General features: G+C 39.0%; 3 protein-coding genes, 2 long non-coding RNA genes and 1 other non-coding gene across 10 annotated transcripts; 3 read left to right on the plus strand and 3 right to left on the minus strand.

Annotated features, from left to right (window-relative positions):
* Positions 1–67,229: 67,229 nt before the first annotated feature.
* On the minus strand, positions 67,230–82,058 carry SUPT7L (SPT7 like, STAGA complex subunit gamma). 3 transcript variants are annotated; one of them, XM_087883106.1, is made up of 5 exons: positions 81,962–82,058; positions 76,822–77,488; positions 73,638–73,962; positions 71,296–71,533; positions 67,230–68,620 (listed from the first exon to the last, which is right to left on the minus strand). In XM_087883106.1, exons 2-5 carry the CDS (start codon positions 77,232–77,234, stop codon positions 68,355–68,357), a joined length of 1,242 nt encoding a protein of 413 aa, XP_087739232.1. In that variant the 5' UTR covers positions 77,235–77,488; positions 81,962–82,058; the 3' UTR covers positions 67,230–68,354. The 3 variants fall into 3 exon arrangements, with proteins under 3 accessions (XP_087739232.1, XP_034283896.1, XP_034283897.1); XM_034428005.3 differs by having other exon boundaries at positions 81,769–82,045; XM_034428006.3 differs by lacking the exon at positions 81,962–82,058 and adding an exon at positions 81,555–81,795.
* Positions 82,005–106,742, plus strand: SLC4A1AP (solute carrier family 4 member 1 adaptor protein). The gene is made up of 14 exons (XM_034428004.2): positions 82,005–82,647; positions 84,064–84,250; positions 86,501–86,623; positions 87,606–87,666; positions 88,090–88,229; positions 92,586–92,746; positions 93,444–93,513; positions 95,455–95,644; positions 96,138–96,249; positions 97,442–97,631; positions 99,177–99,266; positions 100,139–100,194; positions 102,223–102,292; positions 103,289–106,742. The coding sequence occupies exons 1-14, from the start codon at positions 82,087–82,089 to the stop codon at positions 103,336–103,338; spliced, it is 2,061 nt and encodes a 686-aa protein (XP_034283895.2). The 5' UTR covers positions 82,005–82,086; the 3' UTR covers positions 103,339–106,742.
* LOC117671808 (uncharacterized) lies at positions 105,298–213,899 on the minus strand. 3 transcript variants are annotated; one of them, XM_060692451.2, is made up of 5 exons: positions 208,410–213,899; positions 197,531–197,609; positions 193,835–194,325; positions 158,795–158,848; positions 105,298–108,313 (listed from the first exon to the last, which is right to left on the minus strand). In XM_060692451.2, the coding sequence occupies exons 1-5, from the start codon at positions 208,476–208,478 to the stop codon at positions 108,275–108,277; spliced, it is 732 nt and encodes a 243-aa protein (XP_060548434.1). In that variant the 5' UTR covers positions 208,479–213,899; the 3' UTR covers positions 105,298–108,274. The 3 variants fall into 3 exon arrangements, with proteins under 3 accessions (XP_060548434.1, XP_034283893.1, XP_087739233.1); XM_034428002.3 differs by lacking the exon at positions 105,298–108,313 and adding an exon at positions 136,558–139,174; XM_087883107.1 differs by lacking the exons at positions 105,298–108,313; positions 158,795–158,848 and adding an exon at positions 136,558–139,174.
* LOC117671432 (uncharacterized) lies at positions 209,131–235,268 on the plus strand. The gene is made up of 5 exons (XR_004592861.3): positions 209,131–209,220; positions 225,623–225,678; positions 229,042–229,163; positions 231,692–231,798; positions 234,770–235,268. It is a non-coding gene; the product is annotated as an uncharacterized LOC117671432 (long non-coding RNA).
* LOC148116880 (uncharacterized) lies at positions 217,001–226,714 on the minus strand. The gene is made up of 4 exons (XR_015731485.1): positions 226,496–226,714; positions 225,178–225,401; positions 220,046–220,092; positions 217,001–217,160 (listed from the first exon to the last, which is right to left on the minus strand). It is a non-coding gene; the product is annotated as an uncharacterized LOC148116880 (long non-coding RNA).
* A 15,787-nt stretch (positions 235,269–251,055) lies between the features above and the next one.
* On the plus strand, positions 251,056–251,142 carry TRNASTOP-UCA (transfer RNA opal suppressor (anticodon UCA)). Its single transcript has one exon. It is a non-coding gene; the product is annotated as a tRNA-Sec (tRNA).
* Positions 251,143–255,174: the final 4,032 nt, after the last annotated feature.

Consider the following 255,174-nt stretch of genomic DNA (forward strand, 5'->3'; position numbering starts at 1 on the left):
ACCATTCTTCTGAAGCAGGATTGATGATGATGTTATCCATTCAGTTGAGTCTGACTCTTGGTGATTTTTTGGGCCATGTCTCTCCACATCTTCCAATCTTGCACTACTTCATTAAGTTTTTCTATGCTCTGGCTGTTTTCAGCTTTGATGGTGTCCAGCCACCATGTTCTTTGACAGCCTGATTGCCTTTTACCACTAACTCTTCTAAACACAATTGCTTTCTCCAGTGAATTTCCCCCACATGACATGGGCAAAGCAAGCGAGATGCAGTTTCATGATTTTGCTGCAGCGGGATTAGGGTTCCTAAAATCCTGAGTTGATGGGGTTAGCTCTGTAGATTGTTGTTTATCCACAGAAACCATCATGGAAGTAGAACGCCCTTGCAACAGAACAGATACCAAACTATATAATGCATCAAACACTTTCCAGGAAAGACTAGCTCTGAATGGCATATCTGAAACCTTTCATTTTAGAAGAGAAATACATTGTGTTATTTCTGCCTATGTTCTTATTGCTAATAACCCTGTAAAATGAGATTAAAGGAAAAATTAATCCAAATATTATTATGAAAAAGGGGATATCTTATTTACCTGCTACATTGGCAGTGGCATGGTTATTAAAATCCTGCCCAAGCGATCTTAATAAAAGTGTAAATATTTCTCCTTAATTATGCAATCCATTAAAATACCATCAATAATAGGATGAACGGCTCCTTACATACTGAGAAGCCATTGAGTGTTGACAAACTAATGAGTTCCATTTATATCTCTATGCAAAAATGTTTAATGATGAATTTGTAGAAAAGAAGGCAAGCCTTCTGTTTTATAGAAAGGCATGCTGTGTTGCAATGAACTGGCATTTATTAAATATATTTGTTTTACATCATAATCTTCAATGTACCAGATAGAAGAAATTGTGGAATGCAACCATAATGCACATGAATTCTAATTAACTTCTTGTTTCCCTCCCTCCTCAGGCAGGAAGACTAACACAGCACTATTTCATAATTAAAAAGAAAATTACAAATAATGGAAGGGAATTAATAATTCTTTCATGGATAATTCTCATGTAGAAAACAGGACCCAATAAAGCAATAAAAGGAGAAGTTCATTAATAATACAGCTGTTATACTGAACCGGAAGATATTAAGAATACAAAAGCAGCAAACAGGAAGCCAGTAGCCTTGAAAAGTAGAGTTGTAGCAATATTATTGTGTTGGCAATCTTAATATTCTCTTTCCCTTCCCTTTATTGGAGAAGGGGACCTCTGCAACAGTAATAATGACAATAAACATTAGAAACTGTGTAGTTCTCATACGAAGGAATTGGTAGCTGCAGTTATTTTAGACAAGGTTAAACCTGGAGGATTGGAAATGAGTTTGCCTTGGGTATTGGTTAATCAGAAGGCTACAGGAGGGGCTAGGAGGCTATAAGAGCCGAGGTGGCGCAGTGGTTAGAGTGCAGTACTGCAGCTACTTCAGCTGACTGCTAGGTCAGCAGATCAGCAGATCAAATCTCACCGGCTCAAGGTTGACTCAGCCTTCCATCCTTCCGAGGTGGGTAAAATGAGGACCCAGATTGTTGGGGGCAATATGATATTTAGTATACTGTCTTTGGTGTAAGCTGTCCAGAGTCCTCGGAGAGTGGGCAGCATAGAAATATGACTAATAAAATAAATAAATAATAAAATAAATATATGTGCTCTCACTGAGGGAAGGGGATTCTGAATTTCTACATTTTATTTGCAACCAATGGTTAGGCAGGTTTCCTCATAGATTTCACTAAAAAAAGTCTCAGCAGCTTCCTGCTTGTTCTCATAGACAAGCTAACACTAGAATTAGAATCTTAATTGAAAAAAGTGGCCACCAAACAGATCAGGAAAAAGAAGTCCAAAAACACTAGCGAACGCATGGCAGACAATGGTGTCCTTTTAGACTCTCCACCAAGAAGGTGTGGATCCAAAGTGACTGAACTCCAAAGCCAACAAGAATGGAACTGATGGAAATGTCCCCAACCTCCAGATCATGTTGCCATTGTTCCAAATGAAAAACCAAGTCTAATCTGTGGTTCATGGAATGACTTTGACTAAAGAAAACTTGAGTCAGATCCATGGTGGCCATGGACAGCCAAACTGCCTCTGAGATCATGCCAAGGATAGCAGGTTGAAGTCCACTGGTACCCTAAGTCTCGGGAATTCCACTAAGAATGTAGCTCCAATAAAGATGTTGCTGGACATCTGGCAGGCTGGTACATAAGTAATTATCTCTTATTATCCCTACAGAATTCTCAGATTCTGAGAACCCTTCCAAAATTGCTTCTATATAAGAAGGCTCTTATATAGAAGACTCTTATATAAGAAGGCTCCAGTTCTATAACACTGAGTTAGCTGGTTCTCTTAGGAAAAGTGATCTTGAGAAAAGGTAAATGAAGCAAAGCATGATGGCGGGAGGAGGCTCAAAGGGCCCCAAAGAGATGGGAAGATAGGCCCAAGGGATCCAGCAAGATAGGATGATAGGGGTAGATAGGTGGGTGGGGGAAAACTAGGGTGGGGTGAGAAACTGTGCAAGAGGTGCCTCAGGGAGTGGGGGAGCTCAGGGCATGGCATATGTGAGCTGTGGAGGTGCTGTAATGTGGCCCTTGGTCTGTACAGTCACTTAACAATCACAAGGGGGAAAGCCAGGATTGTGGTCATTAAGCAAGATAGTCATGTTGATGTCTTGCTCAATGACCACCATGACTTAAAATCATAATTTTAGTCTCAATTGTGGTCATGGGTCAAGGACTATCTGGGTATTATGACACTTTAGGTTTTAGGGAAGAACTCCATACAAATGAAGGCCAACACAAGCTAAATAACTTGCAGTGTGATTTCACATTGTTGTGTATAATAACAATAGCAATAACAATAACAACAATAACAACAATAACAACAACAACAACAACAATAACGTAGCCTAACTTTCTCAATAATAATAATGTCATTGACAAATTCACCATCAATCAATTGCAAAAGGCAGCTTTACTAGCAACAGCTTACATCCTTATAAGAAATGGTAATATTAATAGAAATAGGGTGCAATTCCAGAACATTTGGAGCACCACTTGAATACCAATAGCATCAACAAAAATCACCATCAATCAATTACAAAAGTTTTACTTGAAACAGTAAAACCATCCTGCAATGATACTTTTAATATTATTACAGAATATCTGCCTATCCCAGGTCCCTGGGAAGAACTCAATCAGTGGACAAAAATGCCAAATCCAGTCTAAACATCTGTCTGACTGGGCAACCAATCTTCATAATAAATAACAGAAAACGTAGCCTAGCCTTCTCATTTCTGGTGTCTTCCAAATAGTTTAGTCCTATGTTTCTATGTTTGGACTACATCTCTCAAAATTACTAATCGTCTTGGCCAATTTCAAATACGGTAGCTTGAAATTCTGGTAATAGGAACTCTGACACATCTGGAATGATGAGGTTTAGGAATTCAGCTTGCACTTTATCTAATAATTGTTAATTCATCCTGTCTACCTTGGGATATCTGGGCTAAACATCATCATGTTAAAAGTGCAGAGTAACTAATAGTTAAAAACCAGCATTTATTAATTTCTAGCCAAAGCAATGCAAATATTTTTTTCAGTATCCAGGTAATCACATCATCACCAATGCAAGATAGGAGAGACATATCATGTTTCATTTTTAATTATATTACCCTAACTGGCATGCTTCGGTGTTTATTTACTTTACTGATAAAACTTAATTTTACATAATTGGCATAGCATCTTAATTTTAAATACAGGAATTGATTTGAGGATTAAATGGAATATGATAACAGCCTAATTAAAATGAAGTAGCTGGAATCCTCATCCAGCTAAATGGATTTCATGATTGTGGCTGATTGCACCATCAGGATATAAATCATACAGATTTGCATGTCTGCAATTGGCTCGTTCCCTTTATTTTAGAATAAATGTGCCTTGGAGTCCCTTAACCTTCTATCTGTGCACGCAGGGTGCAACATCTTTTTTTCTTACTGTTCTCCACTAAATCAACCACCTGCCTTTTACAACGTGGCTCCATTATACAGGCAATTCAAAATCTGAAATGGAAATGTAGATAAGATCACACAAAAATTAATTCACAATGCCTTTTCAGATAAGTGATACAATTAGCTGCCCATTTCTTCAGTTCCAAAGCATACCAATGGGCCCAGAGGCCCAAACACCACCTTCAGATAAATTCTTGGCCATCCAGGAATCTTTGACTTATCTGCCAAACAAATCCTGAAGACTTATTTTGGATCTTATTGTAGGACAATTTCCCTTAAACCCAAGGACCATTCTTGAAATATTCTGGCATATTGAGTAGCATTTTCCAAAATGAATAGGGCTGGGATCAATTTTTTGAAGGTATCTTCCTCCCTTCCCCCACCCAAAAAAAACCCCTCCTTCAAACACAAAAAAGGGCTGGCCATTTGGATCCTGAGTGAACTGGGGAGTGCAGAACAGATGTGAGTGGGCTGCATGTGACTTCTGAGCTGCATTTTTATACCCTGTCCTTGGACCACAGTCAATTCACCAAGAACATCAGCCAGTGTTACTGGGCTTCATTATTGTTCCGTACCAATTGATCAACTATTTTAAAATATACCAATATATTTCTAAAATAGTCAGCCATTATAACACCGTCTACCAAAAATATTTGTCTTTCACTACTGTAGAATCCTGTGAATCTATGCAACATGTAGAACTGATCATACTGTGCATATAAAGACATAACAAGTAGACGAAACCAGAAATGAGTTCCTTAATGATACAAAAAGACTTTTAACAGCATGGAGCATAGCATTGAGCCCATACCATTTATGTTCTGTCACACACAACGATATGCCCTAGGACAACACAGAGAACCTGATCTAAAAGCATTTGGTCTTTAAAATTGCTCTCCCATCATCAGCAGTCCTCCAGAAATGTTAGACTACATCCAAATGTTCCTCAAAGTTCCTAGCCAAAAATAATGGCTGGTGCTGATGGCTGGTGTAGTTCATAGCCTCATAGTGTTGGGGTTCTCCCATTTCAGTTCATCCTGTAATCTTCACAAGCTGGTCCAAGGAGGAAACTGGCCTGAGTTGTGACCCAGCATTTAGAATCCTGTCCATTATATAAGTTGAATTAATATTAATATAATATAATATAGAATTAATATATTAGGTGTGCTCAACCTAGCAACTATGACAAGCTGAGAGAGTTGGGTTCATTTAGTAAAATGACTAGAAAAAAATAGCTTTAAATGCATTATAACAATATTAGATGATTATACAAGGATTTATGCAGAATAATTCCCCTTTTTTTGCAGGAGTTTTTCTGTGTCAACTGAAAACCAAGTTAAGGACCATCTGCTCCTCCTCTTCCAAACTGCATAAAAATGTGGAACTGACAAAATCTATGCCTGTGTATGCATTTCTCTGTCATGCAATGTACAGTGCTGCTATACACTAAGCATCATACCTGAAGTCACATTTGGAGATGAGAACTGAGTGTTAAGAAGGATTGAGTAACTCAGATGGCCAAAACAAATTACATTGTGAGTAGAATACAGCACTTTCTTTATACATTAAAGGACTTTTAACATAGCGAAGCAATGGGGATTAACAGATCTTATTTATGGTGTATTCTTCAATGGTATATTTCGTTCATGTCTTATACCTGGTAGAGTACATGTTTTTGGAAGAGAATGTGTGTGTTTCTGTTTGTTTATGTACGTGTTTTTGACTATTATTGATTTTGCATTAATATGAATTTTATCTGGCTTACTTGATTTGGACAATATTGGTTAGAATGGCCTGGCTTAATTCAGTCGTCTCTCATTTTCAAATTTTTTACTACGGGTTCTGTGGCTGTGGCTTGGTGGGCGTGGCATGGCTTGGTGAGTGTGGCTTGGTGGGCATGGCAGGGAAAGGATACTGTAAAATCTCTATTCCCTCCCCACTCCAGGGGAAGGTTACTGCAAAATCACCATTTCCTCCCAATCAGCTGGGACTTGGGAGGCAGAGAATAGATGGGGGTGGGGCAGTCAGAATTTTTACTACCGGTTCTCCGAACTACTCAAAATTTCCACTACTGGTTCTCCAGAACTGGTCAGAACCTGCTGAAACTAACCTCTGCAAGCCATACATCTTACCCCAAAGAAAGAAGTAGACATCAGCTAAACAAACCATCCAGTGATTCTGCACAATTGGTTTTAGGCTGAAAATGAGAGCTGCTTACAGCAGCAGTTCTCAAAGTACGGCCTGGGAACTCCCAGGGGCTCCCTGAGACCTTTTCAGGGGATCTGTAAAATCAAATAAACATGTTAGCATTTCTCAGTTTTAATTTCTGAAACAGTAAATATTGATATATGCCATCCACATAAACTAAGTATCTTTGGAATCCTCACTCATTTTTACGAATATAAAGAGAATTTTGAGAATCAGCATCTTAGACAAACTTTTCCCATGACAGGTTTATACTCCCAATAATTGGAAATTTATTCCTCCACTTTTTAAAATCTACTCCATTGCATTGTTTAAAAAGTAGTTCATTACTAAAAACCATATAAACAGACACACACTACTCAGTTAAGAGGAAGGAAGGCCAGAAGTGAACCTAGTTAACAATCTCATTAAATATAATGACTCCACCATGGCATTTGCATGCTGGAAGATATTTTATGGACCATGGAATATGAAAATTATTATTTTTTTGTTTTATTTTGCTTTTTTTCCCTCTCTTTCCTTTGCCTTATTTTGGAGGATGGTGGGTGTTATCTTCATTAACTCATTGTATTATTTCTGACAGTAGTTTTGTGATTATCTTCATATCCCACCTAAACCAAATATCTTTGGGTCACAAACAAGTGGGGATTGACTTGTTCTGCAAAGCACCTGAGGGCAGGACAAGAAGTAATGGGTGGAAGCTAGTTAAAGAAAGATCCAGCCTCGACAGTCAGAACAATTGATCAGTGGAATAGCTTGCCTCCCAGAGTTCTGGATACTCCAACGCTGGAGATTTTCAAAAATAGATTGAACAACCATTTGACCAAGATGGTATAAGACCGTGATGGCGTACCTATGGCATGCATGCCACAAGTGGCATGCGAAGCCATTTCGGTGGGCACGTGAGCTAAGCTCCAGCTGATTTTCAGGCCTTCTAGGCCCACCGGAAGTAGGGAAACAGGCTGTTTCCTGCCTCCGGAGGGCCTGGGGAGTGGGGAAGGCCCATTTTTCACTCTCCCCAGGCTCCAGAGCCTTTCTAGGAGCCTGTGGAGGGTGAAAATGGCCTTCCCCACCCCTCGATGGCCCTCCAGAGGCCGGAAATGGCCCATTTGCCAACTTCCGGTGGGACCAGAAGGCCCGTTTTTTTGCTCTCCCCAGGCTCCAGAGCCTCTCTGAAACTGACCATTCCTCATTCTAAATAGATTCTAGGCAGAATATTTCATCTGCAAAGATATTCATGCACTTTATTAAATAATGGGTATGATTCCTGCCTACTTGTTTATATATTAAAAGGCATAAATACAATATTATTATTTATTTGTTAAATTTATTTACTGCCTATCTTGTTGTGGAGCTACTCTAGGCAGCTTACAATAATAAACAGGAAGAAATGGAAAGGACTGCAAACAGAACAGAAGCAAAATAATAAAACAATAAGATAAACAATGACAAAGGAACACAATGAGAATAATACATCAATATAATAGCCAAAAAGATGGATGGGTAGAGAGCAGGGAGCAAGTGGGGGAACCAGGTTATATAAATATAAATATAAATTATATTCCTAGTTGGGATACGTTTCCATATTTATACAAAAATCAGCTAACAAAATGTGAATGATTAGAAGCCAATTTTCTACTGCATACCCTCATTCACAATTGGAGAATAGGGTAAAATTGGTGATATCCTGAAATGGATTTCAGGAAATGATATAATATTCTTTCCCATTGCCCAATTCTATTCTAGAGCCAAGGTGGCACAGTGATTAGAGTGCTGGCTACTTCAGCTGACTACTTGCTGCAGTTCAGCAGATCGAAACTCACCGGCTCAAGGTTGACTCAACCTTTCATCCTTCCGAGGTGGGTAAAATGAGGACCCAGATTGTTGGGGGCAATATGCTAACTCTGTAAACCACTTAGAGAGGGCTGTAAAGCACTATGAAGTGGCATATAAATCTTAGTGTTATTGCTACTGCTATCACCTACCCCAATGCTTATTAAATACCACAAATACTTTATGTGATAGTTGTAGGTTGCAGAGGTTTCCAAGTTTCAAGTTCAAAGTTCTCCGGAATAATTTGGGGTAATAATGAATAAAGATTATAGAAAGTCAGCACAATGTAGTGGTTAAAGTGTTGGACTAGAACTGGAGAAATCTAGTTTCATGTTCAATAACGAAAATTCACTGCCTGACTCAGTGAGAAGAAAATGCATCATTGCTTGGCCACGCAGAAGAGACCACATTTAGCTTCCTTAAATTCCTGAAGAGAAAAATAAATGAAGCATCCCATCAACATCCCAGTTAACTTGCATTCTTCCCACTAACCCATTTAGATTCTATTTAGAAGGCAAATGTGTCCTACTACACCACAGGATTGACCATAACCCAATAGTTAAATTTTTCAGTCAGATTCCAGCAACCTGACAGTTGTGAAACACATAACACAAACCAAGAGATCCTCGGGGCGAAAGGCTCAGCATAAATACACTTCTCCAGTTACATTTCCAGTCTTTTTGCAAAAAAAAAAAAAAAAAGTCCATGCTCTGAATTCAGAAGAATGTTTAATGGGAAGAATTCAAATCTAGAGATGCTGTGGCACCTCATTTTGGTGACAGAGAGAATAATGTGAACTGAGAACAATGCAGCCCATATTTGTCCCTGTGCAACATTAACTGAAGCAATGAAAACAAACAATTGAGCGTGACTATTCTTTAGAGTTAGTCACACTGATCTTTATGAGCCATGCCAGGGGGATGGTATCCTGCCATAACATTGTTTTTATTCCTTCGTTTTGCTCAGAGGCATAGCATTTTTATCTGACATACACATTAGGGGCATATGAGAAGCTACTGATCCCACCAGGAGTTCTCTGTACCATTCATATATTATGTATTTCAATGTTACTACAAGGCCACAACAAAGACTGTGTAAACAACTTGTCTAAAGTATGCGGGCCCACAAATTCCAGCAAAGGCAGCTACTTAAATTAGTATCAGAGTAATTTACATTAGAACTTGCAGTTGTGTGTGTCAAAGGGTGAAGCACTGGGAATGCTTCATCTTTTAAAAGGAACACAAATTCCAAAGTATCTCCAGTTTTAGGTTTAATTTGTATGACCTTTTAGAACTGATGTCACTGCTTATTTTCTATTAAGGCCAAATGTTGCCATTCCAACTGTGTCACATGGGAAGACAAATTGTATCCTTCTGTCCCTGACTGATAGATGTACAGTATTTAGAATCAAAATGTTGCAAGTCAATGGAATATTTAGTAAATTTTCACTAGTGGCAGCACGCTGGGTGGAGAGTTGCTAGTTAAGGTATTAGGCTAGACAAAGGAAAACCCAGGTTTTATCTATCTGCAGCCATGGAAAGTCACTGAATGACATTGGACCAGTTACTGTGGTCTAAAAATGAAAAGGCAGGCAGACAAATAGCAATAGCACTTAGACTTATATAGTAATTCACAGTGCTTTACAGCCCTCTATAAGCGGTTTACAGACTCAGCATATTGCCCCCAAACAATCTGGGTCCTCATTTTACCAACCTCGGAAGGATGGAAGGTTGGGTCAACCTTGAGCCCGGTGAGATTCAAACTGCCAAATTGCAGTCAGCCAGCAGTCAGCAGAAGTAGCCTGCAGTACTGCATTCTAACCACTGCACCACCACAGCACGTGCACACACACACACACACACACACCTTGTAAGCAGTGGTGAAATGTAAAATTTGTTACTATCGATTCTGTGGCCATGGCTGGGGGGGGTGGGTGGTAATGTGACTGGGTGGGTGTGGCCAACTTTTTTTTTTTACTTTTAAAAGTATTTTTTCTACAAATTTAAGAGGTTGCAGAAAAAAATGCTTTTAAAGGCCTCTGACGATCAGGCAACTCAGCTGGGATCATCAGAAGCTTTTAAAGGCAGTTTTTTTTTCTACAACCTCTTCCACAGAAAAGGTTGTAGAAAAAAATGCTTTTAAAAGCCTCTGATGATCCCAGCTGAGCCTTGCGATCATCAGAGGCTTTTTCTTTTTATTTTTAAAAGCATTTTTTCGGCCGAAGAGGTTGTAGAAAAAATGCTTTTAAAAGTAAAAAAAAAAAAGCCTCTGATGATCAGCTGGGCAGGGGGGGGCAAGAATATTTGCTAGCCATTCTCCGAACCACCCGCCGCCATCGCTACCGGATTGGGCGATCCGGTCTGAATCAGGAGCATTTCACCCCTGCTTGTAAGCTCTCTTGAGCTTCTACAATAAAGGCAGGATGTAAAGCTAACCCTAGGAGCTCTTTGAAATTGGTTGTTTGCATGCAGACCTTTCTTACCCAACTAGTTAAAAAAATCAGTGTTTGACAGTGTGGGGTTTGCTCTGCCCTTCCAGGTTTGGTGGAGATGTGGTTTCCTCTTTGATGATATCCTTGATTATTGATTATTTCTTCTGCCTGATTGTCTCTGCTTATCTGTGTCTTGATTGCTGGAAAGGATATGTTCTGATCTTTTTGTTTCCTTCTTACCTTCTTTATTGTCTCTTGATTGTTGTGTAAATGTAGTTCATCTCTACATGTTTGATTTGTCTGAATGCAAAGCTTCCAGGAATTCCCTAGCATTTTTTGGATTCCCAAGCTAGGAATCCAGAATTCCCAAGCAAAATTCCCAAGCTTCCAGACATTTACCCATAAATTCAAGAAAAAAAACCTACACTAACACTGGCAGAGCAAGCTATTGTGTATAAACAGAGAAGTAACACACATTCATCAGCACTGATGATGTTACCCATTTGGGTAATCAGATGTCTGCAAGCAAACAGCCAAGCTCAGAGAACACCAAGGACGCCACACCTAACTAATGAGCAGCTAAAAATGTCAAGTTTCCATAGTTCTCAAAAAACAGTTCCCTCTCTGTTCCATACTGTCAGCTGATCAGTGGAAAAAAATGAAGCATTGCCAACTGTTTTAAAATTTGTACATGCAATTCCAGGAATTCTGCTGAATCACAAAATTAGGATATCCTCAGGATAGCAATTGTTCTTTCCCCTTAAATTCTCCCAACAACATCTCACTTCTCCAAAATACAATACACATCCAGTTATTTATGTATATATACGACTGACCCTTCCAGCAAACTCTTCCCATCTAAGGTTATTGATGGTCATTTTGTGTTGGAATTGGGGAAGGGAAGGCTAAGATCTCTCAGCCTGACTAGAGTCACATACACCACCCCAAAGGCATACTGTGAGTGAGAAGGATTGGAGGGATCTGATATAGCAGGTCAGGTCAACCCAGCAAACAACCAAACATCCAACTGCAGAATACAGTTTCAAATTGGGTAGACCCAATCTTGCTCTTCCCTTTGCATCTTATAACACCTTATATTTAACTTGTGGTCATCCCCACCGCCACACAAACTTAGATATATTCTTGTGTCACTCCATCTTTTTCTATGTGTTGTGACATCCTGACCTTTTTGATATCCTTTGCCCTGCAAACACCCCACCTACTGTATGTCAACATTTTGCTACCAAGAGGCATATTTTAAGAACCATTTGGAATCGTGGGCTGCTTAATTTTACATTCTTATGTTTACTGGGTTTTTTTTAATTGAACGGTTAACAAGTATACGATATATTAGATGATTAGGACTTGCTTTTGTTTAGTACATGAGTATTCCTTCCCATTTTTCCTTATCTACCTGCATACATTAAGTGACACTAAACCTAATTCAATATATAAAAATACTTCACATTTCCTTTCTGCTTTTGTATTTTTTAATATCCCAAATAAAGTGAGAATGTGATTAGTATCTAGTCTGGCCTGAAATGCTGACTGTAAAGAAATCAATTTTAAACTGTTTTGAGATTTCTTTTATTAAAGGGAAGCAATGTGTAAAACACTTAAGCTACCATATGAGCTCATTCCTACTGAGTATCATGGTGGATCGGCTATATTATAAGGCACTTCCTCTGGAAGTGTGTGTTTGTGTGTGTATGCACATTCCTGATAGAAACATATCATGTACACAGTTCAACAGTTATAATAAAGAATTGATTGACTCAGTGCATTATGATTCTGCATTTCAGTTCTTCTACGCCAGGGGTGTCAAACTCGCAGCCCATGGGCCAGATGCATCACGCGCTGGCCACACCCATCCCCATTTTAACAAAGGGGGGAAAGTCGTGATATGTCACATGATGACAACGTGATGACGCAGGTTTGACACCCCTGTTCTAGGCATATTGATAAGTATGGAATATTATCAAAGCAAAACTGTGGAATTCCTTGAAATCCATCAGTGCCTGTGAGTTTTTTGCTTTATATCAAAATTCAGTCTCTATTTTTCTACCTCTTCTTTGCTTAAAGTTTTGCATAAGTACACATTAATTTCTTCTCTGACTTTCATAGCTGTAGTTTATATTTCCAAAACCAAACCATTGCTTATTTATTCAGTCCATCATCCATTAGGAAAGTCGTTATCACAACCCAATATTTCACACTTAATATTATTCAGTGTACATGTATAAAGGTTCCTTATCACTCCATTTACTTATATAATTTAATGTTATAGGCACAGTTTCAGGAACAGCCACATTTTCATTTAGATCCCAATCGCTTTTTTCTTAACCACCTTGCTGCATGAAAAGTTCTTGAAGCTCCAGTGCATCCAGTAATTTTATAGAGCTTCAGTTGGTCTAATAAAAGTATTGCTCATATAGTTATTATACTAAATAATACTTAAACCATTACTTCTCATATCAATTTAGCATCTGAAAAATGAAAAAGGACAATTCAGAGGCAGTTTGAGTTTAAGTATCTTCAGGCCACAGGAGAAACATATATTAATGGATTTCAGGGATGAAATCCAAAATTTTTCTCTACCGGTTCTGTGGGCATGGCTTGGTGGGCGTGGCAGGGGAAGGATATTGCAAAATCTCTATTCCCACCCAACTCTGGGTCCAGCCAGAGGTGGTATTTGCTGGTTCTCTGAACTACTCAAAATTTCTGCTACCGGTTTTCCAGAACCTGTTAGAACCTGCTAGATTTCACCCCTGGTGGATTTCTGATTTCTGCCATTCCAAACAGCAGACATGAGGAGGTACAGTGTTGTATTCAGCAAGGACATCGATTATTTCCTTTACTTTTTAATTTAGTCTTAGCACAATTAGGATACAAATTAGATTATCTTCTATTATAAATGGGGCAAAGATTGAAAACAAGGTTTTTCTTTATGCCAATGATATATAGATACTTCCTGTACTACTTGATTAGTAATTGTTCTTCACTACCAGCCCTAGTGAGTGAAATTCAGTCATATGGTTTATATTCTGGATATAAGGTTAATTGAGGTAAATCTAATTTAGTTCCTTTAGGGTGAGATGTCTCATCAGAGTAGCGTATACAGAGGTGGTTTGTGATCCCTTCTAATTTCATTAAATAGTTAGGAATTTATATTCCTAATAATAGTTCAAATTTTATCCAAGTTAACATGTCTACTTTGCTGGAACAAATCACATTAGAGTTTGATGGATGATGTAAGATATCCTTGACTTGGTGATATAAAATATAATTAAAATGAATACAACTTCCAGTCTTCTGTTTTAAAAGTGATACCTGTGTTTAATCCAAAATTCTTGATCAAATTGATAGGTTTTTTAAGAAGATTTATGGCCAGCACCCACATCATAGCCTGCACTGCCAATCACTTTAACATTGATAGCAAATGCTACATTGAAAACAATTATACAATTAATTAATTAATTAATTAATTAATTAAGTATACAATTAACATGGCCATGCAGCTCACTTGGTTGAATCTGGTTATTGTATTTGATAATGTGAAATGTCATTAATCGATCCAAAAAGTGACTCTGCACCTGTGGAAAAATGCTTGGGAGGAGGAGGGGGAGGAGGAGAAGGAGGAGGGAAGAGAAAGAGACAATAAATTTATATAGAGGCCCATCTACCAAAAGGAATTCAGGAAAAAGCAAGGAATCTTTACAATGTTTCTATCAGTCATATGTGATATATGATAGTCTTCCTGAAAGTGATGGCCTCCAGAAGTATTGGGCTATAATTCCCATTGGCTCTATCCAAGATGATTGAAATTCTAATCCAACAATTCTAAAGAATACAAAATTGAAAGTTGCATATTGTGAAGCAGGTTATAAGCCTGAGAGCTAAAGTTTTTTTTATGTGAATGTGATATGTAAATGTTTTAGAAGTACTTCATAAGACTATTCTCTCTCTGAAAGCTTCAGTTCACAAGGTGTTTCTTCACCTCTGCATTTTTTTCTCCCCAACTCACTCATGTTTTGCTGTTGTTTCTGAACAGCACACATAATTCCTTCTCAAGAGGCTCCCTCCCATCACCAGATCAGTGAATGTTCAAGACTTTAAAGATGCCAAAATAAATTTACATAGCTGGAACACCAACTGATGACATTTTTAAAAATGTGTTTTCTAATTAACTGGTGAAAGCATCAGAAACATTACCCTGAGAGAGAAGTGTACCAGAATGAAGCACGTTTTTGAGCTGGGGGTGGGGGGGGGGGTGAAGGAAACACAGAGAGAGAGATGGCCATGGGAACAAAGGACCAGGATGTATAAAGAGAGAAATGCAAATAAGGATTCCAAAGCACTGCAATTGCACTAAATGAGGTGCAAAATATGCACACGCTTCTCATCAGCTTCCAAGGAGAGGGCACTGAATATGCTCCTTTCAATAAGGGAGCCACTCAGGAAGCTTAGCCTGTAATGGGACAATTTCATTTTGTTAAACAGGCAAGGTAAGGCTAAAAAAAAATTACACAACATATGACAGGATTGCAAAATATTCCTTATAAATCTATCCCACGATTATACATGACAAAGGTTTTCTTTCCCACTCTGTATAACTCTGCCTGTACCACAGTATTAACTTCTGAAGCTCTTTCTGGAACTTTAAGATCAATGATCGTGCACACAAGGCAGATGTAAATCAGATACAATAAGACGGCATAATGAGCAGCAAGAAATCAACAATCAGTCACACCAGTGCTGTGCTCTTAAGCCTGACAGTTAAAATGTAAATACGGCTAAAAGCTTGAGAAAATAGAATAGTTCTCAGTTCATGCTTAAATAATGATAAAATAGTTGTCGTGAAAGTATTCTTGGGATGGATAGAAATCACTCTTCTAATCTCTGAAGAAAAGGACATCCAGAAGAGGTCCTTGATTAATTATCTCAAGGTATCATGAAGATCTTACTCTTTTATTGTTCGGCTCTGCATATCAGCATTTTGCAATCTAGAGGGCAATTATTTATTATTGTTAAATATTCTTTCTGTGAATCCCAGACAACAATCTGCCCACCCCATTCTATGTTAGGTGACTATGCTTTTCATAAACTATGCTATGCTTCACAAAGGGCAATGATCTGAACTGATTGCCAGAATGTGAGTAAACTGTGGCAAGGCTTTTTTTTTATATAGGTTTTATGAAATGTAAGTGACTAAGAGATGCCAATACAACAGCAGGTGCTCACAGTCCAGAGGTGGGTTCCTCCCGGTTCCGCCTGGTTCCGCTGAACCGGTAGCAGTGACGATATGATGTCACCGAACCGGTTCTGCCCCCCCCGCCCCCCCACCTCCCGCATTATTCTTACCTTTTATTTGGCCCAACCCCCAATCTATTGCTGCCTCCTGAGTCCCAACTGATGGACTATAAGGAAAAAAACTGTTTAAATTCTTGCCGCGGGGCTTCAAAGGGCCGCCCTACAGCTGATCAGTGGTAAAAGGCAGTTTGGTGGTAGACCGGTGCCTTCAAAAACGAATGAGTAGACCAGCGCCTGCAAAAATAAATGGGTAGACCAGTGCTTCCAAAAGTACATGAGTAGACCGATGCCTGCAAAAATAAATGGGTAGACCGGTACAGCTCTGCAAGCAGTTAAAAGCCTGGTAGACCAGTACCTCTGCTAAATCCTAAAGAATTGTCACATGACCATCAAGCCACACCCACAAAATAAGCCATGCCCACAGAACCGGTAATAAAAAAATGTAGAACCCACCCCTGTCACAGTCCTGTTTCTGATGCAATAGGCCAAGGCTAAGAGCATGATTTCAAGGGGAGAGAGCTTTGAAACAATGCAGCCATTTAAGCAACAAATGGCATGCTGAAAGATAAAGGAATCCATAGTGGAGATCAGAAGTCCAAACAGTAACAGCAACAAAGCACTTAAAGTCTCAACCCTTTTTATTGTGTTATAGGAACACTGCTATGCATCTGCATAAGTTTTATACAGAACTTTGTAACAAACATGAAGTTTGCACAGGTGAATCTTGCTTCATGGCAAGATGTTGAACCTAACTCACTGGCAAACAAGGTAAGCAATCAAAATTCAACCATGGGTAGGACTTCCGGTTTCCTCGTCTTCGGTGGCGGTGGTGCCTTTTGAAGCTCCGCCAGCCCCGCCGCTTGTAGAGCCGCTTCGCGACTAAGAAGCAGCTCGAAAACTTCAAAATCCTTAGGATTTTTGAAGAGATATTGCAGGGCACAGGTTGAGCCCCTGCAACCCCCCCAGGGAATAGGGGAGGGAACAGGAGTGGCTCCCGTTCAACCTGCTGGAACTCCGGGCGGCGTGGGACAAGTCTGCTTTTGCAGAACAAGCCGGCTACAGGAAACTTCAAATTGAAAGGAAAGGAACCAGCCGTAATAAGCAGCATATTTTTACTTGAACCCTGAAACTCGGAATCGCAAGTATTAGAGTTTTTTGGCTTTCTAATCTGAGTGAAAAAATGCGGATGAGTGAAAGTGAACTGTAAAAACATGGCGCTTAGCCTCAGAGTTAACGAGCTGGCGAGTGTGGATTGCTGAACTCATCTTGCTTTGTTACAAAGTTTCTAAACTGTTACGAAGTTGCTTCGCTTGTAACAAGAGAAATAAGAGAGAAATTTCTCCTTTTTCAATACTGGACTTTGCTTTACCTTAGTTCTTATTTGATTAAATCTGGGGGACTTTTTCAGAAGTCTTTGTGGAGGTGGGAGAGGAAGAAGAACTTCCTTTTTTAGTAAAACTAGCCTACGTGGCAGGATGGCCTCAAAGAAGCAGGAAGCGAAGGCAACAGGAGGTGGATCTCCCACACATAAAACACAGCCTCCCCCTGAACAACAGACACAGACTCAGAAAAAAGATTTTGACGTGGGAGATTTAAAAGAATTTATTTCTAAAATTTTGGATGATAAATTTCAAAAATCTCAACAGGAGATAGATGATAAACTTCAAAAGTCACACCAGGAATTTATGCAGGAAATTAATGAAGTTAAAGATATGGTGAAACAGAATCAAAACAAGGTGACCAAAAAAATATCAGAAGTGGCGTCTGGCCTGGCAGAATTTATTATTAAAGTTGATTCTAAAGTTGAAGAATTTAAATCAGAAGTTAATGTTAAGATGAAAGATAATGATTATAAAATTGCTGATGTTGACAATAAAATGCAGAGAGTTGAAAACGAAATCGTGATTGTACAATTCAGGGCAATGGAGTTTGCAATACGGCTTCGAGGAATTCGAGAAGAGGATAGACAGGATTTGAGACAGGTTTGTTCTGAGGCTCTGGCTAAGATTTTAAAAGTTAATCCTGATGTGGTTTTTCACAAAATAGACAAAATTTACAGAGTGAATTCATGGGTGGCCAGACAAAGACAATTGCCCAGAGATGTGGTCATATATTTTACAGACAGAGAAATAAGAAATGACATCCTGCAAAAATCCTTTTACACCTCTGTGCAAGTGGGGGGCTCACGAATTGGAATTTATAAAGAATTACCTCCTAAAATGTTGAAAACCAGAAAAGAATTTGGCTTTCTTGTTAAAGAATTGCAAAATCAACAGATACCATTTCGGTGGGACGCCCCAGTTGGTATAATTTTGAGATACAAGGGAGAAAGATATCGTTTGAACACCGTGGAGAAGGCAGAGCACTTCTACACTACTACTCTTAAGGAAAGAACACCATCCCCACGTACATCTACAGTTTTGGAGATTAAGGAGAGTGATGAGAAGCAACCTCAACGAGAATTGCAAGAACAGTCTAAGCAGCAACCAGAGGAAGTGCAAGGCGCAGAAGGAGGTTTTCTGGATGAGCCTTTGCTGGAATCTTCTCCAATCTTGGACCTGGTTCGGATGATCGAAGTTAAGGATCAACGTATAACTCGAGCTCAATCTAAGTTACTTAAACAAAAGCAACAACAACAACAGGAAAGACAAGACAAGAAGGGAGCTAAGACTACTATACAAGAGACTGGAGCCATGGGGGGAGCGACTCCGAAGATTTTGGATGATATTCGGTTATTCTGCTCTTTGCTCCAGAAAGATGAAGATGACGCTTAAGTGTTTATCTTGGAATGTGAATGGGTTGAATTCAGCACAGAAAAGGAAGAAATTATTTACATATTTGAAACAATTTAATAATGATATAATTTGTCTACAAGAAACGCATATTACAGTTCAAGATCAAAAATATTTGATAAACTCCAAATTAGGAATACATTTTATATCTTCAACGTTGCAAAAAAAGAATGGTGTGGTTATCTATGTAAATAAGAAATTTACGGCTAAAGTTATAGAAACAGATGAAGATGGTAGGTTTGTAGCAATTGAATTACTTACAACATATGGCCAAATTCTTTTGATAGGAATTTATGCTCCCAACCAACAACAGGATTATTTCTATAAAATGTTACATACTAAAATACTACAATGGGACTATAGATCTATTTTAATCATGGGAGACTGGAATGGAGTAATAGACTCTAAATTAGACAAAAGGAGTTCAGCGAAATCTAGGATTAGGTTACCTCAGACCTTTTTTGATATGAAAGAAGATTTGGAACTAAAAGATATTTGGAGAATGCATAACCCAAAAGAACTGGACTATACTTTTTTTTCAGATAGACATAGATCCTTCTCTAGGATTGACTTCATTTTGTTGTCAGATGATTTACTTGTCAAGACAAAAAGAACAAAGATTTTTCCAAGAACTTTGACTGACCATAGCCCAGTATGGATAGAAATTGAGATGGATAAGATTGAGAGACGTTCCTGGAGATTAAATGAGAACTTGTTCAGATATGAAAAAAACACAACAGAACTTAAAAAGCACTTGAAAGAATTTTTTGAAATAAATTTGAATAAAGGTACCCCAATAGAAATTGTGTGGGATGCAAGTAAAGCTTATATGAGAGGGGTGCTTATCTACATGAACTCTAAACATAGACTGATTCGACAAAAAAAAAGATCTGAATTGGAAATAGAAATAAAGAATAAAGAACAGTTACTTATTAAAAATCCAATAGATGAAAGAATATGCGGTGCTATAAAACTCTTGAAAGACCAATTCCAAATGCTTATGGCGGAACAAGTTGCAACAAACATACAATATGCGAAGCACAATACATTTTGTAACGCTAATAAACCGGGCAGATGGTTGGCTTACACATTGAGGAAAAAACAGAGTATACGGACTATTGATAGTATTGATATTGGAGGGAAAGAAATTTTTCAACAAAAATTAATTAAAGAAGCTTTTGTGGACTATTATACCAAACTATATGCCAAAGAGGAGGTGCAGAATGGACTTATAGAAAAATATTTAAACGATAAAAGAGTTACAAAAATTACTGATCAACAAAAGGAAAGAATGAATTATCCTATAACAGAGGAGGAGATAATAGTAGCAATTAAACAGTTAAAAACAGCCAAAGCTCCTGGCACGGATGGTTTGACCGCAGTGTATTACAAAACTTTGCAAGCTGAAATGGTGGAACAACTTAGAGATTTATTTTGCAATATTCAACAAGGGGGTAAAATACCCCCATCATGGACAACAGCTTATATATCTTTGATACCAAAAGAACAAGTCGGTCCTAAAAAACCAGAGAACTACAGACCAATATCTCTTTTGAATACAGACTATAAAATCTATGCGAAAGTATTAGCCAACAGGTTGGTGCCAGTAATCCAAAAGGTGATTCATGATGATCAAGCGGGATTTATCGAGGGCAGATACATGAAGGATAATGTAAGGCAAGTAATAGATTTATTGGAATATCTTGAGAAGAATAAACAGATTCCTGCAGTGCTGGTCTTTTTGGATGCAGAGAAGGCCTTTGATAGAGTGGATTGGAATTTTCTACTAAAGACTTTAAAAAAGATGGACTTTGGGGATCAATTTATACAGGCGATTTCAGCAATTTACCAAGAGCAAAAGGCACAGATCATTATTAATGGAAGTTTGACAACAGAGTTCAAAATTGAAAAAGGAACAAGACAGGGATGTCCGTTGTCCCCACTTTTATTTATTTTAACACTAGAAGTCTTGCTAAATACAATACGGGACTCTAATATCCTGAAAGGTATAATGATTAGGCAAGAGGATTACAGAATAAAGGCATTTGCAGACGATCTGGTTATTACCCTATCACAACCAATGGAATCAATAATCCTGATGAAGGACATTATACAAGACTATGGTAAAGTTTCAGGTTTTAGACTGAATCCAAAAAAGACTAAAATGATAGCTAAAAACATGACACAAGATCGTAAACATGAGCTTGAAAGGAGGGCAGGTTTTGAGATTGTACCAAAGGTAAAATATCTAGGAGTTCAGGTTGCAGAATCAAACATGAAATTGTTTGTGTCAGCCTAGTGGATGCAGTATAGTTGTTCCCTGTTGGCTTAGCCAACAGTATAGAGTGTTCCATTTTGTGTTATGTGTGTGAGTTAAAGGAAAGCAAAGTTGCGGAACCAACTCCAGTTTGGAGTAACCAACTGGCCAGGCTTGACAACACGTGCATGTTTGTCTTAACATCTGGTAATTTCCTGAATAACACTGGCCTCTGAAGCAGGTCACATGGTGACATCCTACTGTTTATATCTGAATGCTGATTCAATGGGGAAATTTCATCTTCCTTAAGGTAAAACTTTCCCTGATGGATTTTTTCAAATTGTCGCCAGAGAGGAGCAGAAGGCAATAGCCTGAACGCACCAGTCCATAGAGATAGATGATCATGAGGGAGATGTTATCTCTGAACTACTGATTAATCTGAAAGAGCCATACTGGGACAGTCCCTGTTCATGTCACCTGAGAGATGCACATTGAATGGAGATCCTTTATGTCAGGAGTCCCCAACCCTGGGGCCATGGAAGTGTACTGGTCTGTGGAAAAATTAACTTCCATGAAACCAGTCCCTGGTGCCAAAAAGGTTGGGGACCACAACTGCATATGTTACCTGAGTGCCTCTTTTAGTCTCTGAGCAGTTATTATTGTGTGTGATCTATTTCCCCATCCCACCTCCAACTTCTGACTTGAGTTCTGAGAAAAATAGTGGAGTGATTCTCCTTCCAGTCCTCTTCCCACAACCCCTTGCCCATTCTCTCAGCCTGTTCCCACATCCTACTCATTTTCATGCCAGTGATGATATTGCTGGACTCCTGTCACTGACCTAGCAGAGTCAGCCAGAATGCATTCATTCTGATTGCCTGTGCACAACAGATCAGGGATCTGGTGCATTGTGGTTATTCTCTGTCAAACAAAGGCAGAAGAAGAGAAGGGGGAATACTCAGCTCACAGTATCATTGTGCCATTTGCAAAAACCTGGAGGGTTTTTGAAAAACCTCCACCATGGGGAAGTTATACTATTCATGGATATATTTAGGTGCATCGTCTATGGAAACAAGCTGGTAATTGGCAGTAGAATGCCTGTGGCAAATATCAAAGGTGTGTCTCCATCTCCACATGCTACATTTCATACACAACCTAAATGCAAAGAATTCTGCCACAATTGGCTTCCCGAGTGTGTGTGATTCTATGCATCCTGGACATGCTGTTGCATCCTATTGCTTTTGAGAATACCTACAAATTACACTGGCTGCTTTGCCTTCCTTTGGTGTGCAGGTCAGCAATAGATCAGTGGAAACTTCTTCATTCTGCCATAAACCCCCCTGAAGTGGAATATAAAATGTTCTTACAAAATCCCAGCCCAGTTGCTAACGAAAGCAGCTTCTCTTGGTGGCTGAGATAGCAGTGGAAAATGTCAGCCTGACCATTACCACTGACTATTCACTTAGCTGATGGCAACTCTGACCTTTGCTGTGCCTGACAATAATCTGTTTTTGCATCCACCGTGGAACTGAAAAGTGCTGTAGCCTCTTCTTCTAGTGCTTGCCAGGAGATGGGTTTCTCCTAATGTCTTTGAATGCCGCTACCGGAAAACTCATAATAGTAGCAGTGAAGCAGTTGTAGCCAGAATACCTCTGTCAAAATAGGCAGGCTTTCAGTAAGGAGAAGAACTAGCCGAGAACTAACAGCAAATGCTTCGAGATTTTCTGCTTATCTATCAGTTTTAGTATTTACTAACATCTATTCCAAAGGAGTGGGTGAGGTGTTAAATGTCTAATCTCACAATAATGATTGCAATCATAACTTCTATTCAGTGGTGGATTTCAAACAATTTTACTACTGGTTCTGTAAGTGTGGCTTGGTGGGCGTGCCATGGCTTGGTAGGCATGGCAGGGGAAGGATACTGTAAAATCTCCATTCCCACCTCACTCCAGGGGAAGGATACTGTAAAATCTCCATCCCCACCCCACTCCAGCAGAAGGATACTATAAAAACTCCATTCCCTCCCCACTCCAGGGGAAGGATACTGTAAAATCTCCATTCTGTCCCCAATCCAGGGGAAGGTTACTGCAAAATCCCCATTTCATCCCAATCAGCTGGGACTCAGGAGGCAGAGAATAGATGGGGGCGGGACCAGTCAGAGGTGGTATTTACCGGTTCTCTGAGCTACTCAAAATTTCCGCTACCGGTTCTCCAGAACTGGTCAGAACCTGCTGAATACCACCTCTGCTCCCTCTCTCTCTCTCTCCCTCCCTCCCTCTCTCTCTCTCTCTGGCACAAACACACACACAAAACACTGCACAGGAATATTAAGGCAGAGAATAGATGGGGGTGGGACCAGTCAGAATTTTTACTACCGGTTCTCCGAACTACTCAAAATTTCTGCTACCGGTTCTCCAGAACTGGTCAGAACCTGCTGAAACCCACCTCTGCTTCTGTTCCCAGACAGTTGCTCTTAACTTCTCTTAGCAAAATTCTTCAGGTTAAAAAAACAACAAGAAGGAAACTCCATGGGCTTCCTGTCAACCAATCAAAGTTTATGAGCTCCACCATCTCCTGTCCTGCTAAGAATGGCTGGAACAGTTTAAACAGAAGTGGACAGAGGGGTTAGGTTTTTCTCCACTACCCAGGAGGCACTTTTCAAGCAATTAAAGGAAGTGGATAACTTGTGTGATGTAAATGTTCCTGTTTATCAAGCTACCTAGCCAGGAATAGACTTTAATCTAAGACAATAATATACCACCTTTCCCACATCTGGAATGCTCCAGATGCATTGGATACCAATGTTTTAAATCTTACAGTAGGAGTCGTAGTCCACCATATTTGCAGGGCAGCAGGTTGGGTAGGGCATTGATCTAATCTAACTTTCTGTGGCAAAGTGTTCCTGAGTTGGAGACCTTTACAATGGGAGACAGCAGAAGTTGAACACGGGACCTTTGTACAAACCATGAACTATAGCTTGGGAATGGGCAATCCAAGAAAAGAGCTTAATAGATACCACTGCATAATCTTTATATGTCAACATGTGTGTATTTTACAAATGTGGTAGTTTTATGGGATTTCAGAATATATTGAGACAAGACCTTGTGAAGGAATGATTCCTTTTAGAAATGGGAGAAATATAGAATTGTTGAGTATAACACCCCAAACTAATGGGAATAAAAATTACATAACAATCTAACATTTCATTTACTTTTTAATTTTTACACAGAGGCACAGGATTCTTATTCACAGTTATGCATCATCTTATACTTCAGAGTTGGGGCAATCATGAGCATGTTCAGACCCTTCTCAAGGCCAGCCTTCCCCAATGTGGTACCCTTCAAATACCATATTTTTCGGAGTATAAGACGCACCTTTTCCCCCCAAAAAAGAGAGTGAAAATCTGGGTGCGTCTTATACTCCGAATGTAGCTCTGCCCAGCCAATCAAATGGAGGTTTCAGAGGCTGGGGGAAAAAAACCTCCAAATGGAGTTTCAGAAGAAGAAAAAAGCCTCTGAAAGGAAGTTTCAGAGGCTTTTTTTCTGAAGCTGTTTTGGAGGCTTTCAGAGGCAGGAAAAAAAGTTTTCAACCCTGGCGATCAATGGGGTGACAGATGTCGCAGCCAGATCGCCCTCGCATCCAGAGTTTCAGAACTTTCAGAGGCTGAAAAAAAAGCAAGCCACAGAGCTCACAACCAACAAACCTGTTGCTAAAATTCACCTCTGGGTACAGCTGATTTGGGGTATTCCAGGAAGCCAATCCACCCGCCAATCAGCTTTTTTCTTATTTTCCTCCCCAAAAACTAAGGTGCGTCTTATACTCCAAAAAATACGGTATGTTTGACCACAAGATCTATCATTCATAGCTACCATGATCACTGAGGTTATTAAAGGTTATTATTGCATCATGCATCTTGAAAGCATGAAATCAGAGAAGCAAGTTGAATGTTTAAGGCTGAAACATTCCTGATTTAGAAGAGAGGCTATCAGATTCTGCCATAAAACAGGCTAAGACAAACATAGGTTCCTCTCTCTCATCTGTATTCCATGTAGGTGACAGTCATAAATCATACTCTATCTATACCATTCTTTGGCTGATTGTACAAATCAGGACTAAGCAAGGTATGCCTGATTTCCTTATTTTAAGCTCTTAGGCTAAAAGACAAGCTGTCATGGCCCTAGGCTGAAGGTTCCATGACTCCTCTACACCTATAATGGCTGGAGGTAGGAGATTAATAATATGTATTCCTTTATATTTTTGCCATTTATTGACCAACAGGAGCAGTGTATGACCAATTTCATACAGGAAGTTGTTATTGGTGTATTAATACTTTGTCCCATCATATTAATATTCCCTTCCCACCTCTATGAGTGTTATATCTCTTATCAATTTCAGATCCTCTACCAGAGGCTGGCAGTTTGAGGGTTCAGTGCAGTATTTTAGTTGTTCTTAGCACTGCACCAGGGATGAAATCCAGCAGGTTCTGACAGGTTCTGGAGAACCGGTAGCGGAAATTTTGAGCACTTCGGAGAAACGGCAAATACCACCTCTGGCTGGCCCCAGAGTGGGGAGGGAATGGGGATTTTGTAATATCCTTCCCCCAGGAGTGGGGAGGGAATGGAGATTTTGCAGTATCCCTTCCCCTGGCACGCGCACAGAACCAGCAGTAAAAAAAAATTGGATTTCACCTCTGCACTGCACTCTTCTGGACAGAGAGTTGCTGTTCCTGCAGTCTATTGGGGCTACTCTCCCAGATTAGCAGTCATAGTCCCTAAGTGTTCCTATCATCACTGAGACCACTTTGGCCTTTATTTTCCACATCCTTTTTAAGCCCTGGTACTTCTCCAGGTTCTCATACTTCTTCCTGATGTTGCCGGCAGTTGGCCTTGCTATATATATCATCACTGCTGTCTGTATGTCTGCTATGTGGCCAGTTCATCAATCCACTTCATCAATCTTAACTACCTTTCCTCTTTTGGTTACTATCTGGTGGCATTTTTCCAGTCTGAATGACACCCTAGTGACCTCACTGATTTGTATCAAGTAGATCAGCAAGTCAATGTGTCCTTTACTCTCAATATTCAGCTTGACGGCATTCCTACATTTGCTTATAACTATTTTGGAAGATTATACCTTTCATTCTGAAAGGTCTCCTTCTATGAATTGTAAGGAAGGTTTGCCTGTGTTTGTTATAGCACAGCATTCATACTAAGGAGCAAAAGATAAAAGTCTTGACTGGAGAGTACCATTGTCCTAAACTAAATGGTGAACTATATGCTTTAGGAATGAAATACCTAAGGATGGTTTACATAGGTCAAATGCTCTGAACCATTGACCAAAGCTGTCCCTCCTCATAGATATTTTTTAGCTCATTAGGTAACCTGCATGAATAAATCCATGGTAGAGAGGAAACGTTAGACTTTTAGGGAAATGGTAGACATGTTCCACTTTCCTCCACACTATGGTCTAAATTAGAATAATCCAATCCTGATTCAATATCATAAAAGTATTCCCTAGTAACAATATCTTCTGCAGAAGACTTTATTAAAAATGAGATGGCAAAGAAAAGCCACTCAGCTGCAGTAGGTCTTGGTTTGGAAACTGATCTAAATCAATCACATGCTTCAAAACATTCCTCTCACAACCTTCACATTTTACTTTTCCAATCTCAAATTTATTACATTCCTTTTGCTTTAGAGAGAGAATGAGTGGAGAATACTGTGCCAGGTCTTAGCTATGAATGACAAAGCTTTAATTCAGTCTAATCCTCGTGAATTTATCAATTTACTCACCACAAAATAAAGGTACATACAGAAACAAAAACACAGACGAATCCTCTTTAATCCATCTTTCTATAGTGTCCTTTTCACCCCTGCTCAGCAGGTAAGCCGATCTGAAATCTGTATTGATTTGCTATATATTTAAAAAGGCCCATGCTCTGGAACACAGAATTGAAATAGAATTGCATTTTAATTGATTTTAGTGTTTGTCAAACAAGACAAATAGGGATAGGGTATTTCATCTGGACTAAAAATAAAAGAGACAGCTGTATTATAGAACTATTTACAGGAACATCAAAGAAAAACAAAAATTAAGCGCAAAGTAAGAAAAAGGATTGCTTTATGTCCAGGCAGACATAGTCACTGCAGTGAATGCAAACAACAAATGAGGTTAGAAGTAGGCCAAGTATTCTGGAAAGCCAATAAAAAATAATTTGCCTCGTTTCCAGCATTCCAGCATTTCTCCTGCATTCTGGAGTGCTTTTCTTCAACAAGAATTTCATGCCAACAACTTCCTTTGTTCACACAACTGATTTAGTGCTTTGGCCACTGATTTCTGCCAACTTGGGGCAGGGGGCAAGTTTGGTCTATAAGGATGCATTGTGAATTGCATACCAGAAAGTTGGCAGGGCCAGTTTCAAGAAGGGGACAGGACCAAAAAAAAAAAAAAAGTGAAGAAGAAAAACTAGTTTGATTAATCAAGAACAGTTAATATATATTATATGAGTAATATATATTAAATACCCAGTGTGGTTAATATGTCCTCTCTAGAGTTAAGGTTGCTTGTTGTTTGCTTTGTTAGGTGCCCAGAGTATTCTCAGGAGTATCCTATTAGTAAGAAATTTCTCAGAGCTTTCACCGTTTCCTTCCTATCCTTTCATTGCAATAGTGGCGAATATATGTAGCTTGGGTGTAGGATGAGGGTGAAGGTTTGTGCTCCGAGCTTGTAGGTTGGTTTCTGAATGTTTTGTTACCAGGCTAGGTATTTATCTTCAATGGAATTTAGGAGATGTCAGTGTCTGTGTTCTTCTGTTTATAAGGACTTCAGGTGTGGGTGTGTCAAGTGTTGTGATGGGTCAGCTGTCAGTCATCAGTGAATGTTGTGATGGGTCTTGTGATAAGAAGATTACATCAGGTCAGGGTCATTGGGAGGTGAACTGCTGGTGGGAGGGAGGTTGTGTGGTTTGGTTGAAGGTTGATGTTGTCTCTGGTTGATTGGGCAGTTGATTTGGATTCTGAGGGGTGTGTAGGCTGTTGTAGGTCAATATGTCTGTTGATGGGATTGCTTGTGGAGTGCCAGGCTTCAATGAACTCATAAGCATGGCGGAGGGTAGCGTGGCTGATGATTTTTGTGTTGTTCCAATCGAACAGGTGCTGTTTGGTGGTTGATGAGGATGGAGATTAAGGATTTGGGATCATGGCGTTTGACTGACAGCCAGTGTTTGTGAATCCTGGTTTTTAATTGATGTGATGTTTGTCCCACTTAGAATTGATTGCAATGGTTACACTTGATTTTGTAAATTACATTGTTTCTTTCATCCTTCTGTATTTTGTCTTTGGTTCTGGATAATTCCTGGTGGAGTATGGTTGTGGGTTTGTGGGCTATTATTATTCCTAGGGGTTGGAGGATTCTGGCTGTCATTTCTGACATCCGTTTTGTGTATGGTAGGGTTAGCTTTTGTGTGGTTGTTGGCTGTGTGGTATGTTGTGGTTTGGGTGCTGTGTGTTGGAATATGAGGTTTTTTGGATAGCCGTTACGGAAAAAGACATCAAGCAACTGTTTCTTTTCTGTTTTTTTTAGTGTTGTGGTGCTGCAGTGTGTCCTGGCCCTTCTGAACAGGGTCTGGACACAGCTTCTTTTGCGTGTGGTGGGGTGGTTGCTTGCCATGTGCGTGGGTTTGTGGTAGCAACCCACAAGCTCAGAGAATGAACCTTCACCCTCATCCTTATTTTTCATTTTTATTTCACAAAAGTATCAGCATCAAGAATATTTCTTTTAAAAGCTGGCTCCCAATTCTAATGTTTCTCCCCCCTGCAATCTTTCCACTGCATAAAGCTATTATCATAACAGTTAAGAAAATTTTCAAACAAAGCCCCTTCCTCCTCCTCTTGGTACAATCATGGACATTTGTGCCAGAATTGTGGTCCAGATGTTATTATCTTATATTTTCTGTTTGTTCTGCTCTTGAAAATTAAGAGTAAACAAACTTTAACATGGAATTTTCAGTAGGCCGAGATTATTTTAGCACCAGAAAAGCCTGAGGTTTTGCTGAGTGTGTTTCATTAAGATGGTTTTGAGAACAACTAAAAATTCTCGTAAGGCAAAAGCAAACCAGCTTTCTGTCTGAGAAAAGAAATAGAATTAGGTAAGCAGCTGTACCTGAAAGCAACAGCCTCAGAGATAAGTAAATAGGGATACAGAATGATTGCAACAAATTAGGGACATTAAAAGGAACACAACATTCTTTTTTGCTCTTCTAGAGCCCTTCAGAATGTTTAAGCCAAGAAGAGCAGAATCAGCAAAGAGACAAGAGCTCTAAGCAGCAAAATATTGTACAAAATGGAACACTTTTTTCTCAAAGTACATTGATTACAAAGCCGCTGGGTACTCTTCCCTTTGATGGCAAAGTAGATTGTCAGTAACTCAATTTCTCTCCTTTCTCTCAACTGCTCTCCCTCCCTTGTTTCTTGATTTGTTCTGGTGCACTGACATACTTGGCACCTTCCCACAATATCTGGACATTACATTTCCGATGCTTCAGAAAAGTCAGGATCTCTCCGAATTGGCCAATTTGGTATGAGATTTGGTCGAATCTAAGGCATATCCAATCAAATAAGACATAAGTCTCTGAATTTTCCCAGACTTTAGTACTGACTGAAATACTGTAAGTCATGCTTACAGAAGAAATTCATAATTGGCTTATCCTGCTATCTAATCCCTGGGGAAATCAACTACAAGTTCTCTAAAGAAATATTGTAAAAGGGACATGCTTATATGCAACAATTTATAAGAAGAAAGCTTTCCAGAAATAGCTATATCATTTCATTCAATAGGAATACATGGCACTTTTTTCAACAGTATTATTATTCATTGACATTTGCCAGCTTGGAATGATAAGTGGCTTCAGAGCAACTTATAAATAAGAGGAAAACTGAACTTCAGGCTGAAATATCCAGAGTATAGATGTATTCAATTAATTTCATTAGACAAGGGATCTCCAATAAACTGAAAGGCTTCAAAGCAGCTGAGGAGATAAATTGTCCTTCCAATTCATTCTCATGGCCAACTGCCACTTGGGAGACTAGTTAGATTTTTTTTTTCCTCTTCAATAACAGTGGAAGAATTCTTTAAATAGATTCATGAACAGGAAATGCTTTTAGCATACAAACACAGAAGTGGCCTTGATTGCTTTCACACTTGACTTTTTGCAAGAGACTGGGAAATATTCTTCATATTTATCACTCTAGGGAATTGGTTTTAAAGGAATACCACACACTCCAGAGGTTCATAATTGCCTTTGCTAGATGGATGGCTTTTACACTAAGAAACATTTTGGGGAGGAAGAGATGGGCAATGGGGTTTTTTAGTGATTTTTAAAAGGGGGGCAGAAATAGATGTGTCGAAAGAAGAAAGATAAATGGTATTCCAGTGGGTGACATCCAGTGGATCCGTAAAATACAAATAGATTAAAAATGAAGAAAGCAGTTTGGCAATACAATGGTATTCAATATATAAAACAATATGACATTTTTCAAGGCAAAACCAATCCACTTTTGCCTGGCTCTCTCACATACTTTTTCTTTTCATATTATAAGATAATAAGGTTGGAAAGTTGGAAATGAAAAGAAAACATCCTTTAGGATATGTGTATATAGTGTTTATTTGAAGAGTGTGATGTATTGATTTGGCCCATTCAATCTTTCTGTCTCAGCTGCAAGACTTGAATCAAGAGCCTGGGGCCTGTTTCTGACACCTAATCTACTAAATTGTGATAGGATTTTATATACTTAAGTGTATATAAAGAAACTGAGATACAAAACAATAGAAACTGGAACAGAAAAATAGAAATAACTTCTGAATTAGTCATGGTTAGTATAATCACCTAAGGCAGTTGTTCTCAACCTATTCTCCACCACAGACTATGGCCACAGACCTACCAAGACTTAATTCAATATTTAAATCATAACATTTCCTCAAGTCTTTGCGTACCTCCTAAGATGACACAGTGAACCTCCGGGAATTCATGGACCACAGGTTGAGAACCACTGATCTAAGGACTTAAAGTCTCATCTTTCCTGGGTCAAGGGGATCACATCCTATATAAAATGCACCAGGATTCCATCTCTGGTTCAAGCCATAAGCTGTATATTTTCCTATGATGCCTGAAAACTAAGCCCCCGATAAGCTCATAGCATATTGCATATTCATAATCTGTGTTGACCACTGGTAATCAACACAACAGATTAAGGAAACTAGGGAGTGGCAGACTCCTCTCACACAAATACAGCTATGACTTAAAGTTATCTCATTTATGGGCTGGAAAATAAATGAAGGCAATGTAATGGGGACATAGGAGAAAAAAGTGCAAGCTTCAGTTAGGTACAAGTAGGGAAGGGGACATAGTCCAGTAGCTCTGTGCTGAAGAAATGTGCCTGACTAACATTATCCACAAGTTTAGTGAGATTCTATCCATGGCTCCCTGTCCTAGTAAAGAAAAACATTTCTTCATTTTATCTCTTACTGCTATGTCCATCATATTTTGTAGCATCCATGTAGAGAAGCATCTAAATATCTTACAGTTACTTCTCTGAAGATTTGTTAGGCAATGAAGTTGCTGCCCTTGATATTCTCAAAAGCTTGAATATATGTTTCTTTCAGACATTGGACATCCATCACTTGATACGTCTGGAACACTAACAACATGTGATGTCTTGTCATGGTGAGGAAGCCAAAGCTAGCCTACTGATAGATTCAGGCTTCATCAAACTCATAAGAAAAATTAGTAAGTAAGCTATATTACATATTTTCTTCTGCCCAAGTCCAACATAGGAGGTAGATCCTAGGAGGGGTCAAAGGATGGAAATGATAGATTACATAGAAGGCATATGAGCATAATCAGTTTTTCTAATCTCCTCAGGAGCTTCTCCTAAGAGTCCTTTAAAATATACTTCATACTAGACAGCATAATCAACATTTATGTAGTCTGTTCTTTTTTCAGCAAGTAATATGATAAAATCTATAGTAGCAGAACTAAGTCCACTCACCTGCATCCTATGTCAATTCTGTTCTGCTGTCAGGTGGTAATAAATACTGAAACTGGAGGCTCTATTCTCTGCACAACATACTCACATTTCCTACTGTTGTCTTACTTTCTTCAGACCCGAAAGCATTTGGACAATGGCACATATCCTATTGTAATGATAAGCTACCAAGCATTAATAGCACTATTAGTAATATGTAATGGAATTGTCAAACCATCCCACTCCTAGTGTAATAGGTAATTCTTCATCATTAACAGGGGATGTCAGAGGAGCAGCCACTAGCTTCCGAATATTTAATTTTGAAACTAGAAGATTGCTGAAGTTTTTTCGGGAAATAGGCAAGAAACTTCAAGCCTGGTATTATTTGGGGTCTTCACAAGGATTAAGGATGAAAAATTAAAATAGTAGAGCTGGGCTTACTTCAGATTCCGATGCTATGATCATAATAATGATTTGATTTGATTACCTTAGGTTCCTTGACAAGCTTTTATTAAAATGGGGGAAATGGCATCTTCTGCAAGCCCAAACAGGATTTCATCTATGAAATTAAAAAGCCAGAACATCTAGGGTAGATCCCAGCACTCACCTTCATAGCACAGTGCTTCTAATTTTTGTGTTAGCCAACTAATCCAAAAAGATCAATAGCACTGAAACTAGTCAAAGGTCAAAGAATGTATAAAATTCTGCCATCCTTCTCCCAGCATTATTAAAACTGTACCAAAACCTCATTACAAGCATTCAGAAAGCAAGTAATTATGCCATCAAAGAGTACCTGGTATTGTCAAACTCAAGGAACAGACTTGGCCTCTGGAGAAAGAGACATGCTAGTGAATCAGTGTGCAAGAGGTGCTGATATATCTCTCTCTGGATTCAGCACTTCCAGGATCCTCCTCTGCCAGGATGTTTCCCTAGTGTATGTGAACGCCAGACATCACAGCAGTCTAGATTTTTTTCCATATATTCTGGTAACCTATCATTTTTATTAATATGATTAATCAAATTAATATGGTTGGCCATCTCATCTGGGCTGTGAACACAATCAAATAAAACAGTAAATATATAAAACAATTATTAACTAAGACTATTATATAATAATTATTTTAAAAGCATAAAAAATTACAAAGGCACAACTTAAACAGGAAAAGGAAATAATAGAGGGATGAGGTATGTTAATAAAACAGAGTCACCTCATGAGTTCACCCATTCCCTGTGGGCCCCAGGTTTGCTGGCATATTTAAATCTTGAGGGACCTTTGAAAGTTCAGGCTGAAGATTCCACAACGCAGGTGCCACAGCAGAAAAGAAAATTATAAACCTACTTTTAGGACAGTCTCAATCTTTTAAACACAGTCTGTCTATAGAGCAGACACTCTTAAAATTAACTTCTGGGTCCATTGTTCAAAAATACCCTTCAATATGACTAATGTTAAAATATTTTGCTTTATTCTGTATTATTAATTTAAATGTCCTTCTTTAATTGTAATCTTTAGTTCTTTCTGGTTCCTTCTGCTGTCCAACCTTCAAAGCTTCATCCTTTCATGTTTTTTAAAGAGAATTCAGAACAAAAGCATTTTTCCATGGGAAGCATTCTTATAATTAATTCCAAAATCTTATTCAAAATCCATCTGGACCCTTAGTTCATTGGTAACTTTCCAAAAATCAAAGTTCTAATCACTCTTTTCCTATTTATTCAAAAAATAATAATAATCCTTAAACCTATATTTAAAACTTATTTTGCTAAGGTTGAAAGAAACTCACCTAGTGCCTAAAGCTTGTGGTTCCAAAAGCTCCACATAGCTGGAAACAGTTAACATCCAAAAGTGGTTAGAAAAGGAAGTATGCAAACCCAGTGTTTTGTGTTTGCATACTTCCTTCTAGTCAGCAACTATGGTTTGAGCAAAAAGATGGCTTACCCTTGTCTCCCAGAGCTCTAAACCCACCACAGAGTGCCCTCTTGCGGTCTCCTCATGAGGAGAAACAGTATAGAGAATTTGTGGGTAATCTCAAATCTTCTCCTTATCTGGAGAGAAACTATGAAGAACCAGTCTATTTTCTGGTTCTTCATTTTGCCGTAGTCATTGGCTCCACTTTTAATGGGAACATCTTTAATTTGCCATTTCTTCCCTGGAAATGCAAAATCAATAAATTCTTCTGGTTAATATAATTCAGATTCTCTGTCACTCTTCCTTAAGCCATGAATGTATTTATCAATGAAGAGATCTCCACAAAATGGTACATGTCTCCTGAGATACACATAGCCGAAGGAAATATTTTGTATAGGATTCAGTTTTAGATAAAAGTAAATCCTCTGCTCTTTTCTCTGATGAAATGCCCTGACCAGTAGACAAAGTGAGGCAATTGCTTCTGGCAGCAGAAACCAAATAAGTGCAGCAATGGCACTTCTTAGGTGTTCCTCCTCATTTCCCCAATCATCCCTCTCTCTTCAAGGACAGTCCGTTGTGAAGCACAGCCTGACTGAGAGTTGCTATCATGTTTTGTCATATTGCCACACACAGCAAAACTATCTTGGATCAATCCTGAAATGCTTATGAATAAATAAAACTGGAATGTAGAAATAATAAAAAGAGTAGAATCCCTCTAGAGACCTATATGAATAGCTCAATAGGTCTCTTATCACCTTCATTCAATCTTTAATCATTCCCAATTAGGAATAAGGAAACAAAGCAATCTTCTTTGCATGTTCCTCTTATAAATATTATATTACTAAAGTAATGAATAGAATTTATGGATTAAAAACCTATCATGTAGACCAAAGTAATCTATAACATGTTATGTCCTTCCTTCCTTCCTTCCTTCCTTCCTCCTCACTGTTGTTATTGTTGTGTTGTTATTATGAATATATGATAACAACTGACTGCATTTTGCAGTAAGACTTCAAAATTTGGGCTGCAAAAATCTAGATAATCATCAGATGACAACAAACTCATAGTTTGTTTGTTTATTTATTTATTTATTTATTTATTGGTTTGATTTATATGCCACCCCTTTCCAGAGACTCAGGGTGGCTTACAATGTGTTAAGCAATATCCTTCATACTTTTATATATACCTGCTTAGTAGGGCTTTCAGCCCACCCTAAGTGGTGTTCTTTTTTATACAAAGTCAGCTTATTGCCCCCGCAATCCGGGTCCTCATTTTATCTACCTTGAAAGGATGGAAGGCTGAGTCAACCTTGAGCCTGGTGAGATTTGAACTTGCAGTAATTGCAGGCAGCTGGTGCTACTTAATAGCACTTTAGTCTGCTGCACCACCAAGGCTCTATAGTTCTTTACACATAACTCTTCAATGAATTAATTACTTTGATTCTTGATCAAAGTCTTGAATTTGCAAACACATCACTTCAGATAGTTTTCTGCCATTCACACAAAGCATATCAGTAAAAATAATACAGTCCTTCTTGCTGACACCTATTTGGTGTCTGTGTCTGTGTAAAAACAGACATTTGAATTTGGTTTACCAGAGATAGCCACAGTATAATCCCTTTTGTTATTAAGTCAGAAGGTGCTGAGTGTGGTGACTCACCAGAATCAGGCAACCATAACAGCCTTATAGCTGGCACAAAGATACAGGATGGTGATCACTTAACTATTTTATTCATACCATTTTCTATATTTTGAAGTAATACGGTTCATCCCTATGCTGCTTACAAATAGACATCCCCTAGTGGCTCTTAGCTGATTGTGAAATCTTATGCAGGATCAAACTTTGTTAATAGCATGTTGCTAATATTAATTTCAAGGTAGTTCAAGTCAGGAAAAAGAATCTGCAAGTTTGATTGGAACTGTACTTTATCAACATGGACTGTAGAAACAGAATCTATTACTATACATTTCTAAATGGTCATCACATCTAGAAAATGTTTGCCTAGTCAACAAAATGGCTGCCACTACCAGCCACAAAACCAATTTCCCTGAAGATTAAATAGCCCCTCAGGATAGTTTACATTATTGCAGAAAAGTTTTTGTCAGATGTTCTTAAAAATAAATATGAAGCTTGGCCCTGAAGTATACCAACTTTCTACAGTATTTAACTTTTTAATTAAAAGAAGCCTTTTAATTAAAGACATTCTAAATCTACCCCCAGCACCAAAAATTGCTTACTCCAAATTAAAAGGTAGACATGATATATAAAAATAGCCCTGTGGAATCAGTATAATAGCACTAATTTCCAGAGGGTGTTACAGATACAATAGATCTGACTATAGTTACATTTCTGAAACTAGCATTTTAAGAAGCATCTACATCTAATTACTTGCTTAAACAAACCCACCATCAACTTAAAGCTGTATGAGCAACATATCACAATGCATTTCCTCCACTTCCTAATGTCCCTAGTGATTTAAGTATCAATTTTATTCCATGCGTATATCTGCAGGCAAGATGACGCTGAGCAAGAAGGAAAGTAAATACAATGAGCAGTGATAACAGTAACATTCTGGCCTTGTCACACTGGCTGATGGAGAATTGATGTCCACTCACAAGCTGTTTTCTCTGATGCTGCTGCCTGAAGCCTATTTTATATTTGTGCTGCATCCTCCTGCCTTGCCTAGTCCAATCCTTCGATCCTGCATGTAAAGCGGATGCATCTGCACATGCCAGTTGATGGTCTCTTTCATAAACAATGAGAACATCCATTCTGTAATCATTCCATGCAGAGCAGAAAGCTAAAGATGAGAGGGAGAGGGGGAGGAAATCTCAGGCCAGAAGATAGCCTTTGCTCATAGGAGCTGAAAATGAGAGTTCTCTCTGTACTGAAGGAAAATTTGACTTGATGAATAACTCTGAATCTAGTCTTTTTATTCTTGAAGAAATAAATGTTGTCATCAGATCCCCAAATCAAAGACCCTTTACAATAGGAGAGGAGTTTAACCATTATGTTATTAGTGGTATCAGGCTCAACATTTTCATACAGGTAGTCCTTGACTTATGACCACAATTGAGGCCAAAATTATGTCCGTATCAGTGGTGGGTTGCCCCTGGTTTGGACTGGTTCGCAAGAACCGGTAATAAAACCGGCAGGAGGCCCCACCCACCGCCCTGGATGTCATCATCAGCGATCTGCGCACGCACAGAAGCAAGGCGTGCGCGATCCCGTTGCAAACCGGTGGTAAAGGTAAGTAGAACCCACCCTTGGTCCATATGTCATGGTAGGATTGAAGCGCCCATATGATCACTTCACTTAATGATCACAATTCCATCTCTCCCTATTGCGGTCATTAAGTGACTGTGCAGATCATTAAGCAGACCACAGGGTACTTCAGGGGTAGGGAAGGCCCTGAGAGACCTGGTGCAGGCCCAGGCTGGCACTGTAGTACCTTTCCAGCTCATAGATGGCCTGCCCTAGGCCTCCCAAGCCCACCCCCACCTCCTGAGGCACCCTTGCATTGCTTCCTGCACCTCCTCCCCCTTGTGCTTCACTCCACTTACCTTCTCCAAAAATTATCTTTCCCAATGAGAAGCAGCCAATCCAACTCACAACCTTCCTATTCAGAGGGCATCTTAAAGTTGCCAAGTTTGATATAGAGCAACCATATCAGAGCATCTTAAACTAGGACGATTCATAGGTGGATTAGAGTTTTTATGACTTGTTTTGCTGCTAACTAGAGATTATCTGAATCTTTATAACTCAGAAATAGTAGCCTCTGTGTGTGTGTGTGTGTGTGTGTGTGTGTGTGTGTGTGTGTGTTTGTGTACATGCAAGAAAGCAGTCAATTTCAACCAGTATTGATACGTATAAATCTTCTAGCTGTGGCTGCAGTTTTTTACAAAAGACTTTTTCCTTACTCCATTTTTGTGCCAACCTTTAAAAAGGAAAAACTCTGAAGTGATTGTGAAAGATTTCCGTTTTGGTGAAATGATCTTAAAGTGAATATTGTTATTCCAATCAGCTTTGAGCCAGAATTAAATGGCATTTATTTTCTATGTAATCTCAAACCCTCTTCAGAATTCATGTGGTTTAAAGCCAAATAATTACATTTATTGATCTTTATGGTCTGCAGAAAATTTCCAGTTTAATAGGGACTAGTCTGGCACTGGTGTTCTAAACAAGACATGTCCAGAGTTGCTTTCTAGCCATATATGTAGCGGTAGTGTTTTTTTTCATCCTAGAGTAACATGTGACATATCTGACCATTATTTTAAAAAATCAGTTTTGTGTCTTCTGCTGTAGGTTTTAAGGTAACGCCAGGATGACTTAGACAAATGAAATATTTTAAATTGCCAGAATTTTGTTTTTAGCTCTTAAGTATATCCAGTTTCCTGCAGTATGTTACTCTGGGAACCTCAGAACAAGATATAATATAATTCTGAACGTGTTAATCAGAAGTAACGTCTACTAATTTCATTAAATATTATTTGGGATTATTTGGTTGTAGCACTAAAGCAGTTGGTATAAACTTGTAGTAATTTAAAATATTTGGGGAGCTTCCAGTTAACATAACTGTGTTATGGCCTGATTCATACCAAATGCTAAATCAGAATTTGGTTTATGTTTGCCCTAAAGTATTATATGATTTGTTTAACAATTAATTTAAATTTTAAATTTAAAAAGCCCTCCTGATTTACTTTTGTCTATTGATTTATTATGTGCCATCAAGTTGTTCCTAACTCTTAGCAACCACATAGATTTTCTGTGTGATCTGCCCCAAGTGAGTCTTTCCATTCTACCAATGGTCTTTTTTTATGGATACAGTTAATGACTTGCAGCTTTATTTTTCATTTTATTTATTTTTTTTAATTCTACATTTCTTCTGCAAGTTTGAGATGGTGTTTACCTGGTAACCTTGAAGGAGGGGTCAAACTTCTAAGTCCAGTATACTTATGATGTGACAGTTTGCAACTAAGAATTAATAAAGTATCTTCTGAGCAGAATTCTCAATTAAATAGTAAACCAGAGAGGTATGTGGTTGGCTCATTAAAAGAAAATCAGTTTATGTGTTTATATTAGAGGTTAGAACTTTTTCAGGAACTGGGTACAATAGCCCAATTTTGCACAGCTGACATGTAGAAAAATTTCAGAAAAATTTGTATATGCAATCTCTTAATTGAGAATACTTAAAATCATGAGATTTGGTAATCTTGCGAACTATTTCCACATTTTTTTTATTATATATATAAAAGTTTATATATAAACTTTTTTTCCAGGCTAACCAATATTATGAGTGCTTTTATTTTTGGTCACAAGAGAAGTGAGAATGAAGATTTTTTAAAAAATAGAGTGGAAAGTAATATACATAAACAGAATGAACAAAATAAAGTGTTGAAGTTTACTCAACAAAAATGTGAGGAGGAAAACAGCAGTCGTTCCTTTAGTTCATGTGACCAGATGAGTTCCTTGTGCATTTGCTTTATTATACAAAGGTGCAACCAGATAGATACGCATTATTGTGCTGATGCTACTGAGGTAGTGTAACTGCAAAAATTGCTAGTACAATATTGTTAAGTTTGTTGAATGTTGGTGTGTGCATAGGCACACTCTGTGTACAGTATGTTCTTGTTTCTGCTGATAAAGAGTTTCGGAGTATAATATATTTTTAAAAGGTTGGTTGACCTTTTGAGAGAGGAGAAGTCTGTGCAGGAGATAATAAATGTCAAAATGGCAACCACAACTGCAGAAATAATGCCACAGGTCTTTCTTATATGATTCGTAGATGTCCTTGCTTTGGGATGGTGGGATTTGTTTATGCTGTTGTGTTTTTTTATGTTGATTCCTCTGTGTTTTTTTAACACTGCTTCTTGTGTTTGCTTAATGAAAGAGCCAGTTGGAAAACATTCTATTGTACATTAATCTTAGAGCAATTTTATGTGAACTTTATCATTGTTGAAAATAAAATGCCATGGTATATTGATTAAAAAAGATGTAATACTTAACCATTTTACCTGATTATGGGATTTTTAAACTCATGGGTATTTCCATGGACAATATCATGCATATTATCCCTTGAAAAAAAGTATTGAAGTTTTCATATAAGCCCCTGTGTCTCTTGTCATTAGAAATCCAAAGGAGCTAATGGTAATAATAAAACAAAATATGAAATAAGTAAGAACATCTAAATTAGTTATTAATCTAATTCAAAATACCTGCTTAAAGAGGAATTGACACTTTCTAAAAGATAATACTGTGTGGATAACAGAGTGTGCATGCATATATGTATGCAAAGTATAAATTGAGTTTATAATTTAAATTTCAGATCTATACAGAAAATGTTCCTGATGGTCCATTGGGATTTAATTATCTTTACTTCAGTCAAAGAGGGAAGCCGTAATTGATTACATGGATGAGCAATACAGGGACTCCTTTATGTAAATATAATGCATTCAAAAATAAACATGAACACCTTTGCACTCTTGTGAATTTGATCTTCATTTTTTATTTATTAGTCCACATAGCTGAAATCAAAATACTTTGTACACATTGTGACTTTCCCCAACTGATTTTTTTTCATCTTAAACTTCAGAAGGTGCTTTGTCTAAAGTGATTAATGCCTTTGAGAAATAGCACAGAGGTACAATATTTTCCTTCCACTCTCCCTCCAGTGATATTTCTCTATTCTTTTCTTTCTTTTTTTCCTCCAAACATATAAATTGAGTTTTCCACCAAATAATGACAGAGCATCTTTTGGGGATAGATGTCAGATGATTCTGTGTCTGTGTATGTCATCCTCTCTTTCCTATTATTCCTCTTCTACATCTTCTCTTTTAACCTCTGCATTACAGAGACAAATTACTTTCTGTAATTTATTTATTTATTTATTTGTTTGTTTATTTATTTATTTATTTATTTATTTATTTATTTATTTATTTATTTATTTATTTTGTCGCATTTCTATGCCGCCCAACTCCCAAGGGACTCTTTGGAGGTCATTATATTGTAATTGGAAACCTCACCATATTTTTTTCCTCCCATCCCCTCCAAATGCAACTAACAATAGAAACTTCAGTCTCAAGTTCAAATCTCAGTAAATAAGTTAAACTTGGGGGGGGGGATAATTTTTTTTCTCTGTCTCTCTTCAGTTGCTCTCTCCTTGTATTTAAATCTTTAAAATAATTTGAAATGGAGGGTATAAGTATTGAATTAGATGGTCTGGAAGTTAAGGCTCCTTAGTTATGTAACTAAGCAAAATATGGCATTTTCTCTTGTGGTAGTGGCTGGCTGTTTTAATGCAGTAACCTTTTAAAGTAGAAAAAAGTAGCTGCTGCAAAGACAAATAGCCCACTAAACATACTGAAAACTACATGCAACCTTGAAAATAATTATGTGGTTTCTCAAATTTGGGTTTTCTGTTATTTTTTGAGATAACAATCAAACAATAATAAGCAAAGTACATTAAAGGCTATGATATACAGTTAAATGCAAAATGTCCCCCTCCAGTTACACTGGCTTTTCTATTATATATAAAACAGACAGCTGGTGCCTCTATGTTACTCCAAGTCCATTTTTGCTGCCCTGGTGCTCTGAAAGATCATGCTGCTGGGATTCTGTAGAAAATTACCAGTGATGGATGTGCTAAGCTTCTGGTAAATTTATTGTTCCTAATTTTGGGGGATTTTTCCCATTAAGAATTTGGGGAAAGAAATTTGGGTTGCATTCCTCACTGAAAACCAAAATTACATGTGCTTTGATTACTGTCCTGCAAGAGCAGATAAAAGGTCTAAAAGCAAAGTTGTTGAACAGCCAGCTAAAATAGAAGATAAAGAATCCCTGGAATGGACACAGGAAGTGTTTGCAGATGCCTCTCAGAAGGTAGAAGAAAGCTAGACCAAGGGAATAGAGAGGTGGAAGAATATGATACAAAGAGGAGCTTTTATTTTCTCCAGCTTCAGAATAGATTTCAGGGCATCCTCATAAATAACGAAACGCAGGCACAAGCTTCAGAGACTGCAGAAGAGGACACTAGAGGCTGTGCAAAGGGAAGAATTCTTCCCTCTGCCATGAAGAAGAGGAAATGATAGGCAGTGGTAGCAGTGGTAAGAGTTTGTTACTGAACAGGAGCAAAGCAACAATCTGTTGGTTGGATAATCTATCAAGAAAAGTGTGACGATATAAGGGACTACAAAGTTTTGGGCAGGAGAGCAAAAGAGCTGCAGCATCAGATGGTGCTGATGATGTCTTCATTTGTCCTATGGAAGGATGTGACCAGGAAGAAAAGATTACTGGAAATATTACAATTTTTGTCTGCAAGCTCTACTAATGAAAGTTAAGGAGCACCAAGAAAAATGAGACTAAGGTTAAATATAAAGAAGACCAAACTAATAACAACAGATACCGCAACCAGCTTTAGACTTAACGATGATGATATTGTAGTGGTGAGAGGGCTGCTATCTTTTAAGATCAACCATTAGTAGTAAAGGAACTAGCTATCAAAAATGCAACACAGACAAGCACTTGATAGAGCAGCCATTAAATCTTTTGAAAAAGTATTCAGATGCTGGGATAAGTCTTAGATTAGAATCACGTAGGCAAGCAAAACCTTGATAACTATCTGTCAAATATAATATAGTGCTAGACGCATTCCCTGAAATGAAGTGCATTTGGTGAAGTGATTTCACCAAAATCCTGGGGGAATTCAATTTTTTTTACTACCGATTCTGTGGGCATGGCTTGGTGGGTGTGGTGTGATTTGGTTTGGTTTGGTGGGCATGGCTTGATGGGCATACCTTGATGGGCATGGCAGGGGAAGGATACTGCAAAATCTCCATTCTCAGCCCACTCTGGGGCCAGCCAGTGGTGGTATTTGCCAGTTCTCCGAACTACTCAAAATTTCCGCTACTAGTTCTCCAGAACCTGTCAAAACCTGCTGAATAGTCTCAAAGTCTTACATTCTATGATTCCATGGTCACTGTATCTGCTTCCTGTCTTCCTTGGAACCCAATGCAACAGTAACAAAAAGAAGTTCGAGGCTGCCCTTTCTTTAATGTACTCCAGTATTCTGTAACCACAGATATAAATATAGTGCCAGCTCATCCAGGAGAGTCTCTGCTATACACATGGAATATATTTGGTCAAATGGCTAATTTGTAGGGAACTGGAGATCTGAATCACACAGTTAAGATTTCAGCTCCACAACCTGTTCAGTTCTGACAGGTTCTGAAAAACTGGTAGCGGAAATTTTGAGTACTTCAGAGAACCGGCAAATACCACTGCTGGCTGGCTCCAGAGTGGGGTGGGAATGGAGATTTTACTTCCAAGAGCTTGTATTATAATACAATTAACACACACATTGTGTTAAACCATGGATTGTGGAATAAGGTATAATTGGTACATTATACTAAGCCATAAACTAAACCATGTTTTTTTTTAGCCACAGTAAAATGGTTTTATAGATTTTATAGGTTTTATAGATTATAAAGACCTGTATAGATCTTTACAGAAATGACTTCTTCGTATTATTATGGAAAATGGTAACGCAAATCTGAAGTTACTATAATACAGGTTAGCACGTTGCATGAACCTAACCATTACATACTAGCTATTAATTCAGCCAATATATGAGATGGAACACAAAATAGCACTAGTAACAGCACTTAAATTTATATTCCTCTCCATAGTCCTTTGCAGCCCCCTCTAAGCAGTTTACAGAGTCAACATATTGCCCCCAACAATCTGGGTCCTCATTTTACCGACCACGGAAAGGTGGAAGACTGAGTCAAGGATGGAAGGATGGGATGGAATACGCGAGCCCATTAGGATTGAATTCCAAACTGTGGACAGAGTTAGCCTGCAATACTGCATTCTAACCACTATGCCACCACAGTTGTGCAGATTACACAAGCATTTTGGACAGAAAATACTGTTGCACATTTCAAGTGACCAATAATTTTTGGAAGATTATTGTGCCACCTTTTCCTTATGTATTTCTATTTATTTAGTCTCATATTTGATGATATCAGTAATTTACTGTATCTTGTGTCCCTCCTCCCCCCCAAAAAAATTGGCTCATTTGCTACTCTTTCCAGAAAATAATGAGAATGATTGAAAATATCAGATCTTAAATATGAAATACAACTAGAATCAATGTTTAGGAATATAATTAAAGTTTTGGGGGGCTTTTAAAATTGCTCCATTCATAAGTTACTAAAGTCCCTATGAAATGTGTAAACATTTGTAAAGAAAATTTAAAAACCAATAAGCTTTCCCTCAAAATCAGGAAACATAAAGGATCCATTAAAATAAATACATGTTTACAAATAAATATATTACATTTAACTCTCTTCCAAATGTAACTACAAATGTAGTTACATCATTATTATTATTATTATTATTATTATTATTATTATTATTATTATTATTTTGAAACAGAAAAGGACAGAGATAAATGGTTCTCATTTAATGACCCTAATTGGGTTCAGAATTTCCATTGTTAAGTGATGCAGCCATTAGGTGAAACATCATGTGACCGCTCCTCTTTGCAATGGCAGCTTTGATAGTTGTGGTTGCAGCTGTTAGGCCAGGATCATGGCCTCATTAGGCAAGGAATTTGTGGTTCTTAAGCTCTGCTGCACCTGCCTCTTCTTCAACTCTCCCCACCTGCCTATCTCCCCTCTCCATCTCTGTCCTTTTGGCAGTCCTGCACTGCATTGCCCCTGTGACCTTCCAGTGCTTATTTCCAAGGGAGAAAAGTGGGCCCTAAATATTGTGTTTGCTCGTTTTGATGACTTATACAGCCAACCATCTAATGTAGGTGACTCTGGGCAGCTCACAATATAATCCAATATTTTATGCGGTTGCCATGGATATCTTGTGCTGGACTGAAAGGCAGGATAGAAATCAAATAAGTGAATTAAATTTTCCCAAGCTGTTATTAATAAACTTGTTGACCTTAAAAGATGAATGATCTATATACATTAGAAAACCAGCTTCTATATCAGAGCTGCAACAACCCATTATGTACAGACAGCATGCAGCCTCAAATCCCCTTTTTTTTTCCTTTTTTTTTTTTTTTTGCAACCCTGGTTTCTGCAGCTGAAATTGGTGTCATAACATTTCACTCATTTTAGTCATTCATTTTAGTTCAAAATTTTTCTCTCCAAAAAAAGAGGGGGAGGAGCAAGCCCGCACCGCTGCTCCATTCATTGTCATCCTATTAGCTGAATTATTTTTTATATATAGTGTACCTTCCCAGCCACTTAAAAGTCTCTGTACCTACTATACATTTCAAGCCCATATATATATATATATATATATATATATATATATATATATATATATATATATATATATATATATATATATCTATCTATCTATCTATCTATCTATCTATCTATCTATCTATCTATCTATCTATCTATCTATCTCAGTGGTGGATTGCTACCGGTTCTACCCGGATCAGCGAACTGGTAGCGGCGGTGGCGGGAGGTTCTGCCCACCCACGCTGGACGCTTCTGCACATACACAAGCAAACCCATAGCAACGGGTTTTGCAACCCAGTACTGGGGGGGGGAGGGCACTTTCCAAACATACAGCAATTTCTTTTCCAGTTTTCCCTCCAATTGACTGTCTCTACTCCATGTACTGCGAATGGGATGTTTTATGTCAAGTAAGAAGAGAATATAGAGAGAAACACCATGGAGTTGGAACAATGCCAGGAAAGAAATTAGAAATCTAATGGGCTCTATGGATATGCTACTTGTTTTAGAAGAAACCAATGCTCGGGCACTTGTTTAACAAGCAACAGAGCGTGAGCACAATGCACATGCACACATAAAGAGGGAATAAATCCCTAAAGTCAAGCAAGCTTGCCTTATTACAGTTCCAAATCTAAAGCAGCAAATCCAAAGAATACATTGTCAAAGCAAAGGCCAAAGGCCAAAATGTCATAGAAAGTCCATCAGCCAATCTGGATTCCAAAGTCCAAGTCACAGGATTCAAAGTCAGTATTCAAGGCAAATAGAGTCTGGCTTAGCAAATGGTTGTTGGGTTTGCTGCACAACTTAAAGAGAACCTGGTGTTGCTCATTAGAATGCTGTTGGTCTGAACACGTTTGCTCTGCTTTTTTCTCTGCACGGCAAGCTGGCGCTGCATGGTGTTGGGGGGAGGCAGCAGGTCAGCTTTCCCATCTTCATGGGAAGACTCATGGCAGTTGTTCCTGTTGATGTTAGCCCTGTCCTGTAAGCCAGGACAGCAAACCAAAAGAAAGAATACTAATGCTATCTTGATTGTAAAGTCACAATAAAGTGGTGGCGCAGTGGCTAAGACACTGAGCTTGTCGATCAGAAAGGTTGGCAGTTCGGCGGTTTGAATCCCTAGTACAGGTCTCCTGCATGAGCAGGGGGTTGGACTAGATGACCTTCAAGGTCCCTTCCAACTCTGTTACTGTTACAGTACTGCAGGCTGCTTCTGCTGACTGCTGGCTGGCTGCAGTTTGTCAGTTCATATCTCACTGGCTTAAGGTTGATTTCATCTTTCCGAGCTCAGTAAAATGAGGACCCAGACTGTTGGGGGAAATATGCTGACTCTGTAAATCACTTAGAGAGGGCTGTAAAGCGGTATATAAGTCTAAGCGTCAACCCTGAAGTTGACCGGGGTTAAGCCATCTTGGAGTTTCAGTGTTGCCACACTGGAGTGAGAGATAAGGAGGGGGGCTTAGAGATAGCAGGGCTTGTGTAGTCAAAATAAAATGCTTTCTCAAGACCTTCTCCTGGGAACCAAGGACATTCTCACACCTGGCCGAGAGAGGGAAGAGTGATGTCCCCAGACCAGCAGATACTGCAGTGATTGGGCCATGTGACTGATTGTTTGGGGTTGAAGAAAAAACTACTTTTGATTAGGTGAAAACCAAGGGGCCCATTAGAGCTGGTTTCCACCAGGTATGTGCCAATTTGATATTTCTAATAAAGCTATTCTTTGAGTAATTCACCAGCCTCGGAGTTCTTGGTTGAAATGGATCTATTACTTGGAACCCTGACACTAAGTGCTATTGCTACAGTCCAGACTCTTGCAAGTCTGAAAGCATTTCTTCCCTCTTCTGCCTTTATGTTCCAGAGAATTACGGAGGGTCAACCCTTGAGATGCCTTTTCCATCTCCACTCGTACTTGGGACTCACATTTCTCTTATCAGACCATTGTCTAGACTGCAGCTTCTCCTCCTCTCTCTCTCAGGGTTATTCTCTCAGCCCATTACAATTGATTACTGAACAGCCTTTCCTCAATTGCCTGCAGATTCTCATCCATCCATCATTTATCCAGCAGCTCTGCAAGTAGGTTGCTCATAATCGGGCTCCACATCTGAGCTTGTTATGACACAGACAAAAGTAGGGACAATGAAACTATAAGATTGTTCCACTTCTTTATTTACTTCTTTATACAGGTAATCCTCAACATACAACAGTTCATTTAGTAACCCTTTGAAGTTACAACGGCAATGAAAAAAGTGACTTATGACCATTTTTTCACACTTACGACCTTTGCGACATCTCCACGGTCATATAATGAAAGTTCAGACACTTGGCAATTGATTTGTTTTTATGATGGTCACAATGTCCCAGAGTCATGTGATCATCTTTTGCGACTTTCTGACAAGCAAAGTCAATGGGGAAGCCAGATTCACCAAAGAGCCATCTTCCTAACCTAACAATTGTAGTGATTCACTTAACAATTGTGGCAAGAAAGGCTGTAAAATGGGGCAAAATTCACTTAACAAATGTCTCGCTTAGTGACATACATTTTGGGCTCAACAGTGGTCATAAATCAAGGACCATCTCTATTTAGCTTATATTCTGCCTTTAATTCAGGAATTCAAGACAGCAAATCAGGACTTGGGCTGAAAGGAAGTGATTGGCTTCCATGCAGAGGGTGGGCTAGGATCTGGGTCTCCCATCCCAATGCCTCTTAACTACTATTTATTGGCTTCTGAAAACCATTGTGAGAGAGCCATATCCCTCCAATAGAAGAAAGAAGATACATAAAACTGCATCCCAATTACAAATGGAAAGAGCATGTAATTCTTTCACTACAAGTGTCTCCTTGCTGCATAATCAGATAGCTTAGGGAAAATACATAAAAATAAGTCTCATTTGGCATTGTTTGTTCTTCATTATGATTGTGCAGTCCCTGGTGAACACCGGTTTCCTTAGTATTCTGGTGTGGAAAAGTTCCATATTTTCAAAGCTTTTGCATGAAAGAAATTTAAGCTTCAAATAAAGATTACACCTGCCTCTTCAGCAACAATATTAAGCCAATCCATTTTTATTTACTTTAACTTCATTTTTCTTTTCAGTTGCTACACCTCTAGAAAACCTCTTTGGGAGATGTTGATTGCATTTTGCATACCTGGCCCCCTAAGAAATGATTAATCTTTTCACTCACAAATGCGATGTCCCTTTTCATTTAAACTCAACAAAAGGAAACTAATTTGGGGTAAGGGATTTGAAGGTTCTTACTTTAGCAAGGACTTCTGTTTACAGTGGGAACTGACAGATGCATTTAAGTGAAGTGAAGGAGCAACCCACTGTGCCAGCCTCTGAGAACTTCATTTAATTTTACCATCCAGTTGATGAGTATATTTAAATTAAAATCACAACTCAATGTTAAAAGAAATATTTTATAGAAATTAAAATTGAAAATTGACCCAATTTACATCCATGGGACACAAACAAGCAAACCAGAATTTAAGTACTTTAGATGCATTCATGAATCTCTGATTTTTCAGTGACAATGTTCACATGACATGCTTCATCAAACATCTCTACTCGGGATAAATTACTTCATCTCTCTGCTCCTGCAGCACACAAACTGAGATATTTCAGTCACTTGTCCCAGCAACCAATTTCTAGATTATCCCACAGCTGCAGTAGTGGTGGAAAACTATCACTTTCCTTTCTTTAATTCCTTTAATCCCCAGTCACTTCTGTCCATTTTCCATCCTCCCCTTATTCTATGTAGCTACAAAATGAATGATAACAAAGATATACCACCTAGATAGGACTGTGTCTGATATTGGAAGGGTAGATAATTTTTCAGAAAAGTATTTCAGATAACCCAGGGAAAGACACTTGATTATATTTTAATTCCAACACAACTAGATCTCTTCTGGGGTTAATATTACACCCCTCTAAGATAATTGGCTGAGTCATTTAACTGGGTTTTCCTGCTTGTACAACAAGCTAATTTTTCCCCTGATAGAGCTAGTAAGTATTATAGAGAGATATTTGTTTTATTTCATTTGTCTATAATTCAGTTCATATTGGAGATCACTGAGTTGTAAAACCCAGTGGATTACAGCGTGATAAGGAAATACATATCCAGAACTGTACAAGAATATTTTATTGCCTACTGCCCCACTCTAACCAGAATTTTACACAGACAATGCTCATAGGGAATCATTCTTGATCTTTAGTCCTTTCAAATAATGTCATAGAACTTGATCTTTTCTTTTTTTTTCTTTTTCCCTTCTCACAAACTCTTTTAATTATTATTTAAAGCTTTAAGAAACCTCTTTTGTAATAGTACCTATATCCTTGAGAAACAGGTGGCATTTGTGGCTAGATGGTCCCGGTGTTTTCAGATTTGTTAATCCAAAGTTTTCAAATATCTTAAAAGTAGTTAATTGTCAATTTCCCAAGGTGATTAGAAAAAGCCCCAATCTTGGTTTGAGCAATATGACTATACTCTCCTATCCCAGGGCTCAAAACCTGCCAGAGACTGCTGTTTTGCAGCCTCCTCATGAGGAGCCACTATTTGGAGCACTTGTGGGTAATCTACCATCCTTTCTTTGTCCAAAGAGATTCAAAAAGTCAGCCCACTCACCAGTTCTTCTTTCTTTACCATATTCATCAGCTCCATTTCTCTTCCTCTGGAAGTTTTTTTTTTTTTTTTTTTTTAATTTGATTTATATGCCGCCCTTCTCCGAAGACTCAGGGCGGCTTACAATGTGCTCAGCAATAGCAAGTTCCAAGCACTTGCCACTTTCAATACCTTTCTCTGTTGTCATCCCTATATGGAACAAATTTCCTATATTTTCTCAGTAGCTTCAGCCTTATCCTTTCTAGACAGGACCTGTTGAGTTGATAACCACTTTTAAATAACTCACACAGTTCTTTCTGAAAGTGTTACAATTCATATCTAGGAGTATCTGCTAGTATTTCTTGATCACAAGTTCTCACATTTGAGAGGCTGGTGAATAATCCAATATTAGACCTCTTTTTCTCACAAGAAAAGGTTCCATTAAACCCCAGAAGAATGAAGAAAAAGTTCATCAATGAATTTTTTTTCTTTTGATTTACTCCAACTTTCTTCTCCAGAAAATACTTAAGGCAACTAAGAAAATGTTCAAAACCAAACCTAACCACACCAAAGAACTTACAGAATTGAAATATAAACACTAAAATTAATGCTACCATTATGTAACAGCCAAAAACCCTTGGAAAAGAGATGTTTAGATTTTCAGATTTAGATTTTTTTTTTCTAAATTCTGAGGAAGTGTAAGCTACATGCAACTCTCAATGGAGAATAATTGGTTGCCTGGGAGCAATACAAGAAAATGCCTCTGACATGGAAGCTATTTTCATAAGGTCTCCTCCTAAAGATCTTAACACCCAGACAGGATTTTAAACTGGAGAAATAATTCCTTAGATAAGTCCTAAGCTATTTAGGACTTTAACGTACCAACACATTACATTGTGCCTAATAAATAATTGGCATCTAGTGCAAATTTTTCAGTACCAGCATCATGTGATTTCTATAGCTTGCACTAATTAGCAGTGAAGCTGCTGCATTTTGTTCCCACTGCAACTTCTTTCAACACTTTCAAGCACTTTTCTGTCATAAAAAGAGACAAGGTTAGCCCGACATGACTTTTTCTCTACAAACTCATGCTGGCTCCAGATAGCCACTGAAAAACAGTGCCTATAAAATGGTCCAAGGAACATCACAATCAGTGATACTGAAAACTGTCAAAAGATCCAGGAGAGCCAACTTCCTCCCATCTGCTTTGCAATATAGGTCTCCCACCAAGAAACCAACACAGTCTCTGTACCATATCCCAGTTGGAAGCCTGATTGAAGTAGGTCCAAGTAATCAATATCATTCAGATGCCTCTGGAGCTGGGATAGTTCCAGATGGAGGATACTTCCAACTCCCAATGTTTATCTTAGTAATCTAATGGCTGGATTTACACATACTGTTTTATTGAATATAAACTCGGTAAGGAGGACAATTGTAACACCAAATATAATTGTATATTTTCAATGAACTGGACATATTGGGCAAATGCAATCAATAACCCAAGTTCTAGAAGTTATTCAGGGTCTATAAAGTTGGCAACACATTTTGAACTAAATAAAAACATGTGATGGTCTGAAATAGTCTTTCTTGTACAACCCAACATATTCTAACTATTTTTAATCTTATACATATTGTTCCTGTTTAGGTGAATTGGTGAAAGCAAGGATGAACAAAAAATGAATCTTTGCTAGGTTACTGGATGATTTAATAGCAAAAAATAAAACAACTCCCTGTTTTCAACTTACATTACTTAAATGGCCAAGACTGGATTTTTATTTTTATTTTTTGGGCAGAAGAGAATGAGCTCTATTTAACTTTAATACTCAAAGCACAATCCTGGGCTTAAAATGGTTTAACTCTAAGCATCTGCCTTTCACATTACATTCCAGTCAGGTTCTAATTAAACAAGACATAGATCCTGCAAACCTGACAACTATCTATTCCTAGCACAACATTAACCTAAATGAAGATATTGTATTATTGTACAATGGCTTGCTTGATCATTTTCTGACCTCTTAGTTAAGGAGTTTTATTTTTTCAAAAGTATTCCTTCATAATAGCAATAGCAATAGCACTTATACTTATATACCGCTTCACAGTGGTTTACAGCCCTCTCTAAATGGTTTACAGAATCAGTATATTACCCCCAACAATCTAGGTCCTCATTTACCCACCTCAGAAGGATGGAAGGCTGACAAGGATCTTTTTTACATGTGTTGGTCTCTTACAAGTATAAAATATAAATTGATTCATGTTCTTCAGTATGATTCAGCTCCTGTAGCTTCATCTTAAAGAGAGAGACAATAAATTGGAGTCCAAGCTAAAATCTTTGGTGAGCCGTTCTTTGCTTCTCACCCTTAAACAAGACTTTCCCCTCGGCTAGAGGCATTACTTAAAATGTTGGCTGTGCAAAATACAAACAGGGACTTAAATCAATCCAGAACTTTTCTGCCATATGTAAAACATCTGCTGTTTCCACCATGTTATTTTTGCCTGCTTGTGCTATATGAAAGCATTCTGCTGATAGTTATGATTGAGAGTCTCTTTCTTTCTCTCTATTTTATATGCTATTTTTATAAGCTACTCATTCTAGAGTGGTTCCCAACTATTTAAAAGCACAATGACCACAGACATATAAAATCAGAACTAAAGTGAATGGTAAAAACTCTCACATATGAAAATAATTTTATGGAATAGCAAACAAATAGATTACAAGTAGTATTTCTGAGATTGGTCATCTGTCACATGTCAACTGACTTCTGCTTTGAATTTATACCCCACAAATTTCAGATGGAAAATACCAACATGTGATGTTTTGCTATCAGAAATTAATCTTATTTAAAGTACTGAGAGAGCCTCATGAAAATATCCTTTCTCCTTGTTCTTGAACTTAGAGCATTACAGAATGTTTCTAAGCAGAGCAAGGATTTTTCTGGGTTAATCAATATTTTAATAAGTAATAGCCTTATTGGTGAAAAACATGTGGGTTACTTTTCTAATTCTTCAACTTATTTATTTTAAAGCAGTTCCTTTTTTATTGTGCATTCTCTGTGATGATTGGTGAGACCTAAAATTCAAAATTAAGTTTCAGAATTTAATGTAAAACAGGAAAAGCCAAGAAAGTATCACTAGACAAAAATCCATGTTTTTTTTTTACAGAGACAAAATAGTTCTAATCTTCCTGTTCACAAAGATCCTTACCCAGATAATGTAGGTTGCTGTTGGCTGGCAAATCCAAGTAGAAACTGGAAGATTGAGGAAAAGGTGATGAGAAACACAAAACCTTTGCTCAGAAATTTGTCAATGTTGGCATTCCACATTTTAAGAGGTCTTCCACACCCCTTTTATACCTTTTCAGGAATTTGATTGGTACAGCTCACTTACCTTCAGGTCAGTTTAATGGGTAGCTTTAAAATCTGAGAGAATCAGGCCTATATTGACAAAACTATTAGTAAAGAGAAAGATAATTGCAGAAATGTATTTTTAAAATTTAGGTTGCATTCAGAGAAAGACTCAAAGGGCCTGGAGAATTTAAACAAATTGTAGGTTGCTTAACAGAGAGTCAAGGGGATTATATTGGAATAGATTACCACCTCCTAAATGTTTTAGAACATTCGTTTATACTGAAATGAAAAAAGTGTGAAATCTATAAACTAAACCAAGCAAATAAAAATAGCTGGAGTCAAGTCAGTTGGAATTAGTATCACTTTAGATTGCAATTGGTTATATATATATTTCCTTTACTGAATTTGCACTTTTACTGGTCATAATATCATTTCACCTCTCCCTACAGTTTATTCATTTATTAATTTAAAAGATTCTTGGAGGCAAACAATGATTCAAACCATCACCACAACATATTGCCCTTGAGGGCCTGATTAAAACACACACATTCAAAAATTGTGTATTTATTGAAGAGAATCATCGTTTTTTAAAAAGTGGATCTCTCTTTTGAAATATGAAATATGAAAACCATTAAAGTATGGCAGAACACTGAATGAGTCTAAGCGAAAAAAATTGTTCTCAAGCTACAGTACATTGCAGCTCAGTTTGGAACCTCTGAGTAATACACAGTTTTCTTGCGTTGATGGGGGATGCGTCTTCTAATATTCCTATTCCAGGTTGTAACCTTAATGGGAAGCATTAAATCTCATTTTTCTCAGCCGTGAACATGTATTGAATGGCCAGGTGTGATTTTTCCATCCAATCTACCTAGAGATTAAAGCTAGAGTTTCCTTGGCATGCTATCTTGAGATCCTAAAGGAAAGACTAGATCAAAATTTCATGAATAAATATTTTTTCAAAAAAAATGTAGCTTCAGTTTCATGGAAATTGCCTATATTTCCTATATTGCTTGGCCCATTTATGGGATCTCTTTTGCAGCCAGAAACAAAGCAAAATTTCATACAATAAAGTTGCAAGTATTATTTGCAAGTATTTACAAGCTATCATAGATGTATTTTGAACTAAGCTAGGCTACAATTCCTGCTTTCAACAAGCTTCCCTTGTGGTCAGTACCTGGGGTGGGGAGCCAATGCTTGGGCCTTGTAGTGGGAGTATGGTGGACCAGGTTACAACAGACAACTCCATAATAAGCATCCTTCATATTGTTTTGTGAGTAGCCTTATGATTTAATGTTATCTTCCCCAACCTTCAGGTCAGTGGTGGGTTTCAAATTTTTTTACTATTGGTTCTGTGGGTGTGGCTTGATGGGCGCGGCATGGCTTGGTGGGTGTGGCTTGGTGGCCATGGCAGGGGAAGGATACTGTAAAATCTCCATTCCCTCCCCACTCCAGGGGAAGGTTATTGCAAAATCCCCATTTCCTCCTGATCGGCTGGGACTTGGGAAGTAGAGAATAGATGGGGGCAGGACCAGTCAGAGGTGGTATTTATCGGTTCTCTGAACTACTCAAAATTTCTGCTACTGGTTCTCCAGAACTGGTCAGAACCTGCTGAATACCTCCTCTGCTCTCTCTCTCTCTCTCTCTGGCATAAACACACACACACACACACACACACACAAACACTACACAGGAATATAAACCATGAAGAAAGGAGAAGATAGATAAGGATAATATGGACAACTCTTCAGTCCTTTCACCTTACATATTACATATTTAGTCTTAATCACAGGATCTACTTTTGTCACTTTTTGTAACAAGCAAGTCTTAGTTTCATTGGTGTTGAGCCCCAGAATTCATTTTCAGTGGAAGAGCTATGGAAAAGCTATGAGGTAAAAAGAAAAAACACAGCACAATGTCTTTAGAAAAGCAGAGGGTCTTTCCATCAACACATTTCCACTCCCTCAGGATTGAGGAGGTGCATTTATAGGATAATGACAAAACTACCTAGGATGATTTTACTGTCAGAATAAAAACTACTCTTTTTTGTTTGTTTGTTATTTTATTTAAGCACTGGGACACTTCTGAAAGCTTAATACTGCATCTCTGAAATGGTGATTTGCTTATTTTGTGCTTCCATTTATCATGGTGTTGAAAACATTCTCTCAGGGAACAACATTAGATTCCTTTATATTCACATCACTTTTAAGATTAATATTGGAAGCCAAAACATGTCATGGGAAAATTAATTTCACAATTGATTCATCTTTTACCATATATATTTGGACTGTATTCACTGTGAATTTCATCCCACGATCATGAAAATCTTTAATTCAGAGGGAAATAAGATGTCAAGATAGATGAGTATGGCCAGAGCTGTGGTAAATCAGAGATACTGACTAAAAAAAACCTGGGATGATTTCTCGTATTCCGAATATGAGTAAATAGATAAGGTGGTTCTGAAAACACCAAATGAAATTTATGGTATTTAAAACTCAGTTGAATAAGAATGAAAATCTCATATACCTCATCCTATGTCTGATTCAAAGAAATCCACAAAACAGCTTCTGGGTCATAATCCAGGAGGAGGGACAAACTGTGCTCTGCATCAAACACAGTAGTGAAATTCAAATTGTTTTATTACTGGTTCTGTGGGTGTGACTTGGTGCATGTGGTGTGCTTGGTGGGTGTGGCTAGGTGGGCGTGGCAGGGGAAGGATACTGGAAAATCTCCATTTCCACCCCACTCCATGGGAAGGATACTGCAAAATCTCCATTCCCACCCCACTCCAGGGGAAGGATACTGCAAAATCCCCATTCCCTCCCCACTCCTGGGAGAAGGATATTGCAAAATCTCCATTCCACCCCACTTTGGGGCCAGCCAGAGGTGGTATTTGCCAGTTCTCTGAACTACTCAAAATTTCCACTACCGGTTCTCCATAACCTGTGAGAACCTGCTGAATTTCACCCCGATCAAACAGGTGGGGAATTTTTAAGATAGTAGTTTAGATCCTGCTTTATGAGCAAGTATTTTGATGGGAAGAGCCAACTCAGATTAACTTTCTGATTGATGTTGATCATTTTGCCCAAGTTGCTGCTTTTTAGAAAGTGATGATATCATGAGAGGTGGAGAGAGAGATTCACTGATAACTACAAACATCTGAGGAGGGAGGAGGTTCCGCAAAATAATGCAATGCAGGCAGGAAGGCTTGGCACCTTGATCTGCATCCATGGTCTATTTTACTCAAAGCATCATTGTAGATAATGACCCTTCCAGCTCTGAAGAACCCTTAAGCTCTTTATTAGCCATATATTCTGCCCATCCTTGTGCTCTTAAAAGTAGGGAAATATTCCAGTCTCACAGATTCTATAATGGCCATGCTGGTCTAGGCCATTGTGTTTCAGAGAATTGGAAGAAAGGAAAATCCAAGAACTTGGTTTATTGACCGAAGGCTGATTTCCATAGCTGTTGTTAAAGGAAGACAAAGTAAATAAGGAGCATTTTCTTCTCAGCAAGACTCTCTTGAAAGAAACATTTAATAATCAGAGCATCAGCAAATAAACACTTTCTCAGCCTCTTCTTCTCACTCTCTCTAGAATTCTGACTAGCCATCAGGTCAGATATACTATCTGTCATTCTGCTTACCCAGTTGAGAAGACAGTTTGTTTGCTTGCTTTTATTATAGTATGAGCAATGTCCTTAGGCCTAGGCAATGAAATTTCAAATGCTACAGCCATGAACTCTGTTTTCCTAACAGCTACTGATGGGTTCCGTGCTGTGTGCCCAGCTGGAATTGGGGAATCCTAATACAAAGAAAAAAGGAGAACAAGAATAACCCTTTCACTGCAGCAACTATAGCTGAGCATCTTAGGCATTTTCTTTTCATTTCTGTGTTGTCATATTTAAATATTTCTCTTCTAAAATTGCTTCTTGCTACATTGCTTGTTATATGTAAATTCATGAACTCAACTGATTATTCAGAATTCCTATTGATCTTCACTCCTAATGGTATGTATCAGTGGTAGGTTGCCCCCAGTTCACACCGGTTCTATAGAACCGGTAGTAAAACCGGCGGGAGGCTCCGCCCACTGACCCTGATGTCATCAGAACGCTTCTGCACATGCACGAGCGAAGCAAGCACACATGCACGGCCCCATTGCGAACTGGTAGTAAAGGTAAGTAGAACCCACCCCTGGTATGTATGCATATATGTATGTCACTAAACTAGTTGCTTGTTTCACCAATTGTCACACAGAAGAATATTGGCTCCAACAGGGTAGACAAAATTTCTTAACAAAATGAAATTGAAAAATGCTGTGCAGGGCAGGTGAGTTCAAAATGGCATGTAGATGTCAATAGAAAATTGATTGGAATTAATACCATATTTTTGGATAGACCTATTTTACTTCCCAGTTCATAGGCTTCAGACTTCAGTATTAAAAAGAATTAGACATTAAGAATCTTCTACCATGAACAGTGTTGAGTTCCTCTATTGCAATTGTTCATCATATTTGTTAACCAGATATTGGTGAAGGTTTTTTTTTTTAATTTCTATCATATAAGCACTGCATTTAAATAGAAGTAGTCTATCTAACAATAATCTTAAATTCACTGGAAAAGGGCTTCTTAAATCTGCTAAGATAAAACTTTAAAATGTATATACAATTGCCAAAATAAAATTTCAGCAGCTGAAGAAAAGTTCAAAATGCAAAATGCATTGGCAGGTTAAACTGTGAATTTTTCATTCTGCCTCAGGCTTCTTTAATGTGGATCAAGCACTCTGATCTCAAACTGTAGAAGGTCATAGTGCAATAGAACAGTACATAAAGGTTTCCAGATATGTGTAGTATCTCCAGTTGGAGCGAAAAAAGATTTCTCTTCCAAACAACAGACAGTTAAAATAAGTTAGCTTCCTTTGTAGGGTGCACTGAGCACTCCAGATATGTTTGACTACAAACTCTGTAATTCCCAGGCAACATGGATTTAGACGATAGTAGATGAGAAGGTATGGTGTACAAGTTTATTTCTAAATTGCTCTTTCTCCAAATAGAAGATCACATTATTGAGCTCGATAGAACCATGTTTTGACTCAATGGCCATATCATACTTAATGAAAGTCAGGCGTTTTTTAGCTGTGATTTTCTGAGCAAGCCATAATTACTTGGTTTTCCTATTATTTTTCTATTATTCCTATTACATTCCAAGTATTATGCCAAAAGCAAACAAACCATATTATGGCTTAGTATCATGTATGAATCAAGCCAATGAAGAGACAATTTCATGCATTCTTTTTAGGCTGGAAATTATTCTGCTTATGTTATTCTCCATAATACCCATAGATCACCCTTGAGTGCAGTCATATGTTTATATGTTTATCAGCAGGGCTAACCAATTGTTTGTTTTGTCTTGTACATGGTATTTGTATGCCAATTATGACCAGCTCTATCAGTGGTGGGTTGCCCCTGGTTCGCACCGGTTCTATAGAACCAGTAGTAAAACTGGCAGGAGGCTCCGCCCACTGACCCTGACGTCATGAAAATGCTTCTGCGTATGCGCACGGTCCCTTTGCGAACTGGTAGTAAAGGTAAGTAAAACCCACCCCTGAACTCTATCAATTTTACTGAACGATTGAAAATAATATTTTCCACAGGTGCACCACATAGCTCAGAACATCAATTTTAGGTCTTCTTGTTACCAAGTCTACATTGGTATCCATTATCTGTAGTCAAACATTAAGGCGCAGTAGGACCAATCATGAGATGTTTGTGTATGTTAAAATATAGTATTTTACAGTATTATTTACAAAAATACTTGTGCGGCTTCTGTGAGAGAATGAATAGGAACAGAGGTAGAATAACCTGAATGTGACGGCATGTAATACCTAATATGTAGAGATAAGTTAAGTAATATAACTCAAGGTTTCCAGTATCTGTATGGTGTAAAAAAAAAGAGTCTGGATTATGGGGAACAAAGAGGAAAAATTTTATTTTTAATACAGGAAGGCATACAAGTAGGTAGTCCTTGATTTACAACCACAATTGAGCCCAAAATTTCTGTTGCCAAGTGAGATAGTTGTTAAGTGAATTTTGCCACCTTTCTTTTTACAATCATTCTTGTCACAGTTGTTAAGTGAATTAGGTTTCCCCATTGACTTTGCTTGGCAGAAGGTCACAAAAGAGGACCCTGGGACACTGCAATGGTCATAAATATGAATGAGTTGTCAAATGTCCGAATTTTAATCCTGTGACCGTGGGGTGGCTGCAAAGGTCGTAAGTGTGAAAAACGGTCATAAGTCCCTTTTTTCAGTGCTGTTGCAACTTCGAATAGTCACTAAATGAAGTACTGTAAGTCGAGGACCACCTGTATAGGATTTAGTAGGCATTACTGAAGCCTATGAATGTAAGTTATGAGTGGAATGCAAGGATTGAAGGATATCTTGGAATCGAAATGGGCCTGATAAAAGGGGAAAGGACTGTTATATCAGTGTTTCTCAACCTTGGTAGCTTGAAGATGGGTGGACTTCATCTCCCAGAATCCCCCAGCCAGCGCTGCTGGCTGGGGGATTCTGGGAGTTGAAGTTCACCCATCTTCAAGCTACCAAAATTGAGAAACACTGCGTTATATGAAGACAGAACACACACATGTGTATACATTCATAAATTTGAGCATGAGGATGCAGTAAAAATCATTTGAGTAAGGTAGACTGAAAGGGAAATAACAGTGATATTATTATTGCATGTATGGCTGGAGCCAGGAGTGGAAAGTACTGACTGCCAAAACAGGAGATATAAATAATGCCCGCCCACCCCCCCAACCCCGGACTAGATTACAGAACACGTAGGAAGGGATACATAATAATAATGGGAGGCTTTAACAACACAAACATTTGTTTGAAAATAAACTCAGCCATAGTTTGAAATGTCCCCAACTCAAGATAAGTAATAAGGTGATTGGGGAGCACCTAGCTACTATGTTATGAATGAGTTTGTCTTTAGGACCAGATGGATTTCATCAGAGTCTTGAAGGACGTGTGAATGTCACCTTGGGGTCCCTTTCATAGAACAGGCATCATGCCAGAATATTGGGGAAAAAGGCAGATGTAGTTTCTGTCTTCAAAAATGAGAAGAAAGCTGACCCAGGTAATTATAGATCAGATCTGATATTTCCCTGGATCTCATTATTGAGTAGTTATTTTGTGAGCATTATAAAAGAATGCATGGTTTCGGAGGAGCCAACATGAATTTATCAAGTAGAAATCATGCCAATCTGTCAGGGATGTTTTAGCTGTCGATTCCTGGATTAAATTATCTGCAAGATATCTCCCAAGCTTTACATTCTAATACAGGGGTGTCAAACTGGCGGCCCGCGGGCCAGACGCATCACATGCAGGCCACACCCAACCTGACTCCACAAAGGCAAAAAAAATCACGATACGTCATGTGACGTCACGTGACGCGATCGAGTTTGACACCCTTGTTCTAATGTTTTATGAAATTGTGGAATTCGTTGCTCACACAAGTGGAAGACATGAGATCACTTATGTTGATTTATCAGAAGGCTCCACTTTTTCCTTTGTAGTTTTGTTACTGTCATTTTCAATCAATCAATCAAACAAACAAACAAACAATCAGAATAGAGCTGGAAGGGACCTTCGAGGTCTTCTCATCCAACCTTTTGCTCAAGCAAGAGACCTTATACCTGTGATGGCGAACCTATGCCAGAGGTGGGATGCAGAGCCCTCTCTGTGGGCACATGCGCCATCACCAGCTGCTCTTTTGGTTTCTGGCCAGCTGGTCTTGGTGGGCACTGTAGAGTCTGAAAATGGCCTGACAACATCCAAAAACCAGGCCGTTTTCCGGGGCCGTTTCCAGGCCATTTTGGGGGCATTTTCAAGCTGTTTTTTGGCCCAAAATGGCCTGAAAAATGGCCTGAAAACGGCCTGAAAATGGCCCCCAAAACAGCCAAAAAACAGTCCATTTTTCAGGCAGTTTCAGGCTGGTTTTCAGGCCGTTTTCCAGGCCTTTTGGAGCCATTTTTTGGCCCAAAAATCAGCCTGAAAATGGCCTGAAAAACAGCCAAAAACCAAGCATGCACACTGGCCAGCTGACCTTTGGGTTTCTGGTGCTCCGGCACATGTACATGCACGCACGTTCTGGTTTGGGCACTCAGTGCCGAAAATGTTCACCATCACTGCCCTATACCATTTCAGAGAAGTGACTGTCCAGTCTCTTCTTAAAAACCTCCAGTGATGATGCACCCAAAACTTCTGAAGGCAAGCTGTTCCACTGGTTAATAGTTCTCACTGTTAGGAAGTTTCTCCTTAATTCCAAGTTGCTTCTCTCCTTGATTAGTTTCCATCCATTTCAAAAATGGGTTTCAAAAATTTTTACTACTGGCTCTGTGGGTGTGGCTTGGTGGGCATGGCATGGCTTGGTGGGCGTGGCTTGATGGGCGTGGCAGGGGAAGGATACTGTAAAATCCCCATTCCCACCCTACTGCAGGGAAAGGTTACTGCAAAATCCCCATTTCCTCCTGATCAGCTGGGACTTGGGAGGCAGAGAATAGATGGGGGCGGGGCCAGCAAGAATTTTTACTACTGGTTCTCCAAACTATTCAAAATTTCCACTACTGGTTCTCCATAACTGGTCAGAACCTCTGATTGTTTTTATTGTCCTGCCCTCTGGTGTTTTAAAAATAAGCTGACCCCCTCCTCTTTGTGGCAGCCTCTCAAATACTTGGAATACTGCTATCATGTCCCCTCTAGTCCTTCTTTTCTCTAGACTAGCCAAACCCAAATCCTGCAACAATTTTCATTTGTTTTTGTCTCCAGGCCTTTAATCATCTTAGTTGCTCTTTTTTGCACTTTTTCCAGTCTCAACAATTTTTTTGTAATGTGGATACCAAAACTGGATTCAGTGTGGAAATGTATGAAAAACCTAAAATAGGATTGCTCAATTAAAAAGCAGATACTCCTTCCCAATCATCACTGCCCCAGATGAGTTCATCAAATGCTTAGAAATATTAATATCCTTTCCATCCCCATTCCTTGACACAGACACACACACACACACACAGAGAGAGAGAGAGAGAGAGAGAGAGAGAGAGAGAGAGAGAGAGAGAGAGAGAGACTTTAAAGTGTCCTGGACAAATATCTGAGAGTAGGTTCAGCCAGACAGATTCACTTTGGTAAGGTTGTTTGTGAGCGTGCCAGAAAGCTTTTTGATTAACTATATGTCTAAACTATGAAGTGACCTAAAATAATTCCTCTAGCATAATGCACCTTCTCATCATCAATAGTAATGATAGCAATCCAGTGCTGAGTAACTATAGAAGAGACTTCATAAATATGTATACTAAGGCGGCTTTCTCACTCTATAGGGTGTTTATCTCCATAGCAACAAATGGCACCGTTTCTAATCTTCCATTTAAGCCCCGTATTGAAAATGACTTTTTTTTGGTAATTAAAAATAGGCACACATGCACACACAGACAGGAAGACACAAACCCTGTTAGGAATGCCTGTTTGTTCAAATATGTACAATCAGCACCCCCCTGTGGCTAAAGTGAATAATTCCACCAGCTTCTAAAATTTGAGAGGTTGTTAGAGTTTTTCCTCACACATTTCTGCTCAGATAATCATACAATCATATATGCATTTTATTCAGTTATTACAAGAAAGGTAAATAACTGTTTCCCATAATAAGATTCACAGTTACCTAGAAGTGAGATCACAATTTCTTTTAATACAAGAAAACCGAGACTGCATCAGAACACTGTTTTTTTTTTTTAAACTGCCCCGTTTGAATCCTAGCACTGCATGTCGGGGTGAGCTCCCATCACTCACTTCAGCTGCTGCCCACATAGCAGTTCAAAAGCATGTTCTATGCAAGTAGATAAATAGGTAGGGAGATGAGTTGGTACTCTGTGAAATTTGATTCGAACTCTGAAAACTTTATTGCAGTCAAAACCCAGCAGAAGATATCTCAGCCGATAGACGAAGGGGAGGCATGGGAAGAGTTTCAGAAGGAACCCTCCCTAGTTTTCAGAGAGTAAAAGGAGATGAAGGGAGAAACACTTTCAGATTTGCAAGATTATGTTACTATTACCTTATGTAGCGGGAGAATGCAGTACCGATTGTGCAATCACGCCAATTGGCACGATCAGCTGAGTGGTGTGGATGTCCCAGGGCCCCCGATTGCGATGCAGTACCTGATGGACATCCCAGGCTCTTAAGGATATCCTGGGGGCTAGAGAGTAATGGGAAGCAAAGAATTGATTGGCACAGAGCATCAATCAGCTGAGCAGTGCACCCCCGAACCCTGCGGCAGCACTCAGGTGATTGGCTGGGTGAGGCCCCCAATTGCTGTGCAGCACCCCATAGTTGTCCCAGGCTTTCAGGGGCATCCTATGGGGCTAGAGAGCAATAGGGAGCACACAGAACAAGTGTCACCACCTCCAATTGGCCTCTAGCCCTCTTCAGCCACTCTGGGGTGAGCTGTGTGTTCTCCAGGTAGAACCGATCTATTGAAACCTTGGCCTCAATCTCTTCCCCTGTATTGGGCACTATGACAAGGGTGGCAGGAACTATTTGTCCTAACAGCATCTGGTCCTTCAACCTCATCAGGAAGTCAGTAACATTCCGGACCAAGATCCTTCCTTGAGCCTGCCACAAAGCCTTCGTGGAGATCACCTGTGGGATTACCTCCATCCTGACATTTTCTCTTCTGGGGCCAGATTCAATGACGAAGTAAGGCCATGGCTCTGCTCCAATCTGTCCATCTATCCAATCTGATGGATAATAATAATAATAATAATAATAATAATAATAATAATAATAATAATAATAATAATAATAATAATAATAATTTTATTTCTATACCGCCCTTCTCCCGAAGGACTCAGGGCGGTGTACAGCCAATTTAAAAACACAAAACACAACAATGATTAAAAATTAAAATAATTAAATAGATTTGGCTGATTTAAAACCCCAAAAATTTAAAATATCCCAACTTAAAATTATTATGTTGATAGCCCAGCCTGGTGGAACAACAGGGTCTTCAGTGCGCAGCGAAACACCCAGAGGTCAGAGATGTTACGAATATCCGGGGGCAATTCATTCCAAAGGGCAGGAGCTCCGACAGAGAAGGCTCTCCTCCTGGGTGTCGCCAGCCAACATAACTTGGCTGATGGCACCCTGAGGAGACCCTCTCTGTGGGAGCAGACTGGTCGGTGGGAGGCTATTGGTGGCAGAAGACGGTCTCGAAGGTACCCGGGTCCTATGCCCACAAGCACACCACCTCCTCTACTTATAGTACCTTCCTCACTCGCTCCAGCTTGCACAGCCATCCCACATCTTCTACAGGGGCCCAAACAGTTTCGAATAGATATTAAGCAGAAGTGGGTGAGAGCTACTCTACTCTGAGGCATCCCACAAGTGAAGAATCGTGAGATAAATCTGTCCCCGTTCCCCCCCCCCCCGCCATATCAAATTTATCAAATTCAGCAAGTGATGCAATGTAGTTAACTCCTCTACCCTTTACTATTTTAAAATCCTGTGGATGAAAAGGAATGAAATGATGGATTAGGACAGTGAATTCCAACTGAACGTGAGGAAATATTTCCAGTCTGGCACTAAAAACAATTACCCAGAAATTTAAAAAGGCAAACAGATCTTAAAGATCATGTGTCTTCATTTCTATCTTGGGTCTGGTCCTAACACAGGAAATATAGATTAGTGGCTGCACTATCTATCTAAAGCTAGCTACCTTTCTCAGTCCTAATGATTAAATCCTTCTGTTTATATGACAGCTATAAGAATAACAAGTTTGGTTCTTAACAGAATCCCCATGACTTGTTAAGTCAGGATTGAAAATGTCACTTTTGCTTATGATAAATGTCAGTGAAAATTTATGGAACATTGCAAGAAATTTAAAAGCTTCCTTATGCAAACAAAAAAACCAACAACACAAAGCATACAAATGTCAGAAGAGGCACTTAGCAGGGAGAGAGAGATGATTTTATTTTATTATTATTCAAAAAGAATACATGTGTAGGTTGATGTATTTTTATGCACAAATAGTCTTGTGGGAAAGAAAATCAATTCTACATCTCCCATTTAGCTACACTACGGAAGAAATAGAGATTTGAAATTTCTACTGTATGTAAAAATGTGAAATATTTAAGTTTTTGTTTTATTTAATATTTATTTAATATTTATTTAAATAGCCAGCTCTAGTACCAAGGTGACCAAAAATCATTTTAAAATACATATATTGTATCATACACTTGAGATCCATTTTTATCACTATCATTACAAAGTGCTCATCTAATGAGTTCATGGACTCTTGGCCCAATTGCCTGTGGGAACATTCAGATCTTTAAACCTTATGGAAGACCCACCAAGTCAGGGCTATCTGGATGTCTGGGAGAATGATGTTTAGCAACAAAGAAGGCATTACTCCTAGGTTTCTTGAGATTATTTTATTTGATAGGACACAGACCATGCCAAATCTGTCAGTTCTGGCAGCAGAGATAGGTAGGCCTGCAAGTAACCTGGCCCTGCACCAAATATGTCTCTATGAGCAATAACCAATGCCTTGAATTGCATCTAGAAGGGATCCAGTGCACCTTATGGAGCAGAGGTTTACATGGATGCATTATGAAATGCTCAGAACTGCTTTTGAATTCTGGACCAGCTGCAGCTCCAAAAGATCTTCAAGAGCATACTTCATATAAAGCACATTACAAGAGTCCCATTAGGAGAATGATCTAGAAATTGGCACACATGTTGAACCTGTGGAAGAGGTTAGGGTTAGGGTTGCAAAGCATTTGTGGTATAAAAAAACAAGGCACATTGAATTGTACTAATCCACAGTGTAGGTTTTTTTCTGGCCTATCACACCACCTATCAATGCTTGTTAGCCATTGTTTGTGCTGGTGGTAAGGACAATCTTTTTCAGTCAGAGACTGCTTATTTCTTATTTTCAGACTCCGGGAATCACGAGAGAAGCAAGGCAACAAATTGAATGTCATCAAAGGAGGTACAGAGGACGTTTTCTCTTCTTCCATTTTTAGGAATTTGGGAGTTTAAATGACATAGGGTTCTTGAAATCCCAGAAACTTGGTGGAGTTATTTTACTGGTTAAATTGTTTTATCATCAAATGTTCCCACTGAAGATCACCATTTTGCCTCTGAATTTTTGCAGGGTCTGAAAAGGTCTAGAAGCGGCAAAAATGGATTTAACCTATTGCAAGATTCTAGACAATTGTGCATTATTCAATGAAATAGTTCTTTACAATGAAAGTAAACAAAATTGTGGCTTAATGTGTGGTCTCACAAAATGACACCAGTCAGTGGTATTTCTATTTTACAGATTTAAATTTATTTATTTATTTATTTATTTATTAGATTTCTATACCGCCCTACTCCCGAAGGACCATCATTCCTCCTCTTACAGAAAGAACAATTGTAGTTCTATGAGTAAAGTCTAACAAGAATTAAAAGAATCCTCAGCATTTCTGTAACCTACAGCTTCAACAATTTTTAAAGATATTTATTGTGTTTAAGGCAGTATAAATCCAATCCGTTCTTCTAAAGTAGATAACAAAAATCCCAGATAAGAGTACCTGCCAGGTTATAATTCGAACTTCAGACAATTGTGAGTTTTGATACAATTCAATAAGCATAGTATTGACTGTCTATTCTTGCAGAGTTGTGAAGGAAGTAATAGATAAGAGTTTAATCCAGTCATTATCATCAACTTGGAAGCAGAAAGGCGGATTTATTGCAGATTAAAAGTTTTAGAAACTTCCAAGAAGGTAATTTCAGCATGAAATTTTCATTACCTCCTCATCCTATTCTTGTAATATACATTCACCTTGTCCTTGTTTGCTCTGAAAAGTTGCTTTATAAAAAGTTACAACGCACTCAAAAAAAAAATCTTATAGAAATTATAAAAATATAATTTCAAAATGTATTTTAACCTAACAATTTTAAAAGTCTTTGCTTGCAGGATTTCCATTAAATATTTATTCTTTTGATTAAATGAAGCCTCTTACATAATTAGGAAGCACGCTTGCCGCATTTCAAGTCCGTTTTTAATTAAGCACTTCTTAAAATGTCAGTAGTTGAACAATAGCCTACAGAAAATATTTAAGCCTTAAAGATTAAGCTTTATCTGGTACAATAAAAAAGATTTTTGAAACCTCAAATCATAGGAAATCAAACAAAAGATGATCAAAAAAGGGAAAATTTATTTTAAAAAACTATGTTCAAGAGTAGGTTAAAAAAATCAACAAGCATGTATCATACAAACCCTCCATAGATCAATAAAGTGTCCATCTATATTTAGCATTGCGCATCAACAGTACAAACAAAAACGTCTAAAGGAATAGTACATTATGATATAATAACTTAACTAAAAACACAGTTTTGAAAATGTCATGACTTTCAAAATTTACTCTCTACTTAGGTTCAATTCAGAGTGCAAGTACAAAAAAATTAAGAAATCAGTCATAGGAGATTTATACGCAGAGCTGGATGAATGTTCTGAGTAAATTGGCCTTCTAGACTAGCATACAGAAAATAAAATTATGCACATTTTTTTTAAAAAAGCGCTTCATATAGTTCATAAAGTTTGTTTACTACACCAATCATAGACCAAAGCAATCTGTATACTATACAACAAAATATAAAAATATTAAAAACATAAAACAACATAAAAACCATAAATACATAAAATTCACCAGTTTCTATTAGCTTTAAATATGGCGAATTGGTTCATTAAAAGGAAAAGCAGGTATCAGCCATGAATTTGAGCAAAAACCAACGGTAATAGTAATTATATTGGAACAAAAATTCTGTATTAAAAACCTGTTCTTCAAAATATAAATTCATAGTCAAAAATGAAAAGTATAATATGTAACAAAAGTGAAATGGAATTTATGGATTTCCATTGCAACGTCATACAGTTCTCGTGCCTCCTCCATAGTTTCCACTCTTCAAGTTAAAGATACTGTCAACATTTATTAAATTATTATCAGTAATTCAATTTGCACCATTGCTTAAGCTACTTAAAATCCAACTAACCAGAAACTACACTGGTTTACAAGATTCCATGGGTAATTAGAGTCAATCTTTTTTCACCAAAAGTCACTTACACCTCTCTCTTTTGGCCAAACCAATGTTACTGTATGGTGTTTGCTCCACTGAAAGCCATCTAGACCTTCAGCTGGTGGAAAGTCTCTCAGGTAGAACAGTAATCACAACATGCAAAATCCATCAACTCAAAACATTTTCTTGATAACAGTCTTAAATTTTCTGAATTAGTTCACATTCTCAGAACTTCCCAGCTATAATTCACATCTTCTTCATCTTCTTTTTGCTGCGTTGGTTGAAAACTGGTGAAGAGCCCATCAAACTATCAGGGGAATGAGAACCGTAACTGCTTTCAGAACCATTTGGGCTCTGTGGCATCCCAGCTTCACTCATGCCTGACATTGGCTCCTCAAATACATCACCACCTAGGACTCCGTGGTGCCCATGAACATTGCCTTCTTCATTCTCTTGTGGTTCCATTTTTACTGGGGCCAAGTTCCAAAGGGGAGAAGTGTTCACCTCACCACCTGGCAGAGGGAGGGAGGGAGAGGGAGGGGGAGAGGGAGAGAGAGAGAGACCGATGGAGGGAAGGAGGAAGGAAAGGCTTTCTCATCAATCAGTAAAAGATGCCAAACTGAAAATCTTCAGAACCCACTTAATGGTCCTAAAACACATGCATATGTTGTGTCACTTTAATATACTAAATAAATGTATCCAAATAGTAGAATGCAGAGGATTACTTGCAACCATAACAAGGGCCATCTAATGAAAACAAGGATCAAGAAAAAAAGAATTCCTACCCGTTTAATAATCATTAATCTACTACTGGATAATGATATTTAATTATCATATTCATATTAACATCAAACACTCGCATCAAGCAATGAGTGATTTGCTCCCAAATGATCTAGGAATACTTGGCTGCACCATTTCCTCAGAGTAAATTAGAAAACTCAGTGTCAACTTTAGCAACCATACAGCTGGATTCTCTCCAAGAAAATCTGTTCCTAATCTATTCAAACTCAGACATTTACAGCTGTAAAGATTTAGACCAGCAGTCCCCAACCTTTCCACCTTGGCAGCCCAGCCCAGTGTGGTGGGACGGGTGAGTGGCAGGTGCAGGCACAGGCAGCTCCATTTGTGAGAGCATCTCACACAAATGGAGCTTTGCACGCAAGCAGAGGGAGGTTGCACTCGCACACAAAGTGGAGGGCACTCACACACCATGCTCTATTCATGCAATTGGAGCTTCACACACGAGTGCAAGCACCCTTCGCTTGCACAAGTGGAGCTTCACATGCATGTGCTTGCCCATTTTTCCCATGGCCTGGTTTGGAACAGGGGTTGGGGACCTCTGGTTTAGACATCCCGAGTTAAATTAAAACTTTCAATGCATTTCTAAGGAAACAGAAGATGACATCACTTCTGCATCATACAGTATAGAACGTAACATCTTTCCGCATATTTGCATGCATGCTTAAATGTATATTTGAACGCTTAGGCTGAAAGTACAAATACCTATGATCATTTTTCACACTTACAACCATTGCAGCATCCCCATGGTCACATGATCAAAATTTGGGCACTTGGTAACTGGCATGTATTTATGAGTTGAGTGACCTGGAATCACCTTTTGTAACCTTCTAATAAGCAGGTCAGTTGGAAAGCCAGATTCACTTAACAACTGTGTTACTAACTTAACAACTGCAGTGATTTCCTTAATGGTTAAGGCAAGAAAGGTCTTAAAATAGGGTGAAACTAATTTAACAACTGTCTTCTTAGGAACAGAGATTTTGGGCTCAATTGTGATTTTAAGTCGAGGACTGTCTGTAAATCATATTACAGCTTATTTTCTGTGTTAATGCAGCCTAAGTAGTTATTTTAAAGTGTGTTGTTTATAAGTACAAGAAATGGACAGATGGCAAGTATTCTGAGCCAGCAAGCATTAAAAACCAAATCACAACTCCTTAGGGCTTAAAAAAATTATAAAGACATAGCATTTGTTAACATCCAATTTCCAAGCTAACTTTATCTAACACTAGAAATTTAATTCAGCTAGAAGCGAATTTAACATTTTAAGGGCCAGTTCACAAAAGATATCATTAGCAATTTCCTTCAGTCGAGCTGTAGGGTTGTTTTTCCTAGCTGTTTTAATTAGAAAAGTGATTATTGACTTTGTCCTCTAACCTTGCCTTTACCTTCCAAAAATAAATAACATTTCAAGGCTTAATAGACAAGCTAGTGTGACAAATGATAAAACTGCTAAATTGATATCCCAGTATCTCCTTTCTACCAGCACCACAATATAGTCACAACCTTCAGCTAGAACAGGGGAACCCAGAGTTATCAAAGTCCCAAACACCTCATTTTGGACACCTCATTTTTTAATATAATACAAAAGTATTTCAATTTCAGTTTTACTCAAAAAATTAAAAGCTGAAATGCCAGAGAGCAAAGCACCAGCTTCTATTATACATATTTTTCAAGAGGCATCTAGGCTGCATATTGGACCCATGAACTTTCTTAAAAGATACAATTAAGGAGTGCCTGCAGCCTAGACCTTTGAAGACTTGCCATTTGTTCATGCAAAGTACAAAAATAAGCAGGAATATGACAATCTGGCTAGATGGCCAAGTAGAGATGGCAATAGCAAGCACAAGACAACTGATACTTTATAACTAGTGGTGTTACTATAGCAGCCATTTTGTGAAAGTACCCCAAAAACTTCAGGTTTTGAATTTGGATATCATTCTGATAGATGACCCCAACTTAAACAAATAAAGTATATTTTCGTGATAAAATTCAACCCTATTTCCATACACTGGAAATACTTATCTGTAAAAAACAGAGTTGTCAGGCCTTCACCACCGTAGCCCACCCCTTCCTCTAGAATAGCATCTTCTTTGATATTAAACTGGCACAATCCTGTTGTAGTTTAACAAACCTACTAAGATGTGGCTGTTTCATAAGGCCTTTGAGAATGATGACTGAGCCCATCCTATGGTAAAAAGTTATTCAGTTTTGTATAGAATTGTAGATTTTTGTTCCTTGATATGGTATGATAGGTGAGGAATTTTTCCCATTGTGTTTATTGTTTTCCTCTTTTTACTATAAATTACGAGCATCGAGTACGTAGAATTAGTTGCGATTAATGCAAGTTATAAGTCTTGAGAAAAATAAATAAAAATAAAATAATATGTACCAGAAGTTTGCGGAGAGGCCTCAGTTTCCATGTTGGATGAAAACCGTTCACTCTGTGCTCCAAGGACTCCAACAGGCAAGGACTGGTCTCCAGATGCAAGATCCCCCTCCAGCTCCTCACTCATAGGAAATGTGATGTCACTAACAGGTTCTTCCTTGATTTTCAAAGGTTTCAAATCTTCTGTTGCCTTCTCAGGGTTTACAAGCTTTTCATACTCCTCAGAGAGTTGCTTGCTAACCTGTTGATAAGTCATGGAAAAAGAAAGAACAGCCTGATTGTAATCAATTGTTAGCTGCATGAAGGTACAATACAGCTACTGCCTGTGACAAATTAACCCTCATGAAGATTTCGTTTTCATGATCAAGCCTCCAACTCTTTTTGTGTCTGACTTGCTTGGATCTTATAAACTAGAGAAGCAGAGGCTTTTGTTCACCCAGCACACTAAGCCATAACGTTGCTCGTTTCTCTGGGGTTATATGTATTCATGGGAACTTGGCCCTTGTGATTTATATACCATGGTTCATGACTAGCCAATTCGAGTTTATCAATTCTTGATTAAGGAAACCAGGTTTAGCAGAGCATACAAACCACATCATTTGTATCTTGATGCAATTAATCCCTGGCTCCTTGATTGCACAAATGCAGTTCTGACAGGCGTGATACATACCTTTTCACTGAATTCACTGTCAGAAAAAACTACATAAGATAGTTATTTTTCAAATGTATTTTTTTTCCAAAAACTGAACACAGTCCAATAGCTAACCTCACAAAAAATATTTTTATTCTACTGAATTATGCATGTATAATTTACTTTTTAAAAGCCTTCCGATTCCAAAGACAATAAAAGTCCCGAAAATTCAGCCTTGCTTTTCCATTGATGTCACAATGCCATTGCCATACAATCGCCAGCCTTTAAAGGCCAAACAATTCATTTTTAAAAGTGCACGTCCTGGCTTTGAAAAGGTTGCCTAACTTGGCTGATGATTTTGTTTCTTTTGTAACATTCAGACAGTATGTGACAATTCCATTATTGGAATCATATTTGAGAGTCAAGTCAAATGTTTTTGATTTGATCTGATGTTACCTAAGCAGCATTGGGGTGGGCGTGGGGGGTGGGGGGGTCTTCAAAATGGTTCTTTTTTTCTTCTCAACTCCAAACACGTGTAAATATGCTAAGATCCCAAAACAGAAATCACAAGTCTTGGGGTGGTAAGTCACCAGGCATCTAAATTTTACCTGTATAATGGAGATTCTTGCAGAGAGGGGCAAATAATTCAGGAAAGAACAAAGATGCAGTAGTTCACAGTCCTTGGGTTATAAACTGCTTATAAGGTGCAGACTGAACTTATACATTAAAACATTTATATAGACTCCCATCTTATACCAAACTCTAGCCAACTCACTGCTTTCATCTATTGACTTGATTTAGCGATCTAGAAAATAACTGCTAAATAATAGGAAATTCTGAAAGCAGAAATTTTACCACTTCTAACAAAATCCCAATTTGAAATGAATAGTGGGGGGAAACCCCATAAATGCACCAAATTCTTATGCTGTCCTGAGAAATGCATCATTTTAAATTTACAATAAATTGTCTTGGATAATATCAAAGGATTTCAATGTCTGTACCAGGGCTGTTTTGGGAGAATCAGTTCTCAACTTCATGCTAGCCCAATATATTTTAGTTAGAAAATATGGGGTTCTCCAAAATTAACAGATCCTGTTTACATTCGCTGTCACTCCCCCCCCCAAGGCCCCAGAATGTCCTTGGGGCAGTCACTCTCTCTGAGTCCTGGGAAGGAGGCCAGGGTAAGCCATTTCTGAAAAATCTTGTCAACAAAACTGTCAAAAACTGACTTGAAGGCACAAAAACAACTATTCTGGAAAGCATTGTTATAGCTGAATCATTCCCTAATCAAGTCAAAATTGAAAGTGCGTAACTTAATCTTCAGGAATAGAAAACTATTAAAGTCTGCTCTGAGAACTGCTGTCAGAAGTGGCACAATGGAGTACATGGTTCTACGCCTTCTTCAAGATTGTTTCCAGACAGTAGCATAGGGATATATGCTTAGCCCCAGAACAACACAGAAATCCATATCTCATGTTTATCAATATCTACATGAAGCCACTTGAGGAAGATGCACTGTGGGAGCAAGGGGACAGTAGTATACAAATTCTCTTTTTCCATTCCATATATAGTGGATTGGACATTTTAGATATCTAAACAGTATGTAGGGGTATACTATAAAAGAACCAAATAAAATTCATGTGAACAAGATGGTGTTATTGCTGGGATATTTAAAGAAGTTTATTCTGATATCAGTTCATTTGTCTTTCCTCACCTGTAGCATATAGCTATGATAGTCTTTAATTCGATGTTGCCAAAACCTCTGCAGAGAGAGCACACTGCCAATGCCCACTTCGTGGAAGACTTGTTCCATAACATCTGGGAAAGGGGTCTGTCCAAGCCGAGCTTCTCTATCCACAGCACAACGCAGCAGTTTGGCGAACTTCAAGCAGTATTCATGAGCGATATCTGTCAGAGTCTCCAGAACACTTTCATGGGCACATTCAAAGCCAGCATGAGCTAAAATGGTAGCTATAGATTGATAAAGAAGCTGGCGGCAAGAGGTCCAACTCAATTCTATTACTGGCTCTCCTTTGCCTCTAAAATGAAATATTTATTTATTTATTGAATTTATATTGCCGCCTATTCGCCCATGGCGACTCAAGGCGGCTTACAGAATATAAAACCACATTTAAAACAATGAAACGAATAAAAAGAATCAAATAAATTAATATAGTATAATATAATAAAATCACCCCCACCATCACCACCCCGCCCCAACGACAGCAGATCACACAAGCCATTTAATGGGCTCCATCCCACTCTGGGTTCCCCAGGCCCGCTGGCAGAACCAGGTTTTCAGCACTTTCCGGAAGAGTATTAGAGTATTAGAGTATTAACATTCTAATCTCTGGAGGAATGATGTTCCAGAGAGAGGGAGCCACCACGGAGAAGGCCCTTCTGGGTCCCACCAGGTGTATCTCCCTCGGGGATGGATAATGTACAATAACAATGAAAATGAAAGACAGAAGTCATGCTGATGTGTTCAGAACAAATATTTGAAGCATGTATAACATCCTAGTTAATTTGGAATACTTAGCTTTAAACACAAAAAAATATTCCTGATTTCATAATTAATTTTTTTGAAATAAAAATATACAATAAAAACAATACTATTGCAAAAACAAATCAATTAACAGTGTTTACTTTAAAATATCATATGTAACTTTTTAGATTTTAGCTCAAAGCAACATATTCATATTAATTACAAAATATGAATTATCCGTGCTGTAAAAGAGTCAACATGGCTAAAGTTAAATAATGAATATTTGTAGTATTTAATCCAAATTTTTCTACAGCAAATTGATTTTAGAAGTTTAAAATCAAACAGGCTGAACATTTCAACTGTATCCTAAACATTTAGAGATAGCAGCTTTAACATCAGCTTCAAATTAGGCTAAGCCTGGAAGCTGTAATGTATACACCTTAAAAAAAATTCCCTTAAGGATTATTGCCTAAAATCACTGTTTCATACAATAATCCTTATAAATGAACAATAACTGTCCTTTTTTATTTTTAAAAACAAATTTACTTCAGTATGTCAAAACTATTAGATTAAGATTCCCTAAAACGGACATTCATGAAAATAACTTCAGAACCTTATAAAGAATCTCCATTCTACTAAAGACTAAGATCTTGTAGTTTTTACAAATCATATTCTGGAAATCAGCTTCTATTTAACCTTAACTATAGTAAGGAAAAATTTCAGTTCTGTGAAGTACATTTTATATTTTTAAAATTTTTGACAATCTAATAACATACAGAGAACTGACAAATCTAATTTCCCTATTCAGATCCCCAAAACCTGGTTAACAAAACTACCATATGGAATTATAATAGTAAAATATAAAGTTGCAACATAAATCCATCAAGCTCAATATAGCATAAATCTGCCTTGCCTAACTTAGTGCCTCCCATAGGTATTGGATACAGCGTCCTTCACCCTTGGTTAGTATCCTCCAACACATCTGGAAGGCATCAGACTCAAGCAAATTGAGGAATATCTCTTGAGATTTAAATGGGATATTTTTGCAATCATACCAGAACTGCACTTGATGCCTTTTCTGTGCAACTCATGTTCTATCAAGTTGGTATTCATCATGCTGCAGACAGCTCTGAATAGTAGGATATTAGCATCCCCCTATTCTTTTCTGGCTGAGAGAGAGCTTATATATTTCCAAAACAACCACACATCTGATAAGCTAAATAAACCAAACATGGCTTAGCATTAGTGACATTTCAGACATTACAAAATGGATCATTTTTTTTCCCATCACTATCCATTAAACATTCTCAGAGGAAGTGATATGAAACTCTATCACAAAGCAACTTTAAGTAGCTGATTCCAATGGTCTATTCCCCATTTAATAAGCGCATGATGATGAAGGAATGATGGGCTGATTTGACAGGTGCAGAAAAAGCTGAGGTCCACTCAAATAAAATCATAGACTGAACCTATTGGCCTCTTCAAAGATAAATGATAGTTTGAAAACAGGTCCAGGAAAACAAAGATGGCTTTCTTACAATTGCTTCTATTTTATAAAACGTTACATCTGCTGGGTTGTATTTTTGAGTCACTGAAGTGTAACAAAAATCCATTTCCTGATACAAAATCCCTTCCAGATAAAACAAAGAATGATGCTAGTAAATTATAAACAAGATTGCCTAGCATCCAGTATTCAAAAATAGAAAAGCTTGTTCTCTACCTTTTCTGATTTTGATCTAGCAGTACCAATTCCTTTCCTAATTACCTTTTCCTTTTTCTTTGAAACAGAAATTTGCAGCAGGTGCCACCCTTAAATATTGCCATCAGTGACAGCCAGGCATTTTTCACTAGTTCCAATACTGTATTCTGAGACTCCAGCAGTCTCAGAATACATATACAATTTGCTGTGCTGGTTCAAAAAAAATATGAGGTAGCAGTTCATTGGCAGATTGCTACTGAATATGGGACAGAACACAACACAAGATGTGATTAATCCATTACAACCTAAGACCCCAGGACATTAAACAGAAATGGGATTCTGGGCAGGGATTTAAAACAGTGGTGTCCCAAACCTGCCATGCTTAGTTCTTGATATTCCATTTTATAAAGGCTAGTTATTTCTGAATGACTACCAAAGATTACAATTAAACATATAAAAGTGATTACAAAAATGGACTATATCCTTACAGCAAAAGCCCCCGCACCTATAACGAACAAATAGGTCAATTCTGAATTTTTGCAGATTTACTTAATGGACCAGAATCCAGCAGGGGATCATTTCACAAGAAAAGACTTGTTTAAAATTAAGATAATGGAAATGGAAGAGGAAATGATATAGAGCACAGTGGAATGTAAACTTCAATTTAGTACAGCCTAATCCAATGGTCACTATACCAAAGATCTCACAACATACCTGTAAAAGTCACTTTCTGGATCACTGTGCCTCAACTGGAATGGCATCTTGGGTGTTTTACTATCCAAAGTAAGCAAGTCATCAGGGAGAGGTGGGGACCCAGGGCAAGTTGGCAAAGGCTCATTTCCTTCCATTTTGATACCCTCCAGTTGCTGTTGGTTCTGAGACTGAGCCGTGGCAATGAGACTACGCAACCTCCTGTTATGTTGGATTAGCTGGACTGTATGAATGGTGAGGCTACAGGGCTCTGAAGGACTATCAAGCGTGGTTGTGGGCTTAGACTTGTTAGCTGAAGGCTGATGCAATGGAGGATCCTGGACCTCTACAGTACGGAACTCCCGCTGAAGCAAGTCAAAAGAACTGCGGTTGGTCTGACTGGAGGAAACAGGGATCTCACCCCAGTAGCGGAGCATCTTTTCCACTGGTGGACCAAATAGAATATATTCAGGTAATATTTCAGATAACAAAGTAATTGTCCTATGACGAAGATTGACTCTGTGGTATCCTTGTGAAAAGTTAATTTTTTTGATTTGGCAAATTGTGGGTAGCAGGGAATCTAAAAATGTACTATTGAGTTCCCATTGCAGCTGAAGGGTTCATTGAGTAATACAGTCAATTTAAATTAACTTAGCAACATCTTCTTTAAGAAGTAACTTTCTTAGTATCCCTAGAGGGGAAGAAAAAAAAAAGAAATTGGCAAAAAGGGTTATGGTTTCTGTCTCACAAAAGATCCATGAGTTTATATCAAACCTAAAGACAAAACAAAGTAATTGTTGCCTTTTATATTTTTGAAGGAACTATAGCCGTAGGGGTTTTTATCTGAGTCTTTGGTGCAAAAGATAAAGAAACATCTCACTACTATATTTAGTGAGGGGGGAGGGAAATTTTGTTGTTAATGTTGTTGTTGAAGATTTCAAGATGATCCAATTCTAATACAAAAGAGGTGATAAAAATATAAACACAGAAAAAAAGTTATATGTCATAACACATTTGTCCACCTTGTCAATCCTAAAATTGTCACACCAACTAAAACTAATCCTGGAGATTGCTCCATATGTCCATCCTACAAATGCAGATATGTAGCACATGTGCATGTACATATATTCATGTCTGTATGTATATTTGTAAGAAGCCATGCCTCAAAATTATACAATGTAATTGATTATATGAATTATATTAACTGCTGATTAAAATTAGGTATCTTCTTTATAAAATTAATTCATCCAGCATTGGATATTCCAACTACTTTTTCTCACATAGAAAATCCACTTTTGTGCAAACCCACATGCAGGTAGCACACACACAGAGAAACACAATCTCCTTCCTTCCAGCAAAAACAGCAACGAAGAAGAAAAGAAACAGATGGAGATTGGGCAAAGTTAAAGGGCAACTGTATTGCAAGGAGAAAAACTAATTTACCGGAAAAGTAAAGAGAGAGAAGTTTTATTCAGATATTACAAAAGAGTAACATTCACTAGGCAAAAAACGACTTCCAAGCAACTAATATTCAAAGTTACCACACTTTTTAACAAACATTCCAACAGAAATTTGTCCCTTTGGCATTCATAAAATATCTTCTATTCTTAGAAAATGGAAAAAGAGACTCCAAGATTGCATAATGTACCCATAAACATAACAGCAGGGGGTGGAAAGTTCAGAAGAAAAGGCATTGTGAAATCTTAAATGGGATGAAGAAGATGCTATGAGGAATAATTACCACATTTAGATGATAAGAAAATGATTTTCCCCATGTCATTACTTTGAAGGAGGTGGGTATCTTTTTACCTTCTCTAAGAAAATTAACAAAATTAAATATAAAGTTGTTTTTAATCTTCCTAGTGCTCACTGGAAGTTAAAGCTGAAATATTTTGCATACATATTATGAAGGCAAAAATCAATGGTGAAAACCCTGATGGTTGGAAAAATCAAATGTAGCCTAAAAGAGATTGACAGAAAACCAGGTAGCTATATATACTATGACTAATTATAAAAGTAAGAGCTTATGTAAGAATGTAAAGAAGGAGCTACCAATAGACAATCTAAGCAAACTGATGTCTTAATCCCAAAGATTCACAAGTAAACTACTGAACAACGTTACTATGTTAGACATAAGACATGTTATGTATTCATCATTTCATAACATTGTTAATGTTTAATTTTAAATGTGCTTTATTACTTTTATTATGCTAATCTTTATATCACCTTTATGAATTAGACTGCATTTTCCCCAATTAGTAGCCTTAAGTCTAAAATTGTACATCTTGTTTTAAAAGCATGAAATCTGACACAAATATAGTGACGTCTGCCCTTCTGGAAGCAAAACAACCACCTTATTATGAATTTTAACTATTGTTAAATACAAAATATTCTATGAACACAGGAAAGCGCATTCCCAAACAGCATACTTTGCATGTTCTTTATTAGCAAGACATGGACAGAAAATAATCTAAGTCCTGTAATTTAGATTTGAGAAGAAAGTTAGATCTCAACAGCAACCAAAGCAAATAAGCTCAAAAAATAGCATCTATCAGATGTTTAAAGAGCACATGAATCAGTCCATTTTCTCCATAATTATGTAACTACCAATAGCTTGTAGTCTCTATTCAAGGAGCTTCTTGCTGCAGAATTATCTCCAACTTTTGTAGGATGAATAACAGTGAAAGAAAGTGAATCTTGTATAGCAAGCCTTCCTTTTCCTCTTTTTATGCAAATCATTTATTTTTAATTTATTTGTATCCTCTCTTTATTATTTTTACAAATAAGGTGGCGAACATATCCAACACACCTTCCATCTCCTATTTTCCCCACAATAACAACCCTATGAGGTGGGTTGGGTTGAGAGTGAATGATTGGCCCAATGTCAGCCAGCTAGCTTTCATACCAAAGGCAGGACTGGAACTTATGATCTTCTGATTTCAGACTGGTGCCTTAACTAGTAGTTCAACTTTAGGATTTATAATTTATAATCCTAAAGAAGCTAGAGGAATTTCAAAAAGCCAAGCAGAAGCCTTGGTTTGTCCTGAAGTGCTATTCATAATTACACCGAATAGGAATTCTGAGGAATGAATTATAAACTTCAGAATGAAGAAAACAGAACATCTCTAGCTTTCTATCTTAGATTTATTCATGAAGTAAATACATTTTTAAAGTTCTGTATAGGGATAGGACTTTGGTTGGTGCCAACCAAGGAAATGTTGCTATATAACGAATATCCATTGCTCAGGTAGTAGTAGAAGATACTGTTATAACATACTATTTTTGTACTACTGCCAAGAAAATTGCATGGATATCTCCATGAAGCCACCAGCTAAATTGGAAATAGATTTGACCTTTTAATACCGACCTACACAAAAAGCTTTCAAGTTTATTTTGAACTTATTCACATTGTCATTTATATTAGATCAGCAAGAACAGGTAGTCCTCGACTTACAACCACAATTGGGACCAGTCTTTCTGTTGCTAAACATTGAGGTTAATAAAGTAAGTTGTGCCCAATTTTATAATCTTTTTTGTCATGGTTGTTAAACAAATCACTGCAGTTATTAAGTGGTGGCTGGGAAGATCACATGACTCCAGGATGCTGCAATCATCATAAATACATGCCAATTGCCAAGCGCCCAAATATTAATCACATGATCCAAAGGATGATATAAAGACATACATGTGAAGCTTGGTAAATTGGGTTTTTTCAGTGTCATTGTAACGTTGAACAATTGCTAAATGAATGGTTGTAAGTCGAGGACTATCTGTAAGATAAATCTATTTCTAGCAAGTAAAGTATTGGTGCTTATGATATATAGTCAAATAGTTATTCTGCTTATTTTTATTACATGAGATCTATGCTCATTAAACGTTTTTATATTTCATGTTTTTATCCTTTTAACTATACACCAGCCAGAGTCACTCTGAAAGTGAGATCGGCAGTATCATATAAGTTCCATGTCCTGTAAATAGACAAAACAATTTATCAACAGTGGAAATATTTTGTTCTTGTTGTTCACATTTATGACTGGGTTCTAAGCATATGATTGTTTTTAGCCTTGATTAACTCTCCACATATTGTAGATTCAAGCATTTCTATCCCAGACACCTCTATCTCTTAAAGTTGCCTAAGATCCATTACCAAAGCAATGAGAAGAAAAACACTGTATAAGCCCAAACAATGAAGGAGGAATGCAGAAATAACTCAGACACCTTCTTAATTGGCATAATCTAAAAGAGAAAGGTGGTAAAACAAAAGCAAAAACACAAGTTTCTGTTACTATAGCCAAACTTAATAGACGTAGTTGTAGACTCAATATGAATTCTTGGTCTGATCTTAGATGAAGATCATCTAGTTCAGTGTCTCTTAACCTTCCTGATGCTGTGACCCCTTAATACAGTTCCTCATGTTGTGGTGACCCCCAACAATAAAATTATTCCTAAAACCATTGAAAATATGTGTTTTCCGATGGTCTTAGGCGACCCCTGTGAAAGGGTCATTCGACCCCCAAAGGGGTCCCAACCCACAGGTTGAGAACCACTGATCTAGTTGATCTTGGGCTGATTTTAGGGCTGACATGCTTGACTAAAATGCTATCCACACTCCTCTGGAGGTAAAGGCCACTGAACACCATTGGACTGAATACGTATGGTCAAATTTATAGTGCAGAACTAGTTTTGCCTACAAACGTTCTTCAACCTGCGGCCCTCTAGCAGCCAGGGTTTCTGTAAATGGGAATATCCGCACGTACCCGATGGGCGCATCGGATTGGAGAAAAGTTGGTGCACGGGACTTCATCCCGAAAAAAAAGAAGCTCGCATGGCTGCCTCGCTTCCAAATTCTCCCCGTTTCCTTTGTGAGTAACCGCAGGGAGGGTGGCATCCATTGGATGCGATTGTGTAGGTTTGACATTTCAACGCATCTCAACTTAATCCTAGCAATAATGTCTCTTCGCGCGGCCTTACCGTCCCAAAGACTTTCAGTACCGCAATGCTCGACCAAACCGGATTCAGGAAGTCCCCAGCCACAGGAATCCCCCAAGGCCTAGCTTGGTGATGCTTTTTGGGGGGGGGGGGGGGGGCGGGGGGATGAATACTAAATAGCGCCCAGCGTTTGGCCCTGAAAATCACAGCCGCATCCCTTTTTCTTCCCGCTCACCCGCTTTCCCTCCGCGGCAGCCTGGAAGGCGCCCCACCCCTTCAAGAAGGGCCGCTTCTCCCGGAACCGAAGCACCAGGAAAGCAGTTTCCTGGGGGGACCCGTTAGAGAAACGGACCTGCTAAAATGGCGGCTCCCACAGAAGAGAGAATTGCGGCGGAGGATTTTAAGAAGCCGATTTTGCCCCCGCCGTTGCCTCTTTCTCTCGCGCGAGGTAAGACAGCTGAGGGGGAGGCTCCTAAGCGCCCCCACGGCCCTGAGGTGGGCCCCTGTCCCCCTGTCCTTCCAGAGTATCAGGAGCCGCCGTGGGGAGGTTGCCCCTCCGAAGAGGATTCCTCCGGCTACAGCCTGGAGACGGTAAAAGGCGGCGCGGTGCTTGACCGCGTTAGCCTCGCCGGTCGGAGCCGGCTCCTGGTAGGCCGCGCGCCGGGCTGCGACCTCTCCTTGGCTCATCCGTGCGTGTCGCGGCACCACGCCGTGATTCAGTGCCGGCCGCCACGGGGTTCCGCGGAAGGGGAAGAGCCCCTGGCGTCGGAGAGCCCCGAACCCGGCCTGTATGTCTACGACCTGGACAGCGCCCACGGCACCTTCCTCAACAAAGCGAGGGTCCCTCCCCGCACCTACTGTCGCGTCCGAGTGGGTCACGTCTTGCGTTTTGGGGGCAGCAGCCGCCTTTTCATCTTGCAGGTGAGTGAAGGAGTCCGTATGCAGGTGACTCAAATATTGCTCCTTATTAAAAGGGGGGGAGAGATGTTATCCCGTGGAAATGTTGCCCAGGATTTGATAGCTGTCTCTAAGTTTATCCCTTTAAACTACTCTTTTTAATTCTAGAGGCAGTTCAGAGGCAGATTTCCACGTGTTATGTTGTACATTATTTTTAAATGTATGCCATTTTTTGTTTATATCAGCTACGTTTTTTCTTCCACGTTTATTTTGGCTTTACTATGTGTGGCTTCCAAAGGTAATAAGGTATCTGGCACTTGATTCTATCCATGCCCGATACTGGGATGTAATATAGATGTTTTTTGCTTTGGGGAGGAGGGGTTAGTTTTTGCTTTTGTTTTGTTTTGGTGCCTTCAAGTCAGTATTGACTCCTGGCAACTCTCTAGACAAGCTCCTACAGTTTTCGTGGCAAAATATTTTGGTTTGCCAATGACTGCTTGCTAGGACTGAGAGAGAATGACTGGTCCACGTCACACAATTGGCTTTGTGCTTAAGGCAGGACAAGAATTCAGAGTCTCTTGCTTTCTAGACTGGTGCCTACCAGACTGACTTTTTATAGTATTTGAGACAATAGGAAAAACGAGCAAAATAAGACATACCAAAGTGCGTGTGTATATTGTCAGCTGTTGTACATACAGTACATATTATACATACATACATATTATATACAATACAGTATGTATATAGTACAGTATGTTCAGTATATTACAGTATATTACAATAGATTTTATATTTTGAAGAGTGCCTGCCTATTTTCCTTGAAGATTTGTATTAAACATGAGAAAGGGCTAGATAGTTTTTTCATTATTGCATATTTTTTTAAAGAAAATAGAAACATGATGGCAGAAAAAGACCTAGTGGTCCATCCAATCTGCCCTTTGAGTTTTTGTTTTCTTTTTAATTTATCAGTTTATTATTTTTAATTATTTTATATTTCACTTATTTTTTATTTTGGGGGAGATCAGAGTCTTACATAAATATACAGTTTAAACAATACAAAATTGTCTCGTGAACAATGTCAAAAAGCAGATAGAAAATATGGAAAGATTACATTTTTAATGTTAGAATAAATATGCTGATTGAATATGCTATTTGCATATTACAAAGCTCTTTTGATAGTTTTTATTTTTATTTTTTCATTATTCTCATTTGCAACTTGCATCAGACTTTTTCCAGTATTGCAACCACATTTGTCTTTACTGCCTTAAGAAAATGTCTGGTAGCTTTAGCATGAATGTGATTAGAATAAGTAAGATGCTGATTTTTCTGGTGTTATCTTGCCCAGATTTTGTATATAATCACTGAAAGGTAAGACACAATTAATTTAATTGGACTTAATTCTTGGCATATAGTTTTTAAGTTCATAACTTTAATCCCCAGGGCCCAGAGGAGGATCAAGAGCCAGAATCGGAACTGACTGTAACACAACTGAAAGAACTGCGTAAGCAGCAACAGGCCAAGTTAGAAAAAACTATGCTGGGTGATGATTCTGATGAGGAACATAAGGAAATTGAAATAAAGAAAAGTGAAAATAGTCGGAGTAATTTCAGCTGTTCCTGGGGAATGGGTAAGATTATAATATTTTGTTGCTAGAATCTTCAATGATATGTTTTTGTGGAACTTGTTTTGCATTGATTTGCTGTGTCGCTTTGCAGATGCAATTTGCTTCTAACTTGAGCCCTATTTACTACTTTCCTCAGCTATATTCTACTTGAAGATTTTTACAAATTATTTGTATGAAATGTTGTGACTGGAATAATCTAATATACCCCGTGTTTGTCAGTAATGTGCTAAGAGAAAATGTCTAGATACATGCATTATATTTAATTCTAGGGAAATGTATCTAGGCATGTATGAGCAAGTGCAAGTGGATTCAGAGAATCCACATTTATATCTGTGGTTTGTTGTCATCTTTATATTTCACAATATTCTAAATCATCCTCTAAAGCAAAAAGTTTTTTAGTTCAAATTAAATCTATTTAACATTAAAAATTATCAAAATCATATCAGATGTAAATTGAGCATAGCCTAGATTATATGCAGTCAAATAAGTAACAAGTTTCTTTATCAAGGCTTATAATGGATTTTATTGGATGGTCTGTAGAAACCATGCTAACAAGAAAATGATCCATTTGAGATAGATAAATTTGCTTAGTTATATATCAGGTTTGATATATATAAGCTAAAATTATATCATCTTATCTCCCAAATATAAATTATTATTGTAACAAAAATCTACTATAAAGAGATGTATTTTCCTAAAATAGATTTACTTTGATAAATTCATTATGTTCAAATATTTATAAATTTATGTGACTGAATTTATTTGAAATGTTTTTCTAAAACTTTACTGTGTCAAATACTTGAGTCATCTGTCCTTCAAGTAAATTCTCTTCTCTAGAGCCCCATGGTGATGGATCATTCAATTTGTAATGACAAAATTTGGGGGAATCTGAATCTGATATTGTAAATTCTCTTCTCTAGAGCCCCATGATGATGGATCATTCAATTTGTAATGGCAAAATTTTGGGGAATCTGAAACTGATATTGTGCCTGTCCATTAAATCCAGTATAAGAGTGAAAAGTGTTTTTTTTTAAACTCATAATAAAAATACTGGTTTTCTATGTTCTTCTGGAGAGGTTTTACAGTATAAAAAGTACTATAGGAGCCCATGTACTCATAAACAAAGTAACCAGTAATGTGCTAAGAGAAAAGGTTCTTTATAAATGCCTCATTAATTAACTAAAGGAAAGAAGAGACTAGGAATAAAAGATGATCTCACTGTGAGGTAATTTCAACAGTGGGATCATTCAAACCCTTGTAATAGAATTAGTACTTTTTAATTATCTAAATGAATTATATTTGAAGTGAGTGATGAAATGCACATATATCAATAAATAATTTAGATGGCTACAACAAGGAGAAGAGAAGGCAATCTCTCCAAATTAAAAGAACTAAAGTTGGGCAATAAAGTGGCAAATAAGGTTCTGTGAATGCAGTTGCTTTCACACATTAAAGCAAAAACTCCTAATATCTGATGACCCATAAGAAAATGTTCTCAGCGTTATGAAAAGCAGCTGGATGATAATATTATTTTTTCCATAGTTGGAAAAAAGAACTGCATAATAAATCAGGTTCTATGTAAGGAATTATTAAGAAAATGAATCTATAACAAAATTGTCAATGTTATAATGCGGTCAGTCTGTGCATAATATTGTGCAAAAATATTACTGATCAATACTTTAAGAAAAAAACCTTTTAGGATGAAAACCTTTTAGAACAAAAACTTTTAGATGCTGAAAACAGTAGCTAGTTCACTTTTCTATGACTAATACATTACAACATTCAGCCCATGAAAAATATCAAGTAACATGATTCACACATGGTCAAAGAAAAGTTAACCTGGAAAAAGTTTTTCTTCCCCTTTCTTGTCCTGGAACAATGTAGCCTTAAACGTAGTTATATGATGGGAATAAAAGTACTACTTTACAACACACATATTTAACATTTGGAATTTGGATATAATATCAACATGGGACTAGATAAATGTATGAAATAAAAGGTTGCAATTGTTACCTATCATGGCTATAATTTCTCCTGAATTGCAAGCAATATGTTTCTGAAAATTTATGAAGAGCATGAAGACAAATGCTCTAGTATCTAGTAAAACATGTCTCATCTTTGATTTCTCATAAGCATCTGACTGGCAACTGTGAGAATAGAATTCTAGCCATGCTAGGTTAAGTCAAAGTTTAATGTTCTTATTACCTTGTGAGTCATCTATGATGCCTAATTCTACCTGCATTTATTTTTCAGGGGAAGATGCAGAGGAAGAAGAGGGTGAAGAAAATCCAATTGCTATTGAGTTTCAAGAGGATCAAGAAGCCTTTTATTTGAAAGATCCCAAAAAGGCATTGCAAGGGTTTTTTGATAGAGAAGGTGTGTCAAACTTGACTCGACTCCATAGTGGGAAAATCCCAGAACTGACTTTGCTTCTGCTTTGCCTAGATGGATCTTTCAATAAAGCTACTTTTGGTCATCCTAAGAGCCAGAGGTTTCTTTTGTTGAATGTTGCAAATGGGACAGTTGACAAGGTGCTAGCCAAAAATACCCAATGCATTTGTTTGTTTCTAGTGTTCAAAAGAATAACTTATTTCTGCCATTTTGAGACTGCCTATTTAATTTACAACATATTTAAATATCATTTTATGCCATTAAAACACAATAACTACCAAACCAGCAACATATGTTGAATCTCTGCAGGCTAGTAGACTCGTAGAATCAGAAAGGACCTTACAGGTCATCTGATCCAGCCCTATTGCTTAGTGCAAGATCTGCTAAAGCATTTCAGACAACTTACTATCCAACCTCTGTTGGAAGCCTTCCCTCCTCCTACATGAAGAGAAATAAGGCTGCTAAATTTTTAATCCCCAAATTGTTTTTTTTTTTTAAACTAACCTGAGAAATAAATTGTTTCCACTGTTTAACAGTGGAGTTAAATAACAGCCTGGCCACACCTATATGCACTTACTGTTACTAACTTCTTTTTAGAAGCAATTATTATGAAATGTATTGCAGGTGTCTAATGAGATTGTTTTAGGACATTTAATAGTAACCAGGTTTATGGTTTTCAAGAAATGATGCAGCTGATTGACTAACAAATTGTATGAATGTACGTCCAAATTAAACATAGCAATTCATTTCAGATGAAATTGTATGCAGAGCTAGTGACATTTAACAACCAGCTAACTACTAAAAGACTTCAAATGATTAATGTTTCAGTCAATTTGGAAGTTCCAATATGGTTTAATCCATTTAATTAAATTAAGTTTACAACAGTAATAAAATATTGATTAATATAAATATTAAAAAGCTGTCTTTTAAAACCAATAATTTGATTCCCCTTTCCCTTTTTATTTAGGTGAAGAATTGGAGTATGAATTTGATTCTCATGGAACAGGCACCTGGCTTTGTAGGGTGAAGTATGTATGTGTTATGCAACAATTTTGTGTATATTCATTCAATTAGACAGGCTTCAAAAGATTTTATGTCACTTATTTCCAGATATGGATTGATATCTAAAATGGATTTATTTATTTTTTTGCAGGTGTGGGGGTTGATAGTTTATTTTGTTTGTTTATTTTCTGGCTGGTGTTGGTTAGTGGGGGGGGCATTGCCTTTTTTTTTTGTTTGTTTGTTTGTCTATTACATCTGTGCCACTGAGATTTTTACTATTATATCTAGAATGGAAAACTAATTTGAAATAACTAAACACCTTGCCTTTAAAATAACAGGAAAACACTTTGCTTAAGCCAATTTTAAAATGTTTGATTTAAAAAATAAATCAGAGGAATTGACTGAACTGTTGATTTTGCTTTATACTTTCACCCCATTAAATTGGATAGGCTGCCTATAGATGATGCCTCAGGAAAACAGCTTGTTGCAGAAGCTATTCATTCAGGGAAGAAAAAAGAAGCAATGATCCAGTGTTCATTGGAAGCCTGCAGAATATTGGATGCTAGGGGTGTGTTGAGACAAGAGGCAGGTAAGTTATGTGGCCAGATTTTTTTCTCAGCAGAAATCTTCATGCAGCAGTATTGTTATCAAGAATGTTTATAAATGTATGCCTATCATACTTGCAGTATGGCTAAATGTAGTTTACTGTGGAATCCTTGGTGCTCTTTGAGCTTCGTTGTTTTCTTGTGGACATAATATCATCAGTCTGAATGTAGTCATTGTTTAAAAAGATTTTTTATCTTACTATTTGATAAGGAGGTCTAAACAAGGGTTGATTGAAAAATAAGCCTTGTGTATCAATAACTACAGTTTAAATACGGATATTGTAATAAATGAAATAGGAAAATAATCCTTGAATCAGCTCTTTTGTTCCCTGTAAATATTTTACTTCTTCATATAATAACCACATTTGCTGGCAAAGGACAAGCTTCTTTTTTTTTTTTTATTGAAAAAGTTTTTCAAATACAAATTTTCCCCCCTTTTCCCCCCCTCCTCCCTAACCCCCCTCACCCCCCCTTCCCCTTTGACTTCTTCATAATAAAACCCAAATTCATAACAGATTATATCATGCTTTACTATCCACTTACTCCATCTCCATATACTGACCCTTTCTTTCTAATAAAATTATCATACCCCCCTTATACTGTACTATAATATGCATTTCAAAGTGAGATTCTATTATAACAATGTCTAATAACTCCTGATTTAACATAATAATATTATTATATCTCCCAATTTAACAATTTCTGCTCGTGATCTGCCCTTTTACTACCCCCCATACGATATAACATTTCAAAGCATACTTCCACTCTAAGGCTATTCAATAAATCCTAATTTAACACTTGTTCAGTTCAACTACCCATTTCCTTCCCCCCCTTCATTACATATATTCACATCTAAACATAATATCCCTTTTCTTTAAACTAAACAATACATAACCTAACCTATCTCCACCCACTTTCCTACAAAATTACCATAATTATTCTTAATATCTTTATTCTTCTGCCCACTCCCCTAGAAAAATATTCCCTTATGTAAATAAAATCCTAAAACAAAAAAAAACTTTAAGCTTGTAATCCATATAGCATCTTCTGTAATATCTTTCAACTGGATGATAAACTCCATCGCCCATGTTAGGGTAACATCGCATCCTTATTCCAGCAATATTTTCAGTATCTACAATTACCATCTGCCCCCATCAGTAACAAGTATCTTCATATTGGAAGAAAGAAAGAAAAAAAAAAACCCGACAACCACCCGAGTGACTTTATAATTATATTCCATATAATGTTTATGGAGGTGTCTTTTATCCAGATTATTAGTTCCAGCCATCATAATAGGGTAACAACCAGATCTTCTGCGTGCCCCAATCCAGTAGATCTCTTGCCATATAACTCAGCATACACGTAATATATTAATCCGGAAATCCAAAAACAAAAAACAAACAAGATATTTCCAACCATTCGATTTAAGGCCTTTTTCACATCCCAAAATAATTCAGCACTGCAGAGATCTGCCCTATCCTCAGGATAAAATAAACCAATACTTTGCCAATTATCTTTTCGTATATTCAGTCCTCTCATAAGTAGCTGGCATTGCGCTGTTGTTTAGTTTAAAAGTTTTTATATTTGTGAGACCTACTTCTTCTTTTCTTGACTTTTTGTGGGTTGGATCTCCATCCTAAATTCCTTTCTGTAGGTTGTGTATCACCTATTTGGTTTTGCTGATGTATAACTTGATCCTGTTGGGTTTGCTTTTGTGGCTGAGATCTTTCTGGTTCTGTAAATTGTATATCAACTGAATGACTTCCATGCTGGTTTGTGGCTTGACAAATCATTGCATTAAGGTCCGGAACCGCCTCTCTTATATTAAATAATCCAGCTGAGACCTCTGAAAGAGAATCCAAAAGCGGCTCATCTGTGGAGACCTCTTTAACTTGTTGTTTCTTCATTGTCTCCATCTCCTTCTGCTTTTCTTGAATTTCTGTCTCGTTGATTTTGCTTTTTAAGTACCTTATGATAAAATTCTTCCGCTTTTTCAACAGTATTTAACTGATATCTTACTCCTTTATATCTCAGTATTATACCCACTGGGACATCCCATCTGAATAAAATATTTTGTCTTCTTAACTCAGACAACAAGAGTCCAAATTTCTTTCTATCTCTTACCATCTTAGGCGGCAATTCCTTATATATCCAAATTTTTCTCCCATTCAGTTGTAAAGTAGAATTAAAGGATTTTTGCACAATATCATTTCTTATCTCTTTATCTGTAAAATAAATCACCACATCTCTAGGCAGTTGCCTTTGCTTTGCAATCCAGGAATTCACTCTATAAGCCTTATTAATTTTACTGAATACCTCCTCAGGATGAACCTTTAAGATCCCAGCCAAAACTTGAGCAGATGTTTTTCTTAAATCATCACCGTTATTTTCCTGTAAGCCTCTGATTCTGATCGCAAATTCTGTAATCCTGTATTGCAGCATTACAACCTCTCTTTCAATTCCTTGCTTTATATCTTCTGCATTATAAGTCTCGTGACCAGCTTCCTCTTTAGACTTTAGTTCTGAGCTATTATCTCGAATATTTATTAAGTCCTTTTCAATTCTTAATATTTTGTTGTCCAGATTATCAATTTTCTCCATTTTAGACTCTAGCAATTTAATATTTGTATCCAACTTTATAACAATTTCTGAAAAACCATTAGTCACTGTTATAATCTTTTGTTGCAAATTGTCATACTTTAGTTGTATCATTTCTTTAATTTCCTGCCTTAAATTTTCAAATTTCTGGTTCACAGTCTCATAATATTTTGCCATTTCCTCCTGAATAAATTCTTTTAAATTAGAACCATTCTGCAGAGTCTGTAGGCTCAGAGCTTGTTCAAACAGTTGTGAGTGGGGGAGCACCCCCCCTTCTTGTCTATCAGATTTAATTAGTAACGCCATCCTTCCAACAAACTCTTCTTTTTTACCCCCCAAACAAGATCAAGTACAAATCTCCAAGAAGAGAGGAACTTAAAATAACTATTTTTCTTTCAAATTGTAGCCAGCACTATATATTCCGCTACTTTGTATCTGTTATGGAAGGACTCTTACTTTCAGCTTTCTTCTACTTCCCAAGCCTCAGCGGCCATTTTAAAGCTTTTTTTTTTTCTCTTTCACTTTAAAATGCTTGTAAGTTCATTAAGGATACTTGCGATTTAGGGTCCCAAGTCCAAGTCTCATCTTTTTTAATAAGTCCATCTGTTAGGTTCGTTAGTTAATCCGGTTCCAGCGCCTAGCTCTGCAAAAAAAAAAAGCAGAGTGCACCCGATACCCGGAGCAGCAGCGAGAGACAATAGGGAGCTCGAACCTGCTCGTCCCCAAGAGTTAAAAAAAGACTCTGGGGACTTCGCAGATGGCTCTACCCACCCCCGCCCGCTCAGACTCACATTTCCATCAGGAAATGGAGTTTTTCAAGCCGCCTTTCAGATGTAAAGGCGGCTCTTTTACAGGCAACGGGGCGGCGGTCATGGAGGACCGTCTGGCGGCGCCGGAAGCCAGACAGGAAGCCAAAGGACAAGCTTCTTAAAGCTTTGTTTCTTCAGCCAGATCCTGACAAGTGTTTGCCTCTTGGGTGACTCATATTATTAACATAACCTTCGCCTTAAATATGTGTTCTGTAGTGAATTTCATTTAGAAGAATTCCTTCAGCAGTCAGAAAGTAATCAATGCATAGTGACAAGTACTGACTGCAAGCTTCCATTTCACAAACAATAGCAACACAGCCTTTCCTCATACCAACTTACAGCTCACTGAAGTGGAAGAACAGATCTCAGACAACATGTTGGAACGTGGTTTCCCAAACTGAAGTGTAGCTACCTTGACAATTTATAGACAGAATTTAGGGAAGATGTGAAGAACTGTTTAGTTGTACATTGTTACAATCCTCCTGACTCAAAGTTTTATTGTATTGTTTTGATTGTTCATTTCTATACATTTTGTTGTTTGGGTATTTAGGGGAGGTGTGTACATTAAGTTTACACAAAAAGGTGTGCTGACAAAATGTTCAGGAATCACTATGTTAGAGCTTCAAGTATATCAGCACTGCCATCTTTTGGCAAGTTACAACATTAGAGTCATTCAATCCTCATATATATTGCTTATATTTGTTATTTTCATCACAAATATGTGATCTTATATGACATGCTTTTTTTAAAAAAAATGTATGAAATCTATGTGTGGATTATTAGCCTTCATTTATTTGTATTTTGTTTCTTTTGTCAGTATTTTATTTGCAAATATATCTGTGGATTATTTGTAAACCATCCAGAATTATGCAGGTGAGATAGGCAATGTAGAAATTTGATAAGTAAATAAAAATATAAACACTTTTCCCCTAGTGTCCCGGAAAAGAAAAGCAAAGAATTGGGAAGAAGAAGACTTCTACGATAGTGATGATGACATATTCCTTGATCGGACAGGAGTTATTGAACAGAAACGACTCAATAGAATGAAGAAAGCTGGAAAGATAGATGAAAAACCAGAAACACATGATTCATTGGTAAGAGCAAATTAAGCCAGTGATCCATTCAGCTTTGTTAGACTTGCTGTTAAAAAAAGAAATGATAGTATAAAATTATTTTATTTAAATACCATTCATGCCTAGGATTGTGGCTACATTAGATGATTTTTTTTCTTAAGAAAAGTTGTGTAACTTAAGATAGTTTGAATATATGATTATATAAAATTATTTTATTCAAATAACATTCATGCTTTGAAGTATCTTGACATGCTACGGAATTAAGACACCTAAAACCATATTGTCATGAAATTTGAGAGACAAAAACAGAATTACTAACGAAATTACAAAAAAAAATGCCTTATTAAACTAAAACCAAAAGAAGGTTTTAGTTTGCCTTATACATCAGAGCAAAAAGGTTTCATCACTATTGAATGAAAATAATATGATAGCATCATAGATGCATATTTTCCTGACTTATTTTATGTATTTATAAAAGCTATTTTCATACAGCTTATTTTGAATATCTCAAAATGATTTACAGTAATTATAAAAATGTATAGTAAAAACAAGAGAAAACAGGACAGCAGAGTAAAAATGAATACAGATAGTAAAAAGAAGAAATGTATGGGAAGAAAGATTTAACTCTGGGGAAGAACAACATAAAAATGAGTTTTGAAAAAAAAGATAAAGCAAATCAGTACTGAGGTCTGACTTACCATGGGTATCTTATCTATAGGTTGCAAAACTACATGCAGCTGAGAGAGAGCTCTCTGAGATAGCAGAGAAGCTGAAATCTTCAAAGACAAGTAAGACTATAAATTTCCATTAAAATTGGGAAAATCTCATAGGAACATATCATTTTATATATGAGTGCAGGCTGTCTTACACAGATTCCTAAACAATTAAAAATGGAGTAAAACCTAAATGAGACTAGCCACATGGATCATAGAAAGTATTTTTTTTTACATTGTAAGCTGCCCAGAGTCGCTTTGAAACGAGATGGCCAGCAAATGCATTTCTAAATAAATAAATAAAATTGTTTTGAAGTCATTCCTTCAGTAATATATTTATGCATCATGCAGAGTCAAATTGTAGAATATGATTAGTTAATGTACAAACGTTGAAAGAATTTTTTATTGCCACCAGTCTGTAATAGTGCAAGTTTATTTTCGTGGACTTAGCTGACTCAGCAATAACCAGATAAAAAAGATCATTGATTTTATCGTGTCATGTTTTTTGGTCTCTGGGACCTTTCTAAAGGCTCACAAGGTAGAGGGACCAAAAAACATTGCATGTGTCAAGTGTTTCGACAGAGAAAGCATGCTTCATGGACCCCACATGATGAGATTGTTTCATTAATGGGATATGGAGCACACCAGCCATATCAGATCTTATAGAATGGGCAGAGATAAATAGAGCTAAATTGTAGAGAATAAGGAAGATGAACATTATCTAGGATCCATTATTTAGGCAAAAAGTCTGAGGCACTTTTTAAATTTAGAATATCAGATAACATTTGTAAGTGACTCAGACTGACACCTTAATTGACTGAAGTATGTATAAGAAGGAAGAGGAACTACAACACATACTCGCACTGTCATGCAGTCTTCAAAGGCAGCCCCAAAATAGTCCAATCAATAGATAACTATAGCATGAGTAATTATAAAAGGACCCTCTGATCCAGAAGAGGGGCAGTTGTAGCATAAAGTGAATTTGTGTAAAGGCTGTCTTAGCCATAGCTGCCATCTATTCTTCCAGCAGCAACTCGAGTTTAAGACAGCTCACAAATTTCCCATTGCTTCTGTCTGAGTTAGCATAACCCCATCCAAAACTAATAATGATAGATTTCTCCGAATAAATAGCCTCCAAATCTACATTCTTTCACTTGGAGTGAACTGAAGGCTGTTTGTCCCCATCCAGACTTCCACAGCCTGTAGATTCTATGACAGAATCTTGACCTGTTAGTGTGGGCATTGAATATTTGAAATAATCCTGTTTTCAAAGGAAATTACAGTCCCTGAATCAGAGCAAATATTCTCTTATTTTCTGAGAGGAAGGTTCTCTTACTGGTGTGAGAATTCTTGGATTTTTATAACACTTTTAAACAATTTTAAGTATGATAGTATATAGGGGACAATGCAATTCAAAGTATATCAACATTGAAGTTAATAATATTGTTTTCTTTTATACATAACTATATATTCATATTTTACAAATTGAAATTATATTTTAAAACGCATATTAGAAATAGGATTACAGTATCTTTCTTTTGAAAGAAGATACAATCATATGACGGTGAGATTGAGAAATCAGTTATTGGGAATCAGTCTTAAATTTGACTTTGTTGTTTCAGTTTTTGTGTGAATTAATATGGAGATACATCTAGCCATTATCTTAGCTATGTTTTGTGACGTATAAACCATAAGATGCTTATTTGCATTAGATTTAAAATTTAACATGTACTGTGATTTTACAAAGCCACAGTAAAACGTTTGTTTTTGCATAGGACAGGTTGGTTTTAGAATTTCCTTTGCTTAAAAAATAGTAATTCGATTAAATAAATCAATATTGTTTTAATCTTTAAATGGGAAGGAAAAGGGAAAATATTGCCACAAAAACTGTTATAAGAATAATTGGATACCAAAATGCATTGAAACACTGTAGGCTTTTTGCAGATATTCTCTCTATTATTTATTTATTTACAAATATATTTGAATCTGTATGTTTTAATATATAATTTCCCATAGCACAATCCCATTCAGCAACTCAGGATTCACTGGATGAATTCATGACAGAAATCAAGTCAGGGTGTTCGGTAGACAGTGTGACACGTAAAAAACTTCATTTGAGAACCTTTGAACTGAGGAAGGAACAGCAGCGATTGAAAGGATTAATTAAGATTGTTACCCCAGCATCCATGCCAGAGCTAAAGTCCCAGTGAGTTTGATTACAGAGCACTAATCACTTTGACTTTTCCTTTTATTTTAAATAAATATATAAATCTTTGATATGGCCCAAGGGCTAATTAGTAAAGTAAAATATGTAATATACTGTACTTTAACCATTAAGTGCACTTGTAATGGAATACAGGTTATATTTGAACTTAAAATACTCTGGCTTCAATTTAGATTATGGTTTGAATTAATTATGGATAGTGTGGGCACCATTGTAATGTGTAATAACCCTGAGCAATTGCAAGAGACACACAAGTTCATGCTTGAGATAAGAAATGGACTGTTGTGTGAACCGACCTTGATTGGTTGCATTGGGTTCCCATTAGTCATATAAACCTGTACTGCATGAAGCCAGCCTAAGTAGAGTTGTGTAGGACTCTGTTTGTAGGTTATCTGTATGAATAAACTTTGTCCTTCAATATCTGATGTTAATTTTTTGATATATTTCATTTTTTTAATTTATTTATTTTCCATAGGCTTCAAAGTCAAAATCTGGAATCTCAAAGTAAGCCCAAAAAGCTAACTTTACCCCTATTTGGTGCCATGAAAGGGGGAAGCAAATTCAAACTAAAAACAGGGACCGTAGGGGTAAGTAAGAAGAAGAAAAGGCAGTGGGTTTTAATTTTGCATTGTAGAACTTGTCCAAATACACAATACTGTGACAGTATTTGGGAAAAGCTGCCACAGGATTTCAGAATTTGCATCTCACATGTTTATTATAGGAATTATATATTTTCTGAAATAAACATTAGATCATTAACTTCTTATTCCTAGACATATGTATTGTCCCCCTCAGAACAGGCTCGCAATTTGGGTGTCCTCCTAGACTCACAGCTAAGATTAGAGCAACATCTGACAGTTGTGGCTAGGGGGACCTTTGCACAGGTTCGCCTGGTGCACCAATTGCGACCCTACTTGGATCGGGAGGCTCTCCTCACAGTCACTCATGCCCTTGTCACCTCACGGTTAGATTATTGCAACACGCTCTACATGGGGCTACCCTTGAAAAGTGTTCGGAAACTACAGTTGGTTCAGAATGCAGCCGCGTGAGCTATCGTGGGTGCACCTAGATACACCCATATTACACCAATTCTCCGCGAGCTGCACTGGCTCCCTATTGGTCTCCGTGCACAATTCAAGGTGTTGGTTATTACCTTTAAAGCCCTACATGGCTCAGGGCCAGGTTATCTTCGAGACCGCCTTCTACCACATAGCTCCCAACAACTGGTAAGATCCCACAGAGTTGGTCTCCTCCGGGTCCCGTCAGCTAAACAATGCCGGATGGTGGGCCTGCGGTGGAGGGCCTTCTCTGTGGCTGCCCCAGCTCTCTGGAACCAGTTACCTCCTGAGGTCCAGACCACCCCCACCCTATTGGCCTTCCGAAAAGCGGTGAAGACCTGGCTTTTCGGCAGGTTTGGGGCCGTTGATCTCGCTGTTGCGATCTTGTGAGATCCGGCCATGAATGGTGTGAATGGGTTTTAATGTTTTAATTTTTAAATCTTTTTATAATGGTTTTTTAAATGTATTGTAAGCTGTCCTGAATCTTCAGAGAAAGGCGGCATATAAATTGGATGGATGGATGGATGGATGGATGGATGGATGGATGGATGGATGGATAAATAAATAAATAAATAAATAAATAAATAAATAAATAAATAAATAAATAAATAAATAAATAAATAAATATAAGATCAGCTTTTAATGTACCTTTTCCAATTTTCCTTATTTCTCAATGTCAATTGAAAAATAATTTTTACTGTAATTTCTGTTTACGATATAGAAGCTGCCCATGAAACGTCCAGATATACCAGTAAACCTATTAAAGATGAAAGATGAGGGGCCAGAAGAGGAGGAGGAGGAGGAGGAAGATGATGTAAACAGCAGTGTAAATCAAAGCTCACAGAACACAAAGATGGAAATGGTTAAAGGAGGGAATCTCCTCTCCAGTTCTTATTCACCCAGAAGTCAAAGTATGGAATTCCTTAATGATGATTAATTATACTGTTTTTTTTTTTAAATATTCATTCAACTTGCACATATTTTAATTAGTTGGAACTTAATAAAGTGAATATGAAGATTTAGTCATTTATTAGCAATTGTATTTACTTCTGGTTTCCTTAACACAGTAAATTTTCAATTTAATGTACTAATAGGGTAGAAAGGATGTCAACCTCGGAGGGAGAGGTTGAGCACCAAAACACATGAGATCCATCTGCTTCCCTCTTCCACAGTCAGAGGACTGTGACACCCATTGCACAGGTGGTAGCACTGAAACTATTGTTGAGAGCGACTACATTGTGAAGTCATTGCAGCCATGCAGTGCCTGGCCCCATTGGGGCGATAGAGGAACATCTCACTGGGCTGCCATCTTCCATATGCATTGGCCAACATTTCCATTATCTAAGCCTCTTTTCAGCAAAGTCCATTATTTCTCAATATTTAGAAGGTGTTCGGCTTCATAAGCTCCAAAGATTGGTAAGGTGTTAAATGGGCTAAACTGAGAAAGAAGGACTCAGAATCCTATTGACCACTGCAATGCAGTGGCTATGTGAAAGATGCACAATTCTCATATTGCCCAGTATATTTTTAAAAAAATTAATTTTAAACTTTATATTCTGTATTATCAACCCAATGTGATTACAAAATAGCATAATTATAAATTTAATACAAAAACATTACCTAATAGTGGTGTAGGAGGGAAACTTAAATCAGTCAGTAGTAAAAACAACTAATATAAAAAATAAAGAAAAGGCCTGCAAAAATAGAAGTTTAACTTATCACCAAAAAGACTGTAGCACTGATCTTAGGCAAGCTTTCTGTTACAGGGCAATTGAAAATAAACCATCCTTGCTCTTGAGGAAGTTTAATGCTTAATTTTCTCATACAGAACCAGAAATAATGCCTTTTCCAATTAATACCCAGGCAGGTTGGTATCAGAAGACTATTGTATCTACATTATTTGAGGCCACACATTCTTTGGAGCTTGAAAGGAAAGAACTGATATCATGAGTTGGTCTCAGTTGTATCTTTTTCAAAACTAGCACAGCTCTGCCCAGTCTAGGATGCAGTGTCTGTAACAGCTTGAGTTATGCATTAGCTTTTTGATACACTTTGTTTATTAGTGGCCAGAGAGAAGGGCTATCAGAAGAAGCAACATGGTGGTCACTTCATCACAATCAAAACATGCAGTACATGTATTGTGCATACATACACAATAAGGCAATGTTCATTCTTATTTGACATCCCCATTCTTTAAAAAAAATTCATAAGTTTAATATTTTTATCTTTATACAATCTGATTTCTTCTTCACATTTTAAGGCTCCCTGTTTTTATTTGTCTGGAGATCACTGAATTGCTCTTATATCTTGCTATATTTTGAAATATCATTGCTGTGAATAGTGGAAAAGCTGCTTTAATTAGATAAAACTCTATTTTTAAGGAATGAAAAAGTGTAGAAGTTACTATTTCTATTCCTAATTAATTAAATTTCTGGGGTCCACTTGTGTTTTTATAGGACTTAAGTCCCAGTCTGAGTCTTCAAGCAAGCATACAAGCCCATTAGCTCATAATTCCCCAGTGAATGAAATGCAGATAAAACTAGAAGGTAAGCTGTTTTATCCAGCACTTTATTTCTAAACAATCTGGGTTATGAATGCCAGGACAAAATGATAATTTCATTGATATTGAAACAAATTATATTTCACAATCGGTGAGGATAATAGTTGTTGGCTCTTAGGAAGAACACTTTTTTTCTAGTTCAAAATGAAGGAAAGTATTTTAAACAATATTTTGCATTCAATATTACACTGCAAACTTTAGAATGAAAATAAAGGGGATAGCTTCCAGGGTTCGAGGCCTGGGCTAAACTTTCAGCCTCTCCAGATCTCTGATGCATATCAATCTCAGCCACTTGAAGTTGTTTCCCAGTCAGCTGAAGGGCTGTTAGAAAAATTCAGGAGCCTCAAACCAGTCATGCTGAGCCTTGCTGAAACTTTTTTATTCATCCTGCAAATCTAGAGAGATCTTGGACTTTGAATGCTCAGCTTATCTCTATAAAGGGTCAGTTCTTGTAAAAGCATTAATTTAGAAACTCAAGCTTTTTCAGAAGAATGAAGAGAAAAAACAATAGTAAATGGTGCTTTAGTGTTGGATTATTTCCAGTAGGAGTGGAATACACAAACAGGTGAAGAACTACTTTACCTTTACTAAGGAAAATATATTTCAGACAAAATATTAGAAATTAGAAATGTTAATAATACTTCACCTAAGATATATTACAAAGGCAGTATGACAGTCCTACTGATATAAACATTGCAGAGATATCTGCATTCTGTTTTGTCAGATGAGACACAGTGCTTTATTTTAACAACTCCCTATGTGTTGTTCTTAGAGAAAGAATTTATTTACTTCGAAAATAACCAAAAAATTAAGAACTACTATCATAAACTTCATTTTTCCAACTATTTACTTTACTAGCATCTGAGATGCCAGCAGAAAAGCCAAAGAACCAGAAAGATAGCAATAAACCTAAGGTGAGTTGGAAGAACATAATTTTTTGTTTGTTTGTTACATAGATTTATATAGTGGTCTACCTTGAATAAATTACCGTGGACAACTTACAGCATTAAGATAATAAAAAACATTTAAAAATATAAAAACCACAGCAGTTGAGACTCACAAAAAACAACAACAATCAACATAACCAGGAGACTCCCAGCAGTTTGAATTGTATCTGGAAGCACACTGATAGCCAGTGCAAATCACGGAGCAGTGGTGTTCCAGGTACCCAAAAATAGACACCACTAACCGCCACCCATTCTACATCAGCTGCAGCTACTGAAAGCTCTTCAAATGGCTCTTGTAGAGCACATGGCAGTAGCCCAGTCTAGAAGTCACAAGGCATGACTTCAATCCAGTGCATAACCCAAAGCTGGGTAAAAGCTCTCATAGACTCTCAATTGTCACTGTTCCTTGAGCAAGATCTCTGAGCCACAGATCGCACAACCAGTTTAGTCTGAGGCAGTGCAATCCAATCCAGATAATCATGATTATAGTTTAGGATAACAGATGTTTAATACTCTTTCCATGTTTGGGACTGGGAATTTTTTGGGGGGGGGGGTGAGATGTTCCCGTATGAATTAGAAGAATTGCTTGGTAAGGGAATTTGAGCACAATTGTCTCCTTGTCTCAGCCTGATCCTGTATTGCTCTTGGAAGGACAACTTTTATACTTATCAAAAGGAGATACTTCTTAATATTTTGGGAATAGTAGCTTTCCTCACAAACATTACAACGGCTTATATAAAAGGATTATAATTTAAATATTGGTTTCCATTGAACCAGCAGTGATTAAAATATCTCACCTAATCATCCTTGGTCGTGCAGTAGAGTTAATGATAGAGAAATTATGTGCAGCTGTTTTACCATCTGCTGTCAATCTTGCTTTGCAAATCTGCTTTAGTGCTTAACTGAATGTTAGCCGGTACTCCATGAGTCAGGAAATACTGCATTTTTTTTCTCTTTCACAAAGCAAAAATAGACTAAAACATAAAACTATTCTCTAGCCCAGCATCAGATATAACAATGCAATGTTGGGGGGTATGTCTGCAAATTATCTTATTTAAAATGTCTTGAGAGAATTTTTATATTCTTTTTCTGGAATCTTCCAGTAGAAACGATTATTTAAACAATTATTAGCATTTCCCTCAATTTAAATCCAACTTAAAAAAAACCTACATGTTATTTATTTCTTTCCTCATTTGGTACAAAAAATCCCCCTCATACAGTATAAAGCAAGCCTCGGAGTACAGTCTGACAAAACAGTACTTTGCCCACAAATCATAATTGGAAATGAATTCTAGGCACGTGATGGCTGGCCAAATATATGACTTTGATACCCCAGTTTATATTTTTGCTTTAGGCTCACTCATTCTCAACCTCAGCAATTTTAAAATATGTAACTCTCATAGATGGCTGGGGAGTTCTGGAATTTGAAGTCCAGCCTCTTAAAATTTTTGAGGTTGAGAAACACTGCTCTAAATCACAGAAAATATACAAGTTGTGTTCTATCTATTATTCTACACACAAATACACACACATCCAACTGGTTACACAGCCTGCCAGCAACATTCCACTACCTCTGTCTTATTTTGCCACTGCCACATATTCAAGACTTGTGTACATCTCTTCATACAGGACAGAGTGGTTTGAAGTGACTTTGTTTTTGTTTATTTTAAACCTTGGGATCAACTGCTTTGCGAAGGGATGGGAATCATTATAAGTTGGTGTGTTAACCTGTAACAAGAATTTAAATTATGCAGAACTAATAATTATGTTAGCATAATTTAACGTTTGACAGATTTATTTTATTGATTTGTTTAATGAGCACTAAATTTAAATTTTGCCTCCCACTCATTTTTTAAAATGTATTTATGTAATTCTGCCCTTTTTTGCAGCATAATCCCTGGTTTGTCATTCAAGGGCTAGTGTGCTAACAATGGCAATGAAAGTTGTACATACTGGCATATGTTTACAAAAAGCAAATTACTTTCTATCCGACAGATTCAACATTCATTATCCTCAAACTATCCAGAAGATGATCCAGATTACTGTGTATGGGTACCACCTGAAGGTAAAGGGGGACTCAGAGTAATTGTGGAACAATGTATATAGTTTATGTATGAACAAAGAAAACTTAGGGACAGGTGTTCTAGTCCCATTTTAATGGCTAATCTTGTGCCAGTCACTCTCAATCAACTCTTGGAAGGAGGCAATGGCAAACCAATTCTGAAATCTTGCCAAGAAAACTGTAGACTGGAAGACACACACACACATACATACTAAAAAAAAAACTAACTTATTTGAAGTACAGAGTAAACAAAATACAATCAAAATGGTGCTTGGGGGTCTTTATGCTATAGATTCCTATTTGGTCTTCAAAATGGACTTATGTAAATGCTAACCAAGTATAGACAAAATCAGTGTTCCATCTCTGAATATAATACGCAGAAGTGGATTTTGGTAGAGAATCAAAGCTGTTTCCCTCTGTGTAAAGCCTGGCTTTGCTTTTGCAGGAATGATGCCGTTCAGAGCCTAAAGCATCTTTGACAGTATCAATTATCTTCTGCCCAATGTGCTTCTGGTCCTAGCTGTATTGAAAGCTAGAGTTGAAATAATGGCACAACATTGCCTATCTTTGTAGGAGATGGAATAGTCCTTTACTGGGCACCATCAAAAACTTCTGAGTAATTTGTTTTTTAGTATTAAAAACACAGAATGTTGTAAGAAGTAAACATATATACACATATTTGTTAGGTTTCCTAGCTCCATTTCTCAAATGGCAAATAGTCTGCAAACTCTCTATATATATTTTGTGTTTCTAACCTGTCAATTTCTAATTAAACAATTTGCTAATACATTTAAAACATTTTATCCTACTCATTAAGAAAATATTCCCTGGATTTAAAGCTAAAACTATATAAACATAAAATACTTAACTAATTTAAAAAGCCATTGAGGTAAAATCATTGAAACAACAGTAATGCAAATTATTTTAAAAAGCATTATAGCATAAAAAAAAAACCTGCTAAATATTAAAATATTATTTTCTTTTCTCTCTGTTGAGCAGGTCAAAGTGGTGATGGCAGAACACATCTGAATGCTAAATATGGCTACTAAATTATGCTGAAAAGTAAAAAAGTATGGCCAGCAACTGATAACTGGTAAAATATGCCATTGAAATGACAAGCAACAATTTTTGTTCATTTTCTTTAAACAACTGTTTAATGATTCCTGATCCTTACTTAAGGAGGTTTTTCCCCTAGAAGTGAATGTGTGTATAATGTGCATCATAATGTATATAGTGGTGATAATTAAGAATTTACAGGTAACATAGATATAGCAATGTTGGTTTTATAAAAACTTTTTTAAAATGCTTGTTTTTATTTCTTTAACATTATTTCTTGATGTAAAAGGGGTAAAGGAATTAGTAAATTATTTCTTAATGTAACAGAATTAGTTTTAGATTTCTTATTAGTCAATAGTAAATATGTGTGCTAAGGGCTATTTCAATACTCTGATGCTTGGGTTGGTTACCAAAATGTTTTCTGCCTGTCCATGTACATATTTTCACAAAATACAATTGCCGGTGGCCCTCTCCAGGTGGAGCTGCTGAAACTTAGGCTAATTTTTATCCTTCCTTTCTGTTGCAGTCTTTTCTGTAAAGATTCTTTGTTGTTGTTTTTCTTTTGTCCCTCTACAAGAAGGTGAAATACCAACACATTCATATCTTGGCCAGTAGTAGATTAGTATTAATGTGGGTGGGAAAGTGTGTTAATCTTTGGCAGTTCCTGAAAGAATGTTAAACATCTAACACTGGATAGTTGAGAGTTAAAGCTAAGGTATGGAAGTACTATGAATTAGTACTGAATAGTATATCTGAAATTTTTTGGATAAGCCAGAGAAAAAAGCAATTATCCTTGATCTGGACCAGGTTTTACTTCACAATTTCTGCACTTAGGTTGTATCATGTTCCATATGAGAAAAGAATAGAAATTGCATTTAAAAGGAAAAAAACAAACTAGAGGCATACAATAATCTTACCTACTATGTAAACATATTAGTTATGAGAATGGAACCAGTTCAGGAGAGGAGAGGGGGAAGCACTGGAAAATGTTTACTAGTTTCAATTTTCTTTTGATGGTAAAATAAAGCCTATAGTTTTGAAGCCTTACATTAATGGATTTACTGTCAAGTAGGAATGTGAGAATTGCACAATTCATAGACTGAAAGGAGTACTGAGTTCATAATTACGGTCCTGAAGTTAGCCTAATTCCATAAATTATGGATGAATGAAAGGATATGTGATTGGGCCTTAGAAATACCCTAAACCCCATATTCTGGGTCCTTTATCTAAGGCATAAGAATCTACTTCCGTTTTGATCCATCTGTAACATTCACATACTAATAACCATTTCTCTTATAGCTAAAAGATTTTGAGAGATATTTATTTTACATTTATGCAAAACCCAGCTTTTGGAATTATATGGCCCAGAGGGAAGTTTATTTCTAAGATCTCCAGTGTGGCTCCTTTAAGGATCAGGGTCCCAATAATTTTAATTTTTTTAAAAAATGGAAATGAGCATGCCACAAAGTAAAGTACATTCCTCTGAAATTCCTAAAAAAGAAACGTGGCTAGTGGCAATTCATGCTTTGGGGAGCTTTGCTCATTTCCCTACAAAGTTAAGTTTGGGATATAGGAAATATCCTGGAGGAAATAAATCAAGCAGCAACTTCAAAAGTTGAAAGCAAAATAAATAAAAGTTTTCCTTCTACTAAGTGGGAAGTTTAGACCCTTTTTATCCAATATAGTAGCAGTTTGAAAATAATTAAGCCTCATGAAATCTGTCATTTATGAGGGCTCCTGAAATTTCAAATGTCCAAAATGGTTGGTGATTCCTGGTTTATCAAATATTTCGTCTTGTTTAGAGATAAACTACCATCTTTCTAGAGCAGAATTAGTAAAATTGTAAAATTATAGGGTTTTTTTTTTTTAGCCATTGCTGTAATTTAAAATTCTCCAACAGTTGATCCATTTCTGTCACACGTTTGTGACTACTTTAGGGGCGGGAGGGAGGGTATTAAGCTGTGAGTGCTCTCAAAGTTAGCTTAAAAAAAAACCAGATTTTCACTATTGGGCATACCATGTCCAGGCTGCAAAATATGGAAGGCCATAGATGGCAGAAAAATGACTTAGTGATACAGAAGTCCCTCTGCTGCCATATAATGACCACTTAGATTTTTACAACCTGGAAACATGCCAAAGATATCCTTCCAGTGTTCCTCCTATATATTAAATACAAATGATAGGAAATCTTTTTTTAAAAAAATCCAAGTGATCACTCTTTATTTCTTCCCCTCCCTTTTCTCTCATGCCAGAAGGCACAGAAAGATTTATTAAGGCCTGCACATGGGTGGAAGCTGTGAGGGTATTCTAGATAATTCTGTCTGCTGTTCTTTGTTCCACATTACAGAAAGCTCTTGTCTATGTTCTCCTTTAGTCTTGTGTGACATAAACTTGCCTCCGCAAGCCATAATTGTGGCCAGACTCTCTGTGTGACCACAAGAGTTAAATGAAAAGAGGAAATTCCTGATTGCTTATAGTTTAGCTCTGCACAGTTTTACACAGCAGCTTCATACATTAATATGGAAATACAAGCCAGCTGAACGGGGCAGGAATAATAAGGTACAGCACAGTGACTGTGCTGTACCTTATTTAAGGTTAACCTAGTAATAGGGCCAATCCTCAAATTAATCCAGACAGCAATTCCGCTGGATCAAACCATACCCAATCATCTCCTCCAGACTTTACTGGACAAAATGTTTCCAAATAATCCAGGAATGTGAAAAATGGTGAATTGGGGTAGCTTGTTATTTAAATCATTATAGAGGCAATTGTTGTGGGAAAGGAGATGCTGCTCAATAGTTGAAAGATTTGAGACTTTTAAAAAATAGGGAAAACCAGCCAAGTGTCTTTTAAGATGGCAGAGTGGATTGGCAGTTAAGTCAAATGTGTCTGCTTAGAAGTGCTTTAAGTTTCTAATGTAGATGGTAAATAATTATTCATATTTTATTAAAGTATAAAATACAAATGAAAAGAGTGGAAAATGGGGGAGGGAAAAAGATAAAGGGGTGAAAAAAGAAAGAAAAACATAGATTTCCGACATTTTTAACTCAATAAAATTACATAACAGTCTCAACTTTTTATTTTTACATAATATGTATTAGCATTTCTATAACAACAAACCTAGCTAATCAACAAAGTCAATGTTTCATTTTTTTTCACCTCAAGCACAAAATTCATAAGTGGTTTCCAGGTAGAAATAAAGTTGGATGTGTTCGTTTCCTTGATTAGAGCAGTTAATTTAGCCATCTCTGCTAGTCCCGTCAGTATTTCCAGCCATTCATCCATTGTGGAAATCAAAGTATCTTTCCATTTTTGTGCATACTGGTAAAATAATTGTTAAGACCTATTAGACCTATTAATGCTCTGCTATAAAATAAAAGGCTAATCAGCTACTAAATTGGAGTTCTTTTTTTAAAAAATAGATGATCAGAAGTGTGTGCACGTGAGTGTCTGTATGTGTCTTTGTAGCTGCTTTTTTCCCTCACCCATTTGGGTGGGAAGTTGTTATTTTAGAATCCTTTAAACAACCCATGTGAGTTTTACCCTCATAAATTTTCATCACCCTCTGTTAATAAAATAATCACATATTTTTCTTAAAAACAATTTGGCTTTATTGCTTTGACCTTTACCCAAGTCATGAAAGATTTATTGTTGTCTCCAAATGCATCTTTCCAACCCAGAAAGAAACTTAATTTCTCAAATGCTGTTGTAAAGCTGAAAATGTCAAGTGGGCAACCAAATTGCAGGAAGAAATTCAACAGGCACAATGCAGCATGTGTGCAATTAAACAGTGAAAGGGATAGAATTTCATTGTATACAGAACAAATCCTTTTATCAGCTGACATCTGATCATCATTTACAAGTTTCGTGGTTAAGTATTTATACACAGTGAACTTATTTCTGCCCTTCCTGCTAAATCTTGGCTGTTTAAAATAAAAAACAGATGCTGGCGAACAACTCTGTTTTTTGTAAACCTATGTTTTGGTGAAAATCTTGATAGGATAGTTTTGTGCTTTCCCTCTGTGTAGAAATTGCCTGCATGTGTTTCCATTTTGTAGAAAGTTGTGCTTGAGACCATGTCTATCTTTTTGTGAAATGCTAAGATGCCATTCAGGACAAGTACTTTAAAAAGTACTTAACTAGTTTATATCACCATGCTTTTGTAGAAGAGACTGCTTTGCCCATTTTTTTTTTTTTTATCATCACACAAGAACTCTACAAAAGAAAAACTAGGATCAGATTATTAAAGCAGTAATTTATAAATTCAATTGCAGGCTATGGGATGTGACCTCACTCAAAAGCAGCCATTTGTTTGTAAGTGTTCCAGCCTACATATGACTTTATTCACAAACAGAAATAATTTTTCCCATTCAAAGTTGGTGATCTGGTCATCTTGTTGGGATGCAGCAGTATGTAGCTATTTCTCTGATGTAGGGAGAAGATGTTGAGCTTGAGATCTTGTCCACATTCTCTGAACAGAGTATTTACATCTGTGGTGACAGTAGAGATTTCATCACTTGTCCCTGCAACTGCTGCAGCTGGATTGTTCTATCAGGGTGTCCAATTGTAGATTGAGCCATTAAGCAATGAAAGTGATAGGGACAGCTAAGCGTATGGCAGAAGTTTTCTCATTTTCACTGCAATGCAAAGTACCCAGCAGCTGTCGTTTCCATACCCAAAACATCAAGCTCTCTGCCACCTTCATAACATCTGCTACATTTCCAAATGCTTCCACAACTTTTTTTTAAAACTGTCAACATGGCATGGTGTGGCATCTTTCAAAGGTTCATATGCAGACAAGCATTTCTGAGGCAATGACTCACATAGCATATGAATACATCCATTTGGAACATGTTTACTCAGAAGAGGCTCCCTTGTTTTCGCCAGAATCTTCCTCCAAACTCCTTGAACAGAAGCATTCTGCATTTCCTAGACTGCAGAGAACAAGTCCATCATGAAAAATACACTCTGAAATAGGAAAAGAAAAGAATGTAGTGGGACTTCTTAAATGAGAGGCTGTCATTAAACACATCTTTATCCATGGTTATCTGAACTAACCTTAAGTAATCCCTATAATAGTGAGCTAGAAATTAATCACGTGATGCATTTGCACAACTTCCTAGATTAAAATGTGATAATTTTTATGGTTTAGTTCCATATGAATATAGCTAATAAGACATGGAGAACTAGGGAGGAAAAATTCATGAGTTTAATAAATGTGTTTAGATTTGGAATCAAAATGAAAAATGGAAATGGCATGGCTACTTGATAAGAAAAGACAGTTAGAAAAATTTTTGTCTGGCTGTGGATAAAAATTCAATTGCAGTTGATTTCCGAACATTCAAGACCTTTTAACAGAACAAAATAACTGAAATATAGTTTGTTGAAAATAGTTGAAGTCGTGGTGTGCATTATTCAACATCATACAATGCACTCAAATCTTGCCATTTTGTGCTTGTGCTCTCAAAGTTTACTTTTAGGATAGGTATTTATTCTTACCAGTAAGGAGTAAAACTAAACTTCGTAATTGATTAAGAAGAAGTAAGAAAAGGAGGGGATAGTAAATGTATTCTTTCCATTCTGTTTTTATTTAAACATCTTGCCAAAATTATACACGGAGAATAAAAACTGAGACTTAAACTTCTAACAAGTCCTTCAATACATAAACAAATTAAAGGTCAGACTGAGGTTAGCAGCTTCTTCAAAAATAGAAATAGCATCAATCACCCTTTCCCCATGAGCAAATCTATAATGATCAGTTAGCCACATAAGAAATATTTAAAAATATTTTCCCTTGTGAATTGTTTTTGTGCTGCAAGTAATAGAACAAATCCCAAGACATACTGGAAAAAGGCAAATCAACAGTGATGGAAGGGAATAATTCAATCAAAGGTCAACAAGGGAAGAAAATGGTAGGAATCTGAGGGAGGATGAGAAGAGATAAAGTCAAAGCAGCTATACCACATCCCCTTTCAGATGTGGAGGAGATGGGACCAGAGGATTTTGCTGGTGAAGAAATCATAACTGTGTAATGACCTCCAGCTGTTGAAATAAAAGGCCTATTCTGGGATTCATTAATAGAACGAAAGGCCTCCAGACCTTTCATGGAGAGCTCAGACAAATGTGGTGATCAATTAAAAGTGGGGAGAGGACACAGGCAAAGAAGATTATTTTAACATCTGGTCTGTGTGAAACATAGTTTTTTGCAACAATAGGCTGGGTCCATCAGAACACCACATGTTCACCCCAAAAGAAATCCTCCTTAAATATCATCCTGCTAGTTGAGATAGAAGCTATTTACACTAAGTGGGTATATTTACACTGAGAACATCCCACTTTTTGGATGTTCTCCAGATGGCAGATAATTTTTGGTATGGGCAACAGTTCAGTCCATCAAGACCCCTTTGGCATTCTAAAATAGTATAGTCAAGACCAGCAGTTTTCAACTTTTCCTGGCTTAAATCCTACCAAGCTATCAAAAAAACTGACTCCTACCACAATAGAAACAAAAGCCCACTTTTTCTACAAAAAGTAAATATGTGTTCATATGTATTCAGTTATTATGGTTGGTAACACAATCAGCCAGCTATTTAGATTGGATTTGGCATGTAAAACAAGTCCTTCCCAAGGAATTGGGATATGCAGATGTTGTTTAATAATTATACAATTTAAAGATTTAATTCAAGTTTTAGTGACATCTTCTGTATTCCATGTAGATTACTTCTCAGTCTCACATTTGGTTACCATACCCAAGAACTGAGAACCAATCTATAGGCATCCCTGTCCACTTAGACTAAAGATTCAACATAGTCAGGTCCTGAATTTTCCCAGGTGAAAGTTGGTGAGTTTTTATCCTTTTATTTCAATGGTTTTTACATTTTCAGTTCCTAATGTTATAAATTTTAATGTATAGCTAAATAAGCTATGCTATTACAAGCTCTCTATTTCTCTTGGAGTGCAAACTAATTAAGTTACAGTTTTTGGGAAATGGTTTGTTTACATCTTTATTGGTTATATTTTAGAGTTGTTAGTCTTCGACCATGTAACAATCATAAGTCTGGGAACCAGTTATAAATTTACTTTTTCAGAGTTGTCATTAGTTCAAATAGTCATTAAACAGGGCAGAGCTGGGCTGTAATCAAGGACTATTCTTGCTAAAATACTAATGGCTCAGTAAGATCTGCCCTTTACTGTCTTAGACTGCCAGGAGATACAACTGAATTTTCTTGCTATGTATGATCGCACACCAAGGTTCATAAAGAATCAGAGAGTTCAAAGAGAATATTGAATTCAAGATACATCCAGAATTTTTCAGTCTGATCAGATATGACAACCAGCCAGTAAAACTATGCCATTACTGGAAACCAATTGAGTTATGGAAAAAGAAGGAAAACCCTAAATGCCATGTGATATATTCAAGAGTAGAGTGATTCTCCATGAAGTAAAAAAGAAATTTCTCATCTAGATGAAAGGACTCATGTTTTAAGCACTTTCTGAAGCCTTGCCAAGCAGTCTGTTGGGGAACATCTTTCTACAAACAATCCTCATAAAACTCATATGCACATAAATTGGAGTATCTAAACTGAGGCAATAATTATGATCTACTGTAGGATGGAAGTGAGATTAGGATTCCAAATCACATGCCAGATTATTCTCCAATCAATCTACCTTGCATGGGAGCACAGGAAATCACCACCCCTCTGATTCCAGTTTGTGATTTACAATATGTGCAGTGGAATGAATCAAGGTATAAAGCCTATTGATTCCGTATGGCAGATTGATATGATTCAAGCTCTTCCTCCAAAGTCAAAATAGTGCTAAAGTAGCCCTATAAGAAAAGCTGGACAGTAGCTCTACAAGAAAAGCAAGTTAAGGTATTTCAGAGAAGCTGAAATATCAAGGAGCACTAGTATTTTGAAAAAGGACTATGGAAATACACCTTTTTTTTTGTTTTATTTACATACTAAGCAGTTTTGGCTTGGTTCAAAATCTTTGCCTGCAGGAATACTATGAGGGACCCAAGAATGGAATGTTAATACAAAGTTGTCTGAAATATTTCAGCGGGGAGTTGGCTAAAGAAACATGTCTTCACTAGGCTTCCTAGATTTATTGCTTACATTTTTCGTATCTTTGTCCAAAGATGAGCTTTCTTTCTTTTTTGCTTTTTTCCTTTTCATAAACACATAAAATGGCACCTGGTGTTCAGCCAGTTACAAAATTATACCTATTGAAGTCTAAGTTTTGTGAGTAGGATTTGACCCATTACGTTCACAGAAGAAACTGTGATCCAAAAAAGACTCACACTTGAGAAAAGGGAAAGGTGACTTTTGCTTTCCCTTCTCCTTTCCCTCTACTGTTTTCTTGTACTGCCTCATCCATTTTTCCAGTGGGTTTCTACGGCCTCCAGAATATTTGTTTCTCCTAATGGGAAAGGTCAGCCAAAATAATCTCCCCATCTCATTTATTGCAAAGAAGTGCTCTAGAAGCAGACTTCCAGTCATAGACCTCAAAAATCAGCTATGAAAAATCCCAAACATAGGGCTGGAAAAATATTTGTTCTCTTGCAACAAAGCAACTATTACAGTCTTACTAATTGAATACAGTGTTCCTGTAGCTACATTAGGCAACTGTATATAGGTCACCTCCTTTCTTTTCAATGCCACAGTGACATTTTTATAAAGGTAAGTTTTGACAAAAAAATAATGTATGCTATCAGTGCATTTAAAAGATACTATTTGTATGATGGACCTTGAAGACTGTTTCTGGCTATTTATAAAGTGACCATCAAAAAAAAATCAGGTTTGCACAGTTATCAGGTTATCAGGTTTGCACAGACAAAAGTGGACCATAGCATGCTGGCTGAAGAATTCTCGGAGTTGAATTCCAAACATAAAATTGCCAAGGTTGAAAAACACCAGACAAGATATTTGAAAAGCTCTTGCTTTTAAGACATTCCAGGTTTAGAACTCATTTTCAAAGGGAGTCCCTTCAATCAAAATAGTAGGCTTCAAGGTAGTCTGGGTGGGGACTCTGAACCATTGGTAAGTGATTATCAAAAGTAATAGCCTGAAAATGCTGTTTCCCATGTTCATTGATCCAGGCTGTTCCCAGACTAAGTTCCAACTAGTTATGAAACTCCTGGGCTTGGTCTGTTCAACTGCCAAGAAATAAACTGCACGATGTCGGGTTTTCCAAAACTGATTGTAGATATCTTCAGGCTTAGTTCCAGCTTTCAGTAGTTGTCACCTTCCAACATTCAATAAAACCTCTGATTAAAAGTGTATTTCAAAAGGTTTTGCACTATCTCCCACTTGGTTGTTCCTCTTTGAGGCATATGGTTTTAATAACTAATGTATTTTATTTATAAGCCAAAACAATGTTGTTAAATCTGAAAGGAATAACAAAAAGCCAGTTGTTGAAGGTCATTCTACATAAAACAACTAACTTCATAAGCATTGGAATCGCAAGGAAAAAAATAGTTTTTCCATTCAAAACTGTTTTATTTCTCCTTGACTATCATGTTTATCTATAAAAGTGAACTAATCACCTGCACAGTTAAAATCTTTCTAGAAGATTTAGCAATGGTCTAAAAACCTGAGAGAATTCAATTATTTAAATTTTTACAATGTCAATTTCTTTTTTTTTCTTTTTTTTTCTTTTTTGTATTTAGTTATTTGACATAGTATTTTAGGGTTGTTGTTTTTTGCCCACAAAAACTATTTTGCCCATCAAGTTTAGGGCACCAATTAATTAAGTCTATTAATTTCTGTTGCCTCACTTTTTTTACTCTGACAAATAGATTAGGGTTATAGATTGGAGGTTACCAATTTATGTATCCATGCAGGGATGAAATCTACTTACCTTCCTTACCAGTTTGGAAGTGCACATGCCGCACGCATGCGCATGCGCAGAAGGTAAAAAACACATTACTTCCTGGTTAAAACCAGGAAGTAATGACACCTGGGCGGGTGGGCGGAGCTTTGCTCCGCCATTGCTACCAGATCGCCGAACTACCGGCCAAGATCGCTACCGGATCAGGCGATCTGGTCCAATCTGGGGGCATTTCACTCCTGTATCCATGTCGTGATCATAAAAAGGATATCATACCAGTCAGTTACATCTACAGTGGGGAAAACGTTTTGGAGATCAGATTGCAACACTAGAGGCAGGCAAAAATGAACAAGAGCTATATATTTAAATTTGTTTGCATTTAGTTTTTAAAAAGAGTTTCCTCATTTGGGAAACCTATCTATTCCTCTATGTCTATGTCTCTAGCTGAGGGAACATTTAATTAAATAAGAGATCTCAACTCCTCTGAAAAAAGTCCAGGCATTTCTGCATGAATCCTTCAATCATATTTTTAAATGATTTGGGAATGCTCTGTCTATATAGCTGTATGTCTATTATACTGATTTATGTAGTGTAGCCACCCATCTTGTAATTATGACTCTGGGCAGTGAACACAGGTTTAAAAATAGTGAATAATAACAATCAACAACAATAATGGCACAATTGCTGTTTACAGGCAATCAAACTCAAACCACACAACCCCAAGATGTCAGAGAAAGCCACAGTGAGATGTATCTATTGTGAGTTGAGCCTTACTTTTTTTTTTTACGTTATATTTTATCTCAAACATTAATCTAGGAAGAGAGAGAAAGAACAAGTTAGCACTTTGCTACATTACTGGCATAGCAGTCAATACAGTGCTTGTTTGTTTGTGCCTTTGAATGACAGTCTCAACACTGAAGTATACAGAAAACCCACACACAGATCAGTATTTATATTTACATTCTGATTCTCACCACTCCAGGAGCACAAACTCGGAGTAATTAGTAGAACCCTACACCACCGGGTTGAAGATTTGCCTATCAGCAAAGAGGAAAAAGAGAAAGAACAAAAGCACATCAAGGAAGCCCTCAGAATTTGTGGATATCCTAATTGGGCCTTCATCAAACCCACAAAAGGGATCCCCTTCAATAACAGACAAAAAAATAGAATAACAAATGGAGCAATGTTGTTATTCCATATGTTGCAGGAATATCTGAAAAGCTCAGGAGGATTTTCAACCAACACAACATACATGCATACTTTAAACCCAGGAATACATTATGACAGAAGTTTGTCCACCCGAAGGACAAAACACCCAGACACAACAAAGCAATGTTGTCTAGACAATGTAATGCAGCAAGCCACGTGCAGACCTGAATGGGAAACAAAACAACTGCTTCTTGCATTGTTGGTTTTCTCTTCTGAAGGTCTGTTATGGCTTTGGCAACACAGAGATTCACATTTGGAAAAATAAATTTAAAAAAAACCTCAGTCTGTAAAAGTCTGCATTTGTTAATCCTATCAGATGTTCATGACTGTTCCCCGTAAAATCTTAAGAAATTTGGAAGGCTTTGCTTGAGAGTCATAAAATGTTATTGTTAGGTTTGTCTTATCATAATTTGGAATGGGGTTGTTTATACATGGCAGGGAACCAAGAACTGGCAAATAAATTGTCACAGCCAAGGTCACCCATGATAGAACTTTAGCTCCTCCATGCTTATTGTATTTTTTAGTGTTTACTATAACAGGGACTCAGGAGGAGGTTCACATTCTAAAGCATTTGCTAGTTTAAAAAATCAAAATAGTTTTACCAAGCATTAGATGGTATGTTAGTAAAGGAAGGGGGCTGTTTTAAAGGCACCATTTCACTATCATCTTTACTTGCCAAGGTTGAGAAACATTCACTTAAAAGGTTTTATTTTTATTTATTTATAAATTTTATTTGCTGCCCATCTCGTATCAAATGTAAAAAAAAACATTGAAAGGCATTAAAATCAGCCATTGTTAAAAAAAAAAAAAACCCACAGCAGATAAAAACATTAACAGATAAAATCATGGACACAAGATGGCAAAGAAGAAAGCCGGACACATGGGTGGGGTTATATTTTAATTAGTCAACCATTTCCAATATGAAGCTCCCCCTCTCCTGAAATGTCATGAGGGTGGAAGCCAATCTCACTTCAGGGGGTAAAATGCTCCAGAGAGCAGGAACCATGGCAGAGAAAGCTCTTCTCCTGGATCCCACCAATCAAAATTTCTTGGCTGAGGGGATCCGCAGTATGCTCCCTATGACCCCAATGGGACTGGCCTGCAGCTGGGACAGGCCAGTCCCATCGGGGTGAGATGTAGAGGATGTGATTGCCTTTATTTATTACTGTGATTACCAGGCATATAAATGTAAAAAATTGTTGTTCTTCATCATCATCATTATCAAAATTATCTAGTGTCAGAGGACTTTATGGCAAGGTAGAAAGGAAATCCTATGGAAGAATTTCATGTCCCCTTTGAAGATATCTCTGATGATGAGGGTTTGCTCATCAAATGAAAATACACCTGGATATGATCATTCACAACTGAAATGAACCACATGTCCTGAGGAAACAGGGTGAGAAAGGAAGGCTAACTCCTATGGGGCAGCTTTGTTTTACTATTGTCTATGACAGAAATGCAATAAAGTTGCCTGGAATAGAAATTTCACTTTTAAAACCTGTTAACATTCCCAATAGGAACTGGTTCTACTCTCACCAGCCCTCAAGATGCTTCACAAAATGTGAAGCCAACATAAGTTGTATAACCTACTCCATATAGATGTTTTGTGTATACACAGTGCACATCTTTTTTGCTGAGATCATGGATTGTTACCCTACAAATATATCCCACTACCCTCTGCTGTTTCCACCCCTATTCCCAAAGAAATAGTCAATTTCCCAACTGTAATGGTATCAGCAAAAGTTATTTAAGAAGGTGGGGGGCACAGAAACTAGTTTTTTAAAAGGTGATTACTACGATTTCTGCATTAATTGAAATTCTCTTTCTGAGAGGAATTGTAGATGTTAAAATTAGCTGGTAAAATGGAATTACTATACATATAAACCTAAAGTTGAATCCAATTAAGTTTCAGTTCTGTTTAAGAAATAAACCAGCATTTACTTTCTGCCATGGGTTTTCTGAGTTTTCAAACTGTAACCATATGTTTTGTAACAAGAAGTGCTAGATTCATATAAACATGTACAGATTGTGCTGGATTAACAGCCCAGGTGTCAACAATTTTAGCTCCTCCAAGAGAAGAAAATATAGGTAGAGGCCTGTACCCAAGAGACATTGCATGGAAAGTTGCTGAATTCATTTTTTCATATTTATTCCAGAATTTTGCAGTCCTACTTTCTTAATTTATCTATTGTTAATCTGTACTGGCAACCCCAGGTTTCCTCTGAGACAATTAAGATTAACACTCTTTGAGGCAACTGGGATATAAGGCATCAAGGCCATATATTTTCTAAAATAAACAGATCAAAGGTTCGGCCTTCCTTTGATATGTGATACAGATTTTCTTTCCTAAGATTTTTATCCCTCCTTTACCACCGTGACACACTTTAATTAATACATTACGATCAGCCAGCTCATGAGGGAGTTAGCAAACAGCTCTGGTATGAGCCAGGTAAATATATAATTACTGACAAACTAGCCCTTCTTAGCAAGTCAAGCGCTTGCTTGGTAACTGGGAAAATGTCCAGCTTTACGCAGCTTTAATCCTGTACTATGCTACCTCCTCTGCCTCCCTGATCATAAGCAAAGCAAAAACACTTGATTACCAGAATGATGGAACAATTACATTCCAGAAGAGTAGCTGTGTGAAAGCTACTTTTCAGGAAGCATATCTCCAGGGTTAATATATCTTTGTTCCTCTTTTACATGCATATCTTGCCATGGGGAGGGTGAGGAGGAGAAGGAGAGGAGGAATACCACCTAGAAAAATAAATCACCTTCCCCAAAGACAAAGAACTTATTAAGGGTCACAATTAACAGTTCCAGATGCTTGAAGCAGGCAGGGCTGATGAATGGACTAGCCAGGAGATCTGGAAAATGACACGTTTTATTTTGCCAGGGAAAATGGTTAGGAAACAGAGGGTGTAACATCTTAGAATGAATGCCCAAGTATCCCAGCTAGGCAAATCCAAATACTGGAAATGGCTTTTGCTAACAGGATGAATCTATGTTCTGGCTAGAATAAGAGGCAATTTCCTAAAGGCCTAAAATAACCGTGGAAAGACTCAGTCTTCCTGCAGGGAAAAGGCTGGTTTAAATCATAACAGACCAGATCTTTAAGATTGCATAACCACAGACAGAAAAAAATTAAAGCATATCCTAATCAAAGTCAACATTTGATGACTACGTGGAAACAATCAATGCAGCTTTCTTCCTTCAACAAGACAGAAGTGGTTCTACATGGACCTCTTCCAAGATGTTAATGACCTACCAATCTGACCTGTAGCCCTAAATATTGCCTGGTGTTCTCCCATCCAAGTATTAACCATGTATTAACTTGACAAGATCAGCTAGATGTTGGTATCTACCGAGACATAACCACAGGGAGCATTGCAGTATGTGCAGTGAGAAAGAGAAAGAAGAGGTAACAACAACGACTTTGGGACTTAAATGCATTCTTATGTTCTTATGGTCTCTTTATCTCTCTCCTAACCTAATAAACCTGTTTGAAAAACAGGTAAATCCAAAATGCAAAATGCAACAGGTAAATCCAAAATGCAAATATATTAGGCTGTTAAATATCTATTGTTGGAGAGATGTTTGGTGTTTACTATTGTATTCAAATATTGATGTTGTGGCAAATACATGTTTGTGTATCATCCTGTAAGATAGTTCTATAGTCAGATGAGATACATATATCTCTTGGTGCTCACAATCTCCAATTATTATGTTCATGTTAACTTATTTATAAATGAGCCCACCACAACAAACTACAGTAGTCTCTACAGTACCAAAGCAATATTTGTGCACATTTGCCGACAAAGCAGCTAATGAAAACTAAAGACGTTGTTCAGATTCTTGGAAGGTCAACTCTAAATATAGTCAAAATATGTCACATTATTTTGTATTAGCCTGCCTGCTTCAGTGAAGCAACAAGAATTGAGGGAGAAAGACAAGTTTTATATTTAATACATACGTTTTAATAAACATTCATTCAAAATTTCCCGGGATTTTTACTCTTTGATTTGCTATCTGTTCTTCTAGATGAGTTCTTGTGTACTATAGGCCAACTTTGCATCCAACAAAGCTTTGAAATTAATTACTGAAAAGATGTAAAAGTGTTCTTAAGAGTAAATCCATTAGACCTATATAAATATAAAGTCAAATCAATTCCCACTTCCTATCTAGCATTATAATTTCCAAGTAAACAATAGTTGATACCACAATTCTAGACCTGTCTAGAATATCTCTTATAGGAATCAGTGGAAATTATTTCAATCAGTTTTATAGAGGTACGCCAGGTAAGTATTTTGTGGTTTTGTTCACAAAATTAAATGTGAGAGAATCAATGGGATGCAGTTAGCTGAGTTAATAGTACAGTGGGCCCATTTCTACTTAACTTATTTCAGTGTTATGTTAATTTAACCATGTACCTCCCACCCACACTGCCCCAAAGGATTCTTAATAGTAGTAATCTGGCAGATGCTTACCTATCTCTGGTCCCTCTCACACAGATTATGACTTTACTTCAGATTCTTGTGAGCAAGAGGCAAACAGAATGCCTTTTAAACCGCTTTATTACAAAATTACAAATCTGCCTGGCAGTAAAAGCTATTGAACATAGATTAAAAGCTGTTAAAGTGAAGCTTACCTCTAGGCTAAAAGGTAGGGAATTATCCTATGACTTTTCTTTCCCAATTTCCCCCTCTGGCTTCAGATCCCAATGAAAACTTTTTAACACAAACTGAATTCATGTAAATAACCCTGAAGCGGTTTAAAAACAAACTATGAAATCTAACCCAGGCCAACTCCTGGTGAGACAGTTTGAAAGTAGGATCTAGAGTGTTCCATAGCCCTCTGTGAAAGCTGGAAAAGATCTTTCCTGGCCAGTTGTCGATTCTTCTCAAGCAAGCGAAGGAAGGGGGTCCTTGTTTGGACAGATGTCGGTTGTATATCACAGGCAGAAATCCTAGCAGTATGTCAAATCTTCAGCTGTTTATACTGGAATTTTTCTTTTCCTTTCTTTCCCCTTCCCAATCTCAATTCTCCAAGCAACTTTTAACCATTGTAAAAGGACTTTTCCCCCCAAATGACATTCAACTGAACACTTTGATTCACTAAAAACTGCACTAGTCAGGATATGTGGAAATGCCTGTGCTAGTATGCAGAACTGGATATCTTTCTAAAAGTGACTTTCAGTTTAGAGAGGCACAGTTTAGATAGCAATGCAATGCTCAGGTCAGGTCAGAGTGGGCACCACTAATCAGTGAAGATATTCATCAAGGTCCACATCCTGAGAGGAGGTCAACCACCAAGAACTAAGCTGGGTCAACACTTTTTTCATTCAATGGTACTCCACTTGCCTTTCCAGCCTTTGACTCAGAGAACGTAAATGAACAGCTGCTGTACAAGGAACAGTTACTTTATAGAGCTCAAGATATGTAGAATCCCCCATAACTGGAACCAGCAGTTGCTCAAATTATGGGGGGAAATGTCCCAAAGGCTTACTGAAGTTCAAAAACAACATAGCCTAATCTTATCTTCTAGACCAGGGGTCAGCAACCTGCAGCTCTGGAGCCACATGTGGCTCTTTCACCCCTCTGCTGCACTTCCCTGTCACTCAAAATATGCGTCACAACCGCCAATGTGCGACACTTGCCAGCACGTAATTTATTGAGCTTTTCAACCCACCCACCCCCATTAGGCCAACCATGAATAAATCCAAGAAAAGAAAAGTTTCAGAAGAAAACAAAGTTTAATTCAACTACATATGCTAGTTTTGTGGCCGCTCAAGAAATAGTCAGGCACAGGAAGGGTTTTGTAGCTCTTGGTGTTTTCTTTTCTGTGGGAAACAGGTCCAAATGGCTCTTAAGGTGTTTAAGGTTGCAGACCCTATTCTAGACTGATAATCCTCTAAAAACAAGTATGATAGAAGTTACCAGAAAAGGTGAGACTATTCCCTGTCCCTCAATCTAAATTTTCAACATTTAAACAACTATTGAAATTGTGATCCTTTTCAATAAATTATTTCAACCCAAAATTCTTTCTATGGATAACTATAGGGAGAGAAGTTCATGGCACACCTGGACAGGGTAAAGCTCTGCAAAATATATATAATATGGGGTCTCAATTTCTTTTTCATTTCTGTCCTTTGCTGAACTTTTGCTTGTTCAAGAACTGGAGATAAAACACTCACAAAATATATAGATATTTATGGAGCATAATAGCAAGAGTATGCTGTCTTTAAGTACATTTACTCTGACCACTAAATCCTCCAATATAATTTCCTGTAAATAATAAAATTAAAAAAGGAGCTTGCTATTTTCCCTTGTTTGTTATGAAATTGCCCATCTATACTATTTTATCTAGGTCAGTTCTATTGTAGAAAGTATATACTTCCATTTCACTTACTAGAATGATAGGCAACTCATGACAGCGAAAAGTACAAAATAGCCAGCTTCTTAGAAGTCATACTTAGACTGCACTAACAAAAGCAGAAGATCTAGATCATAATTTTTCCAGGCTCTCTTAATACTGCATTTGGAGTACTGCTTTAGAATAGCAATAGCACTTAGACTTATATACCACTTCACAGTGCTTTACAGCCCTCTCTAAATAGTTTACAGAGTCAGCATATTGCCTCCAACAATCTGGGTCTTCATTTTACTGACCTCGGAAGGGTGGAAGACTGAGTTAGGCTAGAGCCTGGTGAGAACTGCAGGCAGCTGGCAGTCAGCAGAAGTAGCCTGCAGTACTGCATTCTAGCCACTGCATCACCACAGGGTCATATGGTACAACATCCCATGTCTTGGACTCTGATGAGATCTCCTTCACCGAATCTCCTTAAACAGAGGCAAGAAGGGATGCTGCCACTGCAAAATTTCTTATCAAGCAAAATGTTGGACTCAAGGAATTCCAAAATTCCTTCCGATTTTATCATAGCACAATTCTGTTTCTGTCAGTCAAAGCTGAAAATTGTATTACCTGGAACCATCCAGGGAGAAGCTTCCATGAAATTCTTGATTTCCTAAGTATTAAAAACTACGTTCTGGACTCAGTGAAATATTATTTCCAACTTGACTGTGGGGACACTGCAACAATTGTAAGTGTAAGGTCCTGTTATAAGTCACTTTTTTCAGAGGTATTGTAACTCTGAACAGTTGTTAAACGAATGGCTATATGTCAAGGACTTGCAAGGACTGTACTTGCAAATCTTCAAGTGCAGATCTTTGGCAGAAGAAATACTTCCCCAGAGCATACAAGGAATGTGATATTATTTCTGAATAGTTTTTATCCCAGAGCTATAAATGCACTCAACAATGAACTAAAGGGCCACCATCAGTGAACTGTTGGACAGCATTACTTGGTCTGTTGTGTGGATGTTTGGGTGGTTCAGGGACGGGGAATTTGTAGTGGGGGGGTGTTTGGGGATTGTTATGTGTGTTGGGCCTGGTCTTGGGTGTTATGTGAATTTCGTTGTATGGGTATACTGTGTATATAAGAGTCTTGGTGGCACAGCAGACTAAAGTGCTGTTAAGTAACATCAGCTACCTGCAATTAGTGCAAGTTCAAATCTCACCAGGCTCAAGGTTGACTCAGCCTTCCATCCTTTCGAGGTAGGTAAAATGAGGACCCGGATTGTCGGGGCAATAAGCTGACTTTGTATAAAGAAGAACACCACTTGGGGGGGGGGCGAAAGCCCTACTAAGCAGGTATATACAAAAGTATGAAGGCTATTGCTTAACGCATTGTAAGCTACCCTGAGTCTCTGGAGAAAGGCGGCATATAAATCAAACCAATAAATAAATAAAATGAATAAATAAATATATGTACAATGACAATAAAGTTATATTTATACTTATATTAAACACAGAAGCCTAAGTAAAAAGAGTACTGAAATGAAAAAGAATGTATAGAGAGGCTCACCAGCCACTTCCAACACTTAGTTGTAAATATTTATTTGACGGCTTCTAGTGAAAGACATGGACTGAAATCATGAAAGTTTCAACATGGCTGCACTCCAGGGCTCTGAATTGTCTCAGCTGATGGTGTGGTGATGGCTGGGCAGGCAAGTGCGAGCTTTGCTAAAGGATATATAACATCACACACTGGGAAAGCCAAAAGAGAAAGTGTGGGGATGCAATCTGATTCTAATGCTGGGAGTTTAATGAGCTGAAGAAATGCTCTTTTGAAAGGGAAGATACTTTTTAAGATGGCATGCATGAAAGTGAGGGGAAAGTTGTCATATTACTACAACTTTAGAATTCTTTCCCTGAAACTATAAATTATATGTAAATTGCTTACTTTGTCTTTTGAATTGCTTAATACGTGGACTAGCTGTGTTGTCACTTCTGAACTGCAACATGTGTCCTCATTTAAATGGTATACTGTATGTAAGAAATGTACTCAGTCAGAAACTTTAAGTAAATGTTGAATAGAAATGGGGAGCATCATGCCCTGTGAAGTCTTGAAAGCAGAGGGCTAGATCCATCTTTTCTTACTAGTGCCAACTAGAACAACCCTTGGAGTAATGAGAATTACTGCAATACAGAGCTCTCCATTGCCAGCCTCTGAAGACTGTCCAAAGGCTTTTATGATCAATGGTATTTGTTAAGGAATTTGCAGAGCAACCCTTGAGTAGCAAGGGTGTGTACATGAAAAGCGATTGAGAGTAGTTAGGAAATAACACAGCCAACACAGAGATACAGAGTTGTGTTTACTTTCAGGAAATAGTAATAAGGCACAGTCCAATAAACAGTCCAGGTCATACACGTATAAAGCAGTAGATAGTAGCAGTACATAGTAAAATAATCAGTCGAGGGATAATCCAATAACAAAGTCTTCTTACCAGTCGTTGTAGTAATACACATTAACAGTTCTTCTATATTTGAAAACAGTAGCAAACACAGCTAAGAGCAGTAAAGAGCACACAGCAAACATCAAAGATATTAGCAAAGAGAAATAAACCAGGTTTCTAGCTCCCTCTTAAGGACATTGGCTACAGAGCTAACCAATCAGGACACAGTATGATGCAATACAGCAATAAAGCAGTCTTAAAGCTATATTCATGGTTTATATATTGCCAACCCAATAAGTTAGGTAATAGTCATTTCCTAACAGTATTGAATGCTACTAAGGAACCAAGCTGGATCAGGAAGATCATATCACCTGATCATGATCATGCAGAGATCATCCATTACTGCAATCAATGCAGTTTCAGTGCTGTACCAGATCCTGAAAGGGTCCAGATAACCTCCAGGGCCCTCTGAAGTTTTCAACCATCACCAACCTCTCCATTAACTTCCCACTCCCCAAAGGGGCAATTGGATATTATCTTTGCCATTACTTAAAGCCACTGTAAAATGGGCCACTCCAAGTGTTTAATCAGACACGTTCTTCATTTTTGGAACAGAGGTGTCTTTTTGGATGCTTTGTTTCCTGGAACTCCTCAGAAAAGAAACCCACTAGGACCAGTATGTTTAATTAGGTGCAAGTGGAAGAGGTCTTCTGACTTAAGTCTCTGAGGTATGAAAGTCAAGAAATGGCTAAGGCAAATCTCCCCTGCATTTAGATGATCTTCTCTCCAAAAGATTCTGCACAATGTTTTTAGAGGACCAGCAATTAGGCAGTTTAAGAAGGATGTTGCTATCTCACTCCCACAAAATTGAACATAAAACTTCTGACTCTACACAGATCCAACCAAGTCCAGTGCCATCTAGTGACAAAACTATTTAATGGAACTAGTCACATGGCTTTGCTTTATTTTCATATCAATCCTGTAAAGTAAGAATGTCTTGGGGAAATTGTATGATTATTCACAACTGGTAGTTGTAGGGGTGCTCTGAACTTTGTTTCCTGAAGTAAAAGGAGAAAAGGGTTGAAACAGAGGTGTTCATGGGGAGGACAAAAATCTGCAAGATGGAGGATGCAGTGTCAAGATCAGGTCCTGCCCAAGGCTTCTGAGTGAGGAAATGTTGAAATCGATATCTCTGAAGAAGTCAAAATAACAATAGTCAGGACTTACAGATCAGCTACATGCCTGGTCTAAAATAGCCTCTCTGAATAAAGGAGAGGACAAGAGATCTCCCATTTGTGTTCTAAATGGCAGCTCTTCATGAGGAGAGCATTGGGCAGCAATTTACCATGGATCTGAGCACCAGGAGATGAGGTCTCAACCCTAGTGGAGACTTTAAGTCTTTAAACCTGGACTGATGGGGTTTGGATTATTTTAATGTGTTTAATATGTGTTTGATATGTATTTTAACATGTTTTATCTGGTTTGATTTTAATTGTTGTGAGCCACCCTGAGTCCTGTGGAGATAGGGCAGCATACAAATAAAATAAAATAAATAAATAAATAATAATTAGCCTTATTTTCTAAACTGTTTTGAAATGAAATTACTTTAAAGTTGAAAAAAATCTTAAAAGCAATGCATTTGAAAAACCACTTGGTGAGTTAATCTTTGTTCCAGTACAAAATACAAATTAACTAACAGCCTAAATTGAAGTAAACAGGAAAAAGCTTAATAAGAATTTTATTTTAAAAGTTACAAAGGATTGAAGGGACCAAGCAACTCTGCAATATAAAGACTTCTGCTAAAATATTTGGGGGATTATTAACTTTTTAAAAAACAGTATTTTCATGGGAATATAAATTGTTTAATCAATTATAAAGAAAACAATGGGAAGTTGAGATTTTGCAATTTTAGAAATGAGACACTAGAAGTGACCAAAGACTTCAGGTAGGAGAAATATGGACAGAAAAAAAGTCTGTTTTTTAATCAAACCTATAAAGTGACAGACAATACTATGATATTTGAGACATTTTAGGAGATTTTTGAAGAATGAGGCCAGAAACTAATCTGTACAATTTCAATAACAATGTTTTCTTATATGGATATATTATTTGCAAAAAAAAAAATTAACAAGAGATGAAAGATATGAGATATGTTTTCAGTGAATAAATTGGGGAATGTGTGCTGCATCACATAAGTGAGGCAAATGTTTCAGTATTGTTAAAATACTAGGGCTAATAAGTTCCTAAAATCATTTTTGAAATGCAGAGAGACATTTCAAAGATCTATCTTTTATCTATATCTATCTATCTATCTATCTATCTATCTATCTATCTATCTATCTATCTATCTATCTATCTATCTATCTAAAAGTGAAATACCACTCACACATCATCACAAAATCTCCAGAACCGTAAAGCCTAGAAACTTGGAATTTGCCACATATTCTTGGCTTCTAGGTGCTCACTAAGAAAGGATTTTTCAAAATGACCATCAGAGCATTAGTATTTCCTAGATTATTATTAGCACGCTCTGATGCTAAGGAGTTCTACTCCCCCTCCCCACCTGAAAAGAAATCTGTTCCAAATGCGAAACACAAGCAGAGGAGTGGAGTTTCAGTTTTACTTTCACAGCAGCAAGCAGCTTTACTTTACAGTTCTTTACAGAACAGTTGAGCTAAACCACAGCCAGGCTCCTTCCAGTCTCCTCCTTGCTCACATAGCAAATACTATTTCACTTTCCAAACAGCCCTCTGATGTTAAGGAGTTCTACTCCCCCTCCCCCCTGAAAAGAAATCTGTTCCAAATGCAAAACACAAGCAGAGCAGAGGAGTTTTACTTTCAGTTTTATTTTCACAGCAGCAAGCAGGGGATAGGATAGGGGAGGCTTCTGTGGGGCAAGGCTGAGGGAGAGAAGGGGATAGGATAGGGGAGGCTTTTGTGGGGCAAGTCATCGACTCCAAAATCCCAGATAACCCATAGATGGCAGAAATGAAGGATGGTATCTGATGTCCGTTTGATGCGATTTTGTGGTTGTCTGAATTTTTGCAACTGACATCTGATAACTTAAATGATCAGATTTTAGCCTATTCAATTAAATTGTTCAGTAAGACACGCCTACTGAAAATCTTTCTTCTGAGTAACTATTGTGCAGGAAAGGTCCTTCCTTCCTTCCTTCCTTCCTTCCTTCCTTCCTTCCTTCCTTCCTTCCTTCCTTCCTTCCTTCTCTGGTATCCAACTAGCCACCCTATTATTCCAGCCTTCTACAGTTGTGGGGATCTGGCCATTGAATGACTGAAATGGAATTAGCTGTAGGCCATGTACCACTTTTTTTTTCCTTTTCTTAAAACCTTTATTGATAAAAAAATAATTGTACACGGTGGAACCATCTTGGTGATATCTCCACCATACAAAGTATAGCACAATTCTCTTACGTATTCAATATACATTACTACTTACTAATTATATATACATACTTAACCTTTTATACATGCTTACACTTACATGCTATATTACAAATATTGCCTCTTGTTTCCACCTACGCATCCTTGTTCTTATCCGTTCCGACTTCTACTCCTTAAGTCTAACCATTGATAAAAATTTATTCCAAATCTCATAGTATTCTGTCTCTCCTTTATTTTTCTGTTCTAGCATCAGTCTGTCACATTCATCCGCCTCTTTTTTCCACATCTCCCATGTTCAAACACTTTACAAACTTCTTTTTCCTTGGTTTCTTTCTTTTGTAGCTATTCAGAGGCTACACATTCCTTTCATTTGCAGCTTATATAGGAAAGCTTATTGAACTCTCTCTTGTTAAGTGATGAAGAGCCTCTGGGGTTTTTGAAAAAGAAAAGTTAAACTTTGCATTTCCTCAAGTCTTCTTCCTGGTCTTCTGCTAGAGATTACACCCGAGCATAAAAGAGAGGCTGCTGGGCAGCTGGAATTCATGCACACCCCTTCAGTTACATGCAGACATCATATGATTGCCACTGAGAAGCAAAGGGACTAGTGTGAGTATCTCACAAAGCCTCAGTATGCTCAGGTTTTCATTTGTTGTGTCAAAGGGCCTTTTGTCCTAGGCCAGAAAAAATGGTGAAGGGGCAAGATTTCCCCACAGACAAGCAACTTCCCCATATCCTAGACGTTTTTGTTATGTAAAGGAAAAATACTTTCCCTACCGAGTGTTTTAAAAAAATCAATATTGGAATAGAAATCCTTAAAAGACAATGCAATTCCACCTTCCTCAATTCAGAATTTAGAATACCTCCCAACTCTTCAGTGAGACTAACTTCCACCCAAATGAGTAAGTATTGGATTGGCATCACCTGAATAAATGGAGAAGTGAATGCATGAACAATTTGACCTTATGTAGGCATCCCATGTCTAGACTGCAACAATCCAGATAGCTGCTAGTTACTAGCCAGCAGGATCCTAATCTGAAATAGGATTCATTCACATCCCCACCCTCCCCTGAGCTTTTCAGAGGAGCATGGAATGTGTGGCATAAAGGTGCAACAGAGAATATATTCATTTGCCTGGTGCATGCTCAAGGGTAGCAGAGAATATTTGCAAACAAATCAAGTTTCAGAGCTTCATGTAATGGGTTTTGTAGTTTGAAAAACGTACATTGCATGAGAAATTTGATCCTCCTTGGTGTCACTATTTCACTTACAAAGTTAAGACTTGTCAACGAAATTCATGTCATTACCAGCCCCTGCCTCCAGCAAGCAAGGATGTGGTGGCCTGCTTCATACATCATTCTAGTGTCCTTTGGGGCAGATCTTAGGATGCAAATGGCTTTGCTGTCATTGGGAAATGCCATCACTGAACTCCCTGGCTCCTGCTGTAGGTTCTAGAATCTTGGACAACACCTCCCAATAAAAACCAAACCAAACCAAAGTTGAGTACTTTTGGGAGCCCTTTTTAACCTGCCACCTCTGCCATAAAGAACTTTGCAACTATCATCAGCAAGCTATTTTTTTGAAGCAGATAGTTTCTGATATACTTCAGTTTTTAATTCTTTATGAACTTAGTTTAGCCTCAGCTAACCTTACAAAATAAAGCTTTGGCTTCATTTCGGGAATAACCTCACCCTTATTTCCAGTCAATGCACACCATGCTAATGGAATATAGCCAAGCTCTTGGGGCCAAGATCCAGACATGCCTGCTCCCAGGAATGGGTGTTGGTTTCCCTGCTGAGGAACAGATTTCGCTTCACCCTTCCTGCCATCCTCCCCAACCCATAAATCTGGCTCTGACTCCAGGATGGATTAATCCTCCCTCCCTCCCCCCATTCTTTAGCCTTTTCACCTTCACTTTTTTCCAACCCTTTTAAAAGGCACCTGGTTCATTGACCCAGCAAGAGATTTATCTGGCACTTCAAGAAACTCAGCTACGTTCCAATAGCCAAAAATTGAAGTTTTGCTCTAGAAAAGCTAGGAGTGACTTCCTTGTAAAAACCACCAGCCAGGCCAGACACAACATTGAATTAAAGGTCTTATCACCTCCATGGACATGGCATGGTCCGAGATGGGTGTTGCATCCAACACATGAAGAAGACACCAGATGGGGAAACGATGCAAAACAAGTTGCAGCAGGATGTGATAGAAAACTGCAGCCAGCCACATCTCCAAAAAATGTTTTTACTAAGAAATAGCATTTTATTTCAGCTCAGTTGCTATGGGTTCTTCCCTCTCCCAAAATACAGGAGGGGTCATAGCATCGTAGAATTTGAAGAGGTTTTGGAGGTCTTTTAATCCAACCTCATGCATAGCACAGGAATCCAAACTCCAATGTTAGACTAGCTGCTTACTGCTTTTTCCTAATGTGATTTGATTGCTTATTTGTACCCTATCACTATCATTAAGTGTTCTACCTTATGATTCTTGACGAATGTATCTTTTTTTTATGTACACTGAGAGCATATGCATCAAGACAAATTTCTTGTGTGTCCAATCACACTTGGCCAATAAAGAATTCTATTCTATTCTATTCTATTTAATCCTACACAGCCAAAAGTGTGTATGTTTCAGGGGTGAAATCCAGCAGGTTCTAGCAGATTCTAGAGAACTGGTAGCGGAAATTTTGAGTAGTTCAGAGAACCGGCAAATACCACCTCTGGCTGGCCCCAGAATGGGGTGAGAATGGAGATTCTGTAATATCCTTCCCCTGTCACGTCCACCAAGCCACACCAATAGAACCGGTAGGGGAAAAAAATGAATTTCACCCCTGGTGTGTTTGTATGTGTGTAGATTCTGTGCATGGGGTTCCCATAATGGATTTCTTTGCCATTATAATTGTACATCAGGAATTTAAAAAAAAAACCATCAGGCAGGACACTGTGCATTCTGTATATGAGAATCAGAGATCAATACCCACTCCTCCTCAATAAATAAAAGTCCCTGGAGATACCCTCAAATGAAATTCAATTCCTGGTGACCACAGATACCAACTTATATAACATTCTTAACAACACATAACTGGTTTTCTCTTGTCTTCTACTCAGATGTTCTTTGTTTTCCCAATCTAGTCTACAGATGTAGGCCTTCCTGATGGCTTCCCCATCCTAACACTATCCAGATGTGCTGATGTTATTACAATAACATTGGTAGTGGCTGGTGATTTCATAAAAACCAGTAATGAATAGTGATTGCTAATATGTTTTTGGAATTGAACAGTAAGATCTATTTTCTTTATAACCTGAGCTCATCGTAGGCATTATGATCTCCAAATTCAAATTGCCTGATTTCAATTCAGAGCATAGTGACTGGTTTTTCAGGACAATCCTTCGAGTCAAAATCTTAATTTATCATTTTGTTTAAGACCAAAATACTTGCAACATGTGGTAAGTTAGATTCTCCCTCAGCGTGTGTCAGTGATCTCTATTGACATATTCATGAGAATCCAGACTTGGGAATCATAATCATAAGAAGCCCTCTTTGGCTCATTCCTATGTCAATATAATCATCAGCAAATTTTATTTATTTATTAAATTTGCCTCCCATCTTGCCATAAAGTGACTATCTTAAATCTTTTAAAGGAGATGCCAACCTGAGGAAAAAAAGCAGAGACAAAGGCAATCATGCTTTTTCTGAAATTGTCAAAAGCTTCTGTCCAATATTTGCAGGCAACTGGAAGAACATGAAGTGTTTTCAGACTGAGAGACAGTAGCTGGAATCAACTCCTATATTAGAAGCCAACTGTTGCACTTGACTGGTCGTCATAATACACAGTTTTATATTTAACATCGGGCAGAAACCATCTTTCGAATTCCTAAAATGTTGTTCCCTGTTGAAAAGAGTCTATTTCTCTGTCTTAGAGAGAGGCAGTGTTGTTTCTGTAGGCAATCAATTGTTCCTGAATATCTCCTTTGGTGTTCATCAGGCTGCCTCTCAATTTGCCAGTGCTTCAAAGTAGACCAGATCAGGAAAATGATTCTACTTGAAGACTAAAACTATACTTTATTGAGATAAGAATGTTGCAAGCCTGGTTATGCTTTATCCCCTCTCCTTTTTATATCCCAGTGAATCAGGAAAGTGTTTGCCTGATCTACTTCCAAATATTATCTTGTTCTGCAGGACTTAAAAAATGTTTAATCCATCTTTACCTTGGTAATTTTTCTTGCACATTTCTCTCAAGGTTATCTCCCTGATTCTCTATACAACCAAACTTTTAATTTGTGTGTGTGTGGGGGGGGGGAGATGCTGGAAAATAAAACACCCTATGTAGCATCATCTCTGGTGTAGTGGTGTTAGGCCAAACTCCCAGGCCATGGCCCACTACCGGATCGTGGCCTATTCCGAATTGGGCCATGCAAGTGGCTGGCCAGAGTGCATGCGCTCAATTTGTGTGAGCAGCGGGCCAGCAAGCACTTGCACATGTGTGTGCCGGCCACCATGCATACAAGTTGAGCTGCACACATGCGCACCGAGTTCCCCTCTTCCCCACTCCCTTTCCCCAGCTGGATCATCAACCCACAAAGATTGTGGACTACTGCTCTGAAACACCAAATGTATCAGTACCCCAGAAGGTCACCTGCCTTTACTCCATTTATTCACAGTATGCTTTAGATTATGGAGATCTATCTATGTGGTCACAAGGAGTCAAAAACAACTTGATGGCACATAATCAATCAATTCTTTATAATTGAGCCTTGGTGGCGCAGCAGACTAAAGTGCTATTAAATAGCACCAGCTGCCTGCAATTACCGCAAGTTCAAATCTCACCAGGCTCAAGGTTGACTCAGCCTTCTATCCTTTCGAGGTAGGTAAAATGAGGACCCGGATTGTGGGGGCAATAAGCTGATTTTGTATAAAAAAGAACACCGCTTAGGGGGGCCCGAAAGCCCTACTAAGCAGGTATATACCGAAGTATGAAGGCTATTGCTTAATGCATTGTAAGATGCCCTGAGTCTCCGGAGAAGGGCGGCATATAAATCGAACCAATAAATAAATAAATAAATTTCTCTTAATAATATTGTGGGTAATGACTTATTATTCTTAAAGCATAGAGTTCTATTGGTATTAGTTTGTTACATTTCATTCTATTACACTACAGCCTTTCTGACTCCTCCTGTTTCCAGTCCTGAAGAACAGAGCTAAACTGAAACTTGGAGGTCAGAAAAACTTCAAACCCTTGATGAGACCACTAGACATTGAAAGGCAGGACACTAGCATCTTTATCCCCATATCAGTAACCAGCCGGACGCCCGTGCTTTGCTACGAAACTATGTAATTGGGCGTGATAAATTGATACTTAAAGCCTGAAACTTAATGTAGAATGTGTAACTCCATAGCATCAGAGTCAGTGGTGGATTTCAAATTTTTTTACTCCCGGTTCTGTGGGTGTGGCTTGGTGGGCGTGATATGGCTTGGTGGGTGTGGCTTGGTGGGAATGGCAGGGGAAGGATACTGTAAAATCTCCATCCCCACCCCACTCCAGTGGAAGGATACTGTAAAATTTCCATTCCCTCCCCACTCCAGGGGAAGGCTACTGCAAAATCCCCATTTCCTCCCGATCAGCTGGGACTTGGGAGGCAGAGAATAGATGGGGGTTGGGGAGGTAGAATTTTTACTACTGGTTCTCCGAACTACTCAAAATTTTCACTACTGGTTCTCCAGAACTGGTCAGAACCTGCTGAAACCCACCTCTGATCAGAGTGTGTTAATATAAGGCAACTGGCAGTTGGAACAGAGGGGGAGGGGGAGTAGAATGTCCCAGCCTGCAGGCTGGATGAGTCACGTGCTGGCCACGCCCATGTCCAATTTAGTGAAGGGTAGCATCAGAGTGTGTTAATATAAGGCAACTGGCAGTTGGAACAGAGTTCCTTTCGGGTGGGGAGGGGGAGTAGAATGTCTAACTCCTTAGCATCAGAGTGTGTGAATATAACACTGTATATGAAATACTAATGATCTGAGGGTCATTTTGAAACATCTTTCCTTAGTGAGCCAAGAGGAACATACATTGCCAAATTTCAAGATTGTAGGCTTTACCGTTCCAGAGATTTTGTGATGAATGAGTGGTATTTGGCTTTTATATATATAGAAGTACAGAAAGAACATAGTCCCCATTATGAGAATAGTAATAGTAATAGCACTTATATACCGTTTCATAGTGCTTTACAGTCCTCTTTAAGCGGTTTACAGTGTCAGCACATTGCTCCCAACAATCTGGGTCGATCTTAGAAGGATGAAAGTCTAAGTCAACCTTCAGCAGGTCAGAATCGAACTCCTGGCAGTGAGCAGTGAGTTAGCTCGCAATACTGTATTCTAACCAGTGTACTACCATGGCTCTTTGTACCACAGCTATTTATCTCTTTGGGGTAAAATTATAAAATGAATTCCACCATCAAATTGAAAAAGGCTGGATGAAAGATGAAGTATTTTGATACAATAGTCTTTATATTTCAGCTTCCCAGTGTTTTTTTTCTACATATCCATATTTACACGACTAAATAGAGAGTTCATCAGGCATTCTGAGACTTGGAAGTCCAACTCACATGGCAGGTCTAGGATGTTGCAGAAACCCAGCCAATTGTGGCTTATCGCTTTGCTGTGTTGATTAACAAAGCATTGTTAAACAAGATGCAACTTAGCAAGAAGCATTTTAAGAGGAGGTTTGCCAGGAATGTCAAGTGGCAGATAAACATGGTCAGTCATTAGTAGAAAGGTAACTAAGGAAAACCTCAAATTAAAGGACAACTCCCTGAGTAGCAGGAGAAGATTGGAAAGTCTGAGTTAACATTTATGGCATCTCAGGGGGAGAGAAACTATTGTGCCAGGGCAATAGGTGCAGCTGGGCAGTTACTTTGTGCCTGGCAGTGCATTTGGGCTGGGCTGCTATTGTATATCAAATTCCAAGGACATGAAAGCTTGGACATGCTAATAACCCCAGGAAAAAAAAAACAGCAACTTTCTATTGTTGGTATAACTGCTAAAATGACTTGCTCTCAAGCCAGGAGCATAATTGGCTTGATTAGTAGTTCTACATGAAAGAAACAAAACAGGGCCCCCATATGGCTTTTGAGTTATACAGTGAATGCAGGCGGGAATTCATTAAGAGAGACCACAACAATAAGAGCAGGAGACAGAAATACACTCTCAGTATAGAAGTGTTACAAATGATCTTTGATTTCAAGGATGTCTGCCCATTCAAGGCTTATATAAGGCTGATTGGTTTATAACAGAATAACAGATTTGGAGGGGACTTCGGCATTCTTCTAGTTCATCCTACTCTTCAAGCAGGAGACCCTATACTATTCCAGACAATGGCTGTCCAGTCTCTTGTTAAACGCCTCCAGTGATGGAGAACCCACAACTTCTGGAATGGCTTGCCTTCAGAAGTTGTAGGTTATCACAGAGTTTAGAGTTTCAGAAGTTATATGGTTATCCCAGAGCTTATTAAAAAAGAATTGAATGTAATCACGCCCTGGTAGATTTGTAGGCTTTTTCATGGTAGGGTGAGCCTTTCCCACTGCTACATAATCATAGGAACTGATTACTCGGAAAGGCTTTCAAATTAAAATGCCTTGGCAAGACAGGATACTACACCTTCTTGAGGAAGAAAAGCATATACCTTATTTGACAGCCTAAAAGATGGTATCCGTTTCCTATCCTGATTAATCCCTTCTACCTTAAAGAACACTTGGCCTTGTACAAGACATTAGACTGTACAGTATATACACTCACACCCTTTTTGTGTTTTTAAGTGGGTGTAACCATGAAAAATGTACCTTCATATTGAAACAATCCATAGAAACAATTCAAAAAATATGGGATTGATTTTTACATGTATTTATTGTACCTGCATAAAGTTTTGCAAATTGTTGAACACATAACTTGTACCCTGTTGTATTCCAAGAGCTCAGAAGAGTTCAGTTTGCCCATCTACTTTGATAATTTCTCATTCCTATGTGCCTGTTTTCTACTTAGTGCCTGCTGTGATACTAGTTTCATACACAAGAAAAGGATGTCTCATATGCAAACTTCTACAAACCATAGTACCTGGAACAGATGAAAGTTTAAGTCAAAGCATCTGAGATCTCCAGATTGCCTGCTTCTGCACTAAAGTGTATACTACTTACCAATTTAACCACATGATACTGTTGGTGGTGACAGTGAAAAAAACCTGAGCAATCTTATCTAGGATATTTTGGGTACTGAAGTCCAACTCACCAAGGTTGAGCAAGCTCATGTGGATTTTCTATTTAACTTCTAGAATGCTCCCAATACCCCAAATGTTGAAACTTAAAAAACATAGCTGCTTCTTTGACTATCTCTCTGTGTATGTTAGAATCTAAATAGTCTGCTTTCATCTTTGAGGGGAAACACCTGCATGATTCTAGTCAAGAAACAACAGGATAAGGATTCACAGTCAAGTTATAAAAACTGCTCTTGGCTGTTCAACCACAAACTCAACTTTTAGCCAGCTGTGTCAAGTTAGTACTACTAGGGCAATCTCTCAATAACCTAAGACAGCTTTCCTCAACATGAATGGAACATGTAATGTCAAGCTATAGCCACATTTGAAACTAAGCAAATTGGGATTTGGTCATTTCCTGGGAATTTTATGCCTACCATTTTGAGTTCCACTAGATGACAGCAGAGCAAAAAATGGTAACGACAACTCAGAAAACGTAACTGAACCAGAATGCATGAGATTTAGCAATATACAGCAGCACTAGTGTTCTGGCTGCTCCACTGTCAATTACTTGATAGGCTCAACTCGATGTGCTAATTTCCAAATACACAGCCCTATGGGACTCAGCCCCTGTGACATTATTTACATAAACATTGCCGATTGGATACAGACTGGTATTGCATTCTGCCCAAGAAGTAATGCTGAGGGTCTCACTTTGTGTGAAAAGGGTGAAGGCCTCTAACTTACTAGGTTTCAAGGAGAGGAAGTCATCTTCTTCCAGCAGACACCAAGTCAATAGATGGATGTGCTGTGTTGCCTTTTTTTCCTCACCTGGTTTTGATTTTATGGGATATGAACTAGCCAGTTTGGTGCAGTGGTTAAGGTACCAGGCTAGAAACCAGGAGACAATCAGTTCTAGTCCTACTTTAGGCATGAAAGCTGGCTGGGTGACTTTAGGCCAGTCACTTTCTCTCAGCCCATGAGTTCAGGCTCAGGTCACAAGCCAATTGTCAATTCTGTTGAAACCAATGAATCAACACTCAGTTGATCAACAACAACAAAAGTGGACCCTGCATTTGCAGGGAATCTTCTAGGAAGAAAAAAAGTATTAGCTGGTCAATTGAGTTGTGACTGTGTTTTATACATGCATGCTTTTATATACTACCTAAAGTGGGTAGTATATAAAACAGTAAATAAAATCAATTAAAAATCCCTTGTTTTGAGATCTGCTGCTGCTGCCTTCCTATCAATACGGCTTCCTTAGCAAAAATATTCCCTATAATATTCTTCACCACAAGGTAGCCTCCATCAGGTCCCATAAATATCTTGCTACATGGACACTGCAAAATTCACTCATTTACTATGATCTCAGGATTTTGTTGAAAGACTACAAATGCAGCTATGTTAAGGTTGTAATTCTCGTTCATTTTTCAGTGGTGGTAGGACAAAGACTGTTGCTCATATAAAGGTGGCTAGGAAAGGATGCAACTAAACTGTGGGACAGACAAGAATCTTTTTTTATTTGAGCTAAGGTTGCAAAATTCATGCCTACATAATTTTCTTGAATTTGCACAAGAGATTCCAGTTAAGTAACTTTGTGTTTTCTTCCTGAGGGATGAAAATATTTTAATGTTGACTCCAATGGTAGTTTGCTATACAATTGTAACATTAAAATGCTTTGAATTTCCTTAGGGCCTTAGAGTTCAGACAGAGTAAAGGGAGAGCAAGCAGGAGGGACAATAACAGCAGTTAAAATATAATTTTATTTTTTCTCATTAAAAACCAAAGACAGAGAAATGTTACAAAAAGTATTAAAGAGAAGCACTTCATCAGCGGTCATCTCCATTTCCAGACCTTCATCTTAAAGTATCATAACAATATCTTCTAGATCAGTCGCAACCCACCCACCCCACCCCAAAAAAACCCCACTCTGCAGTATCTATGGAACAAACGAGGGCAGCTTTATATGCATGAAAACACATTCCAAATTATCCTGACCATGACAGGTGCTGGTGGTTTATAGGTCACGTCTAATCTGCCAAAACAGCAAACTCACATTACGCTTGCCCTTATCATTACTATAGGAAGGCCAAATCCTTTGGGATTATAGATTCTCAACATGTGCACTGACCTATAAAAACAATCATCTTTAGGATTAGAAGATAAAAGGGAACCTCCCACTCCTTCAAGTAAAAGAAAAGAACAATTGCTTTGAAAAACAAACTACATTGTTGCATGTCAATTTTGACCTTGTCAATAAACCAATTAAGAATATAATCTTGCCTTATTTAATTGGTAGTGGTTTAAGAAGGATTGTGCCCATCCGTCCCTGATTTCTTCTTAAATAGACTGGTATAGCAAAGAAATAACTCGTGTATTTCTTTATTCTTTATGCTTTTGCCACCAGGTTTTATAAACCCAACATATTTACAGCTAGGATTAAGATGAGTTAATTCATTCTGACGAGGAAGCTTCTGGCCTTAAGATTCCAATGATAAAAGGAATCTCTGAGCTGTTGGCTATTTTCCCCCCATTTGAGCCATCTTCAACTCCTATAGTCTACTTTTTTAATTGCAGAAGACAGCAGAAATCTTTTCCAAACAGTGGTGAAGTTATAGTTTCCAATATTCTTTAATTAAAAAATACATAACATAGGAGTGCTTTCTAGATTGTTCTTCATATGGTTAGTATACCAGTCCAGACTGAAATGTCTTTGACATATATAGAGAAGACAATATAGCACAATGTTAAAACTTACTTTCCTAATCTCAGAATACACTATAGGCTTCACTGGATTAGCACAAAAACCTGAATAATTGGGCCAAGTGATTACATGAATAATTGATATCTAAGATGACAATGCAAAGCAGAACCTATTACCAAGGTGTAGAGAAGAGCTGCGCTTGAAATACATGGGTGCCTCTGTAAAGTCACTCTTATTAAAACATGTCTTCTTTTTGCTTTGCCCATTACTCATACCAGCAAAAAAACCCAAAATTAATAAGATAGATCATGATCCTGTAAAGTATCATGATCATGATCCTGTAAAGTATTTCCTCCCACATATGTATGTCTGACATAACATCCACCTAAACCAGTGGGTTATGCATCAAAAGCAATTTATAGTCATATTCCTGCCTTCTGTGTTACCATCTCATATGACTAGAAATTGTTTACAATGTGGGTGCTATAAGGCATGTTGTTGGATGCGCAAACCAATCATTGGAGGAATTCATTCCAACTTTGTTAAGAGAACATCATGTGACATTCACATGGCTTTATAAAGGATGCCCAGACACATCAAAGCAAATTATAATTTCTTATTTATTCTTCTACCTGCAAATATCTATCCAGTTATAGAATATCCTACGGCTCTGTAGAGCTCTAATTCTATTTGTGCTGAACAAAATACATAGCTTTCTCTTTAACTTCATACTCTACTAATTTCAAAGCAATTCAGATGCTGCACAGCTTCTTGCTATAGCCTTATAACTTGGTGGCACAAAACCAAATAGGTTTACCTACCCTGGGAGATGAAGAACATATGTTTCTAGTCTTTCAGACTCATACTAAAAGCAGAGACCCTTCCAATTCCTGGATAAATCCTAGTCTACTGAACATTCCTACATAGACGGAATAATTCTATTAGATAAAGAACAAGAAAGCAGCTTACAAGTTGGCCTTTCATGGGCAGTTGCTCATTTATAATATATTGTGAAGATGGTCTCAGGCTGCACTCAACTCCTAGGACTGCATCCATGCTGTTTTCTTGGTGATGTTATGGAATTGGTTTGCGATGTCTTTCCCCCACTATGGATTGAGATTTCTTTCGTATTTACCAATCCAGTTAACGACTTTGGACTGCCCAGGTGGTTCTACATACAGGCCTTACCTAACTTAGCTTCTGAAATAAGCCAAGTTTGGCTAAGTGCTCCCACCCACTGAAGATCAGTTATAAGGTAATGTGCTCACTCCATTTATAAGAAACCTGCCTTCTGTGAATCAATAGTATCTTGATAATTGCATCGCAACGTATGTGCCTAGCTTGCTCGATGCACATACATTTCCTTTCTGACAATCTTCAGAAATTATAATGGCATGTAAAACAGACAAGAGACAAGACACCAATCTCCTGACACCAAGGATCCTGGTACCTATTCAAAATATGTGCCCTCCATGTCCCTGGGGCAGCTGATTGATATGATGATTCCTGAGACTTTTGAGTATATCGTTCAGTAGGCACATGATGGGTCTTCAACTGGAGCTATTGGGCTCAAAGGCTTCAAGGTGCTCAGGGATCGGAAGGCAAAAATTGACGGATCATACACAAAGTGAGGTGGGGGCCGGCTCCCGTTGATATGCTGCATAGAGAAGAAGAAGAAAGAGATAATTACCAGTGCCCATGGGGTGAATGAATGACAGCACATGGGGAAGTGATCATCATTTATCTCTTTATTAAACTACATCATCATAATTGAGGTAGTTCAAAAGCTTAATACTGTACATTAGTAATAAATCAAAATCTTAGAAAAGATTGAAGAAGTAGGAAAGCAGAAAATATGCCTTCAATACACTGTAATATCAATGAAGTCCTGACAGTAGTGAAATCATGACTGCAAGTTAAGTTTTCTTATGTGTGAATTTTTGGTTTAAAGAGTACTAGGTACTTTATAGTACTAGGCGTTTTACAATGCTAGGAAATTCCCTTCAGTATATTTATATTTTTATACTTATTCCAGAAGAGAAGAGTAATTAAAGAATCGGAAAACAATTATTCATCCATCCCCAACTTTCTATCCTACACTAGACCGTCAAAACCATACAAAATCTTTTCATCAGAAATCTCCTCACAACTTAATGTCTTTGCTTAAATGCTTTCATTAATGTTAGAAGGTCATGAAAATGAATTAAGAAATTGTTTTTAAAAGCTCAGTAATAATGACTTAGCAGTAATAAATGTACATAGTCTTGACAGAAAGATAGTGGAGGGCCTGGGGTGGGGATATGAAGAGAATTGTAGTCCAGACTATCTGAAGGATAGAAGAAAATAAGCCATTACATGCATGCATGTATGTATGTAAAATAAAAAATTCCAATAATAACAATTACTCGAACAAAATGGTCAGTCAAATGATAAAAAGTAATCAAACCAAAATATCTAGTTCTCTCATTTTTTTCTAACAGTAATTTATATACAATATAAAAAAGTTTAAATATTCTTTATATACAATATAAATATATGCATGCATGAACTTTAGGGTATTTTTACTCAGCTGTAGCTAAGAGCCTGTTTCCTGATGCAATACGAACATTACTTTTGAAGAAAAATGTTGTGGTTATTGATTTGACTTGTGCAATAAACCATAGCAAGAGACAGAATAGATAGGCTGAGTCAAAGCAAGAAGCATATATGCAGCATGTGGAAAAACAAACTTGTTGATCTGTTGCAGCAAAACAGTGTCTTGTAACACTTTAAATCTAATTGATTTATTATAACACAATTTTTCATGGACTGGATCTCACTTCATTGGAACTATAAAATACCTTCCTTGAGGGTATACATATGGCTAACTAGTTATGGCATAAGTGGTTATATTTAGCAGTAGCATTTAAGAATTATATACCACTTTACAGTGCTTTACAGCCCTCTCTAAGTGGTTTACAGAGTCAGCATATTGCCCCCAACAATTTTTTATTTTACCCACTTCGGAAGGAAGGAAGGCTGAGTCAACCTTGAGCCTGGTGAGATTTGAACTGCCAAATTCCAGACAGCCGGCAGTCAGCAGAAGTAGCCTGCAGTACTGCACTCTAACCACTGTGCCACTGTGCCAAATGCATTTCTTTTTATGGACTCACTGAATTATCTTTTAAATAATGGTTCTTATATTACTGAAAAAAGTCTCCTTTTTAAAAGAAGTACATAAAAGCATGCTAGTGGGCATTATTGCTAGGAATACCATATTCTAATTTGCCCCAAAGTGCTACAGTTTTTCAGGTTATAATTCTAATAATATGCAATTATAATAGCATATATCACATGCTATTAATGGTGATTGTAAAGTAAAACTCACAAATACATTAGTTAGCGTTTTATTAATGTTTACACAATCATTTGGTTGAGACCTACGGTTGATTTTCTCTCTCTCTCTAATGCAGGCGTGTCAAACTCAATTTCATTGAGGGCTACATCAGGATTGGGTTTGACCTTGGAGGGCCGGGTGGGGGTGTGGTGTGGGGCGTGGCCATGGTGGGCGTGGCCATGAGTGTGACACGGGACCGCACCTCCACAGACATGGTTTTATAAACTTGTAAAAATAGGGAGATTTTGTTTTTTTTAATACTTACTTGATCTACTTGATCACCTTATGAGAGAGAGACCAGATCAAGAAACTGACTCCATAGGAAGACTAGAACTATAAATTATTGACATAGGCTAGTAGCAGAATTCTGCAAGCCTGAAAGGTAAAATATTTTACTTTACCTCCCTTTTATAACCTTCTGAGTCAAGGATGACCTCCTGCAGTATTCCGGAGGTCCCGTTTTGGGCCTGGAAGGCCTCCTGGACTACTCCTGAGGCCAAAAGCTGTTGCAGGGGAGTGGCCCACCGGCACCCCATTTTTGCTAGCAGAGGCACCGCGAGACAGTCCTTTGCTATTTCCAGACCAGCCCTACAGGCCAGATCTAAGCACCCCGAGGCCCAGATCTGGCCCACAGGCCTTGTGGGCTTGTGTTTGACACCCCTGTTCTAATATCTTTTCCAAATATGTATATTTTATATGTAAACTTTTGCAGTTATGTTACTTTGATTCACTTTTGCCAACTGTGTCTGCAATTCTGCCTATAAGTTAACCCACAAATACATTTTCAGAGAAAAATTAAATATGGATGTTTTTACATACAAGTGCACCTGAAGGTGGCATAATGGACAACTAAGTTATCCATTCTCTCTCTAGGATTTTGAAATAAAAATATATGTTCCTGTTTTAAAAGTCACAAAAGCAATTGGTTGTATATTCTGAGGGTCAATATGAGAGTATATTCTTTAGTAAACTGAATCTGCTGGACAGAGGGACGAATTAATATCTAAATTGTCAAGACTGAATAGTCCAATATTGTGACATTCTCTTATCCAGTTTTATTTCATGAAAACTTCTGACACCAGCAAAGGGTTAACTTTTGATTTGTTTATACCTCCTATAGCTATAGTTTCTTAATACAGGTGCTTCCTAAACTTTAGATACCCCCCAACTATATTATGTGTTTCAATCTCAAGTGACATCAATGCTATCAATGCTTTGCATTTTATTCTCTGTAGTTTTATGTAACCAGTCTACAGAGTTATGCATAGCTGTTTATAGATTCAAAATAAGAAAACAGTGCAAATAAACAATATTTTAAAGAAGTTAACATTCCTGGACAAATTGCTTTTATTTTAGCCTCACCAGTTGGCCCTTCAGAAAACAGATGTTTCATTTCTTGTCAAAGAAACCACTTCAGTTCTTCTATGCATGGGTGTCTGCAATGGCAGCCATGACACTTTCTCAAATATAAAAATAGAATAGAGTAGAGTAGAGTAGAGTAGAGTAGAGTAGAGTAGAGTAGAATAGAATAGAATAGAATAGAATAGAATAGAATAGAATAGAATAGAATAGAATAGAATAGAATAGAATAGAATAGAATTCTTTATTGGCCAAGTGTGATTGGACACAGAAGGAATTTGTCTTGGTGCATACGTTCTCGGTGTACATAAAAGAAAAGATTCATTCATCAAAAATCATAAGGTACAACACTTAATGATAGTCATAGGGAAATACTCAATATAAATCTTAGGGATACTAGCAACAACATTGGAAATAAAAAGAGTTTTCTGTTTTTTGTGAGACAAGTAGTATTATTTAGCCCTATCTTGTACTGAAACGGATTTCAGCATTATCAAACAAAACCTTTGTTATAAAGAAAAACATTTACAGCACAAAATAATTTTAATATGAAGGACATTTCTAACAAAGATGCCTCATTCAGCTAGCAAATAGGATGAACCTTCCATTTCACTTGGGCAGTTCGGTCTTATTTCCCCATACAAAGGCTTGTAACCTTTTTAGAAAAATCATACCTATTCTTTCAGCTACATTTTTCAAAAAATAAAAACTTTTGTACAGAACACTATTTAATATATGGATTTTTGCAAACCACTGCCCTTACTAGTATATATTGTTGTGTTTGTGATGTTGTGTAAGGCTTTGCTGCTTAAAAAGATCATGATTTTGTATACCAACTCCATTTTGGTTCATACTTTGGCTCTGGAAGGACAAGTTAGGACAGTGTACAGACAAATGCAAATCAAACCAATTTCTCTCTCCCCTCCCCATGCCAAAGTGCCAGCTTAAGAGAAAAGAAACTAGTGCTCAGCCTAGAAATTAACCAACTATAGCTCAGTTTCATGAAATCATATCCAACATCCTCCTACACAGCCAGAAGGCTTGGCTAACAGCAAGAACACAGCAGGAGAGGCATATTTTAAAAAGTCTCCATTCACCAGCCGCCTGCTGTGGCATTATGGATGGTGTGTGCTCTGGCAGGCCTCAGAATTGGAGAGTAACATAGCAACCTTTATTTAGAATTAAAGGGGCAGAATTAATCAGACAGATTTGTCCTTCCCCGTGCAAGGAAGCTGCTTGCCAGTACTCTACTGAGAGGGAGGCAAGGAAAATGGACAAAGAGGTTGGCACTTCTCTTCCATGAGAAATGCCAACCAACAGGATCGAACAAACAGCAGCTGGAACTTTTGGCTGCGGGCAAGCGATGGAGCTAATCCATCAAGGAAAGAGAGAAGAGAACCTTAAACTCCCTAGCGTAGCATTGCAGGAGCAAAGCCAGGGTTGGAGTTTTTTAAGGGGTCGTATTAATGGAAAACGCAAGATTTCACAAAAATACGGCTCACTGGACAACATGCCAGTTATGATGAAAATACTCAAGTATGGAAAACGTTGGCTTAGACGAGCACGCCCCATCCTGGCTGCTGTCTCCACCCACAATGGAGAACGGCCTGGTTTTTTGCCTGTTTTCGAGCTATTTTCAGGCTGTTTTCCGGCGCTCCCGCACCCGCAAAGACCAGCTTGCCAGAAACCTGAAGAGCAGCTGGTGACGGCACATGTGCCTACAGAGAAGGCTCTGCGTGCCACTCATGGATCTAGCATATGAGTTACCAAAACCAATCTAGATAGACATAAAAGTTTACTACCTGGAAAATTGAGGACATGTAAAGAATAATAAGCCACTAGCAATATTAGTTACAATAAAGGAAATCTTACTGGTTTTCCATTGTATTTATTCATTATTTTGGAGCTCTCATTGACCAAAAAACTCTGCAGACTGATTACATAAAACTACAGAGAATAAAATACAAAACATTGATAGTCAGGTATGTCAGAAGCTTGGCTGTTTCTGCTTCTGACCTTGGGCAGAAGAACTTGTTACAGCATGAAAGACACAAGAATGCAGCAATTTGCTTTTCTTTACTTATACAATGCCAACGGCCTGAACGAAGGCTTTTTGTGCAGCCTTTTTCAACTTGGCGCCCTCTAATTGATTGAGATTAGGATTCCAATGACCCCAAAGTACTGAAAATGCTTGCTGAGTCAACTGGAGTGTATTCTAAGAAAACCAGAGGTAAAAAAAAGTCTATATTTGTGCCTAAGGCACAAGAGACTATATTCTTGGGAACAACGAACCTACTTCCAACTTAATCAAAGGCACTTTCTTATCAGCCCCCATTAAGATTTCCAATGATTTTAGAGGTATCTTCCTAAAACCTAACATTCTCTTTAAAGTGTATATTGCAAATAAGCAGGAAACAATTATATTAGATCAGTAAGGATTTCAAAATCTTGCGGATAAGACCATTCCCAATCCACAGTTTGACATTCTAATGTTGATCTTATACCCTGCTACTTTTTTAGCCCACCCACAGGCAAGAATAAGCTGATAGAAAGCCTCATCTGGTTTAAATCAGCTGTAGATCTGTGGCTGTAGATGAAAGCCAAATCTAGCATTCATGGCTGGGGATTAAGCCATTGGCTCTACTTGCTAAACCACTTCTTTATTCAAACAAGTCTCTTCTCTCCCTCCCCCCACCCCCTCATTATTTTATTCCTAGTTTGGTTGGTTGGCTTTAGATCCTGAGGACAACAATGATAGCGCCAAATACTGCATCCTTCTTTTGCAGGTTTTGGAGATACTTGTTACCACCACCCTACTGAAGTATTTTAATGATGCCATATTCAGTAACTGAGTATAGTTTTCATTTTCCCATGTGCATTTGAGAGCAGCTTTTTAAACAATTGTTTCTGTAATTCTTTTAATTACCAAATTATTGTTTTAACTTCAACCATTAGCTTGAGGAAATACAGGGTATCAAAAGTTTCATATTTACAGAAGAATTTGCTAGTGCGATTGGCACCAGCAATGTTCCACTGGAACAATTTTCCTTCCCTTTATGTGATCTCTCTTTGCTTGTATTGGCAAGATATAATTTGATATTATGTCCCTCACTAATTTGGAATTGTGTTCCAGGACAGTTCCTTCACCCAGACACTTTCTAAGCATTCACTTCTGGCAACAGTTCAAGTACATCACATTGTAGAATATCTGGCATTCTATCTCCTTTAAAATGGTTGAATTAAAGTTCCAACTTACAATATTAGAAAGGATAAATACTTGTTTAGTTCCCTCATAGGGCAGTTGCAATGTTGCTGGGGTGGCTTTATGTGAAAAGGTCAACTAAACATGTTGACCTTTTCCATGCCAATGTTCTCATTAAGAGCAAAAAAAAACAACAACACCAAAACCACAGTTAATGTATTTACAAAGTTGTCAGGTGGCCACTGGCAACTGTACAAAGGGATAACCAGACAATGCCCAATCTTCTTTGAAAAGCTCTTTACAAAGAGAGGCATTATGCTCTGTTACACATAACCAGGCATATTAGAAAATTAGCTGGATCTTTTTTTTTTTTTTTAATTTGATCTATATTCTCCGGAGACTCAGGGCGGCTTACAATGTGTTAAGCAAAGCCTTCATACTTGTGTATATTTTATACAAAGTCAGCTTATTGCCCCCACAATCTGGGTCCTCATTTTACCTACCTTAGAAAGGATGGAAGGCTGAGTCAACCTTGAGCCTGGTGAGATTTGAACTTGCAGTAATTGCAAGTTGCAACAGTAATTGCAACAGCTGATGTTAATAAAAGTGCTTTAGTCTGCTTTAGTCTGCTGCGCTACCAGGGCTCCTCTGGCTTACTCACATCAAGACAAGATAGTCATAGCTTTTATTTATCCCCACTGTCTTTGCACTGAAAAATGATTTTGTTATTTTATAATACAAAAAGAACACTTCAAACACAAGTAAAAATATATATTTGCATCAGGGGTGGGTTCTACTTACCTACTACTGGTTCACACTGGCGCGCCTTGCTTCTGCGCATGCACAGATCACCGAAAACAACATCCAGGGCAGTGGGTGGGGCCTCCCACCGGTTTTACTACCGGTTCTTGCGAACCGGTCCAAATGGGGGGCAACCCACCACTGATTTGCATGTGTTTGTATCAACAGAACAGACTGGGATATTTTAAAATATGTTCTACTTATAAGTTGGGCTGTTAATAAATAGGTAATTCCCTTACATTGATAAAACAGAATTGTGACTCAATAGCTATCTGCTTTCCCTAATTTGGAAATAAGGACAATAGGTCATTAACTACTTCTTTTCTCTGGATTTTGCAATCTTTGTAGATCTCAGAGAAGAGTTTATGTGCACTACTGGAATGTATTTCCTCTTATTTTCATGTCAATAGTTTCTATATCAAAAACGTCTTGCTTGTATGATCCAGACTGCAATGCTGCTTTCCCTGTTTTTGTAGCCAATTCAAACAACTTCCCAAGAAAATCATGATGGTTGGATGAAAACTCAAGACTATCTGAATGAGATTAGGCTCTTGGAAAGCAATGGAAACAGCCATACCTTTAAGCCAGAGGGCTAATGTAATAAATTGTTCAGATACTTCTGGAATGAGGTCAATGTCAATTCAAAGACTTTGTGAAGAAATTTCTTTTATTGCAGAATAGAAGTACAAACCATGAACATGCCAAAGGAGTAGGAATTCAGTTCCGTTGAAATAATATTTAGAATTCAATTTTCGATATAATTCAGTCTAGAAAGTTATTAAAGAGGAAGTAATACCATACAGGAAGCAATATTGTATAAAAAGTCCCTAGCATAACAAATATGGGATTATAGCCAATTTGTCTCAAGATGGTGATTCCAGATAAATTGAGACTACAACGTTCCAAATTCTCAGTCAATACAGCAGTTCTTGAAGCTATGATTCCAACATAATAGAACACTTCAGCTGGAGAAGACTGATCCAAGAGAACTAGTATTTCTTTAAGCTGCTAACATTTTCACAGCAGGCAAAGTAGATTTTTTGTTAACGTTCAGGCTAATTTTACAGAGGTCAATTTGGAATTCCCATAATATGCCATCAAAACTGTATTAGGAAAACAGCATCTATGTTAAACTGAGTCAGACCTCTGTCCTTATTTAAATATTGTTCCACAGTAACTGAAGCACAGCAGGCTATAAGCCATTTGCATCAAAATAAATAAAAAGGCTCAAGTGCTATCTGCTTCTTCAGTTAAAGCAAACTACAATTTTCCTACAACTACAATTTCAAAAAGTGCTGCCAGCCAATGTAAGATGACAAAAACGCTGATTCAATATAAGGCAAACTTCCAGCTCGCCAGAATTTCAGACAGAGATCTTCTCCAGTCTTGCTGGAAATTCCAAGCGATCAACCTGTGCTCCTTACCACTGAGCTATAGAAATGTGGTAGCACCAAGTCTTCCACCAACACAAGCTTTGAAAGGGTATAGCTTTGAAAGGGTGCTGCTGGTACATGTGTTTGTAAGGCTTTATGGCCTTTTTGTGTAATGCAAATCAGATGCTAACCCCAGGATCCACAACGCAAGGAATGAATGGCTTTCTTATGGCTAATGTGCAATGAGTGAAGACGCTCATGCATAGAACACCCAATAATTTGCATTGGCTCAAAACACTGCAATCCCATAAAGCTAAGCAATCCAAAGCAGACAATATTATCCATTCAGAAAGGCATTAGTGCTGCACATGCCAGCACAGTACATTTGCCTCTGGAAAAACTGCTTTACTAGCAGAGGTCAAGGATAAGAATCTTGGGTGTATTATACAGCAAAAGGATTAAATGAAAAGGAATCAAATTCCCACAAGCATCACAAAGAAAAAAAAGAACACTGACAAATTACTATTTCTGTAGAGGAAAATCTCTTTCTCCCAGATCACTGGATGAAATTTTCATCGGTTTATTCCCAATGTATTTGAAAAATAGTCATGTAATCTCCCCTCCTCCAACATTATAAATGTATTTTTTATAAATGTACCTATTGTTGCATTTCATTTGTTCTTAATATCGAATATGTATGAAAACTCTGTGGATCTCTGGGCATGCATAGATAATTTTGAAAAAGTATGTCTAATTTTTCCTATCCAGAGATAAATTTCAGAAATGTTATTGTTGTTGTTTTTTCAGTGCAGAATTAAGCCGTACAAATCACTTATGCAGCAAAACATCAAGGGATTCCAATTGTCTGGATTTCTATAAAGTGTATTTTGATATAGCTATGCTTACTGACAAAGTAACAAGAACATTCTAGCTATTAAACATGATATTAATAGAATTTCTATCTGCTCCAACTTAACCAGTTAATTTACTGTATTTAGAAATATATATATATAATTTATGCAAATATATACAGCAAAATTTATTTTCATTATTGCAACCTATAAAAAATTAGCATGTGGGTGAAACTCTAAGAGGAGGAAGAATCACTTGCTTGTAAGGAGTTTCCATTCCTGATTCCAGCCCTGTTCAATGGTGAGAAGTTGTTGCTGGAGCATCTTTAATAAATGGCAGTTTACCCTCTGCTTAAAAGAAAGTCTATAGATTTCCAAGACAGCTTGTTCCATTGCTGAGTAGTTCCTATTGCCAGAAAGTTCCTCCTAATGCCTAGCCTAAATTTCTTTGCTCTTAATTTGATTTCTCCATGCTTTCCACTGCATCAGAAAACTAAATTCATCTTTATATATAGCAGCCTTCAAATATCTTTAGGAGGCTGTAATTCCTCTGATTCTATGCTACTCATTCTCATCTTTCAGTACAGAATCTTCATTATATAAAGCTACTTTATATACTCACAGTCACTCATGCCCTAGTCACTTCCCGTCTTGACTATTGCAACACGCTCTACATGGGGCTGCTCTTGAAGAGCATCCAGAAGCTCCAGTTGGTGCAAAACCGCATGGTTTTGTACAGACCCCGGTGTGCACGTTTCACCTCTCCTGTGGGAGCTGCATTGGTTGCTGATTTGTTTCCGGGTGCAATTCAAGGTGCTGGTTGTCACCTTTAAAGTCCTTCATGGCTTGGGACAAGGTTATCTGAGGGACCATCTCTTGCCTGTCACATCTACCCAACCCATCAGAGTGGGGAGGCAGGGAATGTTGCGGGTCCCATCCCCAAGGGAGATACATCAGTCGTGAAATGTAAAATTTGTTACTACCGGTTCTGTGGGCGTGACTTGGGGGGGGGTAATGTGACTGGGTGGGCGTGGCCAACTTTTTTAAAAAAAAAACTTTTAAAAGCATTTTTTTCTACAACCTTAACAGGTTGCAGAAAAAAATGCTTTTAAAAGCCTCTGATGATCAGGCAACTCATCTGGGATCATCAGAGGCTTTTAAAGGCATTTTTTTTCCTACAACCTCTTTGGCCGAAGAGGTTGTAGAAAAAAATGCTTTTAAAAGCCTCTGACGATCCCAGCTGAGCTGCACGATTATCAGAGGCTTTTTTTTTTTTTTTTTTACTTTTAAAGGCATTTTTTCGGCTGGAGAGGTTGTAGAAAAAATGCTTTTAAAAGTAAAAAAAAAAGCCTCTGATGATCACGCGGCTCAGCTGGGCATGGGGGGGGGAGCAGGGATTTTTGCTACCGGTTCTCCGAACCATCTGCCACCATCGCTACCGGATCGGGCGATCTGGTCCAAACCAGGAGCATTTTATCCCTGAGATACACCTGGTGGGACCCAGAAGAAGGGCCTTCTCCGTGGTGGCTCCCTCTCTCTGGAACATCATTCCCCCAGAGATTAGAATGGCCCCCACTCTAATACTCTTCTGGAAGGCGCTGAAAACCTGGTTTTGCCAGCAGGCCTGGGGAACCTAGAGCAGGATGAAGCCCATTAAATGGCTCGTGTGATCTGCTGTTGCCAGTGGAAGAAGTGGGAGGGTGATTTTGTTATATTGTACTATATCTATTTATTTGCTTCTTTTTGTTAGTTTTTATTGTTTTAAATATGATTTTCTATTCTGTAAGCTGCCTTGAGTCACCATGGGCGAATAGGCGGCAATATAAATTAAATACATACATACATACATACATACATACATACATACATACATACACACACACATACTTTCTCAAAATTTTTAAAATTTCTAATTACTCATTATTAGCATACAGAACAAGTTTATAGTTAACTATACTAGTTCTTTCTTTTTTCTTTCTCTTCTCTCCAATTTCTTTGTCCTGGTACAGCATATGGATAATTACTAAAAACTGAACATAGTCAGGAGGAAAAAGCTATTTGTTTAAGAGGAACTGCCTTCAAAATAGGACTTAAACTATTCCACCCTTAAATACTTGACCCATACGATTCTTTTGCCTGACTTTTCAGTAAGCATTTAGTCAAACAAATAAGCAGATTATTGAAGAACAAAAATTAGATTAGCGATTAGATTGCACTATTTCTGGGTGGACTAAATGTGTGTGTGTGGGGGGGGAGAGCTTTGTCTAGTTTCCTACTTTTACACTACAAATATTTATTCCAGTAATATGCCAAAAAGTCAGCATGCCTAAAAGGGAATAAACATGGTCAGTTAAAGCTAATCCTAAAATTATTTTTATTTTTAAAATGAAAGGAAAGAAGGAAGAACTATCCCAGTAGCTAAAATAGAAGCTCCAAAGTTTTGGAGAAATATCATTTAGTTCACAGTGATTTCAGATATACTTCCAAGATACTAATATATAGCAAAAGAATTTCACAATTCATACTTCAAAATGCTCTCAACCAGAGAATTGTAACAAGATGAAACAAAGTAAATGTAAACATAATTTATGTGATCCTCATTACAGATGAATTTATGTAGTAGGTGAATTGATACAAAAAAGCAACCAAGCTCAGAGAGCACGAAGGACCCCTCATTTCAACCGTAAATTACAAATATTCTCCTTTATTGGAAACAACTAATGTAGATTTCAGGTTTTACTAAGTTACACTTTTTTGTGTTATATCCATTAATTGGTTTCTAGATTGAATTTTATTGCCAGACTATGTGTATAAACATAACAAATAAATTATTTGAGTAGCTGCTCCTCTCTCTTCAGTTATATTGTCCCTGATTATATTGTTACATCATATAATACATCTTGTTCATTCTTGGCACAAGGCAAAACTTTTGCCAATGAGGTGAAGTCTTCAATGCCTACTCAATTCCAAGTTGAAAAATAAGATTGTTGTTTTAAGATGGCACAAAGTTTCATCTATCTACAGTGGCCTTTCAGTCTACTAAAAGAATTATTAAGGGAAATTGTTTGATGATTCTGGTCCAAATCCAAGGAACAAATGGTATCAAGATAAGACCTAATCTTTCTTTTTTCTGTTCCAGCTTAATTTACATTGCAAACAGCACAAACGAAGGGAAGAATTTTGTATGGAACTTAAATTACCAGGGAAAAAAGAGAGATGAAATACAGAGTCATCTCTGTATCTAGAAATTCTCTGATACATGTAAGGTACTTGACACATGCTCAAGAATAGTCCCCTGATTATTTGCTAGAACTATAGCCAAAGGGACAGTCCAGTATTCAAATGTTTGAAAGAGCTCAAAAGTTTCTAGGGTTATTTTTTTTTTTTAAATCTCTTTAGAAAAATGTAGAGAAAAACATGTTCTCAACATAGCATTGCTTTTATAGAGAAAAATACACCCAGTATTTTTGCTGAGTTGTTCTTCTAATATGGAATTCATTCTGGATGGTTGTGTGTCAATAGGAGACACGCCAAAACAAGCAACGTACATGTACAAAATGTTGTATGAAGTAATTAAAAGAGATTGACTATTCCCCCATCCTGCAAAAAAAAAAAAAAAAAAAAAGGAGTTGCACATGTTGAATAGCTTGCAAGAACCTCAGAATATTTCAATTAAAAAACAAAACAAAACTAAGGTGACCAGATTTTAACATTGGTAAAGAGGGACATTGTGGGCGTGGCTTATTTTGTGGGCATGGCTAGCTGGTCATGTGACTGGGTGGGCGTGGCTAGCTGGTCATGTGACCGGGTGGCCATGGCTATGTGTATAGGGTAAGGTGAACAGATTTTAACATTGGTAAGAGGGACACCATTGTGGGCGTGGCTTATTGTGTGGGCGTGGCTTGGAGGCCATGTGACTGGGTGGGCGTGGCTAGCTGGTCATGTGACCGGGTGGCCATGGCTATGTGTATAGGGACTACTCAGAGGGCTGGAAAGTCATTTCTGACAGGTCCTCACACTTTTGACTGGTCCTCACACTTATGACCATCCTCACATTTATGCCCGTGCAGCATTCTTAACAACCATGTCACTCATTTCACAATGCTTCTCTTCACCATGGTGACAAGATAGGGCAAAAACGTAAAATGTGAGGACAGTCGTAAGTTCGAGGACTGGTCAAAAGTGTGAGGACCAGTCAAAAATAACTTTTTCAGCCCTCTGAGTAGTCCATATGCACAAAAGGACTAACCAGAGGGCTGAAAAAAGTCATTTCTGACAGGTCCTCACACTTTTGACTGATCCTCACACTTATGACCATCCTCACATTTATGCCTGTGCAGCATTCTTAACAACCATGTCACTCATTTCACAACTGCTTCTCTTCACCATGGTGACAAGATAGGGCAAAAAACATAAAATGTGAGGACAGTCGTAAGTTCGAGGACTGGTCAAAAGTGCGAGGACCAGTCAAAAATAACTTTTTCAGCCCTCTGAGTAGTCCATATGCATAAAAGGATACAGTAATAGAGAGGGATGAAGGAAGGGAAGGGAAATTAGAGTAGGAGTGATGGTTAAGAGAGGGAGGAAGAGAGGAGGAGAAGGAGAAAGGAGAGGAAGTAGGGAGGAGAAAAAGAGGGTGGGGGGAAGAGAAAGTAAGAAGGAAAGAAAAGAGAGGTGGTAGGTTTGAGGAGAAAGATTGCTGTACAATAAAAAAGATGAAAGGGAAGAAAGCCAACCCCAAACAAATATAAAGATATTAAGATAAAGAATGAATTGTTAAACTTTAAAGAATAAAAGAGAACAAATATGAATAAATAGCAATAATTAGAAACACACATACATACAATGTATTTTCTTTGAACAGAATATTTGGCTGGTTCACAAATTTAAACAGTGTTTAGTCATTTCAATTAAATTTACAATTTCTATATTTCCTTTTTGCCATATTTATTCCTCATCTATTTTTTTAAAAAAACAATATTACCCTTCATCCTCATCTCTAATCTTAATCAAATTCAATTTTTCCCTTCTATTCTATTTTATACCCCTTCCCATTGTCATCTATTTTTATATCCATCCTCACATTGGTTAATTATGTAATTATGTAATACAGTTGTTTAATACAAATTCAACATTTTAATATAAATCAATTAGTTATATAACTATCTTTTTTGTATATTAATCAATATGAACATGAATATTCCAATTATTTCCATGCAATCCAATTTCTTACAAATCAATTAATTATACTTACCAATAATAATAAACCAAATAATTTCCCCCATATATTCCTCCAAACCACAACTTAACCATTTCTGCTTTCAACACAGTATACAATTAACAGTATCTCAATTATTACAATTCCCTAGTTAAAAAGAGCTTTTTTTTCTTTTGTGTTTTAAAATCTTGAACTCTCCTCTTTTGCCCTAAATAATTTCCCATTGTTTACACCTACCTTTTTTGGTGAGGAAAAGGAAAATAAATCTGCTGCCTAATTTTCCAACGTTGCAAGCAAACAGCAAAGCCAACAGCCAGTTTCACTTTCGTTTTGAGCTTGGTTTGCACAAAGAGAAAAAAAAAACTGCTGGAGCAATTTAGGAAGAGCAGAGCCCTGCGCAAATCAGCTGAGAGGGGGAAGCCGAGCTAATCAACGTAGGGCGGCCCTTTGAAGCCCCGCGGCAAGAGTTTAAACAGGTTTTTTCCCTCTAGCCAGCAGCGGGGATTCAGGAGGCAGAATGAAAAATCGGGACTTTTTTAAAACGCCGCGGGACGCGGGACAAATTGCTCAAAAGCGGGACTGTCCCGCCAAAAGCGGGACGTCTGGACACCTTAAACAAAACACAAATCCAGAGGTTGAAGAGAAAAACTGCCAACACGTTGAGACTCCAGTTCTCAGGTGGGAGAAGAGATGGTAGCCTGGCACTAGGAACCAGGAATACACTGGAGTGGAATTGGGACAGCGACAGAAGAATAGCACCTATAAAGGTTTTGATTTCATGTGCATACTTGCAATGTCAGGACTTTATTCCATGGTCTAAAAGATGATTTCAAAAACTTGGTACAAATTAAGCCCTTGCAACAGTTATCTTAGAGATCATTTTTATACATGATGCACTCAGGCAACATGGCATTTTAAAATTCATTTTTGCTTCCACATTTTTAAAATGGCATTGTTGCATGCCTTGATTTACTGGTAAATTACACTTGCAGCTTTTAGAAGAAAAGCTAGATGTAGAAATTATAATTAGGGCTAGGAAAAGAAACCTCTGTTTCAGTTTTAGGCTGTAATATATTTGCTAGTGAAAGAACAATCCTGCACTGCTTTGAAAAACAGAGCAAACATACATACACCCAAAAGGCACAGATCTCTTTCTCTAGAACAGGAGTGTCAAACTTGCGGTGTCACATTGTCGTCACGTGACATATTGTGACTTCCCCCCTTCGCTAAACGGGGTGGGCGTGGCCAGTGGGTGTTGCATCTGGGCCATGGGCCACAAGTTTCACACCCCTGCTCTAGACCTAAGAATGCTATGGAGAATTGTGGGCCACAGCAATCCACCCTAATCTGGGAATAAAACCCTTTTCTAGGTTGCATTTTGCCTTAATCCATAGGAATGTATTTCCTTCTTCCTTTACCTCAGAGATGGAAACAAGTTTTCCAAATCCTTTAAACTTTGGAACAGTTTACATAGTGAAATTAATACCAACAGTAGCATCATTTAGGATCTACTGTATCTAGTTATATTTATTTCCTTGTCCTTTAAGAAACAAATAAAAAAAATCAAGCAGGGTGATAAGATTGCAGAACGGCTTTCAGAAGCGAGTGTCTTATCTGGGCAATATGAAGACGTGTTCTTGAGCTTTACTTCAGGAAATCAGAAGAAAGAATAGCCACTATGTAGTGAGCAGACTAACCCGATTAGTTCACTTCCAAAAACTACAGGAAAAACATGACATTATAGAAAAACACAAAAAAAAAGTTCTGGTTTTTGGCAGCAATCCGCTGTGCAAGTTACTCAGTAGTGATTCATTAACACTTCCTCAGTTATTGTACATTAAAAAAAAAAAAGCTAGCAGAAAACCTTAACACTGGCTGATTTAGGCTAGCAATATTAAAGGGGCTTGTTGTGGTCTGCCAGCAGCCTGCGGAGCTGGCAACAGAGTCAGACAGTGAGGAGGCTGGGGAGGACCAAGGGCCAGTCCTGGAGTCTGGGGAAGGCTCGGGCAAGGGCTTTGCATCAGAGGCAGAGAAAGGGCCATCTGGGAGGTACATGCTGCTTCCAGAGCCTCCAGAGTCAGACCTCAGCGAGGCAGAGGAACAGAGGGAGCCTATTCCCAATGCGTACATGCGCAGGGCTGCCAGGAGGCAAGAACTACTAAAACAAAAGGGACAACTTTGGAGTAGGGCTGGGAGATGATTGGTCCTTCCCATAAGACTTAAAAGAGGAGTAAAGGCACGTGGGCCTTTGCAAGAAGCAATGTTTGTTCATTCAGTTCAGCTTAAAGCCTGAAGCTCTGTTTGATTCTGGACTCCGTGTGGCTTTGCCAATTAGGTCTTTGGCAGCGTGTCAAGGGAAATAAAGGTGGGTGATTATCCCGAAGGACTTCTCCCAAAGGACTCTTTATAACTAATTGGGACTCCTCTGTGAATGAACAGAATTCATAACTGTTGCAATAAAAGAGGTTTTTGGGACTACTTGTGTGTTCAGAACAGGTCTCTGTCTGGAAAAAAAATCCAAACAGATGAGGATTCTGCTTCCATCATTAAAGAGAGCTCTCAATTTGCAATCATCAAAAACAAGATGCCATTTATTTGGCCTCTTGACCAATCCATCCTCAAATTTTTGCCCTATATTTATGAGAAGTAGAAATCACAGGATGAAAGGTATGGAACTTGAGTTTATTTATTAGATTTTTATCCATCTTTATTACTTTATAGGTAACTCAAGAAAGTAAACATACATTAATACTCGGCTATGGAGATTCTCAATCATCCAGGGCATGGTTGTCCCAAAAGTGCTTTTCCAAAAAGCAACTGGATCTTTTTCTTCAACAGTAGAAGCTTCTTGGATGGGAAGCAAAACATTTTCAAGAAAAAAAACCAAGGAAGTCTAATTGCATTTTGGAAAAGCACCTTTGGGATACATAATACTCCTTCCCCCTCCTATTTTCCCCACAGTAACAACCCTGTGAGGTGGGTTGGGCTCAGAGAGACTGATTGGCCCAAAGTCACCCAACTGGCTTTCACACCTAAGGCAAGATTAGAATTCAGTCTCCTGGTTTCTAAGTCAGATTTTTAACTGGTACAGCAAACTGACTGAAATTAAATTAACTTTCTTAAATGATTCCTTCAATTGTAGTATTATAAACTGTGCAGAAATAATTCCTGAAGTGCTCCCATATTGTACACTTCTACCCTATTTATATTTATGAGGGATCAATGTATCTATATTTTCTAGTTGCCCTATTTTAATACAGAGCATTTAGAAACAAGAAAAAGAGAGAAAAGGGTGCCGGCTTTAAGCAAAACAAACCCCCTTTATCCTGGGAGTTAGCGAAGGAATACAGTACCTTGTTTTACAGAAATAGCATTTCAACTGGAAAGTATATATCAGCTTGTAGATACTGAAAACTTAATATACAGTTACTAAAATGAAAGTACTGTGAAGAACTGTTCTGAAGCTTCATGAGTCGAAATCATTACTTTATTGACTAATAAACTGCAAACCAAGTACGGTATTTTCACCTTCAAGTTTCTATTGTTTCTCCCATACGATGACAAATACAGTTTCTCCTTTATAACAGGCCTATTGACAGAGCAGAAATGTGTTTTTTTCTCCTCCATGGTTATCCCTGGTAATAAATAACTAATATTTTTTAATCACCTTAAATATATATATAAAAAAAAATCCCCACACATACATTTGGCTTAATTATTCAGAAATGTAATTCAAGCTGCTGGCTATTACCTTTAAAGTTCTACATGGTTTGGAGCCTGGTTATTTTCAAGAACTTTTATTCCAAATAGAAACTGCCTGCCCCGGAAATACTTCCTCTTAAGGTGTGGTGGCTGATGAGCATTTTCTACAGGAGATTCCCTTGTGTGGAATGGACTCCACCCAGAATAAAACCTGTACTCTCCCAACATTCATGAAGTATTTAAAAATTTGCCTAGTCCAAAAGCTTTTGGGAATTAAAGCAGCTGTTAGATGGCTGTACCTGGCACAATTTAAGGGGGCTAGTAACATGTATTATTAAAGCTGTTTGTGATGATTAGATGGGTTACTTGCAGTTGTTTTATGGTTATTGCATTTCTTTGCTATGTTATTCTATCTGCGTGCTTGCAAGCCACTTAGTGTCACAGTGATTTGAAATGGCATATAAGCCTTCATACAGAAAATAAATGACTTGCATATAAGCATATTCTGAAATGTTCTTGTGATACAATGGGGCAGTAATATAATCCATCATTGGCTAAAATTAAGCGATTTAGGAAAGGGTGGATTAAAAAACATGGATTTTGCAAGAGTATAAAAAAAGGAAATATATGTAAATATACCATCGTCCCTACAATAGGATTATTACCAGTGGTGAAATCCAATTTTTTTTACTACCGGTTCTGGGGGTGTGGCTTGGTGGGCGTGATGTGGCTTGGTGGGCGTGGCAGGGGAAAGATACTGCAAAATCCCCATTCTCTCTCCACTCTGGGGCCAGCCAGAGGTGGCATTTGCTAGTTCTCCGAACTACTCAAAATTTCCGCTACCGGTTCTCCAGAACCTGTCAGACCTGCTGGATTTCACGCCTGATTATTACCTTCAGTTATTAACTTATCCTACTAGTTTAACCCATAACATTAACTTATTCTATAACATACTAATTAATGTTTTTCTTTGGCAATTAATAATCTATCCTTGAAGAACTCTTACATTTTATAATTTCTACTATGCAGGAAACTATGACAAAACTGTATGTGTGTGCGTGCATAATTTTTTCAGGGCAAATGAATACCATGATAAACATTGCTTTCCAGAACATAAGCAGAGCAAGGGCAAAAAAATGGGAGCTGAAACTTACATTTAATTATATTTAAATATGAATTTAATTACATTTTCATTCAATTAATCAAGTTCAGTTAATATGATCATCCCCTCTATATTTAATTCTTTGCAGTTCCCAGTGTATGTTACTAAAAACCAAGAATTTTTATAAGGGAACTGGAAGGCCATCAGCTGTGGACTTTTGCTCTATGGAATGCTCATGATTTTGACACAAATGAAGGAAAGGAAAAGAAAAATGTATCTATGGCTCAACTTACGCGGATTTTGATGATCCTTGTCTTTGTACCACAATTCTTCTTAAACAGCATCTTCTAAAAGAGAAGCAAAAACCTAAGGTGAAAGTCAGCTAAAGCTTGAATGAGAAATGTAACATCACCTCATAATGAACATCAGTGGAGTATTAGAAAGGAGCCTGAAGAGTGCATTAAAATAATTTTTAAAAATCCAACACTTTGAACTTAAAGAGTGTTATTGCATTAGAAATGGGGAGCAGTTCAAAATGACTGTGTCATCTCTAAATGAGATAGAAGAAAAACAGAGTAAACTTCTGGCTGTAAGTATTACCAGTTGGTATATAATAGGACTACCTTGGTACATAATTCACCTTTTTAATGTTATCCGGTTATATTTTACTCTTAATTAACTAAACTGTGTACCTGATGCAATTCATTCTAAAAGAATCACAAGCATTTTTCTATATGCATATATGATTCCCTAGATGCCCACATTTTGAATATTAGTTTAGCAATATTTCTATTCTTCCCTTAACAATTGTTTTACAGTGTTCACTGGAAAAAAATACCATTAAGCCTTTAAATTCATGGCACAGATTTGATTTGATTCGATTTAAAGAGAAATCAACAGTTTAAAAAATTAAATAAATGACATATAAACTTTAAAAATTTCAAAGGACAATCGCTGAATTATGCTGCTGCAAGACAAGAGATGTCTATTCGGAATGTCAGTTCTACCCTTATATTTCTCATGTAATGGAAGTGGGGTAATTAAAAAGCTATTATATAAAAGTTTGCCTGCCTTTTTCCAACTGCATCCTATTTGCCCATAGCTATTTTGTAAACAACCATGCCCTTAAGGGATGGTTATTTTGTAAGACACCCAGAGTTCCTGTCAAAATTTAAAAAATTTTAAAAATGACTGCAATCTTCTAACTGTTAAGAATTCCTGCCTATTTGTCCTTGCTCATTATATTTACATTTTCTTCAGTGGAAGATGAAAATTTATGTGGGGAAAATATAACCTGCCTTTTCTCTATTCCTATGCATTTGCTGGTTGATGAACTGTGGTCACTTTTTATTCAGGGTTAGCTAGAACATTGCTATTACTTAATGCTAGCAACTTAACATTAAATTTCTTGCTATCTTTTTGTTGTGTGCCTCTTAAAGAAGGCATTGTCCTACTAAGGCAATCTAAAAAGACTTTAAAATAAGTTAATTTAGTAGCAGCCTAATGTGCTACTAAATTCTAGTAAGTAAAGCTCCTATTCTCCATGCCAGGTAAAAGTAGTGCCAGCTACTTTTCTAGATCTCAATTAGATCTCTATTAGATGCAGCAAAACAAGATCCCACAGTAGCCAATTCTTATTCTGCAATGTTATGTCATTAAGTATCTTCCCATTTTGTTAAGAATTTGTTTAAACTATTTATATTAGCAATAGTTGGGGATGCCAAGTATTTCTACTTGAAACTTCCTGCATCTGCTCTTCCTTATTTAGCAATGTGAAAGAAATCTGACATAGATTTGTAAGATAATTGGTCTTATAATGGACTGCACATTTGCAGTAACAAAGTCTGATAATGTTTTTGTTCTCATCAAAAATCTGCAAAAAAAAGATGTCTCCTTGCAGAAAAGAAGCACGCATCACAAAAATTTGTATTAGAATTATTTATGTATATTAGAGAAATTAGCATGTTGAAAACTCCAGTAGGAAAATTTGGGAATGACAAACTCCTATGAAGTCTATACCTGACTTTTAACTGAAGAAAGATCAATACAATGAAAATGTACAATAGTAACACCAGATTTCTAGAAATATCCATATTTATTAGATTTGTATCTTGCCTTTCATTCAAAGCATGAGACAAAATGTACATCACACAATGATCAGGGATTATGGCAGAGAGTAGATTTGAACTTGGGTTGAACCCAATACCAAGTCAACACTTTAACTAGTATACCTCTAAATCAGTCATCTTCCCACTTCTCCTGCCTCTAAGTATCTGCTTTATATGCATAACAGCACACATTAATTTCTACTGTCATGCAGTAAAGCCATGCAACAGCTTCTCCAATCAGTTTCAAAAGTTACGTGTGGCAAAGGCCACAGATATTACATTTGTTTGTTTGTATCCTGCCTTTATTATTTTTACAAACAACTCAAGGCAGCAAACATACCCAACACACCTTCTTCCTCCTATTTTCTCCACAAGAACAACCTTGTGAGGTGGGTTGGGCTGAGAGAGAGAGAGAGAGTGACTGCCCAAAGCCACTCAGCTGACTTTCATGGCTAAGGCAGGACTTGAACTCGCTTTCTAGCCTAGTGCTTTACTACTAGACCAAACTGGCTCTTATCCTGCCTTTCCTTTGGGAAGTCAAGACAGAGCATCTCCCCTAATTTTACATACTGTATGAACCAGCCCATGGGTTAGGCTAAGCTGGGAGAAGTTGAAGTGTTCAAAATCACCAGCTGGCTTCAAATGGGGATTTGAATCTTGATCTCCCCAGTCCCAATTCAATAGATTAACTATTATACTGTGCAGGTTCATTGTGAGGTAGAAATTCATACCAACAATGGTTAATATCAAATTACTTCTTTCAGTGTTATTATCTTTTTTTTTTCTCTTTTACGCCTTGGACTTCTATTGCTTTTAGTGAGATGGACTGGCTTTTTTCTCACCAAGTCATTCAGACCTTTCCCGCAATTTTTGGTAGCCAATTTTTCTCTTCTTTCTCATCACTTCAAAGCAGTTTCCATCTCCGTGCTTCCTCAGCTCCTTTTTCTACTTCTCTCATGCACCAAGCTGCATAAACCTTTCCAATTACATATTTTTCCTGCATACTAAATATACTATTACTTTGTCCCTATGGCATACTCAGCTTGAAAGTTTCAGAGGGCTGAAAGTGATTTTGTTGAATCTTGGGACATGGAAAATTCACAAAATGCATTGGTAAGTTATACCTCCTGAATCAACAACCATTATATTAATTCCATATACAATAACACTTAAAATTTCACAATCATCTTGTTTCTATATAGAGAGAACCAGTTTGGTCTAGTGGTTAAGGCACCAGGCTAGAAACCAAGAGACTGTGAGTTCTAGTTCTGCTTTGGAATGAAAGGTGGCTGGGTGACTTTGGATCACTCACTGTTTCTTAGCCCATGGTGTCAGGGTCAGGCAACAAGCTGGTTGGTCAATTCCTATCACCACCAATGAATCCATGCTTGCTGATCTGGCAAAAGCAGACCCTGCACTTGTGGAAAAATGCTAGGAAGGGGGAAAAATAGTTCCTTGATATTCTGAGAAAAATATCTTGTACTTCAATGCTATAGTCTATTAATAAGGAATTTTCAACGGAAAAGTGACAAGAATCATAGTCAAGCACATCTAGGAGGCATCAGATTAGTGAAGAAGTAAATGACCAAACCCTTTTATCTTCCTATCCCCAAATAAAAAAAGAAAGCCCTTTCTTCTTGTCTTTTTAAATTATGAGTTGGGGGCAAGGATTCTCTCTCAAATTTTATTGAAAACAACACTTCAGAGGACAATATTAGTGCAAAACACTGGGCAATTTTATATCTAAGACTTAAGTTAATTGTCAGTTATTTTGCTACTCTAATTTTCTCCAGTCATACCCTACAGACAACTATCTGGCAAGTTAGAGGTTGAAAAGCTATTTGGAGAGGACATTCTTCTGTTTATTCCTAACCCTCACATTACTATTCCTGTATTGATGCAAATGATATATGCCTTTACTGAAATAGCAGATTTTTTTTACTAACTAGTCCAGATCAGAGTTGATGGCAATAGGTGAAAATTTGGTCACCCTTCCATTTAAGGAATATTAATTTCCAATTTGTACCAAAACCATTAAATATTTAAATATCTGTACTGAAAGATATACTGTAACTCGGTAACATGTAATATAAATAAAGTATATACAGAGGTTTCTTCAGATTTGGATAGATGGTAATCATTAAACTTCAACCTTTGGGGAAAGATGCCTGTTCTCAAAATGAATATTATTTCCACATTAATTTATATTCTGAGAGAAATTCCTGTTTAAATATCTGGAAAATATTTTTGGAAAATAAACACTTTGTTTAGAAATAATTATGGGGTTCTTCGATTCTGAAAATATCTTTACAGAAAATGCAATTACCAATTAATGAGGGAGGATTCGTTTTTCCAAATCTGGGGCTATATAATCAAATTTACCTACTGTGAAATACTAAATACTAGAAGCCAAATATTAATGCCCATTTTACAATTTGGGCAACTTCGAAAGATGTATTCCTATTCAGTTACCTTTGGTTGGATGGACAGTATTAGCATCTAAGTGCAACAGAACTAGAAATGGAATATCTAATAAAACCATATTTGATCCTTTTTGCAATGCTAAATTGACTTTATGGGGAAATCCAATATTAAAATTTGGGAAAAAGATGGCGATATGGAAAAATAGGGAGAGTGTTAATGGACTTTATGTTACAACTTACACAACAAAAAATACTTAAAAGAGTTTATTGGACTCCCATTACACATGTACAGTAAAGGACTATTTACGACAGTATAAAGTTGGAAATGCAATAAAACAATGCTTCTTTAAAAGATATGAGTCTACAATGTCCTATACTTAAACTATAATATACTATACTTAAGTTTAAGTATATAAACTGTACTTAAACTAAGTTTGGAGAGAAAGTACTGGGCTTTATAAATGTTAGTGCAACAACAGCTAAAATTTTCAGTATCATATTCTCCTGAATTACATATCTAGTATGTGGAATTTGACAATTAGACAATGAAAATGGATTCTCTGTGCCCTTACTATAGTAAAAAGACTGTACTGCAACACTGAAAAGATGAGTACATAGTTCCATTTAATCAAAAGACTGAAGGCTTGATTACACTTGTTATTTATGAGTGAATTTTCTATACACAGACTTTGTATGGATAAACAGAATAAAATATGGGAAAATATTATTGCTGTGTTTCTTTCACCTAGAGCAGTGGTGGCTAACCATTTTGCCGTTGCGTGCCAAAAGCGGGGGGAGCACAGGGGTGTCATATGTGTGCACACCCATAATTCAATGCACCTCGCCCCCCCCTGCGCATGCGTGTGTGACCCCCCCATGCTCCGCCCGCTTCTGGCATGTGAAGGCATGGTGGGCCCGGTAGGCCTGTTTTCCACCCTCCCCAGGCTCCAGAGTTTTCTAGAAGCCTGGGGAGGGTGAAAACAGCCTTCCCCATGCCCCCCAGAGGCTCTCCAGAGGCCGGAAATGGCCCGTTTCCCAACTTCTGGTGGGCCTGGAATGCATGAAAATCAGCTGGCTAGTGCACGCATGCACCCTGGAGTTGAGCTAGGGCAACGCTCACGTGCCCACTGATATGGCTCCACGTGCCACCTGTGGCATGCATGCCATAGGTTTGCCATCACGAACCTAGAGATTGGAACATATGTACATTTTCAGGTGGGAGAAAGTCCACACTTTCTGAAGCCTGACTTACAAAAAGCCAAACAATCTCCCTGAAAGATTAAAAGAAGAAAACAATCATGTGTTTTTCTTACCATATTTTCCACAAAGCTAAAATATACTAGATAACCTGGGACCTGTCGGATCATCATTTCAGAGATATTTCATTGTGGGAAACTGGCAGGGAGCATTAGAAATAACAATTGTGTGACTATGGCTGACTGTGGTAGCATGACAGCACTGAAGAAGTCACAACTTTACCAAATTTCAATTCCATGCGAGTTATGGTTTCCGGATTCTCAATGTATTGTGTAAATTAGCCCATTTGAGGTACATTCATTCCACAATTGTTGCCCTATGATGCACCGTTTTGGCCAATTGAAGGTTATAAACAAACAAACAGACAGGAGATTTTTAGTAGTATATAGATCATTTGAGGAAGCTACTAGTAATCCTTTCAAGTAAAAATGGGAAAGTGTCATTGAATAATGACACTTCCAGGTTACTTCCAGGTTAAGTGTGACTGAACAGAATGATGTGAGTTGTAGTCTGACCCATCTGGAGGGCACCAAATTGGAGAAGAATGAGGCCAGCAAATCTGAATCATAAATCTCTGATTTCTCTCCTTCTGAAATTGCATTAATTTCCTGTCTCTACTCAGACTGGAGATAACCAAAAGCAGCTGGTTCTGAGGTAATCTATTCTACTACGAGGATCCAAGAAATCAGACTGGAGCATATTCTTGGGAGCAAGAGAAGAAAAAGAACAAACCAACAGATGTTACTTTTTATAGTACTAGCAAAATGCCTAGTTCTGTGGCCATGGCCTGCCTCCCTCCTTCCCAAGGATCCCAGACAAGATATATTTAGGATGGAAATTGATGAACTAAATTCAATTATTCTTCATAGGGACTTCTAACCCTTCCCCTCAGAGCAAATTAAGCAACAGGGCAAGCATATCTTTGAGATTAGCAAGGAAAAGCATAACGCTGCACAGCATACTCCAAGGAGACATTCTAAGGCAGCCAATTCTCTCTCGCCTATCCAGTGCTCTGTTTTCCTTATTTCATTCAGGAAAGTGGCACCAAATCAGTCCTATAGGCTCACAAACAGCAGGACTGAGACAACATTAACTCCATAGTCTGCTAACAGAAAGCATGGCATATAAAACAGAGGGTGAAATAAGGAGTGCTGAGCTAGACCTAATGTCAGGGTTCCAACGAAATCAAACTCCAAGGCTTGAAGTTCCTCAAAGCTAACTTTTATTAGAGATGTCATATTGGCACATCTGGGAAAACCCGAATCTGAACGCTTCCGGGTTTTCCTCATCCACAAGAAAGTTCAAGACCTTGCCCACATCTCCCACATGTCCACCACAGCTTCAATCAGTTCTTTCCCGAACAGAAGACATCTTCCAATTTCTTCTTTGCACAGCTGCTGGACACCATGGCCTTGAACTTCTCTTAGAGAAGTTTGTTATGGCTATCTCTACTTCACTCATGCAATCCCCCCTCCCAACTTCTCACGGTATGATTGCGGCAGGCCTGGATCCTCAAGAGCCTTGGTAGTACTAGGGTTTAAGGCACCCTGTTATTAAGCTGCTTAAGACCAGCTGCCTGCAATTACTGCAGGGTTCGAATCTCGTCAAGGCTCAAGGTTGACTCAGCCTTCCATCCTTTCTAAGGTAGGTGAAATGAGGACCCAGTTTGTGGGGGCAATAAGCTGACTTTGTATAAATATACAAAAGGATGAAGGCTATTGCTGAGCACATTGTAAGCCGCCCTGAGTCTTCGGAGAAGGGCGGCATATAAATCAAATTTAAAAAAAAAAAAAAAAAAGGCACACAGATAATATGGCTCCCAGGCATGACACCTAAATTCTACATACTCCATATAGACACACACACCCTAACCAAGGTCAACTCTTTTTTTCAAAATCAATTTTTTTTTCTCTAACACAGGCAAGGATTCAGGGAACAAATATTTCACCAGCAGTGAGATGCAGTGATAGCAAAATATATACTTCTTCAATTTCAAAATACAATAGTCGTGGTTAAAAGCATCATGGGACTCCTATTTTTTTTTTTTTTAATTCTGGCTGGTAAACTCAATATGTCCAGCCCAAAACCATCCTTTTTTGTTTCTTTTTTTTAAAAAAAACTCTACACAGAATTAGGACTTTATGATAGCAATTTCAAATTGATCCCATGGGGTTTTATGGCCACACGAGAGATTAGGTATTTGGTGTTGCCATGCTTGCTGCTATAGCAGCTGCATGTGACCTTTAAGCTTAGATACCAAGAAGTAATGTTGCCATCTGAGCCAAAATAATATCAATCTAGTCGAATGGAGTTCCATATGTTTGGAACATCCTTGGGCACTAACCCTGAAGTACTGTTGGTGGGTAATTAGAATAGGTTTTCAAAAACAGGGTTTGCTTGATCTTTCAATATGCTTTGCAAGGTTGCCTCTCCGGAGGAAATTCAAATTTAACCTCACAAGTTTGGGTTGATAGGGCAAATCAAAGCTCCTTGAAAGATCTCAATTACTTTCAATATAGTATTATTCACATGATCTTGCAAGATTCTTAACCAGGAATTTAAAGGTCAAATTTACAGAGGCTATATAGGCACAGACTTAAAAATAGATCTAATAAATTAACAATGGTTGGAAACTAATCAAGGAGAGAATCAACCTGGAATTAAGGAGAAACTTTCCAACAGTGAGAAAAATTAACCAGTGGAAGAGCTTGCCTTCATAGGTGCTTCATCACTGGAGGTTTTTAAGAAGAGACTGGGCAGCCACTTGTCTCAAATTGTACAGGGCCTCCTGCCTGAACAGGGGGCTGGACTAGAAGGGGCGTTAGTCTTACCTGAGATGCTCCTTCTCATTGAGGTGGAGATAGCATCCAGTATTCCAAGGTTCCTTCCAGCTCTATTCTATTCTAAAACTTAATACTATGCCTGTTTCTAGACAACATCTGGAAATATCTGCACTATACAGTGAAGTATTGGTGGATTTTACTTTTTTCATCAGATAAAATGAAGGGAGCACAATAACGAGGGGATAAAGCTGAAATTCATGGATATTTATTAAGAAGCATCCCACTCTTTGACATATTTGTGTAAATAGCTTTCATTTATATGGTCACCCATGCCAAACAACCCTGGGTGGCTACTACACCTAAAACATTAAGAAAAATGCATCAACCATAAAAAGAATGTAAACACATATAGGTTTTTATTCACATAAAACACTGGAATTGCTAACTATAATACATATTAACTATAACTATAATATATATTAACATGTACCAATGGTACATCCGGCCCAGGGGAACAGCCAGGTCTTCAGCACCTTATGAGAGGAAGGCAGGGTTGGCGCCATCTAAATCTTGGGGATGATGGTATTCCATAAGGTAGGTGAGAGAACAGACCAGGGATGCACATTCTTGGTCCCTAAAAATGGCACTGTTTGATAGATGGAACCCAGAGCATGCAAACTATCTAATCTTATTGAAAATAGATGATTCTTCAAATATCTTGGTCCTGTGACAGGAAGTGCTTTATAGATGACAACTAGCAACTTGAATTTCACCCAGCTCACTGGTAACCAGTGTAACTACTGCTATTTTATGGGTGTACCAAGACGCACCCATAATTTTGGATGTTCTAGCTTCTGAATAATCTGCAAGAGCAACTCCATGAGGAGCATGTTGCAGTAATCCAGACAATGTATCACCAAGGCATAAGCAACTATGAGCAGAGCCTTCCACTCTAGGAACATGTGCAAAATAAAGAGAGAGAATGGATTTATGCAATGACCTCCTAGCCACAACTATCAACTGCTCCCCAACTGTGCACCAGTTTTAACTGAGGTAATGTGGCTCCAACCAGAACCATGGAAGTTACTTGATCATAGCCTGCTCTTCGCCATCCAACAACCTCCAGATACTGAGGTTATCTGGAGAGCCTTGACAGTATTACTTGGATGATCAGAAATTCAGCATACTGTTGATGCACATTGGCTGATGGTCTCCACCAGCACCTTCATGTAGATGATTAAAAATCCTGTGGCATTTCATAAATTAAAGCCTAAGACTACAATTTATACAATCAACTCCCAATACTGACTGAAATTGGCCCTGAAAGAAGAAGAACCACTGCAACACCCTGCCTACTCCTACTGCTGCTAAGAGAGAAGAAGGCATACCACTCCCATCCCTGACTTGACACATGGCATTTCAATGTTTTACCCAAACTGAAACCTTATTGAAAGGAGTACAGATAACTGTACCTTCTTTAAACAAGAACTGAAATTAAGCATATCATAACCAAACATAAAATCAAACTGTCTGTGGATATACTTCAATTTTTCTTAGAGTAGTTGATGAAATATTAGTCTAGAAACTGTAAGAGAAACAAATGATTTGTAATATATATTCTAGTCATTGTTAGTTGGGGTGGAGGTTGTGTGCCGAAGAATAACATTTCTCTGTTATATTTTCAAGGTATCGTCATTCCCAGGGGTGAAATCCAGCAGGTTCTGACAGGTTTTGGAGAACCACTAGCGGAAATTTTGAGTAGTTCAGAGAATCAGCAAAAACCACTTCTGGCTGGCCTGAGAGTTGGGTGAGAATGGAGATTTTGCAGTATCCTTCTCCTAGAGTGGGGTGGAAATTGAGATTTTGCAGTATCCTTCCCCTGTCACGCCCACCAAGCCATGCCCATCAAGACACACCATGCCCACCAAGCCACACCCACAGAACCAGTAGTAAAAAAAATTAGATTTCACCACTGATCATTGCCCTTTCTTTCCAATGCACATATAAAGAATGCACATATCATCAAGTAAGTACTGAATTGTGAGTGTCAGCTCCCATCATAACTAGGCATGTTGAATGGCTTCTGACTTTCAGCTTTATTTAAAGGGCCACAGTTTTCTTATCTTGTCAGATATTCACCTCATCAGTAACATTGAACACGAGGTGAGAGTACCCAAAAGGGGGGGGGGGAAAGGCATAGAGACATGGACACACACAATCCTACTGGATTATGGTATACATGAAAATCATCCAAACTGTGAGGTTCTAACACAATATGGCCAGTCAGAAGACAGATGAGAGCACCAGCCATGATCAGTGAAAATGGCAGGGGCATGTTGACATACACCAGTTTTTCTGCTTCTCCCATTCAAAATATTTAATGGGAAACAAGAAATTAAGGGAAATTCAGAACATAGAGACCCTACATCTGTTATGCTAAGAATCCCTCATCACATCTTCTTCTCATCAGCACTATGAAAATTCTCTCACAAGCCCAAGCATGGCAGCAGGAAAGAAAGACAAATCATAGAGGGATCATTTTTTTCATATTGAAACAATAAGTGTCTCTGCGTTGGTAGGGTGAGGGGAGTATAAACCTCCCCACATTCACTTCTGCAAATGCTAGTCATTAGCACAGAACACAAATCCAACCAAAACACTCCCTACAAAGAGCATAACAAGAAAAAAATCTTTATTGCTTCAATGGCTCCCTCTTTATTGTTGGGTCCGGCCCTGAGCTGTGCTAAGGGTTAAAGCCTGCCTGGGTAGGGAAGGGAAACAGCTGCAGCCTGGCAGCTGAATGGGGTCAGGCTGAAGACACAGTGGCTATTGTGATGTGGCTGCAGCTTCTACTGGAAGGGCTTCCACCTACAGCTGACCATGTGGCAAACCTAGAGTTGGATAGGGAAGGCATGTGCATGCATGCTTGAAAAACTAACACACCCAATGATTTCTCAAGAAGCAAAAGCCTTTTTTTACTCATTCTTGAACTGTTAGCTCAAAGGAGGAAATTATCTAGTGTGAGATAATTTCCAAAACCAAACTGTAACACATACCACAGCTGCCCACATACTCAACAGTTTTTGCTTCTAGATACTGAATCTTTCTTTTGTGTGAATGTGATGTAATTTGTGCAAGCACATCCCCATAAGCACATATTATCACCCTTTTCTGGCTTTGAAATATGTTGGACTACAACTCCCATTTTCTAATGAAAAACAAATAAAAAACCAATGCCGAGGTATTTGAACAGCCAACAACTTCTTGTTCTAAAAGAATGTTCTTTAGCCTCTCTTTATTTCTTAAACAAATATGCAGTTTTCCTTCCCGGTCAATACATTTGCTATGCTCAGCTTGATTAAGTTCTAAGGTCAATACTAGTGAGGGTTTTTTTAATGGTTGCCTTTATTGTCACCTCTGTATTTCTAACACGCTAAAAGACACATACATCAGAAGTAGCTTCTTCTATTGCAATCCTCTTCCTTCCAAAAAATGTGAAATGCAGTCCCAACCTCAAAAACTTATCATCTGATCGACTGCAATTCTCATCATCTTTGATTATTCATCACTAACATGACCTAAAAATCAGATAATAGATTTCAGCCAAATCTGAAGGACAAAGGATTTTTCGGTCATGTTTAACTAAGATTTTAATCTTATATTCATGCTCTCAAGAGCTCCACAAGGAACAAAGGACCGTTTTTATCCATGAATATATGCATGTAAAATATATCTGTATTTATTTGTTACATACTTCTCAAGCATAGCCTGCCTGCCATTTGATATTCTACAGCTGGAAATACTATTTCAAACTCTGTATTATAGAAAGATTAATATTTATTTATGAAACTTGTGCACTCCAGTTCTTCTGAATCAAGGAATATTCTGACTGTTTGAAATACATTGGTTATTTTATACATTGGTTATTATATTTTATTCTTTTCAACATTACACTAAGAACGCAACAAAAAGTTTCAATAACATGCAAATTTCCAGAACAGAAATATAAAAGTTAAAACAATTGGCAACGAAAAAACTAATCCCTAGATCAATGTGTCGTGGAATGTAGTTCATAAACTGAGAGGCACCAGGGCAAGTCCTACTCTTTGGTTAATGGCTGGCTGATTTCTGAACCAAGCACATCTGGAAAAGTATCTGAAAGATTTGGAAAGCTTTTTTAAGATACCCTAATCCAAATCCAACTCTTCCTCAATTTTACCTTTCCTTTGCATCAGGAAGGGTAAACAAAAGTAACAATAATTATGAACAATAAACAAAGTGATAAAATACCAAAAAATATATTCAGTAGAGCAAAACACTGATAATGAAGCCCAGTCTGCTGGAAATCTTCAAAGGTTTGTTTGGACTATTTTGGCTGCTCATCAAAACTTCATGTTAGCTTCCTTTTGCACAAACTTTCCTTTCTTTTGGCTCCTTGGTACCTATCAGGCATTTGGCAGTTATCTGAACCTAAAGTATTTTTCCACAAAACATAGATTCACAGAGTTCTCTTTGGAAAGGTTTATTAAGATAAAAGAATAGAAGTATAAGAATTGCATAAATGAGCAATTGTTTTATTTGCAGACAATGTATGTTAGAGTAGATGTTTTCTGAATCTTTTTCTCAAAGTCTCAATACAAGTAGTTCTCGACCTACATCCACAAATGGGTATGCTTCGTGACCATATCGGTCAGTGATGGCAATCCCAGCAGTCCCAGTTGCCATCTTAACTCCAGGCTCATGGGACAAGCAGGATGTGGGTGGGATAAGGAGAATGATGAAGGCCAGCTACATCATTAGATGCTGCAGAGTGCAAAGGGTCAAAAGAGCATAGATGAGGGAAGGGGAAGGCAGATGGATGGGAGTTAAAGTGCCCCTGTAGTCATAAGTGCACTTGAATTTTGATCTCATGACGACAGGCTGTAAATCTCGGGTGTCAAACTCACATTGTCACGTTGCCGTCACGTGATGTTTCGCTATGTTTTTCCCCTTCATGGAGCTGGGGTGGGCGTGGCTTGCACATGACATATCTGGCCCGCAGGCCACACGTTTGACAGCCCTGCTGTAAATGGTTGTAAGTCCCTCCATTCAGTGCTGCTGTAACTAAATGGTTGCTGAGAAAATGGTCATAAGTTGAGGACTATCTGGAAGTATAACAGAGGGAAAGCAGCTCTCTTCCCTGATGGGGACATCTGCAGCTGACTGATTACATAAGTCAACTGAATCTCTATCAGTCTAAACAACTCTTATTTAGCCTAGTTGCCACCATAACAAGATATCTACATAAAACTCAAGTAATCTAAAACTTCAATTATGAAATAAAACCACATGTCCTCTGTGAAGGTTTATTTGAAAACTTCTAAAGCTTACAGAATTGTTTGATGGGAGTCCTGATTTCTACATAGCCTACACAACTCCATGTGGTCATAACTCTGGTAGAAGAGTACCATACAGGAAGGTTGCTGCTGAGGTGCTCATTCATGCAATGTAAGTTGGATCAGAAATGGGACATCTGCTTGAACTGCTCTTAGAAGAGCTCAGCTGATGACCCTTTCCATTTGAGAACTGCTGTTAGAAAGAGTACAGTCTTTAGAGGTACCTTGAAAGGCCAGGAATAAATACTGGTCCCAGCAAAACTAATGCCAGAGAACCCAGACAAAAAACACGAGAGCAATGTTTTTAAAGGGATGGGTTGACAATATGATTCTTTGCAAAGGTCAAGATTGACTTTCACTCCTGTTTGAGAAACACTGCTAGGAGGACATGTGCAAAACTTCATGTTGTGTGCAGTTTGCCCCATTCCCAAATTATGAGATTCTAATCATTGTCACCCATGCCTTGCTCACCTCCCAAATGGACTATTGAAAGTTAATAGAAGAAAAATGTGGGAAAGAAAAAAGAAAAAGAAAGAGTTTTGTTATCATGGTGGTGACTGAAAACAAGTTGAAGTGGTTTAGTGGGAGCTGTACCAGTCATGTAATGTTTGCTAGGCTTAGACTTGGCTGAAGTTGCCCCATATAACATGGTGCAGCTAGATAAGAATACCTCTATTTCAAACAAGTACTGCAGCCACATTGAACACCTGATTGTTTTTTGTCAGCACAGGAATGTGCTCCTTCCTGTTTTTCAATACAGATAATTCTTGACTTATAATGACAATTGAAAGTGGATTTTTCATTGTAAGTTGGTGTGGTCATAAAGTGAGATGTCACATGACCGTACCAACTTATGAAAGAAATCTTGATGCTTCCTGTTGTGGTCATTAAACCAAGAATTACAGGTCAGTAAACAAGTACCACCCCAATCCAAGCCATTCCAGGCTTGGTCCTTCCCAGCCTCAAGCCTCAATAAAGTAAGGGACTGCCTCTCCCCACCTGTTTTGCAGGGTTTGAAGGAAGCCTCAGCCACCAGACTGCCCCAGCAAGTATTATTTTACTCCTCAGTCCATCCAAGTAAGCAAGCCAACAAGCATTCGTTTCCTCCTCACCCCTCTCTGGAAGTTCCAGCAAGCATTCTTGAAACTGCGTGAATGGCCAAGCAACTGCAAATGTAATTCAACTTAAGTATAAAACTATGCATACAGGGACAACTCTCTTCCTACAACTGCATGTGTACATTAATTGGTTCTGAACTGTCCGTAACTAATCAGGAATAAGATGAGGAAGTCATAGTGCAGAGTTCAGTAAAGATATTCTTTCGGTGCGAGGCAGCTATGAAAAAGGATGCTAATAGGAATCATTGAGAAAGAGACTAAAAATAAAAATGACAGTGTTATAAAGATCTTAAACAAATAGATAATACATCCTTATCTGGAGTTCTTATATTGCATTTGAAAAAAAGATGCAACAGAGCTGGAAAGTTTCCAGAAGAAGGCAACCCAAATAATCAGAGGACTTGAACATCTTCCCTATATACAGATAATCCTCAAATTATGACCAGTTGCTTAGCGACCACTGAAAGTTCCAATAGACCTATCTGGGAGCGACTTATGACCCGGACTTGAAGTTCTTACAGTCAGCTCCCGCTCCTGCAAGGTCACATGACCACACTTTGTGCATTCAGCAACCGGGCTGGATTTACAGCTGTTTGTAGCATCCTGTGGTCACATGACTGCATTTTTGACGGTTTTGTTGAAAACCAGCATTTACTTCCTGTTTTCAGGAAAACCAATGCTTCATGCAATGACTGTGGCATTCACTTAACAACCACGGTGATCATTTTATGACCACAAATATTTTACAAACAAAAGGTTGTAAAATCTTTATGATTATCATGAGTTACAATTATGATGGACAGGCTCCATTACGGCCATAACCTGAGGACTACCTGTACTTTAACCTACAGCGCTATAAATGCATTGAAGAGTTACTAATCCATATTTATTATGAATGATTGGACTCATTTGTAAATGCAAACAAGCCTGATTTTGCATCATTGCGCAGGCATATATTCAATACTCAATTAAGCGAGCATGTAGACTGAAGTGTTATTTAATATCACACTTTTAACGAAAAGAAAGCAATAATAATTAAAGGAAGATGTGAAATTTTATCAATTAACCTCTGTTCATCTGAATATCTTCTTTTCGCTGAGTATCATATATACAATATATACAATATATATCAAATGACATAAGGTCATGTGAGAGTCACTGAAGGGCTAACAAAGTAAAAAGATCTCCGTATCCCAAGATTTAATCCATTGCTGCACCATATCATTAACCGCTGCCAGTGAGAGCTTTCTTACAATGTTCTCCCACTAACAGCTTACCTCCCTGTATTATGCCCAGCCTGAACCCAATATTCATAGTAAAATCTGTCAAGCCTAGAAGGGAGTAGGAACAGGTTCTATAGATCAGAAAATACAGCAGAAAGCAGGAGCCAATCTTGGTTCTGCTATAAAATATGCTGGCAGTTTATGCAGTGAAGACCCTGTTATTCCAGCAAGCCGCTCTGATGGGATAAATGATTTTAATTTGGTCTTAATGGGGTTTTAAAATTGGTTTTAAAATGAGAGTTTTAAATTCGGCCCATGATTTAATTATTTTAATCTGCTCTTAAATTCTATTTTTGTACATTGTTTTTATTATGGCTGTTCACCGCCCTGAGTCCTTCGGGAGAAGGGCGGTATATAAATTAAATAAAATAAATAAATAAAAAAATGGGAGGAGGAAATTATGATAACATTAGGTCAATCAGATAATTCTTCCAGTAAGAGGCAACAAAAATGTGCTATAAGAACTATGAAGCAGTATATACGTAAGCTAAGTGCTACTGCTATTTTTCAATCAACTCTGTTTTAGCAAGGGGTGCCTCTATGCATGGTTCTAAAACAGGATCCTTTTGGAAAAACAGCTAGAAAATAGACCTTCATGGGCTTGGCAAATCACAGTTTTGATTTTTGGTTTTTAAAGCTTTAATTCAAAAAGACCAATCAAGACTATTTATGCCAGAGCGGGACAATATGTCTATCTCCATAAGCACTGGAAGAGTGCATTGTTGAAATTAAATGGCAAATATGCAAATCACAGGGAAGCAATTTTTTGTTCTTTTGTTTGCAAAATGAAAAAGGCAGAATATACTTATGTGCTGTTTTGGTAATAATAATGTCAAAAAGCAACTCCTCCCAGAAAAGGAGAAACAAGTCTGAAAATTCCAGTTCTCCTGCCAGTTATAACCTCACTACCTCTTTTTTGACTTTCAAAAGATAAATAAAGTTTTTAAAAGATGCCCCTGCCTTAAGAGATTAGTCAGCTCTGATCTATTGCCCTAAACTGTCTTATTCCACGTATCAGCCAAGATTACTCATATTTTAGATCCTGTATCTATTACAGCAGTTTTCATAATTCCCTGCCAGATATTGCAAGAGTAGGCACTGGATTTTTACAAGAATCTCAATACCAACCAAAGCCAGGAATAAAATTATGGCATTAGGGGAGAGTAAGGAACAGACATAGAATGAAGTAAAAGGAGGCCTTCAGTTACATTCTTAGTTCTTAGAGATTAAGAAAAGATTTTAGAGATTCAACAATTCGTTCCTTTATGAAGAAACAGATTAAAAGAAAGAACTGACTCTGTATTGTCATAACAATGGAGATACTGCACTCTTGCCCCAATCCAATCATAAATAGTTAACTAGTTGGGACAGGATGAAAAGTTATCCCTCTGCGTTGGGTCCAAGATCTACATTCCGCCATACACCACTCTGCCACACCTCCATTCCACTCTGCTGCAATTAACCACACCCTGGTTAATTGTGCATGACTAGCACCGGATGAGAGCAAACTTCCAGTTGCTGCAGTGGAGATACATTTGGCAGGGATCCAAAATATTTAATGTTCATCATAAGGGACACTAAAATAGGATCACCTGAGGCTGATCATAAGGCAATTAGTTAAGCATAATCTCACATAAAATAAAAATATTTTATTATTATACTATATTAATTCATACAGTATACAGGCTAGATGGTTCCGCCCCAGGCGTCTGATGGATCCTGATGGGTTCCAGATGGAGCTTAGGCCATTCCCTGAGGCTCTGACTCACGGCTCGGCTGAAGAATTGGTGGCCGCTTGGGATAGGGCAGCTGCTGATGCTTTGGACTGAGTCATGCCTTTGCGGCCTCTGACCCGTCGCCGAGTTTACCTGGCTCTTTGGTTCTCCGAGGAGCTGAGGGAGATGAAGCGCCGGAGAAGACGCCTGGAGAGCAATTGGAGGTCTAGCCATTCCGAATCTGAACGAACACTGGTAAGATCTCATATTAAGACTTACCTAGTGGCGATAAAAGCGGCAAAATGTAACTATTTTTCCGCTCTTATCGCATCTGCAGATAACCGCCCAGCCGCCCTGTTTAGGGTGACCCACTCCCTCCTCCATCTGGGAGCGCTGGAGAATCCCTTACAGGGTTGGGCTGAGGATTTTGTCCAGTATCTGCACGATAAAATCACTCAGATTCGGGAAGGCTTGGTCTCTGACTGGGTAGGTACAGATGGGATGATGGAGTCCAGTCTTGAGAATGTCATTTGGGAAAAGTTAGATCCTGTCACTCCCGAGGATGTGGACAGATACTGGGACGGCTGAACGCGACCACATGTTTATTGGACCTGTGTCCTTCCTGGTTGGTGCTGGCCTCCCAGGAGGTTACGCGAGGCTGGCTTCTTTGAGTGAGGGTGTCTTGCCGTCCGCCTTGAAAGAGGTGATGGTGAGGCCCCTCCTCAAGAAGCCCTCTCTGGATCCGGCTGTTTTGGCTAACTATCATCCGGTCTCCAACCTTCGCTTTGTGGCGAAGGTTGTTGAGAGTGTGGTGGCGTGACAGCTTCCTCGGTACCTGGATGAAGCTGTCTATCTAGATCCGCTCCAGTCCGGCTTCAGGCCTGGGCACAGCACGGAAACGGCATTGGTCGCGTTGGTGGATTATCTCTGGAGGGCTCGGGATAGGGGTTGTTTCCCTATCCTGGTCCTGTTAGATCTCTTAGCGGCTTTTGATACCATCGACCATGGTATCATGCTGCGCCGGTTAGAGGGGTTGGGGGTGGGGGCACTGTCCTACGGTGGTTCTCCTCCTATCTCTCTTACCGGTCGCAGTCGGTTTTGGCAGGGGAGCAGAGGTCGACCCCGAGGCGCCTTGTTTGTGGGGTGCCGCAGGGGTCGGTCCTCTCACCCCTTCTGTTCAACATATATGTGAAGCCGCTGGGTGAGATCATCCGTGGTTTTGGGGTGGAGTTCCATCAGTACGCTGATGATACTCAGCTGTACATCTCCAACCCAGGCCATCCCAACAATGCCCTTGAAGTGATGTCCCGGTGCCTGGAGGCTGTGCGGGTCTGGATGAGAAGAAACAGGCTTCGACTCAACCCTTCCAAGACCGAGTGGCTGTGGCTTCCAGCGGCCCGATATAGCCAGATGGTGCCATCGCTGGCTATTGGGGGTGAGTTACTGGCCCCCTCGGAGAGGGCTCGCAACTTGGGCGTCCTCCTGGATGCACGGCTGTCTTTAGAAGAGCATATGACGGCCGTGGCCAGGGAGGCTTTTCATCAGGTTCGCCGATTCGCCAGTTGTGTCCTCTTCTGGATCGGGACTCCTTACGCACAGTCACTCAGGCTCTCGTCACTTCCTGCCTGGACCACTGCAATGCTCTCTACATGGGGCTCCCCTTGAGGAGCACCCGGAGGCTCCAACTGGTGCAGAATGTGGCCGCGCGGGGGATTATGGGAGCGATGGGCCGCTCCCATGTGACACCCCTCCTGCGCAAGCTGCATTGGCTCCCGGTAGTCTTCCGGGTGCGCTTCAAGGTGTTGGTTACCACCTTTAAAGCGCTCCATGGCACAGGGCCTGGATACTTACGGGACCGCCTTCTGCCACTGATAGCGTCACACTGGCCAGTACGCTCCCACAGAGAGGGACTCCTCAGGGTGCCGTCAGCCAGGCAATGTCGGCTGGCGACCCCCAGGGGGAGGGCCTTCTCTGTGGCAGCACCTGCCCTCTGGAACAACCTGCCCCCGGAGATACGTAGGATACCAGATCTCCATGCCTTTCGCCATGCCCTCAAAAACTTTTCTATTTCACCAAGCTGGGCTGGCGTAACCCCGCCCCCTTAGATATTTTAATTGTAACAGATTTTAGTTGGGATGTTTTAAATCTGGGCCAAAATTTGTTTAATTCTTTTAATAATTTTAAATTTTGTATTGGATGTTTTTTATTCTTGGCTGTTCACCGCCCTGAATCCAGCAGGAGAAGGGCGGTATAAAAATTTAATAAAATAAATAAAAATAAATAAATAAATAAATATCAATCTATTGTGGCATGAAGGCCTCTTCACTGAATATTATGAACCGCATTCATAATGATGATGCAGATTGATAAAGGTTTTTTGACTTGACAGCTCAGGATTCAGAAAATATGACAGGCCCAAAATTACACAGCTGGTTGTCATGCTTAAAGGATGACTAGATCCTACTTCAGCTCCTTAACCATTATGCCACACTAGCTCTCATTCATATTCATTCACACACACGTTTGAAGCAACAGCAGGACCACATAAGAGAGACAATAGCTGGAAAGCATTATAAAAGATTCTAAAACATAAAATGCTTTAAAAACATTTAAAGAACTTTGATAATTTTAGTATAACATTAATTCTTATGAGAATTAACTGCAAGAGCTCTTCCTATCGTATTCTTTAAATTACAGGAAATAGAACAGCAGTTGGAAGAGACTTGGAGATCTAATATCATTTCAGACAAATGGTTGTCCAAACTCTTCTTAAAAAGCTCCAGTGATGGAGCAAAGCCATTTCACTGATTAATTGTTCTCATTGTCAGGAAATTTCTCCTTAATTCTAGGTTAGATCTCTCTTTGATAAGTTTCCATTCGTTACTTCTTGTCTTACTCTCAGGTACTTTAGAGAATACATTGTCTCCCTCTTTGTGAAAGTCTCTCAAATATTGGAACACTGCTAACATGTCACCTGTAGTCCTTCTTTTCGTTAAACTAGGCATACCCAATTCCTGCAACTGTTCAACATATGTTTCAGCCTCCAGTCTCTTATCATCTTTTTTAATCATGTTTCTCTTCGCTACACTTTCCAAAGTCTCATCATCCTTTTTTGTAGTGTGGTGACCAAACTGGTCACAGTATTCCAAGAATGGTCTTACCAAGGCAGTATATTAGTATTAATACTTCACTTGATCTTGATACTATTCCTCTGTTGATGCAGCCTAGGACTGCATTGACTTTTTTGGCAACTGCAGCACACTGCTGACTCATATTTAAGTGTTTGTCTACTAAGATTCCCAGTCAGTTATTACTGTTAAGCCAGATACAAAATTGGAGACAAGTAACTTTGTGACATACACATTTTTGAACTAGCCACAGAAAATCCTGACCACTGATTTAAAAGGTTGGGATTCACACAGTAGTGGGTTCCACTTACCTTCCCTACCGGTTTGGAACTGTGAGCGTGTGCTTGCTTCACTCGCGCGCAGCGCTTTTGCGCATGCGCAAAACCTTCTGCGCATGCACAGATCATCCGTGATGATGTCCGGGCAGGTGGGCGGAGCCTCCCGCCACCGCCACTACTGCTTCGCCATTGGATTCACAACAGTTGCAATTAAAAAAATTCTAGCAGACATTAGATTGCCTAATGCTATCTTAGTCACAATTAAAAATAAAATAATTACATAGGCTCAGTCAGAATGAGCCTAATAATTGCAAGCAAAAATACTAACAATACTTCTCTGTGTGCAGTAACTGCATAACTCAGCACCATCCATGATGTATTTTTTTTCTTATTGTTGGGTGGGAGGGGTGTTCACATGTCATCTCTACTTTAAGTAAAGAGCTTAACGCTTCTCTGTAAAATAAGCTCAGTTTCCAAAGAGTTTATTACAGTATTGCAAAAGATTACACATTTAGCAAAATGTAAGTAAGACTCTTGCAGAGACTTCAGCTTTTTTGAGAGAAGATTGAACTTGATGCCGATCAGTCACTCAACAGTATGGCTGCTGCCAAATACTTGAGGAAATCCCTCCCATCCTACACATAATGCCTGCCAAAACTTTTACCTCTAAAGATAATGAGTCCATTCATTAAATATATACCCCTCCAAACCTAACACCTGAGGACTTCTAAAGAAGTAATTTAGCCTATAAAATATTAAATCAGAATCAGTTTTCCAGTACAAACTAGGCTAAACAAATGCCACAAACAACACATTTCAGATAGTTCTGAAGGGCCTTAGTGGCACAGCAGACTAAAGCACTGTTAAGTAATACCAGCTGCCTGCAATTACTGCAAGTTCAAATCTCACCAGGCTCAAGGCTGACTCAGCCTTCCATCCTTTCAAGGTAGGTAAAATGAGAACCCGGTTTGTGGGGGCAATAAGCTGACTTTGTATAAAATAAAATTAAAAAAAAGAACACCGCTTGGGGAGGGCCGAAAGCCCTACTAAGCAGGTATATACAAAAGTATGAAGGCTATTGCTTAATGTATTGTAAGCCGCCCTGAGTCTCTGGAAAAGGGCGGCATATAACTCGAACCAATAAATAAATACAATAAATAAATTTTTCTACTTTAAGATATCAGATCACTTGATCTTATAGGCCTCTTTTGGAAATAAATTCATTTTCACTAGAAAGTTGGTAGCCAAAAGAAATACTACACTTATAGTGAGTTGGCAGAACCAAAGAATATTTTTAACAACATCCCAACATATAGTACATGAGTTGCTATATATACGGTAATGTCTGTATTTGCAAAAAGCTGCAGTTCTATATCAAACATGGGTCAATATTAAATAAAACCATGTTTAAAGCTTGAACATTTAGAAACCCTCCAAATTAAAGAAATGCCCACGGAATCTCAACTATACTTAGCTTTGGAGGTCAGTGCAGTGCTTGAGAAGGGGTCTTGTTTTGTTTCCTATAGGTATTAGGTACCAATTAAAATATAACTCTTATGCCCACCTTCCCAAATAGAGATCTGTATGGTGTCATAGAGATGTCTTGGGACAATTACTGCCTGCACCAGTTTGGAATCCTGGTAATTGTACTTCTAATACAACTGGAAGAGACCTGCTTGACAAAGGCAGGTATAGGTAAAATATGGTCCGGATATATCATTTTTGTCTATATTTCATTTTTCAGAAGCAAATATATTTTTCCCATTCTGGTGTCTCTTAGGTGAGTTGAGAATACAATTTCCCAAATTCCCAGTCACCATGGCCATTGCTGTCACAGAAACCATGAATGGAAAATGAACATACATTCAAGACAAATCCCATGCACTGCATAGTATGAATTTATTATAAAAGCATTAATCCTAGAAATTTCCCAAGAATGCTTGGGTGGTGTTGCCTCCAGACAAGTCGATGCCTCCTTAAAATGAAATATTAGCTTGTATTGTATGGAGGAAGCGTATTCACCAGTGCTGCTAGCCTAGATGGTTAGAAAAATTAGGAGAGAAGATAAGACCTCTTCGAAAGCATTCATTCATTTACGCCATAAAGCAACCTAGAATCATTTCTGAAACCATCAAGATACCCTATTGTCTAAAAGAGAAAGGTCTAATGCATATTAAAAGGCTTTATAATGTATTGTTAGAAAGGGATTCAGAAACTGAATTGGTTAAAGATTGTATGATTAAGTGGGCACAAAATTTTGCAGAACCAGTGATGTTGGAAACATGGGAAAAAATTTGGGTTCAGAATGTTAAATTTACACAGTCGCAGAATTTGAGAGAAAATTTTTATAAAATGTTTTATAGATGGCATTTAGATCCTAAGAAATTGTCGTGTATGTACCCTAATGTTCAGCCAAAATGTTGGAGATGTGATTGTTTAGATGCTACATATTATCATGTTTGGTGGACTTGCAAGAAAGTGAAGGCTTTTTGGATAAAAATCTGGTGGGTCATGCAGAATGTTTTGAAGAAAAAAATTCAATTTTCTCCACAATTGTTCTTACTGGGTATAGTTAAAGGTTTTACATTGGATGAAACAAAGTTGATATTGTATATGATAACAGCAGCGAGATTATTGATAGGTAAATATTGGAAAAACGAAGTTTTGCCCACTATCGAGGAATGGACTTTGAAGATGGCCAGCTTTGCAGTGATGGCGAAGATTTCAGCATATTTAAAAGATCGCTCACAAGAGACTTATGAATGGGAATGGAAAAAGTGGATAGATTATGTGCAGAACAAATATCAAACTAGGAAGTATCAAATAGCTTTTCACTGACAGTATTTTATTTAGATAGAAATATTTGAATTTTGTGAAGATGAAAAATTATATGGGGGATGGAGGGGTTCAAGTTTTATATAAAGGGGATTTTGATGGGAGTATATTCTGTGGAAGTCCGGGGGGGAGGGGAGGGTTAGGGGGGGTTAGGGAGGGTTAGGTTGGGGAGTTTGGGGTGGGTTGGGGGGGGAAAATGGGGTGAAAATGTAATTGTAAAACTTTTGCAATAAAAAAAAAAAGATACCCTATTGTCTAGTTGTATTCCTTGTAGTTTTAAGAAGTAAATAACATTCTGCCAGGCCTTTGAGCACTCTGAATCTATCCCAAGCTTCTGCAGAAACTGACATACAAGCAGCCAGAAGAATGGCTGTATTGTTTACATGACTTAACAAGAAACACAGTGTGTAGCAGCCTGACTGAATTACAGAGCAAGCAGGAGACTGCTCACACCCCAGAAGTACTTAGGGCACCACTTTAGCACCCCACGGGTGCCGAAGTAAGGACAACAAAGACCAACAATGTGACCTTTTATTTTGGATATCAGCCAAACAATGGACCAACTGTAATAATTTCATACCAGGCTATGGAGCACAGAGTCAAAATGATGAATGAAAACTCTGGGGAAAGTTCCATGACCTGGTCAATTCCAATTAAAACAAATTAATCAACAATCCTAGTGGATTTAGCCTCGGATTTCCAACTACGTAATACTGCTATAACTCAAGGCAGAGGTTTCTGAAACTCAGCAATCATGGAGGTCATCAAATAAATTTAGGTGGAAGAAACATGTTTTATAGGCTGTCATATGTAAAGCAGGATGCTGTCAGTTCTCTCTCACTTTCTACCTGAACTAGCACTTGTGTGGACAAAGAAATAGTGTGGTCTGGCTAGGTGTGCTCTTCTCTGCACCTGCTCAGTTGCTTGTTCCAGCACTTTGTTCACAGCCCTTTCCTTCACCAACTATAGAAATAAGGCCAAATGCTGTTTTGACAGCTGAGAAGGTGGAGAAATTTATTTTCTCTTGCCAGGAAGGACTCCTCTCTTTTCCTGGTTTGGTTGGTTGGCTGGACATACATTTGAGCCATAAAAGGATGAAGTGAAGTAGCAAGAAGGGAGAGAGAGCTGTGAGAATAAAAAAAATACTCAATTTATCTCATGCCCACCCCATCACATGTGGCTGGAGATTCCTTTTGTAACAAATTGACAGCATACTCCTTCCCATATCATCTCAGCTAAGATTAAGCCTGGTTTACAAACAAAGAAGAATCAGATGTAAACTCAACCAACTGTGTGACCTATAGTAATTGCAAATGGAAATATTTTCTAATATTTCTTCTCATAAATACATACAAGAGCAGCAGAGATTGGACGTTGGTCTTACCTGATACGTCCTTTCTCGATCAGAAAAAAACGGCAGTTAGACTGGGGAAGACTCCCTCTATGCAACATGGACCGAGTCTGGCAAATTTGCATAACTCCGCCCTCCTGGCCCAGTGTTTTGGCGAGGGCGCTGGCGCAGACTGACGTGTCTTCCTGTAACGATAAAGAATTAATATCCAACCCACCCCCCCAGCCAACCCTGAGGGCCGGAAGCAAGGGTGGGGCTGACTGTCGTTTCTTTCTGATCGAGAAAGGACGTATCAGGTAAGACCAACGTCCATTCTCCGAAGGAAAGAAACGGCAGTCAGACTGGGGACATACCAAAGCCGCATGTCCACCAGAGAGGGAAACCCCAGCTCGAAGGCTCTAGGAGTGAAGGACTTCCTGTAGAACCCGACGGCCGAAGGCTGTGTGCACTGACGCAAAGAAATCCACACGGTAGTGTCAGATGAAGGGGGAAATAGACGTCCACATAGCTGCCCGGGGCTTGGGTAGCCCACGCAGCTGACGTGGCCGCACTCCTGGTCAAATGTGCTGTGATATTGCGAGGCACAGGAAGTTTCTGCTGCAGGTAAGCTATAGCTATGGTGGCTCTAATCCAGTGGCCGAGAGTAGCGCTCTTAACTTTGGAGCCAATAGATTCCGGCTGAAATGAAATGAAGAGAGCCTCCGTCTTTCGGATAAAAGCGGTTCTGGCAATATAATCTTCAGGGCCCTGCGGACATCAAGGGAATGCAAGGAGCGTTCTAAGCTATGGACAGGGTGCGGGCAAAAGTCCGGGAGGACGAGTTCGTGTGCCCGATGGAATACCGAATTGATCATTGGAAGGAACGCCGGATCTAGGCGAAGAACCATCCTGTCGTTGTGGAATATGCAGAGGTCACTGCGGATCAAGAGAGCCGCTAACTCTGATATCCGACGAGCCAAATTAATGGCGATGAGGAACGAAACTTTAAAGGACAAGAAACAGAGGGACACTTGACGGAGAGGTTCAAACAGAGACAAAGTCAGAGCCATGAGCACCTTGTTAAGATTCCATGTAGGATATCGATGAATAGCAGGCGGGCGGAGGTTGACAGCTCCACACAGAAAATTATGGATCCACGGATGTCGAGACAGAGAGTCTGGAGAACCACAAGAGAGGACCGATGCAATGGTGGCCATCTGGCATCGAAGCATAGTCGGGGCCAACCCGGCCTCAAAACCATCCTGGAGGAAGGAGAGAACCTGGATAACCGAAGCAGACAGAGGATTCACGGAGGAACACCCACACCAGTCGGAGAAGGAGTGCCATGTCGCCTCATAAATACGGGTAGTGGAAGGGCGACGAGTGGCTTGGATAGTTGAAATAACCCGTGAGGGGATGTTAGCTGATGTTAAGATGAGCTGCTCAGTCTCCAGACAGTTAGTTGGAGCCATGAGGGATCTGTTGAAGGGATCCCTGTGTCAGTTCGATCCTGGAATCCGGAATGCGCCAGAGGGCGGCTACCAACAGAGATATGAGATCCGCATACCATGGCCTGCAAGGCCAGTGAGGGGCTATGAGGATGAGTTCCACCCCCTCGTCTAGCATTTTCCGGAGGACTCAGGGAATTAGCGGTAAGGGGGGGAAACGTATACAGCAGGCCGGACGGCCAAGAGCTACGTAGAGCGTCTGTGGCTTCGGCTCGAGGATCTGGGTAGCGGGAAAAAAAACCTGGGCAACTTGATTCTTTGAGGATGCAAAAAGATCGACCACCGGGCACCCGAACCAGGTCGTGATGGCCTGAAGCAGGAGAGGGGAGAGACTCCATTCCCCGTGGTCCAACTGAGTGCGGCTCAGAGTGTCCGCCTGAACGTTCTCCGCCCCGGAGATGTGGTCCACTTTGATGGAGGATGGGCCGAGAACAGCTTCCGCCAGAAGAGACCTGGAGCAGGTGCTCCCCATCTTGTTGATGTGGGCTTTCGTGGACATGTTGTCTGTCAGGACGAGAATATCCCTGCCCTCCATCTGAGTCCAGAAATGGATGAGGACCAAGCGAACCGCCCGCAGCTCCAGGTAGTTGATGTTTCGCTGACGGTCCCGAATGGACCATTGACCCTGCGTCATGAGGTTTGCAGGTGGGCCCCCCAACCCATCAGGCCCGTCATTAGGACAAGACGACAAGGTTCCCTGTAATTGCTGCCCTTGGAGATAGCATCCGAAGTCCATCACCTGAGCGAAGAGACGACCAGGTGAGGCAGCTGGAGTCGGGACAGCGAGGAGCTTTGGCCGGAATGCTGGTGGGGCAGCAGGAGCCACTGCAGTTCCCTGCAGTGCAAGCGAGACCAGGGAACAATGCCGAATGTGGAAACCATTTTGCCTAACAGGCAAGATAGCTTCAAAATAGAGGCAGAACCCTCCGAGATACATAGGCTGGCTAAGGCTCTTAGACTGGCCTGGCGGTCCGGGGAAAGAAAAACCTGAGAAGAAATGGTGTCAATGGAGGCCCCCAAATGAATTATGCGAGTGGATGGGGTGAGGTGGCTTTTGGGCCAGTTAACTGAAAACCCATGAGTCTGAAGAAGAGACAGTACAGTAGAGAGATCTCTATAAGCAGAAGAGAATGAGGAAGAAAGGAGAAGGATGTCATCTAAGTAAAATTGAAGCCTGATTGGAATGGTGCGAATGTGGCCTATTAGAGTGGCCATGATTTTAGTAAAGACTCTAGGGGCCGAGGACAGGCCAAAGGGTAAGGCTCTGTACTGAAAATGGGCGCCCAGGAAGTGAAAGCGGAGAAATTGGCAGTGGGAAGGGTGAATAGGGATATGGAGGTAGGCCCCGTAAAGTCAATGGAAGATAGGTAGTCCCCAGGGCGAAGGCACTCCAAAATGGAGAAAAGGGTGTGCATCTTGAACCGGCAGTATATTATGTAGCAGTTCAAGGCTTTGAGGTCCAAAATGGCCCTCCAGCCACCCAAGGATTTGGGCACAATAAAGAGGCGAGTAGAACCCATGATCCCGTTGATTGGGAGGCACCCTCTGTATTGCCCTGATGGTGAGAAGATGGTCGATAGCAGAGGAAACGAGAGCCTATTTAACAGGATCATGGGAAGTGGGACAGGAGAGGAAACGAGGGGGAGGGTTGGTGAGAAATTCCAATAAAAGACCAGATTTGAGAGTGGATAAAACCCAAGAATCAGTTACAGAAGACCGCCATTGGTCATAGAAAAAGGCCAACCGGCCCCCTATAGGGAGATCCTGAAGAGATCTATCTGCCTCTACGGGAGAAGCGCCCCCTTCCTCCCCAAAAGGAACGTCTGGGCGGGAACCTGCCCCCTGATCTGACCTGAGAGTCAAACTGCTGTGACCTGGGTGGGGCTGGGCGTTGATAACGAGACTGGATAGAGTTGGAGTCAGAGGCTCGAAAGGACTGGGTCCGAGGGTAAGGTGAGTAGCGAGTGTCTGATCGTCGGTGCTATGAAGGAAGGATCTTGCGCTGGTCCCTTGTCTCAATCAGAAGAGGCTCCGGGGGGGACCAAACAGGCTGCCAGGTGAGTAAGGGGCAGAGGCTAGCTGCCACTTGCTGCGCATGTCCGCTTGCCAGCCCCTGAGCCACAGGAGACGACGCGTAGCAACCAAGGAACCCAGGGCTTTGGCAGCAAATCTGGTGGCATTTAGCGTAACATCAGCAGAATACTCTAGTGCTGCTGTGATCTTGTTGATGTCCTGTTGAGCTCTGATGTCAGAATGAGATAGGCGGTCTTGATGCTGCTTCAGCCAGAGAAGGGCAGCGCGATTGAAGAAAGATGCTGAAGAGGAAGCCCTGATGGACCAGACTGCGGCCAGATGACCTTTAACCAGAGTTTTCTCAGCCCACTTATCTTCTGGCCAAAGGGAATCTTCCGGAGGGCCCATTGGATGGCCCGGATTGGCCAAGGCCACAATTGGGGGATCAACGGTAGAAGGTTGAAGAAGATCGACATGGTGCTTGTAGAGTTATAGAGATGCTTGTCTAGGTTGTTGGGGCTGGGCCCCGCACCAGGGAGAGACCACTGTCGACGAAGAACGTCTAGGAAGAGTTTGGGAGCTGGAATGGTCTCAGGTGCCACCGTTGGTTCTGCAAATAAAGCTGACGCCGGATCCAAGGCAGGAAGGGGAACGTCAGCAGGGGGGACCTCCCCCAAACGGGTGGTAGCAATAGCTTTAAAAAAGCAGAGAATGGAACATTTGAGGACAAAAAAGACCTATGAATGGAGACTGATCGGGAAGCAAGCCTTCATCTTCTGAGAGAGCCGAGTCCACTGTGTCCAGAGCCTCATCCGGTTCCGGAACAGAAGCCTGTTCCCCAGAGCAAACTTAATCCCTCTGTTCATGATCGGAGGCCTGGTCATCCACTGCTCTACACTGGGAAGGCTGAGCAGGCACCTGAGAACCCGTCGATAATCCCATTGGGCAAAGCCCTCCCGAATGGCCCTGGTTAAAAGGACTTCAAATGCCTTAGGCAGCTGGGGAGTAGCCACCTGGGGAGGAGGATCCAGAGGGGCGGGGCCTGGTGAAGAGGCGGGAGATGATGGTGCCTCAGAGCCTGTTTGAAATAAGGGTTCCTTTGCTGGAGGTGGAACCGGGCCCGCCGGGACGATCCGGGGAGAGCTCCCTGACACTGCGGGCATTGTCCTGGGCTATGGATCCAGAACGTGAAGGAGGCCACAAAGGAGGAGGAGGAGGAAGAAGAGAGGCAGAGGCTGTAGCATGTACAGAGGCCTTAGAAAAAGCCTTTTCTATCGCCTTATGGCGACGCTGCTCCTCCCTGGACAAGGTGGGCATGGCTGAGGAAGAGGAAGCCTTACTGGCCTTAGCCCTCTTTGCTGGAGGAGAATGCCCAGAAGCCCCTTCCGATGGACCTGAGGGGCGACGTCTGTGGCCAGCAGAGGCCGCTAGCTGGCCTTTACGTCCCTTAGAGTGTTCCGCCATTTCAGGGGAAGAAACCGAGAACAAAATGGCCACCAAGTTAAAAGCGCGCCTAAAAATGGCCGCCGAAGTGAAGGAGACTCACAAGCCCAAAGTTCCTGCTCCTGAAACAGCTGCCCATAAGTCCTCTTTTGACCTCTGTTCCACCTGTAGAAGTTCCACCAGTCGAGTGGATTCGTAATCGCTAGCTCAAGGCTATTACTGCGATAAAGAGATCGGCGAGGGAGGCTCCAGCCGATATGAAGAGCTGCTAGGCTAAATGCCGTTACAACGCAGCGCGGCTCGTTTGAGGCAATCGGAGGCGAGATAACAGTCAAAGTGCCGCAGGAGAATGAAAAGAGTAGAGCCTTGGTAGTACAGGGGTTTAAGGCACCCTGTTATTAAGCTGGTTATTAAGACCAGCTGCCTGCAATTACTGCAGGGTTCGAATCTCGCCAAGGCTCAAGGTTGACTCAGCCTTCCATCCTTTCTAAGGTAGGTAAATTGAGGACCCAGTTGTGGGGGCAATAAGCTGACTTTGTATAATATACAAAAGGATGAAGGCTATTGCTGAGCACATTGTAAGCCACCCTGAGTCTTCAGAGAAGGGCGGCATATAAATCAAATTAAAAACAAAAACAAAAAAACTGTCAGCCGACAGAATCCAAGCCGGAGCCCCGGCTAGCGGCAGAATAAGCGATCCAATTGAGAATCGGAGGAAAAAGGACCTTTTAAAGGCAAAATCCACTGCAAAAGCTGGAAGACACGTCTATCCAGCATAGACCAAGTCGAAACACTGGGCCAGGAGGGCGGAGTTATGCAAATTTGCCAGACTTGGTCCATGCTGCGTAGAGGGAGTCTTCCCCAGTCTGACTGCCGTTTCTTTCCTTCGGAGAATATGCAGAGCAGACTATAGGCTCTTTGTACTCTCTCTCTGTCCATCATGGTTACATTCAGAAATTTGTCATGTAAAGGGTAATCAGCTTCCAGTAGCATATCCTAACTCCTCCCACAACTGCTGTTGGATAACACTTCAACTTCCATAAAATCTGACTTTGGACATCTCCTTCAAATAACAGAAAAGTCTGCTGTTCGGCAAATCAGGCCTGGCAATTTATGCAAATTGGCATAATTTTAGTAAATTTTACATAAATTATATAATACATAAATACATAAAACTGCATAATTAACATACATTTACCAGTTATGTAAATTTGTATTTAATGAACATTTGGATTTAACAGACAGCCCTTTCCCTCAATTATTATTCTCCAATTATTCCCCCTATTAAAATTCTGTTTCTGTATGCAACAACTACGGTAACTAATGAGAAAGACTTGGATTGCAAGGAAAGGAAAAAGTGAACCTTAACCTGTCTGAAATTATCCATCTATTTAGACCCAAGATTCTTTAGCCTCCTTTGAAAATGACACAGATCCAACCCCTCACACAAGCTCCTGAATGAAATTATTTCTTCATAATGCTATCCCCTGCTCAAACCTTATGGCCTTGCATCTCAGGAGGGAGAATTCAACAGGGCAGATTAAGAAACAAGCCAATATCTGCAGCAGTAGTGGGTTCCACTTACCTTTGCAAGTTTGCTACTTGCGTGCGGCGCTTCTGTGCATGTGCAGAGCATCCGTGATGATGTCTGGATGGGTGGGCGGAGCCTCCCGCCGCCACCACTACCAGTTTGCCCAAACCAGGGTGAACCGGTAGAAACCCACCACTGATCTGCAGTCTGTAAAAGGGACAGTCCACTGAATGATCTCATTATAGTTTTGGGGACAGAACCACAAATGAACTGGATGTGAAAAGAGGAGAGAGCATACAAGATAGATTCAGATTTGTCTGTACAATGGTATAAAAATTGCAATGGACAAGGCTCTATACAGCTCAAGCAAAGAAGATGTATACTACACAAGGTGGATAAAAATCGATGATTTTTTTTAAAAAAATCAAAAGAAATCAGATTTTTTAAATTTAAATTGGATTTTTTAAAATTTAAATCAGTTTTTATTTTTATCAAATTTATTTTAATAAAATGCCTTTGGAGTAAATATCTATCTAAAAATAGTTTTCTATTTAAGATTCATTAATAATTTAGTTTATTGAGCATGAAATGGAGCTTAGTTATGTAGCGTGAGGTTTTATATTCTGCAATATTGGGACTGTCAGTGAGTTAACAGCAGGTCAGAGGAGGAGCTGCTGCCCGATAGATAATGACAGCTGCTCTTTAAAAATTATGATTTAAAGCGAGTTGATTTAAATCAAGCCTTTTTACTAGTGATTTAAATCATGATTTAAATTGTGATTTAAATCGAGTTGATTTAAATCAAATCCACCGATACTACAAGCAAAAGAAGTTAGAATCAATCTAGGACAGGGCTGTCAAACTTGTGGCCCGCGGGCCAGATGTGTCATGCGCTGGCCACACCCACACCTACTTTAGCAAAGGAGGGGGGAGTCATGATATGTTATGTGATCCCGCTGTGATGATGTGAGTTTGACACCCCTGATTTGGGGCATTCCCATTTAGTATCAGTTAACAGGAAGTGAGCAAGACCCTTTCCTCATTGTCTCAAAAGCAGCTTTTATAAATTCCTCTACAAACCTTGAACAACCTCCCCATTGATTTATTTAGATGATGTCTGATGGAGTATTCTGAAGAGTTTAGGATTTCATGTTGATTTCTCATTGTAGATTTGAAATAAGAGAAGCTGAGAGATGCAATTGAGTCAAGGAGTTCTTTCCTTCGTTGAACAAATTTCTAAGGAAAGGGCTTATCGCCTTATCCTCAAAGCCCAATCTTCAGGAAAATAGAATACATGATTCCCTCCCAATAAAGGCATGTGGATAGGTCAAACTCATAGCCAGAAATACTCTTTTGTTTCTGCTTTTCTCCAGAATATGCTATTTCACTGCTCCTTATCCTCCAAAGGAACACCAAGCATTCATGGTTAAAAAAAGGCTTGAGAAAAGGGGTGAACTGCCACCCTAAGTGTTTCTACTATTACATTCTGCAAAACATGAAATCATGCTGATCCTTTCTGTATTATTACCCATTATTTTAGTTCTACTTCAGTCAATGTGTACGACAGAGTTCAGTTAGTGGGACTTATTCATCAAAAGGAAAGCACTGAGAGTTCAGCAGGTCTTTCTGCTTTGGCATTCAATGCAATCGTTTTGCTTATTGTGAAAAGTCCAGCTTTTCAAGAGCAAACCTCCTGCCATGCCTACAAGAAGATCCAGCTGATTTATGTTTGTTTGGGGGGGAGGGGTTCAAGCAGAATTGCAGCTATCCATTAAAGGGCCATCAAGTATTTGTTTTTGGTTCTTCTTCATCTACTTGCTCTAGAGAGCGACACCAACAACCATAAACTCAAGTGCTCAGTGGAGCCTCTGATGAATTTCTGGAATTCGTTCCCAGAAATCATTCCAAGAAAATCCAGGATTCTAATAGCTTCATTTTTGACAGATGAAACTTTTCTAAATTATGTGTGACGGGTTACAGTATCTAACTCCAATCTTCTATGCATGTATAATGGCTGCAGCTGGTTCGCTCGGCTCTTTCTGACTGCTGGCACCTTAAGCAACCAAAACACTTTGCCTACCACACACAGGCACCCCCATCTGCCTTGTGCCTGACAATACTTCTGAATGGGTACCATGAAAAGAAGAGGCTGCACCCTTGCCAAAGGCCAGACATGACCCTGTTCTTTCTGGGACACAATCACAAAGCCCTCGTTAAAATGCATATGGCTGGCAGCAGGTCCAGGGTGTAATTAGGACATTGTCCAAGGACTATCGAAGGGCTGCAAGGGAGACTATTCAATTCACTGTAGATGTACTTGGTGCCTTGAAACACAAGCCAAGCCATTTCAGCCCAATTATTAAAAAAAAAAAGAAGAAGAAGAAAAGAAATGAAAAGATGGGAAAGCAGCCAAATGCAAAGAAACACACATACTGACGCAAATACCCCTCTGCAAAAGTACAAGCAGCCTAGCATAACAAGCAAAAGGGGCAGCTGCTTCTTCCAACTCATTACAGCAGGACAATGGCCTCAGCTGATGACACGTAAGAGGTATAGAATATGAAGTGTTCTAAAGAAGAAAAAGATTGAAATAAAGAATAGAGTCAGTGGCAGAATAGCAGAGGAATCTGCCTTACCCCACATAAAACCATGAAGTTTAAACCATGGTTTGTTGAGCAACCCATACTGGCTGGATTCACATATCATTTTAAGCCAAAACCAAAAGTGAAATCCAGCCACCGTCTCCAGGAGACGGAGAGGTCATCCATATCATTTGCTATACTAACCATTCACCTCGCAATGTTAGACTTTCTAGAAATAAAAGGATTGGGTAGAAATAAAGCTTTTACTCCAGTGTTATGTTCTCATTTTTGAAGGAGAAATGAGAACTGCTCTTAAACCATTATGACATACAGTCAAAAGCCAGAAATTGTGCCCTAGTTTCTAATGAAAACAGAGGCAGATGGAAATCACTCCAATAACAGATAATTCTTAGAACAGAAACAAGAGGGGCAGAGATCAAGCCGAATGAAAATATTCAAAAGCCAATGGCATAAAAAGCCAAACACTATTCGCCTACCAAGGTTAAAGATAAAAGACTTTGAAAAGTCTAAACAAGTTTGATAGTCATTTTCTATCACAACTTTCCAAGGTCTCTCATGTATATGACTAAATATGAGTATAATTTGATGCAACACTGCCTTACTTGCTGCATTTTTTCCAGATCGAGACTGGGCCTCCCGACTTTGTCACCATAGCCCTGTCGGTGTCGTTTACACGGCATCCCTTGCTCAAAGCTGCCTCCGACGCTTGTAAAAATTATAGGCCGGGATGATGTGGTCCGTACCAAGGACTGCAGTCTCTTAGGAGGTGAGGCACTGAAGAGCACTGGGCTAGGACTGGCACGCAAACCCTCCACAGCTTCGACCACTGGCCGGAAGGATTTGCCACACAAGGTCTTTACTTCCTCATCACTGGAGGAGGTATTACAGCTGTCACTGCAGCAGCCAAGCTTGCTGACCTGAGACCACTTCCGTTTCTCAGCAGCAAATTCACGGGTGATACATTCCAACTCCTCTTCAGAGCTATGGTGGTCCAGCCCAGAAGGAAAATGGCCCCGAACTTTGCAGCACTGATTTTCTTGATTTTGCTGTTGATTGGTTGCCAAGGGAGTCAAGGTGCAATTCCGTCTTCTCTCTGGGAAAATATTTAAAACAGTGATAGAGAAGATCTTAACGCAGCCTTACATAGTGATTAAAAACCACTAGTCCCATTCCCCACTCCTTCTGTCAAATAAGTCCTTCATCCTAGACACTGGAAGAAGTTAAGACTAGCAGCAGGCAGGAAAGCTGAGCACTTCTGGAATCATCGGGAAAGTGAATGTCATTTTATTTAAGAACAACTGGCACACTCACACTGCGAAAGACACTCTATGACCTAGGGCCCACCAAGACCCAATCAGCTACAAACATCTGAAGTTCCTTGGAAATAGAACTCTGTACAGAGGGGGAACCAAGATTAGTTTCTGAGGAGGAGATGGGGACAGTACACATTGAGGATAAATAGAAAAAAGTTGATTGTGTAAAACCATCATCACAGTATCAGTGAAATTTAATGAAAAAGGGCAAGATTTCTATATGCTGGAAGAAATTAAGAGTAGAATCAGAATCTACTTTTGAGTACTCACGTAGTAGCTCTGTACAATACAGAACTCATGTTCCACATGTACCTACTGACAAAGTGCTCCCGTATATTCTGACCAGTCTACATGTTCATGGCAGCCAAAATCTTATATAGGTAGTCCTCAAGTTACGAATGTAATGGAGCCTGCCAATTCCATTCGTAACCCGAGGATTCATGGGAGTGAATCTCTTACTTTGAACAGGATCACTCCCTCCTTTCACCCATGCATTCGCTAATCGAATGCGAGGCTCATTAAATGCGCATGAAGTATTTCAGGGTGGGGACGTCCATGGGGGGGCCTAGTAATGGAACGGGCCACCTGCTTTGTAGGCCAAAATGGAGTTTCCGAGGGACTGATCTGGCCCTCCAACGCTCTGTTTGGGCCTCTACGGGCCTCCGCCCCCCCCGGAAGCTCCGTTTTGGCCTGCAATGGGCTGGGGGAGGTCTGTGGAGGCCTGAATGGAGCATCAGAGGGGCGGATTTGTCCCCCAGAAGCTTCATTTCAGCTGACAACCTGCTGGGCGCAGCCCGCGGAGATCCGAACAGAATTGCAGAGGGGCGCACACAGCTGAGAGGAGACTGCTTGCTAGATCTTCACAAGGTAAGTGACCCAGCGTAGCAGGTTGGTTGGGTGGGAAAGCAATTGTGGGAAGCATGATGTCCAAACAGAGCTTCTGAGGGGCGGATTTGCCTCTCAGAACCTCCATTTTGGCCTGCAACATGCCAAGCGAGGCCTCTGAAGGCCTGAATGGAACATCTGAGGGTGGATCCACCCTCAAAGCTCCATTTCAGCCAGCAACGTTCAGGACGAATGTTGCAGAGCCTCTGCGGTTGTTCATAAGGGCGAACAATTGCCGTGGTGTGGCAAGATTTGTAGTTTCGGGACTTCTTTGCAAACGCTAGGGGCACTTATCACATAACTTTGAACATTCAGTAAGGGAATGCTCGTAATCCAGGGATTACCTCTATTACTTTAGTATCTTATCAAAAAGAAAAAAAGAAAAAATAACAACCATCCAATCCATATTCATTTGGGTAACATGTAGTGCCAATATAAAATATGATTAGCTTGATTTAGACTTAATTAATGATATGGGTGAAACCAACTAATATAACTTGTAGCGCATAGTTAGAATAACAGAGTTGGAAGGGACCTTGGAGGTCATCTAGTCCAACTCTATGCCGTTTCAGATAAATGGCAATCCAGTCTCTTTTTGAAAGCCTCCAGTGTTGAAGCACCCACACATGAACCCAGCCAATTATAATTTAATCTATATACCATGTTCACACAAACCGTGACTTAGCATGATGTGCAAATTCTGTCAATGGTTGTATCTCATGTTATTCTATCACAAATAGAAGGTACGTTAAACTAACAGAATGGTAGAATGAAAGAGAGCAATTTTGGCTAATCTCTCCTACAGCTATCAGCACTGCCTTCGCATGAAGAGGCTCAGCAGCAGCAGGACCTCAAAACAAGGCATATAAAAGTAACCAAATCCTAGCAAAGATCATAGGATCACAGAGTTTTTCAGATTTGGAGCAAGATCCACAGCAGAATTGCCAACCACTTGTAAAGCTTACTGGCTATTATTGCTCCCATCTTCATCTATTACCCCAATTAAACTTCATTGTTCCAAGAATAAAATCAAGCAGCCTGCCCTTGTACATCACTCTACAGAACAGTGACAGCTAACTTTTTTGACACTGAATGCCAAAACTGGAGTGCACATGCGCGCCGGAGCACCAAAACCAGAAAGAGCAGCTGGCCGTTGCACATGTGCACTGGACCAGCTGTCTGGCACGCATGCGCGCAATGGAACCTGGAAGAGCAGCTGACGACAGCACGTGTGCCCAAAGAGAGGACTCTGTATGCCACCTCTGGCACGCGTGCCATAGGTTCGCCATCACAGCTATAGAAGAAGAATGGACAACAGATAACAAATATTTTAAGAAAAGGAGTTGAGTTTTATGTGTTTCTCCAGGATTTGTAGTAGCATAGAGTTCCTGTGAAATTGTTCTGCAATCTATGCACTACTAAAACTCTGGTTCTTCTAATCTTTAACTGGGCAAAACAGTGTACCCATAGGGACAAAACTTTTTGTACCAAAATACCTCAAATGGGCTAACTTACCAAATGTATCCAAAATCCAGAATCCATAACTCCCATGGAATTGAAATTTGGCGAGTTTTGTAAGATATTTTATGATATAAAATTATCATAAAACAGTTTATGATATAATACAAAATGTCATACAACATTTTATGTGTTGATCTTTGACTATATTACACAGTTCAACGTGAGCTATTTTCAAGGCAAATACATCTCTGAAGGTATCCTAACTTTTCCAGTGAAGGCCGAACATTAGAAGAGCTCTGTCATTGCTAAAGGCACTGAGGAATCTGGTCAGGAAATCTCTCTGAAAGAATGACCCAAGGGGTCACAGGTTGTCTAGTTATCCCATTAATCTTGACCACCACTCATGCTGGCCAGAGTTAATAGGACTTCAACAAGATCTGGAAGGCATCAAATTTGAGAAGATTGCTAGACAGGAAATTCTTAGTTTCAGGGAAGATGAAATTAGCCATATGGGATGGAATTATATAAATTATAACAAAAGTTGACAGAACTTGCATTAGAAAGCAAACACCTGGAAATTACAATGCAAGTTTAACACTAACATTCTTAGTAGGTTTCCTAAATACTGGAATGCTTTACCTCTGTCAATCTGAGCAAGTTCCTGGTTCTCTCCCTCAGAATCATCACTGTCTTCCTCATCACTTGGTGTGTAGGAAATCTAGGAGAAAATGCATATTTAAAAATCATTCAACATGAAATGTGCAATGGGCAAACTCTAGTTGCCTGTTTAATTTTCATAAGCATTTCTTTATGAATGTATGTTCCATCTTATACCCAAATTAATCTCAATCTTTACATTTAAAAAATCTTAACAGTCATGCTTGTTTCAGCAAGTATTTTTCAACTTCTCAGTTTCTGCATAGGATGCATTTCAAAATTATTTGATATTCCAGAGGGAGAGCCCCATTGCCAATTTTGGAGAAATCCAGTGGCTTCCAAATCACATATTAGTTTGAGAGATCCAGAGTTGACCCATTCTTAAGACAATCTGCAAATAATGCATTCAATTTGGCATCCTAACACGAAAACCAACACTTATATCTCCTGCTGCCTCCACAGATATCAATAAAATCTGTATATAAACAATACAATTCACATTAGGTAAAATTCTTCTGCATGTTTCCTTATCAGAGGTATGCAATTTAACAACTGAAGGACTCTCTTAGCTGCAGTGACACACCTGTGGACTAACCTCCCTAAAGCAGTTCACCTGGAAACAAACCTGTTCATCACCAAGCACAAGTATTCTTATTCGCTCAGGCATTCTAATTTACTATAATTTGGATTTTTTAATAATGAATTGCTCTGACGTTTTTGATATTGTATTATAGTAATTGAATGCTACTTGAAATGTTAAACTTGCAAAGTATATCTATATACTGTACACTACAAACACACATACAAATCCAGCCCCAAAATCTGAAAGCTAGTTAATTGATGCATCTCAATGCAGCCTCCCCAACTTTGCAGCTCCTTGACAGCCGTGATAACTGAGGACGAGTATCATCTACTACAGTGGTCACCAACTGGTGGTCCGTGGACCACTGGTGGTCCGCGAGAAAATTTTGGTGGTTCCCAGAAAAATTATTTGCATTTTTTATATTGCACTAAATCAAGGGTCCTCAAACTATGGCCCCTAGGCCGGATACGTGCAATGAACGTTTGTGTTGCTGCAGAGAGTCTCCCCCTTTGGGGTCTTTTTGTGCAGGTCGGGGGGGGGGACAGAAATTCCGACTTGGGATCTGCTTCAGCCTCTTGGTGCGGGGCTTTGGGCGAAGGCTGGGGGGGGAAGCACCACTAGTGGCAAGGAGTCAGAGGGCCTTGTTCAAGTGGGGTGCATCATGTCCTGGAACTGGCTGACCATCTCAGCCACTGAGCCTCCAGGCACTGCAGGTCTTGCACTCCCGCAGGTCTTCCCTCTGCTTGGAAAGCCTATGCTTGTAGTCCTCAGTGAGGTGCTTCTGCTGAGCCTCCTTCTTGGTCAGATCCAATTTGAACTGAGCTGTTTTGCCAACTCTTTCTCATGGTGGCTGTTTAGCTTCAGTTGTTTAGCTTTCTGTTGGGGTCCTAAGGAGCCCGGGTGGGAAGCGAGGAGTAGTGAGTAGAGGCTGGCAATGCGTCCGTCAATGTGAGTGACATTGAGTTGGCCACGTCCACCCAGTCACATGACCACCTTGCCATGCCTACCCAGCTGGTCATTAGGCAGATCATATTAGTGGTCAACGGCATTTAAAATTATGAATTTAGTGATCCCTGAGGTTTGAAAGGTTGGTGATCCCTGATCTAATATATCTGGGCAACTGCAACTTAGAGAAAACTGATGTATGGTATTTTTGCTATATTATATACATATTTCTTTCAAGTACCTCCAAAAGAAATTTACATTGTTCATCTGTCCCTTCTTTTCTTACCTTTTTTAGTCACAGTGTGTGCATTGGAGGCTTCCTACCACCTTTGCTATTCCTTGAAATCCAGTTTGGAATGTCAAAAACATAATAACCATTTAAAAATCTCATTAGTATTAAAAACTGAAACTGATCTGTTCTGTCATTTGAAACATCTTAAGAAATTGATCCATTTGCCCAAGTTTGCTATCTGTTACGATTTAATGCTCTCTTCCCCTGCCAAAAAACGAATGATTGCTATGCAATAGCTTTGCTAATAATCTAAATTTATTTTTATTGATTAAATTTCTATGGCACCTATCTTACTCATACAGTGACTCTAGGCAGCTTACAATATAATAAATACTGTAGTTAAAAAGTACTAAAATACCATTTAAATTAGAAAAATTGAGTAGAGAAGTTAAAAGCCAAGATGATGGGAGGCCTTGGAGTGAGTATTGTCGCTACGCCATCAGTCACTCCTAGTTTACTAGGCCCCTGGTGGGGCCCCAGGCCAAGCAGCACAGCCAAGTTATTAGGCACTTCCAGAAGGCCAATTGTATGGGGGTGGACTTCATCTACCCCAAGAAAATATTCCAGAGGGTGGGAAGGGATGAAATTTTCTCAAGGAGGGACAGACCAAGGCTTCCTTAAATAGTCCCAGAAATACACCCTCTTGCAGGGATGCATTAATTACTGCCTGGATCCACCAAAATCTTCTTGAAGGCCTTTACCAACCAGAAGGGGCAACAATCTAATAAACAAGCAATTGCACTAAGAGTCATGAGGACCCTGACTAATTCCTCAGGTCAAATTGCTCCCAGGTAACTGGGTAAATCCACTCCCTGAGCATCTCCAATGGACCTGCTCCACACTTGGGATTCCAACAGAAAACAAATTTGAGCGATTTTATCAGTCAAGAGCTTGACAAATTCCTCCACCTGGCCTCATAAATGTTAATCTGAATCCTTCTTCCCAAGGAGGGACCAGGTAATCTTACATAGTGCTGCTGGATGGCAGTCTGTGAAGACAGTGAGAGCCGAGAAATAGTGACATTTTTGGTTTTTGGTTGCTACTCTACATATTGATATTTTGCACTGTTTGTATTTTGATTTTAAATGTTATCTGCCTAAATAATAAATAAATCTGGAAGCATGCTAAGAGGGAAATGATTAAATGTTACATAGGCCCTCTTTACCTACATAATCACAATTCTCAACAGAAACACTACGAAGTTTATTAGCAGCAATATTAATATTATCTCCATGTTTCAAAGAATAATTACTACTTTAGGGCTACACAGTTCATCTATGGCTCACAAAAGCTGCAAATCTTATGCAAGAAATAGTAGCAGCTTTGGAGCCTTAGCTTTTCTAAAGGTTTATAATATAAAGAGGTAGAGAGGGTTTTTAATTCACTGTGTAATAATCCTGATGGGAAATAGCTAAAAGAACATAAAAACCATAGATATGTAAAATATTTAATTGAAATTCACATATCTTTTTTTTTCAAGATGCTCAGAAAAATATTTTAATAAATGCTATTTAGCTCAGAAACCAAAAGACAAAGTTTTATGCTTTCCAGCTCCATATTCTGTTTACATTACAGTTTCTGCTTAGTTTAACAACTGCTAAAAAGGTACATTAATTGTAGAAAACTGTAGAAAGCAGATGATGTTGTATACAAGAATGTCAATGTTACAAAATACTGTTCAACATGTTAAATTTAATTATAGAAAGCTAAAGTTGTCTGGATATCAGGATCTGGATACTAGATCTCCTACTGTCTCCTCACCAGATATATGGGGCTCCCATCCAGATACTTCAAAGATTAGTGCCTACATTTTCTGGATTGGTAAAAATGACACTATCCAGCTTTCTACTTTTAGTTTGGCTTAGTGATGATTCATGTCCACATTTTGTGGCTAATTCATGCATTTACTGCAACTTTGAATCTAACATTTTTTTCTAAAAAAACCAAATACTTATTGCCATCAGGCCATAATTTACAGCTTTACCTTCTCCCAAAAATTATATAAACTTTTATATACTAAAACTCTCCAGCTAACCTGGATTTTCATACAGATAATTTTAAAAATGTAATAAATTTACAACTTCATTGCTTAGTGTTGTTCTCACTAAAGAAAAGTGAACTTCGTGGTATCTTAAAGAGTGTCCAGGAGCTAAGAATCCATTATAGGCTCAATTCTATGGAGTTAAAGTGAGGTGGTTTTCTGTTGCCATGCTCTCCTCATTGGCACAGAAGATGCAATCTCACTCCAACTCATTAAATGATATAAGCAGAAAAGGAACAAGTATTCCTCCAAAGGTAAAATCAGTCGCAACAAGAGATTGGGATATTTCAATTATTTGAAGAGACTTGGGAGGTTCTCATCGTCTTCACCAAATTCTAGTTCCCCAAATCTTCCAAAAAGCCATAACAGTTAAAATAGGCATATTTCAGAAAGGATTAGCAAAGATACTATATTTCTCACACTCAGTGGACCCATTTCGTCAAAACTATTTCTTTTTCGCAGGAACCCACCAGTGGTGGGTTGCTACCGGTTCGCCCCGGATCTGGTAGTGGCAGCAGTGGGAGACTCTGCCCACCCGCTTCTGCACATGCGCAGAAGTATTGCACATGCAAGCGCCCACGAGCGAACCAGTAGTGATGGGTTTTGAAACCCGCCCCTGGAACCCACCACTATGGCACGTTCTAGAAGTCTTTCTCATTCCTTCAAGCATTTTTGCTCCCACTCAAGACACAAATGCTTACGTTTCCTTGAATGCAATAGTCACGTTTGCCATCCAAGCATAAGATAATGAAACCATGAGAAGAGGAAAAGTCAAAATGTTTAAGGCACTTTTATCATTGACTCTTTCTCCCAAATTTGGAAGCAAAAGCTCAAGAAAACTTCTGCTCTTATTGAAACCTATGAATTAGTTTCTTTTTGATTTAGCATGATATGCAAACGATTGTCCCATTACATTAATGTAGCCACTGTTAAGGATATGAACATGTAAGAAGATCTGTGCCAGATCAGACCAGAATCCTATCTATTCCAGCATCCTGGCTCCACTATGGATGTCTCTGGAAAGCCCATAAACAAACTATGTAGAGAACTGAGAACTTTCACACTTATACCCCAAATGAAAACTCCTTTTTGTTTCAACCATAATAAATAATTTGGGATGTGTAGAAAACTTGGACACTGCAAGGCTGACTCTTAATTATAAATAATCTGTGAATAAGCAAAAAAAAAAAAATGCTTGTAAAATCCCATGATGTGCCTCTCCCCTTGGAAGAACGTTTTATTTATTTTATGTCTTTAATTACGAATTATATGCACCTCAATGGTTTACAGAAAACCTTGATTTTGGAACCTAGATCTTCACATAGCACTGTAGCCCTATGGCTTATTAAATCGATCCAAGAGGCTTGGGTTTGCACAATATTCTAACCGCCAAATAGCCAATCATATTTAGCCTTCCATAGTATTTGTCAATCCCTATAGACAAAAATTATCTAATAATCATACGGTCCATTGTGTCTATGCCGCAGCCTTGAGAAAGCTACAAGCAACCTTAGCAGTTATCAATTTCATCCATATTGAAACCATATTTATGCAATGAAGCTTTACTTATTTATATCTTTTTTTAAAATAGTACAATGAAATAAAGGAATAGAGAATAGTTACATGGAACATATACCTTGGAAAAAAATCAGATTACTTGTTGATAGGATACAGCCTTGAAAATCTGGTTTTCTTGTTAACCTTGGGGCCCCAGATGTATGGCTTAGCCCATATCATGATTGTCTTAATTATTGTTATTGGTTGGCTTTTCTTGGCTGCTATATTATGTATAATTTTGTTACATGGTTTTTATCTTGCTTTTAAATATTTTTAGCTGACCATAATCATGCATTTGAGATGGGCAGCCCTACAAATTGAAATGAATTGAGTTAAAGAATAAGGATGGCTAATTTCAAAATCTATTTCCACAAAGTTCAAGAACTGAAGATGTAGTTTACAGCCAGGTGTCTCTGGGACAGGCAACTGGGAGGCAAATATTAAAGCTTATATAATAATATAACTGGGAGGCAAATATGAAAGCTTATATAATAATAATAACACAAAGGCCATGATTTATGTACTTATATTGGATGTGACTGCACAATGATGTTATTTTTTAATAATTTATTAAAAGCTTTAATTACAATAATAAAAAATAATACAAACTAAAAAGAAAAAAGAAAAATTGGAAGAAATCAATAAAAGGTGTTATTTGTGTAATGATAACACTGCGCACATGTGTTTTTTTTGATGTCACTGAGGTTTGCTGAGGATGCCACTGATTCATATTGTTTTTTTGCATATATTCACATATCGTATGTATTTTCTGCAACTCCCCCCACCCCAGCATGATAGGACTGGATTAAATAGCATGGGAGCTAAACTGCTAATTATAAATTAGAGACTATTAAAAATAAACTTCAGTAATATTAATAAGCCTGCAAAACATATTCGTTTCACAATCAACATAAATAATTCTTATAACTACCAAGAACAGAATTTATTTCTGAGTTTTCAGATCCTTTTCTCTAGTTGCAATTATCAACAGGAATAGTTCATCCTGCTGAGTGAACATTTTGGCTAAGCAAGTTCTTTTGCCAGCAGTCCATCTCTCTTAATATTCTGCAAACCAAGTAATTGGTAACATCTTCGCTTCAATAATCTTCCATTGTCTTCTACAGAGAGAAACTATAGATTATAAACCTCAACACAACTTCCAGGCAATAATAGGCTAGCCACTGCAAAAGCCTTTGTAACAGAAGAATACAACTCATATTTTTTTCTAGCATAGCAAACTGAAGCAGGATATGTGGTAACTTAAAAATCAACAGGTTAACCTATAGATGTTTTCATCCACAGATCAACTTCATTCTTACTCTTTTCAGGGAATCAAAAACCTGGTTCACCTACAGATTTTATGATGGTGGAATATTGGTTCACGCAGTAATAATCTCCATGGGAGTAATCTATTGGTTGGGGTTTGTTCATTCTGTTGTGACATTATAGCATCATGTCATGAAAGCACCATTCTAATAAAAAGTGGAAAGTAGATCTTCAAAAAAACCTGATCAACACAGGATAACAGACTCACTTTTTCACCTTTATGATCTTGTTAAAACATCAACACTATTAGTTATCATGACTTCAATTAATAACCATCAATGGCCTAACTCCAATTAGTAGAGCTGAATGTCAGACTATTATCTGGGGCAGCCTTTCTAATAGGATTTTCTTCCAAATATGTGGACTTCAACTCGCAGAATATTCAGAAGTGTTTGTGCTGGTTGAAGAATACAGGGAACTGATGTCCACCCACCTAGAGAATGTCATGTTGACAAAGACTAACCTTCAGGAAGATAACCTATGGTACTTCTTTAACATTGTATTTTAGAAAAAATAATCTTTCAAGTAATATGAGATAATAATATCCACAAAAACCATTTCTTCTTTTTAAAAAGACAACTATGACATGTTTTTTTACTAATTTTTTTTACTACTGGTTTTGTGGGTGTGGCTTGGTGGACGTGGTGTGGCTTGGTGGGTGTGGCACGGGAAGGATACTGCAAAATCCCCATTCCTCCCCACTCCTGGAGAAGGATATTGAAAAATATCCATTCCCACCCCACTCTGGGGCCAGCCAGAGGTGGTATTTGCCAGTACTCAAAATTTCCACTACCAGTTCTCCAAACTGCTCAAAATTACCGCTATTGGTTCTCCTGTCAGAACCTGCTGGATTTCCTGCCTGTTTGACATTTGAAATATGCTGTGCCTGACAAATACAGTAATATTAAAGAAAGCCAAAATTTTCTTCCAATAAAAGTTAAGAGCAAGGAAATATTTTCCTTACAGAAATTTCTTTCCCAAATGGGTGAAAAGTGAGGAAAACAGAAAAAAACATCGCCTCTCGGAGAGATAGAGGGGGGAATCCAAGAGATCAAGACTTTCATCAGTTGAATGAAAACCTTACCTCGAAGTCAACAAAAAGACCAAGAAACTCAGGTAAAACAAAAACCTTAATATTCTATTCCTACAATCAGTTCCAATTATCTTTAACTCAGCAAATGAACCAAAATGAAGTCTGCAGAAGTCTGCAGAAGTAGTCACTGCACAGGAAAGATTACTCAACAGACTGGGAATTGGAGAGATGGGGAAACATGCTGCTATTAATAATGGGAAAGGTCACAGCTTATAGTATAAGCAGCCCAAGACACTTTGTTGACTGAGCCAGAGCAACCAAGAGCAGAACCTCCCATCGGTATGCACAATACTAGATGTTAGGTAAGTTATTTTGACTCATAAGGCTACTTACAAGTGTCTTCTCTCTTCACCAGGTGCCAACATAGAACAATGATAAGTTAAATAACAATCTGTCACCATCTTGACACACAAAATCAAATGCATGAGACAGTTGTCTCCTTCTGCTAAATCACAGAGTAAATGGCAAAAGTCTCCTGAAGTAGGCTTGAAAGTATCATCTTCCAGGCTTACATCACATCTAGACTCCTCAGAGGTTCTCAGAAACATTTTGAAGACAAGAAATAGCTGCTCAACTAGCAACAGATAATTATTCTGTTGTCACATGGCCAATACAGGGTTGACTTTAAATTCCTTTCTTGTTTGTTCATTCTTACAATGGTTGATTGGTTGTTACTTGTTGAAATTCACAATGTAAAGAAATACTGTTCCATGCCCATCAGACTCAAGAGCTGAAGAAACAGGCTGGCCTTCTGCCCTCTTTGCCTTGCCAAGTCAGACAGGAGCTCATATATCTTGGCACGTGTCCACTAGTATTCAGGATATGTTGCCTTGAGGAAATTAAGGGAGTGACAGTTCCATATGGGGGGTCAAGCATGTTCTATAACAAATATTTAATATTTATAGAGCAATTTACAAAAGTTTCCTTCTTCAAGTTAAGCTCTACTTCATGGATACTTCCATGTAGTTGTATTGGCAATAACACAGCAGTGGTTTGTCACTGCCTTCTTCTGGAATGTTGCAACCTTTCTCCCATTCAAATACTAACCAGGCCCAAATCTTCTTAGCTTTTCAAGAGTTCAATTGTTGGCTTTTAGAAAAATTAGTTACAGTACATGTTTCAATGCCACAGGGAGGGTGGGACATACATCCTGGAACAAAAACTAAAATATAAGTTTTGGTTATAAAATATAAGATTCCTACCCAAATAATTCTTGGTTTCACTGGAGGCAAAAGTGTCAGCCATCCCCCTGGCTGATTCAAAGATATTGCCTTATTTTAAAATCTTGTGTTGTAAAAATTGAAAACAAACACTGTGCTCTAGCCATTCTGTGCATCTGTCTAAATTGGTGACAAATATGCCAAGAAGCTAGTGCTAGAGATCCCCATTCATGCATATGGAACCTTTTGAAATTACCATCACTGCCTCCATGGACTACTAGACCATTCAAACAGAAGAAAGTTTTCTACACAAAACTTTCAAAATCTCAAGCCATTTATCAGTGAATTCAAAATACAGCCAAGACTGAAGCACAGAAATATATACAGTATACAGCAAATGGAATGAGTAAAATTATTATACAGCTGGATAAGTAAAAGCATCTGAAAGAAGGAGCCATTTTGCTCATACAAATGCATGTCTAAGCATGTATCTGTATCAAGTGGGCACCCTCATTATTTCTGATTGCTGTTTTGTTTTTTGTATTGCAAAATTTTACATATCTAATTTTCAGAGGTTCCAAAAACCTAGTACTGCTAACTGCAAAATACAATCCGTGGCAATCTGGGTATATTTCTGTAACTTGAATCACTTGAAAGTGAAAAGGTTGTAGAGGGAAAAGATGCAAACACCAAGACCTTAAAATATTAGGTGTCTTCCTTGTGCATGGGCTCTCCTCTCCAGTAGGTTTTTAATTTAAAAAGAATCAATGGCTGGTTTATAAAAAGTTAGTTCTTGAAGCACAACACACTTTAAAACTAAATCTTGACATATTGCACATATTTAATGCACTGCAAACCCTTACTAGATTTATACTTCAAAGAGCCTTCTCAGTAATAGAATCTTAAATAGGAGATCAATTGTTAGTGTGTGTATATGTCTGGTGTGTGCGTGTGTGTGTGTGTGTGTGTGTGTGTGTGTGTGTTAATAATCATGGTTTTAAGCTCTAATGATACCAGGAAGAGGTTCGCTAAGTAGTTTAAATAGGCATTTGAGCCTTTTTAAAATTTATATTTCATTTCAGGGGTGAAGGAGATAGAGAAGGGGGATTCAGACTGCAGAGCAGGAAGAAGTACACTGTCTTTGCTTTAAAAGCTATGAAGAATAAAATGCAAAAAGCTGGATTCAGATCCAGTTCCATTTTATATACCAAAGCAAACATTCAGCAATAAGAAAAGGGCCCCACAGCCTGCAGTCAATCTACAGTGCTGTGCTGATTTCATGAGTCCAACCCTTAAGGTGAGACTTAGGAGCTATGCAATTCAACCGTTAGTAGCACATTTAGACAGAAGCTAGTCTTAGCGTTCAGGATGATGTTTCTCAGTACTTGGAACACGTTATTTTTGCAGAACCCAGCTCCATTTTCAACAGTATCTAGTACAAGGAGCTTTCCCAACTTCTCCCACACCGATGGGATTCAAAAGCAACAATATGAACATATCCCTGGGAAACAGGTCTCTCGACCTTAAAAAAAAAGAAAGAAAAAAAAAGGTGGGGGTTTACAACCACGAGCACTGATACAAGGCTATAAGTCGGAAAATAGGCCTTTTATCACAACCGTATCTATCGGCCGGGGACAAGTTTATTTCTCAAAGTAGCAGGCCTGATTTCTTCGCCTGCAGACCTGCTCTCCTTTCTTTAACTCTCCCAGTGAGCGGGGGGGGGGGGCGGGGGGGGCAGAGAAAATAGCACCCCGACTGTAAATGATGCCCACCGGCTTCTTAGCTGTTGTTAAGTTCCACTAAGAGAGAGATGCACTTTCTTGGCGATTTTTTTTTTTTTACATGTGTAGTTTCTTCTTCTTACCTTCAGCTGGAAAGGCTGAATCTCATTCAAACTTTGATTCCTGAGCTGCTTCGTGAGGATCTCGAGCATGGTACAAATCCAAGGAGCCAGGGAAGAGTTAAGCCCGCACTCGCATCTAAAGCGCGTACAGTCGGCGCCGAGCAACTGCAGGTACACCCCACTTGTAGCTCCAGTGGCATATGATCTACCGAGAAATACGATCGGGCGCCTTTCTTCCTCTTCTTCTTCTTTTTTCTTTTCTTTTCTTTTTTTTTTTTTGCACCCCCTATAACATCCCGGATCTGGTTACTAACGCACAACTTCCTCCCGCGTCTGCTCCGTCGAAACCACTAATGGGTTTACTTTTTTTGTTTTTCAGAGGGCGAATGTCTTGCTTTTCCAAGCTGCAGCGAAGGACGCCAAGGTAGCAACCCCGACAGCAGCTAGCAGGGTTTCTACTCCAAGAGGCAGGAGGACACTAGATGCCGAGAGAGTTAAACGGGAGATGGGAAAGCTTTCGAAACTAAGGCCCGGAGCTCTGCTCATGGTCTAATTATATGTCATTTCTCTTCCTTTCCTGCACGGTGCCGGTCGCTCCCGCGCGCTCTCCTTCCCGGCTCCTTTCCCTTTTCCACGCTCACCGCGGGCGCGTACGGCCGCCTTTCTCTCTCTCGCTCTCTCTCTCTCTCTCCTCGGCGTTCTTGCTATATGAAACTTGTAACAAACAGGACCCGAAGACCGGGCGCCGCCGATTGGACAGCCAAGGCGGACTATGTCAATTTCAGGGGGCCGGGTTTCCATTTAAAGGGAAACCAAAAGAAGAACCGAGCAGGTATCGCCGTTTTCTCTCTCTCTCTCTCTACTTCTCCCCCACAAGTAGGTTCTGGAGGGGGAGGAAGCCCCAGGATGTCCTGCATCTCCTTCGCTTCGAAAGCGTTTCTCCCCATTGGAAGTTAAGGTGTTGGCGGCGCAAGAACCAGCCCAGCGATGCAGAATTGAAACCTTAACAGGGTTTCCTCCCCTCCCTCCCTCCCTCCCTTCCTTCCCTTCTGTACGGTCTCGGGTTTCTCCCTTTGCGGGTACAAGATGTGGTGTGTCTTTTAGCATTTTTTTTTTAAAAAAAATAAAGACTTTAATCATCATCCTCTTTGCTTTATATCCTCCAATTGAGGACTTAACCCCCCCTCCCTTCTCATTACTCCGTTGTATTAATTCAGAATAATATGGGATATTTTAAAAGAATATTATATCCTAGAAAGAAAGAATTTATGGCTATACACATTTTAAAAGCATCGTTTTGTTGGACTATAATTCCCAGACATCCCAATTATTATGGTTCGTCACACAGTCGGCCAGATATTTGGATTGGATATGGCATTTTTACCAACCTAATGACTCCAAGGACTTGGAGTAGGCAAATGTGGATTTCTGTTGGTATTAAACGTACATTCACAAGCTGTAAGCTGTTCCGAGTAAAGCTGCCTTTTGCAATTGACTGATCGTGAATTTGTCAATGCCGATCAAGTTCAAATGGGGCTCCAATTGTTTGGGGATTGCACTCAAAGCTCCTATAACTGTTGGTATTACCTTTGCTTTCTTTTGCCACAGTCGTTCTATTTCGATTTCCAAGTCTTTGTATTTTGTTATCTTTTCCAGTTCTTTCCCTTTTATTCTGCTGTCTCCAGGTCCTGTCAGGTCCGCTATCCAGACATATTTTTCTTTCTTTCTTATCGACATTTCTTAAGTCTGGAGTGTTATGTGGCAGGTGCCTGTATGTTTGAATTCTAAAGTCCCAGAACACTTCACCTTCTTCATTTTCAATTACTTTTCTGTATTTTATGATTCCCTCCAGTTCTTGCTTGCAGGCAAATCCTATTTCTTGCAGATCTTCCAATGCACCATTGTTGACGTTTTGTTGTGCCATTGTTTGTAACCAGCACGCAATGTTCTGCAAGAGCTAACTAGGTGTTTCATGGTTTCTTCAGTTTCTTTGCAGAGCTGGCACTTGCTGTTTGTTGCTGTCTTTACAATTATGGTTCCTGGTGGCTTGGTGTTGTGCAGCCAGAATTAGTCTCTTTATCTCTTTCTTCAACTTTCCTGCTCTTAGACATTGCCAGGTTTTGTAATCTTCTGTTTTGTCTGCTATTTATATGTACTAGCCATGCAATACTTTGTCTTCCCATGTCTCTTTTCAGTTCTTCATTTGGTCTTTCATGTAGGCCAGTTTGATCTCTCCAATACTCAGTAAGCCTTCCTGGTCTACTAGCTTCAGTGCCTCTTCTTCACTGTCCTTCAGATATACTTCCAATGCCCTTTTTTCTTCTTCAACCATCTGATGTACTTGCAACATTCCACACATGCTTACTTTCCTTGGTAAGTAGAATCTGTCGATGTTGCTACGAGGATGTCATTAATTTTCTGGTCTTCCTATCCAAGTCTTTTAGTTCTGCTTAAGTCCAGTCCACTCTTCCAGCTATGTATCTACTGACTGGAATTGCCCAGGTGTTTATTGCCTTGATGGTATTTCCTCCGCTGGCTTTGGACTTTAAGATCTTCACTCTCTTTTCACTTTTAACCTTTTTATTGACTTCAGTGTGCTTGATGTTGTCAGCTGGAAGGATGCCCAGATATCTGTAGTAGTCATTTCCATCCAGACTTTTGATGTTATTTCCACAGGGCATCTTGATTCCTTTAGTTTTCACTATTTTTTCCTGTTTGATGTTGAGCATGACACATTTGTCCAGTCCAAACTCCATTGCAGTATCTTGGCTGTATACAGACAGTATTGAGCAGCAATTGTATTTCAGATAATAGTGCTTTTCCACACACAGTTGTTTTCAACTAGAAGTTGTTGGACTGCATCAGCTACCACACTCTAGCTTTTAAAAAGAAAAGTAATATGGATTAAAGGAGGGGTTTATTTTTTTCCTACATCAAATGCCGTGATTAGTTGATTGTGTGCCATCAAATTGGTATTGATTCCTAGTCACCATATACATTTTTCTTCCATGATCCTTAACTTGATCCTTCCAGCTGTGCATCCATTGCCACTGTACTTCAGACCATTCACTTTGCTGCTGGTTATCCTAATTCCATGATGGTGAACCTATGGCACGTGTGCCACAGGTGGCACACAGAGCCATCTCTGCAGGCACGTGAGCCAACACCCAAGTCAGCTCCACTGCACATGCCCACACGCCTCCCGCTGGCCAGCTGATTTTCAGGTCTCTGCCGAGAGACGCATGCGCGGGGGGGTGCGCATGGGGGTGGGAAGCTGCGGCTCCCCCCACCCCCTCCCCCATTTTTGGTCCCAGGAGGCTTCAGGGAGGCCTGCTAACATCAAAATGGGGGTCATGCACGCATGCGTGGGGACGCGCAGGGGGTCACGCGCACATGCACGGGAAGCATGGAGGGGTCGTGCACACATGTGGGGAGGGGCCTGCAGGGGGCATTGCATTATGGGTGTCAGCACCCGAGGAGAAAAAGGTTCACCATCACTGTCCTAATCTTTTTTTTCCAGCTGCCTTTTCCGATATTAGAGCTTTCCCCAAAGAGCTAGGTCTTTCTACAATGTGTCCAAAGTAGAATGATTTGAGCCTGATATTTGTGCCTCCAGGGAGAACTCTGGATTGATTTATTCAATGAGCCAATGTTTGTTTTCTCAACTGCTCTGTTAATCTAATACCGATGTTTGAAAATGTCAATACTCTTTCCATGCTGATTCTTCAAAGTCCAACTTTCATTTCAATAGAGTGTCACAGGGAATACCATAGACTACAGTATCCTGATCTTTATAGATTTAGCATCTGATTATTTTTTCCCAATGCCTTCATGGCTGAACACATATGGAGTGTTAGTCTGCAGCATATTTCTTAACTACTTGTTCCTTTACTATTGATAGTTGAGCCTAAAAGCCATAAACTATCCAATACTTCAGTACATTCATTGTCAATTATAAGACTTGTGCTTGTACTTGTTGTCATTCAAGTGACTACTTTATATTTTATTTTAGTCCCATTTTTTTTCACTGTCCCATTTTATTACTAGTGCTTGCAGATCCTGTGATATTTAGTTATCAGGATAGTGTCAACACAGCTCAGGCTATTGATACTTATTTCTCCAATTTTAAAACCACACTCATCTTCTTCCAATCCACCTTCCCTTATATAGCAATAACAATACCACTTAGACTCATATACTGCTTCACAGTGCTTTTACAGCCCTCTCTAAGCGGTTTACAGAGTCAGCATATTGCCCCCAACAATCTGGGTCCTCATTTTACCCACCTCGGAAGGATGGAAAGCTGAGCCAACCTTCAGCCTGGTGAGATTTGATCTGCCAAATTGCAGGCAGCCTGCGGTCAGCAGAAGTAGCCTGCAGTACTGAATTCTAACCATTGTGCCACCACAACTCATATTTTCAGCATATAGATTGGATAAATAAGGAGAGAGTATACAGCCTTGTCTCATCCTTTTTGCTGTAATTATTTCTACATTCCTACTCTACTCACAGTGAAGGGATTGGTAGAATGCTTCTCCCAAATATCCAGATGATGCATGCATATGTTGCTGCAATTGCCAACATCCAGCCTGAATAACTGGGTTATTCAGAAACCCAATATTGCTTAGTCATTCAGTAACCACCATCATTAGATAGGCCTGTCATGATCCAGTAGCAGCTATGTAGTCATGGAAGAGTATGTAATGCACTCACTCATTCATTTACCCTCTCAGTCTTAGTCACAGCCATACAGAGCAATAGGGAAGAGTCTTCCTTTACATCTGAATAATACCAAAGGAGTGACCTAGAGTAGGTTCACCCAGCTTGGTAGACATATAAAGAAGAAGAAGAAGGGAGGGAGGAAGGAAGGAAGGAAGGAGAAAAAGAGAAAGAAAGAGAAATCCACATGCATAAATTAATTCAGAAGATTTTAAAGACTAAGCTACAGCTAAAGCTAGAACATAATAAAATTATGTTGTAACCATAGAGTTAAAAGTTTATTTTAAATTGCCAGAAAAAGCCACTTGAGTTACATAATACTAAACTTTTGATTTAGTGGTCTTAATCTGAGAGGTGGAGGGGGTAAATTAATAATACGTAAAATCCTTCCTTTATTTCAATGCATAGCAAATCTTTCCCACAGGGACTAGGAGCTCTTAAATCGTGTCCTGATGTCACCACCACTATCTCTTCAGAATGTTTATGGAAAATGTTAATTTTCCATTCCTTTCTGTCTGGGAATGGTTAACTATTTTATGATACGGTTATTTGCAAAGGACTTCTTTTCACATATGTTGCCATATAACTTTTCGGTAAGAATATAAACATTTTTTAGTAGCTCTTCACGATGTAAACCATCATCTGTAGTGCAATGTATTTGAACATAATCCTGTGAGACAAGCGCAGCCTAAGAAACATCTAAACAGTCACCCCAGGATATCTTTCTAAAAATAAAGCTTTTCTGTTGCTGATGTTCTTGTGTGCAATAAATTAAAAAGTCAGTACTAATCAAAAAATGTTTTTGTCCTCAGTCACCCTCCTGTCACATGACCTGTAAGTCACTAACTGTGGCATGTGGGTCACAAACTGGGGAGAGGGGGGAACCAAGGAGGTTTACTCTTTTGTAATAAGATTGCAAGCTGATTAGGGGGAAATCTGCCTTTTTCTATGGGTCTCTAATTGCAATGATTCCCATTTTAATCCCATTATCCCATCCTACAAAACCATACTGGGACCTATAGTCCAATTCCCAAATTATATTTAAATAACAAATCCCTGTTATTAAAGATACTGCACGATAAAAGAACTCTGTTTTGTACAGATGATATAAATAGATCATTTGAAATAACTGGGTGGGGGATGAGGTGGGGTTGGCTTTCAGATTTACTTTTCACTTACCCAGAAAGACATCTAGCTGGATTACATTTACTTCTAAAGAAATGCACAAACCCTTGATTTACAAGGGTTCATTTAGGGTCTGTTCAAGTTACAATAAAATTGAAAAAAAGTGACTTACGACTGTTTTTCACACTTACGACTGATGCAGCGCCTCCATAGTCATGCGATCAAAATTTAGACACTTGGCAACTGACTCATACTTATGACAGTGGCAGTGTCCTGGGGTCATGTGATCACCTTTTACAACGTTCTGACATGCAAAGTCAATGGGAAAGCTAGATTCACTTAACAGTGGTGTTACTAACTTAACAACTGTGGCAATTCACTTAACCGTGGCAAGAAAGATCGTAAAATGGAGCAAAATTCACTTAACAAATGTTTTGCTTGGCGACAGAAATCTTGGGCTCAGAACAAGGTCAAAAGTCTAAGACTACCTATATAATAAGTAGGCAGAAGTAGATTTTTTTTTAAAAAAAAGCAGTTTGATTTAATTCAATTACTATTTAAAATTAATGACAACAAAATTAAGTTCATTAGATACTGCTAATATTTTCTTACCATGTCATCAATAATTTATAATTTGGTGGCAGTGTTTAAAGAGGTTCTGTAAACAGATGGACAACATCAAGTTCCGAATGATTAGATGAACTTCTCTATTACTACGGCTATATCAGGATGCAGGATGCAGGATCAGTGACTGCTTGCTAGTAGCATAAACTTAATAGGCTGGTCAGGATTGTCCAGTTCAGAGCAACCCCTGATCTGGTCATGGAAAACTGGATGGAGCAGGATCAAAGGAGAGTTATCGAGATGACAAGATTGTTGGACATTAAGCCCTAGAAAAATCACTTAAAGAAGCTGGGCATAGTTAATTTGTAAAAAAAAAAAGAAGGCTAAAGGGAGATATGATTATGGTGTTCATGCATATATAAAGCCTCAGTGCAGGACTGAGCAGACCTGTTTTCTGATGAAACCAAAAACAATGTTTTAAAAAAAGATTCAGCTTGAATGTTAAGAGGAATTTCTTACAGGGATAGTTGTGTGGGAAAAAAATGGAAGTCTTGTTCCCTGGAGATTTTCAAACAGGCTGAATAGGGTTTAGAGATTACCAAATGAGCAAGTAATTGGATCAGATAACCTAGAGGCTCCCATTCATATGACAAGATTTGAATTATTATTATTTTTTTAAATGATCAGATAAAAAAAGCCTACTCATTTCCTTTTCCTAATGTCTAAATATTCCTCACAGTCTGTCATGGGCCCCATCTTCTTTGTTTGTTTGTTTATGGGCCACTCATCTCATATACATAACATATATATATATATATATATATATATATACATAAAAGAATAAAAATAATAAAAGATAATAGTTATAAAAACAAAAAAACAGAAGTAAGATAAGAATAGCACTGGAGAAGTTTACCCATGCTATCAGGGCCTCAGGCTCTATGGCAATCAAAAGGTCAGCAGTTCAACGGTTCGAATCCCTAGTGCCGCGTAACGGGGTAGGCTCCCATTACTTGTCCCAGCTTCTGCCAACCTAGCAGTTCAAAAGCACGTAAAAAATGCAAGTAGAAAAATAGGGGCCACCTTTGGTGGGAAGGTAACAGCGTTCCGTGCGCCTTTGGCATTTAATCATGCCGACCATATGACCATGGAGACGTCTTCGGACAGCACTGGCTCTTTGGCTTTGAAACGGAGATGAGCACCGCCCCCTAGAATCGGGAACGACTAGCACATATGTGCGAGGGGAACCTTTACCTTTACCTAAAAGACTGCAGGATCAGGGCAAGCCAAATTCCGGGGGATGATGTGTCAGAGAGTAGCTACTACAGGAAAGGCTCTCTTCATGGGCCTCAGCATATACTTCCACAGAACCTGAAGCATGCTTCTCTAACCAGGTATCCTAGGACGGGTAGACACCCACCAGGGAGGCAGTCCCATAATTAATCTTGAATCATTCAAGGAATGATGAAGTTGCCTAGATCCAATTATAAGCAGAAGACAAGGTGTATTACTTCTCAATAAATACGTAAATGCATAAATGCCCCTATGAATGGAGAAATGTAGAGATGTGTAGGTGAATAAATAAATGAAATTCAGCAGCCAAATATACATGCAGGTGAATGAGATCTAACAATTTTGGTCTACTTTCTTTTTAAAAAAATAATGGCAATTCCTTTGTCTTTAAAATTAGCTTAAAATTATTAAGCCTTCCTTCTCAACCAAGTATCCTCCAGAATCCAGATGAGTTAGACTACAACTCCCTTCAATTTCCCATGGACATCAAATGAAGGAGAAACATTCAAGCAACATCTAATGGCAGTATTTGTTCGTTGCAGATTAAGATCTGACTTGTACAGAATATTAAACCATAATGCAGTTGCATTTTCAGTTGTGAACTCCTTTTTATGCAAAACTATGGAGAGAAGCAGTTTTGGCAAGGTGTCCTACGTTGCTGCTCCTTTTTCCTGATTTGATCAAATGCAATCAACATTCTCAGTAGAAATCAAAGGGAGATTCAGATTTCTCCTCCCACTTTCTTTCTTCAGAAATAGAATGAAGGTTTGACAGAACTAATACTAGTATATACCTGTAAAAGTATATGATTGGAGAACATGCAGGGCAGCAATATATGTGAAAAGGATTTCCACGTTTTATGGAACAAAAGCTGAACATGAATCAACAATAGAACATTTGTTCCTTAAAAAGGAACAAATAGAACTTTAATGTCAAGTTTACTGCCAAGATCAAGAGAAATAATTATGTAATGACTTCCACAGAACTCTTTTATGCACTGTAGGTTTATGAACTTTATCACTCAAACTGGTCCAGCTGGGCTCTGCCACCATGAATCTGAGTGTCTTCTTCCTATTTGTGTTCAGGGTAAAAATAAAACCAAGAGTAGTGAGATACTCTATCTCATTCTGCAGTCACTCGTGCTTTCTGTCATTTTGGCTAGAGACCAGAAATTAACATAGAGTCTGGTTTTGAACACCTCATTAAACCATGATTCAGGCAAATTAACCTAAACGTTGGTGTTATTTAACCACAATTTAATCCATTGTCCAAGTTTGATCACATTAGGTAAAACTACAAAATAATTTAGCATGTCACGTGAATGAAGTCACTGATATAAGGCATAGTTTATAAATCACAATAACCAGGTTCACCGAGGATACTAAATCAAAATCAAACAAACGGCATTTAGTGCAATATGTATGTATAAAGCCAACATAAACTGGAAGGAAGGGGGGAATGGTTGACTTAACGCAAACTGCTTAAAGACCTGGCTGTTCTCCCAGGCCCTAAAAAACTCTATGGAGTCAGGCAGCCTTGAAAAATTGAAATAATAAATAAATAAATGTTCACATCAGAAATGACTAATTTGTTTAAATGATCAGTTACAATTATATAATTAGGAGAAAGAAGTAAAGCAGGATACTGACTTTAAAGGACTATGAGTGCTGAGATCTCTCCTCAAAGGCATCCTTTATTTAAAGAGCAGTAAGCGAAACATTTTGATCTGGTGACCCTCCCGTGTATTTTTTTTTTTAAATTTGATTTATATGCCGCCCTTCTCCGGAGACTCAAGGCGGCTTACAATGCATTTATATTGTATTTTTAATTGCAACAATAGAGGAATGCCTTGCCATTAACTTATTTGGCGATGGTTTTCAACCTCCCAGTCTATCCTATGGCTTTAGCTTTCCTTGCAACCTCCCATCCAAGTAGTAACTAGGTCTGACCCTGCTTTGCTTTTTCCATGAACAGATTTAAATATAAAAAGTATAAAGTATAAAGGTTTGAAGTTGCTGTAGAATCATTAGCTCCCAGACAGCAGATTGAGCAGGCTATGGTATGTGCCCCCTCTAGAGTTGTGTTCAGCTCCTACCCCACTCAATTTTGACAAAGAGTCAAGAGCTTCATCTTTAGCCAAATGTTTTCAGTTAAATTGGTTAATGGTTGATCCTTACTCTTAATTTATTTTTTTTACTTGTTATTGTTAGTCACCTTAAGTGCCCTCGGTTGAGAATGCTTTCATTTGTTCCTCCCTTGCCTGAGCAACAATACAAAAGCTACTTATTATAAGGGCTTATGCTTCTCCGAGTATAGCTTGTCAGTCAACTCTACCTCCAAGAAGGCTCTGAATTGAAAATGGTCTTTGGAAGGAGCATAAGAAACAGCAGGAACTCATAGTGAAAAGATGTCCAGCTGCCATAATCCCTGGGATTGATGGCTAATGTCTCCACTGATTTCCTGGCATTCTTGGTCCTTCTGCTTCTCTTTCTCCTTCTCTGTCCTATTTGGTGACAATAGGAGTCATAGACCATCAGGGTTGGGAAGCATCAAACTGAAAAGGGATAAATTAATGCATGGCTCAAATGAGGAACATGGTGGGTTCTGCTCATTTTAGCAACATCATTTGCTTGGGAACCTTAAGATCCCTGGAATGCATTTATGGGTTTGAGTTGAATTCAGACTCCAGATGCCCTGAAATTCAAACAATGGTTTTGGATTGAATTTAGAGGATCCAATATTCTTTCTGGCTTAGCAGAAAGTGCTTAACACCTCTTCACCAACTACAAAGTGAGACAGGTTTGACTAATCCTCTGGGTAAATCTTGCACATGCTGACTAGCAATAGGCTGACTTGGCACAAGAGGACCAATTTTCTCCAGTCTGGTATCTTTCAAATTGATTGGATTGCTACCTCCACTCTCCTTACTTAGTTTGCCAAAGGTCATGATCAAAGCTCTGCCATCTGCCCAATTTGCTCCAAGGATGCTCATTGACCCTACAGGCTGCCTGCCTCCATCTGTGCCTGCTCCGGTCCCCTCCTGCTTCCTACCTACTCAAGCAAATAAACCAGGCAGCCAGTAGGCTGTTGGTTTCTACTTACTGCCATCTGCTTTGTAAAGTCTATGTCACCACCTTTCCACCTCTTCCAGTCCCTGGCAGTGATCAACATGACATGTGGCAACAGCTTCTTATAGTCTGCACATGGGAATAAAAAAAGGGGGGGGGCTTCCCACAGGGGTCAAAGCCAGCATGCAATGAAAAATATAAATTAAATTGGTGGGGAGATCATAAGAGCAAACCAGCTCTCATCTTTTCCATCTGGGAGCAGTTGCCAAGGGAGGAGTGTGGAAAAAGGAAATATTTGAACTGGTTTGTTTTTCCTGACTAGTTCACATCACTGCATGCTGTTCTTTGTGGTAGCAATTGGCTTTAGCTATGATAAGACTCAGGTTTTAAGAAGTCCCTAATTATTACATTCCTTCCTCAACCAACACATTCAGGAACAGGCTGTAACATTTAGTCTTTGGCAAAAACATTTGAAGGCACCCTGAAAGCCCTACTCTAAGATTTGGCGGGGTCTGGGTGAGGCCCTGAGGATCTTGGGTTATACATTTTGAAATGATTTCAGCCATATTTATCATCTGCTCAAACTGTTCAGATCAGAGGTGGGTTTCAGCAGGTTCTGGAGAACCGGTAGCAGAAATTTTGAGTAGTTCGGAGAACCAGTAGTAAAAATTCTGACTGGCCCCACCCCCATCTATTCCCTGCCTTCCAGTCCCAGCTGATAGGGAGGAAATGGGAATTTTGCAGTAACCTTCCCCTGGATTAGGGAGGGAATGGAGATTTTGCAGTATCCTTCCCCTGCCAAGCCCATTAAGCCACGCCCACCAAGCCATGCCATGCCCACCAAGCCACACTCACAGAACCGGTAGTAAAAAAAAATCGGAAACCCACCACTGGTTCAGATGCTGATTCTTCAGATCAACACTGGAACATCTCCTCTAAAAATAGAACTGAGAGTTAGCCGGAGGAAGAAAACTCAGATTCTTTTTATGTTAGAACCCTCTTCTGCCAGGTTAACTCTATGGATTAAGCACCCCACATTTTTTAAAAAACGAGCAAAGGCTATCTGAATATTAGGGCTGAATATTTTCTGCTTTCTGTAATGAGTAATACTGAACAGCAGGAGGCAGCATGATACTTTGAAAGTCACCCTCACACTACAAAAGCCAAAGGAAGTGTCACAAGAGGGCAGCAAAGGTACATTAATGCTGCTAGTGCCTAGATTAGCTAGGGATGAAAATAAAATGCTACCTGCAGTATGGAATCTATTTATGATGGTATATGGATCATCCCTATCCCAGAGCTAGAAACTGCTCTAGATAATTTACTGAAGTGTTTCAGTTGGGTCAAACTTCAATCAGTGTTAAATATTGCAAAACAGTGCATGGCAGTTAAACTAGTTACAAGTAACATAGCCATCTTTGAACAATTGACTTATATGTTGCTAAACTTATAAACTTATAGCTGAAATTATTACTGTTCTCTGGGTTCGCCCATATTATGCATAAGCAGAGTTGGTAAGGGCCAGTACATGGAGACTGAATCCCAACAAAACAGAGACCTTAAGGGTGAGTTAGTGAGATTTTATTTATTTTTTATTTTATTTCGAATTTATATACCGCACCTTCTCCTGAGGGACTCAGGGCGGTGTACAGCCAGATAAAAACATACAATACAAACATTAAAAACAATTAAAAGAATATATATTAATTTGGCCCCAGTTTAAAATGACAAACCAATTAAAAATATTTTAAAATATGTTAAGCCAGCCCGGTTTGCTGAAAAAAGAAAGTTTTAAGAGCACGGCGGAAGGCACCAAGGTCTTGGATTCTCTTTATCTCTGGGGGCAGCTGGTTCCATAGGGTAGGTGCCCCCACAGAGAAGGCCCTCCCCCTGCGGGTCACCAGCCTACATTGTTTGGCTGATGGCACCCCGAGGAGGCCCTCTCTGTGGGAGCGCACGGGTCGATGGGAGGTTGTTGGTAGCAGCAGGCTGTGGTAAGCAACACCTTGAAGTGCACTCGGAAGACCACTAGGAGCCAGTGCAGCTCACGCAGGAGCGGTGTTATGTGGGAGTGCCATGCAGCTCCCGTAATTACCCGCGTGGCCGCATTGTGGACCAGTTGGAGCCTCCGGGTGCACTTCAAAGGGAGCCCCATGTAGAGAGCTTTGCAGTAGTCAAGGCGAGAGGTGACGAGGGCATGAGTGACTGTGCACATGGAATCCCGATCAAGAAAGGGTCGCAGCTGGCGAATCAGGCGAACCTGACAAAAGGTCCCCCTGGTTACAGCCGTCAGATGTTCCTCCAAGGACAGCTATGTATCCAGGAGGACTCCCAGATTGCGCGCCCTCTCCGAGGGGGCCAAAGACTCACCCCCAATAGTCAGCGATGGAGTCAGCTGACTATATTGGGATGCCGGGAACCACAGCCACTCAGTCTTGGAAGGGTTGAGCTTGAGATACTTTTGACTATGAGAATTGGGGGATCTGTCCTTTCTGAATACAGGTAGTCCTTGACTTAGGATCACAATTGAGCCCAATAGTTCTGTTAAACTGTTAGGTGAGACATTTGTTAAGTGAGTTTTGCCCCATTTTACGACTTTTCTTGCTACAGTTGTTAAGTGAATCACTGCAGTTGATAAGTTAGTTACCTGGTTGTTAAGTGAGTCTGGCGTCCTCATTGACTTTGCTTATCAGAAGATTGCAAAAGGGGATCACATGACCATGGGACACAGCAATGGTCATAAATACGAACCCAGTTGCCAAGCATCTGAATTTTGATCACATGGCCATGGGGATGCTTCAACGGTCATAAGTCACTTTTTTTAGTGCCGTTGTAACTTTGAACGGTCACTAAATGAATTGTTGGAAGTCGAGGACTACCTGTGCAGCTGCATGCCTTCAGAAAGAACAGAGTTTGAAACGGGTGAAATGCTCCCGTTTCGGACCGGATCACCCGATCCGGTAGCAATGGTGGCGGGTGGTTCGGAGAACCGGTAGCAAAAATCCCTGCGCCCGCCCCCCCATGCCCAGCTGAGCCGCACGATCATCAGAGGCTTTTTTTTTTTACTTTTAAAAGCATTTTTTCTACAACCTCTTCCGACAAAAAAAATGCTTCTAAAAGTAAAAAAAAAAGCCTCTGATGATCGCGCGGCTCAGCTGGGATCCTCAGAAGCTTTTCAAAGCATTTTTTTTTTCTGCAACCTCTTGGCCGAAGAGGTAGTAAAAAAAATGCTTTGAAAAATCTCTGACGATCCCAGCTGAGTTGCCTGATTGGCAGAGAGGCATTTTTTAAAAAGCCTTTCTGACGATCCCAGCTGAGTTGCCTGATTGCCAGAGGCTTTTCAAAGCATTAGAAAAAATGCTTTGAAAAGTTTTTTTTTTTAAGTTGGCCACGCCCACCCAGTTACATTCCCCCCCAAGCCACACCCACAGAACCAGTATTAACACATTTTACATTTCACCCCTGGTTTGAAATCCTGGAGACATATTTGCTGTTTGAAGCTCAAATAACTTCTGTGGCTAGGGATGCCTAGCATCAGCTTTTGTGATCTATCAACTGCAATTTTCCTGAACAAGGATGTCATAGCTATGATGGTGAAGGCATTGCTATTACAGGTAGCTCTTGATTTAAACCAATCATTTAGCAACCATTCAGAGTTACAGTGACACTGAAAAAAGTGACTTATAATCAGAACTTGTATTTAAAATCGTAGCAGTAGCCCCTGAGTCACATGATCAAAATCTTGGCAACTGACATGATGGTTGCAGGGAACATGTGATTTCCATTTGCAACTTTCCCAACAGGCTTCCAACAAAGCCAATGGAGTAAACTGGATTCACTTAATGACCACACGATTCATTTAACAACTGCAATGATTTGCTTAACAACCATGGCAAAAAAAAAAGTCATAAAACTGGGCACAATTTGCTTAACAACCGCCATGCTTAGTAATGAAAATTATAGTTCCAATTGTGGCCATAAATCAAGGACTACTTGTATAATGTCCTCCATGTAGGATTCCTCTTGTGTTTGGTGCAGACTGTAGTATTGCTAAACAAACAAACAAAAACAACCCTGTGCTGGCTGCCAATCAGCAAGCCAGCCAGATCAAAGGCTTTGTTGGAGAAATATATATTGCCTTAAGCAATTTGGGACCAGCATTAATCACATCATCAGTGCAGCTTCTCCTGCCTATGCCAAGAGCCACAGAATACGATCTTGCGGTTACCTGCAGGTGGGCCCTCCCTCCTCAATTTCATTCAGGAGTGCTCTTCCCATTGACTTTGTAAGGAACCCTTCTTAACACCTTTTAAGCGCCTTTTGACATACCTTCATCACCCACTCCCTGTCTGCACGTTTATAGCATGAATGTGTATATCTATGTACATATATCTATATTCTTTCTGTTTCTCACTTTTAAAACTGAAACCCTTTTAATCTTTTGTTTGCATTTGGAATTCTACTGTTGACTGTAAACTGTTTTAATATTTCTGGCAGAGGGAAGAAATAGACAAATATAATATAAGGAACTGCCTGGGTTGACTTGCACAACATAATAAGACTGAGATGTGATTGTCTGGTCTTTGGCTCAGTGTCCTGTGATGGGAGCCATGGGCTTCTGCAGGGGGCAGGGGGCATTACACATGTCATGATATCACATATCTCAAAAATGGTATGAATTATTGCCTAAATTATATAATTCATACCATTTTAATATGGAAGGCATGACACTGTGATTGTCATTGTACCAGACAAGAATGAACACAACTCTAACTGGCAAAAGCTATCCCTGGTCCCAATGAAAGTGGTTTGCCAAGGCGGGCAATCAGGGATTAATTCTGACAATAAATGCTTGTTCTATTCTTAACTAACTTCCTACATCTCATTAGATTAATTAAGCAGAACTGGCTGTGTTAATACATTCAGTAATAAACCATGGCTGATTAACTGGCTCTTTCTGAATTGATTTCTAGTTGTTTTATAATATATCTCTGGCAGGATTACACAAAGGGAAAGATAAGCTGACAATTATACACATGTTTCATTTAACCATAATATGATTTAGTTGGGTCTCACTCACCGTACTGACTATAGGCATCCATTGTGGGTTGTAAGGCATGATTTATGACCAAGAATTATGTGTATAAAATATACATCGTATATTGGTGTATTCAATAAACCAGTTATAAATAAGCTTTGGTTTGGTATGAGCTGATAAACTCGGTATTATATCCTTAAAGCCATTAGTTCATAGCAGATATAGGACTTAAGTTGACCCTTTGATCATTGTTTCTCTTCTTCCTGTTAAGGAATGGAAACTGGAGAAAGAGGGAATAATACTGAGAGCTGCAGTCACATGTAAGCTTTTTTTGGGAGTCAGCAGTGCAACTAGATAATTTTAGATTCTGGACTTAATGACGTGTTTTCTCTCTCTCTCTTTCTCTCTCTCTCTCTCATTCTCTCTCTCTCTCTCTCTCTCTCTCTCTCTCTCTCTCTCTCACACACACACACACACACACACACACACACACACACACCTCACTTTATGTGGTAGTTTCATTTATTTTTATTTCTATAATAATTTTTATGCATACTTTTCGGTGTTAAAAAAAAATCCAAAGGTAAAGAAATACAGGTTGTGTCAAGGTTTTTGTGGGCTTTTGCCCAATAGAATGCTACTGGATTCTCTGTAATCACATGCTTTCAGCTCTCCTTGTTTCTATTTTGTTCTTTAAGCCTTGTTTAGGAACCTCCTGGTTGTTCCCTCTGCTAAACAGCGCCCTGAAGTTCTACCCACTCCTTCTCCCCAAACAGCACCACTTTCAGATTAAAACAAGACTCAGATTGTACTTCTGAGTCAGGCTAAATTGCTTTTTGTTTAAGAAAGCCCTGACCTCCAGTGCAACTATCTTTGATAGCACTGATCTCGGAAAATTGATAGATGTTTAATGTAATAAGAAATGCCCAGATCAGTTCCTGTGGGCCAAAGGACAGATCAGCTTTCAAATAACATGGCTTACCTGTGAACTGAGAGAAAGGAAAGATGCAACCTTGACACACCTGCCTTTGCTAAGAGGGGAATGAGATGAGATGAGAAAACTTTGTTGGCAGAAGCATGATCTGACAGTGTTGATCTCCAAATCAACCAAGCTGAAGATGCCCTGCTATGCTCTCCTATTTGCAAAGGCTGGGAAGCTGTCAATTCAATTTGCTGTCAAGTGTTACCTCATTTCGATAGTGAGCCCTGCAAGCACAAGAGAAACCTTTGAAGTACACAGAGATTGATCATGAAATAGAAATTGTAACATGGCAGCTCCGGCCCTGTTGCCTACTGCACAGGGAAGCTTCAAGCTTTGCTAGTCTAGAGAATGGTATTGTACTACGTCTCCCCTCTGTATAAAAACCTTTTTGGGGGGGAAGGAAAGGAGGGGGAAATTTGAATCACCATTTCATCTCTTCCTGCAGGTGGTATGGATCACATTTGATCAAATCAGGGAAAAGGATGAAAGAGGAGCTTCAAGGTAGGAACCACTGCTGTATTTCCCTCATTGTACAGAGTGAGGAGTGAAATGAATAAAATACACATTATAATGCTGCATGAAATTCTACTACAGAAACAAGACAAGGGGATATAGTACTTGGCTTTGAAGAGGATGTCCGTAAGGAAGTTGTGACCACATCATTAAAGCCCCGCCCATTTTACATGCATCACATATGCAACAAACATAAAAAGGAACTACAATTGTGTGATCATGGCCAGCATTTTGATTTTTTTGACCTGCCCCTCCCCTCTGGTGAACATCCCTGTGTGCTCCTACCAGAGGCCAAAACAAAAATGAGACCCCAAAACCCCAAACATTTTTTTATGTATTCAGAATGTGGAATATTAAATCCAATGGATATGATTACTCTATTTACTTTCCACTGAGGCACTCAAAATTGGCTAAGATGGGCAGCCATATATATATTCGCTAAATACACAAATGAGTGTAATAATTTCCAATACAGTATTATAATTACTTTTTTTTAGTAGAGCTGTGGAGGCTGAATCCAAGATTTCAGAGAATCTTGTTTGTATCCCTCACTTCTGGCACTTCAGAGGCAAAGAAACTGGCCTTTCCCAGTCTAGTGCTATCAAGCTGATATTTTTTCTTTACAGTATATTTAACTGAAAGCTAGTTACTTGCAACTTGTATCTCTTATTTTTAGTCCTGGTTTCTGTAACCATGGAAAATTGTTCATGATCATCTTCCCTTTATGCATCTGACCACAGTTTTAATGGCTCCCCTCAGTTTTTTCTTCAGACTAAACATCTCAAGTTCATCAGCCTATACTCACAATGCGTGTCCACTCCTGCTTCATCTTTGTTGCACTTTTTATTGTTTCCAGGAATGGGGCACTCAAAATCACGCTGAGGTGTTGCCTCAGCAAGGCTGAGTAGAGATAAATGAGAACTTCATGTATCTTGGCATTGTGCTTCTTCTGACGATCTCCAGAACTTTGTTCCTGTATCTAGCACCTCCCTACTTTTCTGCTTCTGATGTTGCATTGGATAAAAGCTTTTGGCAAAGCTTCTGTAGCATGGATAATAATGGAAACAGTTTCATTGTATGTGCAAGTGAATTTGGGAAGGGAGTTTGCTAAATTGCTGAAATGCATTGCCAAAAATCAGATCCATCACTCTAGGAAATAAACAAAAACTTGAAGTTTGGACCCATCTTCATTATTTAAAATGAAGTTTCTTCTTTAGCAAATTTGAAACCCATATAGAGGCTGAAGAGAGCTGGGATGATTAAAAGGAGGAGAATGAGAAATCTCAAGTAAGAAAAACAAAACAATCTGAATATATCTATGTTCAAATCCCTGAGCTACACTACACTATAATATTTAAGCAAGTAACCAATTTACTAGTAGGCCTCCAAGTTGCACTCAGACTAAAAAAACAAATGAACAACCCTCTCTTCCACCCCTAAAAACTGAAGAGTAGCTTCCAAATACTTACTTGGTGGCCTGGTGATGCAGTGGCTAGAATGCAGTCCTGCAGGCTACTTCTGCAGACTGCTAGTTGCATGCAGTTTGGCAGTTCGATTCTCACCGACTCAAGGTTGACTCAGCCTTTCATCCTTCCAAGGTCGGTAAAATGAGGACCCAGATTGTTGGGGGCAATATGCTGACTCTGTAAATCTCTTAGAGAGGACTGTAAAGCCCTGTGAATATAAGTCTAAGTGATATTCCTATTTCCCAGCAACAATAAATCGAACCATACTCCGTGACTTCTAGTTTTGATAGAACTGCAACTATATATATATTTTTCTTTTCACTGTTTCTTCATTCAACATGTCTACACTCTACAGTGCCAATTTGATTGTACAGATCAGGGGCATTTGTGAAGAGGAACAACAGCATCAAAATGGGTGCTACTAGTAATCAGTCCTGTTCCTTTTTAATAAGTTGTTTGACCATTGCACGGATATAAAAAGAAGCAGGGCTTTCATCATCCTAAGGCCATGATGGCGAACTATGGCACCTGTGCCACAGGTGGAACGCAGCGCCCTCTCTGTGGGTATGCCCCAGTTCAGCTGTGCCATGCATGCACGCGTGCCTCCCGCCAGCCAGCTGGTCATTGGGTCTCTGCTGCACATGTGCAGAGCATGTGCGAGGGTGCACATGCACAGGGGTGGGCGTGTGTAGGGGCGCACATGCATGGGATGGAGTGCATGCGGGAGTGCACATGCATCGGCAAGGGCGGGGTGCATGCACGGGGGAGAACCATCCCAGACTGGGGCTTTGTAAAAAGTCAGAACCAGGGGTGAAATGCTGCCGGTTCGGACCGGATCAGCCGATCCAGTAGTGATGGTGGCAGGTGGTTCGGAGAACCGGTAGCAAAAATCCCTCCCCCCGCCCATGCCCACCCAATCGCCCAGCTGCCCGCTTGCCGCTTCTTTTAAAAAATGCTTTTAAAAGGTAAAAAAAAGGCTCTGACTATCCCAGCTGAGCTGCCTGATCTTCAGAGCCTTTTTTTTTACTTTTAAAAGCATTTTTTTTACCGAATAGGTTGTAAAAAAATACTTTTAAAAGTAAAAAAATAAGATCGCACGCAGGCGCAGCCAGCGAACCGGTAGTAAACCGGTTCAGATTTCCCTGCTGGTCAGAACCAAAACAGAAAAATATGCCCTCAGTTATTCATCTGGTTGTTCTCCACCCTTCCAAACAAGGCATTTTGTTTTATTTATTTTCCTGTCTCCCCCGTCCCTCCTGTATTTTACCTCTGATCAAATTCAGGGCAGAGATGTAATATCACAAAGTGGCTCAGTCCTTGGAAAACTTCAGCACTTGGGGTGTTTGTGCAAGAAGAAATGAAATGGTGACAAAATATTTCACAGGCAACCAGCCAAATATAAACAGCATGTCCATTGTTTTTACTGAATCATTCCAGTTATTGACCCCAATCTAGAAGCGATCTTCCCCAGTGGCACTTCTCCAATGTGGCCAAACTGTCTTTCACATTCCAAAATTGTCTTTTGCAGACACCAAAAATCAGCCTTGTTAAAAGCTGATCTTTCCGCTTCTGCAGTCAGGCAACTATGCTGAGTGCCACATTTCACTTTTGCAACTAGCAATCATTAACGCCTAGCTGCTGTGAATGACTGGACGCGATAACCTCTTAATACTCTCTGCAGTTATGTCTTTGCAAACCCTGACAAGTAAAAACCGAAAAGGGGCTTTTACAAATATTGGTATAAATGTGGGGTGTAAAAATTGTCTCGCCAATTAGGGAGGAAGAATTTATATAAGATCTGCCAGTCTCAGTCCTCCAAGTTTCTAAAGGATTTTATCTGGTTCTTGGGTAGCCAAATCTTTCTTGCACTGATTATGTTATACAGGAGCCTGGTGGAGCAGTGGACTAAAGCGCTGTTAAATAGCACTTATCTGCCAGCTGCCTGCAATTACTGCAAGTTCGAATCTCACCAGGCTCAAGGTTGACTCAGCCTTCCATCCTTCTGAGGTAAGTAAAATGAGGACCTGGATTGTGGGGGCAATAAGCTGACTTTGTATAAAAAAAACCACCACTTGTGGGGGCGGGGCAAAAGCCCTACTAAGCAGGTATATACAAAAGTATGAAGGCTATTGCTTAACACATTGTAAGCCGCCCTGAGTCTCCGGAGAAGGGCAGCATATAAATTGAACCAATAAATAAATAAATAAACAAACAAACAAACAAACAAACAAACAAATGTTACCTTGTTTGGGGAATGAAATATCTGCAAGAAAACAACCAAGCTCACAGTGCCTGGAGGCTGTTAGGGGCTGGATGGGGAGCAACGGGTGGAAACTAAACCCTGGCAAGACCGAGTGGCTCTGGGTTTGGGGTTCATTGGCGCAGGGAGAATTGCCACCTTTGGTCTTGGATGGGGTGGCACTACCCCAAACAGACCCTGTGCGTAATCTGGGAGTTCTCCTGGACTCACGACTCCTGCTCGAAGAGCAGGTGGCAATCGTGGCCAGGAGGGCCTTTGCACAACTGCGGGTTGTGTACCAGTTATGTCCTTTCCTGGACCAACAATCCCTACTCACAGTCATTCATGCCCTAGTCACTTCCCATCTTGCTATTGCAACACACTCTACATGGGGCTACTCTTGAAGAGCATCCGGAAGCTCCAGTTGGTGCAAAATGCAGTGGCCCTCATGGTTTTGTGCAGACCCGGGTGTACACATGTATCACCTCTCCTGCGGGAATTTGCTTCCAAGTGCAAATCAAGGTGCTGGTTGTCACCTTTAAAGTCCTTCATGGCTTGGGACCAGGTTATCTGAGGGACCATCTCTTGCCGATCACATCTACCCGACCCATCAGAGCGGAGGAGGCAGGGAATCTTGCAGGTCCCATCCCCTAGGGAGATACCAGAAGAAGGGCCTTCTCCGTAGTGGCTCCCTCTCTCTTGAACACCATTCCGCCAGAGATTAGAATGGCCCCCACTCTAATACTTTTCTGGAAGGTAGTAAAGCAGGGGTGGGTTCCAAATTTTTTTACTACCGGTTCTGTGGGCGTGGCTTAGTTTGTGGGCGTGGCTTATGGGGGGTAATGTGACTGGGTAGGCATGGCCAACTTTTTTTTTTTTTTACTTTTAAAAGCATTTTTTCTACAACCTGAAGAGGTTGCAGAAAAAAATGCTTTTAGAAGCCTCTGACGATCAGACAAGTCAGATGGGATCGCCAGAGGCTTTTAAAGGCATATTTTTTCCTACAACCTCTTCCGCTGAAGAGGTTGCAGAAAAAAATGCTTTTAGAAGCCTCTGAGATCCCAGCTGAGCCACGCAATCATCAGAGGCTTTTTTTTTAACTTTTAAAAGCATTTTTTCAGCTGAAGAGGTTGTAGAAAAAATGCTTTTAAAAGTAAAAAAAAAGCCTCTGATGAGGTGGGCGGGGCATTGAAGACTTGGTTCTGCCAGAGCTGGATGGAGTTCTTACATGGCTCGTGTGATCTGCTGTGGCCAGGACGGGGTGTGTGTGATTTTATTATATCATATTATATTAATTTATTTGATTCTTTTTATTAGTTTTATTGTTTAAATGAGATTTTATATTCTGTAAGCCACCTTAAGTCGCCATGGGCAAATAGGCTGAAAATAAATAAATAAATAAATAAATAAATAAATAAATAAATAAATAAATAAATAAATAAATGAATGAATGAATGAATGAGCTGCTCAAAGAGCACCAAGACCAATCCCCCCCCCAATCCAAATCTTTCTTCCATTTCCTCTTTCTTCTGCTTTGTTTGTAAGTTCTTCTTAGCAATGCATGGGGCTTTCTCAAGAGGCTTCTGCAATAAACAAACTGTTCCAATTTGGATTCATTGTACAAACATGCATCATGCTGAAAATAGAAGTATTGTTTGTCCGTTGATTATTTCACCATGTCATCAATATACAGTACTATTTCTGGAAGACATATCCCAACTGCCCTGGGAAACTTTAAGACCACCAGTCATAGTTCAATGCTGACTTTATGTTTGATCATTGATGAACTTCCACCAGCGGAAGCTAATAGGATTTGGCATCCCAAAACAACAGATGAGCTCCAGCTATCACTCCAGCAATTATGGCTCTCAAAATTCTTTTCACTTTGCATTAGGAATAAAGTTAAATTCCTTTCATTTGAATTTGGCTCTTGGAAATTTCATGGAGGGATCCAGGTCATTTTCTTAGCATGACACAAAAAATGGTTTAGCCCAGCCTTCTTAGTCTAATGCAAAACATCACTTCTTCCCGTTTTGGTTTTAACTTTTTGCACCAAACTCTCCATCATTTTCTCTTCTTTCCATTTTCAACAGCTACATAGAAAGTGTGGGAGTGACAACTGACTATCACTGATTGATAGCTCAATAATTATGTCAAATTTCACTTTGGCTTTGTTCTCAAAATCAGGCTCCTTTTGGTAATACATTAATAAACGTAATTGTGACCAGGATGTTTAATTAATATTACCAGTATCTTGAATTTCTGGGACTAAAGAGAATACTTTTTTCCCCCTCAGCATGGCTGGCACAATCTCTTTCTATACAATTGATGATCAAGGTCCAGTCATGGGGATTGACTTCCAGGCAGTTCCTGACAACCTTTAAGCTTGGCTTATACATTGTGGTAAGCTATGATCTACTTACTCTTGTTGGTGAATTAAGCTCTCTTTGGATGAATTCAAAGAAAACACAATGCCATAAACCCTAATGAACCCTAAACTGTGATGGTTGCATTCACATAACATAGTGTGTCAATCACGGCAACTTCAAGAGGTGTGAACTCCAACTCCTGGTAGTTTCCCAAGTTGGCTGAAGAATTCTGGGAGTTGTCCACACCTCTCAAAATTGCTTAGGTTGAGAAATACTGACATAAGATACCGCACCAAAGTCAAAGAGACCACATCATGTCTTAGCACAGTGTGATTCATAAATATTATTAAATGTAGGCTTCATACAACTCATAAACAAAACATGACTGGGATCATAGAAAGTCATAGTACAGCTGGAGGATCAGGATTCATGACTTAGTGGATTACACAAATATGACCAATAGTGGTTTAAATTATGATTGAATGAACCAGGGTTTAGTACGTTGATGGCGAACCTATGGCACGCGTGCCAGAGGTGGCATGCAGAGCCCTCTCTGTAGGCACGCACGCCGTCGCCAGCTACTCTTCCGGATTCCATCACGCATGTGCACAGCAGCCAATTGCTGTCTTCCAGGTTCCGGTGCGCACATGCGTGCCAGCCAGCTGGTCTTCGCGTGAAGACCAGTTGGCCAGTGCGTATGTGCGTATGTGCATGCTGGAACCTGAAAGACAGCAGCTGGCCAGTGCGTATGCACACCGGACCAGCTGGCTGGCACACATGCATACGACAGAATCTAGAAGTGCGCCACACGCATGCTCACCAGCCAGCTGCTTTCTTCTGGGTTCCGGCACTCTGCCGCGCATGCGCTGCCAAAAAGGTTAACCATCACTGGTTTAGTATGTCACATGAATGCAACAGAAAGTGTAATGTTGTGGACTGGCTTTAGGGGGCTCTGGGTTCAATCTCCCATGATAGCTGACTGGGTGACTTTGGGCCAATTATTCTTTCTTCATTCAGGGATGTTGTGGAGTAGTCCTATTTCACAGGGATGTTGTGGAGAGCAATGGGAGGTGCAAGAACTATGTTGAACAAAAGGCAAGGCATGCATCTAATGAATAACAACAGCCTTGTCTCTTCATTTGGAAAGACAGACGGGACTAGTAAAATATACAGATCCCTGCAGGTTGTTCATGCTATTTGCAATTTAAAAAGGAAAACAACAACCAAGCACAGATTTTTGTGATAAACCCTGGCCTGAGGAAAGAAACTGTCAGACACTTCCCACTGAAACAGACAAGTTTTTCCAGTAAAAAAGCAGAAAAATGGGTAACGGGGAGGGGGGAAGAGCAAAAGAGAGCATTAAAAGAAGAAAATGAAGGAGGTGGAGAGGAGGGCCATATGTGTCATTGCTTACCTCAGAGCCCAAATTAGAAGCCGGGTAAAAATATAAAATCACAGCAGGAAATAATGTGTTTCTTAATATAGCAACCTCAAATGGGAGCAAGAATGAAAAGTGGGCGGCCTCTAAGGGTTGCTACTCAGTTCCACCCCTCCCTGGCAGGCTGATTAATATGTCTGCACTACGGGTGTTTATGTAACAAAGAGCCCCAGAGGCCAAGCCTGCATCTGAAGGATCCCTGCGGGGGTCTGTGCAAGTTTTGCCTTTCACCCCCTAGGGTATTAAATGGGAGGACACACATTCACAACTTCCTCTCTAGGAAGACAAGTCCCCTTGCAGCGAGATGCACCAAATTATTTTTCTCCTTGAAAGCTTGCCTTTCCCATTCTCAATTTTGGCTGCAAACTGCTGTCCTCCTATTTTGTCACACCTACAAAGAGCCTTCAGCTCTTAGAGCAATGTCAGAAGAATAGGACAGGACAGGACAGGACAGGACAGAATAGAATAGAAGGGACCTTGGAGGTCTTCTAGTCCAATCCCCTGCCTAGGCAGGAAACCCTACACCACTTCAGACAAATGGTTATCCAATCTCTTCTTAAAAACTTCCAGTATTGAAACATTTACAACTTCTGGAGGCAAGTTGTTCCACTGATTAATTGTTCTGACTGCCAGGAAATTTATCCTTAGTTCTAGGTTGTTTCTCTCCTTGATTACTTTCCACCCATTGCTTCTTGTCCTGCCCTCAGGTGCTTTGGAGAATAGCTTGACTCCTCTTCTTTGTGGCAGCCCCTGAGATATTGGAACACTGATATCACCCCTAAACTAGTCCTTCTTTTCATCAGACTAGACATACACTATTCCAGCAACTGTTCTTTATATGTTTTGGGTCAAAGAGGCCAAGTGCAAAGTCAAGTTGTACTTTTATCGTCATGAAAGTAGTGTGATCTTTTTTTCAATGTTTTATTCAGTTCTTAAGGATTCTTATGCATGTGAGAATTCCTTTTGTCTCACAATATGTTCTTTAAACAAAGCCTAGAATGATTGGTAACCTGGAATGGAAGCTGTCGTGTTATATCTTGATTCACACAGCTTCCTCAAAAATAAATTATTGTGAATCAGCAAACGCTCCTTCATATACAGACAAGGGGCACAGACAGAAAGATTTCACAAATACTTGGTTCAAGTGAATTTCTTTACTTTCTCCTGTAAACCCTGCTTTGACAAAGTAGGAACTTTCATCTTTTAATTTCTTTGTAAGTTACTTTACTGTGTCTCCAAAAAAGATGGAATATGTTCTAAATAACCTTGAATCTGGGGGGGGAAAATTGCCTTTAAATTTTTGAACCATCTTGCCCACGTTAATATTCTTGTAAAATTCACCAATAATTTATATTATGTTTCTATCCAAATGCAACCCTATGTGGAAGGATTTCCTACCTAAGCTTCATATGGTTCAACCAATTAAACATGCAAGAAGTCAAAAAACAAAAATGAAAACATTAAATATCTGGGTCTGTTTAGGGGCCTGTGTGGTTTACAACTGTTTCTGTAGACACATTTCATTTGTTTATGAAAGTACATTCATAGGATTTCAAATATTTTTCAGAAATGGAGAAGAAGGGAGAAGATGGAGAAGGAGCATCTCATTCCAGCTGTAATTCTCTGACTTGCATATCTGGAGAAAACAAGCATGCTTTTTTGGCAATAACAGAGAGCATACATCCTCTCTGCCATCTGGAAGATGAGATTTTATTTCTCTACTCTTGTCATTGCCAGCACCATCATTAGATCTTTACAGGAAGAGAGACAGATGGAAAATGAAGAGATGGGGCTTAAGTAAACAGCATTGCCAGATAGATCTCTTCAATTCTATTCCGAGAACTCTGTGTCAAATAGTTCATATGCAGCCTGATCCTTGACAGATTACTCAGTGCTGCCTTCTTCCTCCCTGCCCTTTTGTTGCTCTAACTGGCTGGCATTCAGAGATGAGAGTGAGATCAGCTATCCTGACAAGAAGAACAGAGTTACTTTGAACTTCCTGAGTATTGGTTGCATTCCCCTTATTGCTGCATGTGATATAATCATAAAAACACTCTGTGAATGAGTTTTCCTTTTCCTTTCCTGTACCCTTTCCTTCTGCGTCAAGACTTTGTGAATTGTAAGCCTGAAGTAGGAGCGGTAAGAGCTTTCAGACTGGAGGGATTTAAATGATTTATATACATAAATCACCAAGGGAACGGGCAAGAAGCAGGAGCCATTGGTTTCTATAGTGTTTACAATATACTGCAGTATTCAGATAATGTTTTATAAGGCAGACAACTGCTTATTATAACTCACAGCTAATTCCAAATCTTTTTTTTTAGCTAATATCTTGCAAAATCACCCTATTTGTGCTGTTCTTAATCTATTTATCTATTGGCTTTTTGCAACTTTAAACTATTAAGACTTTGGTGGATCAGAAGTGTCAGTGTAGGAGACGGCATGGCATATTCTGCTAGTTTCAAATTAAATATTTATTTATTTATTTATTTTATTTATTACATTTCTATACTGCCCTTCTCCCGAAGGACTCAGGGCGGTGTACCGCCATGGTTTGCTGGTTTGATTTGCCTCTTACTTGCTTTGCTGTCCCTTTTATTCATATGTGTAATAAAAAGGTCTCAAGCTATTCAGCACCTGTTATCCAGATGAAGACAAAACTAATGTTTTTTTACTATGAGAGCCTATGGGCTGCGTCTTTCAAGGTGTTGCTTCTTTTAGCCTGGCAGCTCAAAAGCCAGGATAATCACTATAAAGAGGCAATTGAATGGCACAGATGATTGTGATGGTTGTGCAGTTAGCTCTGTATAACCTCCTGAAATAGCCTATGGCTAAATACCTAAAATAGCCTCAACCTGAAACAATTTACCATGGTCACAGTGATTCCTTTGAGGACAAACTCATTTCAAAAATAAAGTCTTCTGGAGATGAAGGAATTTATTAAAAAGAGGGGCCCTTATCAGGGGTGGAATTCAATTTTTTTTTACTACCGGTTCTGTGGGTGTGGCTTGGTGGGTGTGGTGTGGCTTGGTGGGCGTGGCAGGGGAAGGATACTGCAAAATCTCCATTCCCACCCTATTCCAGCAGAAGGATATTGCAAAATCTCCATTCCCACCCCACTCTGGGGCTAGCCAGAGGTGGTATTTGCCAGTTCTCCGAATTACACAAAGTTTCCACTACCGGTTCTCCAGAACCTGTCAGAACCTGCAAAATAGCACCCCTAGCCCTTATAAAATATGAGACTAGCAGAAGGGAAAAAATGAATTGCTGAGTACTGCATGCTAGATATGTCCACTACTGTAGACTGTCTTTTGCGTAGAGAAGATTAAAGTTGCCATCATCTCTTGATAGGGCTCTGCTCTGCCAATCTACAGGAAGAGAGAAAGGAAAGGAGATGCGGATCCATGCCAATGGGTTTGTGCTGCTCATGGACTCCAGCTGAGAATGAATAGCATCTGATTTCTCGCTACTCCTGCATTTTCTATCACAGCTGAAGCAGTTGCATCCTGCTTCCACAGCAATGACTCAGCCTTTGTGAGTCATGGGCTGTATCTCTGCCACAGAGGATTGTTCCCAATCTGGAAATGAGAATGCAGCAATCACATCTTGTCCTGGGAATTGCAGATGCTGAAAGTCCTAAACTAAAGAGAAGCAAGGGAACTGGAAGTGAACTCTGCTGTGACTCTTTTCCAGAAATTTACTAACAGAAATGCGAGGCTGCGTTCCAAACATGTTTATTTAAATAGGCTAAAATTAACTACTACGTTTTTTAAGATGGTGTGATGAAAATTTCTCAGGAAAGAGGGATATGATCCGGTCTGGTTCCATCTTTTATGGATAGGAATGGAAATGTGGTTGTGATGCCAAGAAAGCTTTTCTTCCTCCTACTTTCAGTAATAGCACTAACAGAAATACATCTACTCGAAATAGCAAAAAGGAAGCTGCACCTTCCTGTGTAAGTGCTTACTCAGATCAATTGAATTCATTGGGTAATACACACAGACTTACCTCCTCTTGAAGGATTTTGAATTAAATAAGTGTTGAGATACTTATGAACTGCTAATCAATGAGATAAACTTGAGTAAGTCAACTGATCTGAAATCAGTGCCAGTTAAAGGCAAAGGGAAAATGCACTTATTTAGATGAGCAGTTAGGTCTCACTGGGTTGGCACGTTGCATAAAGCGGTGTCTTATCTGCCATAATTTGTTGAATAAACTACAACTGAAGGAGGCAGAAACTTTGTGTATGCAGACCTTACTGGTTTCATACAGGTAATCTATGCCCTGGGTCTACGACAACTTGCCATGGAACAAGAGTAGTGGAGAAATGTAAAATTTGCTACTACCGGTTCTGTGGGCGTGGCTTGGTGGTGGGGGGGTAATGTGACTGGGTGGGCATGGCCAACTTTTTTTTTTAACTTTTAAAAGCATTTTTTCTACAACCTCCTCGGCCGAAGAGGTTGCAGAAAAAAATTCTTTTAAAAGCCTCTGACGATCCCAGCTGAGCCACGCGATCATCAGAGGCTTTTTTTTTTACTTTTAAGAGCATTTTTTGGCTGAAGAGGTTGTAGAAAAAAATGCTTTTAAAAGTTAAAAAAAAAGCCTCTGATGATTGCGCTGTTCAGCTGGTCATGGGGGGGGGGCTAGGGATTTTTGCTACCGGGAGCATTTCAGCCCTGAACAAGATTTACACTACTATCAAAGATAGTGGAATAGAATCATTAAAGAATGGATGCCAAAGGAGTGAAAAAATGAAATGTGAGTGACAAAAATTGAAATATTTTTTAAATTATTTTAAATATTTAAATTGAATTGTGCCATGGTGAGTTGGCCATGGTGAGTTATCCTGCAGCAAGTTGTCTCATTCTGCTCTGCCCTGTTGCCTTCCTTCCCCATGTTTGGCACATACAAATCTGTTGTCAGATTGTCTTCATCTTTGTCTTCCTAGGGAATGACAGAATTTCATCCATAAAGGCAGAGGGTGGATTTGGTGCAATGACAAAAACAGCAATTCAAATTATGACTGCTAAGAAATCCAGTCAATTGTTTGTGACAGCTTTGACAATGGTTTAAAAGATGTATTTTTGTTCTAAGCAACCATTAGATGTCCCAGATCTGCAGAGGCCTCCAAATGAGGTCAAAAACTTTTGTAATTTCTAAGCAAGATGACCAACCTCTTGGATATGGATTACGGGAATTGTAGTTCAATAGAAGTGGAGAAACACACTGGTACACCTCCCACCCACAACAGGCTATTCACATTTTTCAAGATCAAACACTCTGCAGTACTTAATTTTATAATATACTGTACAAAATATAGGCACAGTTGTGTTTGCCCATGAGAACTTAAGCACTCTGTGAAAATTATTTGCTTTCCACTCCAGCTGGTTAGAAGGACGTTTCCACTTATCTAGGGCCAATATGAAACCTATAGCACAGCGAGCTGAAAAATGGGGAAAAAATTATTTTGAACCATGTGATCTTCAAAATTGTCTTCTGTGTAATATTTCTGTTGCAGGCATAGTTTGGCCTATATTCAACATGCTTTTTTCCTATTTTACAAATTTTCCTTCTTACGTAGGCGGCTTATCCACCTGCCCGTAACAATGTTTTCTCATGTTTGTTTTGCATATTTTCTCACAAGTAACATCACCTAGGTCCATGGAGGCCTATGCCTGTATGTGGCCCATTCTAGGCAAATTCCTGGACACAAAACGAAAGGACGAATACAATCCTGCCAGCAAAAAGTTTCCACTTTTCTTGTAGCAGAATTTCCTCCAGGTGTCCTTATCAGTACTACCACAAGTATGTATGTTTGTTAACATTCTTTTTTTTCTTCCTTACTGAAAATCAGCTGTTCAGGGTAATTCTGAAAATCAGATGTGAAACTGATATATCAGTTAACATGCCTGTGCATTTCCTTGGCTGACCCTAGGACAAGAACAGAGGATATGGATTTCAGTTCTATGAAGAAGTGTTAATTTTATAGAGATAAACCTGAGAAATACACAGGATTTGTATTTCAAGAACAAATTTCCCTCTCCAAAGTTGATAAGCAGCAAATTTGACAAATAAAGTATTCAAGAAATAAATATTACACAAATAGATCCATTCAGTTTCTTATCAGACATCCATATACACCTGCCATTTCTTATTAAAAGCTACCCCATATTAATTCCCTTCCCCTTTAGCTCTGTTAGTTGATTTAATCTCTCATCTGACTCCATTTACTAAAATTAACTGAACTAAATTAAAATACAACTTTCTGATGTAACTTGGGTTATCCATCAACTTTGATACATTAGCAGAAGAGAAGAAGCCAATGGAAGCACAAAGGAGTAATGTTAATTCTTACCTTACTAAACCAAATATACTCCATCTCTCTACATTTCACATTTGCACTGCTAGCATCTATAGTCAATCGTCACATCTCAGCCATACATACAGATTACAAATCTTGGCATTTGACATTTGGTGCAGGAATTTTTTGTTACAGTTCTATATACAAAGCTGAACATACACCAACAGAAGTACCCTACAGGTTTAATGAGAAGACTGACATTGGCAGACCAAGAGTGGGTTCATACATCACACTAAGCCATAATTTTGATTTGCTTTAGTATGTTGTATGAATCCAGCTGTTGTGATTTGTAAACCATGGGTTAATGGGAGGTAAAAGCTTAAATTGGGTCTGCCTGGATCTGAGGGCTCTAAAGATTACTGACTATTCCTCTGCTGTTCGAATTAGAACGAGAGTTCTCGTCTCAGCTGCTGGGATGAGGAACAGGCAACCAAGGATGGGAAGATAAAAACTCTTGTTTTTCAACATGTGGTATGGATGGTATTTTATGGATTGAAAGATGGAATATTAAACCACCTATTTGATTTCAGCGGAAGAGTTCCTCTGATGATTAAAAAAAATGCTCTAACAACTGTTGTACCATATCTGCTAATTTGCCAGAAAATGTTAATGAACAAAGGCACCGGAATCACATAGGTTCCCCCCCAAAAAAAAACATTTCCTCTTTTTCAGCTGCAGAGTTTCAACATCCCAGTTTCCTGTTTTCCATTTCGTTCCCAGGAGTTCCTGGAATCAGCTAATAGAGATTAATGAAATCCCACAATAACCAAGGGGCTTGCAAATTCTCCTTCCCACACCCATTTCTTCATTTGCATCATGTGAGCAAACAATAAAAGACTGCCTTGTTCCTTGATGTGAGTCACTGGTGTGACATCAGAGATGGATCTGATGGTTCAATATTCAACCAAATGTGAAATGTTTCTGTTTCCCTCTATGGCAGTGTTTCTCAACCTTGGAAGCTTGAAGATGGGTGGACTTCAACTCCCAGAATCCCCCACTGCTGGCTGGGGGATTCTGGGAGTTGAAGTCCATCCATCTTCAAGCTACCAAGGTTGAGAAACACTGCTTTATGGTCTTATTTACCTAGGTATGCCTTTGCTCCTCTCATTTGTCGTAAGAGGTCAGTATTTATCTTAAGGTGTATTTTTAAAAATCTGCTCGCTTTGCAGGATGGTTTTACTTGTTGAAAACTCTCTTTCCCTCCCTACTCGTTTCCCCTGGACACTCTGCAACACATCCTAATCACAACCCTGCTGTGAAACGGCCTGCCTTTCTTGATGACAGCAACGGCAGTATGCCCTTAATTTGTTCCCATCTGTTACACATTGACATTTCAGCACCAACATCAACAGCAGCCAACATTTTGTTGCCTCAGCTAAAAATAGCAGCCCTCTCCTTCCAACTATTCACCACGAATGATTACTTATTAAATAATTACTTATTAAATGATACCTAATCTGGGGCAGTAACTAGGCGGGAGAGGACCTGAAGCGTTACAAAATACCTAGAACTATTCTGATAAGCTTTAAGATAACATCCTTCAGAGAGAGAGAGAGGAAAAAAAGATGTAACTAACGTAGGGCAGAGAAATCTCCCAGTTGTTACTCAACTTGATGGAAGATTTGATTTAAAATTACTTCAGAGTAGAAAAGAATTTCAGAGGAGTTCTCACTGGTGGAGTGGGAGTTCTGGTATTTATTTCATTATTAGGTGGAGAAGAAATGTTTGGACTGACTTTTCTTTTGCTGTACAATCAGGTCTTCAGACTCCCTGGCTTCTCACTCTTTAATTCACCCCAACATCTTTTCTCACTACACCTTCTCAGAAGCTCTATTTCCCGTTAAGGGGCAGCCCTGCTCTTGGAAAATTTTAGAGATTTTTTTCCTTTCCCTGGAAATGGGGATTACTCAAGTTCACTGCCCAAAAACGAGATGGTAATTCTCAAAAGGCTAGTGGTGCCCAGGCTCAAATCACACTTCAACTTTAACAAGTATCAAGCAATATGGGTTGTATTAGCAAATCGAATCCCTAGTACAGGTCTCCTGCTTTGAGCAGGGGGTTGGACTAGTTGACCTCCAAGGTCCCTTCAAACTCTGTTACTGTTACAAATTATGATAACCCATGGTTGTGTGTGGCATATCTAGACATTTAACTAATTAATTAATTAATTTAATTATTTAATTTAATTAATTACTTAATTTAATTTAATAAATTAACCCATGGTTAATTTATGGCAAATCTAGGCAGCATTCTAAATAGCAGACACGTCACCCTGCCAACAAAAGTGCACATAGTCAAGGCTATGGTTTCCCCAGTTGCAATGTATGGCTATGAAAGTTGGACCATAAGAAAGTCTGAGTGCCAAACAATTGAGGCCTTTGAACTATGGTGCTGGAGAAGACTCCTGCAAGTCCTTGGACTGCAAGGCAATCAAACCTGTTAGTCCTAGAGGAGATCAACCCTGACTGCTCTTTAGAAGGCCAGATCCTGAAGATGAAACTCAAATACTTTGGCCACCTAATGAGAAGGAAGGACTCACTGGAGAAGAGCCTAATGCTGGGAACGATTAAGGGCAAAAGAAGAACGGGACGACAGAGAACGAGGTGGCTGGATGGAGTCACTGAAGCAATAGGTGTGTTCTGTCCCCGTCTCATACACGCTCACAAACAGATAGCCAGGGGTTAAATAAAACTGGCAGACAACAAATTCTTTCGATAAGAGGATTGACAGCAACCCAGTAGCTGCTTGCCAAGAACTTTACTCATAGAGGGAGGGGTTGTTCCTCCGTCAGATAAACCCAAACAAGATATACACAGTTCAAGAATTGTCAAGTCAAGACCGTATTAAATCCAAGGCAGATAACGTTGTTTCAAAGATCCAATGTGACTCGCTAGTAGTTAGTTTTGTCCGTCACACAGTCTGAATGGCCACCTCACCCCCTTTTATCCCCTGTGGTCCAGTGATTTAGCTTAATCTCTGGCACGCCTCCTTTTCTGCTGCGTGTGCTTGTCTCTCTGACACTGGTGTGGATCCAGCCAAGACTTATCTCCGTCATTGTCTGACTGCAAGGAGATACCTGGCTCCTGGTATCTTCGGGAGACACCTGAGGCATTGCCAGAGAGGAGGGTCCTGGATAGGGAGGCCTGGCCAATTCCTCTCCTTCATGTTCGGAGCCTTCTCCCTCCGATAAGTCGGCCTCGGGGGTCGGTGTCACAACAAGGTGTGAGCTTACATGGAGTCCAGAGGATGGTAGAGAACAGGAAGGCCTGGAGGAATGTTGTCCATGGGGTTGCAATGGGTCAGACACGACTTCACAGCTAACAACAACAAATGGTTAATTTAAGTTTGCTTTATCATATTAATGTAAATTATTCATTGATTTCCTTTTTCACATGGCATACTGAACCATAAATGAATGGACAAATAAAAAAAAAAACACTTAAATATGGGTGTTGTAAAATATACCACACAAACTCAATTATCGGCTTCTCTCTCTTTCTCTCCTCTCTCTCTCTTGGTGCCTTTGAGTCAGTGTTAACTCTTGGTGGCTGCCTGTACAAGCGTTTGAAGTTTTCCTGGCAAGCTTTTTCAGAAGTGGTTTGCTTTTGTCTATATCCTATGGCTGAGAGGAAGTAACTAGCACAAGGCCACCCAGCTGGCTTTATGCTTAAGGCAGGACTAGAACGCACATTCACCTAGTTTCTAGCCTTAAGCACTACAACAAACTGACTCTTTTTTTCAAGTTTAGTAATGGTGAACAACCAAATATACTAGGCTGATTCTGTGAATGAGTTCACACAGTACACTAGACTATGGTTTGTTTAAGGATTTTATTCAACTACAGTTGGACAGATTCACACAATACCCTGGGGGTTAAACTCTCATCGTCACAGTGGCAATGGGGGTTAAACTCTCATCGTCACAGTGGCATCACATGATGTATCGCGACTTTTTCCCCCTTTGCTAAACCAGGCGTGGGTGCGTCCAGCGCTTGACACATCCGGTCCACAGGCTGAGTTTGACAGCCCTGTCCTAGGCCATAAACATTAGTGAGTTTATGCAGGTTAAATCAAAGCTACTAAGCATATTGTACAAACCCATTCCTGTCCGACCAATTCTACTTCTTACAAATGACTTATAAAGAAAGAATTCAGTGAGGTTTGCAATTCAAGCTAAGTCATAAATTGTTATTAGGAATTATTTTTTTGGGGACGGGTAGGCTAAATGTATCATATGAATCCAATACAAGTGTAATTTGTAAACTGGTTTATGCCAGTTTAGTGCGAGGTGAGGTTACAGGCAACTGTAACTTATTCAAGAAACATGATTTAATGCAAAGGATGACTCAGGGAGTCGCATGAACCCAGGTTTGTGCAGTGTATGTTATACAAACTAAAAAGATATACAAGCTAAATTGCACTGCAACTTAGCTTAATGTTTGAACCAGAGCAATGTATCAACCTGATCGCTTGCACAACTAGAAGTTCATTTGGATCATTTGAATCCCAATGATTTGGATCGTTTGGATCAGATACATGATCACATGTGGTGAAAGATGCAAATGGAAGAAATGAGACACTCTTGCAAGCAAGCAAGAAAACTAACATGGACTTTCAGCTCTTCTCCCATGTTCTGATTGAAAAATGGGGAAGGGGGAATCTAAATTAATCTTTTAATATTAAACTATGGTTATTAGCAACAAGAGGAAGAAATTAATCGGTCTCACCACAATGGAACTTTGATCTTCCCTTGGCCCCATAAGTATTGTGGATCTGAAGGCCAGCAGTGTTCATTGTCTGTGAGATGGGATCATGAGCATCTGGAGGCAAACATCCTTTTTCCTAGTTTTCAGGAATTCTGCCCAGATTACTATGGCAGGAATTCCCTCCACCAATCTGTTTCCCTTGCACCATTTTCCTCCCTTACAAAGCAATTTTAGGTAGACATTCTTATGTGGTTATTTTATTCTCAATGGGATTGAAAGGTACAGCTATGAAATGCAAAGAGGTAAGAATTCCTTGCTTTTGGCATTGAAATCATAAGCATTTCATATATTTATCCAAACACTTTATATTCAAAACCAATACATCAGAATTGGAAAGCAGGAGCAAAAATTCAGACTTCTCCTTTCAAACAATGGACACTGAGATCTTCAAAGGCAATAGAGGTGACTTTTCTCTTTGGTAATTCGTATTCCCAGAAAGCCATTAGGTCTGGAATGAAAATATCATATTGCTCCAATGGAAAATAGCCAGGCTCACCCATCATGCAAAGCCACAATTTTCTTAGCTATGGTTTCTTTAAAAAACATAATTGAATGTGTTACTACATTATATCAAACTATAAATAAACGATCTATTGTATGGCTTAGCGCAATGCTTTTCAAACTTGGCAGCTTTAAGATGTGTAATCGTCAACTCCCAGAATTCCCCAGCCAGCATCGTGAACCTACTAGTTATGTCTTATGTATATGTGCATCCTACTGGTAAGAAATAACACAACTATTACTATTAATAATTAAATAAATAATAAATAAGTAATTATGTATGCTGCCACACTCCCAACTATTCAACTTGCTATATACTTGGAAAACAGAAAGTATATTTATTAACCCGAACTTCATATGGGCAAGAAGAAATAGGATGAAATATACTCTACACAAAATATACTATCAGAAAAAAAAAACTACAGAAAGCTGATTAACAGCAGCTTTAAAAGTTATTTTTTTGTTTGTTTGTTTATATTTAGAACATTTGCTGCCCATCTCAACTACTGTACTCTAAGGGTGCCATATCTGGTGGCTATTCAGATTTCTTAGTTCAGATATGGAATCTCAAGTTAAAAGGCATAGAAGCAGTGGTGAGTTGCCCCCAGTTCGCACCGGTAGTAAAACCGGCAGGAGGCTCCACCCACTGACCCCGACGTCACCAAAATGCTTCTGTGCTTGCACGCGAGCAGCCCCATTGCAAACCAGTAGTAAAGGTAAGTAGAACCCACCCCTGCATTGAAGCAATAGACAGTATAAGAAGTGATGGGCCTGTTTCACATATTCTGTGATTTCCTTTCAGCTGTTACTCTATCCAAGGTCTTCAAGACACCTCTCATCCGTCTTTTCTAAAATACAACCAGTGAGGAATAGTATCTTTTAATTATTTTTCTCTTGTGCAGTCGCATCATAGAGAAACTTAGAAAGGAAGCTGTTCCTCTAGTGCAGTTAAACTGAAGGAAAAACAGTGGTGGGTTGCCCCCGGTTCAGTCCAGTTCAATAGAACCGGTAGTAAAACTGGTGGGAGGCTCCGCCCACCCGCCACGACATCATCATGGGTGATCTACGCATGCGCAGAAATGTGCACGCGAGAGTGAAGTGAGCACACAAGCGTGCCCCTGTTGCGAACCGGTAGTAAAGGTTAGTAGAACCCACCCCTGAGGAAAAAGCTTTTGTCTCCTTAATTTCAGGAAGAAATGCTACTTTTAAAGGGTTAAGAACAGGTCCAATTATAAAAGATGGCAATCCTGTACAGTGGTGAAATGTAAAATTTGTTACTACCGGTTCTGTGGGCGTGGCTTGGTGGGGAGTAATGTGACTGGGTGGGCGTGGCCTCTTCGGCCAAAGAGAAAAAATGCTTTTAAAAGGTTCTGACAATCCCAGCTGAGCCGCGCGATCATCAGAGGCTTTTTTAAAAAAACTTTTAAAAGCATTTTTTTGGCCGGAGAGGTTGTAGAAAAAATGCTTTTAAAAGTAAAAAAACCAGCCTCTGATGATCGTGCAGCTCAGCTGGGCATGGGGGAGGGGGCGCAGGGATCTTTGCTACCGGTTCTCCGAACCACCCTCTGCCATCGCTACCGGATCAGACGATCCAGTCCGAACCGGGAGCATTTCACCCCTGATCCTGTAGCTTAAGTTGATTTGCAACTGCTGGTGTAAGGGGATGATCAGTGGCAATGAACCATTAACTTTACGGAGAACCTGGAGCTTCGTACTCAGACTCTGTGCCTGTTTCCAATAAGAGGGTTCAAGCCAGAATTATTTTGGCCTGAAGAGTTTCAAACTAGCAGACCCAAGCTGGAAAGGGTTGGACTGAAATCCACACCGCATTTTAAATTTAGTGGCTGACCTTAAGCCAAACTATCTCTAATTCACCCAATTATTGGAAAGATAAATAAAGTACTTCAATGCTTTTAGAAGAAAGGGTGCTATTATATATAAAGCTGTCATCAACTTAGAGAATTCCCATAAAAGGGTTATACAAAAAGGGCAGGGATACACTTTCAGAACAGTTCATCATGTTCTAAATCAGCCTTTCTCAACTAGTACCCTCCAGCCTACATGTGTTTCAAATATTTGGGGAAGATGCCAGGTTGGCAAAACCTATCTTAAATCAACAAACTCTTGACCTAAATTTTGTTGCTGAGTTTTCTCACTACACAGAACTTCAAAGCCACAAGCCACATGCTCGATTAGAGTACTGTGCAAACTAAATTCATATGGTTAGTTCCATGGCTCATGCAAAGCCAGAAAATTTGGATTGAGAGAAAGCATGGGCAAACATGCCAGGCAAATACAGCTGCTTAATTTTCTGGAACTTGCAAAAATGCATAGGTAAGTAGGTAGGTAGGCGGATAGATGGATCATTGATAACAGATATATAGCTGGGTGTATGAAATACCTCTCCCATGGCACCTAAAATACTGGTGCCAAATAATCCAAATTAAAAGGCATTGTAACTTAGAAGCAAGTGTTAAGATTGGCCCAATAACCCAAAGACATTACAACTGCTGGCTTGAGCTGTGGAGTCTGACAAAGACTAACTCAAACCCTCAAAAGTATTTGGCGGAGGGGACAGAAACCCAGAAAGAGATAAATCAAAGAGCTACTTGGGAGGAACTCTACGACCCACGTTTGGAAGGATTGCATTGGGAAAAAGCAAAGGCTTCTCGTGCATTGTGTCAGCTTTGCCATGACGATTGTTGGATTTTCCTGCCTCCTTCCCCCAGAGAGATTTCGTAAGAGACCACTACTTGTCCCGGGGAAACGAGCAGTGGGAGTGTGGAGAGAAAAGCCGCCGCTCTTTTTGGGAAAGGCCAGAAGGACCACACCCATTCCCACTTGAAGGCCTGGTTGAATTCAGTTCAGCAAAGCTTTATTGGCATTGTGTGCTGTACAAGAACAACAAGGAAAAGGGGGAGCGGGGGAAAAGTTTTGAGCTTGTTATCAGAGTTTCTTGGTTCTCTCTCCTGTAGCTTTCTGAGTCTGTCAGAAAGCCATCCTGACACCAGACATCTTTTCTTTCTAGAATTTCTTTGTGACAAAAGAGGGGGAGCAGCAAAGGACAGGATGTCTGGCTGAGGAATTCATGCTGGCTGAGGAATTCTGGGAGTTGAAGTCTACAAGTCTTATGGTTGCCAACTTTGGAGAACCCTGTGCTAAATCAATGCAGGGTAGTGAGGCATAGATCTGCATCGGGTGATACAGCTATAGCAACCCCAATGCAATAGGGGCTGGTCAATAGCACCATTCCAGCCACAAACCTATCAATAGGTCAATATTCTAATCTAGCGAAATTGAACCAGAACTGGCTTTGAGTACCCAGCAAGAAAAAATTATAATCCCCCAAAGCAAGAGGCTGGCATGCCATTAAAAATAGCAGATTTTCTTGATAACAGTCTAACAGGGTTGGAAGGGGCCTTGGAGGTCTTCTAGTCCAACCCCCTACTCAAACAAAAAAACCCTATACCAGGAGTGTCAAACTCGTGGCATCACGTTGTCATCATAATAACTTTATTATCATTCTATGTGTATACACAGTATACGCATACAACAAAATTCACTTAACACCCAAAGACCAGGTCCAACACACATAACAATCCACAAACACACTCCCACCCACCACAAATTCCCCACCCCTAAACCACCCAAACAACAGACCAAGTAATGCTGTCCAACAGCTCACTGACTTTAGTTCATTGTTGAGTGCAATTATAGCTCTGGGATAAAAACTAGTCAGAAAACATGTGGTCTGAGTTTTAATTGTTCTGTATCTTCTGCCAAAAGGCAACAGTTCAAAAAGATTGTAAGCAGCATAGGAAGAGTCTCTGAGAATGTTATGCAACTTCCTCAAACAGCGAGATTCAAAGATATCATCTAGGGCTGGTAGCTGGAGCCTGATGATATTCTGGGCAGTTTTAATAATTCTCTGTAGAGCTTTTTTGTCTGCTCCAGAGCTGCTCCCATACCATGCAAGAATGCCGTATGTCAGGACACTCTCAATGGTGCTGCGATAGTAGGACCGAAGTAGATGCTGAAATAGATTTATCTTCCTGAGCATTCTCAGGAAGTACAGCCATGTGACGTATTGCAACTTTCCCCCCCTTTGCTAAACTGAGGATGGCCAGCGCATGACTCATCCGGCCCACGGGCCACGAGTCTGATACCCCTACCCTATACTATTTCAGACAAATGGTTGTCCAATCTCTTCTTAAAGAGATTAATTTTCCCAAATAGTTTTCCTGGAACTATTCCCAAAATGATATTAGTTACACCAACTTGTTTCAGAGTAGGCTTGAGTGTAGCTCAAGTTGTTTTCCTTCCATATTGTTCCACTAGACTTTAGCTTAGCTGAGTGGCCACTTCAAGAGGAACCAGGCTATGCCTAAGTGCATGTCAAAAATCAGAAATCTGGATCCAGAGCAAGAACAAAAAGAACAGAGGATTTGTTTATTGCTTGGAATCTGAAAGAGAACAAATGGTAAACAATGCATGGTTTCTGGTGGTGTCTATATTGTCTGAAGTAAATCCCATTCATTTTGATGGAAATTAATTTTTATGTCAGCATACCAAGGATTACAGTCTCTGCCTCATTAGCAATGACTAATGATTGATAAAATCATTCACATGATGAGCTATACATCAAATAAAGCTGGTCTTCTTTGAGCTAAATTTGATTCTTGTGTATTATGTGGACCACTGGAGAAGAACCTAATGTTGGGAACGATTGAGGGCAAAAGAAGAAGGCGATGACAGAGAATGAGGTGGCTGGATGGAGTCACTGAAGTAGTCGGCGTGAGCTTAAATGGACTCCAGAGGATGGTAGCGGACAGGAAGGCCTGGAGGAACGTTGCCCATGGGGTCACGATGGGTCGGACACGATTTTGCAACTAACAACAAATTATGTGGACAAACCCATGAATTTTCTTGGCAGTTATGTGCATGTGATTATCACTTTGGATTTCCAGGTGGTCTCCTATCCAGTCCTAACCAGGTCCAAGTCTGTTCAGCTGCCTTCAGGGCCAACTAGATATTGTCAAAGTAGCCAACCACATTACCTAGAAGGACACTGTGCAGACCTGGTCTATATGGTCAGATCAGGGTGCCATCAAAACCCACACAGTGAGATAATTCAGATAGTTGATCAGTTTCCTATGTGTTAACACTTAGATATGAACCCAGGCTAAAGGAGTCTGTCTGCCTGCCTATCATCTATCTATCTATCATCTATCTATCTATCATCTATCTATCTATCTATCTATCTATCTATCTATCTATCTATCTATCTATCTATCTATCTATCTATCTATCTATCTATCTATCTATCTAACAAGGGTGCTTGGTTTATTCAGAAGTTTTCAGAGGCTTATAGGAACTAAATAATAAGCAGAATTAAGGCAATGCCAATCGCAGAACTACAGAAACCTCTCAAACTGGCCATTTCATCTGTGATTTCCCCCCCCCCCCCTGCAGGATGTAAATCTTCTGTTCTGAGGTAAAATAAGCAGATTTTGGTTTGGGAGTGGTCTGCGAAATCGACTTTTTCTTGGCGACAACAGTGGTCCGTATCGCTCTTGAACCGGTGCAATCAGCCGGAGAAGCTGGAAACTGGCCGGACCATCCGAATTGGTGAGGTTGGCCCTGGACGCTTGCCTCTGAGCAAATACAAAGTGCACTCCCCTTGGCGGAAACCTCTTACCCACGTCTTTCCGCCAAGAAAGGCGATTCTTTTGCAGCAGAGTTGGCCCTTAGACAAAGGCAAAGGAAGCCGCGCTTGCTTCCCGAGTCTCCCCTCCCCAGCAGATTCCCATGCCATAAAAAGGGGGCCGCGCAGTTCTATTAATCCCAAACTTGCGAGGTAGGATTGACGCTTCGGTACGTTGAAAAGAATTAATCAGCCAAACAAAGCGTCACAAGCGAGCTGCAGGGGGAAAAAAGCCTTGCTTCTGTAAACCCGCTCTACTAAAGCACGCCCGCAGTAGCAGCAGGCCAATCAGCGTCAGCAATATTTGCATATCCCCATTGCATGAGAGAAATATCTATCTATCTAATGCACATTAATATTAAAAGAGACCCGAGTACGACTATGCATCATAAAATTATAACTAAATAACAGAATATTTTCTAAACTTTAGCACATTCTACTTTTCATCAACTTATCTCACTATATCCTAAAAGGTTTACAGTTTAAGAGCTTTATATAGTATCAACAGTAATATGTTTTCTTGCCCGGATGATCCTCAGTGGTCTGGGGTGCAGGCTTCAAACCTGTAGCTGTCTAGCGACAGAGTGGTTCAATTCCACCTTTCGGGCGATAGGAGTGAACAAATACTTAAAACTCTCCCACTCCCCAGACTTTCTCATTCGAATTTAGTGTCGATTTTTTCCTTTTTTTAAGAGCACAATAAACTCTGGCAACGATGCTTAAAGTTCATATTGATCCTTAAAATATTCTGCCAACTGGCCTGGCAGCTGGTCTGGTTGCAGGTGTCAGTATTAGCTCTCCACACATAGACAACAGCTTCCTCTGTGAATCATGACTAGAAACAGAAAACATTTCCTGGTTCTCCACCCCTCTTTTTTGGGATTGCAGTGGCGCCCCTGATAAAAGAACAGTCCAGTTGGAGATCTCATAACACTAAATTTTGAAAGCACAAATAATACAGTATGAATTGTATAACACTGTTGAGGGAAGGGGAGGGGAGGGGAGGGGAGGGGAAGGAAGGAAGGAAGGAAGGAAGGAAGGAAGGAAGGAAGGAAGGAAGGAAGGAAGGAAGGAAGGAAGGAAGGAAGGAAGGAAGGAAGGAAGTCTACTGGGGAAGCAAAAAAAGTTAACATTGAGGCCTCAATTGCATTGCGGTGATCAACATCTTGACTTATTTAATGCCCCATTGTAGACACCAGTAGACACCAGGAAGGAAAGACAACTATCTGAATTGTTGATCCTGGTATTTGCTCCTGCCTCCCAGGATGGTATTTTAGGGGAAAACTAAGTCTGGGATAACTCTGGACTTTATGCTTGGGCTTTATATCATTGAGCTCGCAGGCAGCTTCCACATTTGAGCCTGTGATACAGATTATGTGACTATCTGGCAGTCATATAGTCCTGGCCAATCAATGGCTAGGCAAGGCTAGGGCTGGGGTTAGACTCTACCACTCTGAAGATTGAGAGAATAACCATACCACAGAGGGCTTATCTTCTTAGGACATGTAACCTAAGCTGTGAATTGACAAAGATTGAACTTCAAATCTGAGTTCTTGGTCAATGCTGTCGGTTGGTATGTTGGAGCTATACAGTAACTGGTGTGCCTGATCCAATATGCACCTTTCTCTAAGTTAGCTATGCATCACTCTGTCTCATCTCATGTTTTCATTATCACCTGAAGCCGTACCTGGTTTTGAATTAGTGCATTGTGCAAACTCAGTTACGGGTAGTTTATGCAATAAATGATGTTAACAACCATGAACCTTACTGATACTACATTTTCAGATGCCATGAAGAAGCAATGAATAAACCTTCACTTAGTGTGTCTGTTCACTGGATTTTGGAGCCAACGTTCAAAATAAATGAACCTCGTATGCAATAGATATTGATTATTGTCATCATCATCATCATCATCACAGAAGGTGTCTCTGTGCCTTGTTTAAAATGTTGCATTAAAAACTAAGCCAAGTCTTTCCAGGCCGCTTAATGTGCCAAACCTCTGGTGCCCTCATATCACACAGAAGCTTTTTGTATCCTTGTTTGACATTTGTTTGAATTGTCCTACAATAGACTTGTGAATACCAGATGGCCATTTATAATTTTTACAATTCCATCTGTTTCTGCAAATCAGCATGTCTGGGGTTGTAGCCCATAATGAACTTTAAGAGTCCAAAGGACTGTGGCAGCCCTTCAGCCCTGAACAATGTGAGGTTTGGCGATGGGGATCCATTGTCTTCAGAGGTAGCTCGGGAGAGAAGGCCTTTGTTCAGCAAGTTGGCAACTGGGAACAGCTAATCTTGATGTCAGTTTCATAAATGAGCATAATAAGTCCCTTTGAATGTGCGGTTAGAAAATGAGCATGCTGTTTCTGTCTGGTGTTTTTATTCCAGAAACAATTTAGGATTAAATCTAAGCAATCAAACTCTTAAAGCCGGTTCAGCTCCTCCCGCCCTGTAAACAACAGAAAAATGGTGTTGTGTGCTTTGCAACAAGCTAAGATTAGAATGGGGCAGCAGGCCAGCCGATCCGCCTGTTCCTTGTCTGTTCTCTTCACTGCCTTTCTGTCTTTGTAGAGAAAGCCTCACTTAAAAAATTAAAACTTGCATGACTTGAGTGCAAATCCTGATGTCGATATCTACGTATTTAGATCATCCATGTGTTTTTGTCCATTGCCTTCTTCCCAGATGTCTGACCTGTCGCTCTGTGCTTTATTTTGGTCATTGTCCCTAACCTTTAGTCAACCATATGATTAGCTAGATATGGCCATCGCCCTAACCTTTGGGGAAAAGAAACGACCAATGGGTATTAGGAGAGCATTGAATTTATTCATAATAATAATTGCTTATAGAGATTTCTAACAATCAAACCCTTCCATATCTTTAGGCATTGAAGGAGAGATTGCCAAAGTATGTCTTAAAATCTTCTCTGAAAAAAAAATTGTGATATACAGAAAGTGATCTCAAAGTCTGTATAAAAAATCCTCGGAGAAAGGATTGTATACTTTTATGGTTTTTTGTTGTGAATTTTTAATGTTATAAGTTGCCTAGAGTCACCCCTGTGTGAGTTGGGTGCGCTTATAAATTTGTTTAATAAATGTATTTCTTTTGTAGAAATTCCTCCTTAAGCCCTAATGTAATCAGTCAGGGGTTTAGCTTTTTTGGTTATGTGAACTTAGCTTCGCATAATAAATAATAGTTTCTGGCTTGCCTGCCAAGTAAGAATCCAGCTAATTGCACGTTATTCAGCAAACCATTATTTAAAATAATGATTTAGCGCTAAACGTGAATCCTGTTACAATGGCAAATGTTAGTTCATTTGTTTTCTTTTTCTTTGCAAGATCCTGACTTCTAAAATGCTGAAAATTTGACCAGCGATGTCAAAATTTTAAACTCTTTGCTTCATTTGGGCCCATAATTAATCTACTTTATGTCTGATTGAGGGGTTCGTCACAAGTATGTAGCAATGTGGATTCTATCTAGTCTATAGCTGTCAGGATCAGCTAAGGCTACTGTGGAACACCTTTGGTGGAGGGTTGATGATGGCTCTGAAATGAAGCTAGTAGGTTGTACTTCAAAAGAGATCCTTCACAATCCAGACCTTCTGAACAGGAAAGGCTAGAAAATATTCCCAGCAAAATTAGGCCTCCTCTGGGCAACCAGGGTTTTTTTCAGTCAATACATGTCAGAACACATCCTTGGCTTTTACTCCATTATGGCATTGGCCAAGTTCACGTACTGCCCTAAGACTTAACTATGGTTCATTGACCAACCCCATTTGGCTCAGTTCATTGATACTAAGCAAGATTTGTGCCCTGCATTGGCTGGCTTACAAAGCTGAACAAATTTTGTTGATGGCTGCAATGGTTTTTATTTTGGCTGCCAATTTGTATACATTGTGATATTATTTTACTGTTTGTTGTTTTTATTTAATGTTTTTAACTGTTGTTTGCCACCTGGAGTCCTGAGGCTGGGTAAGCATACAAATTGAAATAATTAATAATAATAATAATTTTTGTGTGACTTCAGCCATTAAAACAAAGCAATTCTATGGATATTACTTGACAAGATGAAATGGTATGGATTTGCTGATTCTTTTATGCTACAATGATTTAATGGATGTGGAAAAATCAACAGTATAAGTTGTTCTTATCAGGAAGATATGAAAAATTAGAATGAAGTGTCTTCTTATATTTCTAAAATGGTTTGTTGATATAGCTTTTAAAAAATAGCTATTCAAAACCCTGCTAATCCCATATTGAGAGAAACCATTTTTTTTGTTCCTAAGGACAGAACTCCAAAGCACCATTACTAATACTCATAAAATATTTTTTTGTGAAGGAAAAATGAAAAATTATCACTGAGTACAGATTTTCTGAATCTGGTGATAGATTGGACCTTATCACCCATCATTGCCAATCAGCCAATTGGCTACACTCTGTATGAATTCTTGAAGTTGAAATTTATATCATTTTAGGGTATCATATTTGGGAGGACCAGTTTAGTGTGAATGTGTTAAATTCTCACTAAATTCTCACACTAAGTCACATAGCACAAATAATGCTGTGACTAATGCAATAGGCAAACCCAATCATTGTGCTCCTGAACATGGTTAGCTTTTTTTAGTTTTTGAACAATTACCACA

This window comes from Pantherophis guttatus, chromosome 1 (assembly GCF_059756535.1).
Source record: "Pantherophis guttatus breed Tessera chromosome 1, ASM5975653v1, whole genome shotgun sequence".
Taxonomy (NCBI): Eukaryota; Metazoa; Chordata; class Lepidosauria; order Squamata; family Colubridae; genus Pantherophis; species Pantherophis guttatus.

Excerpts from the sequence above, each read along its gene's own strand:
- LOC117671808 (XM_034428002.3), bottom strand. The coding sequence starts at position 208,478 with ATGCTCGAGATCCTCACGAAGCAGCTCAGGAATCAAAGTTTGAATGAG. Across the intron at positions 197,610-208,409 it reads TTCAGCCTTTCCAGCTGAAG|ATTTCCTACACACCAAGTGA; the intron begins GTAAGAAGAAGA and ends ATTTTCTCCTAG. Across the intron at positions 158,849-193,834 it reads ATCTGGAAAAAATGCAGCAA|AAGATGCTGTTTAAGAAGAA; the intron begins GTAAGGCAGTGT and ends CTTCTCTTTTAG.
- SLC4A1AP (XM_034428004.2), top strand. The coding sequence starts at position 82,087 with ATGGCGGCTCCCACAGAAGAGAGAATTGCGGCGGAGGATTTTAAGAAG. Across the intron at positions 92,747-93,443 it reads CAGAAACACATGATTCATTG|GTTGCAAAACTACATGCAGC; the intron begins GTAAGAGCAAAT and ends TCTTATCTATAG. Across the intron at positions 100,195-102,222 it reads AAGATAGCAATAAACCTAAG|ATTCAACATTCATTATCCTC; the intron begins GTGAGTTGGAAG and ends TCTATCCGACAG.
- SUPT7L (XM_087883106.1), bottom strand. The coding sequence starts at position 77,234 with ATGCTCCGCTACTGGGGTGAGATCCCTGTTTCCTCCAGTCAGACCAAC. Across the intron at positions 71,534-73,637 it reads ATCATAGCTATATGCTACAG|GTTAGCAAGCAACTCTCTGA; the intron begins GTGAGGAAAGAC and ends ACTTATCAACAG. Across the intron at positions 68,621-71,295 it reads GGCCTCTCCGCAAACTTCTG|GTGGTGAGGTGAACACTTCT; the intron begins GTACATATTATT and ends TCCCTCTGCCAG.